A 269723-nucleotide genomic window follows, 5' to 3' on the forward strand; every position below is an offset into this window, starting at 1 on the left:
TATCCCCCCGTCCATTATCCTGTGACGTCACAGCGTGATCACACAGAAACAAACATGGAGGATAGCACAGAAAGGTATAGCGATATTAGCTAGGATTCAGACTAGGATTTCAGCGCCGTAAGCGATTCAACAGATTACGCATGTATTGAAATGGATGGTTGGAGTGTGGAGGCAGGTAGTGAAAACTAAATTGAAGAAGAAACTGAAGCTATTGAGCCATATCATGACAGACAGCAGCAACGAGGACGAATTTGACGATCGCCTTCTAACCAACGTTTGGTAAGTGTTTGTTTGGCATTAAATGTGGGTGGAGGGAAAGGCTGGATGCAAATGTAGCTACAAATGAGGCATAATGATGCAATATGTACATACAGCTAGCCTAAAGAGCATGTTAGCATCGATTAGCTTGCAGTCATGCCGTGACCAAATATGTCTGATTAGCACATAAGTCAATAACATCAACAAAACTCACCTTTGTGCATTCATGCACAACGTTATAAGTTTGGTGGACAAAATGAGACAGAAAAAGAAGTGGCATAAATCATATCCAGGGGCTTTACCTCGCTCGTCTGCGGGAAGAGACTGCTGTCCTCCCTGAATAGCTCGCACTCGGGCAGATTCAGTAGTTGTCTATTTAACAATTTTGCAGATTTTGTTGACTTTATCGTTGGAAATGCATCTGCTTTGAGTGTCGCAGGATATCCACACATTCTTGTGTGGATATCAGAAAAATAACAGAGTTGATTTGACTTGGTGCGTGTAATAAGATTGAGAAAATGGCGGATCGCTTCATGTTGTGACGTCACGGGTGAAAGGTCATCGCTCGACAGGCTATCAATTGAAAGGCGTTTAAATCGCCAAATTCACTCATTTAGAGTTCGGAAATCGGTTAAAAAAATATATGGTCTTTTTTCTGCAGCATCAAGGTATATGTTGACGCTTACATAGGTCTGCTGATAATGTTCCCCTTTAACATTTTCTGTCTACACTTCTGTTAAAATGTAATAATCACTTATTCTTCTGTTGTTGGATGCTTTACATTACTATGTGGATGATACCACAAATGTGGGTATCAATCCGATACCAAGTAGTTACAGGATCATACATTGGTCATCTGCAAAGTCCTCATGTGTTCAGGGACATATTTCCTGAGTTTATAAACATAATATACATTTTAAAAAAACGAAAGAAAATGTTGTGATGCCAAAAAATATCGACGTAATCATAGTAGTATCGACTAGATACTGCCAAAGGTGGATGGACGTTAGCCGCTAGCTAGCTAGCATGTCTTAAAGCACCTCTTCCTGAGGGAGTTTCTGTGTTATAACTTCACCTTTATTTTTACTTTTTACATCAAAATGCGTCAATTCTCCCTTTTCTGTCTCCACACTGTGTCTGCTTGTAAGTACTCCGTGATTGTGTGCCGCCGAACATGCTCGTCTGCTTATAAACCTCCAATGTCACAACGTGACTTCGACGCATGAAGCGTGGGATAACGTGAACAGTTGTGGAACTTTCTAACAAACAGTATTGTGGCCAAACAGCTCCATTTTTGTTTCATCTGACATCACATGGACAAAGATAAGACCTTCTGGAGGAAAGTTCTGTGGTCGTGTAACCGGTTCGAGTCTGCGTTGTGTAGTTGCTTCGAAGATAAGAGGACTCTGTGGTTGCCTTTAGCCGAAACAGGTGGCGTATTTATTTTGACCTGTATGAAATATACAGGAAACAGTGCGGCAGCGTTAACACAGGACTCAGCAGCAAACCAGTCTAAAATGGAGGGAAAACTTCAATGAAATGCCGCAGCCACTGTGTGTGTGTGAGCGAGAAACGCCACCGAGCAGTACACCAGCAAAAAGTTTGCTAAAACACTCAAACTGTGAGTAGAACAAGTGTACATAACCATATCAGCAACAAAAGAGCACATTATAATCTCGTTTCACAGCCAAACACTTTAAAAACACTAGAGCAGAGAGAAACACTTACTTCCTCACGCATGTCTCAGCAACGAGTGAGGACTCAACGTCACTTCCGGAAGAAGGTAGGATTTCAAAATAAAATGACAAATTCTCCCAAAACGAACTATTTCCAAAAAACTGACAAAATAAAAGTGACAATGGATATTATAGAGAAATCAAATAAAACGTGAGGGATTTTTGGTGGAATGCATACAATATAAGTTATATACCTGCTACAGTCGGATGAAACAAAAATGGAGCTGTTTGGCCACAAAACCCAGCGATATGCTTGGAGGAGAAAAGGTGAGGCCCTTTAATCCCAGGAACATCACGCCTACCGTCAAGCATGGTGGTGGTAGTAGTATTATGCTCTGGGTCTGTTTTGCTTCCAATGGAACTGCTGCTTTAAATGAGATAATGAAAAAGAAGGATTACCTCCAAATTCTTCAGGACAAGCTAAAATCATCAGCCCGGAGGTTGGGTCTTGGGCGCAGTTGGGTGTTCCAACAGGACAATGACCCCAAACACACCTCAAAACTGGTAAAGGAATGTCTAAATCATGCTAGAATAAAGGTTTTAGAATGGCCTTCCCAAAGTCCTGACTTAAACATGTGTACAATGCTGAAGAAACAAGTCTATGTCAAAAAAACAACACATTTAGCTGAACTGCACCAATTTTGTCAAGAGAAGTGGTCAAAAATTCAAGCAGAAGCTTGTGGATGGCTACCAAAAGTGCTTTGTTGGAGTGAAACTTGCCAAGGGTCATGTAAGCAAATATTAACATTGCTGTATGTACACTTTTGACCCAGCACATTTGCTCACATGTACAGTAGACCCATAATAAATTCATAAAAGAAGCAAACTTCATGAATGTTTTTAGTGAGCAACAAGTATGTGCTCCAATCGCTACATCACAAATAAATAAGAGTTGTAGAAATGATTGGAAACTCAAGACAGCCATGACATTATGTTCTTTACAAGTGTATGGAAACTTTTGAATATATATATATATATATATATATATATATATATATATATGTGTGTAAATATATATATTTACACATATATACATACATATATATACACACATATATATATATATATCATATATATATATGTATGTATGTATGTATGTATATATATTAGGGGTGTGGGAAAAATCAATTCGAATTTGAATTGCGATGCTCACGTGCGATTCAGAATCGATTCTCATTTTTAAAAAATCAATGTTTTGTTTCTTTTTATCAATCCAACAAAACAATACACAGCAATACCATAACAATGCAACCCAATTCCAAAGCCAAACCTGACCCAGCAACACTCAGAACTGCAATAAACAGATTAATTGAGAGGAGACACAAACACAACACAGAACAAACCAAAAGTAGTGAAACAAAAATGAATATTATCAACAACAGTATCATTATTAGTTATAATTTCAGCTGAAATTCTATGTCTTGAATGAATACAGAATCATTTTGAATCGGAAAAAAAACGTTTTTGAATCGAGAATCGCGTTGAATCGAAAAAATCGATTAATAATCGAAGCGCGACCCTAAGAATCGATATTGAATCGAATCGTGGGACACTCAAAGATTCTCAGCCCTAATATATATATATATATATATATACACATATATATACCTTTTTTTATTTTTTTATATACTGTATATTTATGTATAATATGTTCAGTTTAACAGTCCTGTTGTGATTGATTGAATGCCTTGAGAATTATACTGGATATTCTTTTGTAATTGCCACTAAATAACGTGTAGTATTTTGTTAATTTCTTGCCAAAAATATTTTTATTTTATAGATATTTTCATACCAGAATATTGTCCTTAGGGCCCTCTGGCCCCCCATGGAGGACCCCTAAAATCTGTGCCTTTCAAGACCTCACTGTTGGCTTTGTAGGCTCATGTTACTTCTCAACTAGTCAAAGTTGATGCTAATCGACCTGTTTCTTCTCCTTTTTACTGAATGTGAAAGCAAAAGTGAGTCCACAAATAACCCAATCATAAAGCAGAATTGAAAATGAAATCTGAATTGGTGAAATCTTATCTATTTCCATCCCAGCATGTGTTTGTCTTCTTGTGTCCTGCAGACGTCTGTGAAAAATATCGGCCACCTGAGCAGCAGGAGGGGTCCTCCAGTATGGAGCAGAGGAGGTCACAGTACCTCCACGTGAAAGAAGAGGAGCCACAGCCCCCCTACTTTAAAGTGGAGGAAAAACAGCGGCTGTCCCCCCACTTTATAGAGGAAGACAAGAGACACTTCATCAGTGTGAAGAGTCAAGGTGATGAGGTCAAAGGTGAAAGTGAGGAGAAGAGAGAGGCAGAGCCTCCAAGCAGCAGTTTAGCAGAAGCTGATGGAGACCACTGTGGAGGATCACAAGCAGACAAGCTCTTAGCTCCACTATCAGATAGTGAGGACACAACGTCACACTCTCCTGACACTGATGATGAAGACTCTAAAGATGATAAGACATGTCACACTGACAACACTCACTTCACTTGTTCTCACTGTCACAAAACTTTTAAATACCATAGTAATCTGAAAAGGCACATGAGTACACACACCGGAGAGAAACCTTTTTCCTGCTCAGAATGTGGGAGAGATTTTAGACTAAAACACATGCTGAAAGTACACATGAGAACACACACTGGAGAAAAACCTTTTTTATGTTCAATCTGCGGTAAAGATTTTACTCAAAAGCACCATTTGAAAACACACATGAGAATACACACTGGAAAAAAACCTTTTTCCTGTTCAATCTGCGGTAAAGATTTTACTCATAGCAACTATTTGAAAATACACATAAGAATACACACTGGAGAAAAACCTTTTTCTTGCTCAGAATGTGGTAAAAGTTTTGTAATAAATCAAAGTTTAAAAGTACACATGAGAACACACACTGGAGAAAAACCTTTTTCATGTTCAATCTGTGGTAAGGTTTTTACTCAAAGGGACCATTTAAAAAAACACATGACAATACACACTGGAGAAAAAACTTTTTCCTGCTCATAATGTGGTAAAAGTTTTGTCATAAGACAAAGTTTAAAAGTAAAAATGAGAACACACGCTGGTGAAAAACCTTTCATATGTTCAGTATGTTGTAAAAGTTATATAGAAGGACGACAATTAAAATTACACATGATATGGCACTCTGGTGAAAAACCATACTCCTGTACAAGCTGCAACAAAAGTTTTCGTCACCTAAAATCTTGTACAGTACACATGAGAAGACACCCAGGAGAGAAAGTGTTGAGTTGCAGTGTGTGTGGTGAAAGATTGTCTTCTAAGTACCAGTGTAAGAAACACAAGTGTGCTGGTGAGAACAGCAGCAGCAAATGAAACTGCAGGATTTGAAATAAACTGTCCAGACTTTCATTTTGACTTTCTAACAACATCAGCACATATAACATGTGTGACATTGTTGTTTGTCTAACAATCTGTTTAATATGCTTCTACATTTATAGATTAGACACTTCAGTTTAGTGCTTTTATTTCAGTCAAGTACATGAGTTAATATACACATTTGTGTACTTTGAAATGAACACAACAATTTGACCGAAAGGGTGAAAATAAACTACATAAAATATGTTACATACAATAAACATTTTAAGTGTCGATATTTATAATTCAGTATTATACTTATTCATAATAGTGTTTTATATAAGTTTTTTTGAACAATGAAGTGTTACATATTTTATTTTCTAATTGTAGATAATTGCATAGATGAACTCCTTTATATGATGTACATATTTGTTTTACATGTGTTCATACCTTTGCTTTTGAGTACACATAAATCCCTCTTAGTTCATATTTACTGGTTCACATCTGAAACATCTTCTGGACCACTTCTGGAAGCATATTATTATTTACTTTATACATCATTTGAACAGTTGTCTTTTATACAAGATCATTTACTTTTAAAATGTGTGACTTTATGAATCATTTGTTGGGTCTCTAGAATCCATTCTATTAGTTGTCTTTATTACTTTTTGTGTAATATGATGATTGTTTTATGCAATAAACAATGTATGTTTCAACTGAAGTTGGCTACAATAATTCTAGTTAATATTTGTAAGTATGTATTTTATTCTATTCAGTACTGCACTCAATTGTTTTTTTTACTTTTTTTTTGTATGATTTACAAGTAGTGTCCAGCTTACTTCATCATCTATATTAACTCCTAAAAATGTGACTACCTTTATTATTTTTATTTCAATATTATCCATAATAATTTGTGTTTTACATTTTTACAATCTCCAAATATGATATATTTAGTTTTATTGAAGTTTAGTGACAGTTTATTGATGTGCAGACAACATTTTTTGATAAAGTTCTCACTGGATAAAATGAGATGAGAGATAAATCAAGCAGTAATGAAGGCGAAGAATGTATAGTTACACTCAGTAGTGACAATTAAAGATACTTTCATCCTGTTGATTTAAGCAAAAAAAAGAGTAAAGTGTAATATTCCAAAAATAGAAGAATATTAATATCAGCAGTCAATATTCCAACATTGTGACGCTGACCTATGGTAAAAAACATATTTATTTTTAAAGGCTTTATGAGAGTGATTTAATTTTCAGAATCAGAAATACTTTATTAATCCCCGAGGGGAAATAAAAAAAAGAGTGAGGGAAGAGTGGATGGTGAGATCGACAGGCGGATCGGTGCGGCGTCTTCAGTAATGCGGACGTTGTACCGATCCGTTGTGGTGAAGAAGGAGCTGAGCCGGAAGGCAAAGCTCTCAATTTACCGGTCGATATACGTTCCCATCCTCACCTATGGTCATGAGCTTTGGGTCATGACCGAAAGGATAAGATCACGGGTACAAGCGGCCCAAATGAGTTTCCTCCGCCGGGTGGCGGGTCTCTCCCTTAGAGATAGGGTGAGAAGCTCTGCCATCCGGGAGGAACTCAAAGTAAAGCCGCTGCTCCTCCACATGGAGAGGAGCCAGATGAGGTGGTTCGGGCATCTGGTCAGGATGCCACCCGAACGCCTCCCTAGGGAGGTGTTTAGTGCACGTCCAGCTAGTAGGAGGCCACGGGGAAGACCCAGGACACGTTGGGAAGACTATGTCTCCCGGCTGGCCTGGGAACGCTTGGGGATCCCCCGGGAAGAGTTAGACGAAGTGGCTGGAGAGAGGGAAGTCTGGGCTTCCCTGCTTAGGCTGCTGCCCCCGCGACCCGACCTCAGATAAGTGGAAGATGATGGATGGGAAATAAAAAATGCCTGCACTGTTATAAACATGTGATTATTAAGTGTAATAATGTATGTGTGGAGAGACGCAGCCGACGGGCCGACAGCGGGCTGAGAAACATGATTGTCCTGACAAAGATGGAGGCCAGGAGGCGGGGCATGCAGCAGAGGGGAGAGGCGTGACGCACGCAGGGCGGCAGGACAACAGCAATCAGCGCAAGGTGCGTACACCACACAGCTGCACTCAATCACATCATCTGCTCCTGCAGCATAAAAAGGGGGAAGGAGGAACATTCAGGGGGAAGTAGGAGAAGGAACCCGCTGACGAGACCGACCACGAGCAACGAACGATCAGACCTGAGAGACGATGAGTCCCCGCCACGGACGCAAACCCCGGACACCGCGAACAGAAGCAGGAAACGCCCGCGCACTGCAAGGTGCGGCGACAAGAAGGCAAGAGAATGACATGATGATTGAAGCAATAAATCAGAGTCAAACCTGTTATGATGCGTCATGTGTTGGATGGCACTGCAACTCACACCAGGACGGCAGGAAGCCCGTCACAGTATGATATTAATACAATAATAAAATGCTACGTTTGGGGATGTGTAATATTGTTTTGAAGAACATCCTGAATGTTTTCATGCTAGAATAGTTTTAAGAGTGGAAAAAAAAAATGAGGCAGTAATGACGATAATAATGGTTTGTTTTAAGCCTGTTTATGAATAGTTAAAGATAATTAAAATTAAAAAAATGTAGCTTACATCCTCAGTGAGCTGAACTCCAGCAGTAAAAATTAGATTAATGTGGAAAGGTCAGAAGTCAAATGTTTCTTCAGCGGCCGTTGGAAAGAATGCATACGTTTTGTTTTGACGTCCTTGAAGCTGCTTTTTACTTTCTGTCAACGCGGATTAAGAACACATTAGTGATCAAAACACATCACTTAGTTAAGATCAAGTGTGAGTGTAAAGTGTTGTGATTGTGTGAAAATGTGCGAAAGAACGAGGAGGAACTTTGTCCAACAAAAGAGGGGAAGGAGTGTTAGTTGTGTTACACAGAACATGTTTGTTTACTTCTTACACTCACATTTTTACTAACTTTGTATTTATTTATCACCACCATTCTTAAATATGTTGTATGTAAGAATGTGGTGTTGTTGAGAAATGTAAAAATGGGTTACTTATTCTAGTTTATTTCTAAAATAAATTGTTTTTCTGAATTATATTCTCCTCACTTCATCCAGACACTCATTAGGACAAAAGACCCTGGGAGGAATTTGCCCTTTTAAAAAGGGAAACCTATTCACTGTGGCAGGACAGCATCAAGATGAATTGATCACATTTGTGTAATCGGCTATGAGGCATTTTATTCTCATTGTACAGCACTTACCTTTGGGCTGATACTGATACTGATACTGATACTGTGTTGACCAGTTTGATGATTGAATGTCCAGTACTGTAGAAATGTGTTTGGATATGACAATCCCTTTATTCCAAGCTATCAAAATGAAATGAAAAGTAGGTTCTAGAACATTATGTATGCTGACCTTGAATGGCACATTGTCACAGCAGTGAGACCTGACCACACACCACACCACACGCTCCAAAACTGTTTGTCCTCCATGCAATCACCCCCCAGTGTTCCCAGCTGAACACAATTAAAGGAGGCTACCATGGCAACCGCACCATAGCAACAGTCCCATCCCTGTCAACACTTCCTGGTTCTCAACAGGAAGTGGGCGGAGCAATCTGCAGAAAGGGAAATTCAGCATGAACTGAAGCCAGCAATCAATCAGTGAAAACAAAATAAAAACAATACAAACAAATAAGGAAATTTGGCTCCAACATATCCCTTTAATTCCTGTCCGTTTGCTATTAGACTTCTGGCATTCCACTGAACAATCAACATGGGTTTGGATTGTGGTCACATGACTCCGTTTTGTCTCCTCTCTGTAGTTCACCTTGCACCTGTTCCCAAGATAGTTCTTTTACATTTAAAAACTTTGCTACTGCTTTGACGATTATTTTGATCTTCTCACTCTTATTTCTTGCCTGTTCTGTACAGTTTATTACGTATGTCTTCTTTCTATTTCCAGCAGACTAGTAGAACTTCTTAGGTGTATTGCTGCCCTCCACAGTCTATTAACGAAATGTCCTCCTTCTGTCCTATGGCCCACACTACAGACTTGGACACAAACAGGACAGAAAGTAAAAAGCAGCTTTAAAGGGGAACATTATCACAATTTCAAAAGGGTTAAAAACAATAAAAAATCAGTTCCCAGTGGTTTGTTGTATTTTTTGAAGTCTTTTTCAAAAAATCCCTAGAAAAAGCTTTAAAGTTCTTGATTTTCGCTATTTGCGATGCAACGGTCCATTTCCCTGTGACGTCATACAGGGCTGCCAATACAAACAACATGACGGTTACCACGGCAAGATATAGCGACATTAGCTCGGATTCAGACTCGGATTTCAGCGGCTTAAGCGATTCAACAGATTACGCGTGTATTGAAACTGATGGTCCGAGTATGGAGGCAGATAGCGAAAAAGAAATTGAAGAAGAAATTGAAGCTATTGAGCGAATAGCTATTGATGCTATTAGGCCATAGCGTGGTTGTACCTAATGAAGTGGCCCATAGCATGGCTGCCTTATTAGCATCGCCGGTAAAATGTGCGGACCAAACGATCAGGACTTTCGCATGTTGTGACACTGGAGCAACTTAAATCCGTCGATTGGTAAGTGTTTGTTTCGCATTAAATGTGGGTATCTAGTTTCAAATGTAGATACAGCTAGTGTAAATAGCATGTTAGCATCGATTAGCGTAGCATGTTAGCATCGATTAGCCGGCAGTCATGCCGTGACCAAATATGTCTGATTAGCACATAAGTCAACAACATCAACAAAACGCACCTTTGTGATTTCATTGACATAATGGTTGCAAATGCATCTGCACGTTATCCATATATCTCTGTGCCATGTCTGTCTTAGCATCGCCGGTCAAATGTGGAGACACTCTGGTACATTCAATGGGGGTCTGGCGGCAGATTTCTTGCCAGTGGTGCAACTTGAATCCCTCCCTGTTAGTGTTGTTACACCCTCCGACAACACACCCACGAGGCATGATGTCTCCAAGGTTCCAAAAAATAGTCGAAAAAATAACAGAGCTGAGACACGGTGTTTGTAATGTGAAAATGAATATGGTGGGTGTGTTACCTCGATGACGTCACATTCTGACGTCATCGCTAAAAGACCGATAAACAGAGAGGCGTTTAATTTGCCAAAATTCACCCATTTAGAGTTGGGAAATCGGTTAAAAAAATACATGGTCTTTTTTCTGCAACATCAAGGTATATATTGACGCTTGCATAGGTTTGGTGATATGCAGATTATTTTCATCCAGCTTATTTTCATCCTTTCCACTATCGGATAAAAATATTGACTGAAAACGATCAGCCATTATTACCTTTCATGGAACAATACATGGGTGTGATCGGAATGTCCTTTTCTAATTGTATTAATTTGGCGAAACGATTATTATTAATGCACTTGTTTATTTACTGTTAATATCTGGTTGCTTTATTTGAGAAAATAATACTGGAAATGATGAAATATTTTACTGCATATTTCATCAACTAAATTAGGAGCCTGTGTAGCCTGTTTTAAAACGGTTCTATTAATAATTCTATAAGAAATAATATATGACAGAATCAATTTTAAACCATCAACCGTCTATCCATTGTAGAAAGTCCTGTTGTGCTGGTTTGTTTTTCCTTCCTGTGAATAATGTTGTAAAGAGCAGCGTGTTTGTGCATCACTGAGATTTCAAGACAGTTCATACGATAACTTGTTTTTCCTAAGTGCATGTAAAAGTACTGAATGCATTGTGTGACTGAGCACAGATGGATGTTTCTAAAACGTGTTTGTCTTCTTGTGGCCTGCAGACGTCTGTGAAGAACATCTTCTCCCTGAGCAACAGAAGTGGAGCTTCAGGATGGAGCCACAGCCCTCCCACATTAAAAAGGAAAAGAAACACCCACTGATCCCCCATTTTAAAGCGGAAGAGGATGACCCGCTGACCACTCACATCAAAGAGGAAGAGGAGGACTCATTGACCCCCAATTTTAAAAAGGAAGAGGAGAAGCCACTAATAACCCATTTTAAAGAGGAAGAGGAGGACCTACTGACCCCTTACTTTAAAGTGGAAGAGGAGGACCAAGAGCCGCCGCACATTAAAGAGGAAGAGGAGGAAGAGGGCATCAGTCAGCCTAAATGGTTGGAGGAGTTCCCAGTGACTGGTGTCCCTGTGAAGAGTGAAGATGATGAGGTGAAAGGTGAAAGTGAGGAGAGGGGAGGGGGGGAGCCTCCAAGCAGCAGCTCAACACAACACATGACAACAGAAGCTGATGGAGACCACTGTGGAGGATCACAAGCAGACAAGCTCTTAGCTCCACTATCAGATAGTGAGGACACAACGTCACACTCTCCTGACACTGATGATGAAGACTCTAAAGATGATAAGACATGTCACACTGACAACACTCACTTCACATGTCCCACCTGTCACAAAACCTTTAAATACCGTCGTAATCTGAAAAGACACATGAGAATACACACTGGAGAAAAACCTTTTTCATGTTCAAACTGCGGTAAACATTTTACTCAGAGGCCAGATTTAAAAGTACACATGAGAACACACACTGGAGAAAAACCTTTTTCATGTTCTATCTGTGGTAAAGATTTTACTCAGAGGCCACATTTGAAAGTACACATGAGAACACACACTGGAGAAAAACCTTTTTCATGTTCAATCAGCGGTAAAGATTTTACTCGAAGGGAAAATTTCAAAAAGCACATGAGAATACACACTGGAGAAAAACCTTTTTCCTGTTCAATCTGCAGTAAATATTTTGCGCAACGACACTATTTGAAAGAACACGTGAGAACACACACTGGAGAAAAACCTTTTACATGTTCAGTATGTTGTAAAAGTTTTTTACAAAGTCAGCATTTGAAAAGACACATGAGAAGACACCCAGGAGAGAAAGTGTTGAGTTGCAGTGTGTGTGGTGAAAGATTGTCTTCTAAGTACCAGTGTAAGAAACACAAGTGTGCTGGTGAGAACAGCAGCAGCAAATGAAACTGCAGGATTTGAAATAAACTGTCCAGACTTTAACTTTGACCTTCTAAAAACATCAGCACATAGTTTCTAAGATTTATAGATGAGGTATTTTAGATTATTGCCTTTTTTCAGTCAAGTACTACACATGACAAGTGTTTTTTAAAGTTGTTCATGATTTATCCCCCTTTTTTAGAATTCCTCAAACATTATCAATTTCAGAAAACATGGGAACGTTTGGAATGTTTGGGAAAAGTTAATTATGTACATCATCCCACAGAGCTTTACTGTACATCCATCCATTTGTTCTACCACTTGTCTCTTTCATTTTATATGTATAGCATTTAATCACATACTTGTCCGCCAAAGGGTGTTGCGTTTTGGAGGAACTCCTTCTGTCAGAGTGCTGTTCACACTTCTTTTACTGCGGAAATCTACTCACTAAAACAATCCAAACAGTAGGAAACAAAAAAACGATGGTGCGAAAAAGAGAAGACTAAATGTGCATTTTGGAAAAAATAACAAAAGCTACTTCTATACACAAATAAAGTCAACTTGGTTTGGAGTTACAAGACGTGCACACTACAAAACAACACCAAGATGGATGGCACTGGGAATGGCCAAGGTAGCAAAATACTCAAAGCATGGAATCAACTGGCGTGGAGTGGAATCGCCGAGTGCCATCCAGCTGTCAAGGTGCTGCTTAAGTAGCACCAGGGTCAATTGGAAGCAGCTGTGCACGTCCCACAACTCCGCCCACAAAGGCAACACAGGAACTCTAGGAGGAAGGAGAAATGTAAGAACAAGGTCAACTGCACCAAAAGACGAAAACTGACTGTTGGAACCAAATTTCCTTATTTGCTTATATTGTTTTTATTTAGTTTTCTCTGATTGATTGCTGGCTTCAGTTCATGCTGAATTTCCCTTTCTGCAGATTGCTCCGCCCACTTCCTGTTGAGAACCAGGAAGTGTTGACAGGGATGGGACTGTTGCTATGGTGTGGTTGCCATGGTAGCCTCCTTTAATTGTGTTCAGCTGGGAACACTGGGGGGTGATTGCATGGAGGACAAACAGTTTTGGAGCGTGTGGTGTGGTGTGTGGTCAGGTCTCACTGCTGTGACAATGTGCCATTCAAGCCAAGGTCAGCATACATAATGTTCTAGAACCTACTTTTCATTTCATTTTGATAGCTTGGAATAAAGGGATTGTCATATCCAAACACATTTCTACAGTACTGGACATTCAATCATCAAACTGGTCAACACAGTATCAGTATCAGTATCAGTATCAGCCCAAAGATAAGTGCTCTACAATGAGAATAAAATGCCTCATAGCCGATTATACAAATGTGATCAATTCATCTAGATATTGTCCTGCCACAGTGAATAGGTTTCCCTTTTTAAAGGGCAAATTCCTCCCAGGGTCTTTTGTCCTAATGACTGTCTGGATAAAGTGAGGAGAATATAATTAAGGAAAACAATTTATTTTACAAATAAACTAGATTAAGTAACACATTTTTACAGTTAGCTAAATTGGACAGAACACCTGCATCATCTTCTCAACAACACCCACATTCTTACAAACAACATATTTAAGAATGGTGGTGTTAAATACAAAGTGCATTCAGATACAAACAATTATTTTTGATGTTTACTCTATTAAAGGACATATATGTGCACATGTATGCACTGATTAAAAATACAGAACAATAATGCCCACGTTTAGACTTTCTCCATCCAACGCCATCTTGCTTTCTCCTCCTTTCTATTTCCAGCAGACTAGTAGAACATCTTAGGTGTATTGCTGCCCTCCACAGTCTATTAACAAAATATCCTCCTTCTGTCCTATGGCCCACACTACAGACTTGGACACAAACAGGACAGAATGTAAAAAGCAGCTTTAAGGAGGTCAAAACAAAATGTATGCATTCTTTCTAACGGCCGCTGGGTGGCAGCAGAGGCTCCATGTATCACCTGAAGAAACATTTGACTTCTGACCTTTCCACATTATTTCTCTCATCTTTACTGCTGGAGTTCAGCTCACTGAGGATGTAAGCTACATTTTGGTATCTTAATTATCTTTAATTATTCATAAACAGGCTTAAAACAAACCATTATTATCATTACTACCTCATTTGTTTTCACTCTCTACTAATTAAAACTATTCTAGCATAAAAACATTCAGGATGTTCATACACACAATATTACACATCCCCAAACGTACCATTTTATTATGGTATTAATATCATACATTATTACTTTGAATATTCACATGTTTATAACAGTGCTGACAATTTAAATTCCCTGTGGGGATTAATAAAGTATTTCTGATTCTGATCATTACATCACTCTCATAAAGCCTTTAATGCTGAATATGTTTTTTACCATAGCTCAGCTTCACCATGTTGGAATATTGACTGCTGATATTATTTTTCTATTGTTTAGAATATTACTCGCTACTCTTTTTCTTTGCTCAAATGAACAGGATGAAAGTGTCTTTAATTGTCACTACTATCTATTTATAATTATGTATATAATAATCTTCCATTTTTCACCTTCATTACCGCTTGATTTAACTCTCATCTTATTTTATCCAGAGAGAACTTGACCATAAAAAGATGGCTGCACATCAATAAACTGTCACTAAACTTCAATACAACTAAATATTATCATATTTGGAGTTTGTAAAAATGTAAAACACAAAATATGACGGATAATATTGAAATGAAAGGAATAAAGGGAATCACATTTTTATGAGTTAATATAGATGATGAAGTAAACTGGACACTACTTGTAAGTCATATAAAGAAAACAGTAAAACAATGGAGTGCAATACTAAATAGAATAAAATACATACTTACAAATATTAACTACATTTATTGTACCCAACTTCAGTTGAAACATACATTGTTTATTGCATAAAAGTCTGGGGACATACATATAAAACAATAACACAACAATCATCATATTACAAAAGAGAGTAATAAAGATAAGTCATAGAATGGATTATAGAGACCCAACAAATTATTCAAAAAATCACACATTATAAAAGTAAAAGATCTTGTATAAAAGACAACTGTTCAAATGATGTATAAAGTAAATAATAATATGCTTCCAGAAGTGGTCCAGAAGATGTTTCAGATGTGAACCAGTACATATGAACTAAGAGGGATTTATGTGTACTCAAAAGCAAAGGTATGAACACATGTAAAACAAATATGTACATCGTATAAAAGGAATTCATCTATGGAATTATCTACAATTAGAAAATAAAATATGTAACACGTAATTTTTCAAAAAACATATAAAACACTATTATGAATAAGTATAGAGGTAAATTATGGATATTTACACATACAATGTTTATTGCATGTAACATAATTGTATGTACTGTTTATTCTCACCCTTTCAGTCAAATTGTTGTGTTCATTTTAAAGTACACAAATGTGTATATTAACTCATGTACTTGACTGTGATAAACACACTAATCTGAAGTGTCTAATCTATAAATGTAAAGATCATATTAAACAGAGTGTTAGACAAACAACAATGTCACACATGTTATATGTGCTGATGTTGTTAGAAAGTCAAAATGAAAGTCTGGACAGTTTATTTCAAATCCTGCAGTTTCATTTGCTGCTGCTGTTCTCACCAGCACACTTGTGTTTCTTACACTGCTACTTAGAAGACAATCTTTCACCACACACACTGCAACTCAACACTTTCTCACCTGCGTGTGTTCTCATATGCACTGTAAGAGTGTTTAGGTGACCAAAGCTTTTATCGCAGCTTGAACAGGAGTATGGTTTTTCACCAGAGTGCTATATCATGTGTAATTTTAATTGTCGTCCTTCTATATAACTTTTACAACATACTGAACATATGAAAGGTTTTTCACCAGCGTGTGTTCTCATTTTTACTTTTAAACTTTGTCTTATGACAAAACTTTTACCACATTATGAGAAGGAACAAGGTTTTTCTCCAGTGTGTATTCTCATGTGTGTTTTTAAATGTTGCCTTCGAATAGATTTTTTACCAAAGATTGAACATGAAAAAGGTTTTTCTCCAGTGTGTAGTGTCATGTGTGCTTTGAAATGCTTCTTTTGAGTAAAATCTTTACCGCAGATTGAACATGAAAAAGGTTTTTCTCCAGTGTGTGTTCTCAAATGTACTTTTAAACCTTGATTTATTACAAAACTTTTACCACATTCTGAGCAGGAAATTTTATTTTCTCCAGTGGTAATCTCATATGTACTTTCAAAGATTGCCTTTGAGTAAAATTTTTAACACAAATTGAACATGAAAAAGGTTTTTTCTCCAGTGTGTATTGTCATGTGTGTTTTAAAATTTTGCCTTCGAGTAAAATTTTTACCACAGATTGAACATGAAAAAGGTTTTTCTCCAGTGTGTGTTCTCATGTGTCTTTTCAAATGTGGCCTCTTAGTAAAATCTTTACCACAGATAGAACATGAAAAAGGTTTTTCTCCAGTGTGTATTCTCATGTGTGTTTTCAAATTATGGCTTTGAGTATAATTTTTACCACAGGTTGAACAGGAAAAAGGTTTTTCACCAGTGTGTGTTTTCATGTGTCTTTTCAAATGTTGACTTTCTCTAAAACCTTTACCACAGATTGAACAAGAGAAAGGTTTTTCACTAGTGTGTGTTCTCATGTGTGCTTTCAAATGTTGACTTCGTGTAAAACCTTTACCACATTCTGAGCAAGAAAAAGGTTTTTCTCCAGTGTGTGTTCTCATGTGTACTTTCAAATGTTGACTTCGTGTAAAACCTTTACCACATTCTGAGCAAGAAAAAGGTTTTTCTCCAGTGTGTGTTCTCATGTGTCTTTTCAGAGAACTATGGTATTTAAAGGTTTTGTGAGAGTGAGAAGATGTGAAGTGAGTGTTGTCAGTGTGACATGTCTTATCATCTTTAGAGTCTTCATCATCAGTGTCAGGAGAGTGTGACGTTGTGTCCTCACTATCTGATAGTGGAGCTAAGAGCTTGTCTGCTTGTGATCCTCCACAGTGGTCTCCATCAGCTTCTGTTGTCATGTGTTGTGTTGAGCTGCTGCTTGGAGGCTCCCCCCCTCCCCTCTCCTCACTTTCACCTTTCACCTCATCATCTTCACTCTTCACAGGGACACCAGTCACTGGGAACTCCTCCAACCATTTAGGCTGACTGATGCCCTCTTCCTCCTCTTCCTCTTTAATGTAAGGGGTCACTGGGTCCTCCTCTTCCTCCTTAGAGTGAGGAGTCAGTGGATCCACCACTTCCTTTTTAAAATGGGGTATCAGTGGGTCCTCCTCTTCCTCTTTAAAATGGGGTGTTAGTTGGTCCTCCTCTTCCTCTTTAAAATGGGGGATCTGAAGGTATTCCTCTTCCATCTTAATGTGGGAGGGCTGTGGCTCCTCTGTCCGCATCCTGAAGCTCCACTTCTGTTGCTCAGGGTGAAGATGTTCTTCACAGACGTCTGCAAGACAAACACAGCATCTCTGCTCAGTCACACAATGCATTCACTACTTTTACATGCACTTAGGAAAAACAAGTTATCGTATGAACTGTCTTGAAATCTCAGTGACGCACAAACACGCTGCTCTTTACAACATTATTCACAGGAAAATAAACAAAAAACAGGATGACAGGACTTTTTACTGTGGATGAACGGTATGGTTTAAAATTGATTATTAAAATTATTTTATATAGAATTACTAATACAACCATTTTAAAACAGGCTCCTAATTTAGTTGGTGAAATATGCAGAAAAATATTACATCATTTTCAGTTATATTTTCTCAAATAAAGTAACCAGATATTAACAGTAAATAAACAAGTACATTAATAATAATTGTTTCGACAAAATAATACAATTAGAAATGATACAATATGTTACTGCATATGTCAGCTGCCAAATTAGGAGCTTGTGTACCTATTTTGAAATTATTCTATTCTCAATCATATATCAAATTATATATTGTGACATATTGTTGTTAGGATATAGATTTGAGGTCATATCGCCCATACCAAACATTGGTTTGCCGAGTCATTTTGTTTGGCCCACCAAATATATTTAATTTTAATATTCTTCAGATGTGTGTGTATGTTTAAAATGTGGGACTACTGTTCTACATCACGTGGAAGTGTCATGTCATGGGGATGGTGTGTTTTCAACTAAGGGTGTGACGATACGGTCAGCTCACCAAAGGATACTCGATATTGGATTTAGGAGAACGAGACAATATTTTGGTGGTTAACATGATTCTTACACATGTGTGTACTTCATGTGTATATGAATGTACTTTCCCTTGTGTGCTTCGTTTGACTGTAACTTCATAGTGGATAATATCTATAAACAACCTCAATTGTTTTACATATTTAATTTGAAGGACTGTTTACTTATCTGACAAATTCAAAGGGAACTGCACTTTTTAAAAATGTTGCCTATCATTCACAATCCTTATGTAAGACATGTTTTTAAACTGTTATGAATTTTAATTAGTAATTAAACATGAACAAAAATCAGCTAACATTGGAGTCAATGGGAGCTCTTCTATTAGACCCACAAAGTCCTCCAAAAACTGCCAACAATACACCATTTACATTTTGTGACCCGAATATTAACCAAGTATTAGTGATATTGTTATTATAAGCGCTAACGCTAAGGACCTACTTTTAGCGGCGCATTGATCACAGAAGTAACTAGCTTATGCTGCTATATTGACATACTGAGCTGCTTTCTCGCCTCTAAGATGGTGAAAGCTAATTCTACATTATAAATCATGCTTCTCACTTATGTAGTAGAAGGTTGTGGACATAAACCGAGAACTTGGTCAACTTTGACATCCAACTTAGACCTGGAGATGGCAAGAAAGATTAAGTAATATGCTCTTTTGCACCCACCCTTTTTTAACCCTTTGTGAGGATTAATTCTTCATCCAAACGGGAAGATGTGAACACCCCATCAGTGAGAGCAGACATTGTATGCTTAAAATGAGCAAGATATGTAAATATGACATGTTATTAAGAATGTTACTACATTACATGTATACTTACAGTGTGTATTTAAATGTTGAAGCGGGTTTTAGGATGTTATTTAGAACACTTTATAGGCAGAATAGAGTGGCTGCCAATGACTCAATTGTTAGCTAACTTTTGCAAAGGTTTATTTTCTACTGAGGATGCATTAACCATCGACCTGCTCAGTGGCCTTGTGGTTAGAGTGTCTGCCCTAAGACTGGAAAGTCGTGAGGTCAAATCCTTGCCGAATGATACCAAAGACTATGAAAACGGGACCCATTGTCTCCTTGCTTGGCACTCAGCATCAAGGGTTGGGGGTTAAATCACCAAATGATTCCCGAGTGCGGCCTCAGCTGCCCTCACCTCCCAGGGGGTGAACTTGGGGATGGGTCAAATGCAGAGGATCATTTCACCACACCTAGTGTGTGACTACCGTTGGGAACTTAACTATAACTTACATAGGGACTGTGAATGATTCCAAAAAGTGCAGTTCTTGAAATGAGAAAATAGAATAACAAGATATCATGTGAAGTGAAGTGAATTATATTTATATAGTGATTTTCTCTAGTGACTCAAAGCGCTTTACATAGTGAAACACAATATCTAAGTTACATTTAAAACAATGTGGGTGGCACTGGGAGCAGGTGGGTAAAGTGTCTTGCCCAAGGACACAATGGCAGTGACTAGAATGGCAGAAGCTGGGCTCGAACCTGGAACCCTAAAGTTGCTGGCACGGCCACTCTACCAACCGAGCTATACCGCCCCAAGTAGTGTATTTTTCGTATTATAAGTCGCTCCGGAGTACACGTCGCACCGGCCAAAAGTGCATAATCAAGAAGGGGAAAAAACGTCACACTGGAGTATAAGTCGCCTTTTTGGGGGGAAATTCATTTGATAAAATCCAAAACCAAGAATAGACATTTGAAAGGCAATTTAAAATAAAAAAAGAATTATGAACAACAGGCTGAATAAGTGTACGTTATATGAGGCATGAATAACCAACTGAGAAGGTGCCTGCTATGTTAACCTAACATATTATGGTAAGAGTCATCCAAATAACTATAACATATAGAACATGCTATACCTTTACCAAACTATCTCTCACTTCTAATCAATAAATCCCCCCCCGCCGAATTCTTATTGGTTGACGTGTGTGACAATTGCTGACATTTTCTTGATCTTTTCCGCGAATGATAAATAATGTAATTTGATATTCTATGGCCCGGAGGTGGGGCACGATGGCGAGCACCTGGTGGCCGGGCCTGTTCCCATGGGGCCCGGCCGGGCACAGCCCGAAGAGGCAACGTGGGTCACCCCTCCAATGGGCTCACCACCCATAGCAGGGGCCATAGAGGTCGGTTGCATTGTGAGCTGGGCGGAAGCCGAAGGCAGGGCACTTGGCGGTCCGATCCTCGGCTACAGAAGCTAGTTCTTGGGACGTGGAACGTCACCTCACTGGGGGAGAAAGAGCCTGAGCTAGTGCGCGAGGTAGAGAAGTTCCGGCTGGATATAGTCGGACTCACTTCGACGCACAGCAAGGGCTCTGGAACCACTTCTCTCGAGAGGGACTGGACCCTCTTCCACTCTGGCGTTGCCCGCAGTGAGAGGCAACGGGCTGGGGTGGCAATTCTTGTTGCCCCCCGGCTCAAAGCCTGTACGTTGGAGTTCAACCCGGTGGACGAAAGGGTAACCTCCCTCCGCCTTCAAGTGGGGGGACGGGTCCTGACTGTTGTTTGTGCTTATGCACCAAACAGCAGTTCAGAGTACCCACCCGTTTTGGGAACACTCGAGGGAGTACTGGAAAGTGCTCCCCCGGGTGATTCCCTTGTCCTACTGGGGGACTTCAACGCTCATGTTGGCAACGACAGTGAAACCTGGAGAGGCGTGATTGGGAAGAATGGCTGCCTGGATCTGAACCCAAGTGGTGTTTTGTTATTGGACTTTTGTGCTCGTCACAGTTTGTCCATAACAAACACCATGTTCAAACATAAGGGTGTCCATATGTGCACTTGGCACCAGGACACCCTAGGCCGCAGTTCCATGATCGACTTTGTAGTTGTGTCATCGGATTTGCGGCCTTATGTTTTGGACACTCGGGCGAAGAGAGGGGCGGAGCTTTCTACCGATCACCACCTGGTGGTGAGTTGGCTGCGATGGTGGGGGAGGATGCCGGACAGACCTGGGAGGCCCAAACGCAGTGTGAGGGTCTGCTGGGAACGTCTGGCAGAGTCTCCTGTCAGAGAGAGTTTCAATTCACACCTCCGGAAGAACTTTGAACATGTCACGAGGGAAGTGCTGGACATTGAGTCCGAGTGGACCATGTTCCGCACCTCTATTGTCGAGGCGGCTGATCGTAGCTGTGGCCGCAAGGTAGTTGGTGCCTGTCGGGGCGGCAATCCAAAAACCCCTTGGTGGACACCAGCGGTGAGGGATGCCGTCAAGCTGAAGAAGGAGTCCTATCGGGTCCTTTTGGCTCATAGGACTCCGGAGGCAGTGGACAGGTACCGACAGGCCAAGCGGTGTGCAGCTTCAGCGGTCGCGGAGGCAAAAACTCGGACATGGGAGGAGTTCGGGGAAGCCATTAAAAACGACTTCGAAGCGATTCTGGACCACCGCCAGCCGCCTCAGGAAGGGGAAGCAGTGCACTATCAACACCGTGTATGGTACGGATGGTGTTCTGCTGACCTCAACTGCGGACGTTGTGGATAGGTGGAAGGAAAACTTCGAAGACCTCCTCAATCCCACCAACACGTCTTCCTATGAGGAAGCAGTGCCTGGGGAATCTGTGGTGGACTCTCCTATTTCTGGGGCTGAGGTCGCTGAGGTGGTTAAAAAGCTCCTCGGTGGCAAGGCCCCAGGGGTGGATGAGACCCGCCCGGAGTTCCTTAAGGCTCTGGGGACTGTGGGGCTGTCTTGGTTGACAAGACTCTGCAGCGTCGCGTGGACATCGGGGGCGGTACCTCTGGATTGGCAGACCGGCGTGGTGGTTCCTCTCTTTAAGAAGGGGGACCGGAGGGTGTGTTCCAACTATCGTGGGATCACACTCCTCAGCCTTCCCGGTAAGGTTTATTCAGGTGTACTGGAGAGGAGGCTAAGCCGGATAGTCGAACCTCGGATTCAGGAGGAACAGTGCGGTTTTCGTCCTGGTCGTGGAACTGTGGACCAGCTCTATACTCTCGGCAGGGTTCTTGAGGGTGCATGGGAGTTTGCCCAACCAGTCTACATGTGCTTTGTGGACTTGGATAAGGCATTCGACCGTGTCCCTCGGGAAGTCCTGTGGGGAGTGCTCAGAGAGTATGGGGTGTCGGACTGTCTTATTGTGGCGGTCCACTCCCTGTACGATCAGTGCCAGAGCTTGGTCCACATTGCCGGCAGTAAGTCGGACACGTTTCCCGTGAGGGTTGGACTCCGCCAAGGCTGTCCTTTGTCACCGATTCTGTTCATAACTTTTATGGACAGAATTTCTAGGCGCAGTCAAGGTGTTGAGGAGTTCCGGTTTGGTGACCGCGGGATTAGGTCTCTGCTTTTTGCAGATGATGTGGTCCTGATGGCTCCATCTGACCGGGATCTTCAGCTCTCGCTGGATCGGTTCGCAGCCGAGTGTGAAGCGACCGGAATGAGAATCAGCACCTCCAAGTCCGAGTCCATGGTTCTCTCCCGGAAAAGGGTGGAGTGCCATCTCCGGGTTGGGAAGGAGACCCTGCCCCAAGTGGAGGAGTTCAAGTACCTAGGAGTCTTGTTCACGAGTGAGGGAAGAGTGGATCGTGAGATCGACAGGCGGATCGGTGCGGCGTCTTCAGTAATGCGGACGTTGTATCGATCCGTTGTGGTGAAGAAGGAGCTGAGCCGGAAGGCAAAGCTCTCAATTTACCGGTCGATCTACGTTCCCATCCTCACCTATGGTCATGAGCTTTGGGTCATGACCGAAAGGATAAGATCACGGGTACAAGCGGCCCAAATGAGTTTCCTCCGCCGTGTGGCGGGGCTCTCCGTTAGAGATAGGGTGAGAAGCTCTGCCATCTGGGAGGAACTCAAAGTAAAGTCGCTGCTCCTTCACATCGAGAGGAGCCAGATGAGGTGGTTCGGGCATCTGGTCAGGATGCCACCCGAACGCCTCCCTAGGGAGGTGTTTAGGGCACGTCCAACCGGTAGGAGGCCACGGGGAAGACCCAGGACACGTTGGGAAGACTATGTCTCCCGGCTGGCCTGGGAACGCCTCGGGATCCCCCGGGAAGAGCTAGACGAAGTGGCTGGGGAGAGGGAAGTCTGGGCTTCCCTGCTTAGGCTGTTGCCCCCGCGACTCGACCTCGGAGAAGCGGAAGAAGATGGATGGATGGATAGATGGATATTCTATGGTAATGTGTTAATAATTTCACACATAAGTCGCTCCAGAGTATATGTCGCACCCCCGGCCAAACTATGAAAAAAACTGCGACTTTTAGTCCGAAAAATTCGGTAACAAAAACAGAATAAATTATATCTCATGTGCGCTTTGAAATGGCGTCTTCAAGTAAAATCTTTACCGCATATTGAACATGAAAAAGGTTTTCCTCCAGTGTTTATTCTCGTGTGTCTTTTCCTACTCAGCGGCCTAGTGGTTAGAGTGTCCGCCCTGAGATGGGTAGGTTGGGAGTTCAAACCCCGGCCGAGTCATACCAAAGACTATAAAAAAACGAGACCCATGACTTCCCTGCTTGGCACTCAGCATCAAGGGTTGGAATTGGGGGTTAAAGGGGAACATTATCACCAGACCTATGTAAGCCTCAATACATACCTTGATGTTGCAGAAAAAGGACGATATATATTTTTTTAACTGATTTCCGAACTCTAAATAGGTGAATTTTGGCGAATTAAACGCCTTTCGATTTATCGCTCTTGGAGCGATGACGTCAGAACGTGACGTCACCTAGATAGTCAACGCCATTTTCTCCACAACATTACACACACCAAGTCAAATCAGCTCTGTTATTTTCCGTTTTTGCGACTGTTTTCCGGTACCTTGGAGACATCATGCCTCATCGGTGTGTTGTCAGAGGGTGTAACAACACGATCAGGGATGGATTCAAGTTGATTTACGTAGAATGTGCATCGATTAGCACAGCATGCTAATCGATGCTAACATGCTATTTAGGCTAGCTGTTAGCTGTATGTACATATTGTGTCGTTATGCCTCTTTTGTAGCTATATTTGCACCTAGCCTACCCTCCACCCACATTTAATGCCAAACAAACACTTACCAATCGACGGATTTAAGTTGCTCCAGTGTCAAGAGATGCAAAAGTCCCTTGTTTGGTTTTTACCGGCGATGCTACGACAGAGATGGCACAGAGATGACAAGAATGTCTGGAAATCCTGCGACACTCAAAGCAGATGCATTCCCAATGATAAAGTCAACGAAATCACAAAGGTGAGTGTTGTTGATATATTGACTTTTGTGCTAATCAGACATATCTGGTCGCGGCATGACTGCCAGCTAATCGATGCTAGCATACTATTTAGGCTAGCTGTATGTACATTGGTAGTTGTATTTGCGTTTCCTTCCACCCACATTTAATGCGAAACAAACACCAATCGACCGATTTAAGTTGATCCAGTGTCAATGCGAAAGTCCTGATCGGTTGGTCTGCACATTTTACCGGCGATGCTAACGCAGACATGCATGGCCGAATAGCGTCAATAGCTATTCGCTCAATAGCTTCGGTTTCTTTTTCAATTTCGTTTTCGCAATCTGCCTCCATACTCCAACCATCTGTTTCAATACATGCGTAATCTGTTGAATCGCTTAAGCCGCTGAAATACGAGTCTGAATCCGAGCTAATGTCGCTCTATCTAGCTGTTCTATCGACCATTTGTTTGTATCGGATTCGCTATGTGACTTCACAGGGAAATGGACAGTGGCTTCGCAAATAGCGAAAATCAAGAACTTTAAAGCTTTTTTTAGGGATATTCCGGGACGGGTACAATTTTGAAAAAAACTTTGAAAAATAAAATAAGCCACTGGGAACTGATTATTTGTTTTAACCCTTCTGAAATTGTGATAATGTTCCCCTTTAAATCACTATAAATGATTCCCGGGCGCGGCACCGCTGCTGCCCACTGCTCCCCTCACTTCCCAGGGATTGATCAAGGGGATGGGTCAAATGCTGAGGACAAATTTCACCACACCTAGTGTGTGTGTGACCATCATTGGTACTTTAACTTTGACTTAATATTGCAACGGTTACTAAAAGTTTTGTGACAGTGAGAAGGTTTTTCTCCAGTGTGTGTTCTCATGTGTCTTTTCAGAGAACTATGGTATTTAAAGGTTTTGTGACAGTGAGAAGATGTGAAGTGAGTGTTGTCAGTGTGACATGTCTTATCATCTTTAGAGTCTTCATCATCAGTGTCAGGAGAGTGTGACGTTGTGTCCTCACTATCTGATAGTGGAGCTAAGAGCTTGTCTGCTTGTGATCCTCCACAGTGGTCTCCATCAGCTTCTGCTAAACTGCTGCTTGGAGGCTCTGCCTCTCTCTTCTCCACACACTCACCTTTGACCTCATCATCTTCACTCTTCACACTGACGAGGTGTCTCTTCTCTTCCTTTATGAAGTGGGGGGACAGCCGCTGTTTTTCCTCCACTTTAAAGTAGGGGGGTTGTGGCTCCTCTTCTTTCACGTGGAGGTACTGTGACTTCTTCTGCTCCATACTGGAGGACCCCTCCTGCTGCTCAGGTGGGCGATATTTTTCACAGACGTCTGCAGGACACAAGAAGACAAACACATGCTGGGATGGAAATAGACAAGATTTTACCAATTCAGATTTCATTTTCGAGTCTGCTTTACGATTGGGTTATTTGTGGACTCACTTTTGCTTTCACATTCAGTAAAAAGGAGAAGAAACAGGTCGATTAGCATCAACTTTGACTAGTTGAGAAGTAACATGAGCCTACAAAGCCAACAGTGAGGTCTTAAAAGGCACAGATTTTAGGGGTCCCCCATGGGGGGCCAGAGGGCCCTAAGGTAAATATTGTGCTTTGAAAATATCTATAAAATAAAAATATTTTTGGCAAGAAATTAACAAAATACTACACGTTATTTTGTGGCAATTACAAAAGAATGTCCAGTATAATTCTCAGGGCATTCAATCAATCACAACAGGACTGTTAAACTGAACAGATATATATATATATATATATACATACTCCGCCTTCCACCCAATTGTAGCTGAGATAGGCGCCAGATAAGCGTTAGTAAATGGGTAAATGGATGGATATATATACATATACACATGCATATATAGAGTCGCGATCAAAAGTTTACATACACTTGTAAAGAACATAATGTCATGGCTGTCTTGAGTTTCCAATCATTTCTACAACTCTTATGTGTTTGTGATGTAGTGATTGGAGCACATACTTGTTGCTCACTAAAAACATTCATGAAGTTTGCTTCTTTTATGAATTTATTATGGGTCTAATGTGCTGGGTCAAAAGTGTACATACAGCAATGTTAATATTTGCTTACATGTCCCTTGGCAAGTTTCACTGCAATAAGGCGCCTTTGGTAGCCATCCACAAGCTTCTGCTTGAATTTTTGACCACTCCTCTTGACAAAATTGGCGCAGTTCAGCCAAATGTGTTGGTTTTCTGACATAAACTTGTTTCTTCAGCATTGTCCACACGACTTTGGGAAGGCCATTCTAAAACCTTAATTCTAGCATGATTTAGATATTCCTTGACACTTTTGACGTGTGTTTGACATTGTCCTGTTGGAACACCCAACTGCGCCCAAGACCCAACCTCCGGGCTGATGATTTTAGCTTGTCCTGAAGAATTTGGAGGTAATCCTTCTTTTTCATTATCTCATTTAAAGCACCAGTTCCATTGGCAGCAAAACGGACCCAGAGCATAATACAACCACCACCATGCTTGAAGGTAGGTGTGGTGTTCCTGGGATTAAAGATCTCTCTTTTTCTCCTGCAAACATATTCCTGGGTATTGTGGCCAAACAGCTCCATTTTTATTTTATCTGACCACAGAACTTTCCTCCAGAAGGTCTTATCTTTGTCCTTGTGATGTCAGATGGAACAAAAATTGAGCTGTTTGTCATGTATATAATGTAATGCATTGTGGCCAATCAACTGAGAACAGTACGATACTACCTTTGAAAAGTACCGCTTCCGCTCTTTCATCTGACTGCATACAAGCAATAACATCTTGAAGAGGAAGAAAGGCAAAAAACTACAATTCTACTGGTTAATAATAAGGGTGTGAAGTACAATATGGACTTCAAAACTTTTTTTTTTTTTCCCCTTGGCCTCAGTCTGCACCCCCACTCCAGGGCCCAGGCTAAGACCGATTTTTTAATTTTATTTTAATCTTCTATTTTTTTCTTCCCCCCACCCCCCTTGTTTACCTGTATGTCATCTTTTTTGTAAGGGGCGCTGGAAGCCGGCAGACCCGTCAGCGATCCTGTTCTGTCTCCCTGTAATGTTTGTCTGATCTTGAATGGGATTGTGCTGAAAATTGTAATTTTCCTGACGGAATAAATAAAGTACTATCTATCTATCTATCTAACAATAAAGGTGACGCTTTAAGCAGGGATGCACCGGGTTGCAAGTTCTGTTTTACACCTTCCCTGCTTGTCGGCTCCCAGACCGTAGTCGAGGAGAGCAGGGGAGACCTTTCACTTTGGTCGGAATGATGAGGCCATCAATTAGTTACAACTTGCTCACTTTATTTATAATTTCCACAGGGCAACACCGGACATCCAACATGCTATTGACAGTCCTGCACATGCTAGCACTACCTCTCCTAACTTGTCCACTCACTTACTCGTCACGTACCCCACATGCTGCCATTCTTAGAGGAGCACACACCGAATGCTACTCTCACAACAGCTGCTTTAAAGGGGAACATTATCGCCAGACCTATGTAAGCGTCAATATATACCTTGATGTTGCAGAAAAAAGACCATATGTTTTTTTAACCGATTTCCGAACTCTAAAAGGGTGAATATGGCGATGTAAACGCCTTTTCAATTGTTCGCTGTTGGAGCGATGACGTCACAACGTGACTTTAAAACGTAAAGCAATCTGCCATTTTCTCATACACATTACACGCAACAAGTCAAATCAGCTCTGTTATTTTCCGTTTTTTCTACTGTTTTCACTACCTTGGAGACAATATGCCTCGTCGGTGTGTTGTCCGAGGGTGTAACAACACACACAGGGACGGTTTCAAGTTGCACCAGTGGCCAAAAGATACGAAAGTGGCAAGAAATTGGACGCACATTTTACCGACGACAGCAATGCTACGACAGAGATGGCAAGAATTTGTGGATATCCTGCGACACTCAAAGCAGATGCATTTCCAACAATAAAGTCAGAGAATGTTGTGTCACATGTGGTTTGCATCTTCCTCCGCTGCGGTTCCACCCAGAGGGCCCGCTGACAGCGCAGCCGGACACGCTCATCAAGCGGACCGCGCCCACTCTCCGCCGCAGCTGGCCGCAGTCCACACCTGTGACTGACGACGTGAGCTGCTTAAAAGACCAGTGGACCCAGGAATCCTGGCGGGAACTTAGTTCTCTGTTGAAGTACAAACTCTCCGTCACCTGCAAAGTGAGCTGTGCGTCTCACTCTTCTCCGGATCTCCTTCGTCCTCAGATTGCTTCCTTCGTCCCTCGACTCCTCGCTTCCTTCCACGGACTACCCTGCCTGTCTTGCCCTTATTGGACTGCATCGCGTCTCTCAACACGCACCTCCAACACTTTGGTAAGACGCTCCAGTTAATCTATACACACATAGTCTTACAACACACTCTTGGGTTTTTTGACACACACATCATTCTCTAGTTTATTAGTATTGTTATTATTATTATTATTATATTTTGTATTATATATATATATACTATAATATATATATATTTTTTTTTACTTTGTATAAGAATAAATCTTTGGACATTAATGCCATCTGGTGTCCGTCCGTCACGTCTTTAGTAAACCATAACAGAGAAATCACAACGGTGAGTTTTGTTGATGTTATTGACTTATGTGCTAATCAGACATATTTGGTCACAGCATGACTGCAAGCTAATCGATGCTAACATGCTATTTAGGCTAGCTGTATGTACATATTGCATCATTATGCCTCATTTGTAGCGATATTTTCATCCAGCCCTTCCCTCCACCCACATTTAACGCCAAACAAACACTTACCAATCGACGGATTTAAGTTGCACCAGTGGTCAAAAGATGCAATCGTTGGTTAGGTGGCGATCGCCGAATTCGTCCTCGTTGCCGCTGTCTGTTGTGATATGATTAAATAGCTTCAGTTTATTCTTCAATTTCTCTTTTGCTATCTGCCTCCACACTCCAACCATCCGTTTCAATACATGAATCGCTTACGTCGCTGAAATCAGAGTCTGAATCAGAGCTACTACGCTATACTTTTCTGTGCTATCCGCCATATTTGTTTTTGTTGGCTTCACGAAGTGGCGTCACAGGACAATAGGCGGGTGGCTATAACGACGGTTAAAATCAGGCACTTTGAAGTCGTTTTTTGGGATATTGCGTGATGGGTAAAATTTTGAGTAAAACTTCGAAAAATAAAATAAGCAACTAGAAACTGATTTTTATTGGTTTTAACCCTTCTGAAATTGGGATAATGTTCCCCTTTAAAACATGCCTCCCCAAATGCTGCGATGAATGTTAGCACCTTTGTTTCAAACTGAAGTCAACATTTAAATAATGAACAATCAGATCTGCACAAGGAGTTATAAAGAGTGACGTGTAATAATGTCATTGTTACACCAGTCCTGCTGTTCGGTCCGGCGAAGACTGCTCTCATATGAAACTTATCTTAACTACATAATGTCAGTTATTTGAAGTAACACACAAATTAATAACATTGATTAAAAAATAATTCCGTTAGCAGGGCTCGAATTTAACCAAGGCAACCGTGACAAAAGCTGCGACTGCCCTTGTGACTTGCCGTAATGCCCTAAAAAATTGACCAACATCGACGACAAGAACATGCCGTGACCGCCCTTGACTTTCTAGTTCAGGAGTTAATTCGGCAGTATTTCCAACTAGGACTTTCCCCCATGTCCCTTTAGGGGTGTTGTGGAAAAATGTGAATGCCTGCCGAAAACGTATTTCCTTCGCTGAAGCTGCAGTTTTGGCTTGGTCTGTCCACAGCGGATTACTAGGTGTAAGATAAACACTTTCTCTTCCTGGTTATTGTGTCGCTACGTGTTTGACATTATTTAAGACTTTATCGTGCCCGGAAAAGGACAGTTTGTCTCTTCTGTGGTATTGATGAGATTTAAAGGAGTGTTGTTAGTCCCATGTTGATGTGATAAAACCTCTTTCTCGTTTGGAAGATACACACAGCTGTAACTGTTATTTCTTCCTGCACATGATAAATATGTACAACAGGTTTGGATGTCTAAATTTATGTAAAATTGTCATTAAATGTAATATTGCCTGACAAAAAGTGATTTGACGTAATATTTTGATATTTACACATCGCATATTTACAGAAGCGTATTTTACTATAATACCCTTATGACCATTCCATATATCAAAATCAAGTACCTACTGTACTGTTTACTTGTTTAAATTCCCTGTTAGAGCAAATATCTACCCAAATGGACACTTTGTTGTTGACAAAAATGTATTTTAAGTAACATTTTCATATTGACATATCTTATCTCTGCATATTCTACTGGAATACCCTTATGGGCCTTACACATATGTAAATCAAGTACCTACTGTACTGTTGTTTAAATACCCTTTTTAGAGCTAAAAACTACCCAAATTGCCATTTTGCTGCTGCCAAAAATTGATTCCAGATAATATTAACAATAATAACAAAATTGTCAGAATAATTGTACATTAGTTATAACACAACTTTGTGTTCCATTGAGTTCAGGTCCCCTGCTAGAAGACAAAAACTGTATTTCATCTTATCAAACAAAAGGCTTGTAAAACTCCACTATCTGCGATGGGATGCAACATGGAGGTGTCGGTTTCTTTGATCTATTGACAGCCACAGGAAGACCTTGTCCTGACCCGAGATCCACGAAGCGGAGAGGGAGCAGACCTGACGCAATTCCAGGTACCTTTTCTTTGAACTGTTTATAACTGAGTGCAAAAGCTGTGTACGGCCCCCCTCCCTTTAGAAACAGCTGCAGCTATGTAATCAGAAAAGGCCTTAAATAAAAGAGGACGCGTGGAACTCCCTCGTCAAAGCGTGGTGGGAAACAAAGTTGCAGCCCAGACGTTTCTCCTCATGAGTTAAATTGAAACCGGTCTCTTTTTCATTTCTTTGCTTCTTGTCTTGTCTAAGGTATACCATCGGTGTTTGAACCTGATAAAAATATCAAAGCATTACTCTAAAACACAACATTATACATTCTGAAAATGTAAACGATAGCAAGAATATACCTACATATTTCAGAACATTTCACTAGCAAACACTTTGTTTTAAAGGTTTTTACTGCCTTTTTTTTAGCCCTTTAAGACACCTGTGAGTTAGGGCTATATAAATAAACATTGATTGATACTGTACAAAAATTCTAAATAACTGAAGAAAAATCACTGATAAACACTGGAAAACTGTCACTGAACGTCTTAGTGTGATGTCATTCTGTGACAGACAAATGGAACACAGTTTCCACATGGTGAGGACATTGATGGTCTGACTCACTGTCCTACGGATTACCTCAACTTCTGCCTAGACGTGACCTGCCCTGCTAAGACTGTTCGGTACTACCCTAATGACAAACCCTGGGTAACACAGGAGGTTCAAGCTGTGCTCAACAAGAAGAAAGCTGCCTTCAGGAGTGGAGACAGGGAGGCAATGAGAGCAGCACAGCGGGAGAAGAAAGGACGCGTGAGGAAGGCTAAGGACAGGTAGCCAGGGACTGCAGATGGAAATTAGCTATATAGCTATAATCTGGAACAGACCATATCTGTCTTTGAGCTTAATGTTTCTGTGCATTGTCCCTTCAAATAAAGACTAAACTAAGCTACAGGAAGAAGGTGGAGCAGAACAACATGAGGGAGGTCTAGTAAGGTGTGAAAACCCTCACAGGCCACAAGACAAAGACCAGAGCAGTAGGGGGGACATTTGAGATGAATAACTTCTTCAACCGGTTCAACCAGCATGTGTCCACCCCACCCCCCACTCCTCATCGCAGCCACCCCCTCTTCTTCTCCCCCCCAGCCATGGTTGCAACCCCTTACTCTTCCACCTCCACCAGACAATAGATGGGTTTCCGCTAGCGGCGATTACCCATAATCCTTCGAGTCAGCCGCCATCTTGTGCAACAAAACTTTGTTTACTCGTCTGCGGCAGTTTTCTAAATATATTTCCACACTTTTGCAGCAACAATAACGTCCACTTCAGGAAATTTGAAAGAAGTCGTAAAAGTTCCCCACAGACAGACGCTAGATGCAAAGCCAGGTATTTACAGAAATGGAAGGATATTGGCGATAAAGATCCGTATGAGATGGGAAAGCACGAATGGACTACGGACTTGAAATGTTATCCGGATATAAGTTACGCCGACATCGTCAACTATTTGGTGAACAATGTTAGTGCCTACACTCTGGATGAGCTCAAGGGCTACAAGTCGCTCGAAGCGTACAATTACTTTGTGTGTGGATGGGTACAGGAAATGAAACTGGCTACAATGGAAGATAAATGTGTGCTCATCGCTGGTGTTCGTCACTCTCAGAGATCAACTGATATGTGTTTGGTGCCATGGGTCATATCAGAGAAGACGGGTCGTGTTTTATCAGGACACTGTACATATATGGCAGGTATTGGCGAAATATGTTCACATGTTTCTGCATTGTTGTTTGCCATTGAAACGAGCGTCAAGATGCGGGACAACACGACAGTCACACAGGAAAAATCTTACCGGCTACTTCCATCTGCAGTCAAGAAAGTTGGGTACAAGACCATACAGGACATTAACTTCACATCCGCCAAGACAATGAAGAGAAAGCTAGACAAGGCAATCGTATCTGGAGATACACCGGCACCATTAAAACAGAGGAAACTACCGGAGGTACAGAAGGGGACACAAGATGAACTGTCAGACTTGTACAGAGAATTAAAATCCAAACGAAAAATTAAGCCTGTTTTACTTTCTCTGATTCCAGGATATGCTAAAGACTATCGTCCAGAAGCACTTGATAAATAGTACCCAAAGGTATTTTCAGAACTATATGATTCTAACTATGCAACTGCATAGTTTAGGGTTACTTGATTTAATTCATTCAAATTTTAATAAAATCGTCCAAAAATAAGCAGCGATTGCCTATATTATATATAGAAGGTTATATTTGTGCAACAACAACGTCAGACGTCGAGCGTTATTAAGTACAAGCACAGGCACAGTAGTTCCTCCTATGTTTTAATATCCATTCTAACCATAACACATTTTATCATCGATACAGAGAGCAACATAATTCAAAGTACCTGTTACAAAATAATCAGAGCAAACTTTATAACGTCGTTTTGCTGGATCAGGGGTAAATCCCACTCGATTGATTCTAGCTAGCCACAGGTTGCTCCTTTCTGTCGACAGTCGCTCGGTTTCTTTTCCCTGTTTTACTATAACCTTAGGGATATCGTAGTACTTTGTTGTTCTTTGTCCTGAATTGGCGCGGTTTACACAGCCCCAAACGACACGTGTGACCCATTCTCACAAAAATAACAATGGAGGCGTCCTTGGTTACGAGTGTTTGTTTTGACATACAAGATGGCGGACAAGGGAATTGTGGGACGGGTGTGACGTCATCGGAAACCCATGTATAGTCATCTCTGTGGACCAGATCAGAGGTCAACTGAGGAAACTGCATCCTAGAAACTACCTGATGCGCACCAGAATCTATCTGGTGTGCACTGCGTATTATTTAAGTACAGTCTTTTATTTTCCTACTTGCAAACGCAGTGTTATTGTTCAAACTGTGTGTAATGCAACAGTATTTAAAATGATTAAATATACTCGTTAAATAATGTGTCTTCCTTGTTTTTAATGAATAATTAAGGCCTACTATGCTACTGTATTTTAATGCTGTTCATGATGGTGGTACTTGGAAATCCAAGTATTTTCTGAGGTGGTACTTGGTGAAAAAGGTTTGACAACTACTGACGTAGTGACATTGTAAACTACATTGGCAGACACCATTTTGTTATACCCAAACAGCGTCTGCTCATACATCGCGCTTCCAACGAGATCCCCCTTTGAGTAAAAAGGTTCCACAATTGTTTATGTTATACCATCTCATCTTATTGTCCATCATGTGAATGTTTGAAGTGGAACTAAATGTGATCTCTGAAAGGGGTACACATTATTGCCAAAGCAGGGCCCCCATCCACATATACAATACTACTACATATCTGATGAAAAACAATATTATTGTTGTTTTTTTAATTATATGTGTGCCAAACCACCTCTATTTGGACATTATCTAATGCAGGGGTGTCCAAAATGCGGCCCGGAAGCCATTTGCGACCCGCAGCTAACCCGCCGCACATCCTGCAAAAATTGCAAAATTGATAGTATTGCAAAAATTAAAACATTTTAAAAAAGTGGAATGAAGTGAAATATAGTGAGAAAACGTGTTAATGTTGACACAAAGCTGCCATGCAGGCAGTTTTTTTTTCCATTGCTCAAAAAAAGGACAAAAAAATTTGTTACAATGAATTATTACTTAAAAGTTACCACTTTAAAATGTTTTATGTAGAAAAATATTGCATATGTTGTGTGGTTGCCATATAAAAACATCAACATTTGGACAAAAGAGCATAAAATAAACAAAATAATAGTTCAAACTTAAAATCGACATATATTGGAGGTTTATCTTGAAATTTAAGTGTTAAAAGTAAAAAAAACAATCTAATAAAAATGCATCACTTTATGAGTGGGGAACCTTTCGGATCTCAAATATATTTAGTAGGACTTTAATTAACTTTTCACTGTGATTACTCAAAAATATTAAATAATTAAAATCAATAATGTCCTGCATTATTGATCTTTGAGGACTTTAATTGCTAAATAAAGAAACTCTCCTGAAGGAATCAATAAAGTCATATCCATCTATCTAAATACTGCATATTTCAGTTTTACTATAAAAAACAAAGTTATGTTTGACGGAAAAGGCATAAAAGCTTATTTGTTTTACTTTATATCCACCTCAAGTTGATATAGAGATTTACTGTAAGCCTTAAATAAAATAAATAAAATAATAATTTGACCTTTTCTTTAACATTTTAGTGACTGAGACCCTCTATGCTCCCCAGGAACCCTAAGGATTAAAAAAAAAAATCCATATATTTTGTTATGGTTGGAAAATGAAAAATATCAAAATGGCCCCTGCATGCTTACATTTTTCCGTGTTCGGCCCTCTGTGGAAAAAGTTTGGACACCCCTGATCTCATGGAAATGACTGCTGCAAACACGTCATGTTCATGATGAAATATAAAGTTAGTAAACATGTGAGAGTAAGAAGTAAACAAACCTGTTCTGTGTAACACAACTTGAGCTTTCTTGAAAACAGCCTCCAATAGTTGACGTAGTCTCTCGTTCTCTTCTTTTGTACGAGAAAGTTCCTCTTTGTACTCTGCTATCGTTCTTTCACACATTTTCACACAACAAAGTTCCTCCTCATACTTTTCTATCGTTCTTTCGCACATTTTCACACAATCACAACACTTTACACTCACACTTGATCTTAACTAAGCGATGTGTTGATCAAATCCGCGTCTCTTTGTTAGCGGCTAACAAGCTAAGTTAACTAGCATGCTAAGCTAATTGGCGCGCTCAAACAACTATCAAGCTAAGCGGGCCTAATAATCTCCAAATGTGGCTGAGACGAGTGGAGTTTATCCTGACACGGAGGATGAATAAAGTGTAGTTAGTAGCGATGTGAGGAGATGTGCCGAGGCTTAGAAGCGTGTGTGGAGAAAAGGAGGACTTTGCCACAAAGCGCATGTCTTCCAAGCATGCGTCCGTAGGGGCGGGGCCAAAGAGTCATAGTTGTGATGTTTTGAGCTAGGGAGTATAAGAACTACACTACCCAGCATGCAACAGTGGTGACGAGCATGCGCGGTAGCCCCGCGAAGTGGTGTCGTATGTCGCCATGCAGACAGCTAGAATGTGGTTATGAGCACGCTGTGTGAGTCAACGTTGAACACGCCTCGTCTGCATTTATTACAATTAGACAGACAACATAATAAGTGCATTAAAAACACTACTAGTTAATTATTTTCATACATACATGATTTAAAGTAAAATACGGTTTATATATTTGAAATATCATTTTTGATTGATTGATTGATTGATTAATTGATTGATTGATTGATTGATTGATTGATTGTTTGGTTAATTGATTGATTGATACTTTTATTAGTAGATTGCACAGTTCAGTACATATTCCGTACAATTGACCACTAAATGGTAACACCCCAATAAGTTTTCAACTTGTTTAAGTCGGGGTCCATGTTAATCAATTCATGGTACAAATATATACTATCAGCATAATACAGTCATCACACAGGTTAATCATCATAGTATATACATTGAATTATTTACATTATTTACAATCCGGGGGTGGGATGAGGAGCTATGGTTGATATCAGTACTTCAGTCATCAACAATTGCATCAACAGAGAAATGTGGACATTGAAACAGTGAAGGTCTTACAGTAAGATATGTACAGCCAGCAGAGAACATAGTGAGTTCAGATAGCATAAGAACAAGTATATACATTAGAAGTACATTTGATTATTTACATTAGGTTATTTATAATCCGGGGAGATGGGATGTGAATGGAGGAGGGTATTAGTAAAGTGTTGAAGTTGCCTGCAGGTGTTGTTTTAGAGCGGTTTTGAAGGAATATAGAGATGCACTTACTTTTACACCTGTTGGGAGTGCATTCCACATTGATGTGGCATAGAAAGAGAACGAGTTAAGACCTTTGTTAGATCGGAATCTGGGTTTAACGTGGTTTGTGGAGCTCCCCCTGGTGTTGTGGTTATGGCGGTCATTTACGTTAAGGAAGAAGTTTGACATGTACTTCGGTATCAAGGAGGTGTCGCGGATTTTATAGACTAGGCTCAGTGCAAGTTGTTTTACTCTGTCCTCCACCCTGAGCCAGCCCACTTTGGAGAAGTGGGTTGGAGTGAGGTGTGATCTGGGGTGGAGGTCTAAAAGTAACCGAACTAGCTTGTTCTGGGATATTCGGAGTCTAGATTTGAGAGTTTTGGAGGTGCTGGAGTACCAGGAGGTGCCAGCGTAATCGAAAAAGGCTTGAATGAGAGTTCCCGCTAGAATCTTCAAGGTGCTTTTGTTGACCAGAGAGGACATTCTGTAGAGGAATCTCGTTCTTTGGTTGACCTTTTTGATGACCTTGGTTGCCATTTTATCACAGGAATGATTAGCCTCTAGAATGGAACCTAGGTAGGTGATCTCATATTTCCTGGTGATAACAATGTCACCCATTTGTGTTGCCATTGGTTGTTCTTTGTGTTTACCCGTAGGAAGAACTATGTCGAGCTGCATGAATAAGTTGGCTTTAATTAAGTCTTCAGCAGGACAGCAATACATGCTTTTCATGTGACGTCATTCATCCGGGTCACGAAGGGTCGTGTGACATTTTGAAAGGCAAACAATCGTCACGCAGGTAGCCAAAAGCACACAATATGGTAGTTTCGTGTTGGGTTAATGGGTGCACTAAACGCCGCCAAAGTTCAGTCAAACGTGGATTCTTTAGTATTCCTAAAATTCATCGCCACAAAGGCGAACTAACCCAGAAAATAGCCAGCATAAATAGGAAAGACGAGCATTCCCAGTCATCGAAAATATGTTCAAATAATTTTGTTACAGGTAAGCAAACGTTTGAGGCAATTTTATTTTTCTCATATTCAAACTAATTATACGGTATTATTTTTTTACAGGCCCAGAAAAAGCAGGTTATGTCTAATATTCTGATTCAAATCCATTTGAGGACCGTTTAAATATGTACACCAGTAGTCAGTACACGATACAGATTGAGAAAATTGCAACAGTTGCTTGTGCTTTGACATATATGTGTGGATCTGTTGTGCCATCCCATAGCAAAGCAAAATTGAAGATGAGATCTCATATATGTCTTATATATATCTCCTGGACATAAAAGAGCACTAATCGAGACCAAAGTAGATTTCTCATTCTTCTCAAATGTAGCTCCTGAGAAATAAGGCTCACAGTGAGCACTATGCGAGATCTCAAAGTTGTCTAACAGTTATCTCTTTTTCCGATTTCAACAAAGACCAAAATGAGAGATGAACGAGCTGGTCTCCAATATGTCTCAATAATGACTCAGTGAGAGATGCACATGGTTTTGTTTCTCACTACTCACTGTTTGAGTTCTCAGATGTCTCTTTTCGATTTCGGCAAAAAGACAATCAATGAGTATTGGTTTCAATATGTCTCAATGATGTCTGAGTGAGAGATATACTTGGTTTTGTCTCTCACTGCTCACTATTTGAGTTGGTATATACCCGTTTTCTGGCTTGGAAAAAATAATTTCAAAAATGCATTTTAATTGACACAGTTTAATTATACCTCAATCATACTCCAGTTTATCTCACGCCAACATTTGGAGAAAATAATTAATTCAGGCAATATGGATATATGGTCTGTAATCTAAATGGTTTATTTAAATAATGTTCTACTTAATTTGTTGATTTCTTATCCACACGCAATGTCCAGTAACTCAGTGACTACAATTGTGAGATTTAAAACTGAACCCAAACAATACTGATATGATCACAAGACACTTTTTAAGAGCTTTTAACATTTGTGAACTTTCTAGAGCAGTGGTTCTCAAACTCTTTTAACAAGGTACCACTTCAAAAGATATTTGGCTCTCCAACCACCATTATAAGGACTAATATTAAAATACAGTAGCGTAGTAGGCCTATGTATTCATTAAAAAAAGACAGTGGTTTTATTAAACAAGTAAATTTAATAAATTGGCCACTGAAATATTACACACAATGCAAAAACATCATCAACAATGATACACCATATAGTGTACATATTTACAGAATCCACGGCAACATCACATCAGTGTGTATTTTCAGAGCATTTATAACAATGATTAAAGATTTGATTTGTGGCTTCTTAGGCCAGTTCAGTTCTTCATTATTTCAAACTTTTCAAGTGTGTTGGGGAAATGAACTGCAATCACTATGCCAGGCATAGATGTGAAGTCAAGGAAAACAACTTTACCCAACATGTCATCCAAGAATACTACTGTACTGCAGAGGTTTCCAATAGGGGAATAACATAACTGCATGTCTCATATGTTACACTATCTTGCAGCAAAGAAAAACCTGCATGTTTAAATTCACGAACGAGGGCCCATTTGGCACATGAATGTGCTGTGGTAAACAAGAAATCAATCTGTACATACTTTTAAAAAAAGGATGAGAATCTTTCTTCTGACACACTGGTCCCGCAAAACAGGCATTTTATTTGTTTACTTTCTATTGGCCCAAAACAATTACTGGAGGATTTATGTAATATAATAAGCGATGATGCAGAGTGGGATAAAAAAAAGTTTTGGAACTTCTGCACACTGTTTAAGCAGTCTGTGTTCAGACTATCGGGATAAAGCAACTTGAACATTTTGAGCATATCGCTTAGGGCCTTATCAGTGACTTTATGACAGTTTACATAACCCATGCTGATCAGAAGGCACTCTGCCATGGTTTCTGATGCATTGTCATGTATTGGTTTGTCTGTTGTGTCCTTGAAATTTGACTCTTCTGCACACTCCTCACTCAAACTATCTTCAAATCCTTCATTAAACGTATGTCCGTCATTGTACATCCAATCCCCTATATCAGGGAGAGCTTCCTCAAATGATTGAGATGGATCATACTCAGCATCGACATGTAGTTTAGTTGTTAGGCCATCAGGAGGATGTATGAGGGCTGTTCTGGAAAATGGTTTTCCATTGTCTTTGATAGTCAGAAGTAGAAATATTTTCATGTGCTGAAATTAAAATAGAATACAAATCATTAAAGGTTTTTTATAACATTTTGTCAAAAGGCAAAACGTACAACATCTCAGCATATCGCTCACATTGTTACACTCAAAAGTTTGTCATATTTTAGCAGGATTTGCTTCGTGACAAAATTCACAACAAAACAATAGTCAGCCACAGAAGACGGTGGGTGTACCTGGCAGGTGGGGAGAGGCTTGATGTTCCAGAGTGGTACATCCTGCATGGACACCTGAAGGTTGGATGTGTTCCATTTGAAGAGCAGTGTTTTGGGCTCCTTCAGGAGGCACCGCCTCCTTCAGTGTTATTCTGCTGCTACCCCCTGAGGAACCAAAAAACTCAAAAGACCAAGATATATATTTTTTTAAAAGACAGAAACATGCAAAACAAGAAGCAAGTTGACATAAATTGAACACATTACACAAATCCAGCTAATGGAATGCATTTACTTTTTTCCCACATCTTGATCGCATTGTAGTTCATGTTTACGTATCTTCTGTGTTTGTGGTAACACATCATCCACAGTATTAAATGTAACTCATCACAATACAACACACACTATTAAAACAAAGTTGTGGATGCTAATGCCAATCATTAGTAAATACACAGCATCAAACCAAACCTATGAGAAAGGATCTTGACGAGGGATGCAACATTATTGTAAATATTCCGTTATTTTGGTTTCAAAATTGTCACAATAATGCCGTGATGTGTGACGCTATCAAACGAGAACTCCAGTGGGTGTGTTTTTTTCTGACAATATTAAGTGGGCTCATCTGAGAAGTAAACTCGATCTCCCATGATAACCCGCGTAGTGTGGGACAACAAAGTTCAAAGAGGGGACATTATATAGGGGCGAAAAAGTGGAAGTGTGCAGGAGTGATGGGAACGTTTGTGCTTAGGTTAGCCGAGGAATTGTTGCTGTGAAATATTTCTGTGCCTATAACTGTCGTGCTTGTTTAACCTTAAATAAAGTCTGCATAATGCAAGGTAAAGCTTGCCACGTTCATCCAGACCATTTCCAAGTCGACCCAGAGCTGTTGCAGCTCACCAAAGGAAATGTGGACATGCACAAAATAAGAAATTTGCCGACACTTCACACCACAATGTCTACAATAAGTTAGGGAATAGGAGTAATATATTAGAATGAGTTATATGTTAGAACCGTTATTTGGAAAATATCATTGATGTGAAACCAAGACGTCAGCAAGGGAAAATATCCATTTGTGAGGTATTTACATGATTAAAAGTCAAATTATTACGGTAGTTAATTCTTAAGAATCAGTATTTTACAAACTAATACTAACATTTCCATTGCAAATGACAGTTTCTTAGGAAGTTAAAAGTAAAAAAACACTCAACTAAACAGCAGTGATGTAACAATACCAAAATGTCATATCACCGTTACTGTGACCAAAATGATCACTGTTTGCATTATAATCGCATTATTGTTGAATGTGCTAAAAATGTAATCAAACCCACAATAATACCAAGTTATATTAAAAAAAAAACATACCAGACAAACACAGTATAGTTTCTTGGCTAAAGAAACATTATTGTTCTACATTAGTTACACTGCAAGTTTACTGTTTATGTCAGTTTAAAGACACATATTTGAAAGTTTTGTTTTTTGTTTGTTTTTGTGTGTTACTTGAAATTCTGGAAGTCCGCACCATTCCTTTGCACCTGAAATACCTGTTTATAATAATAAATATGATTACAACATATGAACATTATGTTTGTGTTCAATTATAGTAAGTGTCTTTATCCTAAACATTCCTGCCACTTCATTTAACACCATCCATCTATCCATTTTCTACCGCTTATTCCCTTTGGAGTCGCGGGGGGCGCTGGTGCCTATCTCAGCTACAATCGGGCGGAAGGCGGTGTACACCCAGGACAAGTCCCCACCTCATCGCAGGGCCAACACAGATAGACAGACAACATTCACACACCAGGGACCATTTAGTGTTGCCAATCAACCTATCCCCAGGTGCATGTCTTTGGACTTTGACATTTTTGTAACAATATCTTATTGTGGCTTTAACACTGTGAGGATATCATACCGTGAAATGTTGATATTGTTACATCCCTAATCATGACCTGATGTTACCTACCAGCCTTAACTTGAAGGTGAAAGATTCAAAAAACATCAATTACACATGCTGAGATTACTTATATTTCAAGTTTCATTCTTCATACTGTAATCAGGGTAAAAGAAAGCAATATTTCCATGCTTGTTCCTGACAAACTGTGGACAGCTTTTTATCCTTCTATCTGGTCTGTAAATCTCAATCAGAACTAATCCATTTAAACAAAGAAAACGCGTATACATGTAACTTACTTAGCCATTGCTCATCAGTCTTCACATAGGTGGTTGCAGGACGGGATGACTGCAGCAAGAAAAATAAAATATCATATATCTGCTGCCAGTTTAATGCACCACAACTATGCCAGTCTACTTACCAGCTTTACAGTCCTTCTTGATCATTTATTTGAGTCGACTTCTTTACCAGTTCTTCTCCATCGTTTTCCAGGTTTTCATTTTGTCATTTCGACACTCCAATACTATGTAAATACAGACAAAGGTTGCTGGAATATACAGTGGAACTTCTTGTAAATGTAAAACTCTATATTATGTCGAAGCAGTGTATGTTCAGTAATTTATATTGTTCATCTTCAAATGTTCTTTGAACATTTACTTCTATCATTGCTATTTCACTCTGGGATGTATGAAGTGTAGTTTATCACTTGAGATGCCTCGCTGGAGGTAACTTTCATAGCTTCTAGCAAGGTTGAATGCGGCATTTATAGCTATATTTCCGTAAATCAGTGACGTTACAGTAGTTTAATAAATACTAACTCGTGTATGTTAAAGTAATTTAAATACCAAAACAAAAACAATAAATGGTATTACTTACTTGCAGTTGTTATTCCTTCAGTGCCGAATTGTTTCTTCAAGTCACATCCGCCCACTAAATGCGCATGCGTGTTTTTCAGGTAGAGCAAATATGATTGGACAGATTCATGGGGCGCCGTGCCAAATCTCGCAAGAGTGTCGTTGAGATGCACATCTCAGAATTTAGATAAAGTTGATTTTCTCCTTATATGACCATCTGAAAATAGCCATTTTTGGCTATGAGTAACTTTCAAAGGAAGGCAATTTAGAAAATCTACGCTTTCTATCAGACGGCGGCGGACATGACGAGTTGTTTGCCGTCAGTTAACGTCAGAAGAAGAAGAAGAAGAGGCGGGGAAACAGTAGGTGGCGTAACATTTGAACGTTGTCTGTGCGCCTACCTTCAACTAAAACGAGGAAGAAGAAGAAAGCGAAGAAGAAAGAGAAAAAGAAGCGGGAAAGTTTTTGGAAGCGACATGAGACTTGGAGAGGTAAGTATGCTAATACTTTTTAGTTGGTCAACCATGTAATGTTGTGAAATGAAAATATTTAACTGTTGTGACAACGGAGTGGTCCTTTAGCAGGCTGCGGTAACGATAATGGCGTCTGCCCAACAAGTAATGTTAGCATACATAATGACCTTCACAATTGGATTCCACAGTGCATATTCATTTGGAGGACTTAACTTAAAAATGTTTTTATAATACTGTTGTAGATAAAGTGACACTCGACAAAGGAGGTCCGGGTTGAATTTTATCGGTAAGGCTGGCTATTTAAAATAAATAAGAGATTACATCCAAAAGTATTAAATGATTCACTAATTTGCCCCGCCATTTTGAAAGCAGCAGTATATTTGCTTACTCGCTGGCAGTGGCCCAGTATGTTTTGTATCATGCTATCCATTGTATAAACTGCATATATCAGTTAAATTAGAACACGTTTTTTCTGCTTTGAGTGTTTCAGAGTTGGACATGTGTGTTACTGAGGTGGCTAACTATGATGCGTGCAGTTTATTAAAGCAACAAACAAACAATCGGAAAATTCCTGTCGTATCAATTCCTAAATACGGTCGTAACTATACTAAATGCACTGGGCATAATAAACACAACATTATTAGGGTCCGCCCTGCAATGGCAAAGGACATCCATGTCCTTTGCCATGCAAGGACCCTATTGAATCTGCTGCGTTTTATTATTATTAGGGTCCGCCCTGCCAGCAAAGGACTCCATGTCCTTTGCTAAGGCAAGGACCCTATTGAATCTGCTGCGTTTTATTATTCTTCACTATTATTAGGGTCCGCCCTGCAATGGCAAAGGACATCCATGTCCTTTGCCATGCAAGGACCCTATTGAATCTGCTGCGTTTTATTATTAGGGTCCGCCCTGCCAGCAAAGGACTCCATGTCCTTTGCCATGGCAAGGACCCTATTGTATCTGTAGCGTTTTATTATTATTCTTTATTATTCCGCACCGTCGCGCCCCAATTTCACCCCCTTAACATGCTTCAAAACTCACCAAAGTTGACACACACGTCGGTCTACCGTGACACCACAACATATTAGGCAACCAAACCCCAAAAATGAAAATTGCGCTCTAGCGCCCCCTAAAAGGAAACAAAAAACAGACTGCTTGTAACTTCCGTTAGGAATGTCGTAGAGACATGAAACAAAATCCTCTATGTAGACCTGACCTAGACCTAAATTCCCCATCAGAAACTCCTATACCTAAAATCAACAAAAATTTTGCAAAACCCTTTCAAAGCAAAATTTTTACAAAAAATGCTATTTTTGCCTCTTTGAGCTGTAATTTGACCCCCTTAAAATGCTTCAAAACTCACCAAACTTGGCAGACACATCAGGACTGGCAGAAATTGCGATCCAATGAAAAAAAAAAAGAATAAAACTCAAAATTGCGCTCTAGAAAATTTTTTGAATGAAACACAGAAAAAACTACTTCCAGGAAGAAAACATAGACAAAACTGCTTGTAACTTCCGGTAGGAATGTCGGAAAGACATGAAACAAAAACTTCTATGTAGGTCTTACTTAGACCTACATTTTAATAATTGACAGCTAGCAGAAAAAATCAACAGGAAGTTGACAATTACCCCTTCAAAATAAAAGTTTTCGTGAAAACCCGTAACCTTTTTCAAATCGAAACTCCTCCCAGTGCGTTTGTCGTTTCGGCTTCAAACTCGCACAGGAGAGAGATTGAACCCTTTTAAAAAAAGTGGTCGGACAAAATTGTGATAAGTTTTAAGGGTTTGATTTTATGCGCCTTCAAAGATCCCCTGCGCAAATTTTCCTAAAAAAGATAATTTTTACCTCTTTGAGCTGTAATTTGACCCCCTTAAAATGCTTCAAAACTCACCAAACTTGGCACACACATCAGGACTGGCAACAATTGCGAGCTGATAAAAAAACCAAACCCCAAAACTCAAAATTGTGCTCTAGCGCCCCCTAGGAATACAACACAGACAAACTACTCCTAGGAAGAAAACAAAGACAAAACTGCTTGTAACTTCTGGTAGGAATGTCGTAGAGACATGAAACAAAAACCACTATGTAGGTCTGACTTAGACCTACATTTGAATAATTAACACACTTTGGCAAAAATCAACAGGGAGCTTGATATTTTCACTTCAATACAACAACTGCATTACTTTCACAATGCATTAAATAGTGTCACCAAGGCTTCTCCTGCCGTGGGGCTCGGGGACAGCAACCCAAGGCGCGCTCGCACCTTCGCACCCTAATTTGACCCCCTTAACTTGCTTCAAAACTCACCAAAATTGACACACACGTCGGTATGGAGCGGCAGACCAACTTATTAAGCAACCAAACCCCGAAAATGAAAATTGCGCGCTAGCGCCCCCTAGGAAGAGACAAAAAACAGACTGCTTGTAACTTCCGTTAGGAATGTCGTAGAGACATGAAACAAAAACCTCTATGTAGGTCTGACTTACACCTACATTTGCAATAAACACTTCTGTACCTAAAATCAACAGGAAGTTGGCAAAAACCCCTTCAAAACAAAATTTTCGCAAAATATGCCTTTTTTGCCTCTTTGAACTGAAATTTGACCCCCTTAAAATGCTTCAAAGTGCAAGTTAGAGCTATACAATGCCAAGCGAAAGCCATTTATCAACAACATCCAGAAACGCAAATCTATAATTTGACCCCCTTAACATGCTTCAAAACTCCCCAAATTTTACACACACATCAGGACTGGTGAAAATTGCCATCCAATAAAAAAAGCAAACCCCAAAAATGAAAATTGTGCTCTAACGCCCCCTAGGAAAATAAACTGATAAAACTGCTTGTAAATTCTGTTAGGAATGTCGTAGAGTGATGAAACAAAAACTTCTATGGAGGTCTGACTAAGATCGGGACTCGGGACACGGCGGCGGCGGCGGCCAACGGCGGACCCGACCAACGCTGCTTGCAGCTTTAATTATTCTTTCTTTCTTTCTTCCGCACCGTCGCGCCCCAATTTCACCCTCTTAACATATTTCAAAACTCACCAAATTTGACAGACACGTCGGTCTTTCATGCCTTCCCAACATATTAGGGAGCCAAATCATAAAAATCAAAATTGCACAATAGCGCCCCCTAGGAAGAAAAAAAAAAGAGACTGCTTGTAACTTCCGTTAGGAATGTCGTAGAGACATGAAACAAAAACCTCTATGTAGGTCTGACTTCGACCTAAATTTCATAATTGTATATTCTAGGGCAAAAATTTACAGAAATTTTGCAAAAACCCATTCAAAGCAAAATTTTCACAAAAAATGCTATTTTTGCCTCTTTGAGCTGTAATTTGACCCCCTTAGAATGCTTCAAAACTCACCAAACTTGGCAGACACATCAGGACTGGCAGAAATTGTGATTTAATGAAAAAAAAAAATCATAAAACTCAAAATTGCGCTCTACAAAATTTTTTGAATGAAACACAGAAAAAACTGCTTCTAGGAAGAAAACACAGACAAAACTGCTTGTAACTTCCGGTAGGAATGTCGGAAAGACATGAAACAAAAACTTCTATGTAGGTCCTACTTAGACCTACATTTTAATAATTGACAGCTAGCAGAAATAATCAACAGGAAGTTGGCAATTACCCCTTCAAAATAAAAGTTTTCGTGAAAACCCGTCACCTTTTTCAAATCGAAACTCCTCCCAGTGCGTTTGTCGTTTCGGCTTCAAACTCGCACAGGAGAGAGATTGAACCCTTTTAAAAAAAGTGGTTGGACAAAGTTGTGATAAGTTCTAAGGTTTTGATTTTACGCGCCTTCAAAGACGCCCTGCGCAAAGTTTCCTAAAAAATGTCATTTTTGCCTCTTTGAGCTGTAATTTGACCCCCTTAAAATGCTTCAAAACTCACCAAACTTGGCACACACATCAGGACTGGCAACAATTGCGAGCTGATAAAAAAACCAAACTCCAAAACTCAAAATTGTGCTCTAGCGCCCCCTAGGAATACAACACAGACAAACTGCTCCTAGGAAGAAAACAAAGACAAAACTGCTTGTAACTTCCGGTAGGAATGTCGTAGAGACATGAAACAAAAACCACTATGTAGGTCTGACTTAGACCTACATTTAAATAATTAACATACTTTGGCAAAAATCAACAGGAAGCTAGATATTTTCACTTCAATACAACAACTGCATTACTTTCACAATGCATTAAATAGTGGCAGCAAGGCTTCTCCTGCCGTGGGGCTCGGGGACAGCAACCCAAGGCGCGTTCGCGCCTTCGCACCCTAATTTGACCCCCTTAACATGCTTCAAAACTCACCAAAATTGACACACACATCGGTATGGAGCAGCAGACCAACTTATTAAGCAACCAAACCCCAAAAATGAAAATTGCGCGCTAGCGCCCCCTAGGAAGAGACAAAAAACAGACTGCTTGTAACTTCCGTTAGGAATGTCGTAGAGACATGAAACAAAAACCTCTGTGTAGGTCTGACTAAGACCTACATTTCCAATAAAAAATGTCTATACCCAAAATCAACAGAAATTTTGCAAAAACTCATTCAAAGTAACATTTACGCAAAAAACGCTATTTTTGCCTCTTTGAGCTTTAATTTGACCCCCTTAAAATGCTTCAAAACTCACCAAACTTGGCACACACATCAGGACTGGCAGAAATTGCGATCTAGTGAAAAAACCAAACCTTAAAACTCAAAATTGCGCTCTATTGCAATTTTTGAAAAAAACACAGAAAAACTGCTCCTAGGAAGAGGAAACGGATAAAACTGCCTGTAACTTCTGGTAGGAACGTCGGACAGACATGAAACAAAAACCTCTGTGTAGGTCTCACTTAGACCTACATTTTGATAGGTGGCATCTTTCAGTTAAAATCAACAGGAAGTTGGCAATTACCCCTTCAAAATAAAAGTTTTGTAAAAAGCCGTCACCTTTTTCCAGACAAAACTACTTGTAACTTCTGTTAGGAATGTCGTAGAGACATGAAACAAAGACCTCTATGTTGGTCTGACTAAGATCGGGACTCGGGACACGGCGGCGGCGGCCAACGGCGGACCCGACCAACGCTGCTTGCAGCTTTAATTAGGGTCCGCACTGCCAGCAAAGGACTCTGTCCTTTGCCATGGCAAGGACCCTATTGAATCTGTAACGTTTTATTATTAGGGTCCGCCCTGCAATGGCAAAGGACATCCATGTCCTTTGCCATGCAAGGACCCTATTGAATCTGTAACGTTTCTTATTATTAGGGTCCGCCCTGCCAGCAAAGGACATCCATTTCCTTTGCTAAGGCAAGGACCCTATTGAATCTGTAACGTTTCTTATTATTAGGGTCCGCCCTGCAATGGCAAAGGACATCCATGTCCTTTGCCATGCAAGGACCCTATTGAATCTGTAGCGTTTTATTAGGGTCCGCCCTGCAATGGCAAAGGACATCCATGTCCTTTGCCATGCAAGGACCCTATTGAATCTGTAGCGTTTTATTATTATTAGGGTCCGCCCTGCAATGGCAAAGGACATCCATGTCCTTTGCCATGCAAGGACCCTATTGAATCTGTAACGTTTCTTATTATTATTAGGGTCCGCCCTGCCAGCAAAGGACATCCATGTCCTTTGCTAAGGCAAGGACCCTATTGAATCTGCTGCGTTTTATTATTCTTTATTAGGGTCCGCCCTGCCTATGGCAAAGGACTCCACAGGAGTCCTTTGCCATAGGCAAGGACCCTATTGAATCTGGTCCGTTTTATTAGGGTCCGCCCTGCAATGGCAAAGGACATCCATGTCCTTTGCCATGCAAGGACCCTATTGAATCTGCTGCGTTTTATTATTATTAGGGTCCGCCCTGCCAGCAAAGGACTCCATGTCCTTTGCCATGGCAAGGACCCTATTGAATCTGTAAGGTTTCTTATTATTATTATTATTATTATTATTATTAGGGTCCGCCCTGCAATGGCAAAGGACATCCATGTCCTTTGCCATGCAAGGACCCTATTGAATCTGTAGCGTTTTATTATTATTAGGGTCCGCCCTGCCAGCAAAGGACTCCATGTCCTTTGCCATGGCAAGGACCCTATTGAATCTGTAAGGTTTCTTATTAGGGTCCGCCCTGCAATGGCAAAGGACATCCATGTCCTTTGCCATGCAAGGACCCTATTGAATCTGTAACGTTTCTTATTAGGGTCCGCCCTGCAATGGCAAAGGACATCCATGTCCTTTGCCATGCAAGGACCCTATTGAATCTGTAGCGTTTTATTCTTATTATTATTCTTTCTTTCTTCCGCACCGATACTCGCATATGCGCTGTATTTTGACCCACTGACCATGCCTCAAAGCACACCAAATTTGACACACGCGTCGGTGAGGAGTTTCTCCCCAACATATTAGGGAGCCGAACCAGAAAAATCTAAATTGCGCTCTAGCGCCCCCTAGGAAAAGACAAAAAATGGATTGCTTGTAACTTCCGGTAGGAATGTCGTAGAGACATGAAACAAAATCCTCTATGTAGAACTGACCTAGACCTAAATTCCCCATCAGAAACTCCTATACCTAAAATCAACAGAAATTTTGCAAAACCCTTTCAAAGCAAAATTTTCGCCTAAAATGCTATTTTTGCCTCTTTGAGCTGTAATTTGACCCCCTTAAAATGCTTCAAAACTCACCAAACTTGGCAGACACATCAGGACTGGCAGAAATTGTGATTTAATGAAAAAAATTTTTTCTAAAACTCAAAATTGCGCTCTACAGAATTTTTGGAATGAAACACAGAAAAAACTGCTTCTAGGAAGAAAACACAGACAAAACTGCTTGTAACTTCCGGTAGGAATGTCGGAAAGACATGAAACAAAAACTTCTATGTAGGTCTTACTTAGACCTACATTTTAATAATTGACAGCTAGCAGAAAAAATCAACAGGAAGTTGGCAATCACCCCTTCAAAATAAAAGTTTTCGTGAAAACTCGTCACCTTTTTCAAATCAAAACTCCTCCCAGTGCGTTTGTCGTTTTGGCTTCAAACTTGCACAGGAAAGAGATTGAACCCTTTTAAAAAAAGTGGTCGGACAAAATTGTGATAAGTTTTCCGGTTTTGATTTTACGCGCGTTCAAAGAACCCCTGCGCAAATTTTCCTAAAAAATTTCATTTTTGCCTATTTGAGCTGTAATTTGACCCCCTTAAAATGCTTCAAAACTCACCAAACTTGGCACACACATCAGGACTGGCAACAATTGCGAGCTGATGAAAAAACCAAACTCCAAAACTCAAAAGTGTGCTCTAGCGCCCCCTAGGAATACAACACGGACAAACTGCTCCTAGGAAGAAAACAAAGACAAAACTGCTTGTAACTTCCGGTAGGAATGTCAGAGAGACATGAAACAAAAACCACTATGTAGGTCTGACTTAGACCTACATTTGAATAATTGACATACTTTGGCAAAAATCAACAGGAAGCTAGATATTTTCACTTCAATACAACAACTGCATTACTTTCACAATGCATTAAATAGTGGGACGAAGGCGTCTTAAGCCGTGGGGCTCGGGGACAGCAACCCAAGGCGCACTCGCACCTTCGCACCCTAATTTGACCCCCTTAACATGCTTCAAAACTCACCAAAATTGACACACACATCGGTATGGAGCGGCAGACCAACTTATTAAGCAACCAAACCCCAAAAATGAAAATTGCAAGCTAGCGCCCCCTAGGAAGAGACAAAAAAGAGACTGCTTGTAACTTCCGTTAGGAATGTCGTAGAGACATGAAACGAAAACCTCTGTGTAGGTCTGACTTAGACCTACATTTCCAATTGAAAAGGTCTATACCCAAAATCAACAGAAATTTTGCTAAAACTCATTCAAAGCAACATTTTCGCAAAAAACGCTATTTTTGCCTCTTTGAGCTTTAATTTGACCCCCTTAGAATGCTTCAAAACTCACCAAACTTGGCACACACATCAGGACTGGCAGAAATTGCGATCTAGTGAAAAAACCAAACCTTAAACCTCAAAATTGCGCTCTATTGCAATTTTTGAAAAAAACACAGAAAAACTGCTCCTAGGAAGAGGAAACGGATAAAACTGCTTGTAACTTCTGGTAGGAACGTCGGACAGACATGAAACAAAAACCTCTGTGTAGGTCTCACTTAGACCTACATTTTGATAGGTGGCATCTTTCAGTTAAAATCAACAGGAAGTTGGCAATTACCCCTTCAAAATAAAAGTTTTGTAAAAAGCCGTCACCTTTTTCCAGACAAAACTGCTTGTAACTTCTGTTAGGAATGTCGTAGAGACATGAAACAAAGACCTCTATGTTGGTCTGACTAAGATCGGGACTCGGGACACGGCGGCGGCGGCGGCGGCGGCCAACGGCGGACCCGACCAACGCTGCTTGCAGCTTTAATTATTATTATTATTATTATTCCGCAGCTTCGAACCCTAATTTGACCCACTGACCATGCTCCAAAACTCACCAAATTTTAAACACACATCGGTAAGGCTTGGCAAAAACACATATTAAGCAACCAAACCCCAAAATACAAAATTGCGCGCTAGCGCCCCCTATGAAAAAAAAAAAACATACTGATTGTAACTTCCGTTAGGAATGTCGTAGAGACATGAAACGAAAACCTCTATGTAAATCTGACTTAGACCTACATTTCATAATAGTATGTTCTGGGGCAAAAATCAACAGAAATATTGCAAAAACCCATTCAAAGCAAAATTTTCGCAAAAAAATTGTTGCGATCTGCTGCTCAGATCTACACTATTTATTTTTCCATTTTGTATATTTCTCCGACTCCTTATTTCCTGTTTGCTTTGTCACCTTGGTCACTCATCAGTCCACCTGTTAGTCTCGCCCCGCACACCTGCTACTAATTATCACCCACCTATTTAAGCCAGTCTTCTCTGTTCATTCGGTCTGGGTTCATAGTTTGCTTTCACACCACTGTACGTCTGGATTTTGATCATTCGCTTTCTCGCAAGTATTTCTATTCTCGCTAGCTTCTCACGCTAAGCCACTCGTTTTGTCCAGTTTACATACTGATGATTTGTTTTCTCTTTTGTGCCAACGTGCTATTTAAGTTTGTCTATTTTTACTTCCTAGTTTTCATACTAGCGTTTTTGGTTTGCCTTTTTATTAGCTCCAGTATTTCTGTTCAGTGCTTCCTTTTTGTTAAATAAATATTTTAAGATCCTACCTTTGTTGTGTTCACGTCAACGCATCCTCGAGGGAATCGAACCCGGCATCACAATGCCCACCAGTCCTCACAGTATGAACCCAGCAAGAGATTCCTTCGCGATTGACAGCTGGAAAGAGAAAGCCTTTGATATAGGCACGTGGAAAAGGCTCCGAGCACGGGAGGCAGAGATCCGTCATTACGGTGATGTGCCTTCCGAAGCGGCTCGAGCTGCCCAATGCAGTGACGCTTCTACTCCACAACTGTCTTTCAGCGAACACAGCAAACTTCAACCCATCCAGGATACTCCTCACAAGCCTGGTAATCCCTTTAGTTACATGTCCACACTTTCTTTCGACCGCCATGTCTCTTTCACAGACGGCAGCGGTGACGTCATGTCGGTAACGCCTTCCGGTGACGTCATCAAAAGGAATTTTTTGGACTATAATTCTCAGCCTTTTTCTAATTATATTGACTTTAATTTTCTGGACAATATTGATAAGAAGGATCTCCATAAGGACGTGTTTTCCAGATACAAGTCTAGTTCTAAATTTTCACCTTCTTGTTCATCTCAGTCACTAAGTCCTCAAGCCCAGCCCAAATCTATGGGGTTTTCTCCTTTTTCTAAGGGTTCTTCTAGTAATTCTAGTAGGGAAGAATCTGCCTTCCTCCTAACCTCCCTCCACCCACCCTTAGATACCTCTTCACATGATAAGGAATACGTCTGGCAGCCACTGTTTGAAGAGGGGGCTCAGGTTAGCAGCTGTGCTACGGAGGTAGCACAGTTGCAACCTGCTAAGCCACAAACTCCAGCGCGTCCTCCACCACCTGTGTTCCGTCCATGTCTTAGTCGCTGTCCTAGTCCATGTAGTTCTGTCCCTAGCCTGGTTCTCGCACCAGAGATGGACTCTAGCCTGGTTCTCGCACCAGAAATGGACTCTAGCCTGGTTCTCACACCAGCCTCCAACCCAGAACTGGTTCTCACACCGGTTTCAGACTTTCACCTGGTTCTCACACCAGCACCTGCTCCTAGGCTGGAGCCCACTCCAGCACCAGTCCTATTATTGGAGTCCACTCCAACACCATCCCTATTGCTGGAGTCCACTCCAGCACCAGCTCCAGAGCTGGAGCCCACACCAGCACCGACGACGGGGCTGGAGCCCACACCCGCACCGACGACGGGACTGGAGCCTACACCAGCGCCACCGACGACGACTGCACCTGCCTCCACGACGGCGACGACTGCACCTGCCTCCACGACGACGACTACGCCTGCCTTTACGACACCGCCTTCTTCGTCTGCAGCACCCGCACCTGTTTCCGCGCCGACGATGACTCCGCCTCCAGCTTCCTCGACGATGTCTCTGCGTCCTCGAGTTGGCCTGCTGCGTAAGCAGCAATCTGGGGCCTGCAGTCTGCCTTCTCAAAGGTCAGTAACTGGACGCCAATGGTGCAAACAGCAGCAGCCCTCAAGACTTTCCCTAAAAACCCTAAGGCTGCTTAACTTTTGGCGCCACGCACGCCCACCTTCTCAGCGGCCACCAATGTGGCCTTTTCGAGGTCGCCCACCAAGACTTTTGCGGCACCGGCGTTTCCGTCCGCCACTGCCACATGATTTGTCCCGGTGGATTCGGGGACACACGACTTGGCGACCCTCCACCGTGGCCTCCCTCCGCCCTCCCTTCGTTTGTGGACTTTCTGTTTTGGGGAGGGGGTTCAAGTTTTGTTTTTTCTTAGTTTTTTTTTTTTTGAGACATCTGGTATCTGTCTTTTGTTGGGGGGGAATACTGTTGCGATCTGCTGCTCAGATCTACACTATTTATTTTTCCATTTTGTATATTTCTCCGACTCCTTATTTCCTGTTTGCTTTGTCACCTTGGTCACTCATCAGTCCACCTGTTAGTCTCGCCCCGCACACCTGCTACTAATTATCACCCACCTATTTAAGCCAGTCTTCTCTGTTCATTCGGTCTGGGTTCATAGTTTGCTTTCACACCACTGTACGTCTGGATTTTGATCATTCGCTTTCTCGCAAGTATTTCTATTCTCGCTAGCTTCTCACGCTAAGCCACTCGTTTTGTCCAGTTTACATACTGATGATTTGTTTTCTCTTTTGTGCCAACGTGCTATTTAAGTTTGTCTATTTTTACTTCCTAGTTTTCATACTAGCGTTTTTGGTTTGCCTTTTTATTAGCTCCAGTATTTCTGTTCAGTGCTTCCTTTTTGTTAAATAAATATTTTAAGATCCTACCTTTGTTGTGTTCACGTCAACGCATCCTCGAGGGAATCGAACCCGGCATCACAATGCCCACCAGTCCTCACAAAAATGCTATTTTTGCCTCTTTGAGCTGTAATTTCACCCCCTTAAAATGCTTCAAAACTCACCAAACTTGGCAGACACATCAGGACTTGCAGAAATTGCAATCTAATGAAAAAAAAAAATAATAAAACTCAAAATTGCGCTCTAGCGCAATTTTTCAATAAAACACAGAAAAAACTGCTTCCAGGAAGAAACCACGGACAAAACTGCTTGTAACTTCCGGTAGGAATGCCGGAAAGACATGAAACAAAAACTTCTATGTAGGTCTCACTTAGACCTACATTTTAATAATTGACAGCTAGCAGAAAAAATAAACAGGAAGTTGGCAATTACCCCTTCAAAATAAAAGTTTTGTAAAAACCCGTCACCTTTTTCAAATCGACACTTCTCCCAGTGCGTTTGTCGTTTCGGCTTCAAACTCGCACAGGAGAGAGTTTGAACCCTTCTGATTAAAAGTATAGATCAAAGTTTTGATAAGTTTTCAGGTTTTGATTTTACGCGCCTTCAAAGAACCCCTGCGCAAATTTGCCTAAAAAATTTCATTTTTGCCTCTTTGAGCTGTAATTTGACCCCCTTAAAATGCTTCAAAACTCACCAAACTTGGCACACACATCAGGACTGGCAACAATTGCGAGTTAATGAAAAAAACAAACCCAAAAACTCAAAATTGTGCTCTAGCGCCCCCTAGGAAAACAACACAAACAATACCCTAATTTGACCCCCTTAACATGCTTCAAAACTCACCAAATTTGACACACACATCGGTATGGAGCGGCAGACCAACTTATTAGGTAACCAAACCCCAAAAATTAAAATTGCGCGCTAGCGCCCCCTAGGAAGAGACAAAAAACAGACTGCTTGTAACTTCCGTTGGGAATGTCGTAGAGACATGGAACAAAAACCTCTATGTAGATCAGACTTAGACCTACATTTCCAATGAAGCACTTCTATAGCAAAAATCAACAGGAAGTTGGCAAAAACCCCTTCAAAACAAAATTTTCGCAAAAAAGTCAATTTCTGCCTCTTTGAACTGAAGTTTGACCCCCTTAAAATGCTTCAAAACTCACCAAACTTGGCACACACATCAGGACTGGCAAACATTGCGATCTAGTGAAAAAAACAAACCTTTAAACTCAAAATTGCGCTCTATTGCAATTTTTGAATAAAACACAGAAAAAACTGCTCCTAGGAAGAGGAAACAGATCAAACTGCTTGTAACTTCTGGTAGGAATGTCGGACAGACATGAAACAAAAACCTCAATGTAGGTCTCACTTGGACCTACATTTTGATAATTGGCATCTTTCAGTTAAAATCAACAGGAAGTTGGCAATTACCCCTTCAAAATAAAAGTTTTGGAAAAAGCCGTCACCTTTTTCCAGACAAAACTGCTTGTAACTTCCGTTAGGAATGTCGTAGGGACATGAAACAAAAACCTCTATGTAGGTCTGACTTAGATCTACATTTCCATTAAACACTTCTATACCTAAAATCAACAGGAAGTTGACAAAAACCCCTTCAAAACAAAATATTTGCAAAAAATGCCTTTTTTGCCTCTTTGAACTGATATTTGACCCCCTTAAAATGCTTCACAGTGCCAGTTAAAGCTATACTATGCCAAGCGAAAGCCATGTATCAACAACATCCAGAAACACAAATCTGTAATTTGACCCCCTTAACATGCTTCAAAACTCACCAAATTTTACACACACATCAGGACTGGTGAAAATTGCCATCCAATAAAAAAACAAACCCCAAAAATGAAAATTGTGCTCTAGCTCCCCCTAGGAAAAATAACTGACAAAACTGCTTGTAAATTCTGTTAGGAATGTCATAGAGTGATGAAACAAAAACTTCTATGGAGGTCTGATTAAGATCGGGACTCGGGACACGGCGGCGGCGGCGGCGGCCAACGGCGGACCCGACCAACGCTGCTTGCAGCTTTAATTATTATTATTATTATTATTATTATTCTTCCGCAGCTTCGAACTCTAATTTGACCCACTGACCATGCTTCAAAACTCACCAAATTTGGCACACACATCGGTAAGGCTTGGCAAAAACACATATTAAGCAACCAAACCCCAAAAATGAAAAATGCGCGCTAGCGCCCCCTACGAAAAAAAAAAAAAAAATGCTTGTAACTTCCGGTAGGAATGTCGTAGAGACATGAAACAAAATCCTCTATGTAGAACTGACCTAGACCTAAATTCCCCATCAGAAACTCCTATACCTAAAATCAACAGAAATTTTGCAAAACCCTTTCAAAGCAAAATTTTCGCCAAAAAACGCTATTTTTGCCTCTTTGAGCTGCAATTTGACCGCCTTAAAATGCTTCAAAACTCACCAAACTTGGAACACACATCAGGACTGGCAGAAATTGTGATCTAATGAAAAAAAAAAAAAAAAAATCTCAAAATTGTGCTCTAGCGCAATTTTTCAATAAAACACAGAAAAAACTGCTTCCAGGAAGAAACCACAGACAAAACTGCTTGTAACTTCGGGTAGGAATGCCGGAAAGACATGAAACAAAAACTTCTATGTAGGTCTCATTAAGACCTACATTTTAGTAATTGACAGCTAGCAGAAATAATCAACAGGAAGTTGGCAATTACCCCTTCAAAATAAAAGTTTTGTAAAAACCCGTCACCTTTTTCAAATCGAAACTCCTCCCAGTGCGTTTGTCGTTTCGGCTTCAAACTCGCACAGGAGAGAGATTGAACCCTTTTAAAAAAAGTGGTCGGACAAAGTTGTGATAAGTTCTAAGGTTTTGATTTTACGCGCCTTCAAAGAACCCCTGCGCAAATTTTCCAAAAAAATATCATTTTTACCTCTTTGAGCTGTAATTTGACCCCCTTAAAATGCTTCAAAACTCACCAAACTTGGCACACACATCAGGACTGGCAAAAATTGCGATCTAGTGAAAAAACCAAACCCCAAAACTCAAAATTGTGCTCTAGCGCCCCCTAGGAATACAACACAGACAATACCCTAATTTGACCCCCTTAACATGCTTCAAAACTCACCAAAGTTGACACACACGTCGGTACGGTGTCCCTCCCCAACATATTAAGCAACCAAACCCCTAAAATTAAAATTGCGCGCTAGCGCCCCCTAGCAAAAAACAAAAACAAACCGCTTGTAACTTCCGTCAGGAATGTCGTAGAGACATGAAACAAAAACCTCTGTGTAGGTCTGACTAAGACCTACATTTCCAATAAAAAATGTCTATACCCAAAATCAACAGAAATCTTGCAAATACTCATTCAAAGCAAAATTTTCGCAAAAAAATGCTATTTTTGCCTCTTTGAGCTGCAATTTGACCCCCTTAAAATGCTTCAAAACTCACCAAACTTGGCACACACATCAGGACTGGCAGAAATTGCGATCTAGTGAAAAAACCAAACCTTAAAACTCAAAATTGCGCTCTATTGCAATTTTTGAAAAAAACACAGAAAAACTGCTCCTAGGAAGAGGAAACGGATAAAACTGCTTGTAACTTCTGGTAGGAATGTCGGACTGACATGAAACAAAAACCTCTATGTATGTCTCACTTAGACCTACATTTTAATAGGTGGCATCTTTCAGTTAAAATCAACAGGAAGTTGGCAATTACCCCTTCAAAATAAAAATTTTGTAAAAAGCCGTCACCTTTTTCCAGACAAAACTGCTTGTAACTTCTGTTAGGAATGTCGTAGAGACATGAAACAAAGACCTCTATGTTGGTCTGACTAAGATCGGGACTCGGGACACGGCGGCGGCGGCCAACGGCGGACCCGACCAACGCTGCTTGCAGCTTTAATTATTATTATTATTATTTTTCCGCAACTTTGAACCCTAATTTGACCCACTGACCATGCTCCAAAACTCACCAAATTTGGCACACACATCGGTAAGGCTTGCCAAAAACACGTATTAAGCAACCAAACCCCAAAAATGAAAAATGCGCGCTAGCGCCCCCTACGAAAAAAAAAAAACAGACTGCTTGTAACTTCCGGTAGGAATGTCGTAGAGACATGAAACAAAATCCTCTATGTAGAACTGACCTAGACCTAAATTCCCCATCAGAAACTCCTATACCTAAAACCAACAGAAATTTTGCAAAACCCTTTCAAAGCAAAATTTTCGCCAAAAAACGCTATTTTTGCCTCTTTGAGCTGCAATTTGACCCCCTTAAAATGCTTCAAAACTCACCAAACTTGGCACACACATCAGGACTGGCAGAAATTGTGATCTAATGAAAAAAAAAAAAAAAAAATCTCAAAATTGTGCTCTAGCGCAATTTTTCAATAAAACACAGAAAAAACTGCTTCCAGGAAGAAACCACAGACAAAACTGCTTGTAACTTCGGGTAGGAATGCCGGAAAGACATGAAACAAAAACTTCTATGTAGGTCTCATTAAGACCTACATTTTAGTAATTGACAGCTAGCAGAAATAATCAACAGGAAGTTGGCAATTACCCCTTCAAAATAAAAGTTTTGTAAAAACACGTCACCTTTTTCAAATCGAAACTCCTCCCAGTGCGTTTGTCGTTTCGGCTTCAAACTCGCACAGGAGAGAGATTGGACCCTTTTAAAAAAAGTGGTCGGACAAAGTTGTGATAAGTTTTATGGTTTTGATTTTATGCGCCTTCAAAGAACCCCTGCGCAAATTTTCCGAAAAAATGTCATTTTTGCCTATTTGAGCTGTAATTTGACCCCCTTAAAATGCTTCAAAACTCACCAAACTTGGCACACACATCAGGACTGGCAACAATTGCGACCTAGTGAAAAAACCAAACCCCAAAACTCAAAATTGTGCTCTAGCGCCCCCTAGGAATACAACACAGACAAACTACTCCTAGGAAGAAAACAAAGACAAAACTGCTTGTAACTTCCGGTAGGAATGTCGTAGAGACATGAAACAAAAACCACTATGTAGGTCTGACCTAGACCTACATTTGAATAATTAACATACTTTGGCAAAAATCAACAGGAAGCTTGATATTTTCACTTCAATACAACAACTGCATTACTTTCACAATGCATTAAATAGTGGCAGCAAGGCTTCTCCTGCCGTGGGGCTCGGGGACAGCAACCCAAGGCGCGCTCGCACATTCGCACCCTAATTTGACCCCCTTAACATGCTTCAAAACTCACCAAATTTGACACACACATCGGTATGGAGCGGCAGACCAACTTATTAAGCAACCAAACCCCAAAAATTAAAATTGCAAGCTAGCGCCCCATAGGAAGAGACAAAAAACAGACTGCTTGTAACTTCCGTTAGGAATGTCGTAGAGACATGAAACAAAAACCTCTGTGTAGGTCTGACTAAGACCTACATTTCCAATTGAAAAGGTCTATACCCAAAATCAACAGAAATTTAGCAAAAACTCATTCTAAGCAACATTTTCGCAAAAAACGCTATTTTTGCCTCTTTGAGCTTTAATGTGACCCCCTTAAAATGCTTCAAAACTCACCAAACTTGGCACACACATCAGGACTGGCAGAAATTGCGATCTAGTGAAAAAACCAAACCTTAAAACTCAAAATTGCGCTCTATTGCAATTTTTGAAAAAAACACAGAAAAACTGCTCCTAGGAAGAGGAAACGGATAAAACTGCTTGTAACTTCTGGTAGGAACGTCGGACTGACATGAAACAAAAACCTCTGTGTAGGTCTCACTTAGACATACATTTTGATAGGTGGCATCTGTCAGTTAAAATCAACAGGAAGTTGGCAATTACCCCTTCAAAATAAAAGTTTTGTAAAAAGCCGTCACCTTTTTCCAGACAAAACTGCTTGTAACTTCTGTTAGGAATGTCGTAGAGACATGAAACAAAGACCTCTATGTTGGTCTGACTAAGATCGGGACTCGGGACACGGCGGCGGCGGCGGCGGCCAACGGCGGACCCGACCAACGCTGCTTGCAGCTTTAATTATTATTAGGGTCCGCCCTGCCAGCAAAGGACATCCATGTCCTTTGCTAAGGCAAGGACCCTATTGAAACTGTAACGTTTATTATTATTATTAGGGTCCGCCCTGCAATGGCAAAGGACATCCATGTCCTTTGCCATGCAAGGACCCTATTGAATCTGTAACGTTTTATTAGGGTCCGCCCTGCAATGGCAAAGGACATCCATGTTTATTATTATTCTTTATTATTCCGCACCGTCGCGCCCCAATTTGACCCCCTCAACATGCTTCAAAACTCACCAAAGTTGACACACACGTCGGTCTACCGTGACACCACAACATATTAAGCAACCAAACCCCAAAAATGAAAATTGCGCTCTAGCGCCCCCTAAAACGAAAAAAAAAACAGACTGCTTGTAACTTCCGTTAGGAATGTCGTAGAGACATGAAACAAAAACCTCTGTGTAGGTCTGACTGAGATCTACATTTCCAATAAAAAATGTCTATACCCAAAATCAACAAAAATGTTGCAAAAACTCATTCAAAGCAAAATTTTAGCAAAAAATGCTATTTTTGCCTCTTTGAGCTGCAATTTGACCCCCTTAAAATGCTTCAAAACTCACCAAACTAGGCACACACATCAGGACTGGCAGAAATTGCAATCTAATGAAAAAAAAAAAAAAAAAAACTCAAAATTGCGCTCTAGCGCAATTATTGAATAAAACACAGAAAAAACTGGTTCCAGGAAGAAAACATAGACAAAACTGCTTGTAACTTCCGGTAGGAATGTCGGAAAGACATGAAACAAAAACTTCTATGTAGGTCTTACTTAGACCTACATTTTAATAATTGACAGCTAGCAGAAAAAATCAACAGGAAGTTGGCAATTACCCCTTCAAAATAAAAGTTTTCGTGAAAACCCGTAACCTTTTTCAAATCGAAACTCCTCCCAGTGCGTTTGTTGTTTCGGCTTCAAACTCGCACAGGAGAGAGATTGAACCCTTTTAAAAAAAGTGGTCGGACAAAATTGTGATACGTTTTCCGGTTTTGATTTTACGCGCGTTCAAAGAACCCCTGCGCAAATTTTCCTAAAAAATGTCATTTTTGCCTCTTTGAGGTGTAATTTGACCCCCTTAAAATGCTTCAAAACTCACCAAACTTGGCACACACATCAGGACTGGCAACAATTGCGAGCTGATGAAAAAACCAAACCCCAAAACTCAAAATTGTGCTCTAGCGCCCCCTAGGAATACAAGACAGACAAACTGCTCCTAGGAAGAAAACAAAGACAAAACTGCTTGTAACTTCCGGTAGGAATGTCAGAGAGACATGAAACAAAAACCACTATGTAGGTCTGACCTAGACCTACATTTGAATAATTAACATACTTTGGCAAAAATCAACAGGAAGCTAGATATTTTCACTTCAATACAACAACTGCATTACTTTCACAATGCATTAAATAGTGGCAGCAAGGCTTCTCCTGCCGTGGGGCTCGGGGACAGCAACCCAAGGCGCGCTCGCACCTTCGCACCCTAATTTGACCCCCTTAACATGCTTCAAAACTCACCAAAATTGACACACACATCGGTATGGAGCGGCAGACCAACTTATTAAGCAACCAAACCCCGAAAATGAAAATTGCCCGCTAGCGCCCCCTAGGAAGAGACAAAAAACAGACTGCTTGTAACTTCCGTTAGGAATGTCGTAGAGACATGAAACAAAAACCTCTGTGTAGGTCTGACTTAGACCTACATTTCCAATAAACACTTCTGTACCTAAAATCAACAGGAAGTTGGCAAAAACCCCTTCAAAACAAAATTTTCGCAAAATATGCCTTTTTTGCCTCTTTGAACTGAAATTTGACCCCCTTAAAATGCTTCAAAGTGCAAGTTAGAGCTATACAATGCCAAGCAAAAGCCATTTATCAACAACATCCAGAAACGCAAATCTATAATTTGACCCCCTTAACATGCTTCAAAACTCACCAAATTTTACACACACATCAGGACTGGTTAAAATTGCCATCCAATAAAAAAACCAAACCCCAAAAATGAAAATTGTGCTCTAGCGCCCCCTAGGAATACAACACAGACAAACTGCTCCTAGGAAGAAAACAAAGACAAAACTGCTTGTAACTTCCGGTAGGAATGTCAGAAAGACATGAAACAAAAACCTCTGTGTAGGTCTGACTTAGACCTACATTTCCAATAAACACTTCTGTACCTAAAATCAACAGGAAGTTGGCAAAAACCCCTTCAAAACAAAATTTTCGCAAAATATGCCTTTTTTGCCTCTTTGAACTGAAATTTGACCCCCTTAAAATGCTTCAAAGTGCAAGTTAGAGCTATACAATGCCAAGCAAAAGTGCCAAGCAAAAGCCATTTATCAACAACATCCAGAAACGCAAATCTATAATTTGACCCCCTTAACATGCTTCAAAACTCACCAAATTTTACACACACATCAGGACTGGTTAAAATTGCCATCCAATAAAAAAACCAAACCCCAAAAATGAAAATTGTGCTCTAGCGCCCCCTATGAATACAACACAGACAATACCCTAATTTGACCCCCTTAACATGCTTCAAAACTCACCAAATTTGACACACACATCGGTATGGAGCGGCAGACCAACATATTAGGTAACCAAACCCCAAAAATGAAAATTGCGCGCTAGCGCCCCCTAGGAAGATACAAAAAACAGACTGCTTGTAACTTCCGTTAGGAATGTCGTAGAGACATGAAACAAAAACCTCTGTGTAGGTCTGACTTAGACCTACATTTTGATAATTGGCATCTTTCAGTTAAAATCAACAGGAAGTTGCCAATTACCCCTTCAAAATAAAAGTTTTGTAAAAAGCCGTCACCTTTTTCCAGACAAAACTGCTTGTAACTTCTGTTAGGAATGTCGTAGAGTGATGAAACAAAAACTTCTATGTAGGTCTGACTAAGATCGGGACTCGGGACACGGCAGCGGCGGCGGCGGCCAACGGCGGACCCGACCAACGCTGCTTGCAGCTTTAATTAGGGTCCGCCCTGCAATGGCAAAGGACATCCATGTCCTTTGCCATGCAAGGACCCTATTGAATCTGCTGCGTTTTATTATTATTATTGTTTATTCCGCACCTTCTCACCCTAATTTGACCCCCTTAACATGCTTCAAAACTCACCAAAGTTGACACACACGTCGGTCTACCGGGACACCCCAACATATTAAGCAAGCATACCCCAAAAATTAAAATTGCGCACTAGCGCCCCCTAGGAAAAAACAAAAAACAGACTGCTTGTAACTTCCATCAGGAATGTCGTAGAGACATGAAACGAAAACCTCTGTGTAGGTCTGACTTAGACCTACATTTCCAATAAAAAATGTCTTTACCCAAAATCAACAGAAATTTTGCAAAAACTCATTCAAAGCAAAATTTTTACAAAAAAATGCTATTTTTGCCTCTTTGAGCTGTAATTTGACCCCCTTAACATGCTTCAAAACTCACCAAACTTGGCACACACATCAGGACTAGCAGAAATTGCAATCTAATGAAAAAAAAAAAAAAAAAAACTCAAAATTGCGCTCTAGCGCAATTTTTCAATAAAACACGGAAAATACTGCTTCCAGGAAGAAACCACAGACAAAACTGCTTGTAACTTCGGGTAGGAATGCCGGAAAGACATGAAACAAAAACTTCTATGTAGGTCTCACTTAAACCTACATTTTAGTAATTGACAGCTAGCAGAAATAATGAACAGGAAGTTGGCAATTACCCCTTCAAAATAAAAGTTTTGTGAAAACCCGTCACCTTTCTTCAAAAGTTATCTCCTCTGAGCGCGTTTGTCGTTTCGGCTTCAAACTCGCACAGGAGAGAGTTTGAACCCTTCTGATTAAAAGTATAGATCAAAGTTTTGATAAGTTTTAAGGTTTTGATTTTACGCGCCTTCAAAGGTCCGCTGCGCAAAGTTTCCTAAAAAATTTCATTTTCGCCTCTTTGAGCTGTAATTTGACCCCCTTAAAATGCTTCAAAACTCACCAAACTTGGCACACACATCAGGACTGGCAACAATTGCGAGCTGATGAAAAAACCAAACTCCAAAACTCAAAATTGCGCTCTAGCGCCCCCTAGGAATACAACACAGACAAACTGCTCCTAGGAAGAAAACAAAGACAAAACTACTTGTAACTTCCGGTAGGAATGTCGTAGAGACATGAAACAAAAACCACTATGTAGGTCTGACCTAGACCTACATTTGAATAATTAACATACTTTGGCAAAAATCAACACGAAGCTAGATATTTTCACTTCAATACAACAACTGCATTACTTTCACAATGCATTAAATAGTGGGACGAAGGCGTCTTAAGCCCTGGGGCTCGGGGACAGCAACCCAAGGCGCGCTCGCACCTTCGCACCCTAATTTGACCCCCTTAACATGCTTCAAAACTCACCAAATTTGACACTCACATCGGTATGGAGCGGCAGACCAACTTATTAAGCAACCAAACCCCAAAAATGAAAATTGCGCGCTAGCGCCCCCTAGTAAGAGACAAAACACAGACTGCTTGTAACTTCCGTTAGGAATGTCGTAGAGACATGAAACAAAAACTTCTGTGTAGGTCTGACTTAGACCTACATTTCCAATAAAAAATGTCTATACCCAAAATCAACAGAAATTTTGCAAAAACTCATTCAAAGCAACATTTACGCAAAAAATGCTATTTTTGCCTCTTTGAGCTGTAATTTGACCCCCTTAAAATGCTTCAAAACTCACCAAACTTGGCACACACATCAGGACTGGCAGAAATTGCGATCTAGTGGAATAACAAAACCTTAAAACTCAAAATTGCGCTCTATTGCAATTTTTGAAAAAAACACAGAAAAACTGCTCCTAGGAAGAGGAAACGGATAAAACTGCTTGTAACTTCTGGTAGGAACGTCGGACAGACATGAAACAAAAACCTTTATGTAGGTCTCACTTAGACCTACATTTTGATAGGTGACATCTTTCAGTTGAAATCAACAGGAAGTTGGCAATTACCCCTTCAAAATAAAAGTTTTGTAAAAAGCCGTCACCTTTTTCCAGACAAAACTGCTTGTAACTTCTGTTAGGAATGTCGTAGAGACATGAAACAAAGACCTCTATGTTGGTCTGACTAAGATTGGGACTCGGGACACGGCGGCGGCGGCGGCGGCCAACGGCGGACCCAACCAACGCTGCTTGCAGCTTTAATTAGGGTCCGCCCTGCCAGCAAAGGACTCCATGTCCTTTGCCATGGCAAGGACCCTATTGAATCTGTAGCGTTTTATTATTATTATTGTTTATTCCGCTCCTTCGCACCCTAATTTGACCCCCTGAACATGCTTCAAAACTCACCAAATTTGACACACACGTTGGTACGGTGGGCCTTCCCAACTTATTAAGCAACCAAACCCCAAAAATAAAAATTGCGCGCTAGCGCCCCCTAGGAAGAAAAAAAAAACAGACAGCTTGTAACTTCCGCTAGCAATGTCGTAGAGACATGAAACAAAAACCTCTATGTAGGGCTGACTTAGACCTAGATTTCATAATTGTACCTTCTGGGGCAAAAATCAACAAAAATTTTGCAAAAACCCATTCAAAGCAAATTTTTCGCAAAAAAATGCTATTTTTGCCTCTTTGAGCTGTAATTTGACCCCCTTAAAATGCTTCAAAACTCACCAAACTTGGCACACACATCTGGACTGGCAGAAATTGCGTTCTAATGAAAAAAAAAAAAAAAAAAATCAAAAAATGCGCTCTAGCGCAATTTTTTAATAAAACACAGAAAAAACTGCTCCGAGGAAGAATACACAAACAAAATTGCTTGTAACTTCCAGTAGGAATGCCGGAAAGACATGAAACAAAAACTTCTATGAAGGTCTCACTTAGACCTACATTTTAATAATTGACAGCCTGCAGAAAAAATCAACAGGAAGTTGTCAATTACCCCTTCAAAATAAAAGTTTTGTGGAAACCCGTCACCTTTCTTCAAAAGTTATCTCCTCTGAGCGCGTTTGTCGTTTCGGCTTCAAACTCGCACAGGAGAGAGTTTGAACCCTTCTGATTAAAAGTATAGATCAAAATTTTGATAAGTTTTAAGGTTTTGATTTTACGCGCCTTCAAAGATCCCCTGCGCAAATTTTCCTAAAAAAGATAATTTTTACCTCTTTGAGCTGTAATTTGACCCCCTTAAAATGCTTCAAAACTCACCAAACTTGGCACACACATCAGGACTGGCAACAATTGCGAGCTAATGAAAAAACCAAACCCCAAAACTCAAAATTGTGCTCTAGCGCCCCCTAGGAATACAACACAGACAAACTACTCCTAGGAAGAAAACAAAGACAAAACTGCGTGTAACTTCCGGTAGGAATGTCAGAGAGACATGAAACAAAAACCACTATGTAGGTCTGACTTAGACCTACATTTGAATAATTAACATACTTTGGCCAAAATCAACAGGAAGCTTGATATTTTCACTTCAATACAACAACTGCATTACTTTCACAATGCATTAAATAGTGGCAGCAAAGCTTCTCCTGCCGTGGGGCTCGGGGACAGCAACCCAAGGCGCGCTCGCACCTTCGCACCCTAATTTGACCCCCTTAACATGCTTCAAAACTCACCAAATTTGACACACACATCGGTATGGAGCGGCAGACCAACTTATTAAGCAACCAAACCCCAAAAATGAAAATTGCGCGCTAGCGCCCCCTAGGAAGAGACAAAAAACAGACTGCGTGTAACTTCCGTTAGGAATGTCGTAGAGACATGAAACAAAAACCTCTATGTAGGTCTGACTTAGACCTACATTTCCAATGAAATACTTCTATACCGAAAATCAACAGGAAGTTGGCAAAAACCCCTTCAAAACTAAATTTGTGCAAAAAATGCCTTTTTTGCCTCTTTGAACTGATATTTGACCCCCTTAAAATGCTTCAAAGTGCAAGTTAAAGCTATACTATGCCAAGCGAAAGCCATTTGTCAACAACATCCAGAAACACCAATCTGTAATTTGACCCCCTTAACATGCTTCAAAACTCCCCAAATTTGACAAACAGGTCGGTATGGAGCGGCAGACCAACTTATTAAGCAACCAAACCCCAAAAATGAAAATTGCCCGCTAGCGCTCCCTTGGAAGAGACAAAAAACAGACTGCTTGTAACTTCCGTTAGGAATGTCGTAGAGACATGAAACAAAAACCTCTGTGTAGGTCTGACTTAGACCTACATTTCCAATAAACACTTCTGTACCTAAAATCAACAGGAAGTTGGCAAAACCCCTTCAAAACAAAATTTTTGCAAAAAATGCCTTTTTTGCCTCTTTGAACTGAAATTTGACCCCCTTAAAATGCTTCAAAGTGCAAGTTAAAGCTATACAATGCCAAGCGAAAGCCATTTATCAACAACATCCAGAAACGCAAATCTATAATTTGACCCCCTTAACATGCTTCAAAACTCACCAAATTTTACACACACATCAGGACTGGTGAAAATTGCCATCCAATAAAAAAACCAAACCCCAAAAATGAAAATTGTGCTCTAGCGCCCCCTAGGAAAATAAACTGATAAAACTGCTTGTAAATTCTGTTAGGAATGTCGTAGAGTGATGAAACAAAAACTTTTATGGAGGTCTGACTAAGATCGGGACTCGGGACACGGCGGCGGCGGCGGCGGACCCGACCAACGCTGCTTGCAGCTTTAATTATTATTATTATTATTATTCCGCAGCTTCGAACTCTAATTTGACCCACTGACCATGCTCCAAAACTCACCAAATTTGGCACACACATCGGTAAGGCTTGGCAAAAACACATATTAAGCAACCAAACCCCAAAAATGAAAAATGCGCGCTAGCGCCCCCTACGAAAAAAAAAAAACAGACTGCTTGTAACTTCCGTTAGGAATGTCGTAAAGACATGGAACAAAAACCTCTATGTAGGTCTGACTCAGACCTAGATTCCCCATCAGAAACGCCTATACCTAAAATCAACAGAAATTTTGCAAAAACCCATTCAAAGCAAAATTTTCGCTAAAAAATGCTATTTTTGCCTCTTTGAGCTGTAATTTGACCCCTTTAACATGCTTCAAAACTCACCAAACTTGGCAGACACATCAGGACTGGCAGAAATTGTGATCTAATGAAAAAAAAAAAAAAAAAAACTCAAAATTGCGCTCTAGCGCAATTTTTCAATAAAACACAGAAAAAACTGTTTCCAGGAAGAAAACACAGACAAAACTGCTTGTAACTTCCGGTAGGAATGCCGGAAAGACATGAAACAAAAACTTCTAGGTAGGTCTGACTTAGACCTACATTTCGATAATCGACATCCTTCGGAAAAATCAACAGGAAGTTAAAAATTGCCCCTTCAAAATAAAAGTTTTGTGAAAACCCGTCACCTTTTTTCAAAAGTTATCTCCTCTGAGCCCGTTTGTCGTTTCGGCTTCAAACTCGCACAGGGGAGACTTTGAACCCTTCTGATTAAAAGTATAGATCACAGTTTTGATAAGTTTTCAGGTTTTGATTTTACGCGCCTTCAAAAAACCCCTGCGCAACTTTTCCTAAAAAATGACGTTTTTGCCTCTTTGAGCTCTAATTTGACCCACTTAAAATGCTTCAAAGTGCTAGTTAAAGCTCTGTTATGCAGACCGAAAGCCATTTATCAACAACATCCAGAATCGCCGATCTGTAATTTCACCCCCTTAACATGCTTCAAAACTCACCAAATTTTACACACATATTAGGACTGGCAAAAACTGCCATCTAATTAAAAACCAAACCCCAAAAATCTAAATTGCGCTTAGCGCCCCCTAGGAAAAAACCCAGACAAAACTGCATGTAACTTCTGTTAGAAATGTCGTAGAGACATGAAATAAAAACCTCTATGTTGGTTTGACTAAGATCGGGACCCGGGACACGGCGGCGGCGGCCAACGGCGGACCCGACCAACGCTGCTTGCAGCTTTAATTAGGGTCCGCCCTGCAATGGCAAAGGACATCCATGTCCTTTGCCATGCAAGGACCCTATTGAATCTGTAACGTTTTCTTATTAGGGTCCGCCCTGCAATGGCAAAGGACATCCATGTCCTTTGCCATGCAAGGACCCTATTGAATCTGCTGCGTTTTATTATTATTATTCTTATTATTATTCTTTCTTTCTTCCGCACCGATACTCGCAAAAGCGCTGTATTTTGACCCACTGACCATGCCTCAAAACACACCAAATTTTACACACGCGTCGGTGAGGAGTTTCTCCCCAACATATTAGGGAGCCAAACCAGAAAAATCAAAATTGCGCGATAGCGCCCCCTAGGAAAAGACAAAAAATGGATTGCTTGTAACTTCCCGTAGGAATGTCGTAGAGACATGAAACTAAACCCGCTATGTAGACCTGACCTAGACCTAAATTCCCCATTAGAAAGTCCTATACCTAAAATCAAAAGAAATTTTGCAAAACCCTTTCAAAGCAAAATTTTCACCAAAAATGCTATTTTTGCCTCTTTGAGCTGTAATTTGACCCCCTTAAAATGCTTCAAAACTCACCAAACTTGGCAGACACATCAGGACTGGCAGAAATTGTGATCTAATGAAAAAAAAAAATTCTAAAACTCAAAATTGGGCTCTACAAAATTTTTGGAATGAAACACAGAAAAAACTGCTTCTAGGAAGAAAACACAGACAAAACTGCTTGTAACTTCCGGTAGGAATGTCGGAAAGACATGAAACAAAAACTTCTATGTAGGTCTCGCTTAGACCTACATTTTAATAATTGACAGCTAGCAGAAAAAATCAACAGGAAGTTGGCAATTACCCCTTCAAAATAAAAGTTTTGTGAAAACCCGTCACCTTTTTTCAAAAGTTATCTCCTCTGAGCGAGTTTGTCGTTTCGGCTTCAAACTCGCACAGGAGAGAGTTTGAACCCTTCTGATTAAAAGTATAGATCAAAATTTTGATAAGTTTTAAGGGTTGGATTTTACGCGCCTTCAAAGATCCCCTGCGCAAATTTTCCTAAAAAAGATCATTTTTACCTCTTTGAGCTGTAATTTGACCCCCTTAAAATGCTTCAAAACACACCAAACTTGGCACACACATCAGGACTGGCAACAATTGCGAGCTGATGAAAAAACCAAACCCCAAAACTCAAAATTGTGCTCTAGCGCCCCCTAGGAATACAACACAGACAAACTACTCCTAGGAAGAAAACAAAGACAAAACTGCTTGTAACTTCCGGTAGGAATGTCGTAGAGACATGAAACAAAAACCACTATGTAGGTCTGACTTGGACCTACATTTGAATAATTAACATACTTAGGCAAAAATCAACAGGGAGCTTGATATTTTCACTTCAATACAACAACTGCATTACTTTCACAATGCATTAAATAGTGGCACCAAGGCTTCTCCTGCCGTGGGGCTCGGGGACAGCAACCCAAGGCGCGCTCGCACCTTCGCACCCTAATTTGACCCCCTTAACATGCTTCAAAACTCACCAAAATTGACACACACATCGGTATGGAGCGGCAGACCACCTTATTAATTAACCAAACCCCAAAAATTAAAATTGCAAGCTAGCGCCCCCTAGGAAGAGACAAAAAACAGACTGCTTGTAACTTCCGTTAGGAATGTCGTAGAGACATGAAACAAAAACCTCTGTGTAGGTCTGACTTAGACCTACATTTCCAATGAACACTTCTATACCTACAATCAACAGGAAGTTAGCAAAAACCCCTTCAAAACAAAATCTTCGCAAAATATGCCTTTTTTGCCTCTTTGAACTGAAATTTGACTCCCTTAAAATGCTTCAAAGTGCAAGTTAAAGCTATACAATGCCAAGCGAAAGCCATTTATCAACAACATCCAGAAAGGCAAAACTATAATTTGACCCCCTTAACATGCTTCAAAACTCACCAAATTTTACACACACATCAGGACTGGTGAAAATTGCCATCCAATAAAAAAACCAAACCCCAAAAATGAAAATTGTGCTCTAGCGCCCCCTAGGAAAATAAACTGATAAAACTGCTTGTAAATTCTCTTAGGAATGTCGTAGAGACATGAATTAAAACTTCTATGTTGGTCTGACTAAGATCGGGACTCGGGACACGGCGGCGGCGGCGGCGGACCCGACCAACGCTGCTTGCAGCTTTAATTATTATTATTCTTCCGCAACTTTGAACCCTAATTTGACCCACTGACCATGCTCCAAAACTCACCAAATTTGGCACACACATCGGTAAGGCTTGGCAAAAACACATATTAAGCAACCAAACCCCAAAAATGAAAAATGCGCGCTAGCGCCCCCTACGAAAAAAAAAAAACAGACTGCTTGTAACTTCCGTTAGGAATGTCGTAAAGACATGGAACAAAAACCTCTATGTAGGTCTGAGTTAGACCTAGATTCCCCATTAGAAATGCCTATACCTAAAATCAACAGAAATTTGGCAAAAACCCATTCAAAGCAAAATTTTCGCTAAAAAATGCTATTTTTGCCCCTTTGAGCTGTAATTTGACCCCCTTAACATGCTTCAAAACTCACCAAACTTGGAAGACACATCAGGACTGGCAGAAATTGCAATCTAATGAAAAAAAAAAAAAAAAAAACTCAAAATTGCGCTTTAGCGCAATTTTTCAATAAAACACAGAAAAAACTGCTTCCAGGAAGAAAACACAGACAAAACTGCTTGTAACTTCGGGTAGGAATGCCGGAAAGACATGAAACAAAAACTTCTATGTAGGTCTCACTTAGACCTACATTTTAATAATTGACAGCTAGCAGAAAAAATCAACAGGAAGTTGGCAATTACCCCTTCAAAATAAAAGTTTTGTGAATACCCGTCACCTTTCTTCAAAAGTTATCTCCTCTGAGCGCGTTTGTCGTTTCGGCTTCAAACTCGCTCAGGAGAGAGTTTGGACCCTTCTGAATAAAAGTATAGATCAAAGTTGTGATAAGTTTTCAGGTTTTGATTTTACGCGCCTTCAAAGACGCCCTGCGCAAATTTTCCTAAAAAATTTACTTTTTTCCTCTTTGAGCTGTAATTTGACCCCCTTAAAATGCTTCAAAACTCACCAAACTTGGCACACACATCAGGACTGGCAACAATTGCGAGTTGATGAAAAAACCAAACCCCAAAACTCAAAATTGTTCTCTAGCGCCCCCTAGGAATACAACGCAGACAATACCCTAATTTGACCCCCTTAACATGCTTCAAAACTCACCAAATTTGACACACACATTGGTATGGAGCGGCAGACCAACTTATTAGGTAACCAAACCCCAAAAATGAAAATTGCGTGCTAGCGCCCCCTAGGAAGAGACAAAAAACAGACTGCTTGTAACTTCCGTTGGGAATGTCGTAGAGACATGAAACAAAATCCTCTATGTAGGTCTGACTTATACCTACATTTCCAACAAAACACTTCTATAGCAAAAATTAACAGGAAGTTGGCAAAAACCCCTTCAAAACAAAATTTTCGCAAAAAAGTCAATTTTTGCCTCTTTGAACTGAAATTTGACCCCCTTAAAATGCTTCAAAACTCACCAAACTTGGCACACACATCAGGACTGGCAAAAATTTCGATGTAGTGAAAAAAACAAACCTTAAAACTCAAAATTGCACTCTATTGCAATTTTTGAATAAAACACAGAAAACTGCTCCTAGGAAGAGGAAACAGATCAAACTGCTTGTAACTTCTGGTAGGAATGTCGGACAGACATGAAACAAAAACCTCAATGTAGGTCTCACTTAGACCTACATTTTGATAGGTGGCATCTTTCAGTTGAAATCAACAGGAAGTTGGCAATTACCCCTTCAAAATAAAAGTTTTGTAAAAAGCTGTCACCTTTTTCCAGACAAAACTGCTTGTAACTTCTGTTAGGAATGTCGTACAGACATGAAACAAAGACCTCTATGTTGGTCTGACTAAGATCGGGACTCGGGACACGGCGGCGGCGGCCAACGGCGGACCCGACCAACGCTGCTTGCAGCTTTAATTATTATTATTCTTCCGCAGCTTCGAACCCTAATTTGACCCACTGACCATGCTCCAAAACTCACCAAATTTTAAACACACATCGGTAAGGCTTGGCAAAAACACATATTAAGCAACCAAACCCCAAAAATAAAAAATGCGCGCTAGCGCCCCCTACGAAAAAAAAAAAACAGACTGCTTGTAACTTCCGTTAGGAATGTCGTAAAGACATGGAACAAAAACCTCTATGTAGGTCTGACTTAGACCTAGATTCCCCATTAGAAATGCCTATACCCAAAATCAACAGAAATTTTCCAAAAACCCATTTAAAGCAAAATTTTTGCTAAAAAATGCTATTTTTGCCCCTTTGAGCTGTAATTTGACCCCCTTAAAATGCTTCAAAACTCACCAAACTTGGCACACACATCAGGACTGGCAGAAATTGCAATCTAATGAAAAAAAATAATAATAAAACTAAAAATTGCGCTCTAGCGCAATTTTTCAATAAAACACAGAAAAAACTGCTTCCAAGAAGAAAACACAGACAAAACTCCTTGTAACTTCCGGTAGGAATGCCGGAAAGACATGAAACAAAAACTTCTATGTAGGTCTCACTTAGAACTACATTTCGATAATTGACATCCTTCGGCAAAAATCAACAGGAAGTTAAAAATTGCCCCTTCAAAATAAAAGTTTTGTGAAAACCCGTCACCTTTCTTCAAAAGTTATCTCCTCTGACCCCGTTTGTCGTTTCGGCTTCAAACTCGCTCAGGAGAGAGTTTGGACCCTTCTGAATAAAAGTATAGATCAAAGTTTTGATAAGTTTTAAGGTTTTGATTTTACGCGCCTTCAAAAAACCCCTGCGCAAATTTTCCTAAAAAATGACGTTTTTGCCTCTTTGAGCTGTAATTTGACCCCCTTAAAATGCTTGTAAGTGCTAGTTAAAGCTCTGTTATGCAGACCGAAAGCCATTTATCAACAACATCCAGAATCGCCGATCTCTAATTTCACCCCCTTAACATGCTTCAAAACTCACCAAATTTTACACACATATCAGGACTGGCAAAAACTGCCATCTAATAAAAAACCAAACCCCAAAAATCTAAATTGCGCTTAGCGCCCCCTAGGAAAAAACCCAGACAAAACTGCATGTAACTACTGTTAGAAATGTCGTAGAGACATGAAATAAAAACCTCTATGTTGGTTTGACTAAGATCGGGACCCGGGACACGGCGGCGGCGGCCAACGGCGGACCCGACCAACGCTGCTTGCAGCTTTAATTAGGGTCCGCCCTGCCAGCAAAGGACATCCATGTCCTTTGCTAAGGCAAGGACCCTATTGAATCTGTAACGTTTCTTATTAGGGTCCGCCCTGCCAGCAAAGGACTCCATGTCCTTTGCCTTGGCAAGGACCCTATTGTATCTGGTGCGTTTTATTCTTTCTTTATTAGGGTCCGCCCTGCAATGGCAAAGGACATCCATGTCCTTTGCCATGCAAGGACCCTATTGAATCTGCTGCGTTTTATTAGGGTCCGCCCTGCCAGCAAAGGACATCCATGTCCTTTGCCATGGCAAGGACCCTATTGAATCTGTAAGGTTTCTTATTATTATTATTATTATTATTAGGGTCCGCCCTGCAATGGCAAAGGACATCCATGTCCTTTGCCATGCAAGGACCCTATTGAATCTGTAGCGTTTTATTATTAGGGTCCGCCCTGCAATGGCAAAGGACATCCATGTCCTTTGCCATGCAAGGACCCTATTGAATCTGCTGCGTTTTATTATTATTCTTTATTATTCCGCCGCCGTTTCCAGCTGAAATTTGACCCACTTAACATGCTTCAAAACTCACCATATTTGACACACACATCAGGATCTGCGAAAATTGCCATCTAATAAAAAAACCGAGCACTAAAAATCAAAATTGCGCGCTAGCGCCCCCTAGGAAGAAACAAAAAACGGACTGCTTGTAACTTCCATTAGGAATGTCGTAGAGACTTGAAACAAAAACCTATATGAAGGTCTGACTTTGATGAACATTTCCAATAAAAATGTTCTATACCTAAAATCAACAGGAAGTTGGCAAAAACGCCTTCAAAGCAAAATTTTCGCAAAAAATGCTATTTTTGCCTCTTTGAGCTGTAATTTGACCCCCTTAAAATGCTTCAAAACTCACCAAACTTGGCACACACCTCAGGACTGGCAGAAATTGCGATCTAATGAAAATAAAAAATAATAAAACTCAAAATTGCGCTCTAGCGCAATTTTTGAATAAAACACAGAAAAAACTGCTCCTAGGAAGAGAAAACAGACAAAACTGCTTGTAACTTCCAGTAGGAATGTCGGACAGACATGAAACAAAAACTTCTAGGTAGGTCTGACTTAGACCTACATTTCGATAATTTACATCCTTCGGCAAAAATCAACAGGAAGTTAAAAATTGCCCCTTCAAAATAAAAGTTTTGTGAAAACCCGTCACCTTTTTCAAATCGACACTTCTCCCAGTGCGTTTGTCGTTTCGGCTTCAAACTCGCACAGGAGAGAGTTTGGACACTTCTGATTAAAAGTATAGATCAAAGTTTTGATTACTGCTCCGGTTTGGATTTTACGCGCCTTCAAAAAACCCCTGCGCAACTTTTCCTAAAAAATGACGTTTTTGACTCTTTGAGCTGTAATTTCACCCACTTAAAATGCTTCAAAGTGCTAGTTAAAGCTCTGTTATGCAGACCGAAAGCCATTTATCAACAACATCCAGAATCGCCAATCTGTAATTTCACCCCCTTAACATGCTTCAAAACTCACCAAATTTTACACACATATCAGGACTGGCAAAAACTGCCATCTAATAAAAAACCAAACCCCAAAAATCTAAATTGCGCTTAGCGCCCCCTAGGAAAAAACCCAGACAAAACTGCTTGTAACTTCCGTTAGGAATGTCGTAGAGACATGAAACAAAAACCTCTGTGTAGGTCTGACTTAGACCTACATTTCCAATAAAAAACGTCTATTCCCAAAATCAACAGAAATTTTGCAAAAACTCATTCAAAGCAAAATTTTCGCCAAAAAATGCTATTTTTGCCTCTTTGAGCTGCAATTTGACCCCCTTAAAATGCTTCAAAGTGCAAGTTAAAGCTATACAATGCCAGGCGAAAGCCATTTATCAACAACATCCAGAAACGCAAATCTGTAATTTGACCCCCTTAACATGCTTCAAAACTCACCAAATTTTACACACACATCAGGAATGGTGAAAATTGCCATCCAATAAAAAAACCAAACCACAAATATGACAATTGTGCTCTAGCGCCCCCTAGGAAAATAAACTGATAAAACTGCTTGTAAATTCTGTTAGGAATGTCGTAGAGTGATGAAACAAAAACTTCTATGTAGGTCTGACTAAGATCGAGACTCGGGACACGGCGGCGGCGGCGGCGGCCAACGGCGGACCCGACCAACGCTGCTTGCAGCTTTAATTCTTATTAGGGTCCGCCCTGCAATGGCAAAGGACATCCATGTCCTTTGCCATGCAAGGACCCTATTGAATCTGCTGCGTTTTATTATTATTCTTTATTATTCCGCCGCCGTTTCCAGCTGAAATTTGACCCACTTAACATGCTTCAAAACTCACCATATTTGACACACACATCAGGATCTGCGAAAATTGCCATCTAATAAAAAAACCGAGCACTAAAAATCAAAATTGCGCGCTAGCGCCCCCTAGGAAGAAACAAAAAACGGACTGCTTGTAACTTCCATTAGGAATGTCGTAGAGACTTGAAACAAAAACCTATATGAAGGTCTGACTTAGATGAACATTTCCAATAAAAATGTTCTATACCTAAAATCAACAGGAAGTTGGCAAAAACGCCTTCAAAGCAAAATTTTCGCAAAAAATGCTATTTTTGCCTCTTTGAGCTGTAATTTGACCCCCTTAAAATGCTTCAAAACTCACCAAACTTGGCACACACCTCAGGACTGGCAGAAATTGCGATCTAATGAAAATAAAAAATAATAAAACTCAAAATTGCGCTCTAGCGCAATTTTTGAATAAAACACAGAAAAAACTGCTCCTAGGAAGAGAAAACAGACAAAACTGCTTGTAACTTCCAGTAGGAATGTCGGACAGACATGAAACAAAAACTTCTAGGTAGGTCTGACTTAGACCTACATTTCGATAATTTACATCCTTCGGCAAAAATCAACAGGAAGTTAAAAATTGCCCCTTCAAAATAAAAGTTTTGTGAAAACCCGTCACCTTTTTCAAATCGACACTTCTCCCAGTGCGTTTGTCGTTTCGGCTTCAAACTCGCACAGGAGAGAGTTTGGACACTTCTGATTAAAAGTATAGATCAAAGTTTTGATTACTGCTCCGGTTTGGATTTTACGCGCCTTCAAAAAACCCCTGCGCAACTTTTCCTAAAAAATGACGTTTTTGCCTCTTTGAGCTGTAATTTCACCCACTTAAAATGCTTGTAAGTGCTAGTTAAAGCTCTGTTATGCAGACCGAAAGCCATTTATCAACAACATCCAGAATCGCCGATCTGTAATTTCACCCCCTTAACATGCTTCAAAACTCACCAAATTTTACACACATATCAGGACTGGCAAAAACTGCCATCTAATAAAAAACCAAACCCCAAAAATCTAAATTGCGCTTAGCGCCCCCTAGGAAAAAACCCAGACAAAACTGCATGTAACTTCTGTTAGAAATGTCGTAGAGACATGAAATAAAAACCTCTATGTTGGTTTGACTAAGATCGGGACCCGGGACACGGCGGCGGCGGCCAACGGCGGACCCGACCAACGCTGCTTGCAGCTTTAATTAGGGTCCGCCCTGCCAGCAAAGGACTCCATGTCCTTTGCTAAGGCAAGGACCCTATTGAATCTGTAGCGTTTTATTATTATTATTATTAGGGTCCGCCCTGCCAGCAAAGGACATCCATGTCCTTTGCTAAGGCAAGGACCCTATTGAATCTGTAAGGTTTCTTATTATTATTATTATTATTATTATTATTATTATTCTTCCGCAGCTTCGAACTCTAATTTGACCCACTGACCATGCTTCAAAACTCACCAAATTTGGCACACACATCGGTAAGGCTTGGCAAAAACACGTATTAAGCAACCAAACCCCAAAAATGAAAAATGCGCGCTAGCGCCCCCTACGAAAAAAAAAAAACAGACTGCTTGTAACTTCCGGTAGGAATGTCGTAGAGACATGAAACAAAATCCTCTATGTAGAACTGACCTAGACCTAAATTCCCCATCAGAAACTCCTATACCTAAAATCAACAGAAATTTTGCAAAACCCTTTCAAAGCAAAATTTTCGCCAAAAAACGCTATTTTTGCCTCTTTGAGCTGCAATTTGACCCCCTTAAAATGCTTCAAAACTCACCAAACTTGGAACACACATCAGGACTGGCAGAAATTGTGATCTAATGAAAAAAAAAAAAAAAAAATCTCAAAATTGTGCTCTAGCGCAATTTTTCAATAAAACACAGAAAAAACTGCTTCCAGGAAGAAACCACAGACAAAACTGCTTGTAACTTCGGGTAGGAATGCCGGAAAGACATGAAACAAAAACTTCTATGTAGGTCTCATTAAGACCTACATTTTAGTAATTGACAGCTAGCAGAAAAAATCAACAGGAAGTTGGCAATTACCCCTTCAAAATAAAAGTTTTGTAAAAACCCGTCACCTTTTTCAAATCGAAACTCCTCCCAGTGCGTTTGTCGTTTCGGCTTCAAACTCGCACAGGAGAGAGATTGAACCCTTTTAAAAAAAGTGGTCGGACAAAGTTGTGATAAGTTTTATGGTTTTGATTTTATGCGCCTTCAAAGAACCCCTGCGCAAATTTTCCAAAAAAATATCATTTTTACCTCTTTGAGCTGTAATTTGACCCCCTTAAAATGCTTCAAAACTCACCAAACTTGGCACACACATCAGGACTGGCAACAATTGCGATCTAGTGAAAAAACCAAACCCCAAAACTCAAAATTGTGCTCTAGCGCCCCCTAGGAATACAACACAGACAAACTGCTCCTAGGAAGAAAACAAAGACAAAACTGCTTGTAACTTCCGGTAGGAATGTCGTAGAGACATGAAACAAAAACCACTATGTAGGTCTGACTTAGACCTACATTTGAATAATTAACATACTTTGCCAAAAATCAACAGGAAGCTTGATATTTTCACTTCAATACAACAACTGCATTACTTTCACAATGCATTAAATAGTGGCACGAAGGCTTTTCCTGCCATGGGGATCGGGGACAGCAACCCAAGGCGCGCTCACACCTTCGCACCCTAATTTGACCCCCTTAACATGCTTCAAAACTCACCAAAATTGACACACACGTCGGTATGGAGCGGCAGACCAACTTATTAAGCAACCAAACCCCAAAAATGAAAATTGCGCGCTAGCGCCCCCTAGGAAGAGACAAAAAACGGACTGCTGGTAACTTCCGTTAGGAATGTCGTAGAGACATGAAACAAAAACCTCTGTGTAGGTCTGACTTAGACCTACATTTTGATAATTGGCATCTTTCAGTTAAAATCAACAGGAAGTTGCCAATTACCCCTTCAAAATAGAAGTTTTGTAAAAAGCCGTCACCTTTTTCCAGACAAAACTGCTTGTAACTTCTGTTAGGAATGTCATAGAGTGATGAAACAAAAACTTCTATGTAGGTCTGACTAAGATCGGGACTCGGGACACGGCGGCGGCGGCGGCGGCCAACGGCGGACCCGACCAACGCTGCTTGCAGCTTTAATTCTTTATTATTCCGCTCCGTCGCGCCCCAACATCACCCCCTTAACATGCTTCAAAACTCACCAAAGTTGACACACGCGTCGGTCTACCGTGACACCACAACATATTAAGCAACCAAACCCCAAAAATGAAAATTGCGCTCTAGCGCCCCCTAAAAGGAAACAAAAAACAGACTGCGTGTAACTTCCGTTAGGAATGTCGTAGAGACATGAAACAAAAACCTCTGTGTAGGTCTGACTGAGATCTACATTTCCAATAAAAAATGTCTATACCCAAAATCAACAGAAATGTTGCAAAAACTCATTCAAAGCAAAATTTTAGCAAAAAATGCTATTTTTGCCTCTTTGAGCTGCAATTTGACCCCCTTAAAATGCTTCAAAACTCACCAAACTTGGCACACACATCAGGACTGGCAGAAATTGCGATCTAATGAAAAAAAAAAAAAAAAAAACTCAAAATTGCGCTCTAGCGCAATTTTTTAATAAAACACAGAAAAAACTGCTTCCAGGAAGAAAACACAGACAAAACTGCTTGTAACTTCCGGTAGGAATGCCGGAAAGACATGAAACAAAAACTTCTAGGTAGGTCTGACTTAGACCTACATTTCGATAACCGACATCCTTCGGCAAAAATCAACAGGAAGTTAAAAATTGCCCCTTCAAAATAAAAGTTTTGTGAAAACCCGTCACCTTTTTCAAATCGACACTCCTCCCAGTGCGTTTGTCGTTTCGGCTTCAAACTCGCACAGGAGAGAGTTTGAACCCTTCTGATTAAAAGTATAGATCAAAGTTTTGATAAGTTCTCAGGTTTTGATTTTACGCGCCTTCAAAGAACCCCTGCGCAATTTTTCCTAAAAAATGTCGTTTTTGCCTCTTTGAGCTGTAATTTGACCTACTTAAAATGCTTCAAAGTGCAAGTTAAAGCTCTGTTATGCAGACCGAAAGCCATTTATCAACAACATCCAGAATCGCCGATCTGTAATTTCAGCCCCTTAACATGCTTCAAAACTCACCAAATTTTGCACACACATCAGGACTGGCAATAACTGCCAACTAACAAAAAACCAAACCCCAAAAATCGAAATTGCGCTTAGCGCCCCCTAGGAAAAAACCCAGACAAAACTGCATGTAACTTCTGTTAGAAATGTCGTATAGACATGGAATAAAAACCTCTATGTTGGTTTGACTAATATCGGGACTCGGGACACGGCGGCGGCGGCCAACGGCGGACCCGACCAACGCTGCTTGCAGCTTTAATTATTATTCTTTCTTTCTTTCTTCCGCACCGTCGCGCCCCAATTTCACCCTCTTAACATATTTCAAAACTCACCAAATTTGACACACACGTCGGTCTTTCATGCCTTCCCAACATATTAGGGAGCCAAATCATAAAAATCAAAATTGCGCAATAGCGCCCCCTAGGAAGAAAAAAAAAAGAGACTGCTTGTAACTTCCGTTAGGAATGTCGTAGAGACATGAAACAAAAACCTCTATGTAGGTCTGACTTCGACCTAAATTTCATAATTGTATATTCTAGGGCAAAAATTTACAGAAATTTTGCAAAAACCCATTCAAAGCTAAATTTTCACAAAAAATGCTATTTTTGCCTCTTTGAGCTGTAATTTGACCCCCTTAGAATGCTTCAAAACTCACCAAACTTGGCAGACACATCAGGACTGGCAGAAATTGTGATTTAATGAAAAAAAAAAATCATAAAACTCAAAATTGCGCTCTACAAAATTTTTTGAATGAAACACAGAAAAAACTGCTTCTAGGAAGAAAACACAGACAAAACTGCTTGTAACTTCCGGTAGGAATGTCGGAAAGACATGAAACAAAAACTTCTATGTAGGTCTGACTTAGACCTACATTTTAATAATTGACAGCTAGCAGAAATAATCAACAGGAAGTTGGCAATTACCCCTTCAAAATAAAAGTTTTCGTGAAAACCCGTCACCTTTTTCAAATCGAAACTCCTCCCAGTGCGTTTGTCGTTTCGGCTTCAAACTCGCACAGGAGAGAGATTGAACCCTTTTAAAAAAAGTGGTCGGACAAAGTTGTGATAAGTTCTACGGTTTTGATTTTACGCGCCTTCAAAGAACCCCTGCGCAAATTTTCCAAAAAAATATAATTTTTACCTCTTTGAGCTGTAATTTGACCCCCTTAAAATGCTTCAAAACTCACCAAACTTGGCACACACATCAGGACTGGCAACAATTGCGAGTTGATGAAAAAACCAAACTCCAAAACTCAAAATTGTGCTCTAGCGCCCCCTAGGAATACAACACGGACAAACTGCTCCTAGGAAGAAAACAAAGACAAAACTGCTTGTAACTTCCGGTAGGAATGTCAGAGAGACATGAAACAAAAAACACTATGTAGGTCTGACTTAGACCTACATTTGAATAATTGACATACTTTGGCAAAAATCAACAGGAAGCTTGATATTTTCACTTCAATACAACAACTGCATTACTTTCACAATGCATTAAATAGTGGGACGAAGGCGTCTTAAGCCCTGGGGATCGGGGACAGCAACCCAAGGCGCACTCGCACCTTCGCACCCTAATTTGACCCCCTTAACATGCTTCAAAACTCACCAAAATTGACACACACATCGGTATGGAGCGGCAGACCAACTTATTAAGCAACCAAACCCCAAAAATTAAAATTGCAAGCTAGCGCCCCCTAGGAAGAGACAAAAAAGAGACTGCTTGTAACTTCCGTTAGGAATGTCGTAGAGACATGAAACAAAAACCTCTGTGTAGGTCTGACTAAGACCTACATTTCCAATTAAAAAGGTCTATACCCAAAATCAACAGAAATTTTTCTAAAACTCATTCAAAGCAACATTTTCGCAAAAAACGCTATTTTTGCCTCTTTGAGCTTTAATTTGACCCCCTTAGAATGCTTCAAAACTCACCAAACTTGGCACACACATCAGGACTGGCAGAAATTGCGATCTAGTGAAAAAACCAAACCTTAAACCTCAAAATTGCGCTCTATTGCATTTTTTGAAAAAAACACAGAAAAACTGCTCCTAGGAAGAGGAAACGGATAAAACTGCTTGTAACTTCTGGTAGGAACGTCGGACAGACATGAAACAAAAACCTCTGTGTAGGTCTCACTTAGACCTACATTTTGATAGGTGGCATCTTTCAGTTAAAATCAACAGGAAGTTGGCAATTACCCCTTCAAAATAAAAGTTTTGTAAAAAGCCGTCACCTTTTTCCAGACAAAACTGCTTGTAACTTCTGTTAGGAATGTCGTAGAGACATGAAACAAAGACCTCTATGTTGGTCTGACTAAGATCGGGACTCGGGACACGGCGGCGGCGGCGGCGGCCAACGGCGGACCCGACCAACGCTGCTTGCAGCTTTAATTATTATTATTATTATTTTTCCGCAACTTTGAACCCTAATTTGACCCACTGACCATGCTCCAAAACTCACCAAATTTGGCACACACATCGGTAAGGCTTGCCAAAAACACGTATTAAGCAACCAAACCCCAAAAATGAAAAATGCGCGCTAGCGCCCCCTACGAAAAAAAAAAAACAGACTGCTTGTAACTTCCGGTAGGAATGTCGTAGAGACATGAAACAAAATCCTCTATGTAGAACTGACCTAGACCTAAATTCCCCATCAGAAACTCCTATACCTAAAACCAACAGAAATTTTGCAAAACCCTTTCAAAGCAAAATTTTCGCCAAAAAACGCTATTTTTGCCTCTTTGAGCTGCAATTTGACCCCCTTAAAATGCTTCAAAACTCACCAAACTTGGCACACACATCAGGACTGGCAGAAATTGTGATCTAATGAAAAAAAAAAAAAAAAAATCTCAAAATTGTGCTCTAGCGCAATTTTTCAATAAAACACAGAAAAAACTGCTTCCAGGAAGAAACCACAGACAAAACTGCTTGTAACTTCGGGTAGGAATGCCGGAAAGACATGAAACAAAAACTTCTATGTAGGTCTCATTAAGACCTACATTTTAGTAATTGACAGCTAGCAGAAATAATCAACAGGAAGTTGGCAATTACCCCTTCAAAATAAAAGTTTTGTAAAAACACGTCACCTTTTTCAAATCGAAACTCCTCCCAGTGCGTTTGTCGTTTCGGCTTCAAACTCGCACAGGAGAGAGATTGGACCCTTTTAAAAAAAGTGGTCGGACAAAGTTGTGATAAATTTTATGGTTTTGATTTTATGCGCCTTCAAAGAACCCCTGCGCAAATTTCCCGAAAAAATGTCATTTTTGCCTATTTGAGCTGTAATTTGACCCCCTTAAAATGCTTCAAAACTCACCAAACTTGGCACACACATCAGGACTGGCAACAATTGCGACCTAGTGAAAAAACCAAACCCCAAAACTCAAAATTGTGCTCTAGCGCCCCCTAGGAATACAACACAGACAAACTACTCCTAGGAAGAAAACAAAGACAAAACTGCTTGTAACTTCCGGTAGGAATGTCGTAGAGACATGAAACAAAAACCACTATGTAGGTCTGACCTAGACCTACATTTGAATAATTAACATACTTTGGCAAAAATCAACAGGAAGCTTGATATTTTCACTTCAATACAACAACTGCATTACTTTCACAATGCATTAAATAGTGGCAGCAAGGCTTCTCCTGCCGTGGGGCTCGGGGACAGCAACCCAAGGCGCGCTCGCACATTCGCACCCTAATTTGACCCCCTTAACATGCTTCAAAACTCACCAAATTTGACACACACATCGGTATGGAGCGGCAGACCAACTTATTAAGCAACCAAACCCCAAAAATTAAAATTGCAAGCTAGCGCCCCATAGGAAGAGACAAAAAACAGACTGCTTGTAACTTCCGTTAGGAATGTCGTAGAGACATGAAACAAAAACCTCTGTGTAGGTCTGACTAAGACCTACATTTCCAATTAAAAAGGTCTATACCCAAAATCAACAGAAATTTAGCAAAAACTCATTCTAAGCAACATTTTCGCAAAAAACGCTATTTTTGCCTCTTTGAGCTTTAATGTGACCCCCTTAAAATGCTTCAAAACTCACCAAACTTGGCACACACATCAGGACTGGCAGAAATTGCGATCTAGTGAAAAAACCAAACCTTAAAACTCAAAATTGCGCTCTATTGCAATTTTTGAAAAAAACACAGAAAAACTGCTCCTAGGAAGAGGAAACGGATAAAACTGCTTGTAACTTCTGGTAGGAACGTCGGACTGACATGAAACAAAAACCTCTGTGTAGGTCTCACTTAGACATACATTTTGATAGGTGGCATCTGTCAGTTAAAATCAACAGGAAGTTGGCAATTACCCCTTCAAAATAAAAGTTTTGTAAAAAGCCGTCACCTTTTTCCAGACAAAACTGCTTGTAACTTCTGTTAGGAATGTCGTAGAGACATGAAACAAAGACCTCTATGTTGGTCTGACTAAGATCGGGACTCGGGACACGGCGGCGGCGGCGGCGGCCAACGGCGGACCCGACCAACGCTGCTTGCAGCTTTAATTATTATTATTATTATTATTCCGCAGCTTCGAACCCTAATTTGACCCACTGACCATGCTCCAAAACTCACCAAATTTTAAACACACATCGGTAAGGCTTGGCAAAAACACATATTAAGCAACCAAACCCCAAAATACAAAATTGCGCGCTAGCGCCCCCTATGAAAAAAAAAAAAAAAACTGCTTGTAACTTCCGTTAGGAATGTCGTAGAGACATGAAACGAAAACCTCTATGTAAGTCTGACTTAGACCTACATTTCATAATAGTATGTTCTCGGGCAAAAATCAACAGAAATTTTGCAAAAACCCATTCAAAGCAAAATTTTTGCTAAAATATGCTATTTTTGCCTCTTTGAGCTGTAATTTGACCCCCTTAAAATGCTTCAAAACTCACCAAACTTGGCACACACATCAGGACTGGCCGAAATTGCAATCTAATGAAAAAAAAAAAAAAAAAAACTCAAAATTGCGCTCTAGCTTAATTTTTCAATAAAACACAGAAAAAACTGCTTCCAGGAAGAAACAACAGACAAAACTGCTTGTAACTTCGGGTAGGAATGTCGGAAAGACATGAAACAAAAACTTCTATGTAGGTCTCATTAAGACCTACATTTTAGTAATTGACAGCTAGCAGAAATAATCAACAGGAAGTTGGCAATTACCCCTTCAAAATAAAAGTTTTGTAAAAACCCGTCACCTTTTTCAAATCGAAACTCCTCCCAGTGCGTTTGTCGTTTCGGCTTCAAACTCGCACAGGAGAGAGATTGAACCCTTTTAAAAAAAGTGGTCGGACAAAGTTGTGATAAGTTCTAAGGTTTTGATTTTACGCGCCTTCAAAGAACCCCTGCGCAAAATTTCCAAAAAAATATCATTTTTACCTCTTTGAGCTGTAATTTGACCCCCTTAAAATGCTTCAAAACTCACCAAACTTGGCACACACATCAGGACTGGCAGAAATTGCGATCTAGTGAAGAAACCAAACCCCAAAACTCAAAATTGTGCTCTAGCGCCCCCTAGGAATACAACACAGACAATACCCTAATTTGACCCCCTTAACATGCTTCAAAACTCACCAAAGTTGACACACACGTCGGTACGGTGTCCTTTCCCAACATATTAAGCAACCAAACCCCAAAAATGAAAATTGCGCGCTAGCGCCCCTAGCAAAAAACAAAAACAAACCGCTTGTAACTTCCGTTAGGAATATCGTAGAGACATGAAACAAAAACCTCTGTGTAGGTCTGACTAAGACCTACATTTCCAATAAAAAATGTCTATAACCAAAATCAACAGAAATATTGCAAAAACTCATTCAAAGCAAATTTTCGCAAAAAATGCTATTTTTGCCTCTTTGAGCTGCAATTTGACCCCTTAAAATGCTTCAAAACTCACCAAACTTGGCACACACATCAGGACTGGCAGAAATTGCGATCTAGTGAAAAAACCAAACCTTAAACTCAAAATTGCGCTCTATTGCAATTTTTGAAAAAAACACAGAAAAACTGCTCCTAGGAAGAGGAAACGGATAAAACTGCTTGTAACTTCTGGTAGGAACGTCGGACAGACATGAAACAAAAACCTCTATGTAGGTCTCACTTAGACCTACATTTTGATGATTGGCATCTTTCAGTTGAAATCAACAGGAAGTTGGCAATTACCCCTTCAAAATAAAAGTTTTGTAAAAGCCGTCACCTTTTTCCAGACAAAACTGCTTGTAACTTCTGTTAGGAATGTCGTAGAGACATGAAACAAAGACCTCTATGTTGGTCTGACTAAGATCGGGACTCGGACACGGCGGCGGCGGCCAACGGCGGACCGACCAACGCTGCTTGCAGCTTTAATTATTATTCTTTCTTCTTCCGCACCGATACTCGCATATGCGCTGTATTTTGACCCACTGACCATGCCTCAAGCACACCAAATTTGACACACACGTCGGTGAGGAGTTTCTTCCCAACATATTAGGGACCCGAACCAGAAAAATCAAAATTGCGCAATAGCGCCCCTAGGAAAAGACAAAAAATGGATTGCTTGTAACTTCCGGTAGGAATGTCGTAGAGACATGAAACAAAATCCTCTATGTAGAACTGACCAAGACCTAAATTCCCCATCAGAAACTCCTATACCCAAAATCAACAGAAATTTTGCAAAACCCTTTCAAAGCAAAATTTTCACCAAAAATGCTATTTTTGCCTCTTTGAGCTGTAATTTGACCCCCTTAAAATGCTTCAAAACTCACCAAACTTGGCAGACACATTAGGACTGGCAGAAATTGTGATCTAATGAAAAAAAAAAATTCTAAAACTCAAAATTGCGTTCTACAAAATTTTTGGAATGAAACACAGAAAAAACTGCTTCTAGGAAGAAAACACAGACAAAACTGCTTGTAACTTCCGGTATGAATGTCGGAAAGACATGAAACAAAAACTTCTATGTAGGTCTCGCTTAGACCTACATTTTAATAATTGACAGCTAGCAGAAATAATCAACAGGAAGTTGGCAATTACCCCTTCAAAATAAAAGTTTTGTGAAAACCCGTCACCTTTTTTCAAAAGTTATCTCCTCTGAGCGAGTTTGTCGTTTCGGCTTCAAACTCGCACAGGAGAGAGTTTGAACCCTTCTGATTAAAAGTATAGATCAAAATTTTGATAAGTTTTAAGGGTTTGATTTTACGCGCCTTCAAAGATCCCCTGCGCAAATTTTCCTAAAAAAGATAATTTTTACCTCTTTGAGCTGTAATTTGACCCCCTTAAAATGCTTCAAAACTCACCAAACTTGGCACACACATCAGGACTGGCAACAATTGCGAGCTGATAAAAAAACCAAACCCCAAAACTCAAAATTGTGGTCTAGCGCCCCCTAGGAATACAACACAGACAAACTACTCCTAGGAAGAAAACAAAGACAAAACTGCTTGTAACTTCCGGTAGGAATGTCGTAGAGACATGAAACAAAAACCACTATGTAGGTCTGACTTAGACCTACATTTGAATAATTAACATACTTTGGCAAAAATCAACAGGGAGCTTGATATTTTCACTTCAATACAACAACTGCATTACTTTCACAATGCATTAAATAGTGGCAGCAAGGCTTCTCCTGCCGTGGGGCTCGGGGACAGCAACCCAAGGCGCGCTCGCACCTTCGCACCCTAATTTGACCCCCTTAACATGCTTCAAAACTCACCAAAATTGACACACACGTCGGTATGGAGCGGCAGACCAACTTATTAAGCAACCAAACCCCAAAAATTAAAATTGCGCGCTAGCGCCCCCTAGGAAGAGACAAAAAACAGACTGCTTGTAACTTCCGTTAGGAATGTCGTAGAGACATGAAACAAAAACCTCTGTGTAGGTCTGACTTAGACCTACATTTCCAATAAAAAATGCCTATACCCAAAATCAACAGAAATTTTGCAAAAACTCATTCAAAGCAACATTTTCGCAAAAAACGCTAATTTTGCCTCTTTGAGCTGTAATTTGACCCCCTTAAAATGCTTCAAAACTCACCAAACTTGGCACACACATCAGGACTGGCAGAAATTGTGATCTAGTGAAAAAACCAAACCTTCAAACTCAAAATTGCGCTCTATTGCAATTTTTGAATAAAACACAGAAAAAACTGCTCCTAGGAAGAGGAAACAGAGGCGCGCTCGCACCTTCGCACCCTAATTTGACCCCCTTAACATGCTTCAAAACTCACCAAAGTTGACACAAACATCGGTATGGAGCGGCAGACCAACTTATTGAGCAACCAAACCCCGAAAATGAAAATTGCGCGCTAGCGCCCCCTAGGAAGACACAAAAAACAGACTGCTTGTAACTTCCGTTAGGAATGTCGTAGAGACATGAAACAAAAACCTCTGTGTAGGTCTGACTTAGACCTACATTTCCAATAAACACTTCTATACCTACAATCAACAGGAAGTTGCCAAAAACCCCTTCAAAACACATTTTTTGCAAAACATGCCTTTTTTGCCTCTTTGAACTGAAATTTGACCCCCTTAAAATGCTTCAAAGTGCAAGTTAAAGCTATACAATGCCAAGCGAAAGCCATTTATCAACAACATCCAGAAACGCAAATCTATAATTTGACCCCCTTAACATGCTTCAAAACTCACCAAATTTTACACACACATCTGGAATGGTGAAAATTGCGATCCAATAAAAAACCAAACCCCAAAAAGGAAAATTGTGCTCTAGCTCCCCCTAGGAAAAAAAACTGAAATAACTGCTTGTAAATTCTGTTAGGAATGTCGTAGAGTGATGAAATAAAAACGTCTATGGAGGTCTGACCAAAATCGGGACTCGGGACACGGCGGCGGCGGCGGCGGCCAACGGCGGACCCGACCAACGCTGCTTGCAGCTTTAATTAGGGTCCGCCCTGCAATGGCAAAGGACATCCATGTCCTTTGCCATGCAAGGACCCTATTGAATCTGTAGCGTTTTATTAGGGTCCGCCCTGCAATGGCAAAGGACATCCATGTCCTTTGCCATGCAAGGACCCTATTGAATCTGCTGCGTTTTATTAGGGTCCGCCCTGCAATGGCAAAGGACATCCATGTCCTTTGCCATGCAAGGACCCTATTGAATCTGCTGCGTTTTATTATTATTATTAGGGTCCGCCCTGCAATGGCAAAGGACATCCATGTCCTTTGCCATGCAAGGACCCTATTGAATCTGTAACGTTTCTTATTAGGGTCCGCCCTGCAATGGCAAAGGACATCCATGTCCTTTGCCATGCAAGGACCCTATTGAATCTGCTGCGTTTTATTATTATTCTTTATTATTCCGCCGCCGTTTCCAGCTGAAATTTGACCCACTTAACATGCTTCAAAACTCACCATATTTGACACACACATCAGGATCTGCGAAAATTGCCATCTAATAAAAAAACCGAGCACTAAAAATCAAAATTGCGCGCTAGCGCCCCCTAGGAAGAAACAAAAAACGGACTGCTTGTAACTTCCATTAGGAATGTCGTAGAGACTTGAAACAAAAACCTATATGAAGGTCTGACTTAGATGAACATTTCCAATAAAAATGTTCTATACCTAAAATCAACAGGAAGTTGGCAAAAACGCCTTCAAAGCAAAATTTTCGCAAAAAATGCTATTTTTGCCTCTTTGAGCTGTAATTTGACCCCCTTAAAATGCTTCAAAACTCACCAAACTTGGCACACACCTCAGGACTGGCAGAAATTGCGATCTAATGAAAATAAAAAATAATAAAACTCAAAATTGCGCTCTAGCGCAATTTTTGAATAAAACACAGAAAAAACTGCTCCTAGGAAGAGAAAACAGACAAAACTGCTTGTAACTTCCAGTAGGAATGTCGGACAGACATGAAACAAAAACTTCTAGGTAGGTCTGACTTAGACCTACATTTCGATAATTTACATCCTTCGGCAAAAATCAACAGGAAGTTAAAAATTGCCCCTTCAAAATAAAAGTTTTGTGAAAACCCGTCACCTTTTTCAAATCGACACTTCTCCCAGTGCGTTTGTCGTTTCGGCTTCAAACTCGCACAGGAGAGAGTTTGGACACTTCTGATTAAAAGTATAGATCAAAGTTTTGATTACTGCTCCGGTTTGGATTTTACGCGCCTTCAAAAAACCCCTGCGCAACTTTTCCTAAAAAATGACGTTTTTGCCTCTTTGAGCTGTAATTTCACCCACTTAAAATGCTTGTAAGTGCTAGTTAAAGCTCTGTTATGCAGACCGAAAGCCATTTATCAACAACATCCAGAATCGCCGATCTGTAATTTCACCCCCTTAACATGCTTCAAAACTCACCAAATTTTACACACATATCAGGACTGGCAAAAACTGCCATCTAATAAAAAACCAAACCCCAAAAATCTAAATTGCGCTTAGCGCCCCCTAGGAAAAAACCCAGACAAAACTGCATGTAACTTCTGTTAGAAATGTCGTAGAGACATGAAATAAAAACCTCTATGTTGGTTTGACTAAGATCGGGACCCGGGACACGGCGGCGGCGGCCAACGGCGGACCCGACCAACGCTGCTTGCAGCTTTAATTATTATTATTCTTTATTATACCGCACCGTCGCACCCCAATTTCACCCCCCCAACATGCTCCAAAACTCACCAAATTTGACACACACATCGGTGCGGTGGACCTTCCCAACCTATTAAGCAACCAAACCCCAAAAATGAAAATTGCGCGCTAGCGCCCCCTAGGAAGAGAAAAAAAACGGACTGCTTGTAACTTCCGTTAGGAATGTCGTAGAGACATGAAACAAAAACCTCTACGTAGGTCTGACTTAGATCTACATTTCCAATAAAAAATGCCTATACCTAAAATCAACAGAAATTTAGCAAAAACTCATTCAAAGCAAAATTTTCGCAAAAAATGCTATTTTTGCCTCTTTGAGCTGCAATTTGACCCCCTTAACATGCTTCAAAACTCACCAAACTTGGCACACACATCAGGACTGGCAGAATTTTTGATCTAATGAAAAAACCAACCCCGAAAATTAAAAAATGTGCTCTAGGGCAATTTTTGAATAAAACACAGAAAAAACTGCTCCTAGGAAGAGAAAATGGACAAAACTGCTTGTAACTTCCAGTAGGAATGTCGGACAGACATGAAACAAAAACCTCTATGTAGGTCTCACTTAGACCTACAATTTGATATTTGAAATCCTGCAGAAAAATCAACAGGAAGTTCAAAATTACCCCTTCAAAATAAAAGTTTTGTAAAAACCCGTCACCTTTTTCAAATAAAAACTCCTCCCAGTGCGTTTGTCGTTTCGGCTTCAAACTCGCACAGGAGAGAGTTTGAACCCTTCTGATTAAAAGTATAGATCAAAGTTTTGATAACTTTTCAGGTTTTGATTTTACGCGCCTTCAAAGAACCCCTGCGCAAATTTTTGTAAAAAATGTCATTTTTGCCTCTTTGAGCTGTAATTTGACCCCCTTAAAATGCTTCAAAACTCACCAAACTAGGCACACACATCAGGACTGGCAACAATTGCGAGCTGATGAAAAAACCAAACTCCAAAACTCAAAATTGTGCTCTAGCGCCCCCTATGAATACAACACAGACAAACTGCTCCTAGGAAGAAACACAGACAAAACTGCTTGTAACTTCCGGTAGGAATGTCAGAGAGACATGAAACAAAAACCACTATGTAGGTCTGACTTAGACCTACATTCGAATAATTAACATACTTTGGCAAAAATTAACAGGAAGCTTGATATTTTCACTTCAATACAACAACTGCATTACTTTCACAATGCATTAAATAGTGTCACCAAGGCTTCTCCTGCCGTGGGGATCGGGGGCAGCAACCCAAGGCGCGCTCGCACGTTCGCACCCTAATTTGACCCCGTTAACATGCTTCAAAACTCACCAAAATTGATACACACATCGGTATGGAGCGGCAGACCAACTTATTAAGCAACCAAATACCAAAAATGAAAATTGCGCGCTAGCGCCACCTAGGAAGAGACAGAAAACAGACTGCTTGTAACTTCCGTTAGGAATGTCGTAGGGCCATGAAACAAAAACCTCTATGTAGGTCTGACTTAGGCCTACATTTCCGTTAAACACTTCTATACCTAAAATCAACAGGAAGTTGACAAAAACCCCTTCAAAACAAATTTTTGGCAAAAAATGCCTTTTTTGCCTCTTTGAACTGATATTTGACCCCCTTAAAATGCTTCAAAGTGCAAGTTAAAGCTATACTATGCCAAGTGAAAGCCATTTATCAACAGCATCCAGAAACGCAGATCTGTAATTTGACCCCCTTAACATGCTTCAAAACTCACCAAATTTTACACACACATCAGGACTGGTGAAAATTGCCATCCAATAAAAAAAGCAAACCCCAAAAATGAAAATTGTGCTCTAGCGCCCCCTAGGAAAATAAACTGATAAAACTGCTTGTAAATTCTGTTAGGAATGTCGTAGAGTGATGAAACAAAAACTTCTATGTTGGTCTGACTAAGATCGGGACTCGGGACACGGCGGCGGCGGCGGACCCGACCAACGCTGCTTGCAGCTTTAATTATTAGGGTCCGCCCTGCAATGGCAAAGGACATCCATGTCCTTTGCCATGCAAGGACCCTATTGAATCTGCTGCGTTTTATTATTATTCTTTATTATTCCGCCGCCGTTTCCAGCTGAAATTTGACCCACTTAACATGCTTCAAAACTCACCATATTTGACACACACATCAGGATCTGCGAAAATTGCCATCTAATAAAAAAACCGAGCACTAAAAATCAAAATTGCGCGCTAGCGCCCCCTAGGAAGAAACAAAAAACGGACTGCTTGTAACTTCCATTAGGAATGTCGTAGAGACTTGAAACAAAAACCTATATGAAGGTCTGACTTTGATGAACATTTCCAATAAAAATGTTCTATACCTAAAATCAACAGGAAGTTGGCAAAAACGCCTTCAAAGCAAAATTTTCGCAAAAAATGCTATTTTTGCCTCTTTGAGCTGTAATTTGACCCCCTTAAAATGCTTCAAAACTCACCAAACTTGGCACACACCTCAGGACTGGCAGAAATTGCGATCTAATGAAAATAAAAAATAATAAAACTCAAAATTGCGCTCTAGCGCAATTTTTGAATAAAACACAGAAAAAACTGCTCCTAGGAAGAGAAAACAGACAAAACTGCTTGTAACTTCCAGTAGGAATGTCGGACAGACATGAAACAAAAACTTCTAGGTAGGTCTGACTTAGACCTACATTTCGATAATTTACATCCTTCGGCAAAAATCAACAGGAAGTTAAAAATTGCCCCTTCAAAATAAAAGTTTTGTGAAAACCCGTCACCTTTTTCAAATCGACACTTCTCCCAGTGCGTTTGTCGTTTCGGCTTCAAACTCGCACAGGAGAGAGTTTGGACACTTCTGATTAAAAGTATAGATCAAAGTTTTGATTACTGCTCCGGTTTGGATTTTACGCGCCTTCAAAAAACCCCTGCGCAACTTTTCCTAAAAAATGACGTTTTTGACTCTTTGAGCTGTAATTTCACCCACTTAAAATGCTTCAAAGTGCTAGTTAAAGCTCTGTTATGCAGACCGAAAGCCATTTATCAACAACATCCAGAATCGCCAATCTGTAATTTCACCCCCTTAACATGCTTCAAAACTCACCAAATTTTACACACATATCAGGACTGGCAAAAACTGCCATCTAATAAAAAACCAAACCCCAAAAATCTAAATTGCGCTTAGCGCCCCCTAGGAAAAAACCCAGACAAAACTGCTTGTAACTTCCGTTAGGAATGTCGTAGAGACATGAAACAAAAACCTCTGTGTAGGTCTGACTTAGACCTACATTTCCAATAAAAAACGTCTATTCCCAAAATCAACAGAAATTTTGCAAAAACTCATTCAAAGCAAAATTTTCGCCAAAAAATGCTATTTTTGCCTCTTTGAGCTGCAATTTGACCCCCTTAAAATGCTTCAAAGTGCAAGTTAAAGCTATACAATGCCAGGCGAAAGCCATTTATCAACAACATCCAGAAACGCAAATCTGTAATTTGACCCCCTTAACATGCTTCAAAACTCACCAAATTTTACACACACATCAGGAATGGTGAAAATTGCCATCCAATAAAAAAACCAAACCACAAATATGACAATTGTGCTCTAGCGCCCCCTAGGAAAATAAACTGATAAAACTGCTTGTAAATTCTGTTAGGAATGTCGTAGAGTGATGAAACAAAAACTTCTATGTAGGTCTGACTAAGATCGAGACTCGGGACACGGCGGCGGCGGCGGCGGCCAACGGCGGACCCGACCAACGCTGCTTGCAGCTTTAATTATTATTATTATTATTCCGCCGCCTCTTTGAACCTTAATTTGACCCACTGACCATGCTCCAAAACTCACCAAATTTTACACACTCATCAGAACTGGCGAAAATTGCCATCTAATAAAAAAACCAAACCCCAAAAATGAAAAATGCGCTCTAGCGCCCCCTACAAAAATCAAAAAACAGATTGCTCGTAACTTCCGTTAGGAATGTCGTAGAGACATGGAATAAAAACCACTATGTAGGTCTGACTTAGACCTACTTTTCCAATAAAAACCTCCTATACCTAAAATCAACAGAAATTTTGCAAAAACTCTTTCAAAGCAAAATTTGCGCAAAAAACGCTATTTTTGCCTCTTTGAGCTGTAATTTGACCCCCTTAAAATGCTTCAAAACTCACCAAACTTGGCACACACATCAGGACTGGCAGAAATTGCAATCTAATGAAAAAAAAAAAAAAAAAAACTCAAAATTGCGCTCTAGCGCAATTTTTCAATAAAACACAGAAAAAACTGCTTCCAGGAAGAAAACGCAGACAAAACTGCTTGTAACTTCGGGTAGGAATGCCGGAAAGACATGAAACAAAAACTTCTATGTAGGTCTCACTTAGACCTACATTTTAGTAATTGACAGCTAGCAGAAATAATCAACAGGAAGTTGACAATTACCCCTTCAAAGTAAAAGTTTTTGTAAAAACCCGTCACCTTTTTCAAATCGATACTCCTCCCAGTGCGTTTGTCGTTTCGGCTTCAAACTTGCACAGGAGAGAGTTTGAACCCTTCTGATTAAAAGTATAGATCAAAGTTGTGATAAGTTTTAAGGTTTTGATTTTACGCGCCTTCAAAGATCCCCTGCGCAAAGTTTCCTAAAAAATTTCATTTTTGCCTCTTTGAGCTGTAATTTGACCCCCTTAAAATGCTTCTAAACTCACCAAACTTGGCACACACATCAGGACTGGCAACAATTGCGAGCTGATGAAAAAACCAAACTCCAAAACTCAAAATTGCGCTCTAGCGCCCCCTAGGAATACAACACAGACAATACCATAATTTGACCCCCCTTAACATGCTTCAAAACTCACCTAATTTGACACACACATTGGTATGGAGGGGCAGACCAACTTATTAGGTAACCAAACCCCAAAAATTAAAATTGCGCGCTAGCGCCCCCTAGGAAGAGACAAAAAACAGACTGCTTGTAACTTCCGTTAGGAATGTCGTAGAGAGATGAAACAAAAACCTCTGTGTAGGTCTGACTTAGACCTACATTTCCAATAAAAAACGTCTATACCCAAAATCAACAGAAATTTTGCAAAAACTCATTCAAAGCAAAATTTTCGTAAAAAATGCTATTTTGGGCTCTTTCAGCTGTAATTTGACCCCCTTAAAATGCTTCAAAACTCACCAAACTTGGCACACACATCAGGACTGGCAGAAATTGTGATCTAGTGAAAAAAACAAACCTTAAAACTCAAAATTGCACTCTATTGCAATTTTTGAATAAAACACAGAAAAAACTGCTCCTAGGAAGAGGAAACAGATCAAACTGCTTGTAACTTCTGGTAGGAACGTCAGACAGACATGAAACAAAAACCTCAATGTAGGTCTCACTTAGAACTACATTTTGATGATTGATATATTTCAGTTGAAATCAACAGGAAGTTGGCAATTACCCCTTCAAAATAAAAGTTTTGTAAAAAGCCGTCACCTTTTTCCAGACAAAACTGCTTGTAACTTCTGTTAGGAATGTCGTAGAGACATGAAACAAAGACCTCTATGTTGGTCTGACTAAGATCGGGACTCGGGACACGGCGGCGGCGGCGGCGGCCAACGGCGGACCCGACCAACGCTGCTTGCAGCTTTAATTAGGGTCCGCCCTGCAATGGCAAAGGACATCCATGTCCTTTGCCATGCAAGGACCCTATTGAATCTGCTGCGTTTTATTATTATTCTTTATTATTCCGCCGCCGTTTCCAGCTGAAATTTGACCCACTTAACATGCTTCAAAACTCACCATATTTGACACACACATCAGGATCTGCGAAAATTGCCATCTAATAAAAAAACCGAGCACTAAAAATCAAAATTGCGCGCTAGCGCCCCCTAGGAAGAAACAAAAAACGGACTGCTTGTAACTTCCATTAGGAATGTCGTAGAGACTTGAAACAAAAACCTATATGTAGGTCTGACTTGGATGAACATTTCCAATAAAAATGTTCTATACCTAAAATCAACAGGAAGTTGGCAAAAACGCCTCCAAAGCAAAATTTTCGCAAAAAATGCTATTTTTGCCTCTTTGAGCTGTAATTTGACCCCCTTAAAATGCTTCAAAACTCACCAAACTTGGCACACACCTCAGGACTGGCAGAAATTGCGATCTAATGAAAATAAAAAATAATAAAACTCAAAATTGCGCTCTAGCGCAATTTTTGAATAAAACACAGAAAAAACTGCTCCTAGGAAGAGAAAACAGACAAAACTGCTTGTAACTTCCAGTAGGAATGTCGGACAGACATGAAACAAAAACTTCTAGGTAGGTCTGACTTAGACCTACATTTCGATAATTTACATCCTTCGGCTAAAATCAACAGGAAGTTAAAAATTGCCCCTTCAAAATAAAAGTTTTGTGAAAACCCGTCACCTTTTTCAAATCGACACTTCTCCCAGTGCGTTTGTCGTTTCGGCTTCAAACTCGCACAGGAGAGAGTTTGGACACTTCTGATTAAAAGTATAGATCAAAGTTTTGATTACTGCTCCGGTTTGGATTTTACGCGCCTTCAAAAAACCCCTGTGCAAATTTTCCTAAAAAATGTATTTTTTGCCTCTTTGAGCTATAATTTGACCCCCTTAAAATGCGTCAGAGTGCAAGTTAAAGCTCTGTTATGCAGACCGAAAGCCATTTATCAACAACATCCAGAATCCCTGATCTGTAATTTCACCCCCTTAACATAATTCAAAACTCACCAAATTTTACACACACATCAGGACTGCCGAAAATTGACATCTAATAAAAAAGCAAACCCCAAAAGTCAAAATTGCGCTCCAGCGCCCCCTAGGAAAAAACCCAGAAAAAACTGCTTGTAACTTCCGTTAGGAATGTCGTAGAGACATGAAACAAAAACCTCTATGTAGGTCTGACTTAGACCTACATTTCATAAAATACTTCTATACCTAAAATCAACAGGAAGTTGGCAAAAACCCCTTCAAAACAAAATATTTGCAAAAAATGCATTTTTTGCCTCTTTGAACTGATATTTGGCCCCCTTAAAATGCTTCAAAGTGCAAGTTAAAGCTATACTATGCCAAGCGAAAACCATTTACCAACAACATCCAGAAACGCCAATCTGTAATTTGACCCCCTTAACATGCTTCAAAACTCCCCAAATTTGACACACACGTCGGTATGGAGCGGCAGACCAACTTATTAAGCAACCAAACCCCAAAAATGAAAATTGCGCGCTAGCGCCCCCTAGGAAGGGACAAAAAACAGACTGCTTGTAACTTCCGTTAGGAATGTCGTAGAGACATGAAACAAAAACCTCTATGTAGGTCTGACTTAGACCTACATTTTATAAAATACTTCTATACCTATAATCAACAGGAAGTTGACAAAAACCCCTTCAAAACAACATTTTTGCAAAAAATGCCTTTTTTTGCCTCTTTGAACTGATATTTGACCCCCTTCAAATGCTTCAAAGTGCAAGTTAAAGCTATACAATGCCAAGTGAAAGCCATTTATCAACAACATCCAGAAACGCAAATCTGTAATTTGACCCCCTTAACATGCTTCAAAACTCACCAAATTTTACACACACATCAGGACTGGTGAAAATTGCCATCCAATAAAAAAACCAAACCCCAAAAATGAAAATTGTGCTCTAGCGCCCCCTAGGAAAATAAACTGATAAAACTGCTTGTAAATTCTGTTAGGAATGTCGTAGAGTGATGAAACAAAAACTTCTATGGAGGTCTGAGTAAGATCGGGACTCGGGACACGGCGGCGGCGGCCAACGGCGGACCCGACCAACGCTGCTTGCAGCTTTAATTATTATTATTCTTTCTTTCTTTATTCCGCACCGTCGCGCCCCAACATCACCCCCTTAACATGCTTCAAAACTCACCAAACTTGACACACACGTCGGTCTACCGTGCCACCACAACATATTAAGCAACCAAACCCCAAAAATGAAAATTGCGCTCTAGCGCCCCCTAAAAGGAAACAAAAAACAGACTGCTTGTAACTTCCGTTAGGAATGTCGTAGAGACATGAAACAAAAACCTCTATGTAGGTCTGACTTAGACCTAAATTCCATAATTGTATCTTCTGGGGCCAAAATCAACAAAAAATTTTCAAAAACCCATTCAAAGCCAAATTTTCACAAAAAATGCAATTTTTGCCTCTTTGAGCTGCAATTTGACCCCCTTAAAATGCTTCAAAACTCACCAAACTTGGCACACACATCAGGACTGGCAGAAATTGCAATCTAATGAAAAAAAAAAAAAAAAAAACTCAAAATTGCGCTCTAGCGCAATTTTTTAATAAAACACAGAAAAAACTGCTTCCAGGAAGAAAACACAGACAAAACTGCTTGTAACTTCCGGTAGGAATGCCGGAAAGACATGAAACAAAAACTTCTAGGTAGGTCTGACTTAGACCTACATTTCGATAACTGACATCCTTCGGCAAAAATCAACAGGAAGTTAAAAATTGCCCCTTCAAAATAAAAGTTTTGTGAAAACCCGTCACCTTTTTCAAATCGACACTCCTCCCAGTGCGTTTGTCGTTTCGGCTTCAAACTCGCACAGGAGAGAGTTTGAACCCTTCTGATTAAAAGTATAGATCAAAGTTTTGATAAGTTCTCAGGTTTTGATTTTACGCGCCTTCAAAGAACCCCTGCGCAAATTTTCCAAAAAAATGTCGTTTTTGCCTCTTTGAGCTGTATTTTGACCTACTTAAAATGCTTCAAAGTGCTAGTTAAAGCTCTGTTATGCAGACCGAAAGCCATTTATCAACAACATCCAGAATCGCCAATCTGTAATTTCACCCCCTTAACATGCTTCAAAACTCACCAAATTTTGCACACACATCAGGACTGGCAATAACTGCCAACTAACAAAAAACCAAACCCCAAAAATCGAAATTGCGCTTAGCGCCCCCTAGGAAAAAACCCAGACAAAACTGCATGTAACTTCTGTTAGAAATGTCGTATAGACATGGAATAAAAACCTCTATGTTGGTTTGACTAATATCGGGACTCGGGACACGGCGGCGGCGGCGGCGGACCCGACCAACGCTGCTTGCAGCTTTAATTAGGGTCCGCCCTGCAATGGCAAAGGACATCCATGTCCTTTGCCATGCAAGGACCCTATTGAATCTGTAACGTTTTCTTATTATTATTATTATTCTTCCGCAACTTTGAACCCTAATTTGACCCACTGACCATGCTCCAAAACTCACCAAATTTGGCACACACATCGGTAAGGCTTGGCAAAAACACATATTAAGCAACCAAACCCCAAAAATGAAAAATGCGCGCTAGCGCCCCCTACGAAAAAAAAAAAACAGACTGCTTGTAACTTCCGTTAGGAATGTCGTAAAGACATCGAACAAAAACCTCTATGTAGGTCTGACTTAGACCTAGATTCCCCATTAGAAATGCCTATACCTAAAATCAACAGAAATTTGGCAAAAACCCATTCAAAGCAAAATTTTCGCTAAAAAATGCTATTTTTGCCCCTTTGAGCTGTAATTTGACCCCCTTAACATGCTTCAAAACTCACCAAACTTGGAAGACACATCAGGACTGGCAGAAATTGCAATCTAATGAAAAAAAAAAAAAAAAAAACTCAAAATTGCGCTTTAGCGCAATTTTTCAATAAAACACAGAAAAAACTGCTTCCAGGAAGAAAACACAGACAAAACTGCTTGTAACTTCGGGTAGGAATGCCGGAAAGACATGAAACAAAAACTTCTATGTAGGTCTCACTTAGACCTACATTTTAATAATTGACAGCTAGCAGAAAAAATCAACAGGAAGTTGGCAATTACCCCTTCAAAATAAAAGTTTTGTGAAAACCCGTCACCTTTCTTCAAAAGTTATCTCCTCTGAGCGCGTTTGTCGTTTCGGCTTCAAACTCGCTCAGGAGAGAGTTTGGACCCTTCTGATTAAAAGTATAGATCAAAGTTTTGATAAGTTTTCAGGTTTTGATTTTACGCGCCTTCAAAGAACCCCTGCGCAAATTTTCCAAAAAAATATCATTTTTACCTCTTTGAGCTGTAATTTGACCCCCTTAAAATGCTTCAAAACTCACCAAACTTGGCACACACATCAGGACTGGCAACAATTGCGAGCTAATGAAAAAACCAAACCCCAAAACTCAAAATTGTGCTCTAGCGCCCCCTATGAATACAACACAGACAATACCCTAATTTGACCCCCTTAACATGCTTCAAAACTCACCAAATTTGACACACACATTGGTATGGAGCGGCAGACCAACATATTAGGTAACCAAACCCCAAAAATGAAAATTGCGCGCTAGCGCCCCCTAGGAAGATACAAAAAACAGACTGCTTGTAACTTCCGTTAGGAATGTCGTAGAGACATGAAACAAAAACCTCTGTGTAGGTCTGACTTAGACCTACATTTTGATAATTGGCATCTTTCAGTTAAAATCAACAGGAAGTTGCCAATTACCCCTTCAAAATAAAAGTTTTGTAAAAAGCCGTCTCCTTTTTCCAGACAAAACTGCTTGTAACTTCTGTTAGGAATGTCGTAGAGTGATGAAACAAAAACTTCTATGTAGGTCTGACTAAGATCGGGACTCGGGACACGGCAGCGGCGGCGGCGGCCAACGGCGGACCCGACCAACGCTGCTTGCAGCTTTAATTAGGGTCCGCCCTGCCAGCAAAGGACATCCATGTCCTTTGCCATGGCAAGGACCCTATTGAATCTGCTGCGTTTTATTATTATTCTTTATTATTATTCCGCACCGTCGCACCCCAATTTCACCCCCTTAACATGCTTCAAAACTCACCAAACTTGACACACACGTCGGTCTACCGTGACACCACAACATATTAAGCAACCAAACCCCAAAAATGAAAATTGCGCGCTAGCGCCCCCTAGAAAGAGAAAAAAAACAGACTGCTTGTAACTTTCGTTAGGAATGTCGTAGAGACATGAAACAAAAACCTCTATGTAGGGCTGACTTAGACCTAAATTCCATAATTGTATCTTCTGGGGCCAAAATCAACAGAAATTTTGCAAAAACCCTTTCAAAGCAAAATTTTTGCAAAAAATGCTATTTTTGCCTCTTTGAGCTGTAATTTGACCCCCTTAAAATGCTTCAAAACTCACCAAACTTGGCACACACATCAGAACTGGCAGAAATTGTGATCTAATGAAAAAAAAAAAAAAAAAAACTCAAAATTGCGCTCTAGCGCAATTTTTGAATAAAACACAGACAAAACTGCTTCTAGGAAGAAAACACAGACAAAACTGCTTGTAACTTCCGGTAGGAATGTCGGAAAGACATGAAACAAAAACTTCTATGTAGGTCTCACTTAGACCTACATTTTAATAATTGACAGCTAGCAGAAAAAATCAACAGGAAGTTGGCAATTACCCCTTCAAAATAAAAGTTTTGTAAAAACCCGTCAACTTTTTCAAATCGATACTTCTCCCAGTGCGTTTGTTGTTTCGGCTTCAAACTCGCACAGGAGAGAGTTTGAACCCTTCTGATTAAAAGTATAGATCAAAGTTTTGATAAGTTTTAAGGTTTTGATTTTACGCGCCTTCAAAGATCCCCTGCGCAAAGTTTCCTAAAAAATGTCATTTTCGCTTCTTTGAGCTGTAATTTGACCCCCTTAAAATGCTTCAAAACTCACCAAACTTGGCACACACATCAGGACTGGCAACAATTGCGAGCTGATAAAAAAACCACACCCCAAAACTCAAAATTGTGCTCTAGCGCCCCCTAGGAATACAACACAGACAAACTGCTCCTAGGAAGAAAACAAAGACAAAACTGCTTGTAACTTCCGGTAGGAATGTCGTAGAGACATGAAACAAAAACCACTATGTAGGTCTGACTTAGACCTACATTTGAATAATTGACATGCTTTGGCAAAAATCAACAGGAAGCTAGATATTTTCACTTCAATACAACAACTGCATTACTTTCACAATGCATTAAATAGTGGGACGAAGGCGTCTTAAGCCCTGGGGCTCGGGGGCAGCAACCCAAGGCGCGCTCGCACCTTCGCACCCTAATTTGACCCCCTTAACATGCTTCAAAACTCACCAAAATTGACACACACATCGGTATGGAGCGGCAGACCAAGCTATTAAGCAACCAAACCCCAAAAATTAAAATTGCGCGCTAGCGCCCCCTAGGAAGAGACAAAAACCAGACTGCTTGTAACTTACGTTAGGAATGTCGTAGAGACATGAAACAAAAACCTCTGTGTAGGTCTGACTTAGACCTACATTTCCAATAAAAAATGTCTATACCCAAAATCAACAGAAATTTTGCAAAAACTAATTTAAAGCAACATTTTCGCAAAAAACGCTATTTTTGCCTCTTTGAGCTGTAATTTGACCCCCTTAAAATGCTTCAAAACTCACCAAACTTGGCACACACATCAGGACTGGCAGAAATTGCGATCTAGTGAAAAAACCAAACCTTAAAACTCAAAATTGCGCTCTATTGCAATTTTTGAATAAAACACAGAAAAAACTGCTCCTAGGAAGAGGAAACAGATAAAACTGCTTGTAACTTCTGGTAGGAACGTCGGACAGACATGAAACAAAAACCTCAATGTAGGTCTCACTTAAACCTACATTTTGATAGGTGGCATCTTTCAGTTAAAATCAACAGGAAGTTGGCAATTACCCCTTCAAAATGAAAGTTTTGTAAAAAGCCGTCGCCTTTTTCCAGACAAAACTGCTTGTAACTTCTGTTAGGAATGTCGTAGAGACATGAAACAAAGACCTCTATGTTGGTCTGACTAAGATCGGGACTCGGGACTCGGGACACGGCGGCGGCGGCGGCGGCGGACCCGACCAACGCTGCTTGCAGCTTTAATTATTATTATTCTTTATTATACCGCACCGTCGCACCCCAATTTCACCCCCTCAACATGCTCCAAAACTCACCAAATTTGACACACACATCGGTGCGGTGGACCTCCCCAACCTATCAAGCAACCAAACCCCAAAAATGAAAATTGCGCGCTAGCGCCCCCTAGGAAGAGAAAAAAAACGGACTGCTTGTAACTTCCGTTAGGAATGTCGTAGAGACATGAAACAAAAACCTCTACGTAGGTCTGACTTAGATCTACATTTCCAATTAGAAATGCCTATACCTAAAATCAACAGAAATATAGCAAAAACTCATTCAAAGCAAAATTTTCGCAAAAAATGCTATTTTTGCCTCTTTGAGCTGCAATTTGACCCCCTTAACATGCTTCAAAACTCACCAAACTTGGCACACACATCAGGACTGGCAGAATTTTTGATCTAATGAAAAAACCAAACCCGAAAATTAAAAAATGTGCTCTAGGGCAATTTTTGAATAAAACACAGAAAAAACTGCTCCTAGGAAGAGAAAATGGACAAAACTGCTTGTAACTTCCAGTAGGAATGTCGGACAGACATGAAACAAAAACCTCTATGTAGGTCTCACTTAGACCTACAATTTGATATTTGAAATCCTGCAGAAAAATCAACAGGAAGTTAAAAATTACCCCTTCAAAATAAAAGTTTTGTAAAAACCCGTCACCTTTTTCAAAAAAAAACTCCTCCCAGTGCGTTTGTCGTTTCGGCTTCAAATTCGCACAGGAGAGAGTTTGAACCCTTCTGATTAAAAGTATAGATCAAAGTTTTGATAACTTTTCAGGTTTTGATTTTACGCGCCTTCAAAGAACCCCTGCGCAAATTTTTGTAAAAAATGTCATTTTTGCCTCTTTGAGCTGTAATTTGACCCCCTTAAAATGCTTCAAAACACACCAAACTTGGCACACACATCAGGACTGGCAGAAATTGCGAGCTAATAAAAAAACCAAACCCCAAAACTCAAAATTGTGCTCTAGCGCCCCCTAGGAATACAACACAGACAAACTGCTCCTAGGAAGAAACAAAGACAAAACTGCTTGTAACTTCCGGTAGGAATGTCAGAGAGACATGAAACAAAAACCACTATGTAGGTCTGACTTAGACCTACATTCGAATAATTAACATACTTTGGCAAAAATTAACAGGAAGCTTGATATTTTCACTTCAATACAACAACTGCATTACTTTCACAATGCATTAAATAGTGTCACCAAGGCTTCTCCTGCCGTGGGGCTCGGGGACAGCAACCCAAGGCGCGCTCGCACTTTCGCACCCTAATTTGACCCCCTTAACATGCTTCAAAACTCACCAAAATTGATACACACATCGGTATGGAGCGGCAGACCAACTTATTAAGCAACCAAATACCAAAAATGAAAATTGCGCGCTAGCGCCACCTAGGAAGAGACAAAAAACAGACTGCTTGTAACTTCCGTTAGCAATGTCGTAGGGCCATGAAACAAAAACCTCTATGTAGGTCTGACTTAGACCTACATTTCCGTTAAACACTTCTATACCTAAAATCAACAGGAAGTTGACAAAAACCCCTTCAAAACAAATTTTTGGCAAAAAATGCCTTTTTTGCCTCTTTGAACTGATATTTGGCCCCCTTAAAATGCTTCAAAGTGCAAGTTAAAGCTATACTATGCCAAGTGAAAGCCATTTATCAACAACATCCAGAAACGCAGATCTGTAATTTGACCCCCTTAACATGCTTCAAAACTCACCAAATTTTACACACACATCAGGACTGGTGAAAATTGCCATCCAATAAAAAAAGCAAACCCCAAAAATGAAAATTGTGCTCTAGCGCCCCCTAGGAAAATAAACTGATAAAACTGCTTGTAAATTCTGTTAGGAATGTCGTAGAGTGATGAAACAAAAACTTCTATGGAGGTCTGACTAAGATCGGGACTCGGGACACGGCGGCGGCGGCGGCGGCGGCCAACGGCGGACCCGACCAACGCTGCTTGCAGCTTTAATTAGGGTCCGCCCTGCAATGGCAAAGGACATCCATGTCCTTTGCCATGCAAGGACCCTATTGAATCTGCTGCGTTTTATTATTAGGGTCCGCCCTGCAATGGCAAAGGACATCCATGTCCTTTGCCATGCAAGGACCCTATTGAATCTGCTGCGTTTTATTATTATTCTTTATTATTCCGCCGCCGTTTCCAGCTGAAATTTGACCCACTTAACATGCTTCAAAACTCACCATATTTGACACACACATCAGGATCTGCGAAAATTGCCATCTAATAAAAAAACCGAGCACTAAAAATCAAAATTGCGCGCTAGCGCCCCCTAGGAAGAAACAAAAAACGGACTGCTTGTAACTTCCATTAGGAATGTCGTAGAGACTTGAAACAAAAACCTATATGAAGGTCTGACTTTGATGAACATTTCCAATAAAAATGTTCTATACCTAAAATCAACAGGAAGTTGGCAAAAACGCCTTCAAAGCAAAATTTTCGCAAAAAATGCTATTTTTGCCTCTTTGAGCTGTAATTTGACCCCCTTAAAATGCTTCAAAACTCACCAAACTTGGCACACACCTCAGGACTGGCAGAAATTGCGATCTAATGAAAATAAAAAATAATAAAACTCAAAATTGCGCTCTAGCGCAATTTTTGAATAAAACACAGAAAAAACTGCTCCTAGGAAGAGAAAACAGACAAAACTGCTTGTAACTTCCAGTAGGAATGTCGGACAGACATGAAACAAAAACTTCTAGGTAGGTCTGACTTAGACCTACATTTCGATAATTTACATCCTTCGGCAAAAATCAACAGGAAGTTAAAAATTGCCCCTTCAAAATAAAAGTTTTGTGAAAACCCGTCACCTTTTTCAAATCGACACTTCTCCCAGTGCGTTTGTCGTTTCGGCTTCAAACTCGCACAGGAGAGAGTTTGGACACTTCTGATTAAAAGTATAGATCAAAGTTTTGATTACTGCTCCGGTTTGGATTTTACGCGCCTTCAAAAAACCCCTGCGCAACTTTTCCTAAAAAATGACGTTTTTGACTCTTTGAGCTGTAATTTCACCCACTTAAAATGCTTCAAAGTGCTAGTTAAAGCTCTGTTATGCAGACCGAAAGCCATTTATCAACAACATCCAGAATCGCCAATCTGTAATTTCACCCCCTTAACATGCTTCAAAACTCACCAAATTTTACACACATATCAGGACTGGCAAAAACTGCCATCTAATAAAAAACCAAACCCCAAAAATCTAAATTGCGCTTAGCGCCCCCTAGGAAAAAACCCAGACAAAACTGCTTGTAACTTCCGTTAGGAATGTCGTAGAGACATGAAACAAAAACCTCTGTGTAGGTCTGACTTAGACCTACATTTCCAATAAAAAACGTCTATTCCCAAAATCAACAGAAATTTTGCAAAAACTCATTCAAAGCAAAATTTTCGCCAAAAAATGCTATTTTTGCCTCTTTGAGCTGCAATTTGACCCCCTTAAAATGCTTCAAAGTGCAAGTTAAAGCTATACAATGCCAGGCGAAAGCCATTTATCAACAACATCCAGAAACGCAAATCTGTAATTTGACCCCCTTAACATGCTTCAAAACTCACCAAATTTTACACACACATCAGGAATGGTGAAAATTGCCATCCAATAAAAAAACCAAACCACAAATATGACAATTGTGCTCTAGCGCCCCCTAGGAAAATAAACTGATAAAACTGCTTGTAAATTCTGTTAGGAATGTCGTAGAGTGATGAAACAAAAACTTCTATGTAGGTCTGACTAAGATCGAGACTCGGGACACGGCGGCGGCGGCGGCGGCCAACGGCGGACCCGACCAACGCTGCTTGCAGCTTTAATTATTATTATTTTTCCGCAACTTTGAACCCTAATTTGACCCACTGACCATGCTCCAAAACTCACCAAATTTGGCACACACATCGGTAAGGCTTGCCAAAAACACGTATTAAGCAACCAAACCCCAAAAATGAAAAATGCGCGCTAGCGCCCCCTACGAAAAAAAAAAAACAGACTGCTTGTAACTTCCGGTAGGAATGTCGTAGAGACATGAAACAAAATCCTCTATGTAGAACTGACCTAGACCTAAATTCCCCATCAGAAACTCCTATACCTAAAACCAACAGAAATTTTGCAAAACCCTTTCAAAGCAAAATTTTCGCCAAAAAACGCTATTTTTGCCTCTTTGAGCTGCAATTTGACCCCCTTAAAATGCTTCAAAACTCACCAAACTTGGCACACACATCAGGACTGGCAGAAATTGTGATCTAATGAAAAAAAAAAAAAAAAAATCTCAAAATTGTGCTCTAGCGCAATTTTTCAATAAAACACAGAAAAAACTGCTTCCAGGAAGAAACCACAGACAAAACTGCTTGTAACTTCGGGTAGGAATGCCGGAAAGACATGAAACAAAAACTTCTATGTAGGTCTCATTAAGACCTACATTTTAGTAATTGACAGCTAGCAGAAATAATCAACAGGAAGTTGGCAATTACCCCTTCAAAATAAAAGTTTTGTAAAAACACGTCACCTTTTTCAAATCGAAACTCCTCCCAGTGCGTTTGTCGTTTCGGCTTCAAACTCGCACAGGAGAGAGATTGGACCCTTTTAAAAAAAGTGGTCGGACAAAGTTGTGATAAGTTTTATGGTTTTGATTTTATGCGCCTTCAAAGAACCCCTGCGCAAATTTTCCGAAAAAATGTCATTTTTGCCTATTTGAGCTGTAATTTGACCCCCTTAAAATGCTTCAAAACTCACCAAACTTGGCACACACATCAGGACTGGCAACAATTGCGACCTAGTGAAAAAACCAAACCCCAAAACTCAAAATTGTGCTCTAGCGCCCCCTAGGAATACAACACAGACAAACTACTCCTAGGAAGAAAACAAAGACAAAACTGCTTGTAACTTCCGGTAGGAATGTCGTAGAGACATGAAACAAAAACCACTATGTAGGTCTGACCTAGACCTACATTTGAATAATTAACATACTTTGGCAAAAATCAACAGGAAGCTTGATATTTTCACTTCAATACAACAACTGCATTACTTTCACAATGCATTAAATAGTGGCAGCAAGGCTTCTCCTGCCGTGGGGCTCGGGGACAGCAACCCAAGGCGCGCTCGCACATTCGCACCCTAATTTGACCCCCTTAACATGCTTCAAAACTCACCAAATTTGACACACACATCGGTATGGAGCGGCAGACCAACTTATTAAGCAACCAAACCCCAAAAATTAAAATTGCAAGCTAGCGCCCCATAGGAAGAGACAAAAAACAGACTGCTTGTAACTTCCGTTAGGAATGTCGTAGAGACATGAAACAAAAACCTCTGTGTAGGTCTGACTAAGACCTACATTTCCAATTGAAAAGGTCTATACCCAAAATCAACAGAAATTTAGCAAAAACTCATTCTAAGCAACATTTTCGCAAAAAACGCTATTTTTGCCTCTTTGAGCTTTAATGTGACCCCCTTAAAATGCTTCAAAACTCACCAAACTTGGCACACACATCAGGACTGGCAGAAATTGCGATCTAGTGAAAAAACCAAACCTTAAAACTCAAAATTGCGCTCTATTGCAATTTTTGAAAAAAACACAGAAAAACTGCTCCTAGGAAGAGGAAACGGATAAAACTGCTTGTAACTTCTGGTAGGAACGTCGGACTGACATGAAACAAAAACCTCTGTGTAGGTCTCACTTAGACATACATTTTGATAGGTGGCATCTGTCAGTTAAAATCAACAGGAAGTTGGCAATTACCCCTTCAAAATAAAAGTTTTGTAAAAAGCCGTCACCTTTTTCCAGACAAAACTGCTTGTAACTTCTGTTAGGAATGTCGTAGAGACATGAAACAAAGACCTCTATGTTGGTCTGACTAAGATCGGGACTCGGGACACGGCGGCGGCGGCGGCGGCCAACGGCGGACCCGACCAACGCTGCTTGCAGCTTTAATTAGGGTCCGCCCTGCAATGGCAAAGGACATCCATGTCCTTTGCCATGCAAGGACCCTATTGAATCTGTAACGTTTCTTATTATTATTATTATTATTTTTCCGCAACTTTGAACCCTAATTTGACCCACTGACCATGCTCCAAAACTCACCAAATTTGGCACACACATCGGTAAGGCTTGCCAAAAACACGTATTAAGCAACCAAACCCCAAAAATGAAAAATGCGCGCTAGCGCCCCCTACGAAAAAAAAAAAACAGACTGCTTGTAACTTCCGGTAGGAATGTCGTAGAGACATGAAACAAAATCCTCTATGTAGAACTGACCTAGACCTAAATTCCCCATCAGAAACTCCTATACCTAAAACCAACAGAAATTTTGCAAAACCCTTTCAAAGCAAAATTTTCGCCAAAAAACGCTATTTTTGCCTCTTTGAGCTGCAATTTGACCCCCTTAAAATGCTTCAAAACTCACCAAACTTGGCACACACATCAGGACTGGCAGAAATTGTGATCTAATGAAAAAAAAAAAAAAAAAATCTCAAAATTGTGCTCTAGCGCAATTTTTCAATAAAACACAGAAAAAACTGCTTCCAGGAAGAAACCACAGACAAAACTGCTTGTAACTTCGGGTAGGAATGCCGGAAAGACATGAAACAAAAACTTCTATGTAGGTCTCATTAAGACCTACATTTTAGTAATTGACAGCTAGCAGAAATAATCAACAGGAAGTTGGCAATTACCCCTTCAAAATAAAAGTTTTGTAAAAACACGTCACCTTTTTCAAATCGAAACTCCTCCCAGTGCGTTTGTCGTTTCGGCTTCAAACTCGCACAGGAGAGAGATTGGACCCTTTTAAAAAAAGTGGTCGGACAAAGTTGTGATAAGTTTTATGGTTTTGATTTTATGCGCCTTCAAAGAACCCCTGCGCAAATTTTCCGAAAAAATGTCATTTTTGCCTATTTGAGCTGTAATTTGACCCCCTTAAAATGCTTCAAAACTCACCAAACTTGGCACACACATCAGGACTGGCAACAATTGCGACCTAGTGAAAAAACCAAACCCCAAAACTCAAAATTGTGCTCTAGCGCCCCCTAGGAATACAACACAGACAAACTACTCCTAGGAAGAAAACAAAGACAAAACTGCTTGTAACTTCCGGTAGGAATGTCGTAGAGACATGAAACAAAAACCACTATGTAGGTCTGACCTAGACCTACATTTGAATAATTAACATACTTTGGCAAAAATCAACAGGAAGCTTGATATTTTCACTTCAATACAACAACTGCATTACTTTCACAATGCATTAAATAGTGGCAGCAAGGCTTCTCCTGCCGTGGGGCTCGGGGACAGCAACCCAAGGCGCGCTCGCACATTCGCACCCTAATTTGACCCCCTTAACATGCTTCAAAACTCACCAAATTTGACACACACATCGGTATGGAGCGGCAGACCAACTTATTAAGCAACCAAACCCCAAAAATTAAAATTGCAAGCTAGCGCCCCATAGGAAGAGACAAAAAACAGACTGCTTGTAACTTCCGTTAGGAATGTCGTAGAGACATGAAACAAAAACCTCTGTGTAGGTCTGACTAAGACCTACATTTCCAATTGAAAAGGTCTATACCCAAAATCAACAGAAATTTAGCAAAAACTCATTCTAAGCAACATTTTCGCAAAAAACGCTATTTTTGCCTCTTTGAGCTTTAATGTGACCCCCTTAAAATGCTTCAAAACTCACCAAACTTGGCACACACATCAGGACTGGCAGAAATTGCGATCTAGTGAAAAAACCAAACCTTAAAACTCAAAATTGCGCTCTATTGCAATTTTTGAAAAAAACACAGAAAAACTGCTCCTAGGAAGAGGAAACGGATAAAACTGCTTGTAACTTCTGGTAGGAACGTCGGACTGACATGAAACAAAAACCTCTGTGTAGGTCTCACTTAGACATACATTTTGATAGGTGGCATCTGTCAGTTAAAATCAACAGGAAGTTGGCAATTACCCCTTCAAAATAAAAGTTTTGTAAAAAGCCGTCACCTTTTTCCAGACAAAACTGCTTGTAACTTCTGTTAGGAATGTCGTAGAGACATGAAACAAAGACCTCTATGTTGGTCTGACTAAGATCGGGACTCGGGACACGGCGGCGGCGGCGGCGGCCAACGGCGGACCCGACCAACGCTGCTTGCAGCTTTAATTAGGGTCCGCCCTGCCAGCAAAGGACATCCATGTCCTTTGCTAAGGCAAGGACCCTATTGAATTTGTAACGTTTCTTATTATTATTATTATTATTATTATTCTTCCGCAGCTTCGAACTCTAATTTGACCCACTGACCATGCTTCAAAACTCACCAAATTTGGCACACACATCGGTAAGGCTTGGCAAAAACACATATTAAGCAACCAAACCCCAAAAATGAAAAATGCGCGCTAGCGCCCCCTACGAAAAAAAAAAAAAAAAATGCTTGTAACTTCCGGTAGGAATGTCGTAGAGACATGAAACAAAATCCTCTATGTAGAACTGACCTAGACCTAAATTCCCCATCAGAAACTCCTATACCTAAAATCAACAGAAATTTTGCAAAACCCTTTCAAAGCAAAATTTTCGCCAAAAAACGCTATTTTTGCCTCTTTGAGCTGCAATTTGACCCCCTTAAAATGCTTCAAAACTCACCAAACTTGGAACACACATCAGGACTGGCAGAAATTGTGATCTAATGAAAAAAAAAAAAAAAAAATCTCAAAATTGTGCTCTAGCGCAATTTTTCAATAAAACACAGAAAAAACTGCTTCCAGGAAGAAACCACAGACAAAACTGCTTGTAACTTCGGGTAGGAATGCCGGAAAGACATGAAACAAAAACTTCTATGTAGGTCTCATTAAGACCTACATTTTAGTAATTGACAGCTAGCAGAAATAATCAACAGGAAGTTGGCAATTACCCCTTCAAAATAAAAGTTTTGTAAAAACCCGTCACCTTTTTCAAATCGAAACTCCTCCCAGTGCGTTTGTCGTTTCGGCTTCAAACTCGCACAGGAGAGAGATTGAACCCTTTTAAAAAAAGTGGTCGGACAAAGTTGTGATAAGTTCTAAGGTTTTGATTTTACGCGCCTTCAAAGAACCCCTGCGCAAATTTTCCCAAAAAATATCATTTTTACCTCTTTGAGCTGTAATTTGACCCCCTTAAAATGCTTCAAAACTCACCAAACTTGGCACACACATCAGGACTGGCAAAAATTGCGATCTAGTGAAAAAACCAAACCCCAAAACTCAAAATTGTGCTCTAGCGCCCCCTAGGAATACAACACAGACAATACCCTAATTTGACCCCCTTAACATGCTTCAAAACTCACCAAAGTTGACACACACGTCGGTACGGTGTCCATCCCCAACATATTAAGCAACCAAACCCCAAAAATTAAAATTGCGCGCTAGCGCCCCCTAGCAAAAAACAAAAACAAACCGCTTGTAACTTCCGTCAGGAATGTCGTAGAGACATGAAACAAAAACCTCTGTGTAGGTCTGACTAAGACCTACATTTCCAATAAAAATGTCTACACCCAAAATCAACAGAAATCTTGCAAAAACTCATTCAAAGCAAAATTTTCGCAAAAAAATGCTATTTTTGCCTCTTTGAGCTGCAATTTGACCCCCTTAAAATGCTTCAAAACTCACCAAACTTGGCACACACATCAGGACTGGCAGAAATTGCGATCTAGTGAAAAAACCAAACCTTAAAACTCAAAATTGCGCTCTATTGCAATTTTTGAAAAAAACACAGAAAAACTGCTCCTAGGAAGAGGAAACGGATAAAACTGCTTATAACTTCTGGTAGGAACGTCGGACAGACATGAAACAAAAACCTCTATGTAGGTCTCACTTAGACCTACATTTTGATGATTGGCATCTTTCAGTTGAAATCAACAGGAAGTTGGCAATTACCCCTTCAAAATAAAAGTTTTGTAAAAAGCCGTCACCTTTTTCCAGACAAAACTGCTTGTAACTTCTGTTAGGAATGTCGTAGAGACATGAAACAAAGACCTCTATGTTGGTCTGACTAAGATCGGGACTCGGGACACGGCGGCGGCGGCCAACGGCGGACCCGACCAACGCTGCTTGCAGCTTTAATTATTATTATTCTTCCGCAGCTTTGAACCCTAATTTGACCCACTGACCATGCTTCAAAACTCACCAAATTTGGCACACACATCGGTAAGGCTCGGCAAAAACACGTATTAAGCAACCAAACCCCAAAAATGAAAAATGCGCGCTAGCGCCCCCTACGAAAAAAAAAAAACAGACTGCTTGTAACTTCCGGTAGGAATGTCGTAGAGACATGAAACAAAATCCTCTATGTAGGTCTGACTTAGACCTAAATTCCCCATCAGAAACTCCTATACCTAAAATCAACAGAAATTTTGCAAAACCCTTTCAAAGCAAAATTTTCGCCAAAAAACGCTATTTTTGCCTCTTTGAGCTGCAATTTGACCCCCTTAAAATGCTTCAAAACTCACCAAACTTGGCACACACATCAGGACTGGCAGAAATTGTGATCTAATGAAAAAAAAAAAAAAAAAATCTCAAAATTGTGCTCTAGCGCAATTTTTCAATAAAACACAGAAAAAACTGCTTCCAGGAAGAAACCACAGACAAAACTGCTTGTAACTTCGGGTAGGAATGCCGGAAAGACATGAAACAAAAACTTCTATGTAGGTCTCATTAAGACCTACATTTTAGTAATTGACAGCTAGCAGAAATAATCAACAGGAAGTTGGCAATTACCCCTTCAAAATAAAAGTTTTGTAAAAACCCGTCACCTTTTTCAAATCGAAACTCCTCCCAGTGCGTTTGTCGTTTCGGCTTCAAACTCGCACAGGAGAGAGATTGGACCCTTTTAAAAAAAGTGGTCGGACAAAGTTGTGATAAGTTTTATGGTTTTGATTTTATGCGCCTTCAAAGAACCCCTGCGCAAATTTTCCGAAAAAATGTCATTTTTGCCTATTTGAGCTGTAATTTGACCCACTTAAAATGCTTCCAAACTCACCAAACTTGGCACACACATCAGGACTGGCAACAATTGCGACCTAGTGAAAAAACCAAACCCCAAAACTCAAAATTGTGCTCTAGCGCCCCCTAGGAATACAACACAGACAAACTACTCCTAGGAAGAAAACAAAGACAAACCTGCTTGTAACTTCCGGTAGGAATGTCGTAGAGACATGAAACAAAAACCACTATGTAGGTCTGACCTAGACCTACATTTGAATAATTAACATACTTTGGCAAAAATCAACAGGAAGCTTGGTATTTTCACTTCAATACAACAACTGCATTACTTTCACAATGCATTAAATAGTGTCACCAAGGCTTCTCCTGCCGTGGGGCTCGGGGACAGCAACCCAAGGCGCGCTCGCACATTCGCACCCTAATTTGACCCCCTTAACATGCTTCAAAACTCACCAAAATTGACACACACATCGGTATGGAGCGGCAGACCAACTTATTAAGCAACCAAACCCCAATAACTAAAATTGCGCGCTAGCGCCCCCTAGGAAGAGACAAAAAACAGACTGCTTGTAACTTCCGTTAGGAATGTCGTAGAGACATGAAACAAAAACCTCTGTGTAGGTCTGACTTAGACCTACATTTCCAATAAACACTTCTGTACCTAAAATCAACAGGAAGTTGGCAAAAACCCCTTCAAAACAAAATTTTCGCAAAATATGCCTTTTTTGCCTCTTTGAACTGAAATTTGACCCCCTTAAAATGCTTCAAAGTGCAAGTTAAAGCTATACAATGCCAAGCGAAAGCCATTTATCAACAACATCCAGAAACGCAAATCTATAATTTGACCCCCTTAACATGCTTCAAAACTCACCAAATTTTACACACACATCAGGACTGGTGAAAATTGCCATCCAATAAAAAAACCAAACCCCAAAAATGAAAATTGTGCTCTAGCGCCCCCTAGGAAAATAAACTGATAAAACTGCTTGTAAATTCTGTTAGGAATGTCGTAGACTGATGAAACAAAAACTTCTATGTTGGTCTGACTAAGATCGGGACTCGGGACACAGCGGCGGCGGCCAACGGCGGACCCGACCAACGCTGCTTGCAGCTTTAATTATTATTATTATTCCGCAGCTTCGAACCCTAATTTGACCCACTGACCATGCTTCAAAACTCACCAAATTTGGCACACACATCGGTAAGGCTTGGCAAAAACACATATTAAGCAACCAAACCCCAAAAATGAAAAATGCGCGCTAGCGCCCCCTACGAAAAAAAAAAAAAAAAATGCTTGTAACTTCCGGTAGGAATGTCGTAGAGACATGAAACAAAATCCTCTATGTAGAACTGACCTAGACCTAAATTCCCCATCAGAAACTCCTATACCTAAAATCAACAGAAATTTTGCAAAACCCTTTCAAAGCAAAATTTTCGCCAAAAAACGCTATTTTTGCCTCTTTGAGCTGCAATTTGACCCCCTTAAAATGCTTCAAAACTCACCAAACTTGGAACACACATCAGGACTGGCAGAAATTGTGATCTAATGAAAAAAAAAAAAAAAAAATCTCAAAATTGTGCTCTAGCGCAATTTTTCAATAAAACACAGAAAAAACTGCTTCCAGGAAGAAACCACAGACAAAACTGCTTGTAACTTCGGGTAGGAATGCCGGAAAGACATGAAACAAAAACTTCTATGTAGGTCTTATTAAGACCTACATTTTAGTAATTGACAGCTAGCAGAAATAATCAACAGGAAGTTGGCAATTACCCCTTCAAAATAAAAGTTTTGTAAAAACCCGTCACCTTTTTCAAATCGAAACTCCTCCCAGTGCGTTTGTCGTTTCGGCTTCAAACTCGCACAGGAGAGAGATTGAACCCTTTTAAAAAAAGTGGTCGGACAAAGTTGTTATAAGTTCTAAGGTTTTGATTTTACGCGCCTTCAAAGAACCCCTGCGCAAATTTTCCCAAAAAATATCATTTTTACCTCTTTGAGCTGTAATTTGACCCCCTTAAAATGCTTCAAAACTCACCAAACTTGGCACACACATCAGGACTGGCAACAATTGCGAGCTAATGAAAAAACCAAACCCAAAAACTCAAAATTGTGCTCTAGCGCCCCCTATGAATACAACACAGACAATACCCTAATTTGACCCCCTTAACATGCTTCAAAACTCACCAAAGTTGACACACACGTCGGTACGGTGTCCCTCCCCAACATATTAAGCAACCAAACCCCAAAAATGAAAATTGCGCGCTAGCGCCCCCTAGCAAAAAACAAAAACAAACCGCTTGTAACTTCCGTCAGGAATGTCGTAGAGACATGAAACAAAAACCTCTGTGTAGGTCTGACTAAGACCTACATTTCCTTTAAAAAATGTCTATACCCAAAATCAACAGAAATCTTGCAAAAACTCATTCAAAGCAAAATTTTCGCAAAAAAATGCTATTTTTGCCTCTTTGAGCTGCAATTTGACCCCCTTAAAATGCTTCAAAACTCACCAAACTTGGCACACACATCAGGACTGGCAGAAATTGCGATCTAGTGAAAAAACCAAACCTTAAAACTCAAAATTGCGCTCTATTGCAATTTTTGAAAAAAACACAGAAAAACTGCTCCTAGGAAGAGGAAACGGATACAACTGCTTGTAACTTCTGGTAGGAACGTCGGACAGACATGAAACAAAAACCTCAATGTAGGTCTCACTTAGACCTACATTTTGATGATTGGCATCTTTCAGTTGAAATCAACAGGAAGTTGGCAATTACCCCTTCAAAATAAAAGTTTTGTAAAAAGCCGTCAGCTTTTTCCAGAAAAAACTGCTTGTAACTTCTGTTAGGAATGTCGTAGAGACATGAAACAAAGACTTCTATGTAGGTCTGACTAAGATCGGGACTCGGGGCACGGCGGCGGCGGCGGCGGCCAACGGCGGACCCGACCAACGCTGCTTGCAGCTTTAATTAGGGTCCGCCCTGCAATGGCAAAGGACATCCATGTCCTTTGCCATGCAAGGACCCTATTGAATCTGTAGCGTTTTATTAGGGTCCGCCCTGCAATGGCAAAGGACATCCATGTCCTTTGCCATGCAAGGACCCTATTGAATCTGTAGCGTTTTATTATTATTCTTATTATTATTCTTTCTTTCTTCCGCACCGATACTCGCCTATGCGCTGTATTTTGACCCACTGACCATGCCTCAAAGCACACCAAATTTGACACACGCGTCGGTGAGGAGTTTCTTCCCAACATATTAGGGAGCCGAACCAGAAAAATCAAAATTGCGCTCTAGCGCCCCCTAGGAAAAGACAAAAAATGGATTGCTTGTAACTTCCGGTAGGAATGTCGTAGAGACATGAAACAAAATCCTCTATGTAGAACTGACCGAGACCTAAATTCCCCATCAGAAACTCCTATACCTAAAATCAACAGAAATTTTGCAAAACCCTTTCAAAGCAAAATTTTCGCCAAAAATGCTATTTTTGCCTCTTTGAGCTGTAATTTGACCCCCTTAAAATGCTTCAAAACTCACCAAACTTGGCAGACACATCAGGACTGGCAGAAATTGTGATCTAATGAAAAAAAAAATTTCTAAAACTCAAAATTGCGCTCTACAAAATTTTTGGAATGAAACACAGAAAAAACTGCTTCTAGGAAGAAAACACAGACAAAACTGCTTGTAACTTCCGGTAGGAATGTCGGAAAGACATGAAACAAAAACTTCTATGTAGGTCTTACTTAGACCTACATTTTAATAATTGACAGCTAGCAGAAAAAATCAACAGGAAGTTGGCAATTACCCCTTCAAAATAAAAGTTTTCGTGAAAACCCGTCACCTTTTTCAAATCGAAACTCCTCCCAGTGCGTTTGTCGTTTCGGCTTCAAACTCGCACAGGAGAGAGATTGAACCCTTTTAAAAAAAGTGGTCGGACAAAATTGTGATAAGTTTTAAGGGTTTGATTTTACGCGCCTTCAAAGAACCCCTGCGCAAATTTTCGTAAAAAATTTCGTTTTTGCCTCTTTGAGCTGTAATTTGACCCCCTTAAAATGCTTCAAAGCTCACCAAACTTGGCACACACATCAGGACTGGCAACAATTGCGAGCTGATGAAAAAACCAAACCCCAAAACTCAAAATTGTGCTCTAGCGCCCCCTAGGAATACAACACAGACAAACTGCTCCTAGGAAGAAACAAATACAAAACTGCTTGTAACTTCCGGTAGGAATGTCAGAGAGACATGAAACAAAAACCACTATGTAGGTCTGACTTAGACCTACATTTGAATAATTAACATACTTTGGCAAAAATCAACAGGAAGCTTGATATTTTCACTTCAATACAACAACTGCATTACTTTCACAATGCATTAAATAGTGTCACCAAGGCTTCTCCTGCCGTGGGGCTCGGGGGCAGCAACCCAAGGCGCGCTCGCACTTTCGCACCCTTATTTGACCCCCTTAACATGCTTCAAAACTCACCAAATTTGATTCACACATCGGTATGGAGCGGCAGACCAACTTATTAAGCAACCAAATACCAAAAATGAAAATTGCGCGCTAGCGCCACCTAGGAAGAGACAAAAAACAGACTGCTTGTAACTTCCGTTAGGAATGTCGTAGGGACATGAAACAAAAACCTCTATGTAGGTCTGACTTAGACCTACATTTCCGTTAAACACTTCTATACCTAAAATCAACAGGAAGTTGACAAAAACCCCTTCAAAACAAATTTTTTGCAAAAAATGCCTTTTTTGCCTCTTTGAACTGATATTTGACCCCCTTAAAATGCTTCAAAGTGCAAGTTAAAGCTATACAATGCCAAGTGAAAGCCATTTATCAACAACATCCAGAAACGCAGATCTGTAATTTGACCCCCTTAACATGCTTCAAAACTCACCAAATTTTACACACACATCAGGACTGGTGAAAATTGCCATCCAATAAAAAAAGCAAACCCCAAAAATGAAAATTGTGCTCTAGCGCCCCCTAGGAAAATAAACTGATAAAACTGCTTGTAAATTCTGTTAGGAATGTCGTAGAGTGATGAAACAAAAACTTCTATGTTGGTCTGACTAAGATCGGGACTCGGGACACGGCGGCGGCGGCGGCGGCCAACGGCGGACCCGACCAACGCTGCTTGCAGCTTTAATTAGGGTCCGCCCTGCCAGCAAAGGACATCCATGTCCTTTGCCCTGGCAAGGACCCTATTGAATCTGCTGCGTTTTATTATTATTCTTTCTTTCTTCCGCACCGATACTCGCATATGCGCTGTATTTTGACCCACTGACCATGCCTCAAAGCACACCAAATTTGACACACGCGTCGGTGAGGAGTTTCTCCCCAACATATTGGGGAGCCGAACCAGAAAAATCAAAATTGCGCTCTAGCGCCCCCTAGGAAAAGACAAAAAATGGATTGCTTGTAACTTCCGGTAGGAATGTCGTAGAGACATGAAACAAAATCCTCTATGTAGAACTGACCGAGACCTAAATTCCCCATCAGAAACTCCTATACCTAAAATCAACAGAAATTTTGCAAAACCCTTTCAAAGCAAAATTTTCGCCAAAAATGCTATTTTTGCCTCTTTGAGCTGTAATTTGACCCTCTTAAAATGCTTCAAAACTCACCAAACTTGGCAGACACATCAGGACTGGCAGAAATTGTGATCTAATGAAAAAAAAAAATTCTAAAACTCAAAATTGCGCTCTACAAAATTTTTGGAATGAAACACAGAAAAAACTGCTTCTAGGAAGAAAACACAGACAAAACTGCTTGTAACTTCCGGTAGGAATGTCGGAAAGACATGAAACAAAAACTTCTATGTAGGTCTTACTTAGACCTACATTTTAATAATTGACAGCTAGCAGAAAAAATCAATAGGAAGTTGGCAATTACCCCTTCAAAATAAAAGTTTTCGTGAAAACCCGTCACCTTTTTCAAATCGAAACTCCTCCCAGTGCGTTTGTCGTTTCGGCTTCAAACTTGCACAGGAGAGAGAATGAACCCTTTTAAAAAAAGTGGTCGGACAAAATTGTGATAAGTTTTCCGGTTTTGATTTTACGCGCGTTCAAAGAACCCCTGCGCAAATTTTCCTAAAAAATGTCATTTTTGCCTATTTGAGCTGTAATTTGACCCCCTTAAAATGCTTCAAAACTCACCAAACTTGGCACACACATCAGGACTGGCAACAATTGCGAGCTGATGAAAAAACCAAACTCCAAAACTCAAAATTGTGCTCTAGCGCCCCCTAGGAATACAACACGGACAAACTGCTCCTAGGAAGAAAACAAAGACAAAACTGCTTGTAACTTCCGGTAGGAATGTCGTAGAGACATGAAACAAAAACCACTATGTAGGTCTGACTTAGACCTACATTTGAATAATTTACATACTTTGGCAAAAATCAACAGGAAGCTAGATATTTTCACTTCAATACAACAACTGCATTACTTTCACAATGCATTAAATAGTGTCACCAAGGCTTCTCCTGCCATGGGGCTCGGGGGCAGCAACCCAAGGCGCGCTCGCACCTTCGCACCCTAATTTGACCCCCTTAACATGCTTCAAAACTCACCAAATTTGACACTCACATCGGTATGGAGCGGCAGACCAACTTATTAAGCAACCAAACCCCAAAAATTAAAATTGCGCGCTAGCGCCCCCTAGGAAGAGACAAAAAACAGACTGCTTGTAACTTCCGTTAAGAATGTCATAGAGACATGAAACAAAAACCTCTATGTAGGTCTGACTTAGACCTACATTTCCATTAAAAAACGTCTATACCAAAAATCAACAGAAATTTTGAGAAAACTCATTTAAAGCAACATTTTCGCAAAAAACGCTATTTTTGCCTCTTTGAGCTGTAATTTGACCCCCTTAAAATGCTTCAAAACTCACCAAACTTGGCACACACATCAGGACTGGCAGAAATTGCGATCTAGTGAAAAAACCAAACCTTAAAATTCAAAATTGCGCTCTATTGCAATTTTTGAATAAAACACAGAAAAACTGCTCCTAGGAAGAGGAAACAGATAAAACTGCTTGTAACGTCTGGTAGGAATGTCGGACAGACATGAAACAAAAACCTCAATGTAGATCTCACTTAGACCTACATTTTGATAGGTGGCATCTTTCAGTTAAAATCAACAGGAAGTTGGCAATTACCCCTTCAAAATAAAAGTTTTGTAAAAAGCCGTCACCTTTTTCCAGACAAAACTGCTTGTAACTTCTGTTAGGGATGTGGTAGAGACATGAAACAAAGACCTCTATGTTGGTCTGACTAAGATCGGGACTCGGGACACGGCGGCGGCGGCGGCGGCCAACGGCGGACCCGACCAACGCTGCTTGCAGCTTTAATTATTATTCTTTCTTTCTTTCTTTCTTCCGCACCGTCGCGCCCCAACATCACCCTCTTAACATATTTCAAAACTCACCAAATTTGACACACATGTCGGTCTTTCATGCCTTCCCAACATATTAGGCAGCCAAATCATAAAAATCAAAATTGCGCAATAGCGCCCCCTAGGAAGAAAAAAAAAACAGACTGCTTGTAACTTCCGTTAGGAATGTCGTAGAGACATGAAACAAAAACCTCTGTGTAGGTCTGACTGAGATCTACATTTCCAATAAAAAATGTCTATACCCAAAATCAACAGAAATGTTGCAAAAACTCATTCAAAGCAAAATTTTAGCAAAAAATGCTATTTTTGCCTCTTTGAGCTGCAATTTGACCCCCTTAAAATGCTTCAAAACTCACCAAACTTGGCACACACATCAGGACTGGCAGAAATTGCAATATAATGAAAAAAATAAAATAAAAAACTCAAAATTGCGCTGTAGCGCAATTTTTTAATAAAACACAGAAAAAACTGCTTCAAGGAAGAAAACACAGACAAAACTGCTTGTAACTTCCGGTAGGAATGTCGGAAAGACATGAAACAAAAACTTCTAGGTAGGTCTGACTTAGACCTACATTTGGATAATCGACATCCTTCGGCAAAAATCACCAGGAAGTTAAAAATTGCCCCTTCAAAATAAAAGTTTTGTGAAAACCCGTCACCTTTTTCAAATCGAAACTCCTCCCAGTGCGTTTATCGTTTCGGCTTCAAACTCGCACAGGAGAGAGATTGAACCCTTTTAAAAAAAGTGGTCGAACACATTTTTTTTAAGTTCTCCGGTTTGGATTTTACGCGCCTTCAAAAAACCCCTGCGCAAAGTTTCCTAAAAAATGTCTTTTTTGCCTCTTTAAACTGTAATTTGACCTACTTAAAATGCTTCAAAGTGCAAGTTGAAGCCCTACTATGCCAAGCAAAAGCCATTTATCAACAACATCCAGAATTGTCGATCTGTAATTTCACCCCCTTAACATGCTTCAAAACTCACCAAATTTTACACACATATCAGGACTGGCAAAAACTGCCATCTAATAAAAAACCAAACCCCAAAAATCTAAATTGCGCTTAGCGCCCCCTAGGAAAAAACCCAGACAAAACTGCATTTAACATCTGTTAGAAATGTCGTAGAGACATGAAATAAAAACCTCTATGTTGGTTTGACTAAGATCGGGACCCGGGACACGGTGGCGGCGGCCAACGGCGGACCCGACCAACGCTGCTTGCAGCTTTAATTATTATTATTATTTTTCCGCAACTTTGAACCCTAATTTGACCCACTGACCATGCTCCAAAACTCACCAAATTTGGCACACACATCGGTAAGGCTTGCCAAAAACACGTATTAAGCAACCAAACCCCAAAAATGAAAAATGCGCGCTAGCGCCCCCTACGAAAAAAAAAAAACAGACTGCTTGTAACTTCCGGTAGGAATGTCGTAGAGACATGAAACAAAATCCTCTATGTAGAACTGACCTAGACCTAAATTCCCCATCAGAAACTCCTATACCTAAAACCAACAGAAATTTTGCAAAACCCTTTCAAAGCAAAATTTTCGCCAAAAAACGCTATTTTTGCCTCTTTGAGCTGCAATTTGACCCCCTTAAAATGCTTCAAAACTCACCAAACTTGGCACACACATCAGGACTGGCAGAAATTGTGATCTAATGAAAAAAAAAAAAAAAAAATCTCAAAATTGTGCTCTAGCGCAATTTTTCAATAAAACACAGAAAAAACTGCTTCCAGGAAGAAACCACAGACAAAACTGCTTGTAACTTCGGGTAGGAATGCCGGAAAGACATGAAACAAAAACTTCTATGTAGGTCTCATTAAGACCTACATTTTAGTAATTGACAGCTAGCAGAAATAATCAACAGGAAGTTGGCAATTACCCCTTCAAAATAAAAGTTTTGTAAAAACACCTCACCTTTTTCAAATCGAAACTCCTCCCAGTGCGTTTGTCGTTTCGGCTTCAAACTCGCACAGGAGAGAGATTGGACCCTTTTAAAAAAAGTGGTCGGACAAAGTTGTGATAAGTTTTATGGTTTTGATTTTATGCGCCTTCAAAGAACCCCTGCGCAAATTTTCCGAAAAAATGTCATTTTTGCCTATTTGAGCTGTAATTTGACCCCCTTAAAATGCTTCCAAACACACCAAACTTGGCACACACATCAGGACTGGCAACAATTGCGACCTAGTGAAAAAACCAAACCCCAAAACTCAAAATTGTGCTCTAGCGCCCCCTAGGAATACAACACAGACAAACTACTCCTAGGAAGAAAACAAAGACAAAACTGCTTGTAACTTCCGGTAGGAATGTCGTAGAGACATGAAACAAAAACCACTATGTAGGTCTGACCTAGACCTACATTTGAATAATTAACATACTTTGGCAAAAATCAACAGGAAGCTTGATATTTTCACTTCAATACAACAACTGCATTACTTTCACAATGCATTAAATAGTGGCAGCAAGGCTTCTCCTGCCGTGGGGCTCGGGGACAGCAACCCAAGGCGCGCTCGCACCTTCGCACCCTAATTTGACCCCCTTAACATGCTTCAAAACTCACCAAATTTGACACACACATCGGTATGGAGCGGCAGACCAACTTATTAAGCAACCAAACCCCAAAAATTAAAATTGCAAGCTAGCGCCCCATAGGAAGAGACAAAAAACAGACTGCTTGTAACTTCCGTTAGGAATGTCGTAGAGACATGAAACAAAAACCTCTGTGTAGGTCTGACTAAGACCTACATTTCCAATTAAAAAGGTCTATACCCAAAATCAACAGAAATTTAGCAAAAACTCATTCTAAGCAACATTTTCGCAAAAAACGCTATTTTTGCCTCTTTGAGCTTTAATGTGACCCCCTTAAAATGCTTCAAAACTCACCAAACTTGGCACACACATCAGGACTGGCAGAAATTGCGATCTAGTGAAAAAACCAAACCTTAAAACTCAAAATTGCGCTCTATTGCAATTTTTGAAAAAAACACAGAAAAACTGCTCCTAGGAAGAGGAAACGGATAAAACTGCTTGTAACTTCTGGTAGGAACGTCGGACTGACATGAAACAAAAACCTCTGTGTAGGTCTCACTTAGACATACATTTTGATAGGTGGCATCTGTCAGTTAAAATCAACAGGAAGTTGGCAATTACCCCTTCAAAATAAAAGTTTTGTAAAAAGCCGTCACCTTTTTCCAGACAAAACTGCTTGTAACTTCTGTTAGGAATGTCGTAGAGACATGAAACAAAGACCTCTATGTAGGTCTGACTAAGATCGAGACTCGGGACACGGCGGCGGCGGCAGCGGCCAACGGCGGACCCGACCAACGCTGCTTGCAGCTTTAATTAGGGTCCGCACTGCCAGCAAAGGACTCTGTCCTTTGCCATGGCAAGGACCCTATTGAATCTGCTTTGTTTTATTATTAGGGTCCGCCCTGCCAGCAAAGGACTCCATGTCCTTTGCCATGGCAAGGACCCTATTGAATCTGTAGCGTTTTATTATTATTATTGTTTATTCCGCTCCTTCGCACCCTAATTTGACCCCCTGAACATGCTTCAAAACTCACCAAATTTGACACACACGTTGGTACGGTGGGCCTTCCCAACTTATTAAGCAACCAAACCCCAAAAATAAAAATTGCGCGCTAGCGCCCCCTAGGAAGAAAAAAAAAACAGACAGCTTGTAACTTCCGCTAGCAATGTCGTAGAGACATGAAACAAAAACCTCTATGTAGGGCTGACTTAGACCTAGATTTCATAATTGTACCTTCTGGGGCAAAAATCAACAAAAATTTTGCAAAAACCCATTCAAAGCAAATTTTTCGCAAAAAAATGCTATTTTTGCCTCTTTGAGCTGTAATTTGACCCCCTTAAAATGCTTCAAAACTCACCAAACTTGGCACACACATCTGGACTGGCAGAAATTGCGTTCTAATGAAAAAAAAAAAAAAAAAAATCAAAAAATGCGCTCTAGCGCAATTTTTTAATAAAACACAGAAAAAACTGCTCCGAGGAAGAATACACAAACAAAATTGCTTGTAACTTCCAGTAGGAATGCCGGAAAGACATGAAACAAAAACTTCTATGAAGGTCTCACTTAGACCTACATTTTAATAATTGACAGCCTGCAGAAAAAATCAACAGGAAGTTGTCAATTACCCCTTCAAAATAAAAGTTTTGTGAAAACCCGTCACCTTTCTTCAAAAGTTATCTCCTCTGAGCGCGTTTGTCGTTTCGGCTTCAAACTCGCACAGGAGAGAGTTTGGACCCTTCTGAATAAAAGTATAGATCAAAGTTTTGATAAGTTTTAAGGTTTTGATTTTACGCGCCTTCAAAGACGCCTTGCGCAAAGTTTCATAAAAAATGTAATTTTTGTCTCTTTGAGCTGTAATTTGACCCCCTTAAAATGCTTCAAAACTCACCAAACTTGGCACACACATCAGGACTGGCAACAATTACGAGCTAATAAAAAAACCAAAGCCCAAAACTCAAAATTGTGCTCTAGCGCCCCCTAGGAATACAACACAGACAAACTGCTCCTAGGAAGAAAACAAAGACAAAACTGCTTGTAACTTCCGGTAGGAATGTCGTAGAGACATGAAACAAAAACCACTATGTAGGTCTGACTTAGACCTACATTTGAATAATTAACATACTTTGGCAAAAATCAACAGGAAGCTTGATATTTTCACTTCAATACAACAACTGCATTACTTTCACAATGCATTAAATAGTGGCAGCAAGGCTTCTCCTGCCGTGGGGCTCGGGGACAGCAACCCAAGGCGCGCTCGCACTTTCGCACCCTAATTTGACCCCCTTAACATGCTTCAAAACTCACCAAATTTGACACACACATCGGTATGGAGCGGCAGACCAACTTATTAAGCAACCAAACCCCAAAAATGAAAATTGCGCGCTAGCGCCCCCTAGGAAGGGACAAAAAACAGACTGCGTGTAACTTCCGTTAGGAATGTCGTAGAGACATGAAACAAAAACCTCTATGTAGGTCTGACTTAGACCTACATTTCCAATGAAATACTTCTACACCGAAAATCAACAGGAAGTTGGCAAAAACCCCTTCAAAACTAAATTTTTGCAAAAAATGCCTTTTTTGCCTCTTTGAACTGATATTTGACCCCCTTAAAATGCTTCAAAGTGCAAGTTAAAGCTATACTATGCCAAGCGAAAGCCATTTATCAACAACATCCAGAAACGCCAATCTGTAATTTGACCCCCTTAACATGCTTCAAAACTCACCAAAATTGACACACACATCGGTATGGAGCGGCAGACCAACTTATTAAGCAACCAAACCCCAAAAATGAAAATTGCCCGCTAGCGCTCCCTTGGAAGAGACAAAAAACAGACTGCTTGTAACTTCCGTTAGGAATGTCGTAGAGACATGAAACAAAAACCTCTGTGTAGGTCTGACTTAGACCTACATTTCCAATAAACATTTCTGTACCTAAAATCAACAGGAAGTTGGCAAAACCCCTTCAAAACAAAATTTTCGCAAAATATGCCTTTTTTGCCTCTTTGAACTGAAATTTGACCCCCTTAAAATGCTTCAAAGTGCAAGTTAAAGCTATACAATGCCAAGCGAAAGCCATTTATCAACAACATCCAGAAACGCAAATCTATAATTTGACCCCCTTAACATGCTTCAAAACTCACCAAATTTTACACACACATCAGGACTGGTGAAAATTGCCATCCAATTAAAAAACCAAACCCCAAAAATTAAAATTGTGCTCTAGCGCCCCCTAGGAAAATAAACTGATAAAACTGATTGTATTTTCTGTTAGGAATGTCGTAGAGTGATGAAATAAAAACTTCTATGGAGGTCTGACTAAGATCGGGACTCGGGACACGGCGGCGGCGGCGGCGGCCAACGGCGGACCCGACCAACGCTGCTTGCAGCTTTAATTAGGGTCCGCCCTGCAATGGCAAAGGACATCCATGTCCTTTGCCATGCAAGGACCCTATTGAATCTGCTGCGTTTTATTATTATTAGGGTCCGCCCTGCCAGCAAAGGACATCCATGTCCTTTGCCATGGCAAGGACCCTATTGAATCTGTAGCGTTTATTAGGGTCCGCCCTGCCAGCAAAGGACATCCATGTCCTTTGCCATGGCAAGGACCCTATTGAATCTGCTGCGTTTATTATTATTATTATTATTATTATTCCGCCGCCTCTTTGAACCTTAATTTGACCCACTGACCATGCTCCAAAACTCACCAAATTTCACACACTCATCAGAACTGGCGAAAATTGCCATCTAATAAAAAAACCAAACCCGAAAAATGAAAAATGCGCTCTAGCGCCCCCTACGAAAATCAAAAAACAGATTACTCTTAACTTCCGGTAGGAATGTCGTAGAGACATGAAACAAAATCCCCTATGTAGAACTGACCTAGACCTAAATTCCCCATCAGAAAGTCCTATACCTAAAATCAACAGAAATTTTGCAAAACCCTTTCAAAGCTAAATTTTCGCAAAAAAATGCTAATTTTGCCTCTTTGAGCTGTAATTTGACCCCCTTAAAATGCTTCAAAACTCACCAAACTTGGCACACACATCAGGACTGGCAGAAATTGTGATCTAATGAAAAAAAAAAAAAAAAAATCTCAAAATTGTGCTCTAGCGCAATTTTTCAATAAAACACAGAAAAAACTGCTTCCAGGAAGAAAACACAGACAAAACTGCTTGTAACTTCCGGTAGGAATGTCAGAAAGACATGAAACAAAAACTTCTAGGTAGGTCTGACTTAGACCTACATTTCGATAATCAACATCCTTCGGCAAAAATCAACAGGAAGTTAAAAATTGCCCCTTCAAAATAAAAGTTTTGTGAAAACCCGTCACCTTTCTTCAAAAGTTATCTCCTCTGAGCCCGTTTGTCGTTTCGGCTTCAAACTCGCACAGGGGAGACTTTGAACCCTTTTGATTAAAAGTATAGATCAAAGTTTTGATAAGTTTTCAGGTTTTGATTTTACGCGCCTTCAAAAAACCCCTGCGCAAATTTTCCTAAAAAATGACGTTTTTGCCTCTTTGAGCTGTAATTTGACCCACTTAAAATGCTTCAAAGTGCAAGTTAAAGCTCTGTTATGCAGACCGAAAGCCATTTATCAACAACATCCAGAATCGCCGATCTGTAATTTCACCCCCTTAACATGCTTCAAAACTCACCAAATTTTACACACATATCAGGACTGGCAAAAACTGCCATCTAATAAAAAACCAAACCCCAAAAATCTAAATTGCGCTTAGCGCCCCCTAGGAAAAAACCCAGACAAAACTGCATGTAACTTCTGTTAGAAATGTCGTAGAGACATGAAATAAAAACCTCTATGTTGGTTAGACTAAGATCGGGACCCGGGACACGGCGGCGGCGGCCAACGGCGGACCCGACCAACGCTGCTTGCAGCTTTAATTATTATTATTATTCCGCAGCTTCGAACCCTAATTTGACCCACTGACCATGCTCCAAAACTCACCAAATTTGGCACACACATCGGTAAGGCTTGGCAAAAACACATATTAAGCAACCAAACCCCAAAAATGAAAAATGCGCGCTAGCGCCCCCTACGAAAAAAAAAAAACAGACTGCTTGTAACTTCCGGTAGGAATGTCGTAGAGACATGAAACAAAATCCTCTATGTAGAACTGACCTAGACCTAAATTCCCCATCAGAAACTCCTATACCTAAAATCAACAGAAATTTTGCAAAACCCTTTCAAAGCAAAATTTTCGCCAAAAAACGCTATTTTTGCCTCTTTGAGCTAGAATTTGACCCCCTTAAAATGCTTCAAAACTCACCAAACTTGGAACACACATCAGGACTGGCAGAAATTGTGATCTAATGAAAAAAAAAAAAAAAAAATCTCAAAATTGTGCTCTAGCGCAATTTTTCTATAAAACACAGAAAAAACTGCTTCCAGGAAGAAACCACAGACAAAACTGCTTGTAACTTCGGGTAGGAATGCCGGAAAGACATGAAACAAAAACTTCTATGTAGGTCTCATTAAGACCTACATTTTAGTAATTGACAGCTAGCAGAAATAATCAACAGGAAGTTGGCAATTACCCCTTCAAAATAAAAGTTTTGTGAAAACCCGTCACCTTTCTTCAAAAGTTATCTCCTCTGAGCGCGTTTGTCGTTTCGGCTTCAAACTCGCTCAGGAGAGAGTTTGGACCCTTCTGATTAAAAGTATAGATCAAAGTTGTGATAAGTTTTAAGGTTTTGATTTTTCGCGCCTTCAAAGACGCCCTGCGCAAAGTTTCCTAAAAAATGTCATTTTTGCCTATTTGAGCTGTAATTTGACCCCCTTAAAATGCTTCAAAACTCACCAAACTTGGCACACACATCAGGACTGGCAACCATTGCGAGCTGATGAAAAAACCAAACTCCAAAACTCAAAATTGTGCTCTAGCGCCCCCTAGGAATACAACACAGACAAACTGCTCCTAGGAAGAAAACAAAGACAAAACTGCTTGTAACTTCCGGTAGGAATGTCGTAGAGACATGAAACAAAAACCACTATGTAGGTCTGACCTAGACCTACATTTGAATAATTAACATACTTTGGCAAAAATCAACAGGGAGCTTGATATTTTCACTTCAATACAACAACTGCATTACTTTCACAATGCATTAAATAGTGGGACGAAGGCTTCTCCTGCCGTGGGGCTCGGGGACAGCAACCCAAGGCGCGCTCGCACCTTCGCACCCTAATTTGACCCCCTTAACTTGCTTCAAAACTCACCAAAATTGACACACACATCGGTATGGAGCGGCAGACCAACTTATTAAGCAACCAAACTCCAAAAATGAAAATTGCGCGCTAGCGCCCCCTAGGAAGAGACAAAAAACAGACTGCTTGTAACTTCCGTTAGGAATGTCGTAGAGACATGAAACAAAAACTTCTGTGTAGGTCTGTAGACCTACATTTTGATAGGTGGCATCTTTCAGTTAAAATCAACAGGAAGTTGGCAATTACCCCTTCAAAATAAAAGTTTTGTAAAAAGCCGTCACCTTTTTCCAGACAAAACTGCTTGTAACTTCTGTTAGGAATGTCGTAGAGACATGAAACAAAGACCTCTATGTTGGTCTGACTAAGATCGGGACTCGGGACACGGCGGCGGCGGCGGCGGCGGCCAACGGCGGACCCGACCAACGCTGCTTGCAGCTTTAATTATTATTAGGGTCCGCCCTGCAATGGCAAAGGACATCCATGTCCTTTGCCATGCAAGGACCCTATTGAATCTGCTGCGTTTTATTATTAGGGTCCGCCCTGCAATGGCAAAGGACATCCATGTCCTTTGCCATGCAAGGACCCTATTGAATCTGTAGCGTTTTATTAGGGTCCGCCCTGCCAGCAAAGGACTCCATGTCCTTTGCTAAGGCAAGGACCCTATTGAATCTGTAGCGTTTTATTCTTTCTTTCTTATTATTAGGGTCCGCCCTGCAATGGCAAAGGACATCCATGTCCTTTGCCATGCAAGGACCCTATTGAATCTGCTGCGTTTTATTATTATTATTCTTTCTTTATTCCGCACCGATACTCGCATATGCGCTCTATTTTGACCCACTGACCATGCCTCAAAGCACACCAAATTTGACACACGCGTCGGTGAGGAGTTTCTTCCCAACATATTAGGGAGCCGAACCAGAAAAATCAAAATTGCGCTCTAGCGCCCCCTAGGAAAAGACAAAAAATGGATTGCTTGTAACTTCCGGTAGGAATGTCGTAGAGACATGAAACAAAATCCTCTATGTAGAACTGACCTAGACCTAAATTCCCCATCAGAAACTCCTATACCTAAAATCAACAGAAATTTTGCAAAACCCTTTCAAAGCAAAATTTTCGCCTAAAATGCTATTTTTGCCTCTTTGAGCTGTAATTTGACCCCCTTAAAATGCTTCAAAACTCACCAAACTTGGCACACACATCAGGACTGGCAGAAATTGTGATCTAATGAAAAAAAATTTTTCTAAAACTCAAAATTGCGCTCTACAGAATTTTTGGAATGAAACACAGAAAAAACTGCTTCTAGGAAGAAAACACAGACAAAACTGCTTGTAACTTCCGGTAGGAATGTCGGAAAGACATGAAACAAAAACTTCTATGTAGGTCTTACTTAGACCTACATTTTAATAATTGACAGCCAGCAGAAAAAATCAACAGGAAGTTGGCAATTACCCCTTCAAAATAAAAGTTTTCGTGAAAACCCGTAACCTTTTTCAAATCGAAACTCCTCCCAGTGCGTTTGTCGTTTCGGCTTCAAACTCGCACAGGAGAGAGATTGAACCCTTTTAAAAAAAGTGGTCGGACAAAATTGTGATAAGTTTTAAGGGTTTGATTTTACGCGCCTTCAAAGATCCCCTGCGCAAATTTTCCTAAAAAAGATAATTTTTACCTCTTTGAGCTGTAATTTGACCCCCTTAAAATGCTTCAAAACTCACCAAACTTGGCACACACATCAGGACTGGCAACAATTGCGAGCTGATGAAAAAACCAAACTCCAAAACTCAAAATTGTGCTCTAGCGCCCCCTAGGAATACAACGCAGACAAACTGCTCCTAGGAAGAAAACAAAGACAAAACTGCTTGTAACTTCCGGTAGGAATGTCAGAGAGACATGAAACAAAAACCACTATGTAGGTCTGACTTAGACCTACATTTGAATAATTAACATACTTTGGCAAAAATCAACAGGGAGCTTGATATTTTCACTTCAATACAACAACTGCATTACTTTCACAATGCATTAAATAGTGTCACCAAGGCTTCTCCTGCCGTGGGGCTCGGGGACAGCAACCCAAGGCGCGCTCGCACCTTCGCACCCTAATTTGACCCCCTTAACTTGCTTCAAAACTCACCAAAATTGACACACACATCGGTATGGAGCGGCAGACCAACTTATTAAGCAACCAAACCCCGAAAATGAAAATTGCGCGCTAGCGCCCCCTAGGAAGAGACAAAAAACAGACTGCTTGTAACTTCCGTTAGGAATGTCGTAGAGACATGAAACAAAAACCTCTGTGTAGGTCTGACTAAGACCTACATTTCCAATAAACACTGCTGTACCTAAAATCAACAGGAAGTTGCCAAAAACCCCTTCAAAACAAAATTTTCGCAAAATATGCCTTTTTTGCCTCTTTGAACTGAAATTTGACCCCCTTAAAATGCTTCAAAGTGCAAGTTAGACCTATACAATGCCAAGCGAAAGCCATTTATCAACAACATCCAGAAACGCAAATCTATAATTTGACCCCCTTAACATGCTTCAAAACTCACCAAATTTTACACACACATCAGGACTGGTGAAAATTGCCATCCAATAAAAAAACCAAACCCCAAAAATGAAAATTGTGCTCTAGCGCCCCCTAGGAAAATAAACTGATAAAACTGCTTGTAAATTCTGTTAGGAATGTCGTAGACTGATGAAACAAAAACTTCTATGGAGGTCTGACTAAGATCGGGACTCGGGACACGGCGGCGGCGGCGGCGGCCAACGGCGGACCCGACCAACGCTGCTTGCAGCTTTAATTATTCTTATTATTCCGCCGCCTCTTTGAACCTTAATTTGACCCACTGACCATGCTCCAAAACTCACCAAATTTCACACACTCATCAGAACTGGCGAAAATTGCCATCTAATAAAAAAAACAAACCCCAAAAATGAAAAATGCGCGCTAGCGCCCCCTACGAAAAAAAAAAAACAGACTGCTTGTAACTTCCGGTAGGAATGTCGTAGAGACATGAAACAAAATCCTCTATGTAGAACTGACCTAGACCTAAATTCCCCATCAGAAACTCCTATACCTAAAATCAACAGAAATTTTGCAAAACCCTTTCAAAGCAAAATTTTTGCCAAAAAACGCTATTTTTGCCTCTTTGAGCTGTAATTTGACCCCCTTAAAATGCTTCAAAACTCACCAAACTTGGCACACACATCAGGACTGGCAGAAATTGTGATCTAATGAAAAAAAAAAAAAAAAATCTCAAAATTGTGCTCTAGCGCAATTTTTCAATAAAACACAGAAAAAACTGCTTCCAGGAAGAAACCACAGACAAAACTGCTTGTAACTTCGGGTAGGAATGCCGGAAAGACATGAAACAAAAACTTCTATGTAGGTCTCATTAAGACCTACATTTTAGTAATTGACAGCTAGCAGAAATAATCAACAGGAAGTTGGCAATTACCCCTTCAAAATAAAAGTTTTGTAAAATCCCGTCACCTTTTTCAAATCGAAACTCCTCCCAGTGCGTTTGTCGTTTCGGCTTCAAACTCGCACAGGAGAGAGATTGAACCCTTTTAAAAAAAGTGGTCGGACAAAGTTGTGATAAGTTCTAAGGTTTTGATTTTACGCGCCTTCAAAGAACCCCTAGGCAAATTTTCCAAAAACATATCATTTTTACCTCTTTGAGCTGTAATTTGACCCCCTTAAAATGCTTCAAAACTCACCAAACTTGGCACACACATCAGGACTGGCAGAAATTGCGAGCTGATGAAAAAACCAAACCCCAAAATTCAAAATTGTGCTCTAGCGCCCCCTAGGAATACAACACAGACAATACCCTAATTTGACCCCCTTAACATGCTTCAAAACTCACCAAATTTGACACACACATCGGTATTGAGCGGCAGACCAACATATTAGGTAACCAAACCCCAAAAATGAAAATTGCGCGATAGCGCCCCCTAGGAAGATACAAAAAACAGACTGCTTGTAACTTCCGTTAGGAATGTCGTAGAGACATGAAACAAAAACCTCTGTGTAGGTCTGACTTAGACCTACATTTTGATAATTGGCATCTTTCAGTTAAAATCAACAGGAAGTTGCCAATTACCCCTTCAAAATAAAAGTTTTGTAAAAAGCCGTCACCTTTTTCCAGACAAAACTGCTTGTAACTTCTGTTAGGAATGTCGTAGAGACATGAAACAAAGACCTCTATGTTGGTCTGACTAAGATCAAGACTCGGGACACGGCGGCGGCGGCGGCGGCCAACGGCGGACCCGACCAACGCTGCTTGCAGCTTTAATTATTATTATTCCGCCGCCTCTTTGAACCTTAATTTGACCCACTGACCATGCTTCAAAACTCACCAAATTTCACACACTCATCAGAACTGGCGAAAATTGCCATCTAATAAAAAAACCAAACCCCAAAAATGAAAAATGCGCGCTAGCGCCCCCTACGAAAAAAAAAAAACAGACTGCTTGTAACTTCCGTTAGGAATGTCGTAGAGAGATGAAACAAAATCCTCTATGTAGAACTGACTTAGACCTAGATTTCATAATAGTATGTTCTGGGGCAAAAATCAACAGAAATTTTGCAAAACCCTTTCAAAGCAAAATTTTCACAAAAAATGCAATTTTTGCCTCTTTGAGCTGTAATTTGACCTCCTTAACATGCTTCAAAACTCACCAAACTTGGCACACACATCAGGACTGGCAGAAATTAAGATCTAATGAAAAAAAAAAAAAAAAAAAATCAAAATTGCGCTCTTGCGCAATTTTTGAATAAAACACAGAAAAAACTGCTCTTACGAAGAAAACACGGACAAAACTGCTTGTAACTTCCGGTAGGAATGTCGGAAAGACATGAAACAAAAACTTCTATGTAGGTCTCACTTAGACCTACATTTTAATAATTGACAGCTATCAGAAATAATCAACAGGAAGTTGGCAATTACCCCTTCAAAATAAAAGTTTTTTAAAAACCCGTCACCTTTTTCAAATCGAAACTCCTCCCAGTGCGTTTGTCGTTTCGGCTTCAAACTCGCACAGGAGAGAGATTGAACCCTTTTAAAAAAAGTGGTCGGACAAAGTTGTGATAAGTTCTAAGGTTTTGATTTTACGCGCCTTCAAAGAACCCCTGCGCAAATTTTCCAAAAACATATCATTTTTACCTCTTTGAGCTGTAATTTGACCCCCTTAAAATGCTTCAAAACCCACCAAACTTGGCACACACATCAGGACTGGCAACAATTGCGAGCTGATGAAAAAACCAAACCCAAAAACTCAAAATTGTGCTCTAGCGCCCCCTAGGAATACAACACAGACAATACCCTAATTTGACCCCCTTAACATGCTTCAAAACTCACCAAATTTGACACACACATTGGTATGGAGCGGCAGACCAACTTATTAGGTAACCAAACCCCAAAAATGAAAATTGTGCGATAGCGCCCCCTAGGAAGATACAAAAAACAGACTGCTTGTAACTTCCGTTAGGAATGTCGTAGAGACATGAAACAAAAACCTCTGTGTAGGTCTGACTTAGACCTACATTTTGATAATTGGCATCTTTCAGTTAAAATCAACAGGAAGTTGCCAATTACCCCTTCAAAATAAAAGTTTTGTAAAAAGCCGTCACCTTTTTCCAGACAAAACTGCTTGTAACTTCTGTTAGGAATGTCGTAGAGACATGAAACAAAAACTTCTATGGAGGTCTGACTAAGATCGGGACTCGGGACACGGCGGCGGCGGCCAACGGCGGACCCGACCAACGCTGCTTGCAGCTTTAATTATTCTTATTATTCCGCCGCCTCTTTGAACCTTAATTTGACCCACTGACCATGCCTCAAAACTCACCATATTTCACACACTCATCAGAACTGGCGAAAATTGCCATCTAATAAAAAAACCAAACCCCAAAAATGAAAAATGCGCGCTAGCGCCCCCTACGAAAAAAAAAAAACAGACTGCTTGTAACTTCCGTTAGGAATGTCGTAAAGACATGGAACAAACACCTCTATGTAGGTCTGACTTAGACCTAGATTCCCCATTAGAAATGCCTATACCTAAAATCAACAGAAATTTTGCAAAAACCCATTCAAAGCAAAATTTTCGCAAAATAATGCTATTTTTGCCTCTTTGAGCTGTAATTTGACCCCCTTAACATGCTTCAAAACTCACCAAACTTGGCAGACACATCAGGACTAGCAGAAATTGCAATCTAATGAAAAAAAAAAAAAAAAAAACTCAAAATTGCGCTCTAGCGCAATTTTTCTATAAAACACAGAAAAAACGGCTTCCAGGAAGAAATCACAGACAAAACTGCTTGTAACTTCGGGTAGGAATGCCGGAAAGACATGAAACAAAAACTTCTACGTAGGTCTCACTTAGACCTACATTTTAGTAATTGACAGCTAGCAGAAATAATCAACGGGAAGTTGGCAATTACCCCTTCAAAATAAAAGTTTTGTAAAAACCCGTCACCTTTTTCAAATCGAAACTCCTCCCAGTGCGTTTGTCGTTTCGGCTTCAAACTCGCACAGGAGAGAGATTGAACCCTTTTAAAAAAAGTGGTCGGACAAAGTTGTGATAAGTTCTAAGGTTTTGATTTTACGCGCCTTCAAAGAACCCCTGCGCAAATTTTCCCAAAAAATATCCTTTTTACCTCTTTGAGCTGTAATTTGACCCCCTTAAAATGCTTCAAAACTCACCAAACTTGGCACACACATCAGGACTGGCAACAATTGCGAGCTGATGAAAAAACCAAACCCAAAAACTCAAAATTGTGCTCTAGCGCCCCCTAGGAATACAACACAGACAATACCCTAATTTGACCCCCTTAACATGCTTCAAAACTCACCAAATTTGACACACACATTGGTATGGAGCGGCAGACCAACTTATTAGGTAATCAAACCCCAAAAATTAAAATTGCGCGCTAGCGCCCCCTAGGAAGAGACAAAAAACAGACTGCTTGTAACTTCCGTTAGGAATGTCGTAGAGAGATGAAACAAAAACCTCTGTGTAGGTCTGACTTAGACCTACATTTCCAATAAAAAACGTCTATACCCAAAATCAACAGAAATTTAGCAAAAACTCATTCTAAGCAACATTTTCGCAAAAATGCTATTTTTGCCTCTTTGAGCTGTAATTTGACCCCCTTAAAATGCTTCAAAACTCACCAAACTTGGCACACACATCAGGACGCGCAGAAATTGCGATCTAGTGAAAAAACCAAACCTTAAAACTCAAAATTGCATTCTACTGCAATTTTTTAATGAAACAGAAAAATCTGCTCCTAGGAAGAGGAAACAGATAAAACTGCTTGTAACTTCTGGTAGGAATGTCGGACAGACATGAAACAAAAACATCAATGTAGTTCTCACTTATACCTACATTTTGATGATTGGCATCTTTCAGTTAAAATCAACAGGAAGTTGGCAATTACCCCTTCAAAATAAAAGTTTTGTAAAAAGCCGTCACCTTTTTCCAGACAAAACTGCTTGTAACTTCCGTTAGGAATGTCGTAGGGACATGAAACAAAAACCTCTATATAGGTCTGACTTAGACCTACATTTCCATTAATTACTTCTATACTTAAAATCAACAGGAAGTTGACAAAAACCCCTTCAAAACACAATTTTTGCAAAAAATGCCTTTTTTGCCTCTTTGAACTGATATTTGACCCCCTTAAAATGCTTCAAAGTGCCAGTTAAAGCTATACTATGCCAAGCGAAAGCCATTTATCAACAACATCCAGAAACGCCAATCTGTAATTTGACCCCCTTAACATGCTTCAAATCTCACCAAATTTTACACACACATCAGGACTGGTGAAAATTGGCATCCAATAAAAAAACTAACCCCAAAAATGAAAATTGTGCTGTAGCTCCCCCTAGGAAAAAAAACTGACAAAACTGCTTGTAAATTCTGTTAGGAATGTCGTAGAGTGATGAAACAAAAACTTCTATGTAGGTCTGACTAAGATCGGGACTCGGGACACGGCGGCGGCGGCGGCGGCGGACCCGACCAACGCTGCTTGCAGCTTTAATTCTTATTATTCCGCCGCCTCTTTGAACCTTAATTTGACCCACTGACCATGCTCCAAAACTCACCAAATTTCACACACTCATCAGAACTGGCGAAAATTGCCATCTAATAAAAAAACCAAACCCCAAAAATGAAAAATGCGCGCTAGCGCCCCCTACGAAAAAAAAAAAACAGACTGCTTGTAACTTCCGGTAGGAATGTCGTAGAGACATGAAACAAAATCCTCTATGTAGAACTGACCTAGACCTAAATTCCCCATCAGAAACTCCTATACCTAAAATCAACAGAAATTTTGCAAAACCCTTTCAAAGCAAAATTTTTGCCAAAAAACGCTATTTTTGCCTCTTTGAGCTGTAATTTGACCCCCTTAAAATGCTTCAAAACTCACCAAACTTGGCACACACATCAGGACTGGCAGAAATTGTGATCTAATGAAAAAAAAAAATTAAAAAACTCAAAATTGTGCTCTAGCGCAATTTTTCAATAAAACACAGAAAAAACTGCTTCCAGGAAGAAACCACAGACAAAACTGCTTGTAACTTCGGGTAGGAATGCCGGAAAGACATGAAACAAAAACTTCTATGTAGGTCTCATTAAGACCTACATTTTAGTAATTGACAGCTAGCAGAAATAATCAACAGGAAGTTGGCAATTACCCCTTCAAAATAAAAGTTTTGTAAAAACCCGTCACCTTTTTCAAATCGAAACTCCTCCCAGTGCGTTTGTCGTTTCGGCTTCAAACTCGCACAGGAGAGAGATTGAACCCTTTTAAAAAAAGTGGTCGGACAAAGTTGTGATAAGTTCTAAGGTTTTGATTTTACGCGCCTTCAAAGAACCCCTGCGCAAATTTTCCAAAAACATATCATTTTTACCTCTTTGAGCTGTAATTTGACCCCCTTAAAATGCTTCAAAACTCACCAAACTTGGCACACACATCAGGACTGGCAACAATTGCGAGCTGATGAAAAAACCAAACCCCAAAACTCAAAATTGTGCTCTAGCGCCCCCTAGGAATACAACACAGACAATACCCTAATTTGACCCCCTTAACATGCTTCAAAACTCACCAAATTTGACACACACATCGGTATGGAGCGGCAGACCAACTTATTAAGCAACCAAACACCAAAAATGAAAATTGCGCGATAGCGCCCCCTAGTAAGAGACAAAAAACAGACTGCTTGTAACTTCCGTTAGGAATGTCGTAGAGACATGAAACAAAAACCTCTGTGTAGGTCTGACTTAGACCTACATTTTGATAATTGGCATCTTTCAGTTAAAATCAACAGGAAGTTGCCAATTACCCCTTCAAAATAAAAGTTTTGTAAAAAGCCATCACCTTTTTCCAGACAAAACTGCTTGTAACTTCTGTTAGGAATGTCGTAGAGTGATGAAACAAAAACTTCTATGTAGGTCTGACTAAGATCGGGACTCGGGACACGGCGGCGGCGGCGGCGGCCAACGGCGGACCCGACCAACGCTGCTTGCAGCTTTAATTATTATTATTCTTCCGCAACTTTGAACCCTAATTGACCCACTGACCATGCTTCAAAACTCACCAAATTTGGCACACACATCGGTAAGGCTTGGCAAAAACACATATTAAGCAACCAAACCCCAAAAATGAAAAATGCGCGCTAGCGCCCCCTACGAAAAAAAAAAAACAGACTGCTTGTAACTTCCGGTAGGAATGTCGTAAAGACATCGAACAAAAACCTCTATGTAGGTCTGACTTAGACCTAGATTCCCCATTAGAAATGCCTATACCTAAAATCAACAGAAATTTGGCAAAAACCCATTGAAAGCAAAATTTTCGCTAAAAAATGCTATTTTTGCCCCTTTGAGCTGTAATTTGACCCCCTTAACATGCTTCAAAACTCACCAAACTTGGAAGACACATCAGGACTGGCAGAAATTGCAATCTAATGAAAAAAAAAAATTATAAAACTCAAAATTGCGCTTTAGCGCAATTTTTCAATAAAACACAGAAAAAACTGCTTCCAGGAAGAAAACACAGACAAAACTGCTTGTAACTTCGGGTAGGAATGCCGGAAAGACATGAAACAAAAACTTCTATGTAGGTCTCACTTAGACCTACATTTTAATAATTGACAGCTAGCAGAAAAAATCAACAGGAAGTTGGCAATTACCCCTTCAAAATAAAAGTTTTGTGAAAACCCGTCACCTTTCTTCAAAAGTTATCTCCTCTGAGCGCGTTTGTCGTTTCGGCTTCAAACTCGCTCAGGAGAGAGTTTGGACCCTTCTGATTAAAAGTATAGATCAAAGTTGTGATAAGTTTTCAGGTTTTGATTTTACGCGCCTTCAAAGAACCCCTGCGCAAATTTTCCCAAAAAATATCATTTTTACCTCTTTGAGCTGTAATTTGACCCCCTTAAAATGCTTCAAAACTCACCAAACTTGGCACACACATCAGGACTGGCAAAAATTGCGATCTAGTGAAAAAACCAAACCTTAAAACTCAAAATTGCGCTCTATTGCAATTTTTGAAAAAAACACAGAAAAACTGCTCCTAGGAAGAGGAAACGGATAAAACTGCTTGTAACTTCTGGTAGGAACGTCGGACAGACATGAAACAAAAACCTCTATGTATGTCTCACTTAGACCTACATTTTGATAGGTGGCATCTTTCAGTTAAAATCAACAGGAAGTTGGCAATTACCCCTTCAAAATAAAAATTTTGTAAAAAGCCGTCACCTTTTTCCAGACAAAACTGCTTGTAACTTCTGTTAAGAATGTCGTAGAGACATGAAACAAAGACCTCTATGTTGGTCTGACTAAGATCGGGACTCGGGACACGGCGGCGGCGGCGGCGGCCAACGGCGGACCCGACCAACGCTGCTTGCAGCTTTAATTATTATTATTCTTTATTATTCCGCTCCGTCGCGCCCCAACATCACCCCCTTAACATGCTTCAAAACTCACCAAAGTTGACACACGCGTCGGTCTACCGTGACACCACAACATATTAAGCAACCAAACCCCAAAAATGAAAATTGCGCTCTAGCGCCCCCTAAAAGGAAACAAAAAACAGACTGCTTGTAACTTCCGTTAGGAATGTCGTAGAGACATGAAACAAAAACCTCTGTGTAGGTCTGACTGAGATCTACATTTCCAATAAAAAATGTCTATACCCAAAATCAACGGAAATGTTGCAAAAACTCATTCAAAGCAAAATTTTTGCAAAAAATGCTATTTTTGCCTCTTTGAGCTGCAATTTGACCCCCTTAAAATGCTTCAAAACTCACCAAACTTGGCAGACACATCAGGACTGGAAGAAATTGTGATCTAATGAAAAAAAAATTTTCTAAAACTCAAAATTGCGCTCTACAAAATTTTTGGAATGAAACACAGAAAAAACTGCTTCTAGGATGAAAACACAGACAAAACTGCTTGTAACTTCCGGTAGGAATGTCGGAAAGACATGAAACAAAAACTTCTATGTAGGTCTTACTTAGACCTACATTTTAATAATTGACAGCTAGCAGAAAAAATCAACAGGAAGTTGGCAATCACCCCTTCAAAATAAAAGTTTTCGTGAAAACCCGTCACCTTTTTCAAATCAAAACTCCTCCCAGTGCGTTTGTCGTTTCGGCTTCAAACTCGCACAGGAGAGAGATTGAACCCTTTTAAAAAAAGTGGTCGGACAAATTTGTGATAAGTTCTAAGGTTTGGATTTTACGCGCCTTCAAAGAACCCCTGCGCAAATTTTCCAAACACATATCATTTTTACCTCTTTGAGCTGTAATTTGACCCCCTTAAAATGCTTCAAAACTCACCAAACTTGGCACACACATCAGGACTGGCAACAATTGCGAGCTAATGAAAAAACCAAACCCCAAAACTCAAAATTGTGCTCTAGCGCCCCCTAGGAATACAACACAGACAATACCCTAATTTGACCCCCTTAACATGCTTCAAAACTCACCAAACTTGGCACACACATCAGGACTGGCAACAATTGCGAGCTGATGAAAAAACCAAACCCCAAAACTCAAAATTGTGCTCTAGCGCCCCCTAGGAATACAACACAGACAATACCCTAATTTGACCCCCTTAACATGCTTCAAAACTCACCAAATTTGACACACACATCGGTATGGAGCGGCAGACCAACATATTAGGTAACCAAACCCCAAAAATGAAAATTGCGCGCTAGCGCCCCCTAGGAAGATACAAAAAACAGACTGCTTGTAACTTCCGTTAGGAATGTCGTAGAGACATGAAACAAAAACCTCTGTGTAGGTCTCACTTAGAACTACATTTTGATAATTGGCATCTTTCAGTTAAAATCAACAGGAAGTTGCCAATTACCCCTTCAAAATAAAAGTTTTGTAAAAAGCCATCACCTTTTTCCAGACAAAACTGCTTGTAACTTCTGTTAGGAATGTCGTAGAGACATGAAACAAAGACCTCTATGTTGGTCTGACTAAGATCAAGACTCGGGACACGGGGGCGGCGGCGGCGGCCAACGGCGGACCCGACCAACGCTGCTTGCAGCTTTAATTATTATTATTCTTTCTTTATTCCGCACCGATACTCGCCTATGCGCTCTATTTTGACCCACTGACCATGCCTCAAAGCACACCAAATTTGACACACGCGTCGGTGAGGAGTTTCTTCCCAACATATTAGGGAGCCGAACCAGAAAAATCAAAATTGCGCTCTAGCGCCCCCTAGGAAAAGACAAAAAATGGATTGCTTGTAACTTCGGGTAGGAATGTCGTAGAGACATGAAACAAAATCCTCTATGTAGAACTGACCTAGACCTAAATTCCCCATCAGAAACTCCTATACCTAAAATCAACAGAAATTTTGCAAAACCCTTTCAAAGCAAAATTTTCGCCAAAAATGCTATTTTTGCCTCTTTGAGCTGTAATTTGACCCCCTTAAAATGCTTCAAAACTCACCAAACTTGGCACACACATCAGGACTGGCAGAAATTGTGATCTAATGAAAAAAAAAAATTCTAAAACTCAAAATTGCGCTCTACAAAATTTTTGGAATGAAACACAGAAAAAACTGCTTCTAGGAAGAAAACACAGACAAAACTGCTTGTAACTTCCGGTAGGAATGCCGGAAAGACATGAAACAAAAACTTCTATGTAGGTCTTACTTAGACCTACATTTTAATAATTGACAGCTAGCAGAAAAAATCAACAGGAAGTTGGCAATTACCCCTTCAAAATAAAAGTTTTCGTGAAAACCCGTCACCTTTTTCAAATCGAAACTCCTCCCAGTGCGTTTGTCGTTTCGGCTTCAAACTCGCACAGGAGAGAGATTGAACCCTTTTAAAAAAAGTGGTCGGACAAAATTGTGATAAGTTTTAAGGGTTTGATTTTACGCGCCTTCAAAGATCCCCTGCGCAAATTTTCCTAAAAAAGATAATTTTTACCTCTTTGAGCTGTAATTTGACCCCCTTAAAATGCTTCAAAACTCACCAAACTTGGCACACACATCAGGACTGGCAACAATTGCGAGCTGATGAAAAAAACAAACTCCAAAACTCAAAATTGTGCTCTAGCGCCCCCTAGGAATACAACACAGACAAACTACTCCTAGGAAGAAAACAAAGACAAAACTGCTTGTACCTTCCGGTAGGAATGTCGTAGAGACATGAAACAAAAACCACTATGTAGGTCTGACTTAGACCTACATTTGAATAATTAACATACTTTGGCAAAAATCAACAGGGAGCTTGATATTTTCACTTCAATACAACAACTGCATTAATTTCACAATGCATTAAATAGTGGCAGCAAGGCTTCTCCTGCCGTGGGGCTCGGGGACAGCAACCCAAGGCGCGCTCGCACCTTCGCACCCTAATTTGACCCCCTTAACATGCTTCAAAACTCACCAAAATTGACACACACATCGGTATGGAGCGGCAGACCAACTTATTAAGCAACCAAACCCCAAAAATTAAAATTGCGCGCTAGCGCCCCCTAGGAAGAGACAAAAAACAGACTGCTTGTAACTTCCGTTAGGAATGTCGTAGAGACATGAAACAAAAACCTCTGTGTAGGTCTGACTTAGACCTACATTTCCAATAAAAAATGTCTATACCCAAAATCAACAGAAATTTTGCAAAAACTCATTCAAAGCAACATTTTCGCAAAAAATGCTATTTTTGCCTCTTTGAGCTTTAATTTGACCCCCTTAAAATGCTTCAAAACTCACCAAACTTGGCACACACATCAGGACTGGCAGAAATTGTGATCTAATGAAAAAACCAAACCTTAAAACTCAAAATTGTGCTCTATTGCAATTTTTGAATAAAACACAGAACAAACTGCTCCTAGGAAGAGGAAACAGAGGCACGCTCGCACCTTCGCACCCTAATTTGACCCCCTTAACATGCTTCAAAACTCACCAAATTTGACACACACATCGGTATGGAGCGGCAGACCAACTTATCAAGCAACCAAACCCCAAAAATGAAAATTGCGCGCTAGCGCCCCCTAGGAAGAGACAAAAAACAGACTGCTTGTAACTTCCGTTAGGAGTGTCGTAGAGACATGAAACAAAAACCTCTGTGTAGGTCTGACTTAGACCTACATTTCCAATGAACACTTCTGTACCTAAAACCAACAGGAAGTTGGCAAAAACCCCTTCAAAACGAAATTTTCGCAAAATATGCCTTTTTTGCCTCTTTGAACTGAAATTTGACCCCCTTAAAATGCTTCAAAGTGCAAGTTAGAGCTATACAATGCCAAGCGAAAGCCATTTATCAACAACATCCAGAAACGCAAATCTATAATTTGACCCCCTTAACATGCTTCAAAACTCACCAAATTTTACACACACATCAGGACTGGTGAAAATTGCCATCCAATAAAAAACCAAACCACAAAAATGAAAATTGTGCTCTAGCGCCCCCTAGGAAAATAAACTGATAAAACTGCTTGTAAATTCTGTTAGGAATGTCGTAGAGTGATGAAACAAAAACTTCTATGGAGGTCTGACTAAGATCGGGACTCGGGACACGGCGGCGGCGGCGGCGGCCAACGGCGGACCCGACCAACGCTGCTTGCAGCTTTAATTATTATTATTCTTTATTATTCCGCACCGTCGCGCCCCAATTTGACCCCCTCAACATGCTTCAAAACTCACCAAAGTTGACACACACGTCGGTCTACCGTGACACCACAACATATTAAGCAACCAAACCCCAAAAATGAAAATTGCGCTCTAGCGCCCCCTAAAACGAAAAAAAACACAGACTGCTTGTAACTTCCGTTAGGAATGTCGTAGAGACATGAAACAAAAACCTCTGTGTAGGTCTGACTGAGATCTACATTTCCAATAAAAAATGTCTATACCCAAAATCAACAGAAATGTTGCAAAAACTCATTCAAAGCAAAATTTTAGCAAAAAATGCTATTTTTGCCTCTTTGAGCTGCAATTTGACCCCCTTAAAATGCTTCAAAACTCACCAAACTTGGCACACACATCAGGACTGGCAGAAATTGCAATCTAATGAAAAAAAAATAAAAAAAAACTCAAAATTGCGCTCTAGCGCAATTTTTGAATAAAACACAGAAAAAACTGGTTCCAGGAAGAAAACATAGACAAAACTGCTTGTAACTTCCGGTAGGAATGTCGGAAAGACATGAAACAAAAACTTCTATGTAGGTCTCACTTAGACCTACATTTTAGTAATTGACAGCTAGCAGAAATAATCAACGGGAAGTTGGCAATTACCCCTTCAAAATAAAAGTTTTGTAAAAACCCGTCACCTTTTTCAAATTGAAACTCCTCCCAGTGCGTTTGTCGTTTCGGCTTCAAACTCGCACAGGAGAGAGATTGAACCCTTTTAAAAAAAGTGGTCGGACAAAGTTTTGATTACTGCTCCGGTTTTGATTTTACGCGCCTTCAAAGAACCCTTGCGCAAATTTTCCCAAAAAATATCCTTTTTACCTCTTTGAGCTGTAATTTGACCCCCTTAAAATGCTTCAAAACTCACCAAACTTGGCACACACATCAGGACTGGCAGAAATTGCGATCTAGTGAAGAAACCAAACCTTAAAACTCAAAATTGCATTCTATTGCAATTTTTTAATGAAACACAGAAAAATCTGCTCCTAGGAAGAGGAAACAGATAAAACTGCTTGTAACTTCTGGTAGGAATGTCGGACAGACATGAAACAAAAACATCAATGTAGTTCTCACTTATACCTACATTTTGATGATTGGCATCTTTCAGTTAAAATCAACAGGAAGTTGGCAATTACCCCTTCAAAATAAAAGTTTTGTAAAAAGCCGTCACCTTTTTCCAGACAAAACTGCTTGTAACTTCCGTTAGGAATGTCGTAGAGACATGAAACAAAAACCTCTGTGTAGGCCTGACTTAGACCTACATTTCCAATAAACACTTCTGTACCTAAAATCAACAGGAAGTTGGCAAAAACCCCTTCAAAACAAAATTTTTGCAAAAAATGCCTTTTTTGCCTCTTTGAACTGAAATTTGACCCCCTTAAAATGCTTCAAAGTGCAAGTTAGAGCTATACAATGCCAAGCGAAAGCCATTTATCAACAACATCCAGAAACGCAAATCTATAATTTGACCCCCTTAACATGCTTCAAAACTCACCAAATTTTAAACACACATCAGGACTGGTGAAAATTGCCATCCAATAAAAAAACCAAACCCCAAAAATGAAAATTGTGCTCTAGCGCCCCCTAAGAAAAAAAACTGATAAAACTGCTTGTAAATTCTGTTAGGAATGTCGTAGACTGATGAAACAAAAACTTCTATGGAGGTCTGACTAAGATCGGGACTCGGGACACGGCGGCGGCGGCGGCCAACGGCGGACCCGACCAACGCTGCTTGCAGCTTTAATTAGGGTCCGCCCTGCAATGGCAAAGGACATCCATGTCCTTTGCCATGGCAAGGACCCTATTGAATCTGCTGCGTTTTATTATTATTATTATTATTATTCCGCAGCTTCGAACCCTAATTTGACCCACTGACCATGCTCCAAAACTCACCAAATTTTAAACACACATCGGTAAGGCTTGGCAAAAACACATATTAAGCAACCAAACCCCAAAATACAAAATTGCGCGCTAGCGCCCCCTATGAAAAAAAAAAAAAAAACTGCTTGTAACTTCCGTTAGGAATGTCGTAGAGACGTGAAACGAAAACCTCTATGTAAGTCTGACTTAGACCTACATTTCATAATAGTATGTTCTCGGGCAAAAATCAACAGAAATTTTGCAAAAACCCATTCAAAGCAAAATTTTTGCAAAAAAATGCTATTTTTGCCTCTTTGAGCTGTAATTTGACCCCCTTAAAATGCTTCAAAACTCACCAAACTTGGCACACACATCAGGACTGGCAGAAATTGCAATCTAATGAAAAAAAAAAAAAAAACAACTCAAAATTGCGTTCTAGCTTAATTTTTCAATAAAACACAGAAAAAACTGCTTCCAGGAAGAAACAACAGACAAAACTGCTTGTAACTTCGGGTAGGAATGTCGGAAAGACATGAAACAAAAACTTCTATGTAGGTCTCATTAAGACCTACATTTTAGTAATTGACAGCTAGCAGAAATAATCAACAGGAAGTTGGCAATTACCCCTTCAAAATAAAAGTTTTGTAAAAACCCGTCACCTTTTTCAAATCGAAACTCCTCCCAGTGCGTTTGTCGTTTCGGCTTCAAACTCGCACAGGAGAGAGATTGAACCCTTTTAAAAAAAGTGGTCGGACAAAGTTGTGATAAGTTCTAAGGTTTTGATTTTACGCGCCTTCAAAGAACCCCTGCGCAAAATTTCCCAAAAAATATCATTTTTACCTCTTTGAGCTGTAATTTGACCCCCTTAAAATGCTTCAAAACTCACCAAACTTGGCACACACATCAGGACTGGCAGAAATTGTGATCTAATGAAAAAAAAAAAAAAAAAATCTCAAAATTGTGCTCTAGCGCCCCCTATGAATACAACACAGACAATACCCTAATTTGACCCCCTTAACATGCTTCAAAACTCACCAAAGTTGACACACACGTCGGTACGGTGTCCCTCCCCAACATAATAAGCAACCAAACCCCAAAAATGAAAATTGCGCGCTAGCGCCCCCTAGCAAAAAACAAAAACAAATCGCTTGTAACTTCCGTCAGGAATGTGGTAGAGACATGAAACAAAAACCTCTGTGTAGGTCTGACTAAGACCTACATTTCCAATAAAAAATGTCTATAACCAAAATCAACAGAAATCTTGCAAAAACTCATTCAAAGCAAAATTTTCGCAAAAAAATGCTATTTTTGCCTCTTTGAGCTGCAATTTGACCCCCTTAAAATGCTTCAAAACTCACCAAACTTGGCACACACATCAGGACTGGCAGAAATTGCGATCTAGTGAAAAAACCAAACCTTAAAACTCAAAATTGCGCTCTATTGCAATTTTTGAACAAAACACAGAAAAACTGCTCCCAGGAAGAGGAAACAGATAAAACTGCTTGTAACTTCTGGTAGGAACGTCGGACAGACGTGAAACAAAAACCTCTATGTAGGTCTCACTTAGACCTACATTGTGATGATTGGCATCTTTCAGTTGAAATCAACAGGAAGTTGGCAATTACCCCTTCAAAATAAAAGTTTTGTAAAAAGCCGTCACCTTTTTCCAGACAAAACTGCTTGTAACTTCTGTTAGGAATGTCGTAGAGACATGAAACAAAGACCTCTATGTTGGTCTGACTAAGATCGGGACTCGGGACACGGCGGCGGCGGCCAACGGCGGACCCGACCAACGCTGCTTGCAGCTTTAATTATTCTTATTATTATTCTTTATTATTCCGCACCGTCGCGCCCCAATATCACCCCCTTAACATGCTTCAAAACTCACCAAAGTTGACACACGCGTCGGTCTACCGTGACACCACAACATATTAAGCAACCAAACCCCAAAAATGAAAATTGCGCTCTAGCGCCCCCTAAAAGGAAACAAAAAACAGACTGCTTGTAACTTCCGTTAGGAATGTCGTAGAGACATGAAACAAAAACCTCTGTGTAGGTCTGACTGAGATCTACATTTCCAATAAAAAATGTCTATACCCAAAATCAACAGAAATTTAGCAAAAACTCATTCAAAGCAAAATTTTAGCAAAAAATGCTATTTTTGCCTCTTTGAGCTGCAATTTGACCCCCTTAAAATGCTTCAAAACTCACCAAACTTGGCACACACATCAGGACTGGCAGAAATTGCAATCTAATGAAAAAAAAAAAAAAAAAAACTCAAAATTGCGCTCTAGCGCAATTTTTTAATAAAACACAGAAAAAACGGCTTCCAGGAAGAAAACACAGACAAAACTGCTTGTAACTTCCGGTAGGAATGTCGGAAAGACATGAAACAAAAACTTCTAGGTAGGTCTGACTTAGACCTACATTTCGATATTCGACATCCTTCGGCAAAAATCAACAGGAAGTTAAAAATTGCCCCTTCAAAATAAAAGTTTTGTGAAAACCCGTCACCTTTTTCAAATCGACACTCCTCCCAGTGCGTTTGTCGTTTCGGCTTCAAACTCGCACAGGAGAGAGATTGAACCCTTCTGATTAAAAGTATAGATCAAAGTTTTGATTACTGCTCCGGTTTGGATTTTACGCGCCTTCAAAAAACCCCTGCGCAAAGTTTCCTAAAAAAGGTCTTTTTTGCCTCTTTAAACTGTAATTTGACCTACTTAAAATGCTTCAAAGTGCAAGTTAAAGCCCTACTATGCCAAGCAAAAGCCATTTATCAACAACATCCAGAATCGCCGATCTGTAATTTCACCCCCTTAACATGCTTCAAAACTCACCAAATTTTACACACATATCAGGACTGGCAAAAACTGCCATCTAATAAAAAACCAAACCCCAAAAATCTAAATTGCGCTTAGCGCCCCCTAGGAAAAAACCCAGACAAAACTGCATGTAACTTCTGTTAGAAATGTCGTAGAGACATGAAATAAAAACCTCTATGTTGGTTTGACTAAGATCGGGACCCGGGACACGGCGGCGGCGGCCAACGGCGGACCCGACCAACGCTGCTTGCAGCTTTAATTATTATTCTTTCTTTCTTTCTTCCGCACCGTCGCGCCCCAATTTCACCCTCTTAACATATTTCAAAACTCACCAAATTTGACACACACGTCGGTCTTTCATGCCTTCCCAACATATTAGGCAGCCAAATCATAAAAATCAAAATTGCGCAATAGCGCCCCCTAGGAAGAAAAAAAAAACAGACTGCTTGTAACTTCCATTAGGAATGTCGTAGAGACATGAAACAAAAACCTCCGTGTAGGTCTGACTGAGATCTACATTTCCAATAAAAAATGTCTGTACCCAAAATGAACAGAAATTTTGCAAAAACTCGTTCAAAGCAAAATTTTCGCCAAAAAATGCTATTTTTGCCTCTTTGAGCTGCAATTTGACCCCCTTAAAATGCTTCAAAACTCACCAAACTTGGCACACACATCAGGACTGGCAGAAATTGCAATCTAATGAAAAAAAAAAAAAAAAAAACTCAAAATTGCGCTGTAGCGCAATTTTTTAATAAAACACAGAAAAAACTGCTTCCAGGAAGAAAACACAGACAAAACTGCTTGTAACTTCCGGTAGGAATGTCGGAAAGACATGAAACAAAAACTTCTATGTAGGTCTTACTTAGACCTACATTTTAATAATTGACAGCTAGCAGAAAAAATCAACAGGAAGTTGGCAATTACCCCTTCAAAATAAAAGTTTTCGTGAAAACCCGTCACCTTTTTCAAATCGAAACTCCTCCCAGTGCGTTTGTCGTTTCGGCTTCAAACTCGCACAGGAGAGAGATTGAACCCTTTTAAAAAAAGTGGTCGGACAAAATTGTGATAAGTTCTAAGGTTTTGATTTTACGCGCCTTCAAAGAACCCCTGCGCAAATTTTCCAAAAAAATATAATTTTTACCTCTTTGAGCTGTAATTTGACCCCCTTAAAATGCTTCCAAACACACCAAACTTGGCACACACATCAGGACTGGCAACAATTGCGACCTAGTGAAAAAACCAAACTCCAAAACTCAAAATTGTGCTCTAGCGCCCCCTAGGAATACAACACAGACAAACTGCTCCTAGGAAGAAAACAAAGACAAAACTGCTTGTAACTTCCGGTAGGAATGTCGTAGAGACATGAAACAAAAACCACTATGTAGGTCTGACCTAGACCTACATTTGAATAATTAACATACTTTGGCAAAAATCAACAGGAAGCTTGATATTTTCACTTCAATACAACAACTGCATTACTTTCACAATGCATTAAATAGTGGCAGCAAGGCTTCTCCTGCCGTGGGGCTCGGGGACAGCAACCCAAGGCGCGTTCGCGCCTTCGCACCCTAATTTGACCCCCTTAACATGCTTCAAAACTCACCAAAATTGACACACACATCGGTATGGAGCAGCAGACCAACTTATTAAGCAACCAAACCCCAAAAATGAAAATTGCGCGCTAGCGCCCCCTAGGAAGAGACAAAAAACAGACTGCTTGTAACTTCCGTTAGGAATGTCGTAGAGACATGAAACAAAAACCTCTGTGTAGGTCTGACTAAGACCTACATTTCCAATAAAAAATGTCTATACCCAAAATCAACAAAAATTTTGCAAAAACTCATTCAAAGCAACATTTACGCAAAAAACGCTATTTTTGCCTCTTTGAGCTTTAATTTGACCCCCTTAAAATGCTTCAAAACTCACCAAACTTGGCACACACATCAGGACTGGCAGAAATTGCGATCTAGTGAAAAAAACCAAACCTTAAAACTCAAAATTGCGCTCTATTGCAATTTTTGAAAAAAACACAGAAAAACTGCTCCTAGGAAGAGGAAACGGATAAAACTGCCTGTAACTTCTGGTAGGAACGTCGGACAGACATGAAACAAAAACCTCTGTGTAGGTCTCACTTAGACCTACATTTTGATAGGTGGCATCTTTCAGTTAAAATCAACAGGAAGTTGGCAATTACCCCTTCAAAATAAAAGTTTTGTAAAAAGCCGTCACCTTTTTCCAGACAAAACTGCTTGTAACTTCTGTTAGGAATGTCGTAGAGACATGAAACAAAGACCTCTATGTTGGTCTGACTAAGATCGGGACTCGGGACACGGCGGCGGCGGCCAACGGCGGACCCGACCAACGCTGCTTGCAGCTTTAATTAATATTGCTACTACGGATAATTTGATCAAAAATTCCCTAAAACAGCCCACTACCTATAATATAGGTTTTTTAAACATAAGATCATTGTCTCCCAAAACGTTATTAGTTAATGATATCATCAGAGACAACAATCTTAACGTCATCGGTCTCAGTGAAACCTGGCTTAAACCAAACGACTTTTTTGCGCTAAATGAGGCATGTCCTCCTAACTTTACACATGCGCATATTGCCCGTCCGCTTAAAAGGGGTGGGGGGGTCGCACTAATATACAACGAAAACTTTAACCTTAGTCCTAACATAAATAATAAATATAAATCGTTTGAGGTGCTTACTATGAAGTCTGTCACACCGCTGCCTCTGCACCTGGCTGTTATCTACCGCCCCCCAGGGCCCTATTCGGACTTTATCAATGAATTCTCAGAGTTCGTTGCTGATCTAGTGACACACGCCGATAATATAATCATAATGGGGGACTTTAATATCCATATGAATACCCCATCGGACCCACCGTGCGTAGCGCTCCAGACTGTAATTGATAGCTGTGGTCTCACACAAATAATAAATGAACCCACGCATCGCAACGGTAATACGATAGACCTAGTGCTTGTCAGGGGTATCACCGTCTCCAAAGTTACGATACTCCCGTATACTAAAGTATTGTCCGATCATTACCTTATAAAATTCGAGGTTCAGACGCATGTTCGTCAAACTAATAATAATAATAACTGCTATAGCAGCCGCAACATTAATACGGCCACAACGACAACTCTTGCTGACCTACTGCCCTCGGTTATGGCACCATTCCCAAAGTATGTGGGCTCTATTGATAACCTCACTAACAACTTTAACGACACCCTGCGCGAAACCATTGATAACATAGCACCGCTAAAGTTAAAAAAGGCTCCAAAAAAGTGCACCCCGTGGTTTACAGAAGAAACTAGAGCTCAGAAATTATTATGTAGAAAGCTGGAACGCAAATGGCGCACGACTAAACTTGAGGTGCACCATCAAGCATGGAGTGATGGTTTAATAACTTATAAACGCATGCTTACCTTAGCTAAAGCTAAATATTACTCAAATCTCATCCACCGTAATAAAAACGATCCTAAATTTTTGTTTAGTACGGTAGCATCGCTAACCCAACAAGGGACCCCTTCCAGTAGCTCCACCCACTCAGCTGATGACTTTATGCAATTCTTTAGTAAGAAAATTGAAGTCATTAGAAAGGAGATTAAAGACAATGCGTCCCAGCTACAACGGGGTTCTATTAACACTGACACGATTGTATATACGGCGGATACTGCCCTCCAAAATAGTTTCTCTCGTTTTGAGGAAATAACATTAGAGGAATTGTTACAACGTGTAAATGGAATAAAACAGACAACATGCTTACTTGACCCTCTTCCTGGGAAACTGATCAAGGAGCTCTTTGTATTATTAGGTCCATCAGTGCTAAATATTATAAACTTATCACTTTCCTCGGGCACTGTTCCCCTAGCATTCAAAAAAGCGGTTATTCATCCTCTTCTTAAAAGACCTAACCTCGATCCTGACCTCATGGTAAACTACCGACCGGTATCTCACCTTCCCTTTATTTCAAAAATCCTTGAAAAAATTGTTGCGGAGCAGTTAAATGAACACTTAGCGTCTAACAATCTATGTGAAACCTTTCAATCCGGTTTCAGAGCAAATCACTCCACGGAGACAGCCCTCGCAAAAATGACTAATGATCTATTGCTAACGATGGATTCTGATGCGTCATCTATGTTGCTGCTCCTCGATCTTAGCGCTGCTTTCGATACCGTCGATCATAATATTTTATTAGAACGTATCAAAACACGAATTGGTATGTCAGACTTAGCCCTGTCTTGGTTTAACTCTTATCTTACTGATAGGATGCAGTGTGTCTCCCATAACAATGTGACCTCGGACTACGTTAAGGTAACTTGTGGAGTTCCCCAGGGTTCGGTCCTTGGCCCTGCACTCTTCAGCATCTACATGCTGCCGCTAGGTGACATCATACGCAAATACGGTGTTAGCTTTCACTGTTATGCTGATGACACCCAACTCTACATGCCCCTAAAGCTGACCAACACGCCGGATTGTAGTCAGCTGGAGGCGTGTCTTAATGAAATTAAACAATGGATGTCCGCTAACTTTTTGCAACTCAACGCCAAAAAAACGGAAATGCTGATTATCGGTCCTGCTAGACACCGAACTCTATTTAATAATACAACTCTAACATTTGACAACCAAACAATTAAACAAGGCGACACGGTAAAGAATCTGGGTATTATCTTCGACCCAACTCTCTCCTTTGAGGCACACATTAAAAGCGTTACTAAAACGGCCTTCTTTCATCTCCGTAATATCGCTAAAATTCGCTCCATTCTGTCCACTAAAGACGCTGAGATCATTATCCATGCGTTTGTTACGTCTCGCCTCGACTACTGTAACATATTATTTTCGGGTCTCCCCATGTCTAGCATTAAAAGATTACAGTTGGTACAAAATGCGGCTGCTAGACTTTTGACAAGAACAAGAAAGTTTGATCACATTACGCCTGTACTGTATATACCTTTATATACATATATACATACATTTATACCTATACTGTATATACCTTTATATACATATATACATACATATATACCTATACTGTATATACCTTTATATACATATATACATACATATATACCTATACTGTATATACCTTTATATACATATATACATACATATATACCTATACTGGCTCACCTGCACTGGCTTCCTGTGCACTTAAGATGTGACTTTAAGGTTTTACTACTTACGTATAAAATACTACACGGTCTAGCTCCATCCTATCTTGCCGATTGTATTGTACCCTATGTCCCGGCAAGAAATCTGCGTTCAAAGGACTCCGGCTTGTTAGTGATTCCCAAAGCCCAAAAAAAGTCTGCGGGCTATAGAGCGTTTTCCGTTCGGGCTCCAGTACTCTGGAATGCCCTCCCGGTAACAGTTCGAGATGCCACCTCAGTAGAAGCATTTAAGTCTCACCTTAAAACTCATTTGTATACTCTAGCCTTTAAATAGACTCCCTTTTTAGACCAGTTGATCTGCTGTTTCTTTTCTTTTTCTTTTATGTCCCACTCTCCCTTGTGGAGGGGGTCCGGTCCGATCCGGTGGCCATGTACTGCTCGCCTGTGTATCGGCTGGGGACATCTCTGCGCTGCTGATCCGCCTCCGCTTGGGATGGTTTCCTGCTGGCTCCGCTGTGAACGGGACTCTCGCTGCTGTGTTGGATCCGCTTTGGACTGGACTCTCGCGACTGTGTTGTATCCATTGTGGATTGAACTTTCACAGTATCATGTTAGACCCGCTCGACATCCATTGCTTTCCTCCTCTCTAAGGTTCTCATAGTCATTATTGTCACAGACGTCCCACTGGGTCATTATTGTCACCAATGTCCCACTGGGTGTGAGTTTTCCTTGCCCTTATGTGGGCCTACCGAGGATGTCGTGGTGGTTTGTGCAGCCCTTTGAGACACTAGTGATTTAGGGCTATATAAGTAAACATTGATTGATTAAATGATATTTAGGAAAATAAAGTAGGTATGTGTGTAAAATGTTAAACATTCATTAAATGAATCCGGTATTATTGGGCTTCACGGTGGAAGAGGGGTTAGTGCGTCTGCCTCATAATACGAAGTTCCTGCAGTCCTGGGTTCAAATCCAGGCTCGGGATCTTTCTGTGTGGAGTTTGCATGTTCTCCCCGTGAATGCCACCTCCAAAGACATGCACCTGGGGATAGGTTGATTGGCAACACTAAATTGGCCCTAGTGTGTGAATGTGAGTGTGAATGTTGTCTGTCTATCTGCGATGAGGTGGCGACTTGTCCAGGGTGTACACCGCCTTCCGTCCGATTGTAGCTGAGATAGGCGCCAGCGCCCCCCGCGACCCCGAAAGGGAATAAGCGGTAGAAATGGATGGATGGATGGTATTATCAGACAGGTCTTGTTAAGACTAGCAACATGATATAAGAATAGTTTTCCTGTGATACATGTTTAAAAAATTATGATTGCTTTAACCTGGTCAAAATGCACTAATTATGGTCAACCTCTTCAATACAAAGTCATTGGGGCTCGAAATTATATTCATGACCTTTTTGTTAAAAATACTATAACTTTCCTAATATGTACCCCATTATGAAAAGGTGCCATCAAACCTACCGCACCTCAAAATAGATATGAATTAAAATAAGAATTAAACTGTCTGGTTTAAGATTTTTTTTTTTACTATAGCCAGAACGATCATAAAATATCATTTTGTTTACCCTTTTTCAACAGAAGTTAAATATTATTCACCCTAAAAGTTAACATCCATATGGAGTGACCCCATATATGTAAATAATTTATATTATAGTTCCATCCATATATTTTCTACTGCTTTTCCCTTTCGTGTCGTGGGGGTGCTATGTCCTATCCCAGTTCCGCTCGGGCGAAAGGCGGGGTACACCATGGACAAGTCAACTTAGATCGACAGACAACATTCACACACGCGTCAATTTAGTGTTGCCAATCAACCCATCCTCAGTTTGTGATCCAAAATTATTTTTTTCATTTACAGCATGGACCAAAAGGAAACGACTACAAGAAAGTGGTTAAGAGTTCCCACAAAGAAAATGAAGGACCTGCATAATTCTCCTCCCCCAATTAAGCAATCTGGTAAGTTTCTATGTATGTGTGGCAAAGCGGACTACGGTTAAGCCAAATTGCAGTACATGTAGCTAACAAACTGGAAAAATGACTTTATTAATTTGTGTAGTATTTAAAGAACAGCTGAAAATACCACCTTGACAAAGTCGCCCCAAGGAAGTTAGGTAACAGTACCCTAATTGTAATGAGGCCACACACCTCTAAGACTGCGATGGGCATGCTCTTCCTACTGCATCTCCTTTAAAATGCAAATAGGGATGGGGAGAGGGAATAATCATAACATTGATGTCCAAATGAGATGACAAATACCAGTCCAATTTTTTATACTCAAACAATTTTAAGCACTTTCTCTTTTGCACTCTCTCTTTCAGATTGTTTGGCATTCGTCAGATGGGAGGACGGTTATACCGGCAAAATCTTTACAGGATCAGACATTTTGCCAAGAGATGAAGCTCCTGTGCAGATCTTAGATCTTAAAACAGGAGATTCTGTTTTAGCAAAGTGGTCAGATAGTAAATTTTATAGGGCAACTGTTGAACATATTTTAGGAAAAGATCCGACTCAGTCACCAAAAGGCTACCAAACTCCACAGGAGTTATTTTGAAATATGTTGGAAGCCAGTGAGCCATCACACTCAACATCAGGGTCTGACACCATTACAGTAGATCAGAAGCCACTGTCTGAACATGATAATATTACAGCGCTAAATCTATCAAGTGACGGGGGACTTCTAACAGGCGGCAACACTGCCTATGGGTAAGCTTGACATTTATTACCTCATGCCTATGGGTCTACAAGTTCAAAACATTCAATCTTTAGCAAATTTAGTGAATTTCGAAACCAAAAAAACAGCATTGATTTAAACATTATTTTATTTGCCATCAAATCATTGTTTCAGTAAATAGTATGTTAATGACAAATACAAATATTTGATGTATTAAGTTGCCCAAAACCCAACATCTGTATCCACTCTGATTTCAGGATTAAAAGTTCTGAACTTGTGGACCCTGAAAACAATTTGTTGCCATCATTTTATTACTTTTTAGTTATGGTCAAAACGTTCATAGAGTGTAAATATCCACTCTACAATCTCATGTGTCAAAACTAAGGAGTAACAAAATGAACATTTCATGTCATGGTTACAATTGTTATCACAGTATTGATGAATGTGCTCAAGAAGTACTTGAACACACACTGAAATCTTATAAACAAGTTTTATTGAGAAAAATTTACACAATATATACTTTCTTAACAGTTTTTAAACATTCAGTTTCACGTCAAAATATAAATTCCGTTTGTTTTTTTTTTTCAATTAAATATAAATAAGAATATGAGAAATATAAATAAAAGTAGTGTAAGGATGGGAGTTCAAGGATGAGTGTCAAAAAAACGGCGCTAACTTCTTATCAGCAATCAAGTATTAACTAAACACTTGTAGGTTCTCAGAGCAACACTCATGGGAAATGTGTCCAGTAAAAACCTGTCCGATCGGAGCGTTCAACAATAACAAAAATTCCATGGATGAATTAAGTAAACAATATCCAAAAAACAGGATCCAAACAAAATTTGTGGAAGGCTCTCCTTGGCCGCTGGTACTTACTGCTGCTCTTGCCTAAACACCGCACTGAATTTCAGGACAGGGACACCAAAACAAGTTAGCATAATTATCATCATGGAGCTAGCTTACTTGTTGTTGATACTGTTACATGATTGGCTGTTGGCGTGTCCCTTCCATTGCTCAGTAAATACTGTTAACTGATTGTCTGTTGTAGCATGTCACTTCCATTGCTCAGTAAATACTGTTAACTGATTGTCTGTTGTAGCATGTCACTTCCATTGCTCAGTGACACTTCCTGTTTTCTGTTTACTGGCTTCCCAAAGCGCCAGTGACCTCATGCAACCAATCATGCTGGCCCCAATATTTTATCGAAAGCATTTAATATTGATATGATTATGTGTATCGCGATGTATAATTATTGTTTTATTGGCCCAGTGCTATGTAGTATTGATTCTTAAAAAATATTTTCGGGGCTTTTGTCGGAGCTCTACATGCGGATGGAAATGTTCCTCTTTTTTGTGAATTTTCCTCCTCTTTTGTCAAAAGGTGCTCACATACCTGTGCTTCCTTTGTGGAGAAAGGAGGTAGGGCGGAAATCTCAATAAGCAATAGTTTAAAAAAAAAACATATTTAAACCAAATATAAGTACTGGTTTGACAGTTTATACTTAATTGTACATTTCCTAAATAATCCTGAGATATATAAAGTAATAACTTTTTCGTGATAGTCAATGTTATGTATAACTTACTATTAAAAAAATCTGTCATCTGTTATTTGTTATTGTTGACTAAGTGAGTTGACTATTTCCTTGCAGTCAAGATGATTTCATCTTCAGTACTGGTCCAGTTCCTTTGTCTTTGATGTGAAATGTTTTTGTTAAGGAGTACTGTACAGAATGATTATAGATATAGTCAATTTTGGTCATGGTACATTTATTTTCATTATTGGTACTGTCCATCATAGAATGAGGAGAAACAATCATTTATACACTGCTGATTTTGTAGTTCGATGTCTGTTACTTATATTATTATTTTTAGTAATATCATTATAGGCACACTTCAATTGGAAGTGATAGAATCCAAAACAAAAATCCGTAAAATCACATTGTATGAATTTTTTAAAAGTAATTAATTTTGCATCTTATTGCATGAAGTTTATATTTGATACTTCAGAGAAGTAGAGATTACTAGGTGATCAATTCCGTGGAGAAAAAAAAAATGCAAGTTACTTGAAAATAATAAAATGTGTAATTTTTTGTTTTGTTTTTGTTTTGTTTTAGATTTTACAGAACCGCCAGTCTATTAAATACTTGTTCTCCTCACTGCACATAGACTAAGGTCCACTTTGGCCGCTGCAGGTTAAAATATACTGTAGGTCATTTCAGTATTTTTTTTGTAGTTCAGTATTTCTCATCTCTTTTGATGTTGTATATACATATATGGACAAATTGGATTTATACAATTGTAATCTATGGTTCAATGAAATTTCACGATAGGTTTACCAGAGAGGGAACCTTTGGTCCATCACCCTACAGCGGCAATACAGCCATCCCATCACTGTATGACCTCCACATCAATGGTCAATTTCCTTACGGAGGCCATATATCTAGCCTATCACCATATGGCAGGGGTGTCCAAAGTGCGGCCCGGGGGCCATTTGGGGCCCCCAGGTCATTCTTTAACGGCACATTTTAAAAATACAATTGAAAAAAATAAAAAGCGCAAACAGGTGAAATGTAACACAAAAATGTTGCAATGCTTTAATAACACAAAGCTGCCATGCAGGCTGTTTCTTTCTTTAAAAAATAATGAATCAAAATCAATGTCATTTTGAATTATTGACCTATTCAAAACTTCAATTACGTCACGTTAAATATTCCACTTTAAGATATTTTTTGGGGAAAATGTTGCATATTTTGTGTTTTGCCATATAAAAAACTGAGCTGTTTTTTTTTTTTTTAAAGAAGGGCCTAAAACAAACAAACCCAAAAAAATAAACAACAATAAAAGTTCTAAAATTGACGGATATATCTGAGGTTGATCTCGAGATTATTGGGCTAAAAGTAAACAGTAAAAAAAATGTATTATTTATTTTTTAACACTTTAACGAGTAGGACACTTTGGGATCCCCAATTATTTTAGTGTGATTTGTTTTTAAGTGTCATTCCTCCAAAAAAAATAATGATTCAATATCCAAAATTAAGGCTCCAATTATTATATAATCTCAAAAATTCCACCCCAAAAAGTTATTGGATGAAAATATTGCGTATTTTGTGTTTTTTCCATTTCTTTTCTTCCTAATGTTGATCTAGAGATTTAAAACATGAATAATGAAAATAACAATAATAATACTGAATAATGACACATTTTTAATATTTTTTTGGACCAAAACCCTTTGGGGTACCCGGGATCATAACTGAGTGGAGGCCTAAATGTATATTTTTTTATACATTTATTGTATTGGTTTTTAAAATATGAAAATGGCCCCCGCTTGCTTAGATTTTTCAGTGTGCGGCCCTCAGTGGAAAAAGTTTGGACACCCCTGCCATATGGTCTCAACATAAAAGGTCCATTTCCCTACGAAGACCATGCATCCCGCCCATCAACCAATGGCCTCACCACCGAAGGTTGATCACTCTGGAGGCTGTACACCCCGCCTATCCCCACACCGCTGGCCCATCACCAAATGTCCACAACACCTCTGGTCCTTCACCCGGCGTACACAATAGCTTGCTACCTGAATCCACCTGAGAATAAAAAGGCAGCTTTCCTGGCACCAGACAGGAGAGATGCACTCAACCCATCTGTTGAGGACACTATCTGTTATCAACCACAGGCAGAAAAATCATGGACGCCATGTGATGGATGTAGGGAGGAGTTGGAAAAAATCCGGCGAGAAAAGCAACGAATCAAAGAAGTCCTCTTGAAAATAGGTAAGTACCTAATGCTAATTCATTCATGATGTAATTGTTTTGTTTACTTAAACTTGTGATTAGGCCTTAAACATATTATTTTCTCATTCTGGTATTGTTTGTGCTATTTTTTCCCTTTCAGATCCGGGCCAAGTCAGAGTACTTCAAACTCTCTGCGACCTCGTTGGAGACAAATACAGCGACGGCCCTCCTCATTAATCGGACCAGCAAGAGCTCTTTCCTGAGAGCGGCGTATTCATATCATCGTTCCGCCTTGCTGCCATGAGACATGCTTCAAAGCCCAAATGTATGCGTTTATTCCACGCACTATTTGACCTCTTTTTTACAGTAGAGGAGTGTCCCTTTTGGTCGCCCTGGAAACAAACCTGCAGGAACACGAAAGCGCATCCTTGACCGGAAAAAGGTTGAAGGAATCCTAAGTAAGTTTTCCCAAACTGAGGGTGTTTTCAGGCCAAAATTGGGTAACAATAATTAAAAAGAAGTTCAATATGAGAAATGTTGATCCCTTATCGATTACAGCAGACTGGAAGTATAACTCAATGTTACATCATTACAATTTGTGATTGACTAAAAACTAGCGTTATGATGAGCAATATAGTGTTATGTCCATCAACTTGAAGTGTGGTTGTGTGTATTAATGATTTTGCGTAAATGAACGCTTTAAACGGCAATAAAAAGCATTAAATACATTGCCCAGAGGCATTTAAAAAATGTAATACGATTGTAGGACATGGCGGACAGTCAATATGTCAAACGGTAAATGAAAATTAACTTAAGAAGGTTACGGTCATCGAAATTGTTAGTCTTCCTGTGTGTTTCTTTTTTTAACTGCGGCTGTCAAACTGCATACAAGAGGTATTGTGAGGTGGGAACACGACAAAAGCACTGCTTCAATAAAGCAAAATGAAACTGCTCTGGGGGCATAAACTTTTCCATTCTTTGGTCACTGTAGGCGTGTAGTCCTTAACTGTGACACCATGTCAGGATAATGGAAAAGCTGAACTTTTTTCATACACTGAGTCGTTTATTTCAATCATCTCCACTTCAACACATATGAGCTAACTTGCCTAACATTAGCAACTGTTGTGACGCAAGTGCCTCAAGTGATCTACGCTAGCGAGGCAATTTTCACAGCAGACCACAACTCTTTTATTTTCTGACATTCCCACAATAAATGAATACAAGTTCCTTCAGCTGCCGGACACTTGATACATACTTGCTATTTACTGTAAACATTTTAAACAGAGAAGGTGTAAAGTACAATACATTCAAAATGTTTAATCGCCATAGCTTTTTTTCAAATGCATCTTATTGGCATTTTTACCAATATTGTTCTGTATTTTTCTAAAATGTTTAAATAGATCATCCATTTCCAAACATGCATAATTTGCAATCCTGGTATGATGTTCATTTATTATTCCATAAAACCTTTTAACTCTTTTAAAACAAATTGTATCCTGATTAAAAATGGTATCCTCCAGTTTGTGGCTATTATAAGTCATATTTTCAGAGAATATATATATACTTACAGCATGTTTCAAACAGACACAACTAAATAAATGGCTAATGGGTATATTATATTGATCATCTGATGCAGAATGGGATGTTTGTTTAGAGGCTTTAAGTGTTACGATATGGTGGGCGCATTGTGATGCGCGGAGGTGTCGGCCCCAAGATGCCAAAGACGGGAGCAAGCAGGACTGGAGGTAGGAACCAGATGTAATAATAAAACACAACAAAACACTTGACAAAGGAAAAGAAAAGGCGTGCCACCGCACGGTAAGCTAAATGCTACTTGTAGCAAGGGTAGAGTTCAAAAGTCCGAAAGCAGCGCGAGCCGAGCGCGCGGAAAGCTAAGCTAAATCTTAGCAGAGTGAAAACAATGAGGATAAGCCATCGTAACTTGTTGCGTGAGCAAACGAAACAGCCAGGCTGAACTAGGGTAACAGGTGGGCTTAAATACAGGGAACGTAATAACAAACTGGTGTGTAGACGGAGCGTGCAGGAGGAGCAAATTAAGTTGTCATGGTGATGAATGTGCGCTAACAAACGGGATCAGTAGAGTCCAAAACATGATCAAAACATAGTAGGACAATACAAAAAAGACAAACATGCTAGAGATGTGTGATCCGGAAGCCGGATCACAACATTAAGTGCAGTTCTCCTTTAATATTTTTGATAGTCAGAACCTTTTAATTAGCGATTGTCTACGGCCACGCACACAGTCAAAACACCAGATGCTACTCCACAAAAATAAATCAATAAAAATACATTCTCCAATCAAACAGCTTTGTAAGCCAATTCTAATACACTAGATAGTAACAGTTAATGTAAACCTTTCAACTAATTAACTTGTCTAATGCTTGCAACTGTGTGTATACAGATCATTGGAAGCTTTTGACTATATAAAAAAAACAAACTATATGCAGTCGCACATGGGCATTACATTTTTTCAAGTACCAAAAAGCATTACATTTGAATTTGCATTATTATTGTTATTGCATTGCATATATTTGATACCTGTAGAAACTGATGTGGGACAAAATGACGAATGGCTGATTATTATGTTCTTGCCTTGCAGCGTATGTCCTGAGATGCGGTACCCTTCCTGATTGGGACAATATTGAGGAGGCCAAGCTCAAGAAAGCTTTGGTAAACAAATGTCGGGCCAGAGCCGGTTTTAAGTAGGCCCTTGTACCTGTCAAGTTCATTCTATGGTAGGATGTTTCCTTGGTAAACATGTTCAATATTTTGGTCTAGGTTTGTAAAAAATGGCCCTATGATGTAGCTTTTAGTACCACGTTATTCTGTGATAATGCATATTGAGGTATGCTGTGCCAAGCAAATTTGGCACTGATGCAACATCACTAACAAGCTAGCGGCTAATATCCCTTCACAGTGCAAAGTTTTTTCCAAATAAAAAAAATAATGCAACCGGTAATGACGCAGTACGTTACTGCTTACATAATCAGGTATATTAGTAGCTTTTGTAACCAATTTCAAAATATTTCAATGATCATTTATGTACCAAATGTTATATTGTTATGGCAGGAGGCTGTTCTATTGTTTACAACAGTGTTTCTTAATCATAGGGCTGGGGCCCACTGTTTGGCTGCGAGTACCCCTTGGAAGCCGCCAATAAATATCTGTTTCTTAGCTGTTGTCCGTCCATATGGGCAGGAATGGTACTCTGTTGTCTTACACTGTAGTGTAAGATGACTAATTCAGTGTTTATATTTCAGTTGGTCCCAGACCCTTGTGTAGTGGAAAAGTTGGTCGTGCCCCAAGGTAAAAATGTTAAGTATCCCTGGTTTTCACTGTGATTATTTTTTGTATGTAGACCAGTTCCAGACAGCACGGTTACAATTTTATAAATTATTTCAGTTTTTGCTTGGAATATTTCCAAAATGGAAATTTTGTCATTTACTCACCCTCTTACTGAGATGAAGTCAAGTGTTTTTTTACTGAGATGAAGTCAACTGTTTTTTTAAATAAGGGACATGGTTTGCTCAACAAGGAGTTAAAAAACTACACCTGACTTTTTCACAATAACAAAGTGAGTACTTAAGGTCAAATTCATTTATTTTTGTATTTTTTTAATTTTTTGTATATTGTTTTCTATGTTGTTTTAAGTATTGTGAATGTCAATATGTACATTATGTATGTACTAATTAACTACATTTACATTTTTGTATTTAATCTATTTTTATATTATATTTTGTATTTTTGTGTAGCCAAATAAAGTGATACACCTTTCAATATTCGAGTATTTGTTTAGTGTTATTTCTAATTAAGTCAGATGAATATTTAAATTGCACTCTCAATTTGTTCTCATGATTCTCAAATTTGAGATATGATAATAAATTGAAGAGAAATAATCAAGACATGAAAAAGACATACATAAGATCTCTTTTATTGCTCATACATCTAATTTCTTTCTCTTTTTATTATCCTTCAAAATAAATGAGACATAATTGAGATCAATGGCATACATATATGAGCTCTCGTCAGTGTATCTCACTTCTCAAATATTGCTCAAAGGGTTGTCTCAACTCAACCTCCTTTGTCTCAGTGATGTCTTGTCTCTTTTTAGCTTATTTATTGCTCCTAAGGGTCCCTTAGGAGCAATAAAAGAAAAACAATTGATCACAGAATTAGACAGATATGAGAAGCTCAAAATGTTCTCAAGATACGAGATTAAGCAACAGTTGAGCAAGCAAATTTTTGCTATGGGATTTATCTGAATGTAGCAGGCCAATTCATATGTTAAACGGGAACATTATCAGCAGACCTATGTAAGCGTCAATATATACCTCGATGGTGCAAAAAAAAGACCATATATTTTTTTAACCGATTTCCGAACTTTAAATGGGTGAATTTTGGCGAATTAAACGCCTTTCTGTTTATCGCGCTGGAGGCGATGATGTCAGAATGTGATGTCGCCGAGGTAACACAGCCACCATTTTCATTTTCAATACATTACAAACACCGGGTCTCAGCTCTGTTGTTTTCCGTTTTTTTGACTATTTTTTGGAACCTTGGAGACATCATGCCTCGTCGGTGTGTTGTCGGAGGGTGTAACAACACTAACAGGGAGGGATTCAAGTTGCACCACTGGCCCGAAGATGCCAAAGTGTCTGCCGCCAGACCCCCATTGAATGTGCCAAAGTGTCTGCACATTTTACTGGCGATGCTAAGGCAGACATGACACAGAGATGTATGGATAACCTGCAAATGCATTTGCAATGATAGTCAACGAAATCACAAAGGTGAGTTTTGTTGATGTTGATTGCCGGCTAATCGATGCTAACATGCTACGCTAATCGATGCTAACATGCTATTTACCGGCGGTGCTAAAGCAGACATGGTACAGAGATGTATGGATAACCTGTAGATGCATTTGCAACTATATTATGTTTCCTTCCACTCACATTTAATGCGAAACAAACACTTACCAATCGACAGATTTAAGTTGCTCCAGTGTCAAAAGATGCGAAAGTCCTGATTGTTTGGTCCACACATTTTACCGGTGATGCTAACGCAGCTATTCGGCCATGCTATGGCTATGAATAGCGTCAATAGCTATTCGCTCAATAGCTTCAGTTTCTTCTTCAATACTTTCATACTCCAACCATCTGTTTCAATACATGCGTAATCTGTTGAATCGCTTAAATCGCTGAAATCCGAGTTTGAATCCAAGATAATGTCACTATATATTGCTGTGGTATTCCCATTGTTTGTTTACATTGGCAGCACTGTGTGACGTCACAGGGAAATGGCCAGTGTCTTTGCAGAGAGCAAAAATAAGGCACTTTAAAGCTTTATTTACGGATATTCCGAGACCAGTAAAATTTTGAAAAAAAATACAACAAGCCACTTGGAACTGATTTTTATTGTTTTTAACTCTTTTGAAATTGTGATAATGTTCCCCTTTAAAGCTACTCAGTCAACACTCAATATAGTCTTCACCATTTGTTTACTTTTTAACAAAGTTGTGTTTAGTCTTTGTTTTATTAAGTCCCTGTTTAATACTTATAAATGAACATTTCTGGAAGTTAAACCATTGACTATCATGTGAATACATTTTCAAAAAACTAAATTCCAGACTTGAATTTTTTGTCATCATGCTGTACACATCTTTCACCCAACCACTCACAAACTGGTTGTAAGCCTCGAGTGATTCGAAAGCCTTTAACTCTTCCATAGTATAAGCACTCTTGGAACAAACCAGATAATTTAGAATGTCTATGTGTGGTCAGCAGTCATTTTAGTTTTACAAACTTCGTACGGATCGATACCGATGCTTTCTGTCTTGCTGTCGTATCTTTGTCTCGTTTGTTTATCCAAACCATCTCTGTACCGCTTCTTTGATGGTCTACTGGCCATTTGCGTTGGTTTTGTAAGATTACTGATTCCGGTTTTGTGCAGTGGAATGAAGCGAAGTGAGCAAACAATGAAAGCTTGCCTCTAAAAATGGCAGCGCGCAAAGCATCATAGGATGGGGTAATCGACTGTGAGAACTATGTATTGTACGTATGCACTGCATTAGAGGGTGGTAGTAACTGACTCCTCGATGTGCACATCCTGGTGGTGTGTTCAAGAATTACAACAACAAAACAGTCATTCTACCAAGTGATCTACATCCTTCCCTTTTAGTTAAGCGTCCTTACAAAACACAAAAGAAGATAAGTGAAATGAATATCCACATGTAACTGAGATCAAATCTCTTAACTGTGTAGGGTGAATACAAACAATTCACCATCTCTATGGAATATCGAAACAAATCATAGAACAGCTAGAAAAATACTATCTCAAAATAAATCACAGGTGCATTTTTCTTTTCTTACTGCACATACTTTGGATTGGGTCTGCAAACTCGACCTGCACGTGTTGTGTAAGCTGTGTCAGTCCGTGTCGTGAATCTGGGTCGAATTGGTGATGTACTTTCCGTTTGCCTAATCACTGTCTTTTCTCTCAGTGGTGTGGGAGGGACCAAGTCCACCATGGTATGTCTACTATCCTGAGAGTCTGCTTCGTCATTTTGGAACGGTGTTGGTGGTTGTTCTTGAACCGGGACGATGTGGCGACGATTCCTCCTGTATCTTCTCCCATCGGACTGGATGATGTAGGAACGTGGCTCTTTGCACGACTTTTCCACTATTCCAAGTCGGTCATGTCCAGCAGGAGTCTGCATACGGATCACTTGCCCTTCTGCCAAGGGAGTCAGTGGGCGACTTGACTTGTCGTAGTGACATTTCACCGTAGTTCTCTTGTCGACTAGTCGAGCGTGTACTTGTGTTGAGTCTTTTGCTGTTGGCTGTAGTAGTCTGGTACACACTGGGATAGCTGCACGCGTTTGTCTTGACATTAAACGTTCAGCAGGGGAACCAAGGTCTGCATCTCGGGGAATGTTTCTGAGGTTCAGGAGGTTTAGGAAGACATCAGTTTTGTCCCGGTGGGATTTCTCCATCAGTTGCTTGGCACTCCTGACAGCTCTTTCCGCAAGTCCATTCGACTTGGGAAACTCTGGGCTACTGGTGGTGTGGATGAAGTCCCGCTCCTCAGCAAATTTCCTGAATTGCTCACACTTGTACTGTCTTACATTATCAGATAGCAGTGTGTGTGGTGTACCGTGCACTGAAAAATGTCTTTTCATTTTGGAAATTACAGCTGTCGCTGTGATGTTTTGTAGAAGGTCAATTTCAAACCATCCAGAATAGGAATCCACCGTCACCTGGTAGTTTTTTCCACGCCATTCAAAAAGGTCTGTAGCAACTGTGGACCACGGAAGGTCTGGAACTGGATGGAGATGAAGTGGTTCTTTTTGCTGATGTGGTTTTGTGCTGCTGCACACTGTGCAAAAAAGTAGTTCTTTAGTGATGTCTCGTGACATTGATGGCCAAAAGATGATACCTCTTGCTCTGCGTTTGGTTGCTTCAATGCCTGGGTGACCTTTGTGTACAATATTAATGTACTCTTTTGTAGTGACGTTGGAATGACTGCTTTCTGCCCTTTCATGACAATTCCATTTTCCACAGTGAGTTCATCTCTGTAGGGGAAGAACACTTCAATGGCAGGCTGCAGCTGAGTCTTTCTGGCAGGCCATCCACGCTGGATAACTGACTGAGTCTGCATTACTTCAACCTCCTCCATGTGCTTCTTGAGCTCTTCCAGGTGGGCTGTAGAAATGTAGCTCACCGACATGACGTCGAAAGAACTACTGTCAGATGGGCTCTCACTGTCTGTTGCATTAGGGGCTCTTGAAAGAGTGTCAGCCAAGTACATGTGCTTTCCTTTTTTGTAGATTAGGCTTATGTCATAGCTTTGCAAGCGTAGCAGCATCCGCTGAAGACGGGCCGGGGCATTGTGAATTGGTTTCTTCAAGATAGTCCCCAACGGTTGGTGGTCAGTTTCTACTGTGGTGGCCTTGCCATACACATAGTCTCTGAACTTGGTGCATGCAAACACAACAGCTAGAAGCTCCTTCTCAATTTGAGCGTATCGATTTTCTGTTTCTGTAAGGGCGCGGGATGCAAAGGCTACTGGCCTTCCATTTTACATGAGGCAGCTCCTAGTCCAAAGCATGACGCCTCACAGGTCAGCCTGACTGGCTCTTTGACATCTTAGTAGGCCAATACTGGTGGAAAGGAGAGACATGCTTTCAGGCGGTCGAAAGCATCTTGGTGTTGCTGGAACCAGCACCATGCGGTCTCTTTGTGAGTCAGCTTCCTCAGTGGCGTTGCGATGTCACTGAGGTTTGGAATGTGCTTGCCAAGATAGTTAACCATTCCCAGGAAACGGTGAAGTGAAGTGACATCTGTGGGGACTGGCATGTCTGTGATAGCAGCAGTTTTGGAGGGGTCAGCTTTCAAACCTTTACTTGTGAAGATATGACCAACGTAGCATACTTGGTCAAGTCGAAATTTGCATTTCTGCGGGTTGAGTTTGAGGTTTATTTCCTTCACACGTTCTAGCACCTTTTTTAGGTTGGCGTCATGCTCCGCCACATCACGGCCTCCGATGATGATGTCATCGACAATGACTGAGCATGGATATCCAGCAAAGAGCTGATCCATTGTGCGCTGGAATACTCCGCTTGCTGAGTTAATGCCGAAAGGCATGCGAAGGAATCAGTAACGTCCAAAAGGAGTACTGAATGTTGTCTTCATTGAGGACTTCTTGTCCAGGCGGATCTGCCAGAATGAATTTTTTGCATCTAGCACTGAAAACATTTGTGCTGCTACCTCCTCCACACTTCTCATGGGGTGGTGGGGCCGTTTTAGTGCTTCATTTAAAGGCCTACTGAAAGCCACTACTACCCACCATGCAGTCTGATAGTTTATATATCAATGATGAAATATTAACATTGCAACACATGCCAATACGGCCTTTTTAGTTTACTAAATTGCAATTTAAAATTTCCCGGGAGTTTCGTCTTCGAAACGTTGTGTAATGATGACGTGTACGCAAGACGTCACAGGTTTTTAGGAAGTATGAGCGCTGCACACACACACACAGCTAAAAGTCGTCTACTTTAACGGCATAATTATACAGTTTTTTTGGACATCTGTGTTGCTGAATCTTTTGCAATTTGTTCAATTAATATTGGAGGAGTCACAGTAGAAAGATGGAGTTGGGAAGCTTTAGCTTTTAGCCACACAAACACACAGTGATTCCTTGTTTAAAAATCCTGGAGCTGAAACTTTCCTATGGATCAGAGCGCGGTCAAGAGAACATGGATCCCGACCACACGTCAACCAGCAGGTTTCAGTGAGAAAATTGTGGTTAAAAAGTCAGTTCTTACCAGAGAAAAGCTGAGCTTGTGCCATCCATAGCTGCCGTCGACTCCCCTGAGACACTGCGCGTCAAGACAGTCGTGGAGACACACTTCCGACTATCAGGTACTATTAAACTCACTAAAACACTAGCAACACAATAGAAAGATAAGGGATTTCCTAGAATTAACCTAGTAAATATGTCAAAAAACTTCGGAATCCGTCCCAATGCAATCACGTTTTTTTTATAAAACTTTTTTAAAATAATTTTTTTCTAGTCCGTCGCTATCAATATCCCCAAACACGAATCTTTTATCCTCGCTCAAATTAATGGGACAATTGTTGTTTTCTCGGTCCGAATAGCACTTTTTGTTGGAGGCTCCCATTAAAAACAATGTGAAGATGTGAGGAGCCATCAAACATGTGACGTCATCGTCTGCGACTTCTGGCATTTCTCTTAGCACCGAAAGTTGCAAAATTTATCGTGGATGATCACTACTAAATCCTTTCAGCAAATATATGGCAATATCGCGAAATGATCAAGTATGACACATAGATTGGACCTGCTATCCCCGTTTAAATAAGAAAATCTCATTTCAGTAGGCCTTTAAATCTTTGGGGTTGATGCACAATCTGATTTCTGATTTGCCTTTCTTGTGCCCAGCGACCATGGATGACACCCAAGCTGTTGGTTCGGTGACTGAAGTAATAACGTCTATGCTTTCCATGCGTTTAAGTTCAGCTTTCACACAGTCTTGCATCGCTACTGCGATGCGGTGGGCCGGCCTAACAACTAGCGGCACATTGGGGTCCACTGTCATTGTGTAAACAACTGGTAGTTCTCCGAGCTCTTCACTGAAAATATCTTGGTATTGTGTGAGGATCCGTGCGCTGAACTCTCCAGTGTTCTCTGTGGTGACATGGTGCACATCGGGACTCAACTCGACTAGCCCCGTACGCAGGCATGCACGGAAGCCCAACAGTGATGTCACATTCTATCCACTGTGAAAAATGGCAGTAAGTGGCGCTGTCCCTTTAAAAAGCATGTCAGCGTAGCTTCACCTTGTGTCTCCATTTTGGCTCCTCCGTAAGCCACCAAATTTGTGCTTCTGTGTTGTTTGGCGAGTTTCACGCCGCTGTTTACTCTATTGAAAGTCTTCAGTGACATTACATTGCATTTAGCACCTGTATCCACTTTCATTTTGGTTGGCATGTCGTTTATGCACACTGTGACAAATCCTTAATCTTGGTCTCTTTGTTGTGGATTTACAGAGTCAATGCAATTTTCTGTTTCCAAGCCATCCACGTAGAATGTGTCATTTTCACTTTGGCTGTGTTGATCCACTGTCACATCATGCACAGACTGTCTATAGCACTTGTTTGTGGTAAACTTGGACTGACTCTGTGGCTTTGACTTGCAGCATTTTTTGTACAGATTTTGTTTCTTGCAGCTGTTTTCATGTTGTAATTCTCGAACACACCACCAGGGTTTGCACATCGAGGAGTCAATTACTACCACCCTCTCATGCAGTGCGTATGTACAATTACTGTCCCGCTGAAGTCTTAATTAAAGCCAACTTATTCATGCAGCTCGGCACAGTTCTTCCTACGGGTAACCACAAACAACAACAAAACAGTCATTTCACCAAATGATCTACATTGTCCATTTTAAATTTTCAAAACAAAGACATACAACTTATTTTCGTAAAAATATTCAAATATTTAACAATGTATTGAAACAACAGTAGCATAAGGAAAGAAAAAAAGAAACAAAATAAATATTACACTTATGATATTATTTTTGTCTTTGATGATAATTTGTTTTCATAATGTATTTTAGAATGTGGGAGGTTTTCATGTCCTCTTTAAATTTCAATTGGCATTACATATATTATATCTATACATCTATATCTGGCAGCACGGTGGAAGAGGGGTTAGTGCGTCTGTGTCACAATACGAAAGTCCTGAGTAGTCAGGGTTCAATCCCGGGCTCGGGATTTTTCTGTGTGGAGTTTGCATGTTCTCCCCGTGAATGTGTGGGTTCCCTCCAGGTACTCCGGCTTCCTCCCACTTCAGAAGACATGCACCTGGGGATACGCCCCTCCCACCTCCAAAGACATGCACCTGGGGATAGGTTGATTGGCAACACTAAAATTGGCCCTAGTGTGTGAATGTGAGTGTGAATGTTGTCTGTCTATCTGTGTTGGCCCTGCGATGAGGTGGCGACTTGTCCAGGGTGTACCCCGCCTTCCGCCCGATTGTAGCTGAGATAGGCGCCAGCGCCCCCCGCGACCCCGAAAGGGAATAAGCGGTAGAAAATGGATGGATGGATGGATGGAGTTTGCATGTCCTCCCCGTGAATGTGTGGGTTCCCTCCAGGTACTCCGGCTTCCGCCCACTTCAGAAGACATGCACCTGGGGATAGGCCCCTCCCACCTCCAAAGACATGCACCTGGCGACAGGTTGATTGGCAACACTAAATTGGCCCTAGTGTGTGTGTGAGTGTGAGTGTGAATGTTGTCTGTCCATCTGTGTTGGTCCTGCGATAAGGTGGGGACTTGTCCAGGGTGTACGCCGCCTTCCGCCCAATTGTAGCTGAGATAGGCACCAGCACCCCCCCTCCCAGCCCCACCCCCCGCGACCCCAAAAGGGAATAAGCGGTAGAAAATGGAAAGAGAGATAGATCTATCTATCTATCTATCTATCAATCGATAGATGGATATAATATATATAATGCCACCCTCGGGCAGACGCCATAGGGTGCTAAAAGCTGGTACAAATTCACTAAAAATCAGCTTTTACCCAAGAGCCATAGTAGCACAATATGTCCTTCATGTCCTCATGTGTCATGTTTTTAATTTCCTTCAATTTTTTCGGACTGTAATAAGCAATAATGTTGTATGCATGTGTGTATATATATTCATATGCATGCATGTATGCATCTGTGTGGATATATATACATATATAGATACATCTCTTATTTCTATCTACCTTTTTTTTGTACTATTTATATTACCATATTGTACATGCACCTTTGGGGATCTGCTCCAATTCCGTTGTTCTTTGAACCTGTTCACTGCAATAATGACAATAAAACTCTATTCTATTCTATTCTATTCAAAGGAAATTTGAAAAGAACATGAAAACCTCCCACATTCTAAAATACATTATAAAAACGATTAACATCAAAAACGAAAATAATATCATTAATGTAATATTAATTTTGTTTCTTTTTTGTCATTCCTTATGCTACTTTTGTTTGAATATATTTTTAAATATTGACATTTTTTTACGGAAATAAGTTTTATGTCTTTACTATGAAAATTTGAAATGGACAATTTTACTTTTATTTTCATAATAAGTAAATAGTATATAATAAAATATTTTTACCGGTGGCGGAAAGCTGGTTTTACTTATTTCTCTCGCGAGATTTGGAAAATAGCTGCTTACTTATTTCTCTCGCGAGATCTGACAACACTGCGCGCGAACCAAACACGGCGAGGATAAAGCAAGATGGCGTCTGACGGTGAAGACGTTATTGCAGTCGTCACAGTTCAGTGTTCTTAATCTGTGCCTCCATGTACACATATATGTCCTTTATTAGACTCTAGTAAATAGAGTAAACATCGTTAATAACTGTTTGCATCCGGTTACATTAGTCTGAGCGCACTTTGATGCGTCTCGAGCTAGCTTAGCATGCTAGTTAGCTTAGCTTGTTAGCTGCTAACAAAGAGAGGCGGAAGTGATCAAAACACATCACTAAGTAAAGATCAAGTGTGAGTGTAAAGTGTTGTGATTGTGTGAAAATGTGCCAAAGAACCATAGCAGAGTACGAGGAGGAACTTTGTCCAACAAAAGAGGAGAAGGAGCGACAACATGAAAAACATCAAGTTGTGTTACACAGAACAGGTTTGTTTACTTCTTACTCTCACATCTTTACTAACTTTATATTTCATTATTAACACTATTCCTAAATAGATTGTCTGTAGGAAGATTAATTGTTATGTGAGGATGATGCACTAATTGTTTTATCCATCCATCCATCCATTTTCTACCGCTTATTCCCTTTTGGGGTCGTGGGGGGCGCAGGCGCCTATCTCAGCTGCAATCGGGCGGAAGGCGGGGTACACCCTGGACAAGTCGCCACCTCATCGCAGGGCCAACACAGATAGACAAACAACATTAACACTCACATTCACACACTAGGGCCAATTTAGTGTTGCCAATCAACCTATCCCCAGGTGCATGTTTTTGGAAGTGGGAGGAAGCCGGAGTACCCGGAGGGAACCCACGCATTCACGGGGAGAACATGCAAACTCCACACAGAAAGATCCCAAGCCTGGATTTGAACCCAGGACTGCAGGAACTTGGTATTGTGAGGCAGACGCACTAACCCCTCTGCCACCGTGAATTGTTTTATGTTCTTCATAAAAACGAGACAGTGTCAGACACACAATATTTATGAGAGTTTGATGTTTGTAACAATGTGTATCAACAAGTTTACACAAAACTCACACAGTCACCAGGGGAATATTCCAGAGAGCTGGTTAAGTGCAAAGTCCTGAGTATGTAAAGCTCGAGAGTTTTACCTCCAAAAATAAGAGAGGTAAGACAAAGTCAGAGTCAGTTACCATGGTAACTTACGCTGTAAACCTAGCCTGCTAGCTGGCAGGTTTGACAAGTTATATATGTGTGTCAAAGCATACTGACCTGTTATTTCCTTCATGTCGGTGCACCCTCCCTGAGATCGGTAGGTTGTGAGTTCAAACCCCAACCCAGTCATACCAAATACTATAAAAATGGGACCCATTACTTCTCTGCCTTGCACTCAGCATCAAGGGTTGTAATTGGGGTTTAATCACCATAAAAGTTATTCCCGGGCATGGCCACCGCTGCTGCTCACTACTCCCCTCACCTCCCAGGGTGTGATCAAGGGTGATGGGCCAAATGCAGGGAATAATCTCCCCACACCTAGTGTGTGTATGACAATCATTGGTACTTTGACTTTTTAACGTGGCTGTGATTGGCAAAAAAACAAAGCCTGCTCTAAAGATAACATTTTGATCTCATACCATCTCAAACCAATTGGCCGTTCATTATTAAGTGAAATGTTTTATAGTCGCTTAAATTTGTCTTTAACCAAGCAACACTGTTTTATTCAGTTACTCAACTAATCGGAAAATTTCCAGTAGAACACTTGATTAATAAAATGTTCAATAGCCACAGCCCTATATTTCATGTACAATTTAATATTTAGCATGTAGGAGTTAAAATGCGTTTTGTTTGTGTCCTGTAGACACCCATCAGCTGATTGAACACCAAGAAGAATGTCTCCCTCATCTGCAGGGGGACAGTTTCACTTTAGAGTATCCACAGCCCTCACATTTTAAAGGGGACAAGGAGGTTCCACAGCCCTCTTATTTCAAAGAGGAAGAGGGGGGAGAGTGTCCTGTAGGGCAGGAGGAGGCTGATGTCAGCAAGTTTCCACTGACTGTTGTCTCTGTGAAGACTGAAGAGCATGAAGACAAACCACCTGAGTCCTCACAGCTTCATCACAGTCCAAGTAAGCACAACATCCACATATCATCTAATTCAATATTTGTGACACATGTTCATCCGGGGGCCACATTTATCACTAAAGATGAAGATATGTTTGCTTTTTAACACCACCATTTAAAAATGATTGCTCATCAATCATCAACAGTGTAATTGCTGGGGTGTAACCATGTGACCTAGAGGCCGTCCTCCTTACCTCACGTGGTCAAATGAAGGCAAACATTCAATATGGCTACTGTTTATTTACCTTTAACAGCACATATGTCAGCATATTTCAAAGGTTTAGTGGTTAAGATAAGAGATGTACACCAAGTACCATTTTTTTAGTACTGGTTCCTAATTATGTTGTCCATGAGGACCGTGAAGATTCTGGACTAACGGCACAACTATTTGTATTTTTAATTCCAGCTGACTGAGGTAACTATGACACGTTGTCACATTGAGTTCAGCTGCCGCTGCTACACATTACAATCAGCTTTGAATGATGACAAATAAGGAAGCAACCAAAGTTTGATGTGTGTGTTATTGAGAAGAAGATGACATAACTGCATTTCACCTTGCACTGCACACATAGTTGACTTCTTTAAATTTTCCTGAAGGAACTCTCCTGAAGGAATCAATGAAGTACTATCTATCTATCTATTTAAGACTTCAAATAAACAGCTGCTGATAAAAGACTTCCCTGCTTTAAAATGTTACAGAACATCATGTTGGAGGTGTTCAAACTCTTGTGCTAATAGAAATGCTATTTAAAATGCCTTTTTTCCGGGTTTTTATTTCCACAAATGACATGTAGTACCGACAAGAGTACTGATAAATACTGGTATCGATAAGGAATATTTATTAGGGTATCATATCCATGAATCTATAAATTTACATCCCTACTGAAAATACAAGCCAGATATCTTAAAAAAATAAAATCATTTTTTATTTGGATTTAGTTACTACTCCGGTGTCCAGCAATGTCTCAACACCGTTGAGAGATGAATTAATGTAGTTTATTTTTACTAATTAGCTATGTTTTGTTGATGTTAAACATCAGAATCAGACACATTTTTATTAACCCCCGAGGGGAAATTAAAATGTTCTGCAGAATCCCATTCAAGGTCAGACAAACATTCTAGGGAGACAGAACAGGATCGCTGACGGGTCTGCCAACTTGCGGCGCCCCTTGCAAAAAAGGTGAGATACATACAGGTAAAAAAGTGGGGGCAATGAGAGAAAAAAAAAAAAATCGGTCCAAGCCTGGGCCCCTGGAGAGGGGGTCCAGACTGAGGCCAAGGGAAGAAAACAACTCATTGCCATAGCACACATTCCTCTTTCATGTGTGTAAGAGGGAAACATCAAAGAAGACAAAGGACATTAAAAGAGCAGAGCTGATGCAACCAGACACTTCTACATACAGCTACGAATAAAAGGTAAAAGAAACATATACACTGTGGTGGCTTTTGCGGTGTCCCACGCCATCGTCTGCTGGGGTGAAGGGAGCATGGCCAGAGACGGGAGCAGACCCAACAAAGCAACCAAGAGAGCCGACTCCACTCTTGGCCGCCAAACCAAGTCTCGGCCAGTGTCCAGTCCGCATGGATGAGTGAGGATATGTCCAAAGAGACCGAGGTGTCCGATACCTGCTCATTCAGCCAAGACACTGTGAAGCTTTTCCGTCCCGGCGCTCAGTGCTAGCTCCGCAGTCCTGTCTCTTCATCTGCATCTCCTCCAGTCTCTCCAAACGGACTCTGGTGTGGCAGAAACCCAGCAGCTGGTCTCCATGGCCAAAAGGCTCTCGGGAGGCAGATCCAGAAGTTCACAAAAAAGCACCGCAGAAGTCACGAAAGTGCCACCCCTTGTCACACAGTCCCAAAAGGTCCGGACCAAAAGGCAAAAAAAATAAAAATAATAATACACATATATATATATATATATATATATATATATATATATATATATATATATATATGTATATATATATATAAACATGAAAAGAAGAGGGAAACACAAAAGGATGACACAAGAGCACAGAGTTCCTGCCAACAGCAGCCACTACAGGGTCGCCATCTTGGGGGAAAAAAAAAAAAATTGCAGCATACCAGCTACAACAACACACAAATCATAAAAGTTTCCTAAAGGAAAATGTTCATATTTAAATAAGTAGAGTAAATAAATCATAAACAGGATTTTACAGTTTAAATGCAAATGTTGATGCTCCTCTTAGACACTGTTCTTTGTTCTCTTTCGGGTGTACAAGCAGCTGTCTTGTTTGTATGTAAGTGTTTTACTGCTGTGTTTATTTTTTTCATGAGTTTTTGTATTGCTTCGCTGATGTACCGTATGGTTTTGACATCTTGAAAGTCAACGTGGGGACTGATGAGATCCTCAGAGACAGAACAGCGGCAAACAGCTTCCCGCCAAGAAAAAGAAGAGGGCCAAGAAAAAAGTGTCGGCCGCCAAGGGCAAGAAGAGCGACGCCCAAGCAGGACGCTCCTCGTCCAGCCCCAAGAAGTCCAGAGCGGGGAGCAAGTCCAAGGCCATCGTCATGGACTCCAGCACAGACGACGAGAAGCATGACGAGGAAGAGAAGTTGACGGCGAGGGACAAGTGGTCGGAAAAAGAGGAAGAGTCGTTGGAAAAAGAGTTGAAAACTTACCTGCAGGACTAAGTGTGCACTTGGATCTTCAATCCGCCAAACTCTTCCCACATGGGAGGAGTGTGGGAAAGACTAATTGGCATCACTCGCCGTATCCTGGATGCATTGCTCCTTAAGGAGGGAGGCTCTCACCTTTCTCATGAGGTGCTCACCACTCTCATGGCTGAGGTCATGGCAATTATAAACGCAAGACCTCTCATTCCAGTTTCAACTAAACCAGAGATGCCAGCAATACTAACACCTGCAACCTTGCTGACACTGAAGAGAGACGTCATATCTGCACCGCCAGGAGACTTCAACGTGAAAGACATCCACTCACAACAATGGCGGAAAGTCCAATCTCTCTCTGATAGATTCTGGAAGCGATGGAAACAAGAATACCTGTCAACCATACAAACTAGGAGAAGAGACTCGGCTGAACGCCGCTGTGCTACCTCCAGCACGAGCCCCCCCTTCCACAAGCGGATGCCAGACGCTCTCTCTACGGTCTAAAACTACCTCTAGGGGTGAGTGGGGGTAGGAACTGAAAGAGGTAGACAGGGTGGGAGGAAAAGTCACAGGTGGAGGGGTTTCAGAGGGGACTCTGCCACCACCATTGCCCCAATAATCACACATATAATAAACTTCTCAATCAAACAAGGCCAGTTACCCAAGGATTTCAAGATAGCAAGAGTAACCCCCCTTTATAAAAAAAGGAAGCAAATTAGAACCTGGTAACTACCGACCTGTTTCTATGCTCAGTTCCATTTTGAAAGTAATGGAAAAAATAGTTTATGAACAGGTTGATGGATACCTTGCTACTAATAAACTAATGTACAAATTCCAATCCGGCTTCAGAACTAAGCACTCCACTGACACATGCCTTCTCTATCTGAGCGAGCACATCAAACATGAGGTGGACGCGGGCAAATACTGCGGCATGGTCATGCTGGACATTCAGAAGGCCTTTGACACCGTTAACCACGCTATACTGTTGGATAAGCTCCGAGCAATCGGATTCGATGAAACCTCATCAAGCTGGATGCAATCTTACTTGGAGGGGAAGAAACAGGTGGTAGAGGTGCCCCTCCCCTCTCAGTAAGCTGTGGAGTCCCCCAAGGCAGTATACTAGGACCTTTACTGTTCCTAATATACGTAAATGACATGCCATCAGCATGCCACTGTGAATTCTTCCTGTTTGTGGATGACTCGGCCCTGCTGGTATCCGGCAAGGACAAGTCACAGGTGGAACAAATCCTCAGTGCTGAACTACTTAATATTTGCACCTGGCTCTCTGACAACAAGCTATCCATACACTTAGGTAAAACGGAATCCATCCTATATGGGTCCCATATCAACCTTAAAGGGGAACATTATCACCAGACCTATGTAAGCGTCAATATATACCTTGATGTTGCAGAAAAAAGATCATATATTTTTTTAACCGATTTCCGAACTCTAAATGGGTGAATTTTGGCGAATTAAACGCCTCTCTGTTTATCGCTCTCGGGGTGATGACGTCAGAACGTGACGTCACCTAGGTAGAGAACAGCATTTTTCTCCACCACATTACAAACATAAGTCAAATCAGCTCTGTTATTTTCCGTTTTTTCGACTGTTTTCCGGTACCTTGGAGACATCATGCCTCGTCGGTGTGTTGTCGGAGGGTGTAACAACACGATCAGGGAATGATTCTAGTTGATTTATGTAGAATGTGCATCGATTAGCACGGCATGCTAATCGATGCTAACATGCTATTTAGGCTAGCTGTGTATACATATTGCAGCATTACGCCTCATTTGTAGCTATATTTACATCCAGCCTTTCCCTCCACCCACATTTAATGTAAAAAAAACACATCCCAATCGACGGATTTAAGTTGCTCCAGTGTCAAGAAATGCGAAAGTCCCTCGTTTGGTTTTTACCGGCGATGCTACGACAGAGATGGCAAGAATGTGTGGATATCATGCGACACTCAAAGCAGATGCATTCCCAACGATAAAGTCAACGAAATCACAAAGGTGAGTTTTGTTGATGTTGTTGACTTATGTGCTAATCAAACATATGCTAACATGCTATTTAGGCTAGCTGTATGTACATTTGAAACCATATTTACATCCAGCGTTTCCTTCCACCCACATTTAATGCAAAACAAACACTTACCAATCGACGGATTTAAGTTGCTCCAGTGTCACAAGATGCGAAAGTCCTGATCGTTTGGTCCGCACATTTTACCGGCGATGCTAACGCAGACATGGCCGAATAGCGTCAATAGCTATTCGCTCAATAGCTGCAGTTTCTTCTTCAATTTCGTTTACGCTATCTGCCTCCATACTCCTACCATCCATTTTAATACATGCATAATCTGTTTAATCGCTAAAGCCGCTGAAATCCGAGGCTGAATCCGGGCTAATGTCGCTATATCTTGCTATGGTAACCGCCATGTTGTTTGTATTGGCATCGCTATCTGACGTCACAGGAAAATGAACAGTGGCTTCGCACATAACGAAAATCAATCACGTTAAAGCTTTTTTTTAGGTATATTCCGGGACGGGTAAAATTCTGAAAAAAACTTCGAAAAATAAAATAAGCCACTGGGAACTGATTTTTAGTGGTTTTAACCCTTTTTAAATTGTGATAATGTTCCCCTTTAAGAAAGTCATTGATTTCACTATAAAAGTGGGTGACATTGTTATCACCTGGAAAGATGAGATCACCTACCTACGTTCCATTCTAGAAGCTAATCTTTCCTGCGATAAAATGGCAACCAAGGTCATCAAAAAGGTCAACCAAAGAACGAGATTCCTCTACAGAATCTCCTCTCTGGTCAACAAAAGCACCTTGAATATTCTAGCGGGAACTCTCATTTAACCTTTTTTCGATTACGCTTGCTCCTCCTGGTACCTTAGCACCTCCAAAACCCTTAAATCTAGACTCCAAACATCCCAGAATAAGCTAGTCCGGTTACTTTTAGACCTCCACGCCAGATCACACCTCACTCCAACCCACTTCTCCAAAGTGGGCTGGCTCAGGGTGGAGGACAGAGTAAAACAACTTGCACTGAGCCTAGTCTATAAAATCCGCGACACCTCCCTGATACCGAAGTACATGTCCAACTACTTCCTGACCGCCATAACCACAACACCAGGGGGAGCTCCACAAACCACGTTAAACCCAGATTCCGATCCAACAAAGGTCTTAACTCATTATCCTTCTATGCCACATCAATGTGGAATGCACTCCCAACAGGTATAAAAGTAAATGCATCTCTATCCTCCTTCAAAACCGCTCTAAAACAACACCTCCAAGCAACTTCAACCCTTTACTAATACCCTCCTCCATTTACATCCCATCTCCCCGGATTATAAATAACCTAATGTAAATAATCAAATGTACTTCTAATGTATATACTTGTTCTTATGCTATGTGAACTCACTATGTTCTCTGCTGGCTGTACATATCCTACTGTAAGACCTACACTGTTTCAATGTCCATTTCTCTGTTGATGCAATTGTTGATGACTGAAGTACTGATATCAACCAAAGCTCCTCATCCCACCCCCGGATTGTAAATAATGTAAATAATTCAATGTATATACTATGATGATTAACATGTGTGATGACTGTATTATGCTGATAGTATATATTTGTACCATGAATTGATTAACGTGGACCCCGACTTAAACAAGTTGAAAAACTTATTGGGGTGTTACCATTTAGTGGTCAATTGTACGGAATATGTACTGAACTGTGCAATCTACTAATAAAAGTATCAATCAATCAAATTCAGAAAATAAAGACTTATACTGTGATTGAAAACAAATGTCTTTAAGGAGTGTAAGATTGTCATTTATGTCCCCTGTGGACGACTGAGGGAGTGCCTGCTCTAAAAACAATTCTTAATCCCCACTATGTTCTGGGGACGTAAGAGGGCTGACGTCACGGGTGCAGTACCCGTGACTACCAGACCAGCCGGAGGAGTCAATAGTAGAAAAACAAAAAGGATTACCAGGCGTGTATGGTGAGTCCTGGACAAGTTGAAAGTGGCTGTGTCCGTGAAGGGGTGATGGTGGAGTTAGCGTGTCTCTGTCGCTAGGCGATGCCCTTCGCCGCGGCTTCCGCCTCTGCCGACGCATGCGAGGGGGTGGGGTGAGACGGGGCGTTGCCGGACCTAGTGGAGTCAAGCGGGACTTGGAGACCTCCAAGCCCCAAGATCATCACATACGGCGCGCCGCGGAATGTCCCAGCCTGCATCGCTTGGGCTAACCTCCACGTTATCCTGTCGAATTCTTCGACTTCCGCTGCGAGAGAAGCTTCATTAGCTCGGACTTTACTGTGACGTCTTGCTGGTATCGTGGTGAAAAGTTATTCTCTCGTGGGTGCAGTGGAGGATGGAACACAGCGTGAGGGTAAGGATAATGATTTATTATACACTACAAAAACAATTTTTGAACAAAAAACACTTGCACAAGGCACTGAAAACAAAACAAACAGAACTAACGTGGAAGCTAAAAGGAACAAAAAGCGCTAGTATATAAACTACGGACAAGCAAACAATATAGCATGGAAGCTAATCGTATAACAAAAAGTCTTTTACCACAATCGGGAAATGTGACGTCATCTGTTGCGTGTAGCAAACTAAACTCCGAGAACAAAAGGCAAACAAAGACAGGCATATATAGGGGCAGAAATAATCAGAGGCAGCTGCACGTGATCAAAAACAACAAACAGGTGACACTAAATGCGTAACTAGGCAACCGAAACAAACCAGGAAGTACCACCAGAAACTAAAGACGTCAAATACAAAACAGGCTGTGATAACAAAACAGAACAATGACATGGTCCAAGACGTGGACCATGACACCTAAATGGATTCATCTGCTTTGTAACTTTATTAGAACGTCCTGGATTGGTTGTTTGCTGTCTGCCAAGCTGTATAACCTCAACACATATAGTGAGGGCAGAACAACACTCAATAAACGTTTGGGAACTGAGGAAACTAATTGTTGAAGCTTTGAAAGTGGAATTTTTTACCATTATTGCTTGATGTACAGCTTCAGTTGTTCAACAGTCTTGTCGTATTTTACGCTTCATAATGTGCCACACATTTTTGATGGGAGACATGTTTGGACTGCAGGCGGGCCAGGAAAGTACCCGCACTCTTTTACTACAAAGCCACGCTGTTGTAACACGTGGCTTGGCATTGTTTTGCTGAAATAAGCAGAGACGTCCATGTTAACGTTGCTTGGTTGACAACATATGTTGCTCCAAAACCTGTATGGACCATTCAGCATTAATGGTGCCTTCACACATGTGTAAGTTACCCATGCCTTGGGCACAAATACACCCTCATACCATCACACATGCTGGCTTTTGAACTCTGCGCCTAGAACAATCCGGATGGTTATTTTCCTATTTGTTCCGGAGGACACCATGTCCACAGTTTCCAAATATAATTTGAAATGTGGACTCGTCAGACCACAGAACACTTTTCCACTTTGCATCAATCCATCTTAGATGAGCTCGGGCCCAGAGAAACCGGCGGCGTTCCTGTGTGTTGTTGATAAATGGTTTTCGCTTTGCATAATAGAGTTTTAACTTGCACATACAGATGTAGCGACCAACTGTAGTTACTGACAGTGGTTTTATGAAGTGTTCCTGAGCCCGTGTGGTGATATCCTTTACACACTGACGTCAGTTTTTGATGCAGTACCACCTGAGGGATCAAAGGTCCGTAATATCGTCGCTTACGTGCAGTGATGTCTCCAGATTCTCTGAACCTTTTGACGATTTTACGGACCGTAGATGGTAAAATCCCTAAATTCCTTTCAATAGCTCGTTGAGAAATGTTGTTCTGAAACTGTTCGACAATTTCCTTACAAATTGGTGACCCTCATCCCATCCTTGTTTGTGAATTACTTAGCATGTCATGGAAGCTGCTTTTATACCCAATCATGGCACCCACCTGTTCCCAATTAGCCTGCACACCTGTGGGATGTTCCAAATAAGTGTTTGATGAGCATTCCTCAACTTTATCAGTATCCATTACCACCTTTCCCAACTTCTTTGTTACGTGTTGCTGGCATCAAATTCCAAAGTTAATGATTATTTGCAAAAAAAAAAATGTTTATCAGTTTGAACATCAAATATGTTGTCTTTGTAGCATATTCAACTGAATATGGGTTGAAAATAATTTGCAAATCATTGTATTCTGTTTATATTTACATCTAACACAATTTCCCAACTCATATGGAAACAGGGTTTGTAGAATTAGCTTTCATTATCTTAGAGGTGAGAAAACAGTTCAGTATGTCAATATAGCAGCATAAGCTAGTTACTTCTGTGATCAATGCGCCGCTAAAAGTAGGTCCTTAATATTAGCGCTTATAATAACAATATCATTAATACTTGGTTAATATTCAGGTCACAAAATGTAAAATGAGTATTGTTGGCAATTTTTTTGGATGGTTATTTGGAGGACTTTGTGGGTCTAACAGAGGAGCTCCCATTGACTCCAATGTTAGCTGATTTTTTGCTCATGATTATTTAATAATTAAAATTCATAATAGTTTGAAACAAATGTCTTACATAAGGATTGTGAATGATAGGTGACATTTTTAAAAAGTGCAGTTTCCTTTGAATTTGTCAGATAAGTAAACAGTTCTTCAAATTAAAGATGTAAAACAATTGAGGTTGTTTATAGATATTATCCACTATGACGTTACAGTCAAACTAAGCACACAAGGGAAAGTAAATAAATAAATGAATAAATGGGTTGTACTTGTATAGCGCTTTTCTACCTTCAAGGTACTCAAAGCGCTTTGACTCTACTTCCACATTTACCCATTCACACACACATTCACACACTGATGGAGGGAGCTGCCATGCAAGGCGCCAACCAGCACCCATCAGGAGCAAGGGTGAAGTGTCTTGCTCAGGACACAACGGACGTGACGAGGTTGGTTCTAGGTGGGATTTGAACCAGTGACCCTCGGGTTGCGCACGGCCACTCTACCACTGCGCCACGCCGTCCCTAAAAGTACATGCATATACACATGAAGTACACACATGTGTAAGAATCATGTTAACCACCAAAATATTGTCTCGTTCTCCTAAATCCAATATCGAGTATCCTTTGGTGAGCTGACCGTATCGTCACACCCTTAGTTGAAAACACACCATCCCCATGACATGACACTTCCACGTGATGTAGAACAGTAGTCCCACATTTTAAACATACACACACATCTGAAGAATATTAAAATTAAATATATTTGGTGGGCCAAACAAAACGACTCGACGAACCAATGTTTGGTATGGGCGATATGACCTCAAATCTATATCCTAACAACAATATGTCACAATATATAATTTGATATATGATTGAGAATAGAATAATTTCAAAATAGGTACACAAGCTCCTAATTTGGCAGCTGACATATGCAGTAACATATTGTTCGTTTCTAATAGTATTATTTTGTCAAAACAGTTATTATTAATGTACTTGTTTATTTACTGTTAATATCTGGTTACTTTATTTGAGAAAATAATACTGGAAATGTAATATTTTACTGCATATTTCAGCAACTAAATTAGGAGCCTGTGTAGCCTGTTTTAAAATGGTTCTATCAGTAATTCTAAATGAAATACTGTATCGCAAAATCAATTTTAAACCATATCGTTCATCCATAGTAAAAAGTCCTGTCGTCCTGGTTTTTGTTTCTTTTCCTGTGAATAATGTTGTAAAGAGCAGCGTGTTTGTGCGCCACTGAGATTTCAAGACAGTTCATACGATAACTTGTTTTTCCTAAGTGCATGTAAAAGTACTGAATGCATTGTGTGACTGAGCAAAGATGTGTTTGTCTTGCAGACGTCTGTGAAGAACATCTTCACCCTGAGCAACAGAAGTGGAGCTTCAGGATGCGGACAGAGGAGCCACCGCCCTCCCACATTAAGAAGGAAGAGGAATACCCACTGATACCCCATTTTAAAAAGGAAGAGGAGGACCCACTGACACCCCATTTTAAAAAGGAAGTGGTGGATCCACTGACCCCTCACTCTAAGGAGGAAGAGGAGGACCCAGTGACCCCTTACATTAGAGAGGAAGAGGAGGAAGAGGGCATCAGTCAGCCTAAATGGTTGGAGGAGTTCCCAGTGACTGGTGTCCCTGTGAAGAGTGAAGATGATGAGGTGAAAGGTGAAAGTGAGGAGAGGGGAGGGGGGGAGCCTCCAAGCAGCAGCTCAACACAACACATGACAACAGAAGCTGATGGAGACCACTGTGGAGGATCACAAGCAGACAAGCTCTTAGCTCCACTATCAGATAGTGAGGACACAACGTCACACTCTCCTGACACTGATGATGAAGACTCTAAAGATGATAAGACATGTCACACTGACAACACTCACTTCACATCTTCTCACTCTCACAAAACTTTTAAATACCAAAGTCGTCTGAAAAGACATATGAGAAGACACACTGGAGAAAAACCTTTTACTTGTTCAATCTGTAGTAAAGGTTTTGTAAAAAGTAGCTATTTGAAAGTACACATGAGAACACACACTGGAGAAAGACCTTTTTTATGTTCAATCTGTGGTAAAGTTTTTATTCGAAGGTACTATTTAAAATCACACATGAGTACACACACTGGAGGAAAACATTGTTCCTGCTCAGAATGTGGTAAAAATTATACTCAAAGCCATAATTTGAAAACACACATGAGAATAGACACTGGAGAAAAACCTTTTTCATGTTCAATCTGTGGTAAAAATTTTACTCGAAGGCAAAATTTTAAAACACACATGACAATACACACTGGAGAAAAACCTTTTTCATGTTCAATTTGTGTCAAAAATGTTACTCAAAGGCAATCTTTGAAAGTACATATGAGATTACACAATGGAGAAAAAAAATGTTTCCTGCTCAGACTGTGGTAAAAGTATCGTACTAAATCAAAGTTTAAAAGTACATATGAGAACACACACTGGAGTAAAACGTTTTTCATGTTCAATCTGTGGTAAAAATTTTACTCGAAGGCAAAATTTTAAAACACACATGACAATACACACTGGAGAAAAAACCTTTTTCATGTTCAATTTGTGTTAAAAATTTTACTCAAAGGCAATCTTTGAAAGTACATATGAGATTACCACTGGAGAAAATAAAATTTCCTGCTCAGAATGTGGTAAAAGTTTTGTAATAAATCAAGGTTTAAAAGTACATTTGAGAACACACACTGGAGAAAAACCTTTTTCATGTTCAATCTGCGGTAAAGATTTTACTCAAAAGAAGCATTTCAAAGCACACATGACACTACACACTGGAGAAAAACCTTTTTCATGTTCAATCTTTGGTAAAAAATCTATTCGAAGGCAACATTTAAAAACACACATGAGAATACACACTGGAGAAAAACCTTGTTCCTTCTCATAATGTGGTAAAAGTTTTGTCATAAGACAAAGTTTAAAAGTAAAAATGAGAACACACGCTGGTGAAAAACCTTTCATATGTTCAGTATGTTGTAAAAGTTATATAGAAGGACGACACTTAAAATTACACATGATATAGCAGTCTGGTGAAAAACCATACTCCTGTTCAAGCTGCGATAAAAGCTTTGGTCACCTAAACACTCTTACAGTGCATATGAGAACACACGCAGGTGAGAAAGTGCTGAGTTGCAGTGTGTGTGGTGAAAGATTGTCTTCTAAGTAGCAGTGTAAGAAACACAAGTGTGCTGGTGAGAACAGCAGCAGCAAATGAAACTGCAGGATTTGAAATAAACTGTCCAGACTTTCATTTTGACTTTCTAACAACATCAGCACATATAACATGTGTGACATTGTTGTTTGTCTAACACAATCTTGTTAATATGATTCTAACATTTATAGATTAGAGACTTCAGATTAGTGTGTTTATCACAGTCATGTACATGCATTAATATACACATTTGTGTACTTTGAAATGAACACAACAATTTGACTGAAAAGGTGAGACTAAACAGTACATACAATTATGTTACATACAATAAACATTGTATGTGTAAATATCCATAATTTACCTCTATACTTATTCATAATAGTGTTTTATATGTTTTTTGAAAAATGACGTGTTACATATTTTATTTTGTAATTGTAGATGATTCCCTAGATGAACTCCTTTATATGATGTACATATTTGTTTTACATGTGTTCATACCTTTGCTTTTGAGTACACATAAATCCCTCTTAGTTCATATTTACTGGTTCACATCTGAAACATCTTCTGGACCACTTCTGGAAGCATATTATTATTTACTTTATACATCATTTGAACAATTGTCTTTTATACAAGATCTTTTACTTTTATAATGTGTGATTTTTTGAATAATTTGTTGGGTCTCTAGAATCCATTATATTAGTTGTCTTTATTACTTTCTTGTGTAATATGATGATTGTTGTGTGATTGTTTTATATGTATGTCCCCAGACTTTTATGCAATAAACAATGTATGTTTCAACTGAAGTTGGCTACAATAATTCTAGTTAATATTTGTATGTATTTTATTCTCTTTAGTATTGCACTCCATTGTTTTATTGTTTTCTTTATATGACTTACATGTAGTGTCCAGCTTACTTCATCATCTATATTAACTCAGAAAAATGCGATTACCTTAATTCCTTTAATTTCAATATTATCCATCATAATTTGTGGTTTACATTTTTACAATCTTCAAATATGATGTATTTAGTTTTATTAAAGTTTAGTGACGGTTTATTGATGTGCAGCCATCTTTTTATGGTTAAGTTCTCTATGGATAAAATAAGATGAGAGTTAAATCAAGCGGTAATGAAGATTATTATATACATAATTACACTCAGTAGTGACAATTAAAGACACTTCCATCCTGTTCATTTGAGCAAAGAAAAAGAGTAGACTGTAATATTCTAAACAATAGAAGAATGTTAATATCAGCAGTCAATATTCCAACATTGTGAAGCTCAGCTATCGTAAAAAACATATTCAGCATTGAGGGCTTTATGAGAGTGATGTAATGATCAGAATCAGAAATACTTTATTAATCCCCACAGGGAATTTAAATTGTCAGCACTGTTATGACCATGTGTATATTAAATGTAATATTATATGAATACCATAATAAAATGGTACGTTTGGGGGATGTGTAATGTTTTTTGTATGAACATCCTGAATGTTTTTGTGCTAGAATAGTTTTAATTAGTAGAGAGTGGGGGGAAATGAGGCAGTAATGATAATAATGTTTTGTTTTAAGCCTGTTTATGAATAATTAAAGATAATTAAGATACCAAAATGTAGCTTACATCCTCAGTGAGCTGAACTCCAGCAGTAAAGATGAGAGAAATAATGTGGAAAGGTCAGAAGTCAAATGTTTCTTCAGGTAATACATGGAGCCTCTGCTGCCACCCAGCGGCCGTTGGAAAGAATGCATACATTTTGTTTTGACCTCCTTAAAGCTGCTTTTTACTTTCTGTCCTGTTTGTGTCCAAGTCTGTAGTGTGGGCAATAGGACAGAAGGAAGACATTTTGTTAATAGACTGTGGAGGGCAGCAATACACCTAAGATGTTCTACTAGTCTGCTGGAAATAGAAAAGAGGAGAAAGCAAGATGGCGTTGGATGGAGAAAGTCTAAACGTGGGCATTATTGTTCTGTATTTTTAATCAGTGCATACATGTGCACATATATGTCCTTTAATAGAGTAAACATCAAAAATAATTGTTTGTATCTGAATGCACTTTGTATTTAACACCACCATTCTTAAATATGTTGTTTGTAAGAATGTGGGTGTTGTTGAGAAGATGATGCAGGTGTTCTGTCCAATTTAGCTAACTGTAAAAATGTGTTACTTAATCTAGTTTATTAGTAAAATAAATTGTTTTCCTGAATTATATTCTCCTCACTTTATCCAGACAGTCATTAGGACAAAAGACCCTGGGAGGAATTTGCCCTTTAAAAAGGGAAACCTATTCACTGTGGCAGGAAAATATCTAGATGAATCCATCACATTTGTATAATCGGCTATGAGGCATTTTATTGTCATTGTACAGCACTTATCTTTGGGCTGATACTGATACTGATACTGATACTGTGTTGACCAGTTTGATGATTGAATGTCCAGTACTGTAGAAATGTGTTTGGATATGACAATCCCTTTATTCCAAGCTATCAAAATGAAATGAAAAGTAGGTTCTAGAACATTATGTATGCTGACCTTGAATGGCACATTGTCACAGCAGTGAGACCTGACCACACACCACACCACACGCTCCAAAACTGTTTGTCCTCCATGCAATCACCCCCCAGTGTTCCCAGCTGAACACAATTAAAGGAGGCTACCATGGCAACCGCACCATAGCAACAGTCCCATCCCTGTCGACACTTCCTGGTTCTCAACAGGAAGTGGGCGGAGCAATCTGCAGAAAGGGAAATTCAGCATGAACTGAAGCCAGCAATCAATCAGAGAAAACTAAATAAAAACAATATAAGCAAATAAGGAAATTTGGCTCCAACAGTCAGTTTTCGTCTTTTGGTGCAGTTGACCTTGTTCTTACATTTCTCCTTCCTCCTAGAGTTCCTGTGTTGCCTTTGTGGGCGGAGTTGTGGGACGTGCACAGCTGCTTCCAATTGACCCTGGTGCTACTTAAGCAGCACATTGACAGCTGGATGGCACTCGGCGATTCTACTCCACGCCAGTTGATTCCATGCTTTGAGTATTTTGCTACCTTGGCCATTCCCAGTGCCATCCATCTTGGTGTTGTTTTGTAGTGTGCACGTCTTGTAACTCCAAACCAAGTTGACTTTATTTGTGTATAGAAGTAGCTTTTGTTATTTTTTCCAAAATGCACATTTAGTCTTCTCTTTTTCGCACCATTGTTTTTTGTTTCCTACTGTTTGGATTGTTTTTGTGAGTAGATTTCCGCAGTAAAAGAAGTGTGACCAGCACTCTGACAGAAGGAGTTCCTCCAAAACGCAACACCCTTTGGCGGACAAGTATGTGATTAAATGCTATACATATAAAATGAAAGAGACAAGTGGTAGAACAAATGGATGGATGTACAGTAAAGCTCTGTGGGATGATGTACATAATTAACTTTTCCCAAACATTCCAAACGTTCCCATGTTTTCTGAAATTGATAATGTTTGAGGAATTCTAAAAAAGGGGGATAAATCATGAACAACTTTAAAAAACACTTGTCATGTGTAGTACTTGACTGAAAAAAGGTAATAATCTAAAATATCTCATCTATAAATCTTAGAAACTATGTGCTGATGTTTTTAGAAGGTCAAAGTTAAAGTCTTGACAGTTTATTTCAAATCCTGCAGTTTCATTTGCTGCTGCTGTTCTCACCAGCACACTTGTGTTTCTTACACTGGTACTTAGAAGACAATCTTTCACCACACACACTGCAACTCAACACTTTCTCTCCTGGGTGTCTTCTCATGTGTCTTTTCAAATGCTGACTTTGTAAAAAACTTTTACAACATACTGAACATGTAAAAGGTTTTTCTCCAGTGTGTGTTCTCACGTGTTCTTTCAAATAGTGCCGTTGCGCAAAATATTTACTGCAGATTGAACAGGAAAAGGTTTTTCTCCAGTGTGTATTCTCATGTGCTTTTTGAAATTTTCCCTTCGAGTAAAATCTTTACCGCAGATTGAACATGAAAAAGGTTTTTCTCCAGTGTGTGTTCTCATGTGTACTTTCAAATGTGGCCTCTGAGTAAAATCTTTACCACAGATAGAACATGAAAAAGGTTTTTCTCCAGTGTGTGTTCTCATGTGTACTTTTAAATCTGGCCTCTGAGTAAAATGTTTACCGCAGTTTGAACATGAAAAAGGTTTTTCACCAGTGTGTGTTCTCATGTGTCTTTTCAATTGTTGACTTTCTCTAAAACCTTTACCACAGATTGAACAGGAAAAAGGTTTTTCACTGGTGTGTGTTCTCATGTGTACCTTCAAATTGATACTTTGTGTAAAACCTTTACTACAGAGTGAACAAGAAAAAGGTTTTTCTCTAGTGTGTGTTCTAATATGTATTTTCAAACTCTGACTTTGTGTAAAACCTTTACCACAGGTTGAACAGGAAAAACGTTTTTCACAAGTGTGTGTTCTCATGTGTACTTTCAAACTATGACCTACTGTAAAACCTTTACCACAGATTGAACAAGAGAAAGGTTTTTCTCCAGTGTGTGTTCTCATGTGTGATTTTAGACGACAATGGTATTTAAAGGTTTTGTGACAGTGAGAACAAGTGAAGTGAGTGTTGTCAGTGTGACATGTCTTATCATCTTTAGAGTCTTCATCATCAGTGTGAGGAGAGTGTGACGTTGTGTCCTCACTATCTGATAGTGGAGCTAAGAGCTTGTCTGCTTGTGATCCTCCACAGTGGTCTCCATCAGCTTCTGTTGTCATGTGTTGTGTTGAGCTGCTGCTTGGAGGCTCCCCCCCTCCCCTCTCCTCACTTTCACCTTTCACCTCATCATCTTCACTCTTCACAGGGACACCAGTCACTGGGAACTCCTCCAACCATTTAGGCTGACTGATGCCCTCTTCCTCCTCTTCCTCTTTGATGTGCGGCGGCTCTTGGTCCTCCTCTTCCTCTTTAAAGTAAGGGGTCAGTAGGTCCTCCTCTTCCTCTTTAAAATGGGTTATTAGTGGCTTCTCCTCTTCCTTTTTAAAATTGGGGGTCAATGAGTCCTCCTCTTCCTCTTTGATGTGAGTGGTCAGTGGGTCATCCTCTTCCGCTTTAAAATGGGGGATCAGTGGGTGTTTCTTTTCCTTTTTAATGTGGGAGGGCTGTGGCTCCATCCTGAAGCTCCACTTCTGTTGCTCAGGGAGAAGATGTTCTTCACAGACGTCTGCAGGCCACAAGAAGACAAACACGTTTTAGAAACATCCATCTGTGCTCAGTCACACAATGCATTCACTACTTTTACATGCACTTAGGAAAAACAAGTTATCGTATGAACTGTCTTGAAATCTCAGTGATGCACAAACACGCTGCTCTTTACAACATTATTCACAGGAAGGAAAAACAAACCAGCACAACAGGACTTTCTACAATGGATAGACGGTTGATGGTTTAAAATTGATTCTGTCATATATTATTTCTTATAGAATTATTAATAGAACCGTTTTAAAACAGGCTACACAGGCTCCTAATTTAGTTGATGAAATATGCAGTAAAATATTTCATCATTTCCAGTATTATTTTCTCAAATAAAGCAACCAGATATTAACAGTAAATAAACAAGTACATTAATAATAATTGTTTCGCCAAATTAATACAATTAGAAATGACACAATATGTTACTGCATATGTCAGCTGCCAAATTAGGAGCTTTTGTAACCCATTTTGAAATTCTTCTATTAGCAATCATATACCAAATGATATATCGTAACATATATTGTTATTAAGATATAGATTTTAAGTCATATGGCCCATACCAAACATTGTTTCGCCGAGTCATTTTGTTTGGCCCACCAAATATATTTATTTTTATATTCTTTAGATGTGTGTGTATGTTTAAAATGTGGTACTACTGTTCTACATCACGTGGAAGTGTACATTTAAACCAATGTGGGTGGCACTGGGAGCAGGTGGGTAAAGTGTCCTTCCCAAGGACACAATGGCTCAGATGGCAGAAGCTGGGATTGAACCTGGAACCCTCAAGTTGCTGGCATGGCCGCTCTACCAACCGAGCTATACTGCCAGGCCACCTTAACAACATCAACACATTACCCACCGCCTAAACTAAAGTCTTAAAAAAACCAAAACATTTTTTGTTTTTTTGTCCTGTCCGGCTTCTCAGGCAAATCATATAGTCGATGTAGATGCCCATATCGCATGTTCACATTTACTTTACAAAAGAGAAGTGTAGGATACTTCTCTTGTTGCCTTATTTGTATTTGACTTCATTAGACGTATTGATATTATCATTTTGTGCTAAACTAAAGTCTTAACAAGCTGGTACGCTTCGTACTGCCTCTGTCTCTGTCACTATGTCTCTGCAGCCCCCAGCATTGTCCCACCCACACAACCATCTGATTGGTTACAGGCAAAGCGGTAAGAGCCAATCAGCAGTGCGTATTCAGAGTGCATGGAATCAGGGCTCATGGCAGAGGCAGGCAGAGAGGAGAGACGGTGCATGTTAGCAGAAAGGTGTTCAGCAGGTGAGCATAATGCAGCGGACGATCCCCATATCATAATAAACACCTCCCAGTCAACTACTTGTAACATCACTATGAGCCCGTTGACGATCTGGAGGTATAGGCGGTAGCTCAGCTCGCTCACAGTCCTTGAGGTGAAGGCTGATTAGCTTTTAGCGTAACGTTAGCTCATTTTGCGATGTGTGCGTGCGTGCGTGTGTGTGTGTGTGTGTGTGCGTGCGTGCGTGCGTGTGTGTGTGTGTGTGTGTGTGTGTGCGTGCGTGTGTGTGTGTGTGTGTTACGGACAGTAAAGCCCTGTCTGTCTGAGAGAAAGACAAGCATTATTGACCGATAGTTAACATCTAAGTTATTTCACTTAACCTTTTTCTGTGTTGACGCAGCAAAAAGTCAGTGAGTCCTACTCTTCCTCTTTATTGTGAGCGGAGCTGTGACTCCTCTTTCTCTGTAAGGTAAGGGAGGGCTGTGATTCATTTGTCTCCTTAATGTGAGAGCTATCTGGCTCCTCCTTCCCTTTAATGTGGGGTTGCTTTGAATCCTCTTCCTCTTTAATCTTGGGGTACTGCAGAACCTCCATTTCCTTTTTAATATAAGGGGTTGTGACTGATTCTGCTCCATCCTTGAGGTCCGCTCTTGCTGCTCAGGGAAATGTTCTTCAATACACAAGTTAGACGAACAAATGCTTTAGAAAAGTCCAGATTTACCCAGTCACATGACATTTTGTCCTGCACGGGTATATATTCTGATAATGTCTCTGAGGATTTTATCAGTCCCCACGTTGACTTTCAAGATGTCAAAACCATACGGTACATCAGGGAAGCAATACAAAAACTCATGAAAAAAATAAACACAGCAGTAAAACACTTACATACAAACAAGACAGCTGCTTGTACACCCGAAAGAGAACAAAGAACAGTGTCTAAGAGGAGCATCAACATTTGCATTTAAACTGTAAAATCCTGTTTATGATTTATTTACTCTACTTATTTAAATATGAACATTTTCCTTTAGGAAACTTTTACGATTTCTGTGTTGTTGTAGCTGGTATGCTGCAATTTTTTTTTTTTCCCCCAAGATGGCGGCCCTGTAGTGGCTGCTGTTGGCAGGAACTCTGTGCTCTTGTGTCATCCTTTTGTGTTTCCATCTTCTTTTCATGTGTTTATATACATATGCATATATATATATATATATATATATATATATATATATATATATATATATATATACATATATATATATATATACATATATATATATATATATTTTTTTTTGCCTTTTGGTCCGGACCCTTTGGGACTGTGTGACAAGGGGTGGTACTTTCGTGACTTCTGCGGTGCTTTTTTTGGACTTCTGGATCTGCCTCCCGAGAGCCTTTTGGCCATGGAGACCGGCTGCTGGGTCTCTGCCACACCAGAATCCGTTTGGAGAGACTGGAGGAGATGCAGATGAAGAGACAGGACTGCGGAGCTAGCACTGAGCGCCGGGACGGAAAAGCTTCAGTGTCTTGGCTGAATGAGCAGGTATCGGACACCTCGGTCTCTTTGGACGTATCCTCACTCATCCATGCGGACTGGACACTGGCCGAGACTTGGTCGGCGGCCGAGGGTGGAGTCGGCTCTCTTGGTTGCTTTGTTGGGTCTGCTCCCGTCTCTGGCCATGCTCCCTTCACCCCAACAGACAATGGTGTGGAACACCGCAAAAGCCACCACAGTGTATTTGTTTCTTTTACTTTTTATTCATGTATGTATGTAGAAGTGTCTGGTTGCATCAGCTCTGCTCTTTTAATGTCCTTTGTCTTCTTTGAAGTTTCCCTCTTACACATGAAAGAGGGATGTATGCTAGGGCTATAAGTTGTTTTTTTCCCTTGGCCTCAGTCTGGACCCCCTCTCCAAGGGCCCAGGCTGAGACCGATTTTAAATTTTTTCTCACATTCCCCCCACTTGTTTACCTGTATGTATCTCACCTTTTTTGCAAGGGGCGCCGCAAGTTGGCAGACCCGTCAGCGATCCTGTTCTGTCTCCCTGGAATGTTTGTCTGACCTTGAATGGGATTGTGCTGAAAATGTTTATTTCCCCTCAGGGATTAATAAAGTATGTCTGATTCTGATGTTTGATATCAACAAAACATAGCTAATTAGTAGTAATGAACTAGATTAAATCATCTCTCAAAGGTGTTGAGACATTGATGGACAGCGGAGAAGTAACTAAATCCAAATAAAAAAATGATTTTATTTTTTATAAGATATTTAGACTTAGACTTCCTTTTTATTGTCATTCAAAGTTGAACTTTACAGTACAAATAAGAACGCAATTTCGTTGCATTATCTCTTGGTAGTGCAGGATAAAAAAAAAACAATAAGGTGCAGATATACAGTTGTGATCCAAATTATTAAACCGCCACACAATTTTGGTGTTTTAGCAAGTTGGACATTTATTCCGTATTTTGTTTATAGTCATATCAAATAAAGATGTTTCAAATAGACAAATGCAACTCAAATCTTAACACTGTATTTTACAAAATACCAAAAAAGGACATTTTTCTTAATATCTCATTGACAAAATTATTCAACCCCTTGCAGATCATAACTCTTAAGAACAGAATTTGAATAAGGTCTTTTCAATCAGGTGTTGAACACACCTGTAGATGTGATTAGAACCATAACGAGCAACAATTAAAGTGATTGAAAAAGACTGACGCTCAGCTTCTTGTAGATGGTCAATGGTGTATTTGCAACATGGTGAAGTCCAGGGAGTGGTCAAAGAAGTCAAGAGAGGAGGTAATTTCTCTTCATAAGAAAGGATATGCATATAAGAAAATAGCAAAGACATTACACATTCCAAGAGACACAGTTGGGAGCATAATTGGCAAGTTTAAAGCTAAAGGCACAGTGGAAACACTACCTGGGCGTGGTAGAAAGAGGATGCTGTGTGTGTACAGTGATGAAAAACCCCCGGGTAACAACTGAGGAACTACAACAGGACATTGCAGAGGGTGGAACGCAGGTTTCGTCCCAGACAATAAGGCGCGCACTACGAGATGAAGGCCTCCATGCCAAAACTCCCAGGCGCACCCCACTTCTGACTACCAGGCACAAGGAAAATAGACTCCAGTATGCCAAAAAATCATCTGGACAAACCCCAAATGTTTTGGGAAACTGTTCTATGGAGTGATGAGACAAAACTGGAAATCTTTGGGCCTATGAATCAACGTTATGTCTGGAGGAGAAAAAAATGAAGCTTACAAAGAGAAGAACACCATTCCTACTGTTAAGCATGGTGGGGGGTCAATCATGCTCTGGGGCTGTTGCTCTGCCTCAGGTACCTGATAATCTTTTCCGTCGTCCTCACCACTCTCTGGAGAGACTTCCAGTCTGAGCCATTGCAGGCTCCAGTCCAGACAGAGATGCTGTTGGTCAGCAGGCTCTCTATAGTTCCTCTGTAGAATGTGCTGAGAATGGGGGGAGGGAGCTGTGCTCTTTACATCCGACGCAAAAAGTGCATGCGCTGCTGAGCTCTTTTTACAAGATCTCCGGTGTGTAGGGACAAGGTTATATTGTCAGTAATCTGCACCCCCAGGAACTTGGTGCTGCTTACCATCTCCACCGCTGTGCCGTTGATGAAGAGTGAAGTGTGGCTGGACCGGTGCTTCCTGAAGTCAACGATGACCTCCTTGGTCTTGTCGACGTTCAGGACCAGGTTGTTGGTTCTGCTCCAGTCAACCAGATGTTTCACCACCTCCCTGCGAGATGTTGAAGATGTCTGTGAGAACCCCCGCCAACTGGTCTGCACATCCCTGAAGCACCTGGCCCGGAATGTCATCAGGTCCGGGGGTTCACTTTCCTCAGGGTTTTCAGGACATCTGCTGTGTCCAAGTTGAGCGGCTGCTCATCAGAGCGAGGGGTGTTTTTTCTCGCCGGAGTGATGGATGTTCTCGCCGGAGGGGTGTTAAGTGCCTCAAACCTTTCAAAGTAGTTGTTTAGGTCATTTAGGAAGCTGATACTGTTGTCACAGGGACGGGGGGCAGCTTTATAGTCCGTGATGACCTGTATGCCCTGCCACATTTGTCGAGTGTTCGTGGGGTTCTGGAAGAAGTCCTGCACTTTCTGACTGTGAGCACCTTTGCAACCTTAATGGCACGGTTCAGGTTAGCTCTGGCTGTTTTTACTGCTACCATGTCGCTAGACTTAAACGCCTTGTTCCGAGCCTTCAGCATTGCACGCAGTACCTCACTGTTCATCCATCCAGAGTTTCTCGTTGGCCCGTGTGGGGATGTTCTTGATAATAATAATAATAATAATAATAATAATAATGGATTCGATTTATATCGCGCTTTTCTATTGTTAGATATTCAAAGCGCTCACAGAGAAGTGGGAAGCCATCATTCATTCACACCTGGTGGTGGTAAGCTACATCTGTAGCTGCCCTGGGGTAGACCAACGGAAGCGTGGCTGCCAATTTGCGCCTACGGCCCCTCCTACCACCACCAATCATTCATTCATCATTCATTCACCAGTGTGAGCGGCACCGCGGGCAAGGGTGAAGTGTCCTGCCCAAGGACACAACGGCAGCGATTTGGATGTTAATAGGTGGGAAGCGAACCTGCAACCCCCCGGTTTCTGGCACGGCCGCTCTACCCACTACGCCATGCCGCCCCTAATCTGATCACACTGACATCCTCCATGCACTTCTGAATGTATGCGGACACAGACTTTGCATACTCCTCCACACATGTGTTATGATTATCGGTGACGGCTGCCTTGAACATGTCCCAGTCTGTGGTTCCGAAGCAGTCTTGTAATGCTTCCATTGCTCCCTCTGGCCAGGTCCTCACCTGCTTCACTGTAGCTTGCTTTCTGATCAGCAGGGGCTTGTATGCAGGAATTAGCATCACATATAGATGGTCTGAGGAGCCCAGGTGGGGGCGTGGTGCAGCTTTATACGCCTGTTTAATATTACTATAAACCAAGTCCAGCTTGCTTCCACCCCTGGTTGCAAAATTCACATATTGATGGAAATGAGGGAAAACTGTTTTCATGTAAGCTTGATTAAAATCCCCTGCAACGATGAAAACTTCCTCTGGATGTGTAGTTTGCAGTTCATTGATGGAGCAGCACAAAGCATTAAAAGCTTCTTTGGTGTGAGCACTGGGGGGAATGTACACTGTTGTGAAGATCATAGCACTGAATTCCCGAGGTAAATAAAATGGCCTGCATTTTATAGTTAATATTTCTACATCGGGAGAGCAGTGACATGAGACGTTCTTCCCGTTGTTGCACCAGTTGTTATTGATGTATATACAAACACCACCGCCTCGGGATTTACCAGTGAGAGTGCTGCTCCTATCCGACCAAAACATAGTTAGCTCCTCGATGCTAACTGCCTCGCCCGGGACGAATGGTTTCAGCCACGTTTCTGTGAGAAATATGGCGCAGCAGTCTCTCATCTAGATAGATAAATAGATAGATAGATAGTACTTTATTGATTCCTTCAGGAGAGTTCCTTCAGGAAAATTACAATTCCAGCAGCAGTGTCTTGCATATGAATCCAGCTTCAGGTAGTCCAGTTTGTTCTCCAGTGAGCGGACATTTGAGAGCAGGATGGAAGGAAGCGGCGTTCTGTGAGGATTAGCCTTTAGCTTTGTTGTTAGCCCCGCTCGGCATCTCCGTTTCTGTTTCTGATCCCACCGCTTATGTCTCCTCTGTCTGCGGTCCCCTCTGGTACTAGGCTCCGCTGCCTCACAGGCCGCTGGATGTAGCCGGCGTAGTATTCCCAGGATAGCGAGGAGGTCCAACGTATACGCATCTTTCGGTCTAATACTGCCCCATCCATCCACATCCAAAATTGTCTGGCGGTCGTACGTTACTACGGAGTGTCCACGCTGGAAGCCAGCCATGAAATTCACAGAAATTACTGGTAGAATTGCCAAAATGTTCTATTACTACCAAGAGCCTCTGCAGCCGCAGCCGAGCAGGGCGCCGCCATCTTGAGACCAATATCTGGCTTGTATCTTCAGTAGGGATGTAAATTTATAGATTTATGGATATGATACCCTAATCAATATTCCTTATCGATACCAGTATTTATCGGTACTCTTGTCGCTACTACATGTCATTTGTGGAAATACAAAAGTGGAAAAGAGGCATTTTAAATAGCATTCCTATTTGCAGAAGAGGTTGAAGTCTTAAAGAAGTCAACTATGTGTGCAGTGCAAGGTGAAATGCAGTTATGTCATCTTCTTCTCAATAACACACACATCAAACTTTGGTTGCTTCCTTATTTGTCATTATTTAAAGCTGATTGTAATGTGTAGCAGCGGCAGCTGAACTCAATGTGACAACGTGTCATAGTTACCTCAGTCAGCTGGAATTAAAAATACAAATAGTTGTGTCGTTAGTCCAGAATCTTCACGGTCTTCATGGACAACATAATTAAAGGCCTACTGAAATGAGATGTTCTTATTTAAACGGGGATAGCAGGTCCATTCTATGTGTCATACTTGATCATTTCGCGATATTGCCATATTTTTGCTGAAAGGATTTAGTAGAGAACATCCACGATAAAGTTTGCAACTTTCGGTGCTAAGAGAAAAGCCCTGACTCTACCGGAAGTCGCAGACGATGACGTCACAAGTGTGGGGGCTCCTCACATATTCACATTGATTTTAATGGGAGCCTCCAACAAAAAGTGCTATTCGGACAGGAGAAAACGACAATTTCCCCTTTAATTTGAGTGAGGATGAAAGATTTGTGTTTGAAGATATTGATAGCGACGGACTAGAAAAAAAAAAAAACGCGATTGCATTGGGACGGATTCTGATGTTTTTAGACACATTTACTAGGATAATTCTGGGAAATCCCTTATCTTTCTATTGTGTTGCTATTGTTTTAGTGAGTTAAATAGTACCTGATAGTCGGAGGTGTGTCTCCACGGGTGTCTTGACGCCAGTGACTCAGAGGAGTTGACGGCAGCTTTATGGATGGCACAAGCTCAGCTTTTCTCCGGTAAGAAGCGACGTTTTAACCACAATTATCTCACCGAAACCTGCTGGTTGACGTGTGGTCGTGATTCATGTTCTCTTGACCGCGCTCTGATCCATAGGAAAGTTTCACCTCCGGGAATTTTAAACAAGGAATCACCGTGTGTTTGTGTGGCTAAAGGGTAAAGCTTCCCAACTCCATCTTTCTACTGTGACTTCTCCAATATTAATTGAACAAATTGCAAAAGATTCAGCAACACAGATCTCCAAAATACTGTGTAATTATGCCGTTAAAGCAGACGACTTTTAGCTGTGTGTGTGTGCAGCGCTCATACTTCCTATAAACCCGTGACGTCTTGCGTAGACGTCATCGTAACACAACGTTTTTAAGGCGAAACTCCCGGGAAATTTAAAATTGCAATTTAGTAAACTAAAAAGGCCGTATTGGCATGTGTTGCAATGTTAATATTTCATCATTGATATATAAACTATCAGACTGCGTGGTGGCTAGTAGTGGGTTTTAGTAGACCTTTAGGAACCAGTACTAAAAAAAAAAAATGGTACTTGGTATACAGCTCTTATCTTCACCACTAAACCTTTGAAATATGCTGACATATGTGCTGCTAAGGTAAATAAACAGAAGCCATATTGAACGTTTGCCTTCATTTGACCACGTGAGGTAAGGAGGACGGCCTCTAGGTCACATGGTTACACCCCAGCAATTACACTGTTGATGATTGATGAGCATTCATTTTTAAATGGTGGTGTTAAAAAGCAAATATATCTCCATCTGTAGTGATAAATGTGTCCCCCGGATGAACATGTGTCACAAACATTGTATTAGATGATATGTGGATGTTGTGCTTACTTGGACTGTGATGAAGCTGTGAGGACTCAGGTGGTTTGTCTTCATGCTCTTCAGTCTTCACAGAGACAACAGTCAGTGGAAACTTGCTGACATCAGCCTCCTCCTGCCCTACAGGACACTCTCCCTCCTGACTGATCCACACTTCCTCCTCTTCCTCTTTAATGTGGGGGGGCTGTGGATCCTCCTGCTGCTGAAGGGGACGTTCTTCTTGACGAGCGTTCATCTGTTGGACGTCCGCAAGACAACACAAACAAACTTCAGCTCAGATGTGTCAAATATTTTTTAGTCTATCAAATATAATATTTTCCAAGTGGACTGACACCACTTTGTGGTGATGTTCTTCTACACATGGAATAATCATCAGTTATTGATTATTATGAATTGTGTCATTGATCCTATTTTCTGCATTTACATTAATTCTTGATTAAAAAGTAACAACTTATAGAAAACCTCCTGCTGGGATTTTAATACCGTCATGACTGCATGAAGTCAGTCTGCACGTATAAAAGTTTCATTGTGCTGCAGCATCAAGTGACGCCAACTGGCTCCTCCCACTACCAACCTACCAGCCAACCTTGACGTGCACCTCCAAAATAGTCCCACCTCACGTCAACGGTGACCAGGACTACAGAGCTGTGGTCGGTTGGCTTTACTTTACGCGCAATATCCTCTCCTTGTTTTTCCTTCTGCAAAAGCAACATTTTTAGCCCAACAGACAAGAAACAGAAGTGCAGCGAAGCACGTGTAACAAGTGCCAGCGAGTGTGGCCGTGTGATAGTATTGTTGGGATGTCGCATGGCTGCAGTTGTGTGTCCCCGAGTATGCAAGAATCCAGGAGAGTTGCGTGGAGGTAAGATGAATTTAATACACAAAAGAAAATAACAAAAGCAAACATAAAGCAGTCGTGCAGATAAACGTTCTCAACATAATGTTATCATCGAGCACTGAGGAGTGCTCGAGTGAAAACATAAATAGACACTAGTGTGATTGACAGCAGGTGTGAACCGCTGCCAATCAACGAAAAGAGAAAAATAGTGCTCCGTGAATAAAAACAGGAAATACAACAAAATAAGAGCACTGAACCGGAAGTAAATACAAAAACACAAAAAACTAACAGAAATGAAGTGACACATCGTTACAGGACCTCCCCCTCAAGGAACAGATACCAGATGTTCCCTGGGAAAGAAAAAAAAATGGAAAAAAGTCCAAAATGTAAGGGAGGGTGGAGGGAGGATTTGGTGGAGGGTTGCCAAACCTCGTGTCCCCGCAGCCAGCGAGGGAAAGTCAGGTGGCGGCGCCGCGTAGAGCGCCGCTGGAACTGGCGAGGCGGGCGGCCAGGGAACGGCCAAATCACTGGCCGAAAAAGAGGAGAGTGCGCAGGGCACGGCCACATCCACGACCGACGTAGAAGCGGGCGCGCTGAAGCAGGCCGGGAAGCAGAAGACGTAACCGGCGGCGTGGAAACCGCAGGCGTCATCAACGGCGTGGAAGTGGCAGATGTCATCGGCGGCGTGAAAGCGGCAGACGTCATCGGCGGCGTGAAAGCGGCAGACGTCATCGGCGGCGTGAAAGCGGCAGACGTCATCGGCGGCGTGAAAGCGGCAGACGTCATCGGCGGCGTGAAAGCGGCAGACGTCATCGGCGGCGTGAAAGCGGCAGACGTCATCGGCGGCGTGAAAGCGGCAGACGTCATCGGCGGCGTGAAAGCGGCAGACGTCATCGGCGGCGTGAAAGCGGCAGACGTCATCGGCGGCGTGAAAGCGGCAGACGTCATCGGCGGCGTGAAAGCGGCAGACGTCATCGGCGGCGTGAAAGCGGCAGACGTCATCGGCGGCGTGAAAACGGCAGACGTCATCGGCGGCGTGAAAGCGGCAGACGTCATCAACGGCGTGGAAGCAACAGACGTCATCGGCGGCGTTGAAGCGGCAGGCGTCATCGGAGGCGTGATTGTTGCAGATGTCATCGGCGGCGTGAAAGCGGCAGATGACGCCGGGCGAGGAGCAGCAAATGCTGGCCGAGGAATAGCGGATGCCGGCGGTGACGAAGCCCGGCGTGGTGCTGCTCTTGGCGGCGTTGGGGCTCGGCGTGGAGCCGGCGTTGGGGCTCGGCGTGGAGCCGGCGTTGGGGCTCGGCGTGGAGCCGGCGTTGGGGCTCGGCGTGGAGCCGGCGTTGGGACTCGGCGTGGAGCCGGCGTTGGGGCTCGGCGTGGAGCCGGCGTTGGGGCTCGGCGTGGAGCCGGCGTTGGGGCTAGGCGTGGAGCCGGCGTTGGGGCTAGGCGTGGAGCCGGCGTTGTGTGCCTGGCTGCACCGCAGTGTATAGTGGGCCCCCCTCCACTAGGTGGCTGCCAGACACCGTTCACACATGCGGGAAAACGTGCCTGCTCGTCGGAGTCCCCCGGTGCGAAAACCAGGGACGGGCGGGAGGGGACCAGGAGGAGGGACGAAGACACGTCCCGTGCCAAGTCCCAGCAGGAGGACAAAAGCGACCTCACTGTGGGCTCCACTGGAGCTCTCGGCGGACCAGAAAAGAGAGCGGGAGCTGGCAAAAAGAGCAGCCGGGGAGCAGCCGCTGGAAGCTGCGTAGGAGCAGGGAGAAGCAGCTCAGCAGACGACGGGAAGGATGGCGGCGGCGGACGTGCCGGTCGGAGAGCCGCAGTCGGCGACGGAGCCGCAGGAGCCGCGAGACGTGAAGGAGGAGGCGGGCGCGCCGGTCGGTGAGCCGTAGCCGGCAGCGTTGCCGAGAGGAAGGATGGCGGCGGAGGACGCGCCGGTCGGAGAGCCGTAGCCGGTAGCGTTGCCGCGGGAGCCGCGAGGCATGCAGGAAGTGGCGGACGTGCTGGTCGGAGAGCCGTAGCCAGCCGTTGAGCCGAGAGGAAAGATGGCGGCGGGGGACGCGCCGGTCGGAGAGCCGAAGCCGGTGGCGTTGCCGCGGGGAGAGGGTCCGCATCTGTTGGCTGGGACCGCACAAACCTGGCCTTCAAGTCCTCCAGGAATTGTGCGGTCCAGAACGTCGGCTGAGGATTGCCGACAGGGATTCTCGCGAGGACACTTTCTTCTGGCTCGATGATACTGTTGGGATGTCGCATGGCTGCAGTTGTGTGTCCCCGAGTATGCAAGAATCCAGGAGAGTTGCGTGGAGGTAAGATGAATTTAATACACAAAAGAAAATAACAAAAGCAAACATAAAGCAGTCGTGCAGATAAACGTTCTCAACATAATGTTATCATCGAGCACTGAGGAGTGCTCGAGTGAAAACATAAATAGACACTAGTGTGATTGACAGCAGGTGTGAACCGCTGCCAATCAACGAAAAGAGAAAAATAGTGCTCCGTGAATAAAAACAGGAAGTATGACAAAATAAGAGCACTGAACCGGAAGTAAATACAAAAAACACAAAAAACTAACAGAAATGAAGTGACACATCGTTACAAGTATGTTGCTTGAACCTCACTCACACCTTAAGGAATGTGCTGGCGTGAGAATATATATATATATATATATATATATATATATTAGGGGTGGGCAAATTAATGCGTTAATTACGAGTTAATTCATCACTCTATTAACACCTACAATTATTTGATCGCACATTTGCGTATGTTGTTTACATGCTTTTATTTTGTTAACGCCTTTTCTTAACAAGATGGCGACGCCCGGACGGGCTTCGGCGTGGAGGAGCTCTTGCTAAAGATGGAACATTTGGCAAAAATAGATTCTGCAAATTTCCTGGCTGGCTTACAGCGTGGTCACTCCGGGATCACTTACGACCGCCAGACAATTCTGGATGTGGATAGATCGGGCCGTTTTGGACTGAATGACGCGTGCTTGCTAGACCGGCTAGCTAGCATGGGAATACTTTGCCGGCTACATCCAGCGGCCTGTGAAGCAGCGGAGTATATGTGTTGTCTGTCTATTTATGAATAATGCAGACCAGGACTGTTGGCTGAGTTCTTAACGTTTGCTTTCAGAGCGTGCATATCACAACATACAAGATGCTGTCATGGCGACACACAACCTATACCGGGCTACCGCGCATGCTCGTCACTCCTGTTGCATGCTGGGTAGGGTAGTTCTTTTTTTCCCTGGCTCATAACATCACAATATAGTACCATGTATATGATGCCTTCAGTTTATCAAAGCACCAAGCAAACAATCGGAAAATTCCCATCATATCAAATCCTAGATAAATGATAAATAAATAGATAAATGGGTTGTACTTGTATAGCGCTTTTCTACCTTCAAGGTACTCAAAGAGCTTTGACACTACTTCCACATTTACCCATTCACACACACATTCACACACTGATGGAGGGAGCTGCCATGCAAGGCGCCAACCAGCAACCATCAGGAGCAAGGGTGAAGTGTCTTGCTCAGGACACAACGGACGTGACGAGGTTGGTTCTAGGTGGGATTTGAACCAGTGACCCTCGGGTTGCGCACGGCCACTCTGCCACTGCGCCACGCCGTCCTATGGTCATAATTATTTTAAGTGCACTACGCAGAATAAACACAGCATTATTGATATTGCTAGAACAGATAATTTGATCAAAAATTCCCTAAAACAGCCCACTACCTGTAATATAGGTTTTTTTAAACATAAGATCCCTGATTAAAAAAATGTTTCTGCTGTTACCTCAGAAATTGCCTGTTCAGATGTTATGATTGTGGCTCAGAGATTTGTATGTAGATTATATTTATTTTCCATAACAAACAGGATAACTTAAATACCCTGGCAGTGGCAATTAGCTTAAATGTTTGTATTTACATTTTTTGAGTTGATTTTCATAAAATATGCTATTTAACTGCTACTGTTTAACAAGGACTGATTTAAATTGTGTTTGCACAACAAATGTTTTGGGGGCTTTTGTTCATGTGAGAGAATATTCCAATAAAAGGTGCACTACACACTACTTTTGAATTCATTATTGGGCTTTGTGTATACAATGCAGTTAATCGCAATTAATCGGAGAAATAGTGCGATTAACTTCGATTACAATTTTTAATCGTTACCCAGCCCTAATATATATATATATATATATATATATATATATATATATATATATATATATATATATATATATATATATATATATATACATACATATATATACACATACATATATATATATATATATATATATATACATATAAATATATATATATATACATATATATATATATATATATACATATAAATATATATATATATACATATATATATATATATATATATACATATAAATATATATATATATATATATATATATATATATATATATATATATTAGAATATTTGGGTACCTCATGATTTGATTACAAACAAAATATTGATGCATATTCAATTTGTGTGCAGTATATTAAAGCCATTTTTCATATTTAACATTTATTTAATTAAATATTTATTTTAGTCTGACTGAATAAGCATTAATCGCTTACAATTGTGCAAATAGTGTATTCATAATAACAAACATCAGTTGATTTAATTTCCATGATATGTCCACCCAATGCAGCTGAGATAGGCTCCAACACCCCCTGTCCCCCCTCGCAACCCCAAATAGGGACAAGCGGTAGAAAATGGATGGATGTTATCAAAGGAATAGAAGTGCATGCAAACATCATTTATATTTATTGTTAATAAAGTTGACACCAACACAAAATAGACCACTGCAATAATATTCTACTGTCATTATAATAATAATATTTGTAATTATTTTTTCATCCTGTAAAGCATCTTTGAGTACACTGAAAAGCGCTATACCAAATAAAATGTATTATTATTATTATTATAATACCATGTGACTTATTCCAGACTTAAATTACAAGACGTTTGTTTCTTTCTAATAACAAATATTTAATGATGTTAAGCGTGACTGTAATATACAACAGAAACAGTTAAAGTATTAAATAAGTCAATATAATTCTCATAGAGAACATATAAAATACACTCCTCAAAAAAAAAAACGCTCGCATTTGCTACAAAGGCCTGCTAGCGGGCTAAAGCTAGCACGTTAGCTTCGAACAACATATGAGGTAAATAAGATAAATAATATGAAAATATATCATGTATATTACCTCATAAGCCGCGTGTACAAGAGAGGAGTGGAATATATTCTTCCTATTGTTACACCAGCAACTCTTTTTTGTCTTCTGTGGCCGGGCGAAGGAAGTGTGCACCACTCACTATTGTCCCAGTGAAACACGTGTTTGAAGGAAGTGTGCACCACTCACTATTGTCCCAGTGAAACACGTGTTTGAAGGAAGTGTGCACCACTCACTATTGTCCCAGTGAAACACGTGTTTGAAGGAAGTGTGCACCACTCACTATTGTCCCAGTGAAACGCGTGTTTGGCTAACATTTGTTCCGCGGTTGAGAACACTTCGATGACGTCACACAGGAGGAAGAACAAAACAAGATGGCGTCTGGCGGAGAATACGTTGTATTGGTTATTATGGTTTCTAGGTCTTAATTACAGCGTACATGTGCACATTTGTGTCGTTTAACAGAGTAAACGTCGTTATTAATTGTTTGTATGCGGATACATTAGTCTGAGTGCACTTTGACGTGCTAGCCTAGCCTGCTGGTTAGCTTAGCTTGTTAGCTGCTAACAAAGAGAGGCGGAAGTGATCGACACATCAAAGCAGAGATCCAATGTAAGTGTAAAGTGTTTTTATTGTGTGAACATGTCTACATTACAAATGATGTGAGTGTTGCTGAATCGGCGACTAACTGCTGCTGTTGAAGAAATATTTGTGATGTTAGAAAAAAAAAACGATAGCAGAGTACAAGGAGGAACTTTGTCCAACAAAAGAGGAGAAGGAGCGACAACATCAACTACTGGACGCTGTTTTCAGGAAACATCAAGTTGTGTTACACATCCTTCCATCCATCCAACCATCCGTCCATTATCTTCTGCTTATCTGAGGTCGGATTGCGGGGGCAGCAGCCTAAGAAGAGAGGCCCAGCCTTTCTTTTCCCCAGCCGCTTCGTACAGCTCTTCCCGGGGGATCCCAAAGCGTTCCCAGGCCAGCCAGTTTCTAACATAATAGTGAGAGTCCAATCCATAGTGGTGTCAGCCGGAGACCATCCCGAGCAGGGACAGGTCAGCAACGCAGAGATGCCCCCAACCGATGCACAGACGAGCAGACCACCCTGGGTCCCGACTCTAGGCAGATATATATATATATATATATACATATATATATATATATATACACACACACAATAAAAACTAAATAAGATAAGGCTCAGAATTGGTTTCTTAACCAAACCTTTTGTTGTGTACCAGAGAAGGGAAGGAGGCAACAACCAGGGCAGGACTGCGGTTTACAAGGTTCACTTAAAACCTTTGATGAATGCGTGGCGTGTGTATGCTACTCAAAGTGAATGAGTACCCACCTGCTCCCAGTTCCACCCACACTGGTTTAACTGTAACTTAAATATTGGGTTTCACTATGTAAAGCGCTTTGAGTCACTAGAGAAAAGCGCTATATAAATATAATTCACTTCACTTCACTATGTGTAATATTAAATATGTAAATGTTACCAAGGGTTGTTGTCTGTAAATGTTGGTTGTATCTTTCGTCGTAATCCAAGAGGGCAAGGCGAAGAGGCAGGTCGTGGACAGGCAGGAGGTCATGGGCAAGAGCAGGGCAGCGTGGTCTGGGTCCGAGCAGGGAGGTCGTGGATCGAGGAGAGCAGTCAGGAATCCGGATGCGAGTTGAGTGACAAGGCACAAATAAGGAAGGATAGCGTAGTCACTGAGGAAATACAAAAGGACATGAACCAGGGGAAAACAGAGAGATAGAGCAAAACAAGGGCAAGAAATTCACTGGGAAAACAGGGAATGTCAGACGTGATGCTTACTGGAAGGTTAGCGACGTTCTGGCAAAGGGTCCTCGGGTCTGCTGGTCTTTATGCTGCTCCCTCTCATCAAGTCCAGGTGTGTTGATTATTGATAGCGTGTAGGCTCGTTGCTGCGTGGGCGTGGTGCCCTCAGCACGAGCGAGGGCGCTTCTTGGTGCGCTGTCAGCAGAGGCGCCTCTTGGCTCACTGTCAGCAGAGGCACACGCAGCTCCAGCCGCTGAGGTAACGCGGGTTCGACTCCGCGTCATGACACCTTTCTACATATAAAGTGCAACATTCTCACATATAAAGTGCAACATTAAACTGCTTCAAGTTGTTGCTCAGATTAAATAAAATGACAAAACTTTTCTTCTACATACAAAAAGTGCAGCATTAAACAGTTTCAAGTCAACTCAGCCTCATATTAACTTTTCTTTTTCCCACCCTCCAGCCTTTAACCCTGATGACTTTCAATCAATTTTCATGTTTTCTGCCAGAAAAATCAGTTTATCCACATTGTCTGCAGAAAGAGCAGACCTGCTTGCAGTTACAATATCCCCAGCTGTGAAAAATACCCTTTCGCTGGGCACGGAGGTAGCAGGTATGGTGAGGTAGTGCCTGGCTAACTTGGCAGTAAGAAGATATGTGGGCTCATTGTTCTTCCACCATAGAAGTGGGTCAAAATCGAGTTTTTAATGCACTATGGTCTTAAATCTGCTGCTGTAAAAACACCAACAGCATTTGTTATTGCTTTAGCCCTGCCTGAGTCGCAGAGTAGAAGCTGCTTGAATGCAGTGGGAGCTGTGTTTGTTCGTCTTTCTCTTCGTTGAAGCCATGTTATCCATTGTTGTATCGCACTGCAAAGCCGAAGTGTTCCCAGACGGGAGATCTTAACGATGCAGGAGTGTCTTCCAGCTCTGGCTTTTACACTTTGTAGTAGCCCGGTCGTTGTTAGCATGCTGTGTGTTGTGCCTCAGTGTGCATTGTTGACACAACGTGTGGTGCGCTACTTAATATGTCCGTGTGGAAACTTGTTCGATACACCTCCGAACCAGAACCCCCGTACCGAAACGGTTCAATACAAATACACGTACCGTTACACCCTTAATACACACACATCTGAAGATTATAAAAAAAAAATATATTTGGTGGGCCAAACAAAATGACTCGGCAAACCAATGTTTGGTATGAGTGATATGACCTCAAATCTATATCCTAATAACAATATATGTCACGATACATCATTTGGTATATGATTGATGATAGAAAAAATTCAAAGCGGGTTACAAAAGCTCCTAATTTGGCAGTTGACATATGCAGTAACATATTGTGTCTTTTCTAATTGTATTATTTTGTCGAAACGATTATTATTAATGTACTTGTTTATTTACTATTAATATCTGGTTTATTTATTTGACAAAATAATACTGGAAATTATGTAATATTTGACTGCATATTTCAGCAACTAAATTAGGAGCCTGTGTAGTGTCAGAATAATTGTTTCTAAGTTATCACAAAAACTTTGTGTTGCATTGAGTGACTGGTGAGAAGCAAAAGCTGTCTTTGAAACCTACCAAGAGTAAGGCTCGTAAAACTCCACTGTGTTGGGGAAAGTAAGATGATGGTGTTCCTGTTTTCTTTCATGTATTATAATCAAACATAAAGATATTGTCTGACCCAAGTACTACAAAAGCAAAGAGGAAGCAGAACCAGTGTCCCCTCCAGGGGACCTCTTTTTGAACCTACTTTTTCAACTGTTTTACGAACCTCTTTTTGAACTGTTTTACGAACCTCTTTTTGAACTCATTTACGACCTTTTCTTTTGAACTGTTCCGTAACCAAAGGCAACGCTGTTTACGACACACTTCCCTCTCGAAGTAGCTGTGGTCATGTGGTCGAAGAAAGTAAAATAAAGAAGGGGGAGTACAATCTTTCGCCAGAGCGTGGGTGACACTGTAAAAAGTTAGAGGTCGACAAGTTTCTCCTCAATTGAATCCAAATTGAATTATGTCTCTGTTTGATTCTTTGCATCTTGTCTTGTTTAATTGATGTCATCAGTGTTTGAACCTGACATGTAGCCTGTTTTGAAATGGTTTTATTAGTAATTCTATATGAAATAATGTATCGTAAAATACATTTTAAACCATATCGTCTATCCATAGTAGAAAGTCCTGTCGTCCTGGTTTGTTTTTCTATTCCTGTAAATAATGTTGTAAAGAGCAGCGTGTTTGTGCGTCACTGAGATTTCAAGACACTTCATACGATAACTTGTTTTTCCTAAGTGCATGTAAAAGTACTGAATGCATTGTGTGACTGAGCAGACATGGTGTGTGTTTGTCTTGCAGACGTCTGTGAAGAACATCTTCACCCTGAGCAACAGAAGTGCAGCTTCAGGATGCAGACGGAGGAGCCACAGCCCTCCCACATTTAGAAGGAAGAGGAATACCTACTGATGCCCCATTTTAAAAAGGAAGAGGAGGACCCACTGACACCCCGATTTAAAGAGGAAGAGGTGGATCCACTGACCCCTCACATTCAAGAGGAAGAGGAAGAGCACAGCATCAGTCAGCAGAGAGAGTATCTTGAAGGACTGGAGGAGGTTGATGTCACCAAGATGCCAGTGACTGGTGTCCCTGTGAAGGTGATGAGGTGAAAGGTGAAAGTGAGGAGAGGGGAGGGGGGGAGCCTCCAAGCAGCAGCTCAACACAACACATGACAACAGAAGCTGATGGAGACCACTGTGGAGGATCACAAGCAGACAAGCTCTTAGCTCCACTATCAGATAGTGAGGACACAACGTCACACTCTCCTGACACTGATGATGAAGACTCTAAAGATGATAAGACATGTCACACTGACAACACTCACTTCACATCTTCTCACTGTCACAAAACTTTTAAATATCCTCGTAAATTGAAAAGACACATGAGAACACACACTGGAGAAAAACCTTTTCATGTTTTATCTGTAGTAAAGATTTTACTAAAAGACAAAATTTGAAAAGACACATGAGAACACACACTGGAGAAAAACCTTTTTCATGTTCAATCTGCAGTAAAGATTTTACGCATTGGCACAATTTGAAAACACACATGAGAATACATACTGGTGAAAAACCTTTTTCCTGCTCAGAATGTGGCAAAAGTTTTGTAATAAATCAAAGGTTAAAAGTACACATGAGAATACACACTAGAGAAAAAACTTTTTCCTGCTCAGAATGTGGTAAAAGTTTTGTAACAAATCAAACCTTAAAAGCACACATGAGATCACACACTGGTGAAAAACCTTTTTCGGGTTCAATCTGCGGTAAAGATTTTACTCTAAAGACCCTTTTAAAAACACACATGAGAACACACTCTGGTGAAAAACCATACTCCTGTTCAAGATGCAACAAAAGCTTTCGTCACTGACAATCTTGTACAGTACACATGAGAAGACACCCAGGAGAGAAAGTGTTGAGTTGCAGTGTGTGTGGTGAAAGATTGTCTTCTAAGTAGCAGTGTAAGAAACACAAGTGTGCTGGTGAGAACAGCAGCAGCAAATGAAACTGCAGGATTTGAAATAAACTGTCCAGACTTTCATTTTGACTTTCTAACAACATCAGCACATATAACATATGTGACATCATTGTTGTGTGTGTACAATAATGTTAATATGTTTCTAACATTTATAGATTAGACACTTCAAATTAGTGCTTTTATTTCAGTCAAGTACATGAGTTAATATACACATTTGTGTACTTTGAAATGAACAGATTTTTGACTGAAAAGGTGAAAATAAATAGTATATAAAATATGTTACTTACAGTAAACATTTTAAGTGTAGATATCCATAATTTACTTTTATACTTATTCATAATATTGTTTCATATGTTTTATGTAATAATGAAGAGTTGCATTTTTTTTTCAAATTGTAGATGATTGCATAGATGAACTCCTTTATATGGTGTACATATTTGTTTTACATGTGTTCATACCTTTGCTTTTGAGTACACATAAATCCCTCTTAGTTCATATTTACTGGTTTACAAAAACATCTTCTGGACCACTTCTGGAAGCATATTATTATTTACTTTATACATCATTTGAACAATTGTTTTTATACAAGATCATTTACTTTTAAAATGTGTGACTTTATGAATTATTTGTTGGGTCTCTATAATCCATTTTATTAATTATCTTTTTTACTCTCTTGCGTAATATGATGATTGTTTTGTGCTTGTTTTATATGTATGTCCCCAGACTTTTATGCAATAAACAATGTATGCTTCAACTAAAGTTGGGTACAATAATTATAGTTAATATTCATAAGTATTTATTTTATTCTATTTTGTATTGCACTCCATTTTTTTATGTTTTCTTTATATGACTTACATGTAGTGTCCAGCTTACTTCATCATCTATATTAACTCATAAAAATGTGATGACCTTTATTCCTTTAATTTCAATATTATCCATCATTGTTTGTGTTTTACATTTTTACAATCTCCAAATATGATATATTTAGTTTTATTGAAGTTTAGTGACAGTTTATTGACGTGCAGCCATCTATTTTATGGTCAAGTTCTCTCTGGATAAAATAAGACGAGAGTTAAATCAAGCTGTAATGAAGGTGAAGAATGGAAGATTATTATATACATAATTATATATAGTTACACTCAGTAGTGACAATTAAAGACACTTTCATCCTGTTCATTTGAGTAAAGAAAAAGAGCAAAGTGTAATATTGTAAACAATAGAAGAATATTAATATCAGCAGTCAATATTCCAGCATCGTGAAGCTGAGCTATGGTAAAAAATATATTCAGCTTTAAATGCTTTTTGAGAGTGATTTAATTATCAGAATCAGAAATACTTTAATAATCCCTGAGTGGAAATACACATTTTCATTAACATGTGAATATTAAATGTAATAATGTATGATATTAATAAAATAGTAAAATGTTACTTTTGGGGATGTGTAACATCCTGAATGTTTTCATGCTGGAATAGTTTTAATTAGTAGAGAGTGAAACAAATGAGGAAGTAATGATAATGATGGTTTGTTTTTAGTCTGTTTATGAATAATTAAAGATAATTAAAATAGCAAAATGGAGCTTACATCCTCAGTGAGCTGATCTCCAGCAGTAAAGAGGAGATAAATAATGTGGAAAGGTCAGAAGTCAAAATGTTTCTTCAGGCAATACATGGAGCCTCTGCTGCCAACTATTTAGTAAAAAAAAACTATATATATATATATATATATATATATATATATATATATATATATATATATATATATATATATATATGTATGTGTATATATATGTATATATATATAGAGAGAGAGAGAGAGAGAGAGAGCGAGAGGGAGAGAGAGAGAGAGAGGTAGATATATAGATATATAGATTGATGGATATAATATAAATAACGACAAAGGAAATTTTAAAAGAACATGAAAACCTCCCACATTCTAAAATACATTATAAAAACGATTACCATCAAAAACAAAAATAATATCATGAGTGTAATATTAATTTTGTTTCTTGTTTTTCTTTCCTTATGCTACTTTTGTTTCAAAACATTTTTAAATATTTGAATATTTTCACGGAAATAAGTATTATGTGTTCTGTTTTTTGGGGGGAAAATTTGAAATGGACGAGTTTACTTTTATTTTCACAAGAAGTAAATAGTATATAATAAAATAGTTTTACCGAGGGGTGGAAAGCTGGTTGTACTTATTCCTCTCGCGAGATTTGGAAAAGAGCTGGTTACTTGTTTCTCTCGCGAGATCTGACAACACTGCGCGCGAACCAAACACGGCGAGGATAAAGCAAGATGGCGTCTGACGGTGAAGACGTTATTGCAGTCGTCACAGTTCAATGTTCTTAATCTGTGCCTCCATGTACACATATATGTCCTTTATTACACTCTAGTAAATAGAGTAAACATCGTTAATAACTGTTTGCATCCGGTTATATTAGTCTGAGCGCACTTTGACGTTTCTCGAGCTAACTTAACTTGCTAGTTAGCTTAGCTTGTTAGCTGCTAACAAAGAGAGGCAGAAGTGATCAAAACACATCACTAAGTAGAGATCAAGTGTGAGTGTAAAGTGTTGTGATTGTGTGAAAATGTGCCAAAGAACCACAGCAGAGTACGAGGAGGAACTTTGTCCAACAAAAGAGGAGAAGGAGCGACAACATGAAAAACATCAAGTTGTGTTACACAGAACAGGTTTGTTTACTTCTTACTCTCACATCTTTACTAACTTTATATTTATTAATAACACTGTTCTTCAATAAGTTGTCTGTAGGAAGATGAATTGTCATGTGAGGATGATGCAATGATTGTTTTACATTGTTGATAAGAAGGAGACATTGTCAGACACACAATATTTATGAGAGGTTGATGTTTGTAACAATGTGTATCAACATGTTTACACAAAACTCACACAGTCACCGGGGGAATATTCCAGAGAGCAGGTTAAGTGCAAAGTCCTGAGTATGGAAAGCTCGAGAGTTTTACCTCCAAAAATAAGAGAGGTAAGACAAATTCAGAGTCAGTTACCATGGTTACTGATGCTGTAAACCTAGCCTGCTAGCTGGCAGGTTTGACAAGTTATATATGTGTGTCAAAGCATACTGACCTGTTATTTCCTTCATGTCGGTGTTCGTTGATGCAGCCATTAATGTTGCATTGATTACTGAAAAAACAGCCTGCTCTAAAGATGACATCTTGATCTCATACCATCTCAAACCAATTGACCGTTCATTATTAAGTGAAGTGTCTTATAGTCGCTTAAGTTCGTCTTTTACCAAGCAACACTATGTTTTATCCAGTTACTCAATTAATCGGAAACATTTCCCGTAGAACACTTGATTAATAACATTTTCAATAGCTAGAGCCCATTATTTCATGTACGATTTAATACTTAGCATGTAGGAGTTAAAATGTGTGTTGTGTCCTGTAGACATCCATCAGCCGATTGAACACCAAGAAGAATGTCTCCCTCATCTGCAGGGGGACAGTTTCACTTTAGAATATCCACAACCCTCACATTTTAAAGGGGACAAGGGGGATTCACAGCCCTTTTATTTTAAAGAGGAAGAGGAGGGAGAGTGTCCTGTAGGGCAGGAGGAGGCTGATGTCAGCAAGTTTCCACTGACTGTTGTCTCTGTGAAGACTGAAGAGCATGAAGACAAACCACCTGAGTCCTCACAGCTTCATCACAGTCCAAGTAAGCACAACATCCACATATCATCTAATAAAATGTTTGTGACACATGTTCATCCGGGGGCCACATTTAGGACTAAAGATGAAAATAAACTTGCTTTTTAACACCAACATTTAAAAATGAATGCCCATCAATCATCAACAATGTAATTGCTGGGGTGTAACCATGTGACCTAGAGGCCGTCCTCCTTACCTCACGTGGTCAAATGAAGGCAAACATTCAATATGGCTACTGTTTATTTACCTTAGCAGCACATATGTCAGCATATTTCAAAGGTTTAGTGGTGAAGATTAAGGATGTATTTGTGTATACGTGTATTTGTATTGAACCGTTTCGGTACGGGGGTTTCGGTTTGGTTCGGAGGTGTACCGAATGAGTTTCCACACGAACATATTAACCTAAAGCCTTAACAAGCTGCTCCGCTTCGTTATGCCTGTCCCTGTCAGTACTCTACACAGCACCCAGCATTGTCCCACCCACAAAACCATCTGATTGGTTACAGAAAGAGCGGTAACAGCCAATCAGCAGTTCATATTCAGAGCAGTAACAGCCAATCAGCAGTGTGTATTCAGAGCGCAAGGAGTCAGTGGTCCACCGTCGTCATAAGCAGGTAGGTGTTTAGCTGGTAAGCATCAGGCAGCGGACTCTCCCCAAATTGTAATAAACACCTCCCAGTCAACTACAAACCATGTTTCCATATGAGTTGGGAAATCCTGTTAGATGTAAATATAAACAGAATACAATGATTTACAAATCATTTTCAAGCCATATTCAGTTGAATATGCTACAAAGACAACATATTTGATGTTCAAACTGATAAACTTTTTTTTCCCGCAAATAATCATTAACTTTAGAATTTAATGCCAGCAACACGTGACAAAGAAGTTGGGAAAGGTGGCAATACCTACTGATAAAGTTGAGGAATGCTCATCAAACACTTATATGGAACATCCCACAGGTGTGCAGGCTAATTGGGAACAGGTGGGTGCCATGATTGGGTATAAAAGCAGATTCCATGAAATGCTAAGTAATTCACAAACAAGGATGAGGGTCACCACTTTGTAAGCAAATTGTCGAACAGTTTTAGAACAACATTTCTCAACAAGCTATTGCAAGTAATTTAGGGATTTTACCATCTACGGTCCGTAAAATCATCAAAAGTTCAGAGAATCTGGAGAAATCACTGCACGTAAGCAATGATATTACGGACCTTTGAGCCCTCAGGCAGTACCGCATCAAAAACCGACATCAGTGTGTAAATGATATCACCACATGGGCTCAGGAACACTTCATAAAACCACTGTCAGTAACTATAGTTGGGCGCTACATGTGTAAGTGCAAGTTAAAACTCTACTATGCAAAGCCAAACCCATTTATCAACAATATCCTGAAACGCCGCCGGCTTGGCTGGGCCCGAGCTCACCTAAGATGGACTGATGCGAAGTGGATAGGTGTTCTGTGGTCTGGAAACAGACGACGTGGTGTCCTCCAGAACAAAGAGGAAAATAACCATCCGGATTGTTGTAGGCGCAAAGTTCAAAAGGCAGCATCTGTGATAGTATGGGGGTGTATTAGTGCCCGAGGCATGGGTAACTTACACATCTGTGAAGGCACCATTAATGCTGAATGGTCCATACAGGTTTTGGAGCACCATATGTTGCCATCCAAGCAACGTTATCAGGGACGCCCCCTGCTTATTTCAGCAAGACAAGTGTTACAACAGCGTGGCTTCGTTGTAAAAGAGTGCGGGTACTTTCCTGGCCCGCCTGCAGTCCATACCTGTCTCCCATTGAAAATGTGTGACACATTATGAAGCATAAAATACAACAGCGGAGACCCCGGACTGTTGAAGGACTGAAGCTCTACATAAAACAAGAATGGGAAAGAATTCCACTTTCAAAGCTTCAACAATTAGTTTCCTCAGTTCCCAAACGTTTATTGAGTGTTGTTAAAAGAAAAGGTGATGTAACACAGTGGTGAACATGCCCTTTCCCAACTACTTTGGCGTGTGTTGCAGCCACGAAATTTTAAGTTAATTATTATTTGCAAAAAAAATAAAGTTTATGAGTTTGAACATCAAATATGTTGTCTTTGTAGTGCATTCAATTGAATATGGGTTGAAAAGGATTTGCAAATCATTTTATTCCGTTTATGTTTACATCTAACACAATTTCCCAACTCATATGGAAACGGGGTTTGTACTGTTTTGAAGCAGGAAAAAAGGACATTATGTTAAATGAAGAGTTTCTCTCTTTGATAGTTGATATAATAATGAGTTTTTTAAGTATTTCCAAGATGGCGCCAGTATGTGCTTCGGCCTGCCCTCTCTCGCTGTCAGCTCTGTTTGTTTTTGTGTTGTTTGCGTCTATTTTCGTCTCTGTCAGCTCACGGCTTGTGTATGACCGCCAAACACTGTTGGATCTTTGCCCGTGTCCCACTGATATTATCAACTTCGACGTTGTTTTTCCGACGTCCCAGTCAGCTTTTTCACTTAGCCGGATTCCTGCGTTCTTTTCACGTCCGCTGGCTCCTCTCACCCAGCGGAAGAGTCTCCGGCGCCGTGGTAAACGTGGCTTCCCGAAGGAGGATTGGTTTGGTATCCGGTCTCCTCCTGCGCCCACGCTCACTGGATCCCATCGGTTCCTGGCTTGTTCCTATTGTTGGTTTGGAGGATGAGGCTTGCCGCCGTTGCTCCTGCTGTCCCCGCCCTGTGTGTCGGGCCCCACCTGGATTAGTCGCGGCCTTGGACGTGCCGGCCCCCGCCAGGTTCAGTCTTGTGAACGCAAGATCTTTCACAAACAAAACGTTTATCCTGAAGGATTTCTTCACTTCCCGCGGACTTGACTTCCTCTGTGTGACGAAAACATGGCTGAGAGCCGGTGAGTCCGCCCCTCTTAATGAACTTCTGTCTCCGGAGTGTTCCTACTTCTATTCTCCGCGGTCGTCCGGTCAAAAAGGAGGAGGATTAGCAGTGGTTTTTAAAAATGAATTTAAATGCCGTCTGATACGCCTGCAATCCTCCTTTTCAAACTTGGAACTATGCATGTTTGAACTGGGTCTTTCTGATGTCGTCCTGTGTGCCGTCGTCTATCGACCACCCAAGTACCCCAAAGACTTTATAACTGACTTTTCTGAATTTCTGTCTGAAATCCTGCCTAAATATAATCTTGTCCTTATTGCTGGTGATTTTAATATTCACACCTAAGCCCAGACGAGTCGCTTTCCAGGAGCTTCCTGAATGTAATTGACTCATTTAACTTTGTACAGTCTGTGTGTGGTTCCACACATGAACGCAGGCATACACTACATTTAGTGCTCTCGTATGGTTTGTGTGTTTTTAATTTGGACATTTGCGACGCTGTGTTCTCTGATCATATGCCGATCCTGTTTGATATTCCCACTCAGTGTCCGGTTAAATTATGCGCTCCACCTCAACGCCCTCGCATGTTTAAATCTTCGTCTCCTGCTCTGTTCTCCTCCATTTTTTCGACTCTTTGTGATGATAATTCTGCAGCCTCTGTACGTCTGAATACTGTAGAGTTGGTTTCTGGGTTCAACTCTATTTGTTTACAAACACTGGACACGATCGGTCCTTTTAAGTACTGCCGCTCTAAAGCCACGCCTCAGCCCTGGTTGAATGACGTCACTCGTGCTGCCAGGCGAAGGTGTAGGATAGCAGAGAGAAAATGGAAAAAAGAAAGCCTGCTTTCCTTTCTGATGACTGTAAAAGCAGAGGTGAATATATATCTATCTCAGATTATATATTCTAACTGTAATAACCCCAGAGGCCTGTTTAATACCATTAACATTGCCATTGATGCTCTCAAATCTGTTGGTTTTAATGTTTCTTCTGAATTCTGTGAAAGTTGTCGCCACTTTTTCACTGACAACATTGTGTCAACTAGAGCCAGTTTATCTCAGCCTTCCTATGACCTTTCTATTCTTCTGCACTTCTCTTCTATTTTCCATCAGTTTGAGCCAGTGTCCTTTTCCTTTCTAAAAGACACAGTTAGTCATATGAAGCCCTCTGGTTTTCCTACGGATGCCCTCCCACCTTACCTGTTTAAGGAGGTACTTGCTACTATTGGATCAAGTGTCCTTAACATTATCAATAGTAGCCTCTTTTCTGGAATAGTACCAGCAGAGTTTAAACATGCACACCTTTCTCCTCTCCAATCACAGACCTATCTCTAATCTTCCATACATTTCCAAAATATTAGAGAAGGTTGTCTACAGTCAGTTGTTTTCCTTCTTAGAAGATAATGGTATCACTGAGCTGTTCCAGTCCGGTTTCAAAGCCCTCCACAGCACAGAGTCAGCGCTTCGTAAAGTGTCTAACGATATCCTCCTGTCAACTGATTCTGGTAAATATGTTGTCCTGGTGCTTTTAGATCTGTCTGTTGCGTTCGACACCGTCGACCACGCCACCTTAATCACTCGTCTTGAGAACTGCGTGGGCATTAAGGACGCCACCCTCAACTGGTTCCGGTCGTACCTGACTGACAGGAGTTTTTGTGTAAAAATAGACAACTTTTTGTCTTTCACAGCTCCTCTACCACATGGGGTCCTCCAGGGCTCAATCCTCGGCCCTCTTTCATTTGCGCTTTACCTTCGCCCCCTCGGTTCTGTTTTCAGGAAGGTGTGAGGATTTTATTATTATTATTATTTTATTTTTATTATTTTTTATTTTATTTTATTTGAAAGAAAAAACAATAGTACAATATATTATTTATTTGTGTGAGGCGTCGCACGGGTCTCGCTTCCTGTTCAGTGGGGTCCGTGCCCGTGTGGCCCGTCCTTGCTCTATGGAGTCTGTGCAGGTGACTTGATGCGGTGGCAGCGCGGCCCCTTTGTCTGGCCTGGATAATGTGTCTTGGTTGTTTGGGCGGTGGTGTGTTTGTGCGGGTTTGGGTTGGGGTGGTGTGGTCTATTGGTGGGGGAGTTGTTGATGTCTCTTGTTTGCATGTTGGCGTTTGGGCTGACTGGCGGGCTGGCGTGGGCTAGTCTCCCTGATCCTGTTGGCGTGTGGTTGCCGATCACAGTTGTTTTTTCTCGATCACTTTGATTTGATGGGGTGGTGCTGGCTGTCTGGGGCTATTGCAGCTGCTGTTTCTGATGCCGTTTGTTTGTGGTGTGGGCACCTGTGGCTGCTGGGTCCGGTGCAGGGGGGTGGCTTATGTTGTGCCTGGTGGTAGCGGGCACTCGTGGTCATTGTCGGACTTGCCGGCTTCATACTTGTTTATTGTCGTGTTGGTTGGCTTGTCGGGTGTGGGCCTGGGGTGCCCTTGCGCCCTGCCATGCCGCCCTTGCGCGCCCGGTTTTGCTTCGTTGTTTTGGGCGGGCTTGTCGGGGGTTGTCCCTGGGGGGCGTGGGTACGCGGCCAGACCTGTGGGGCTTGGGGGTTCGGCTAGTTCTCAGTGGGCTCGGCTAGTTCTCATTGCTGTCCCTCCGGGATTTGTTGTCATATAAATATTTGTGTGCGTGTGTGTGTGTGTGTGTGTGTGTGTGTGTGTGTGTGTGTGTGTGTGTGTGTGTGTGTGTGTGTGTGTGTGTGTGTGTATGGATGGATGTAAATGTAGTATGTACATATATGGGTGTGCATGTATGGTTACAGGTATGTGTGTGTTCATAAATATGTATGTGTGTATGTGCATGTGTGGATATGTATACATATATATGTATGTGTATGCGTGTATATATATGTATATATGTATGTATATATTTATGTGTGTATGTATGTATACATGTGTATGTGTGTGTGTATATATATATATATGTATGTATGTATGTATGTATGTATGTATGTATGTATGTATGTATGTGTGTGTATGTATGTACTGTATATGGGTATATGCGCGTATGTGTATGTATATATGCAAATGTATATAGATGTATGTGTGTGTATATATATATATATATATATATATATATATGTGTGTATATATATATATATATATATATATATATATATGTGTGTGTATGTATATTTCTGGGGTCACACTCTGGGCCTGCTGGTCAATCGGGGTTGACGCCTCAGGCTACTGCATCCGGGCTGCATGTCTAGAGCTCCTGGGTCCCTCCGTCCATCCCTTCCGGGTGCGCGTCTTGGTTGGGGCCGGCTGGGTCTAGTCCGCTCATCCATTGTGGTAGCTTGGTGCTGCAGGGTATTCTGAGTTGCTGTGAGTTGGCCAGCTGCTGGGGTAGTGATGTTGTGTGTCAGCATGTCTGTGATCTTATTTAAATGTTTTATTTTATTTTATTATTTTTGTGTATATATGTATGCGGAGGCATGCGGTTATATGTATGTATAAATGTATGTGTATGTATATATGTGTATGTGTGCATGTATGTATATATATATGTGTGTATGTATGTATGTATGTATATATATATATATTTATGTATGTATATGTGTATGTATGTGTATGTATATATTTATGTAACTATATATATATGTATGTATATATGTGTGTATATGTATGTATATATGTATGTGTGTGTGTATGTATGTGTATATGTATATGTGTATGTATCTTTATATACACATATATGTATTGCATTTATGTATATGTATGTGTGTGTGTATGTACATGTGTATACGTATATGTACTAATTTAATTTTTTTTAATTTTGATTTTTTGAAAACATTTTTATTTTATTCTTATTCATTTATTTATTTATTTATTTATTTTTTGATGTATTAATTATGTTTTTTTTGTTGTTTTTTTTTTGTTTGTTTTGTTTTGTTTTTTCCTCCTCCCTCAGGGGGGTAACTTTGACAGGGCGGTTGCTGGTTGTTCCATCTCCCTCGTTTGGGTCCCTGCGGGTGAGGTGGGTGGTTCCCGCGGCCATGCGCTGGGTGGTCCTGTGGCGGCCGGCCGACTTGGGTGGGGTGGCCTGGTGTGGACTGCGCCATGCTCCCCGGGGTTTAGGGTTGGGGCGTGGGGGCCCGGGTGCTGGTAGGGCTGGGGCGGTCTTTCCGTCCGGCTGCGGGGAGTCTCTGGGTTCCCCCGGGCGGGGCGTCCCGTCTTTCTGCCCGTGTGGGTGGTTGTCTCTAGCTGGCTTGGGGTCTGGCCGTCTGCTGCTTCTCTCGTGCCCTGTCCTCTGCTGGGCGCGTCTGTCTGCGGCCTGCTGCTGGCTCTTCCGGGCGGCGCAGTGGGCTGGGCTCTGGGGTTCCCGTCGCTGGCCGGCCTGGCTGCTTTGGGCCGGTGGTCCCTGGTTCTCCGGGCGCCACACCTGCTGTTTGGGTTGGGCTCTCTGGGCGGCTGGGGCCGTACTCTGGCTCACACGCACACTGGGAGTCAAATACATCGTACATACACACACACATATACTCACACACACACACCGTTATTCATACATACAAACGTACATACTGTACATAGGTACCTACGCTCGCACATACATACACAAATATAGTACATACCTACATATTCCAAGTTCGTCCATCTACACGCACATTCACGGTACAAACATACACATACTGTACACATACATTCACAGTACAAACATTCACATACTGTACACATACATTCACAGTACAAACATACACATATACATTCACTGCACAAACATACATATACACATTCTGTACATACACAAGTACATATACATACATACACTCATGCACATAATCACGTTTCATCAAACATATATCAACGTTGTTGCCCTAGGAGAAACTGGGTAACATATGGCATACTGACAAAGCTTAACCTATTGTTACTAGGGTTGGGTATCGTTTGAATTCGAACGATTCCGATTCTTTGTTTCGATTCCGATTCCTGACGATTCTCGATTCCGATTCTTTCTTTAAAGGGGAACATTATCACCAGACCTATGTAAGCGTCAATATATACCTTGATGGTGCAGGAAAAAGACCATATATTTTTTTAACTGATTTCCGAACTCCAAATGGGTGAATTTATGCGAATCAAACGCCTTTCTGTTTATCGCTCTTTTTGCGATGACGTCAGAACGTGAGGTCTCCGTGGTAATACAGCCACCATTTTCATTTTCAACACATTGCAAACACCGGGTCTCAGCTCTGTTATTTTCCGTTTTTTCGACTATTTTTTGGAACTTTGGAGACATCATGCCTCGTCGGTGTGTTGTCGGAGGGTGTAACAACACTAACAGGGAGGGATTCAAGTTGCACCACTGGCCCGAAGATGCAAAAATGTCTGCCGCCAGACCCCCATTGAATGTGCCAGTGTGTCTCCACATTTTACCGGTGATGACAGACATGGCACAGAGATGTATGGATAACCTGCAGATGCATTTGCAACGATAAAGTCAACAAAATCACAAAGGTGGGTTTTGTTGATGTTGACTTATGTGCTAATCAGACATATTTGGTTGCGGCGTGACTGCCAGCTAATCGATGCTAACATGCTATGCTAATCGACGCTAACATGCTATTTACCGGCGGTGCTAAAGCAGACATGGCACAGAGATGTATGGATAACCTGCAGATGCATTTGCAACGATAAAGTCAACGAAATCACAAAGGTGGGTTTTGTTGATGTTGACTTATGTGCTAATCAGACATATTTGGTTGCGGCGTGACTGCCAGCTAATCGATGCTAACATGCTACGCTAATCGACGCTAACATGCTATTTACCGGCGGTGCTAAAGCAGACATGGCACAGAGATGTATGGATAACCTGCAGATGCATTTGCAACGATAAAGTCAACAAATTCACAAAGGTGAGTTTTGTTGATGTTGACTGCCAGCCAATCGATGCTAACATGCTACGCTAATCGATGCTAACATGCTATTTACCGGCGGTGCTGAAGCAGACATGGCACAGAGATGTATGGATAACCTGAAGATGCATTTGCAGCTATATTACGTTTCCTTCCACCCACATTTAATGCGAAAAAAACACTTACCAATCGAAGGATTTAAGTTGCTCCATTGTCACGAGATGCAAAAGTCCTGATCGTTTGGTCCGCACATTTTACCGGCGATGCTAACGCAGCTATTCGGCCATGCTATGGCTATGAATAGTGTCAACAGCTATTCGCTCATAAGTGTCAGTTTCTTCTTCAATACTTTCATACTCCAACCATCCGTTTCAATACATGCGTAATGTGTTGTATCGCTTAAGCCGCTGAAATCCGAGTCTGAATCCGAGCTAATGTCGCTATATCTTGCTGTGCTATTCGCCATTGTTTGTTTACATTGGCAGCACTGTATGACGTTACAGGGAAATGGATAGTCGCATTGCAAACAGCGAAAATCAAGCACTTTAAAGCTTTTTTTAGGGATATTCCGGGACCGGTAAAATTTTGAAAAAAACTTCAAAAAATACAACAAGCCACTGGGAACTGATTTTTATTGTTTTTAACCCTTTCGAAATTGTGATAATGTTCTCCTTTAAAAAAAAAAAAAAAAAATTGCACGGTCAAAACAAAGTTTAGGATATTTTAAATGAGCTAGCTAACCTACAGTCTTTCTGAATGAAATAGTCTGACATTCTCCATCAATTTTAATTCTATTAACTTTTTATGAACTTTACTATAAATTCCTCACAGAGCGGTTTTCAACTAAAATATAAATATCAAATCTATGAACTAGAATATAAATATTATAAATTATGAATACATTTTCACAGGGGTACACTTTCATCAAGAGAGCTTTATTTTTGAAAACCTCATGAAAACACATTTACACAAAAGTGTATGATGCTGCAGGAAACCTCATGAAAACACATTTACACACACAAGTGTATGATCCTGCAGGAAACCTCATGAAAACACATTTACACACACAAGTGTATGATCCTGCAGGAAACCTCATGAAAACACATTTACACACAAGTGTATGATGCTGCAGGAAACCTCATGAAAACACATTTACACACACAAGTGTATGATCCTGCAGGAAACCTCATGAAAACACATTTACACACACAAGTGTATGATCCTGCAGGAAACCTCATGAAAACACATTTACACACACAAGTGTATGATGCTGCAGGAAACCTCATGAAAACACATTTACACATAAGTGTATGATGCTGCAGGAAACCTCATGAAAACACATTTACACATAAGTGTATGATGCTGCAGGAAACCTCATGAAAACACATTTACACAAAAGTGTATGATGCTGCAGGAAACCTCATGAAAACACATTTACACACACAAGTGTATGATCCTGCAGGAAACCTCATGAAAACACATTTACACACACAAGTGTATGATGCTGCAGGAAACCTCATGAAAACACATTTACACAAAAGTGTATGATGCTGCAGGAAACCTCATGAAAACACATTTACACACACAAGTGTATGATCCTGCAGGAAACCTCATGAAAACACATTTACACACACAAGTGTATGATGCTGCAGGAAACCTCATGAAAACACATTTACACACAAGTGTATGATGCTGCAGGAAACCTCATGAAAACACATTTACACATAAGTGTATGATCCTGCAGGAAACCTCATGAAAACACATTTACACACACAAGTGTATGATGCTGCAGGAAACCTCATGAAAACACATTTACACACACAAGTGTATGATCCTGCAGGAAACCTCATGAAAACACATTTACACACACAAGTGTATGATGCTGCAGGAAACCTCATGAAAACACATTTACACACAAGTGTATGATGCTGCAGGAAACCTCATGAAAACACATTTACACACACAAGTGTATGATCCTGCAGGAAACCTCATGAAAACACATTTACACACACAAGTGTATGATGCTGCAGGAAACCTCATGAAAACACATTTACACACAAGTGTATGATGCTGCAGGAAACCTCATGAAAACACATTTACACACACAAGTGTATGATGCTGCAGGTATTTAACATGTTACCGTGCTCCCACTGATGGTTTAACCTGGTGCAGAAAAGCAAATAAACAATAAGAATCAACCTGCAAAACCCAGTCCAGATTAGCAGCAGGTACAGTATAAAATCAGAGACAGTTGTTGTTTAGGAAAATGAGCATATCCGCCTTCTCAGGCAGAATGTGTGAGCGTTCTGGACGGATAGTGTCTCCTGTCCAAGACGGGACACGCATTTATTTGTACTCTATGAACTCGGAGGTGCTTCATCATGTTCGACGTGCACCCTCCTAAGCACCAAACAGTCCTGTCGCACGTGTTACATTTCGCTGATATTTCATTTTTTTTTAGTAAAATAAAGCCACACTTTCGACCGTCGACGCCCGCTATCATAGGCTCGGCTATGCTAACACTTCCGGCGGTGGGCTCTTCTTCGTTGGTGTTCAGCGGCCTCTTCTTCCGGGTCGGCGGACTTATTATTTTTTTCCGGTCGGCGGACTGGGTATCGAAACTAGGAATCGAAATTTAAACTTTAGAACGATTCCAGGAGAACCGGAAAGTTGTCCCGGTTCCAATCGATACTCGATACCCAACCCTAATTGTTACTATAACAATCTACAAGATTAATATAGGTTGCCTCTCTCTCTTCCCCTCCATCTTTCGGTATTCCTTTATTTTATTTTTTTTAAATTTTTTATTATTTTGTTAATCTTTTTAGTTATTTTGTATACGTATTGTTGCATTTGAACAACTGTATTGTTGATAATAGAGGTAAACTATTAGTATTGTTCATGATCAATACTGCTTTTTCTATTGGTATTTGTATTGCTCCAGTTTTAGTGTAAAAATGCTCATTGTCCTTTCTATATTATTATTTATTTCACTAACTGTGTTTTTGCTATCACTTTTACGATCATATTTGTACATACCGTATGTGCTGGTGTTGTTTTATTGTTGTTGTTGTTTTTGTTGTTATTGTTGTGTTGCTGCTGTTGTTTTTATCTCTCTGTCTAATCCCCCTCTTATCCCCACAATTTCCCCCTCTGTCTTCCTTTTTTTCTCTTTCTATCCCCTCAAGTCAAGTCAGCTTTATTTGTCAATTTCTTTACATGTAAAGACATACAAAGGAATCAAAATTTAGTTTTGCACTCTCCCATGCGTACATAAAAAAAGAAAATACAACAGTAAAGTGCAATGTAAATATGTCTACGTACTGAAATTACAATATATTTAGTTCCTGTTGTTTTTAAATAGGATATGGCTGTAAACAATGAGTGTTTCATCAGTAATGCAAATACTTATGATATAGCGGCAGATGTGTGCAATTTCGCATAGTCATTTTTTCCGTGGGTCATGGGGTTTAGAGTTCAGGTTGTTCCGGGGAGGGGGATTTCAAAGTCCTGACAGCCTGTTGGATCGGGCTGAGAATTGAAGGGGGGGGGTTCAGCAGCCTAACAGCCTGGTGGTGAAAGCTGTTGGTGAGTCTGGTGGTGCGAGAGCGGAGGCTCTTGTAGCTTCGTCCAGAGGGGAGGAGGCTGAACAGGTTGTGTGCAGGGTGGCTTGCGTCACTCACAATTGTGAGTGCTTTGCGGGTGAGGCGGGTGGTGTATAAGTCCTGAAGAGATGGGAGTGGTGCATCAATGATTTTCCCAGCTGTTTTCACGATGCGCTGCAGGTCTCTTCTGTTGTATTGAGTGTAGCTCCCGCCCCACACAGTGATGCAACTAGAAAGGATGCTTTCAATGGTGCCTTTGTAAAAAGTGGTCAGGATGGGTGGTGGAGCACTTGCCCGCTTTAGTTTTCGCAGGAAGTAGAGGCGCTGTTGGGCCTTCTTCACCAGTGATGCGGTGTTGGTAGTCCATGACAGGTCCTCACTGATGTGCACCCCCAGGAATTTGGTGCTCCTTACTCTCTCCACTGCAGCACCACCGATGGTCAGTGGCAGGTGTTGAGTGTGGCCTCTCTGGAAATTGACAACAATCTATTTGTCTTGCTGACATTCAGCAAGAGATTGTTGTCCCTGCACCACGTGGTCAGGAGGTCCACTTCTTCCCTGTAGTGAGTCTCGTCGCCCTTGGTGACGAGACCCACCAGAGTTGTTTCGTCCGCAAACTTAACGAGGTGGTTGGAGCTGTAGGTTGGTGTGCAGTCATGTGTCAGTAGAGTGAAGAGCAGAGGACTGAGCACACAGCCTTGTGGGGCCCCTGTGCTCAGGGTGATGGAGCTTGAGGTGTTGTTACCAACACGTACTGCTTGTGGCCTCTGACTAAGGAAGTCGAGCAGCCAATTGCAGAGTGAGATGCTGAGGCCCAGTTTGCCAAGTTTGTAGGTGAGTTGTTGTGGTATTATGGTGTTGAATGCTAAACTGAAATCTATGAACAGCATTCTCACATGAGTGTTTCTGATCCAGGTGGGTGAGGGCTGGGTGGAGGGCAGACCATATTGCATCCTCTATTGATCGTCTGGCTCGGTATGCAAATTGGAAGGGGTCCAAGGTGGGGGGGAAGATGGATTTGATATGTGACATGACCAACCGTTCGAAGCTTTATATGATGATGGATGTCAGTGCCACAGGACGGTAGTCGTTAAAACTTCACGGGGATGATGTCTTTGGCACAGGTATGATAGTGGCGGATTTGAAGCATGTGGGGACAATGGCTTGCTTCAGAGAGGTGTTAAAGATGTCTGTAAAGACGTCCTTCAGCTCCTCTGCACAATCCTTCAGCACACTACCGGAGATGTTGTCTGGCCCTGCTGCCTTCCGGATCTTGATGGTAGAGAGTGTTCTCTTTACGCTGGCAGCAGACAGGCACAGGGACTGTTCGTGTAGAGGGGGTGTGGTTTTCTGTGAGCGAGTGTTGTTTTGTGCATCGAAACGTGCAAAGAAGCGGTTCAGGTTGTTGAGCAGAGAGGTGTCGCTGTCGCAGCTCTGTGAGACGGGCTTGTAGTCCGTGATGGCCTGAATGCCCTGCCATAGGCTCTGTGCATCTCTGCTGTCCTTGAAGTGGGAGGTTATCTTCTTTGTGTGGTCCTGTTTTGCTTTTCTGATGCCTCAGGACAGGTTGGCTCGCGCTGTTCTCAAGCCAGATCCATCTCCATCTCTGAAGGCCTTGTCTCTGGCTCTCAGCAGCCTGTGGACCTCCCCTGGCAACCATGGCATCTGGTTGGCCCGAATGATAATGTTTTTTGTGTGGGTCACATCATCCATGCACTTGGTAATGTAGGAGGTCAAAATGTCTGCGTACTCCTCAATGTCTGTGTTGTTATTGTGGGTGGCTGCTTGTTTAATAATTTCCCAGTCTGTTGTGTCGAAGCAATCTTGAAGAGCAGAGGAGGCCCCCTCTGGCCACACTCTTATCTGCTTCGGAACCGGTTTGGTGGCTTTCACTCTTTGTCTGTATGCTAGCGTTAGCGTAATTGATATGTGGTCAGAGAGGCCGATGTGGAGGAGGGGAGTGGCTTTGTAATCTCCTTTGTGTGAAGTGTAAACCATGTCCAAAGTGTTATCCCCTGGTTGGGAAGTGAACATGCTGATGACATTTCGGCAAAACAGTCTTGAGATGAGCATGATTAAAATCTCCGGCAAGAATGGTGAAACCATCTGGATGTGCTGTTTGTTGTTCACTGATGGCTTGGTACAGTTCATGAAGTGCAGCGTTTCTATCACTGTTGTTGCTAGTGGGAGGGATGTAAACAGCAACTAGTAGGATTTGCTGTCATCTCCTTGGGCAGATAGAAAGGACGGCACTTCACGATTATAAACTCCGCCAGTGGTGAGCAGTGTTTGTATACCACCGTGGCGTCCCGGCACCACACATCACGGATGTAAACACAGATCCCTCCGTTTACGAGCGCCCTGTCCGCTCGGTAGCATGCTAGCGGCTCCAGTTGTACAGCTGAGTCGGTAATGTTGCCATTAAGCCATTTTTCAGTGAAAACAAACACACATCAGTTACTCACTTTCCGATTTGTTGTCCTCAGCAGTCGTATGTGATCCATTTTATTGTCCAGTGATCGTACGTTTGCCAAAAGGATAGATGGTATAGATGGGCGAGTTGGACTAGCCACTAGCCTCGCTCGGATGCCTCCACGCTTGCCTCTCTTCCTCGTCCTTGCACACCGCTTCCGATGCCTCCTTCTTCGGGGAGGGTTAGCAGGTGGTGTGGTAGCACTCCCGCGGAGTAGTCCAAGCTCTCTTAGCATCTTTGTGTCGCGTTCTAAAACATGGCAGGTCTTGATTTTTCGGATATTTGACAAAGCCTGCGGACTGTACTTGTATTCCAATGTAGGCTGACGGGAAAATCATTTTGACAAAAACTCTAACGAACAAAATACCGCACGGTCGGGAGAGCGAGAGGTCGCTGCGTCTACACGCGCCGCCATCTTAGATAATTTGGCTTCACCAAATGATAATATAAATACATTTATTGAAGTCAAATTCAAATAAGGCAACAAGAGAAATATGCTACACTTCTCTTTTGTAAAGTAAATCTGAACAGCCGATATGGACACCTACATCAACTATATGATTTGCCTGAGAAGCTGGACAGGACAAAAAAAAAAAAAGGAAGGAAGCACAGTATTGCATTTAATTTTTATACAGATGACTGCCAGATCTACTTTCCCATGGCACAAAATAACACGGTCCAACGTCTCATTGACTGCCTGCACGGCATTAAAGTCTGGCTTTCAGTTAACTTCCTGAACCTAAATGAAAACAAAACAGAACTTTTGTTGTTTAGTCCAAGTCGCTCTCCTTCCCCTCGGCACTTAGGACTACTTTATGTAGGCATTTATCTCGACTCGTCTTGACTACTGCAACGCCCTGAACGTAGGCATTAGCCAGGCCTCCCTCGCCTGCCTGCAGCTCGTGCAGAACTCTGCTGCTCGCCTGCTAACACAGACCCACAGGCGTGAGCACATCACCCCCATACTAGCGTCCCTTCACTGGCTCCCTGGGCTCTACCGAATCAACTATACTACTATATCTACTATTTGTTTTCAAATGTCTAGGGGCGGTTTAGCTCGGTTGGTAGAGTGGCCGTGCCAGCAACTTGAGAGTTGCAGGTTCGATTCCCGCTTGTGCCATCCTAGTCACTGCCGTTGTGTCCTTGGGCAAGACACTTTACCCACCTGCTTCCAGTGCCACCCACACTGGTTTGAATGTAACTTAGATATTGGGTTTCACTATGTAAAGCGCTTTGAGTCACTAGAGAAAAAGCGCTATATAAATATAATTCACTTCACTAAACAATTTCGCTCCAACATATATCTCCGACCTCCTTCAGCCTTGCTGCCACTCCCCCCCCCCGCCCCCAATCCCTAAGATCGGGGGGGCAGTAACGTCAGCTGCTGTTGACGGTCCCTGACACAAGGCTGAAGCTTAGAGGTGACAGAGCTTTTGCCGCTGCTACTCGCAAGCTCTGGAACAACTTACCTTTGAGTGTTAGACAAGCCTCCTTTCTTCCTGTATTTAAATCACTCTTAAAAACACACTTTTATTCCATGGCCTTTAACATTCTGTGATCTCCATTTTGCAATGGCAGCCCATTATGCACCTGCTGTGAACCTGTTTCTATGTTTTATTTATGTATTTATTTGTTATTGTGCTTTGTTTGTGTTGTGTTGTGTTGTGTTTGCTAGTTTCCCTTGTGTTATCTTTTAACCTGCCTATTGTACAGCACTTTGTGGTAAATATTAAATATGCTTTATAAGTAAAGTCGATTTGATTTGATTTGAGCAAAGCTGGAATTTTCTAAAGAATGTTTGTTTTTCTCCTGTCCCACAGACATTGAAGAAGAACCTCTACCCCATGACCAGGAGGAGGAACCACAGTCACCCCACATACACGAGGAAGAAGAGGTACCACATTACCAACACATTAAAGAGGGAAGAGAGGAGGCACATCCCCCCCACATTAAAGAGGAAGACGAGACGCCACAGACCCATAATGTTAAACTGACCCTTCACATTAAAGGGCAAGCGGAGGACCCACTGAACTTAAACAGCAAAAATGCAGAAGAGGGCCCACTGACCTCTCACATTAAAAAGGAAGAGGAGGACCTATTGACCCCCTGCTTTAAAGAGGAAGAGGAGGACCAAGAGCCGCCGCACATTAGAGAGGAAGAGGAGGAAGAGGGCATCAGTCAGCCTAACTGGTTGGAGGAGTTCCCAGTGACTGGTGTCCCTGTGAAGAGTGAAGATGATGAGGTGAAAGGTGAAAGTGAGGAGAGGGGAGGGGGGGAGCCTCCAAGCAGCAGCTCAACACAACACATGACAACAGAAGCTGATGGAGACCACTGTGGAGGATCACAAGCAGACAAGCTCTTAGCTCCACTATCAGATAGTGAGGACACAACGTCACACTCTCCTGACACTGATGATGAAGACTCTAAAGATGATAAGACATGTCACACTGACAACACTCACTTCACATGTTCTCTCTGTGAGAAAACATTTCGTTACCGTTCTTATCTGAAAAGACACATGAGAACACACACTGGAGAAAAACCTTTTTCTTGTTCAATCTGTGGTAAAGGTTTTACACAAAGTCAAAATGTGAAAGTACACATGAGAACACACACTGGAGAAAAACCTTTTTCTTGCTCAGAATGTGGTAAAGGTTTTGTTCTCAGTAAACATTTGAAAGTACACATGAGAACACACACTGGAGAAAAACCTTATGTCTGTTCAATCTGTGGTAAAGGTTTTGTAGAAAGTCGCAATTTGAAAGTACACATGAGAACACACACTGGTGAAAAACATTTTATCTGTTCAATCTGTGGTAAAGGTTTTGCACAAAATCAACATATGAAAAGACATATGAGAACACACACTGGTGAAAAACCTTTTTCCTGTTCAACCTGTGGTAAAGGTTTTACAAGAAGTGCAGATGTGAAAGGACACACTAGAACACACACTGTTGAAAAATCACATTCCTGTTCAATCTGCGACAGAAGTTTTGGTCAACGATCAGCACTTGTAGCACACATGAGAAGACACTCTGGAGAAAAAGTGTTGAGTTGCAGTGTGTGTGGTGAAAGATTGTCTTCTAAGTACCAGTGTAAGAAACACAAGTGTGCTGGTGAGAACAGCAGCAGCAAATGAAACTGCAGGATTTGAAATAAACTGTCAAGACTTTCATTTTGACTTTCTAACAACATCAGCACATATAACATGTGTGACATTGTTGTTTGTCTAACAATCTGTTTAATATGCTTCTACATGTACAGATTAGATATATTTGTATTAATGCTTTTTTCAGTCAAGTACATGCATTAATCTGCAACTTTGTGTTCTTTTTTTAAACATTGGACAGAACAATTTGACTGAAAAGTTGAAAGTAAACAGTACAGGACATATTTGACATACATTAAAAAATGTAAGTGTATATATATATATATATATATATATATATATATATATATGTATAAATGATAAATGGGTTGTACTTGTATAGCGCTTTTCTACCTTCAAGGTACTCAAAGCACTTTGACACTACTTCCACATTTACCCATTCACACACACATTCACACACTGATGGAGGGAGCTGCCATGCAAGGCGCTAACCAGCACTCATCAGGAGCAAGGGTGAAGTGTCTTGCTCAGGACACAACGGACGTGACGAGGTTGGTATTAGGTGGGGATTGAACCAGGGACCCTCGGGTTGCGCACAGCCACTCTCCCACTGTGCCACGCCGTCCCTATGTATATATATATATATATATATATATATATATATATATATATATATTCATCATACAGTATTAGACTTATGCATAATAGTGTTTTTAAAGGTGTTTGAATTATTGAAGTGTGACATATTTTTTATTTGTAATTGTTAATAATCCCATAGATTATCACCTTTATATGATATACATATGTACTGGTTCACATCTGAAACATCTTCTGGACCACTTCAGGAAGCATATTATTATTTACTTTATACATCATTTGAACAGTTGTTTTTTCAATACAATTTTAAAATGTGTAACTTTATGAATTATTTGTTGGGTCTCTATAGTCAATTTTATTAATTGTCTTTATTACACTCTGTAACTGTTGCTACTAGTAATTATTGTAATTTGTTTTATTTCTCTAAAAACAGAATAAGTTAAGTTCATAAAAGGGGATTTAAATAAAAATGTATAAAAGTTCATAAGAAGGCTTTATTTAAGTTACTATGGTTAAAAATGTAATTGCATGCCTTTTTGTTGGGTTTGTGGGCATGTGTTTGTTTTGAAGTGTCTCGATTGGTCTGTGAAGGGATATAAAGAAGCTACTTCCGGGTATGAGGAACATCTGTTTGATGCAATGAGAAGGAAGAAAGAGAGCGACTGATGGTAACAAGGACTAAAAAGTGTCACAAGGACTTTCAGCGTTTGGGCCACAAGAGCCAGAAGATCACCATTTCCTCCTAAAAGAAGCATGCAGGCCAACGAGGTATTTGTCATTTGTGTTTGTGTTTTACTTCGGTAAAATGTTTGAGCCACATGCTGTGCATGTTATTTTTACATTTGTAACGTGCTTTATTTTATTAACAGTTTTCACGGTGAATTGAAGGGAAAGGAAGCCTTCAATAAATCAGTCAAAGAAAGCCATTGTGTCAGTGCTATGTGGAGGGAGTTACAGTGAAAACTCGCACTGTTCAAGACGCAGTGGACAACGCTGAGACTGTCGGCAACATTAAAGAACCTGGGCAGCGCAGCTGTGACGTCATCAGCACGGAGCAGAGGAGACACACACACACACACACACACACACACAAAAGGAAGACACAGGCAATCACAGCGTTTTCAGTAGGCTGTTAAGAAGCCAATAAGGAACACTGGACACTAAAAGAGTGATTAAGAAGAGACTGAAATGTATGAAGATAATGTGGAGTGTGTGGTAAACGTCTGGACTTATCTGATCATTTAATTTAAGTTAAAAGAACCTTGTCATGCAAGAGACATTTAAAAGGGCGTTTTGCTAAATAAGTGAAAGTAGGCTGTTGGCCATTTAACTTAATATTGAAGCTTTTCCATGTTCTTTAATATTTTCCAATTGCCTTTACATGCATATATTTAAGTTTTGAAGTGATATAAACTGCATATATTTTGAGTGTTTTGCAAAGTGATATTCAAAGATTTAATTTAAACATTTCTATTTGTTTAAGCTCTAAGGAATTCACATTTAAGGTATCTACAATTATTGATATGTGAATAGGACGAATTCATCCAAGGGTGATTTAAAAAAAAAATCTATTGCTAATATTTTCTGTTGATACATATTGGACAATTTAAAAACCTTTAAAAGTGTGTTTAATTTTATTGATTAAAAAATGTCAAAGTCAGGTGAGCCTACAGAACAGGTAAGGGACAGTGACAGGGACAGGGAAGATGTCCTCCTGACACCTGTACAGGCTTATGAGAGTGGTGCTGAAGAGGAAAAGCAGCAAGAGGAAAATCAAGAGCTGAGGAGAGGTACAAGACTAAGAACTCTAACAGAAAAGGGTAAAGGAATGCTAATGATGAAAATCAACACACTTCAGTTCAAGTTCAACGCCAGTTATGGAAGATGGAGAGCTCAAGCTAAAGCTGTTAAGACGCCATTATCATCAAAATAACTTTTGGATGAGTCATTGGTTAATTCCATTATTGGTGAAATCAAACGTCTTTCTGCAGATGTCACTAGTGCTTATGAAGAGCTACGCCAAGTTTCAACTCCAGAACAGGAAACGCGACGAAAAGTTGACACATGTACACAGACATCTGCTTTCATTCTCTCTGTATAGCTACAAGCCGTCTGGATAGAAATATTCCAGAAGAGGAGCCAGAATGGCCAGAAGCTGGTTCTATATTTAACTCAACTTGTAAAAGCTCTGTCATGTCTATTTTGAAAGGCTACACAGTGCAAGAAAGCACCAAATCTTCTGTGGGTCGCCAAGAAGCTGCTGCAAGCCAAGCTGTTCTAAAAGTGCTACAAGAGCAAGAAAGAAAACAATTGGAATTAAATATTCTTGAAGAAGAAGCTAGAAAGAAGATAGCTGAACAAGAAGCAGCAGCCCGAAAGTGTCGCTTACAGCAAGAAGAAGATGAAGTGAGGCGAAGAATACAGAGAGAAGAAGAGGAAGCTGAAATAAAAGCTCAATTAGAAGAAGAACATATAGCTCTACAAAGAACTCTAGAGGAAAAACAGAGAAAGATAAAGAAATTGGAGACAGTGAAAAGTCTTAATGCAGCAAATGCGAGAATGCTGATATATGACCAAGGGAGTGTCAAAGAAGAGCGGAGTGACAAGTTAGGAGATGATTTTGAAGAAGATGACCAAGTATCTGCATCCTCAAGTCATCTGTCTACACATAGGTCTTCCATATCAAAAGTTAAGAAAACCTCCAATGACAGTACGGCAGAGCTCGTTAAGATGCTAGCAGGTGCTTTAAGTGTCAACAGAATCCCAAATCCCAAACCTCCAACATTCAGTGTGGATCCATTGAAGTATAGTGACTGGAAACTATCTTTTCAAGTTTTGATAGACCAGAAGAACATACAAGAGAATGAGAAGATATACTACCTACGAAGATACATAGGTGGTCAAGCCAAGAAAAACCCTGATGGTTACTTCCTGCTCGGAACTGAATCTGCCTATACTGCTGCATGGGAGATTCTGGAGGAGCGATACGGAAACCCATTTACAATTGCAAAAGCATACAGAGACAAGCTCCAAGCGTGGCCTAAGATTGGTTCTAAGAATAGTCTTGAGCTCCGAGAGTTCACAGATTTTCTTCGCAGTTGTGAGGCTGCCATGGTTAACATCAAGGCATTGGAGATCCTGAATGACTGTAATGAAAACAGGAAGATCCTTTCTAAGATACCAGATTGGCTGATCGCACCTTGGAATTGAAAGGTTATGGAAATGGAACAAAGGAAAAAACAATTCCCCTCTTTCAGTCATTTTGTCAGATTTCTAACATGGGAAGCTAAAGTCGCCTGCAACCCTATCACTTCAGTGCAGTCACTAAAATCAAGTGATACCGACAAGTCAAGGTCCCAAAGACTACAAAGCTTTGGAGCAAAGACGTTGAACACAAGTTCTAATGAAAAGACACTGACAAGTTTCAATGAAAAGACTACAACCTCCAAGGAAAAGAATGTCATGACATGCATTTTCTGTGAAAGGAACAATCATACATTACATAAATGCAGGAAGTTCATAGAGAAAGCTGTGGCGGACAGAGTCAAGTTCATCCAAGCTGAATGTTTATGCTTTGGTTGTCTTCAGTTTGGACACCGCTCAAACAACTGCAGCAATAGGAGTGTTTGCGACACATGCGAAAAGAAACATCCAACATGTCTGCATGAGGAGCGAACCAAAGATGAACAAAAGCCACCGCAAGCCAAGCCAAGTACAATTCAAGAACATCCTAATGAAATATTACCTCAAGCACCCCAAAACAAAGAAAGAACCAAAGACGCTACTTCATGTACAGTAATACTTCAAAAAGCTAACATACAAACGGCTGCAATAATCCCAGTCTGGCTTTCATCCACAACTCAACCAACCCAAGAGGTCCCTTGTGTATGCTCTGTTGGATTCTCAAAGCGATACAACTTTCATTCTGAGTGAAGTAGCAGATGCGTTGGAAGTGGACAAAGAGCAAGTCAAGCTTAAGCTTTCTACAATGACTGCAAGAATTACAGTAGTGAGCTCCCAAAAAGTAACCAACCTGCAAGTAAGAGGCTTTTATTCAGGTGAGAAGATTGCCTTACCACCAGTCTACACACGTGAGTTCATTCCGGCGAACAGAACTCATATACCTACAGGTGAAACCGCAAAAGCATGGTCCCATCTAGAGCATCTCCAAGATGAGATACCACCTCTGCAAGACTGCGGAGTAGGTTTGCTCATCGGGTACAATTGCTCACAAGCCTTACTTCCCAGGGAAGTCGCATCTGGCAAAGAAAACCAGCCCTACGCCCAGCGTACAGACCTTGGATGGAGTATTATTGGTAACCAGAATCCCTACGTAGACTACAACGATGCCATCAGAGTCAGCCATCGCATTGTAGTGAGACAAGTGACACCAAGTCTGAAGCCTTATGTCATCCTCACGGGACCAAAGTTTCTCTGGCAAACACAACTACCCAAAAGAGAGTGCACGGTGGGAGAAATCAAGGAAGATGATCCTGAACTCCGCAAAGCTGTCGTGTGTAACACCAATGCAGAAGAAGATAGATCATTGCTGAATCGCCTGGAGAAATTCTCTGATTGGTCAAGAGTGGTAAGAGCAATTGTCAGATTGAAACGATGTGGGAAAGAACACAAAGGTGTGAAACAAAGAACTAATGAAAGTACAAGTCTGGAAGAAAGAAAAGAAGCAGAACTTGCTATCATCAAGCTAGTTCAAGCAGAAGTATTCTCAGATGAGATAAAGAGCTTGGAACTTAAGAAAGCAGTTTTCAAGACTAAAGACAGTAAACTGTGCAAGTTAAATCCATTCTTGGATGAAGAAGGCATCTTAAGAGTGGGAGGCCGCTTGAGTCAAGCTGCATTGCATCCACACGTAAAGCATCCGGCATTACTCCCAAAGAGCAGCCATATCATAGCCTTGCTTATTAAGCACTTCCAAGAGAAGGTGCATCATCAAGGACGATGAACGAACTGCGAGCCAATGGATGGTGGGTCCTAGGATGCAGCAGTGCCGTCTCGTCACACATTTTCAAATGTGTCAAGTGTCGAAAGTACAGAAGGAGTACTGAAGAACAGATAATGGGTGACTTACCTGAAGATAGAACAGAGACTACTCCACCTTTCACTTACACCGGCATAGACTGCTTTGGTCCGATCTATGTTAAAGATGGAAGGAAGGACATGAAAAGATCTGGTCTCATACTTACGTGTCTATGCTCAAGAGCCATACACATTGAAGTCGTTGATGATATGACAACTGATGCGTTTATCAACGCTTTAAGAACATTCATTGCCATAAGACGAAATGTTCTTCAGCTAAGATGCGACCAAGGCAACAATTTTGTTGGTGCAAGGAAAGAGTTTGCTGAACTCAGGACAGGAATGAATCCAGAAAGAGTGAAGGCTCTCGGATGCGAGTTTCTTATGAACCCGCCAGCGGCGAGTCACATGGGCGGCATATGGGAGAGGCAAATTAGAACAATAAGAAGTGTTCTTACGGCTGTTCTTGACCAGTCGGCGCAAAGGCTCGACAGTACCTCACTACGAACAGTTCTGTATGAGGTTATGGCCATCATTAACAGTAGACCACTTACTGCTGAACACTTAAAGGGGAACATTATCAGCAGACCTATGTAAGCGTCAATATATACGGTGCAAAAAAAAAACATTCATTTTTTTAACCGATTTCCGAACTCTAAATGGGTGAATTTTGGCGAATTAAACACCTTTCTGTTTATCGCGCTGGAAGCGATGACGTCAGAATGTGACGTCGCCGAGGTAACACACCCACCATTTTCATTTTCAACACATTACAAACACCGGGTCTCAGCTCTGTTATTTTCTGTTTTTTTGACTATTTTTTGGAACCTCGTGGGTGTGTTGTCGGAGGGTGTAACAACACTAACAGGGAGGGATTCAAGTTGCACCACTGGCCCCAAGCTGCCAAAGTGTCTGCCGCCAGACCCCCATTGAATGTGCCAGAGTGTCTCCACATTTGACCGGCGATGCTAAGGCAGACATGGCACAGAGATGTATGGATAACCTGCAGATGCATTTGCAACCATAAAGTCAACGAAATCACAAAGGTGAGTTTTGTGGATGTTGACTGCCAGCTAATCGATGCTAACATGCTATTTACCGGCGGTGCTAAAGCAGACATGGCACAGAGATGTATGGATAACCTGTAGATGCATTTGCAACTATATTATGTTTCCTTCCACCCACATTTAATGCGAAAAAAACACTTACCAATCGACGGATTTAAGTTGCTCCAGTGTCAAAAGATGCGAAAGTCCTGATCGTTTGGTCCGCACATTTTACCGGCGATGCTAACGCAGCTATTCGGCCATGCTATGGCTATGAATAGCGTCAATAGCTATTCGCTCAATAGCTTCAGTTTCTTCTTCAATACTTTCATACTCCAACCATCTGTTTCAATACATGCGTAATCTGTTGAATCGCTTAAGTCGCTGAAATCCGAGTTTAAATCCGAGATAATGTCGCTATATCTTGCTGTGGTATTCCCATTGTTTGTTTACATTGGCAGCACTGTATGACGTCACAGGGAAATGGCCAGTGTCTTTGCAGAGAGCGAAAATAAGGCACTTTAAAGCTTTATTTTGGGATATTCCGAGACCGGTAAAATTTTGAAAAAAATTTCAAAAAATACAACAAGCCACTGGGAACTGATTTTTATTGTTTTTAACCCTTTTGAAATTGTGATGATGTTCCCCTTTAAATGACCCATCCGGACCAGAACCTTTAACCCCAAACCATATACTCACGATGAAGTCAACAATTATACTGCCCCCACCTGGAGAATTCGTAAGAGAAGATCTGTACCTTAAGAAGAGGTGGCGTCGAGTTCAGTATTTGGCCAATAAGTTTTGGACCCGTTGGAAAAGGGAATGTCTTCTGAATCTACAATCAAGGCAAAAGTGGCACAAGAACAGAAGGAATTTGAAGGTCCACGACATCGTCCTTCTGAAAGACGACCTGGCACCACGCAACAAATGGAAGCTGGCCAGAATCACCGATGTCTACCCAGGGTCAGATGGTAGGGTGAGGAAACTAAAACTGATGATAAAAAGGGAAAGCCTACAACTAAAACCGGGTTTCCTGACAGACCTGTACAGAAGGTGGTTATTCTGCTTGAAGCAGAGTGAGTTTAAGTTTCATGTTTTTGCTTGAGTGCAATTTCATTGTAAATGTATAAGAACAGAAGAAGTTTATTTTGTAGTTCAAAATGTTTAAAAGAAATCCCACATTAAGGTTTGTGTGATTTGGTGGGAGTGTAACTGTTGCGACTAATTATTATAATTTGTTTTATTTCTCTGAAAACAGAATAAGTTAATTTCATAAAAGGGAATTTAAACCAAAATGTATAAAAGTTCATAAGAAGGCTTTATTTATGTTACTATGGTTAAAAATGTCATTTCATGCCTTTTTCCCAAGTTTGTGGGCATACTTTTATTTTGAAGTGTCTCGTTTGGTTCTGTCAACGGATATAAGGAAGCTACTTCGGGTATGAGTGAACATTTGTTTGATGCAATGAGAAGGGAGAAAAAGAGCGACTGAACATAACAAGGACTTTCAGCGTTTGGGCTATAAGAGCCAGAAGATCACAATTTCCTCCTAAAAGAAGCATGCAGGCCAACGAGTTTTCACAGTGAATTGAAGGAAAGGAAGCCTTCAATAAAGCGGTTCAAGAAAGCCATTGTGTCAGTGCTATTTGGAGGGAGTTACACCTTTAAAGCTGAATATGTTTTTTACCATAGCTCAGCTTCACAATGCTGGAATATTGACTGCTGATATTAATATTCTTCTATTGTTTACAATATTACACTTTGCTCTTTTTCTTTACTCAAATGAACAGGATGAAAGTGTCTAATTGTCACTACTGAGTGTAACTATATATAATTATGTTTATAATAATCTTCCATTCTTCACCTTCATTACCACTAGATTTAACTCATCTTATTTTATCCAGAGAGAACTTGACCATAAAAAAAGTTGGCTGCACATCAATAAACCGTCACTAAACATTAATGAAACTAAATATATCATATTTGGTGATTGTAAAAATTTAAACACAAATTATGATGGATAATATTGAAATGAAAGGAATAAAGGTAATCATATTTTTAGGAGTTAATATAGATGATGAAGTAAGCTGGACACTAAATAAATCAGATAAAGAAAACATTAAAAAATGGAGTACAATACAACATTTAATAAAATACATATTTATAAATGAATAAATGGGTTGTACTTGTATAGCGCTTTTCTACCTTCAAGGTACTCAAAGCGCTTTGACACTACTTCCACATTTACCCATTCACACACACATTCACACACTGATGGAGGGAGCTGCCATGCAAGGCGCCAACCAGCACCCATCAGGAGCAAGGGTGAAGTGTCTTGCTCAGGACACAACGGACATGACGAGGTTGGTACTAGGTGGGATTTGAACCAGTGACCCCGGGGTTGAGCACGGCCACTCTACCACTGCGCCACGCCGTCTATGAATCCTAACTACAATTATTGTACCCAACTTCAGTTGAAACATACATTGTTTATTGCAAAAAGGTCTGGGGACATACATATAAAACAATCACACAACAATATTCATATTACAAAAGAGAGTAATAAAGATAAGTCATATAATGGATTCTAGAGACCCAACAAATTATTCATAAAGTCACACATTTTAAAAGTAAATGATCTTGTATAAAAGACAACTGTTCAAATGATGTATAAAGTAAATAATAATATGCTTCCAGAAGTGGTCCAGAAGACGTTTCAGATGTGAAGCAGTAAATATGAACTAAGAGGGATTTATGTGTACTCAAAAGCAAAGGTATGAACACATGTAAAACAAATATGTACATCATATAAAGGAGTTCATCTATGGAATCATCTAGAATTACAAAATAAAATATGTAACACTTCATTATTCAAAAAATCATATATACAACACTATTATGAATAAGTTTAAAAGTGAATTATGAATATATAAACATTAAATGTTTATTGTATGGAACGTCTTTTATGTAGTTTATTCTCACCTTTTTGGTGAAATTGTTCTGTTCATTTTAAAGTACACAAATGTGTATATTAACTCGTGTACAAACCGCGTTTCCATATGAGTTGGGAAATTGTGTGAGATGTAAATATAAACGGAAGACAATAATTTGCTAATCCTTTTCAACCCATATTCAGTTGAATGCACTACAAAGACAACATATTTGATGTTCAAACTCCATCCATCCATTTTCTACCGCTTATTCCCTTTGGAGTCGCGGGGGGCGCTGGCGCCTATCTCAGCTACAATCGGGCGGAAGGCGGAGTACACCCTGGACAAGTCGCCACCTCATCGCAGGGCCAACACAGATAGACAGACAACATTCACACTCACATCCACACACTAGGGACCATTTAGTGTTGCCAATCAACCTATCCCCAGGTGCATGTCTTTGGAGGTGGGAGGGGCCTATCCCCAGGTGCATGTCTTTGGAGGTGGGAGGAAGCTGGATTACCCGGAGAGAAACTCCTAAACTTTATTTTTTTTTGCAAATGTTAATTAACTTAGAATTTCACGGCTGCAACATGTGCCAAAGTAGTTGGGAAAGGGCATGTTCACCACTGTGTTACATCATCTTTTATTTTAACAACACTCAATAAACGGTTGGAAACTGAGGAAACTAATTGTTGAAGCTTTGACAGTGGAATTCTTTCCCATTCTTGTTTTATGTAGAGCTTCAGTCATTCAACAGTCTGGGGTATCCGCTGTCGTATTTTACGCTTCATAATGCGCCACACATTTTCCATGGGAGACAAGTCTGGACTGCAGGCGGGCCAGGAAAGTACCCGCACTCTTATTTGTATGAAGCCACGCTGTTGTAACACTTGTCTTGCTGAAATAAGCAGGGGCGTCCATGATAACGTTGCTTGGATGACATAAATGGTGCCTTCACAGATGTGTAAGTTACCCATGCCTCGGGCACTAATACACCCCCATACCATCACACATGTGTAAGTTACCCATGCCTCGGGCACTAATACACCCCCATACCATCACAGATGCTGCCTTTTGAACTTTGCGCCTATAACAATCCGAATGGTTATTTTCCTCTTTGTTCTGGAGGACACTGCGTCCTCTGTTTCCAAATATAATTTGAAATGTGGACTCGTCAGAACACAGAACACCTTTCCACTTTGTATTAGTCCATCTTAGGTGAGCTCGGGCCCAGCCAAACCGGCGGCGTTTTAGGATATTGTTGATAAATGGGTTTGGCTTTGCATAGTAGAGTTTTAACTTGCACTTACAGATGTAGCAACCAACTCTAGTTACTGACAGTGGTTTTCTGAAGGGTTCCTGAGCCCATGTGGTGATATCCTTTACACACTGATGTCGGTTTTTGATGCAGTACTGCCTGAGGGCTCAAAGGTCCGTAATATCATTGCTTACGTGCAGTGATTTCTACTGATTCTCTGAACTTTTTGATGATTTTACGGACCGTAGATGGTAAAATCCCTAAATTACTTGCAATAGCTTGTTGAGAAATGTTGTTCTAAAACTGTTCGACAATTTGCTTACAAAGTGGTGACCCTCACCCCATCCTTGTTTGTGAATTACTTAGCATTTCATGGAAGCTGCTTTTATACTCAATCATGGCACCCACCTGTTCCCAATTAGCCTGCACACCTGTGGGATGTTCCATATAAGTGTTTGATGAGCATTCTTTAACTTTATCAGTAGTTATTGCCACCTTTCTCAACTTCTTTTTTCATGTGATGCTGGCAAGAAATTCTAAAGTTAATGATTATTTGCAAAAAAAAAAAGTTTATCAGTTTGAACATCAAATATGTTGTCTTTGTAGCATATTCAACTGAATATGGGTTGAAAATGATTTGCAAATCATTGTATTCCGTTTATATTTACATCCAACACAATTTCCCAACTCATATTGAACCGGGGTTTGTACTTGACTGAAATAAACACACTAATCTGAAGTGTTTAATCTATAAATGTTAGAATCATATTAACAAGATTGTGTTACACACACAACAATGATGTCACACATGTTATATGTGCTGATGTTGTTAGAAAGTCAAAATGAAAGTCTTGACAGTTTATTTCAAATCCTGCAGTTTCATTTGCTGCTGCTGTTCTCACCAGCACACTTGTGTTTCTTACACTGGTACTTAGAAGACAATCTTTCACCACACACACTGCAACTCAACACTTTCTCTCCTGTGTGTCTTCTCATGTGTACTGTACAAGTTTTTCGTTCATGAAAGCTTCTGTTGCAAATTGAACAGGAGTATGGTTTTTCACCAGAGTGCGTTCTCTCGTGTACTTTTAATCGCTGTCTTTCCATATAACTTTTGCCACATACTGAACATATAAAAGGTTTTTCACCAGTGTGTGTGTTCTCATGTGTACTTTTAATCTTTGATTTACAAGAAAACTTTTACCACATTCTGAGCAGGAAAAAGGTTTTTCTCCTGTGTGTATTCTCATGTGTATTTTTAACCTTTGATTTGTTTGAAAACTTTTGCCACATTCTAAGCAGGAAAAAGGTTTTTCTCCAGTGTGTATTCTCATGTGTGTTTTCAAAGTTTGCCTTCGAGTAAAATCTGTACCACAGATTGAACATGAAAAAGGTTTCTCTCCAGTGTGTGTTCTCATGTGTCTTTTCAAATAGCTAAGATATTTATAAGTTTTGTGACAGGTAGAACATGTGAAGTGAGTGTTGTCCGTGTGACATGTCTTATCATCTTTAGAGTCTTCATCATCAGTGTCAGGAGAGTGTGACGTTGTGTCCTCACTATCTGATAGTGGAGCTAAGAGCTTGTCTGCTTGTGATCCTCCACAGTGGTCTCCATCAGCTTCTGCTAAACTGCTGCTTGGAGGCTCCGCCTCTCTCTTCTCCACACACTCACCTTTGACCTCATCATCTTCACTCGTCACACTGATCAGGTGTCTCTTGTCTTCCTTTATGAAGTGGGGGGACAGCCGCTGTTTTTCCTCCACTTTAAAGTAGTGGGGCTGTGGCTCCTCTTCTTTCACGTGGAGGTACTGTGACTTCTTCTGCTCCATACTGGAGGACCCCTCCTGCTGCTCAGGTGGACGATATTTTTCACAGACGTCTGCAGGACACAAGAAGACAAACACATGCTGGGATGGAAATAGACAAGATTTCACCAATTCAGATTTCATTTTCGAGTCTGCTTTACGATTGGGTTATTTGTGGACTCACTTTTGCTTTCACATTCAGTAAAAAGGAGAAGAAACAGGTTGATTAGCATCAACTTTGACTAGTTGAGAAGTAACATGAGCCTACAAAGCCAACAGTGAGGTCTTAAAAGGCACAGATTTTACGGGTCCCCCATGGGGGGCCAAAGGGCCCTAAGGTCAATACTGTGCTTTGAAGATATCTATAAAATAAAAATATTTTTGGCAAGAAATTAACAAAATACTACACGTTATTTTGTGGCAATTACAAAAGAATGTCCAGTATAATCCTCAGGGCATTCAATCAATCACAACAGGACTGTTAAACTGAACGGATATATTATATATATATATATATATATATATATATATATATATATATATATATATATATATACATACCCCGCCTTCCACCCAATTGTAGCTGAGATAGGCTCCCGAAGTGGATAAGCGGTAGAAAATGGATGGATGGATGGATATATATACATATACACATGCATATATAGAGTCGCGATCAAAAGTTGACATACACCTGTAAAGAACATAATGTCATGGCTGTCTTGAGTTTCCAATCATTTCTACAACCCTTATTTATTTGTGATGTAGTGATTGAAGCACATACTTGTTGCTCACTAAAAACATTCATGAAGTTTGCTTCTTTTATGAATTTATTATGGGTCTACTGTACATGTGAGCAAATGTGCTGGGTCAAAAGTATACATACAGCAATGTTAATATTTGCTTACATGACCCTTGGCAAGTTTCACTGCAATAAGATGCTTTTGGTCGCCATCCACAAGCTTCTGCTTGAATTTTTGACCACTTCTCTTGACAAAATTGGCGCAGTTCAGCCAAATGTGTTGGTTTTCTGACATAGACTTGTTTCTTCAGCATTGTCCACACGACTTTGGGAAGGCCATTCTAAAACCTTAATTCTAGCATGATTTAGATATTCCTAGACACTTTTGACGTGTGTTTGGGGTCATTGTCCTGTTGGAACACCCAACTGCGCCCAAGACCCAACCTCCGGGCTGATGATTTTAGCTTGTCCTGAAGAATTTGGAGGTAATCCTTTTTTTTCATTATCTCATTTAAAGCACCAGTTCCATTGGCAGCAAAACGGACCCAGAGAATAATACGACCACCACCATGCTTGACGGTAGGTGTGGTGTTCCTGGGATTAAAGATCTCTCCTTTTCTCCTCCAAACATATTCCTGGGTATTGTGGCCAAACAGCTCCATTTTTATTTTATCTGACCACAAAACTTTCCTCCAGAAGGTCTTATCTTTGTCCTTGTGATGTCAGATGGAACAAAAATGGAGCTGTTTGGCCACAATGCATTACATTATATACATGACAATCAACTGAAAACAGTACAATACTACCTTTTGAAAAGTGCCGCTTCTGCTCTTTCATCTGACTGCATACAAGCAATAACATCTTGAAGAGGAAGAAAGGCAAAAAACTACAATTCTACTTGTTAATAATAAGGGTGTGAAGTACAATATGGACTTCAAAACTAACAATAAAGGTGACACTTTAAGCAGGGGGACAACGCGTTGCAAGTTCTGTTTTACACCTTCCCTGCTTGTCGGCTCCCAGACCGTAGTCGAGGAGAGCAGGGGAGACCTTTCACTTTGGTCGGAATGATGAGGCCATCAATTAGTTACAACTTGCTCACTTTATTTATAATTTCCACAGGGCACAACCGGACATCCAACATGCTATTGACAGTCCTGCACATGCTAGCACTACCTCTCCTAACTTGCCCACTCACTTACTCGTCACACACCCCACATACTGTCATTCTTAAAGGAGCACACACACACACATATTCTACTCTCACGACAGCTGCTTTAAAACACGCCTCGCACAACTGGACATCCAATATGCTATTGACAGTCCTGCACAGACCTATGTAAGCGTCAATATATATATTGATGTTGCAGAAAAAAGACCATATGTTTTTTTAAACGATTTCAGAACTCTAAAAGGGTGAATTTGGCGATGTAAAAGCCTTTTCAATTGTTCGCTGTTGGAGCGATGACGTCACAACGTGACGTCAAAACGTAAAGCAATCTGCCATTTTCTCATACACATTACAAGCAGCAAGTCACATCTGCTCCGTTATTTTCCGTTTTTCAACTGTTTTCCGTACCTTGGAGACGATCTGCCTCATCGGTGTGTTGTCGGAGGGTGTAACAACACTCACAGGGACGGATTCAAGTTGCACCAGTGGCCAAAAGATGCGAAAGTTGGCAAGAAATTGGACGCACATTTTACCGACGACAGCGATGCTACGACAGAGATGGCAAGAATTTGTGGATATCCTGCGACACTCAAAGCAGATGCATTTCCAACGATAAAGTCAGAGAAATCACAAAGGTGAGTTTTGTTGAGGTTATTGACTTATGTGCTAATCAGACAGATTTGGTCACGGCATGACTGCAAGCTAATCGATGCTAACATGCTATTTAGGCTAGCTGTATGTACATATTGCATTATTATGCCTCAATTGTAGCTATATTTGCATCCAGCCTTTCCCTCCACCCACATTTAATGCCAAACAAACACTAAGCAATCAACAGATTTAAGTTACACCAGTGCTCAAAACATGCAATCGTTGGTTAGAAGGCGATCGCCGAATTCGTCCTCGTTGCCGCTGTCTGTTTTGATATGGCTAAATAGCTTCAGTTTCTTCTTCAATTTCGTTTTCGCTATCTGCCTCCACACTCCAACCATCCGTTTCAATACATGCGTAATCTGTTGAATCGCTTACGGCGCTGAATGAGTGAATCAGAGCTACTACGCTATACTTTTCTGTGCTGTCCGCCATATTTGTTTTTGTTGGCTTTACGAAGTGGCGTCACAGGACAATAGACGGGTGGCTATAACGACGGTTAAAATCAGGCAATTTGAAGTCGTTTTTTGGTATATTGCGTGATGGGTAAAATTTTTAGTAAAACTTCGAAAAATTAAATAAGCTAGTGGAAACTGATTTTTATTGGTTTTAACCCTTCTGAAATTGGGATAATGTTCCCCTTTAAAACACGCCTGGCCAAATGTGGCGATGAATGTTAGCACCTTTGTTTCAAACTGAAGTCAACATTTAAATAATGAACAATCAGATCTGCACAAGGAGTTATAAAGAGTGACATGTAATAATTTCATTGTTACACCAGTCCTGCTGTTCGGTCCGGTGAAGACTGCTCTCATATGAAACTTATCTTAACTGCATGTCAGTTATTTGAAGTAACACACAAATGAATAACATTGATTAAAAATTAATTCCGTTAGCAGGGCTCGAATTTAACCAAGGCAACCGTGACAAAAGCTGCAACTGCCCTTGTGACTTGCCGTAATGCCCTAAAAAATTGACCAACATCGACGACAAGAACATGCCGTGACCGCCCTTGACTTTCTAGTTCAGGAGTTAATTCGGCTGTATTTCCAACTAGGACTTTCCCCCATGTCCCTTTAGGGGTGTTGTGGCAAAATTACTGGGTGTAAGATAAACACTTTATCTTCCTGGTTATTGTGTCGCTACGTGTTTGACATTATTTAAGACTTTATCGTGCCGGGAAAAGGACAGTTTGTCTCTTCTGTGGTATTGATGAGATTTAAAGGAGTGGTGTTAGTCCCATGTTGATGTGATAAAACCTCTTTCTTGTTTGGAAGATACACACAGCTGTAACTGTTATTTCTTCCTGCTCATGATAAATATGTACAACAGGTTTGGATGTCCAAATTTATGTAAAATTGTCATTAAATATAATTTGTCTGACAAAAAATTATTCGACGTAATATTTTGCAATTTACACATTGCATATTTACACATGCTTATTTTACTAGAATACCCTTATGAGCATTGCATATATCAAAATCAAGTACCTACTGTACTGTTTACTTGTTGGAATACCTTTTTAGAGCAAATATCTACCCAAATGGACACTTTGTAGCTGCCAAAAATGTATTTTAAGTAACATTTTGATATTGACACATCTTATCTCTGCATATTCTACGAGAATACCCTTATGGGCATTACATATACATATATATATATATATATATAGGTGTGGGAAAAATCACAAGACTACTTCATCTCTACAGAACTGTTTCATGAGGGGTTCCCTCAATCATCAGGAGATTTATATATATATATATATATATATATATATATATATATATATATATATATATATATATATATATATATATAAAGTACCCTACTGTAAATGATAAATGATAAATGGGTTGTACTTGTATAGCGCTTTTCTACCTTCAAGGTACTCAAAGCGCTTTGACACTACTTCCACATTTACCCATTCACACACACATTCACACACTGATGGAGGGAGCTGCCATGCAAGGCGCCAACCAGCACCCATCAGGAGCAAGGGTGAAGTGTCTTGCTCAGGACACAACGGACATGACGAGGTTGGTACTAGGTGGGATTTGAACCAGGGACTCTCGGGTTGCGCACGGCCACTCCCCCACTGCGCCACGCCGTCCTGTACTGTTTACTTGTTTAAATACCCTTTTTAGAGCTAAAAACTACCCAGATTGCCACTTTGCTGCTGCCAAAAATTGATTCCAGATAATATTAACAATAATAACAAAATTGTCAGAATAATTGTACATTAGTTATAACACAACTTTGTGTTCCATTGAGTTCAGGTCCCCTGCTAGAAGACAAAAACTGTCTTTCATCTTATCAAACACAAGGCTTGTAAAACTCCACTGTCTGCGATGGGAAGCGACATGGAGGTGTCGGTTTCTTTGATCTATTGACAGCCACAAGAAGACCTTGTCCTGACCCGAGATCTACGAAGCAGAGAGGGAGCAGACCTGACGCAATTCCAGGTACCTTTTCTTTGAACTGTTTATGACCGAGTGACTGAGTACGACAGCGGTTTACGACCCCCCTCCCTTTAGAAACAGCTGCAGCTATGTAATCAGAAAAGGCCCAAATAAAAGAGGACGCGTGGAACTCCCTCGTCAAAGCGTGGTGGGAAACTGTACAAAGTTGCAGCCCAGACGTTTCTCCTCATGAGTTAAATTGAAACCTGTCTCTGTTTGATTTATTTGCTTCTTGTCTTTTCTAAGAGATGCCATCTGTGTTTGAACCCGACAAAAATGTCAAAGCATTACTCTAAAACACAATATTATACATTCTGAAAATGTAAACGATAGCAAGAATATACCTACATATTTCAGAAAATTTCACTAGCAAACACTTTGTTTTAAAGGTTTTTACTGCCTTTTTTTAGCCCTTTAAGACACCTGTGAGTTAGGGCTATATAAATAAACATTAATTGATACTGTACAAAAATTGTAAATAACTGAAGAAAAATCACTGATAAACACTGGAAAACTGTCACTGAACGTCTTAGTGTGATGTCATTCTGTGACCGACAAATGGAACACAGTTTCCACATGGTGAGGACATTGATGGTCTGACTCACTGTCCTACGGATTACCTCAACTTCTGCCTAGACGTGACCTGCCCTGCTAAGACTGTTCGGTACTACCCTAATGACAAACCCTGGGTAACACAGGAGGTTCAAGCTGTGCTCAACAAGAAGAAAGGCTGCCTTCAGGAGTGGAGACAGGGAGGCAATGAGAGCAGCACAGCGGGAGAAGAAAGGACGCGTGAGGAAGACTAAGGACAGGTAGCCAGGGACTGCAGATGGAAATGAGCTATATAGCTATAATCTGGAACAGAACATATCTGTCTTTGAGCTTAATGTTTCTGTGTAGGGCTGGGCGTAGTGATACCAAGTATCGATACCATCAATACTTGGTATCTGTATCGTATCGATACTGGCGTGATGGTATCGATACTTCACCAAATTAAGCGAATCACTCCGATTAAAAAAAAAATGTGAGCGCAGCGCTCCTCACCACTTCACCCTCCTCCCTAGTGATGGGTCGTTCCTGAACGATTTGTTCGTTCGAACGAATCATTTGAGTGAACGAACTGAATCACTTAATGAAATGATTCGTTCTTTTCTCAGTGCATTTGAGTTCAGCCGCGACTGTGTCATTTGGAGGGATTACAAGACTCACTGATGTCTTAGTGTTTGTGAACAAGAGCAAATAACATAAATATGAACACAATCAACAGATCATTACAAGTGAACGGACAGCCCAGTCCTCTGTGAACGGGGAGGGACCTGAGCCTGCATTATCTATTGAAAATAAAGTTGTATTGGTGTTTAATTCATGAATATGATGTTAGACACGTTATAATGACGTGTGTGTGTGTGTGTGTGTATGTGTGTTTGTTTTTTTCTTTTTATATATTTTTTGTATATTTATTTAAGTTATTTTCTTTTTTGACTTACACATTTAATTATATATTTCCATTTGACTGTTTTGATAACAGTGCACTTTTTTATTTTGGGTTTCGGGCTCTTAATTTCATTTATTTTTAAGGTATTTTGGTTAGTATATTTAAGTATTATTGGCACAGTGTATTTATTTTTGTTTTTGCATTTCTTTAGGATTTATTTAAGATTTATTTTTGCATTTATGTTAATATAACGACTATTTTTCTCATCTTATTTGTATGACAATTTTTGAATGTTCTGTTCATTCTCATCGTTATTTTAGTGCAATAAAATACTTTATAGTTTACAACCAAGACATTAAGTCGCACTGGAAGCGCACGCGTGTGTATGTGTGTATGTGTGTGTGTATGTGTGTGTGTGGGTTTGTGTGTTTGTCCGAGTGAACCTCTGAGCGAATAATACTGATGTGTGTGCGCGAACGCACCAAGCGTCATGTTAATTGTATTTATTTTATTTTGGGTTGAAGATGAATTTTTAAAGTGTTTTTAAATTTCGTAGCTCCATTATGCAATAGAAAGGCTGCAAAAAGATACCTGGGGATAATTGCAACCTCAGTGCCTGCAGAAAGAATGTTCTCCCAGGCAGGACAGTTGGTTTCACATAGGAGACGCACATTAAAGGGCAAAAATGTGAACATGCTATTGTTTCTAAACAAAAACATGTAGTGTTTGTGGCGACAAGCCATGAGTGAGCGAGTGGGTGTACTTTATTTGCACTATTTACTTTATTGATATTATTTCATTACTTTTTTATTTTACAATTCTCATTTCTTTTGTTTTGTGTTCATTTTTACAACTGTTTAATAACTAGAGTTTTCTTTTTTACTTAAGTTCTTGTATGTTGTGACGCGACTAGCCAAGTTCAGTATTTGTTTTCACCTTATTTGCACTACTTACTTTATTGTAATTGATATTATTACTTTTTTATTTGATATTTGAATTTCTCAGTTCTTTTGTTTTGTGTTCATGTTTATAACTTTGTTCAATAACTAGAGTTTTATTATTTACCTTAAGTGTTTGTGTGTTTTGAGGCGACAAGCCAGGTTCAGTAGTTGTTTGCACCTTATTTGCATTACTTTATTGCTATTGATATTACTTTTGTAATAAATATGTTATTTTTTTACCTAAATCGTTGTCCTGTGTTGTATTATTATCATAATCAATTAATAAAAGCAAAAGTACAAATTTGTTTTTCAAAAGTATCGATACCCCGAAGTCCCACCCTCCCATCAGATGACGACACTTCCGGTATTGGTATCGGCGATACTGGCCGGTATCGGCTCGGTATCGATACCCAAATTTGCGTTATTGCCCACCCCAATTTCTGTGCATTGTCCCTTCAAATAAAGACTAAACTAAGCTACAGAAAGAAGCTGGAGCAGGTCAACATGAGGGAGGTCTAGGAAGGTGTGAAAACCCTCACAGGCCACAAGACAAAGACCAGAGCAGTAGGGGGGACAATAAAATTGATAGTGTTGCAAAAATTCAAAAAAACATTTAAAAAAAGTGGAATGAGGTGAAATATAATGAGAAAACGTGGCAATGTTGACACAAAGCTGACATGCAGGCAGTTTTTTTCCCTTGTGTTTTTATTTTGTTTTTTTTCCATTGCTCGAAAAAAAAAGGACAAAAAAAATCTATGTTATAATGAATTGTTACTTATAAGTTATCATTTTAAAATGTTTTATGTAGAAAAAATATTGCATATGTTTTGTGGTTGCTATATAAAAACATCAAAATGTGGACAAAAGAGCATAAAATAAAAAAAATAATAGTTCAAACTTAAAATCAACAGATATATCGGAAGTTTATCCTGAAATTTATGTGTTAAAAGTTAAAAAAAAAATCTAATAAAAATGCATCACTTTATGAGTGGTGAACCTTATGGATCTCAAACATATTTAGTAGGATTTTATTTAACTTTTCACTGTGATTACTCAAAAATATTAAATAATTCAAATCAATGATATCCTGCATTATTGATCTTTGAGGGCTTGAATTGCTAAATAAAGGAACTCTCCTGAAGGAATCAATAAAGTACTATCTATCTATCTAAATACTGCATATTTCAGTTTTACTATAAAAAACAAAGTTGTCTTTGACTGAAGAAGCACAAAACCTTATTTGTTTTACTTTATATCAACCTCAAGTTGATATAGAGATTTACTGTGAGCCTTAAATAAAAGAAATAATAATAATTTGACCTTTTTTAAACATTTTTGTGACCTAGACCCCCTATGCTCCCCAGGAGCCCTAAGGATAAAAAAATATATATATTTTGTTATGGTTTGAAAATGAAAAATATCAAAATGGTCCCCGCATGCTTACATTTTTCCGTGTTCGGCCCTCTGTGGAAAAAGTTTGGACACCCCTGATCTAATGGAAATGACTGCTGCAAACACATCGTGTTCATGATGAAATATAAAGTTAGTAAAAATGTGAGAGTAAGAAGTCAACAAACCTGTTCTGTGTAACACAACTTGAGCTTTCTTGAAAACAGCCTCCAATAGTTGACGTAGTCTCTCGTTCTCTTCTTTTGTCCGAGAAAGTTCCTCTTTGTACTCTGCTATCGTTCTTTCACACATTTTCACACAACAAAGTTCTTCCTCATACTTTGCTATCGTTCTTTCGCACATTTTCACACAATATCAACACTTTACTCTCACACTTGATCTTAACTAAGCGATGTGTTGATCAAATCCGCGTCTCTTTGTTAGCGGCTAACAAGCTAAGCTAACTAGCATGTTAAGCTAATTGGCACGCTCAAACAACTATCAAGCTAAGCGGGCCTAGTAATCTCCAAATTTGGCTGAGACGAGTGGAGTTTACCCTGACACGGAGGATGAATAAAGTGTAGTTAGTAGCGATGTGAGGAGATGTGCCGAGGCTTAGAAGCGTGTGTGGAGAAAAGGAGGACTTTGCCGCAAAGCGCATGTCTTCCAAGCATGCGTCCGTAGGGGCGGGGCCTGAGTCATAGTTGTGACGTTTTGGGCTAGGGAGTATAAAAACTACACTACCCAGCATGCAACAGTGGTGACGAGCATGCGCGGTAGCCCCGTGAAGTGGTGTCGTATGTCGCCATGCGGACAGCTAGAATGTGGTTATGAGCACGCTGTGTGAGTCAACGTTGAACACGCCTCGTCTGCATTTATTACAATTAGACAGACAGCACAATAAATGCATTAAAAAAACTACTAGTCGATTATTTTCATACATACATGATTTAAAGTAAAATACGGTTTATATATTTGAAATATAATTTTTGATTGATTGGTTGATTGATACTTTTATTAGTAGATTGCACAGTACAGTACATATTCCGTACAATTGACCACTAAATGGTAACACCTCAATAAGTTTTCAACTTGTTTAAGTCGGGGTCCATGTTAATCAATTCATGGTACAAATATATACTATCAGCATAATACAGTCATCACACAGGTTAATCATCATAGTATATACATTGAATTATTTACATTATTTACAATCGGGGGGTGGGATGAGGAGCTTTGGTTGATATCAGTACTTCAGTCATCAACAATTGCATCAACAGAGAAATGTGGACATTGAAACAGTGTAGGTCTTATTTAGTAGGATATGTACAGCCAGCAGAGAACATAGTGAGTTCACATAGCATAAGAACAAGTATATACATTAGAAGTACATTTGATTATTTACATTAGGTTATTTATAATCCGGGGACATGAGATATGAATGGAGGAGGGTATTAGTAAAGGGTTGAAGTTGCCTGGAGGTGTTGTTTTAGAGCGCTTTTGAAGGAATATAGAGATGCACTTACTTTTACACCTGTTGGGAGTGCATTCCACATTGATGTGGCATAGAAAGAGAACGAGTTAAGACCTTTGTTAGATCGGAATCTGGGTTTAACGTGGTTTGTGGAGCTCCCCCTGGTGTTGTGGTTATGGCGGTCATTTACGTTAAGGAAGAAGTTGGACATGTACTTCGGTATCAGGGAGGTGTCGCGGATTTTATAGACTAGGCTCAGTGCAAGTTGTTTTACTCTGTCCTCCACCCTGAGCCAGCCCACTTTGGAGAAGTGGGTTGGAGTGAGGTGTGATCTGGCGTGGAGGTCTAAAAGTGACCGGACTAGCTTGTTCTGGGATGTCCGGAGTCTAGATTTGAGAGTTTTGGAGGTGCTGGAGTACCAGAAGGTGCAAGCGTAATCAAAAAAGGGTTGAATGAGAGTTCCCGCTAGAATCTTCAAGGTGCTTTTATTGACCAGAGAGGAGATTCTGTAGAGGAATCTCGTTCTTTGGTTGACCTTTTTGATGACCTTGGTTGCCATTTTATCACAGGAATGATTAGCCTCTAGAATGGAACCTAGGTAGGTGATCTCATCTTTCCTGGTGATAACGATGTCACCCACTTTTGTTGCCATGTGTTGTTGTTTGTGGTTACCCGTAGGAAGAACTATGTCGAGCTGCATGAATAAGTTGGCTTTAATTAAGTCTTCAGCAGGACAGCAATTGTACGTACGCACTAGAGATGCGCGGTTTGCGGTCACAACCGCGGAGTCCGCGGATAAACCGCGGGTCGGGCGGGTGACATGACGAAAAGATAGATTTTAAATAGATTCGGGCGGGTGGCGGTTGAACCAATTCGGAAATATATATTGGAATAATCCCAGGAATGTAGGCTCAAAAAAACTTCTTCGTTTGTCTTGTCTTTATTGCACAAGATGTAATACAACCACACAACAGCTCTCATGTCTCTAACGCTTTTCCCTGGACAACGCAAACTCTCACTTCCTGTCGATAACGTCACTTCTCTATCTCTCCCGGAAGTCCCGCCCCCCAGCCAAAGTCATTGTTTAACACCTCGTAGCCAGCCGCTACATTATACATAGTTAAATGTTATGTTGAAGAGGTTCATTTAGCCTACTGACGTGTATTTATAAATGGTTGGTTTATATAGGCTAGTAGGTAAAGTGTTGTACCTGACAACTCTTGATGGTACAATCCATACATCACGTCACAGACAACGTCACGCTAACATCACGTGACACCTCTGATGAAGGCTGCAGAAGCAACGTAGCCCAAACTTGTCAGGTGTAACACTTTACCTTACTAGCCTATAGAAATCAACCATTTATAAATAGTTAAATGTTGTTACCCACATACGAAAAACGAGCAGCACTCTTTGAAACAGTATGTGGGCATACTTTTATTTTGAAGTGTCTCGTTTGGTCTGTCGACGGATGTAGGGAAGCTACTTCCAGGTGTGGCCAATGAGGTTTTTTACTTAGTAAAATGTTTGATCCACATGCTGTGCATGTTATTATTTTTACGTTTGTAACCTGCTTTATTTATTACAGTTTTCACGGTGAATTTGAAGGGAAAGTAAGCCTTTTAATAAATCAGTTCAAGAAAGCCATTGTGTCTGTGCTATTTGGAGGGAGTTACACTTTCTAACCTCACTAATGCCTTGCATCGTCTATATTAGATATATAACAACGGGCGGGTGGGTGTGGCTTTGATGAAATGTTGGTTCGGGTGAATTGCGGGTGGATGACGACTTTAGTGATGTGGTTGCGGGTGATATAATTGCCTATCCGCGCATCTCTAGTACGCACTGCATGAGAGGGTGGTAGTATCTGACTCCTCGATGTGCACACCCTGGTGGTGTGTTCTAGAATTACAACAAAAAAACAGTCATTTTACCAAATCATCTACATCCTTCCCTTTTAGTTCAGCGTCCTTAAAAAAAACAAAAGAAGATAAGTGAAATGAATATCCACATGCCCCTAAAACTGACCAACACGCCGGATTGTAGTCAGCTGGAGGCGTGTCTTAATGAAATTAAACAATGGATGTCCGCTAACTTTTTGCAACTCAACGCCAAAAAAACGGAAATGCTGATTATCGGTCCTGCTAGACACCGACCTCTTTTTAATAATACAACTTTAACATTTGACAACCAAACAATTAAACAAGGCGACTCTGTAAAGAATCTGGGTGTTATCTTCGACCCAACTCTCTCCTTTGAGGCACACATTAAAAGCGTTACTAAAACGGCCTTCTTTCATGTCCGTAATATCGCTAAAATTCACTCCATTCTGTCCACTAAAGACGCTGAGATCATTATCCATGCGTTTGTTACGTCTCGCCTCGACTACTGTAACATATTATTTTCGGGTCTCCCCATGTCTAGCATTAAAAGATTACAGTTGGTACAAAATGCGGCTGCTAGACTTTTGACAAGAACAAGAAAGTTTGATCACATTACGCCTGTACTGTATATACCTTTATATACATATACACATACATATATACCTATACTGTATATACTTTTATATACATATATACATACATATATATCTATACTGTATATACCTTTATATACATATATACATACATATATACCTATACTGTATATACCTTTATATACATATATACATACATATATACCTATACTGGCTCACCTGCACTGGCTTCCTGTGCACTTAAGATGTGACTTTAAGGTTTTACTACTTACGTATAAAATACTACACGGTTTAGCTCCATCCTATCTTGCCGATTGTATTGTACCATATGTCCCGGCAAGAAATCTGCGTTAGAAAGACTCTGGCTTATTAGTGATTCCCAAAGCCCAAAAAAAGTCTGCGGGCTATAGAGCGTTTTCATTTCGGGCTCCAGTACTCTGGAATGCCCTCCCGGTAACAGTTTGAGATGCCACCTCAGTAGAAGCATTTAAGTCTCACCTTAAAACTCATTTGTTTACTCTAGCCTTTAAAGACTCCCTTTTTAGACCAGTTGATCCGCCGTTTATTTTCTTTTTCTCCTATGTCCCACTCTCCCTTGTGGAGGGGGTCCGGTCCGATCCGGTGGCCATGGATGACGTACTGGCTCTCCAGACCCAGGATGAACCGCTCATCCAGAGTCGGGACCCAGGATGGACCGCCCGCCTGTGTTTCGGCTTGGGACATCCCTGCGCTGCTGATCCGCCTCCGCTTGGGATGGTTTCCTGCTGTGAACGGGACTCTTGCTGCTGTGTTGGATCCGCTCTGGACAGGACTCTCACGGCTGTGTTGGATCCATTATGGATTGAACTTTCACAGTATCATGTTAGACCCGCTCGACATCCATTGCTTTCCTCCTCTCCAAGGTTCTCATAGTCATCATTGTCACCGACGTCCCACTGGGTGTGAGTTTTCCTTGCCCTTATGTGGGCCTACCGAGGATGTCGTAGTGGTTTGTGTTGTGGTTTGTGCAGCCCTTTGAGACACTAGTGATTTAGGGCTATATAAGTAAACATTGATTGATTGATTGATATGTAACTGAGATCAAATCTCTTAACTGTGTAGGGTGAGTACAAACAATTCACCATCTCTATGGAATATCTAAACAAATCATAGAACAGCTAGAAAAATACTATCTCAAAATAAATCACACGTGCATTTTTCTTTTCTTACTGCACATACTTTGGATTGGGTCTGCAAACTCGACCTGCACGTGTTGTGTAAGCTGTGTCAGTCTGCGTCGTGAATCTGGGTCGAATTGGTGATGTACTTTCCGTTTGCCTAATCACTGTCTTTTCTCTCAGTGGTGTGGGAGGGACCAAGTCCACCATGGTATGTCTACCATCCTGAGAGTCTGCTTCGCCGTTCTGGAACGGTGTTGGTGGTTGTTCTTGAACCGGGACGATGTGGCGACGATTCCTCCTGTATCTTCTCCCATCGGACTGGATGATGTAGGAACGTGGCTCTTTGCACGACTTTTCCACTATTCCAAGTCGGTCATGTCCAGCAGGAGTCTGCATACGGATCACTTGCCCTTCTGCCAGGGGAGTCAGTGGGCGACTTGACTTGTCGTAGTGACATTTCACTGTAGTTCTCTTGTCGACTAGTCGAGCGTGTACTTGTGTTGAGTCTTTTTCTGTTGGATGTAGTAGTCTGGTACACACTGGGATAGCTGCACGCGTTTGTCTTGACATTAAACGTTCGGCAGGGGAACCAAGGTCTGCATCTCGGGGAATGTTTCTGAGGTTCAGGAGGTTTAGGAAGACATCAGTTTTGTCCCGGTGGGATTTCTCCATCAGTTGCTTGTCACTCCTGACAGCTCTTTCCGCAAGTCCATTCGACTTGGGAAACTCTGGGCTACTGGTGGTGTGGATGAAGTCCCGCTCCTCAGCATATTTCCTGAATTGCTCACACTTGTACTGTCTTACATTGTCAGATAGCAGTGTGTGTGGTGTACCGTGCAATGAAAAATGTCTTTTCATTTTGGAAATTACAGCTGTCGCTGTGATGTTTTGTAGAAGGTCAATTTCAAACCATCCAGAATAGGAATCAACTATCACCTGGTAGTGTTGTCCACGCCATTCAAAAAGGTCTGTAGCAACTGTGACCACGGAAGGTCTGGAACTGGATGAAGATGAAGTGGTTCTTTCTGCTGATGTGGTTTTGTGCTGTTGCACACTGTGCAAAAAAGTAGTTCTTTAGTGATGTCTCGTGACATTGATGGCCAAAAGATGATACCTCTTGCTCTGCGTTTGGTTGCTTCAATGCCTGGGTGACCTTTGTGTACAATCTTAATGTACTCTTTTGTAGTGACGTTGGAATGACTGCTTTCTGCCCTTTCATGACAATTCCATCTTCCACAGTGAGTTCGTCTCTGTAGGGGAAGAAAACTTCAATGGCAGGCTGCAGCTGAGTCTTTCTGGCAGCCCATCTACGCTGGATAACTGTACTGAGTCTGCATTACTTCAACCTCCTCCATGTGCTTCTTGAGCTCTTCCAGGCGGGCTGTAGAAATGTAGCTCACAGACATGATGTCGAAAGAACCACTATCAGATGGGCTCTCACTGTCTGTTGCATTAGGGGCTCTTGAAAGAGTGTCAGCCAAGTACATGTGCTTTCCTTTTTTGTAGATTAGGCTTATGTCATAGCTTTGCAAGCGTAGCAGCATCTGCTGAAGACGGGCCGGGGCATTGTGAATTGGTTTCTTCAAGATAGTCCCCAACGGTTGGTGGTCAGTTTCTACTGTGGTGGCCTTGCCATACACATAGTCTCTGAACTTGGTGCATGCAAACACAACAGCTAGAAGCTCCTTCTCAATTTGAGCGTATCGAGTTTCTGTTTCTGTAAGGGCGCGGGATGCAAAGGCTACTGGCCTTCCATTTTGCATGAGGCAGCTCCTAGTCCAAAGCATGACGCCTCACAGGTCAGCCTGACTGGCTCTTTGGCATCTTAGTAGGCCAATACTGGTGGAAAGGAGAGACATGCTTTCAGGCGGTCGAAAGCATCTTGGTGTTGCTGGAACCAGCACCATGCGGTCTCTTTGTGAGTCAGCTTCCTCAGTGGCGTTGCGATGTCACTGAGGTTTGGAATGTGCTTGCCATGATAGTTAACCATTCCCAGGAAACGTAGAAGTGAAGTGACATCTGTGGGGACTGGCATGTCTGTGATAGCAGCAGTTTTGGAGGGGTCAGCTTTCAAACCTTTACTTCTGAAGATATGACAAACGTAGCATACTTGGTCAAGTCGAAATTTGCATTTCTGCGGGTTGAGTTTGAGGTTTATTTCCTTCACACGTTCTAGCACCTTTTTTAGGTTGGCGTCATGCTCCGCCACATCACGGCCTCCGATGATGATGTCATCGACAATGACTGAGCATGGATATCCAGAAAAAAACTGATCCATTGTGCGCTGGAATACTTCGCTTGCTGAGTTAATGCGAAGGAATCTGTAACGTCCAAAAGGAGTACTGAATGTTGTCTTCATTGAGGACTTCTTGTCCAGGCGGATCTGCCAGAATGAATTTTTTGCATCTAGCACTGAAAACATTTGTGCTGCTACCTCCTCCACACTTCTCATGGGGTGGTGGGGCCGTTTTAGTGCTTCATTTAAAGGCCTACTGAAAGCCACTACTACCCACCATGCAGTCTGATAGTTTATATATCAATGATGAAATATTAACATTGCAACACATGCCAATATGGCCTTTTTAGTTTACTAAATTGCAATTTTAAATTTCCCGGGAGTTTCGTCTTCGAAACGTTGTGTAATGATGACGTGTACGCAAGACGTCACAGGTTTTTAGGAAGTATGAGCGCTGCACACACACACAGCTAAAAGTCGTCTGCTTTAACAGCATAACTATACAGTTTTTTTGAAAATCTGTGTTGCTGAATTTTTTGCAATTTGTTCAATTAATATTGAAGAAGTCACAGTAGAAAGATGGAGTTGGGAAGCTTTAGCCTTTAGCCACACAAACACACAGTGATTCCTTGTTTAAAATTCCTGGAGGTGAAACTTTCCTATGGATCAGAGCGCGGTCAAGAGAACATGGATCCCGACCACACGTCAACCAGCAGGTTTCGGTGAGAAAATTGTGGTTAAAAAGTCAGTTCTTACCGGAGAAAAGCTGAGCTTGTGCCATCCATAGCTGCCGTCAACTCCCCTGAGACACTGCGCGTCAAGACAGTCGTGGAGACACCCTTCCGACTATCAGGTACTATTTAACTCACTAAAACACTAGCAACACAATAGAAAGATAAGGGATTTCCTAGAATTAGCCTAGTAAATATGTCAAAAAACTTCGGAATCCGTCCCAATGTAATCACGTTTTTTTTTAAAAACTTTTTTTAAATTATTTTTTTCTAGTCCGTCGCTATTAATATCCCCAAACACGAATCTTTCATCCTCGCTCAAATTAATGGGAAAATTGTTGTTTTCTCGGTCCGAATAGCACTTTTTGTTGGAGGCTCCCATTAAAAACAATGTGAATATGTGAGGAGCCATCAAACATGTGACGTCATCGTCTGCGACTTCTGGCATTTCTCTTAGCACCGAAAGTTGCAAAATTTATCACGGATGATCACTACTAAATCCTTTCAGCAAACATATGGCAATGTAGTGAAATGATCAAGTATGACACATAGATTGGACCTGCTATCCCCGTTTAAATAAGAAAATCTCATTTCAGTAGGCCTTTAAATCTTTGGGGTTGATGCACAATCTGATTTCTGATTTGACTTTTGTGTGCCCAGCGACCATGGATGACACCCAAGCTGTTGGTTCGGTGACTGAAGTAATAACGTCTATGCTTTCCATGCGTTTAAGTTCAGCTTTCACACAGTCTTGCATCGCTACTGCGATGCGGTGGGCCGGCCTAACAACTAGCGGCACATTGGGGTCCACTGTCATTGTGTAAACAACTGGTAGTTCTCCGAGCTCTTCACTGAAAATATCTTGGTATTGTGTGAGGATCCGTGCGCTGAACTCTCCAGTGTTCTCTGTGGTGACATGGTGCACATCGGGACTCAACTCGACTAGCCCCGTACGCAGGCATGCACGGAAGCCCAACAGTGATGTCACATTCTATCCACTGTGAAAAATGGCAGTAAGTGGCGCTGTCCCTTTAAAAAGCATGTCAGCGTAGCTTCACCTTGTGTCTCGATTTTGGCTCCTCCGTAAGCCACCAAATGTGTGCTTCTGTGTTGTTTGGTGAGTTTCACGCCGCTGTTTACTCTATTGAAAGTCTTCAGTGACATTACATTGCATTTAGCACCTGTATCCACTTTCATTTTGGTTGGCATGTCGTTTATGCACACTGTGACATATCCTTCATCTTGGTCTCTTTGTTGTGGATTTACAGAGTCAATGCAATTTTCTATTTCCAAGCCATCCACGTAGAATGTGTCATTTTCACTTTGGCTGTGTTGATCCACTGTCACATCATGCACAGACTGTCCATAGCACTTGTTTGTGGTAAACTTGGACTGACTCTGTGGCTTTGACTTGCAGCATTTTTTGTAGAGATTTTGTTTCTTGCAGCTGTTTTCATGTTGTAATTCTCGAACACACCACCAGGGTGTGCACATCGAGGAGTCAGTTACTACCACCCTCTCATGCAGTTCTTATGTACAATTACTGTCCTGCTGAAGTCTTAATTAAAGCCAACTTATTCATGCAGCTCGGCACAGTTCTTCCAACGGGTAACCACAAACAACAACAAAACTGTCATTTCACCAAATGATCTACACTGTCCATTTTAAATTTTCAAAACAAAGACATACAACTTATTTCCGTAAAAATATTCAAATATTTAACAATGTATTGAAACAACAGTAGCATAAGGAAAGAAAAAAAAAAAAACAAGATAAATATTACACTCATGATATTATTTTTGTCTTTGATGATAATTTGTTTTATAATGTATTTTAGAATGTGGGAGGTTTTCATGTTCTTTTTAAATTTCAATTGGCATTACATATATTATATCTATACATCTATATCTGGCAGCACGGTGGAAAAGGGGTTAGTGCGTCTGTGTCACAATACGAAAGTCCTGAGTAGT

The 269723-nt window shown here is 40.5% G+C and overlaps 3 protein-coding genes and 1 long non-coding RNA gene across 8 annotated transcripts; 1 reads left to right on the top strand and 3 right to left on the bottom strand.

Annotated features, from left to right (window-relative positions):
* The first annotated feature begins 11070 nt into the window (after nt 1-11070).
* LOC133546031 (gastrula zinc finger protein XlCGF8.2DB-like) lies at nt 11071-13581 on the top strand. Of its 2 annotated transcripts, XR_009804965.1 has the most exons (2): nt 11071-13423; nt 13515-13581. XR_009804965.1 is itself a non-coding variant. In XM_061891844.1 (1 exon), the coding sequence occupies exon 1, from the start codon at nt 11158-11160 to the stop codon at nt 12301-12303; it is 1146 nt and encodes a 381-aa protein (XP_061747828.1). In that variant the 5' UTR covers nt 11071-11157; the 3' UTR covers nt 12304-13505. The 2 variants fall into 2 exon arrangements, 1 of the variants encoding a protein (XP_061747828.1); XM_061891844.1 differs by lacking the exon at nt 13515-13581 and having other exon boundaries at nt 11071-13505.
* Nucleotides 13582-15176: 1595 nt separating this feature from the next.
* On the bottom strand, nt 15177-211477 carry LOC133546186 (oocyte zinc finger protein XlCOF22-like). 4 transcript variants are annotated; one of them, XM_061892073.1, is made up of 4 exons: nt 211339-211477; nt 205268-205490; nt 25823-26029; nt 15177-17751 (listed from the first exon to the last, which is right to left on the bottom strand). In XM_061892073.1, the coding sequence occupies exons 2-4, from the start codon at nt 205488-205490 to the stop codon at nt 16565-16567; spliced, it is 1617 nt and encodes a 538-aa protein (XP_061748057.1). In that variant the 5' UTR covers nt 211339-211477; the 3' UTR covers nt 15177-16564. The 4 variants fall into 4 exon arrangements, with proteins under 4 accessions (XP_061748057.1, XP_061748058.1, XP_061748060.1 ...); XM_061892076.1 differs by lacking the exon at nt 15177-17751 and adding an exon at nt 24536-24603; XM_061892074.1 differs by lacking the exons at nt 205268-205490; nt 211339-211477 and adding an exon at nt 35813-36307.
* On the bottom strand, nt 39406-43312 carry LOC133546218 (uncharacterized). The gene is made up of 5 exons (XR_009805030.1): nt 43267-43312; nt 42812-42913; nt 42690-42738; nt 40524-40667; nt 39406-40335 (listed from the first exon to the last, which is right to left on the bottom strand). It is a non-coding gene; the product is annotated as an uncharacterized LOC133546218 (long non-coding RNA).
* Nucleotides 211478-243897: 32420 nt separating the features above from the next.
* Nucleotides 243898-260041, bottom strand: LOC133546076 (oocyte zinc finger protein XlCOF8.4-like). Its single transcript, XM_061891908.1, has 3 exons — nt 259865-260041; nt 250251-250965; nt 243898-243901 (listed from the first exon to the last, which is right to left on the bottom strand). Exons 1-3 carry the CDS (start codon nt 260037-260039, stop codon nt 243898-243900), a joined length of 894 nt encoding a protein of 297 aa, XP_061747892.1. The 5' UTR covers nt 260040-260041.
* Between the last annotated feature and the right edge of the window lie 9682 nt (nt 260042-269723).

This window comes from Nerophis ophidion, linkage group LG29, assembly GCF_033978795.1.
Source record: "Nerophis ophidion isolate RoL-2023_Sa linkage group LG29, RoL_Noph_v1.0, whole genome shotgun sequence".
Taxonomy (NCBI): domain Eukaryota; kingdom Metazoa; phylum Chordata; class Actinopteri; order Syngnathiformes; family Syngnathidae; genus Nerophis; species Nerophis ophidion.

Bases quoted from the DNA above. Each gene is read 5' to 3' on its own strand.
- LOC133546076 (XM_061891908.1), bottom strand. From the start codon at position 260,039: ATGTGCGAAAGAACGATAGCAAAGTATGAGGAAGAACTTTGTTGTGTG. The intron at 250,966-259,864 runs GTTTGTTGACTT...TGTGTCCTGCAG, and splicing joins AGTTGTGTTACACAGAACAG to ACGTCTGTGAAAAATATCGT.
- LOC133546186 (XM_061892073.1), bottom strand. From the start codon at position 205,490: ATGAACGCTCGTCAAGAAGAACGTCCCCTTCAGCAGCAGGAGGATCCA. The intron at 26,030-205,267 runs GTAAGCACAACA...TGTGTCCTGCAG, and splicing joins ACAGCTTCATCACAGTCCAA to ACGTCTGTGAAAAATATCGC. The intron at 17,752-25,822 runs GTGAGTGTGTGG...TTTGTCTTGCAG, and splicing joins TGAAGATGATGAGGTCAAAG to ACGTCTGTGAAGAACATCTT.
- LOC133546031 (XM_061891844.1), top strand. From the start codon at position 11,158: ATGGAGCCACAGCCCTCCCACATTAAAAAGGAAAAGAAACACCCACTG.